Here is a 220021-nt window from a genome sequence, read left to right as displayed (position 1 = left end):
TCATCAACCAGCTTCATGCTGGGAAATCTGGTAGACACATCACTACATGTAGCTCCACACTGAGCATTTCGGCAACATTTGGTAGAGCCAACCAAAGCTCTCCTTGAGAGCCTCAAAGGCTAGTCCTACTCAGGCTATTTTATTTTTCTCGTAGGACTTACCAGGACCCTATTTTGTGTCTCTCCACACCAGAATGTAAGCTCACTGAGGCCAGAGACTTAGTTAGGTTTGCTGCTCTGTCCCCAGGACCTAAAACACTGCCTAGCACCATCCATGCCCGCCCCATTGGCCCCATCCTGGGGTAAGACTCTGGAGGGTTAAGTGGAATGAATGGGAGGGAGACTTTTTCTGTAGATCTTTTAAAATCTTTTAAGTTTTGTGCAATGTGTATATTACTAGCTGTAAAAATAACTGCATAAAACCCCCCATCATAGGATTGTACAGTATGGAAAGTTAAAGTGAATGACTCTCTTAAAAAGTCATTCATCCCTCTTCCCTATCTTTTTCAAGGCCATACCAAAGTGCCCTACATATTGTTTTAGCGGAAGAGGAATGGAGACAGATGGGAAGTGAGTTTTTGTAGGTCACCTTGATAGTTTTGTTTTCCTGATTATCTCACTCAAACCCAGATGTATTAGCAGTTGTTTTATTACACATCGTCAGTAGCTATTCTGGAATCTGAGAAAATATTATACTTGGGAAGGCTGGCATTTTTCATCAACCCTATAGTCCTGGGCAAGTGTGCCGTGGAATTCTTCGATGTTGATTGTCCTTGGGAACTGGGAGCCATTTCAGGTTTTATTAAACCTGGCCTTGGTATCTGGCCACAGACGCAAACTTCTCCTCTATAATTAAGCAACTAATAACTTTGCAGGGAAGAAAGGTGATTTGTGAGCCCAAGATAGATTCAAGATGGTACATGCCCCTCTCTCTGCCAAATTGTCAGACATGGTCTCTGTAGGTTTGGACCAAATGGTAGGAGTCACCACTGGGGAAAGGGGGTCATAAATCACGGAAACAGATTGAAGCACCCCACAGGGTTCTTGTCACGAGTCATACCTCTTTTTCTGGGACCCACTGTGTTTGGGACAGCCCTAGAGAGTTCGTGTCCTAATACTTGCCAAGACTGAGGGTGTGAGCAACAGATTTACATATGGAATGCCATTCAGTGATGAAGGAGATTTCTAATCTTCCCCAGAACTCATATTTCCTTTTAGATGAACCAATATTAATCCTTATCTAAATTCTTTTTATTCTCTCAATACTTCAAGTATTATTACCAAAGCTACTATTCCAGATTCCAAGGCTACTCTTTGAGAAAGCTATTCATTCCTAAAGCTGTAAGGGCTCAGATAAAAGTAGATATAAAGAAGGGAAAATACATTAACAATACTGAGTGCCTCTTATTTAACTAACACAGTTGAGATACTGGCATGAATTTGGGAAAAGAAATGTAAGTGATCAATATGCTTTATAAATATCTTCATGAAACGTAAGGAGTAGACAGCAACCACTCTTAGAATAGAGGAGAGAAATCTCTCTCTAGAACCAAAATGACTTAGAATTGTGACTCATCTGGATTTTCCAACTCCTAATTTCTCCTGCTGTCCTCTAATAACTGGGAAGTCCTCAACATCTAAATCAGGAATATATAAAATCATAGGTTTGGTCCTATCCATGACCCCACTAAATCAGAAAATGTAAAAGTGGGCCTGTTGTCTGCATGGTCTAAAAGCTCCACAAATGATTCTGATTCATGTCTGTAATTAAGATCCTGTACAGCACTGTGTCCTGAGCCTCCTTTTGAGTCTGTGAAGTCAAAAGCACCCTGTTTGATCAGATATAGGCTTTTGCTCCTATCAAAAGACTTATTTCAATTAACTTATTTTTACCAAGACATAATTCACATGCCATAAAATCCACCCCTTAAAGTGTACAATTCAATGAGTTATTCATAAAATTAGGAAGCTATTGCCATATTTCAGAATATTTTCATCACTCCAAACAGAAACTCCATATCCATTAACAGTTACTCCTTATTCTCTCCTCCCCACTAGCCACTGGCAATCACTGATCTTTCTCTCGCTATGGATTTGCCTATTCTAGAAATTTCATATAAATGGAATCATACAACATTTGGCCTTTTGTGTCTGGTTTCTTTCACTTACCATCATGTTTTCAAGGTTCATGTATGTTGTACTATGAATCATTACTTCATTCCTTTTATGGCTGAATAATATCCTTCATATGGATATATCCCATTTTGTTCATCCATTCATTCAGTCATTGTTGGGTTGTTCCCACTTCTTTATCTATTATGAATAAAGCTTCTATGAACATGCATGTCCAAGTTTTTTATAAAGACATAACTTGCCATTACTCTTGGGTAAATAGCCAAGAGTAAAATTGTCAGGTCATATGGTAATTCTGTATTTAGCCAGACTGCTTGTCAAAACAGCTGCATCATTTTATATTCTCAATGGAAATGTATGAGAGTTCCAGTTTCTCCACATCCTCGTAACACTTGTTACTATCTTTTTTTATTTATAGCCACAGTAGTGAGTGTGAAGTATTACTTTGTGGTTTTGCTTTTTGCATTTCCCTATTTGCTAATGTTTAGTACCTTTTAATGTGTTTATTGGCCATTGGTTTATCTTCTTTGGAGAAATGCCTATTAATATCCTTTGCCCATTTTAATTGGGCGAATTGCCTTTTTATTTCTGAGTTGTAAGATTTCTTCATATATTCTAGACACAAGTCCCTTATCGAATGTATTTATGAAAATTCTCTCCCATTTTTGGGCTATATTTTCATTTTCCTGATGTATCCTTTGAAGCACAAGATTATTTTGATGAAATCCAGTTTATGTTTTTTCTTTTTTTGCTAGTATTCTCAGTGTCATATCCAGAAAGTATGTGTTAGTTGCTCAGTCATGTCTGACTCTGTGACCCCCATGGGACTATACAATCCATGGAATTCTCCAGGCAAGAATACTGGAGTGGATAGCCATTCCCTTCTCCAGGGGATCTTCCCAACCCAGGGAACCAACTGAGGTTTCCCGCATTGCAGGCAGACCCTTTACCATCTGAGTCACCAGGGAAGCCCATATCCAGGAAATCATTGCTAAATCCAAGATCACTAAGGTTTATGCCTATATGTTCTCTTAAAAGTTTTACAGTCTCAGCTTTTAAGTTAGGTCTTTGATACATTTTGAATTAATTTTGTATATATGCTCTTCCCAGAGCATATGCACAGTCTTGAAGATATACATGCCTTTCTAGATTCCCAGGAATACACATATCAGACAATCTATAGGTTGGTGCAAGAGTAATTGCTGTTTTGGACCCTGAATTTTAAATCATTATAACTAGGCTCAAACACATGTTTATTAATCAAAATAGGAACCATTATAATCAACACATTTTTGCCTATGAGAAATGTTTGTTTATTCCTGTAGCCTAAAATTCTGTACCTTGAGATTTCGACAAACTCTTGGAAAGCACTTTCTGCCTCCTGCTGGTTGTGGAAGCCTTTTCTCTGCAAAAAGTTGTCGAGATGCTTGAAGAAGTGCTGGTCAGTTCGTGAGAGGTTAGGTGAGTATGGCAGATGAGGCAAAGCTTTTAGCCCAATTCATTTAACTTTTAAAGCATTGGTTGTGTGGTCAGGCCTTGTCATGGAGAACTGGGCCCTTTCTGTTGACCAATGCTGGCTGCAGACCTTGCAGTTTTCAGTGCAGTGCATCTCATTGATTTGCTGAGCACACTTCTCAGATGTAATGGGTTTGCTGGGATTCAGAAAGCTGTAATGGATCAGACTGGCAGCAGACCACCAAACAGTAATCATGACATATTTTGGTGAAAGTTTAAGTTTGGGAAGTGCTTTGGAGCTTCTTCTCTGTCCAACCACTGAGCTGGTCATACACAATCTGGTTGTCATATACAATCCACTTTTCATCGCATGTCACAATCTGATCAAGAAACAGTTCATCGCTGTTGTGCAGAGTAAGATGACACTTCAAAACAACGATTTTTTTGATTTGCAGCTCATGAGGCACTCACTTATCAAACTTTTTCACCTTTACAGTTTGCTTCAAATGCCAAATGACTGTAGAATGGTTGACGTTGAGTTCTCAGGCAACTACTCATGTAGTTGTAAGAGGATCAGTTTCAATGACTGCTCTCAGTTGATTGTTGTCAACTTCTTATGGCCGGCCACTACACTCCTCACCTTCAAGGCTCTTATCTCCTTTGCAAAACTTCCTGAACCACCACTGCACTGTACATTTGTTGGCAGTGCCTGGGCCAAATGCATTGTTGATGTTGTGTGTTGTCTCCATTGCTTTACAAGCCATTTTGAACTTGAATAAGAAAATTGCTCAAATTTGCTTTTTGTCTAACATCATTTCCATAGTCTAAAATACATATAAAATAAACAGCAAGTAACAAGTCATTAGCAAAAAATAAAGCAAGAAATACACATTAAAATGATGTATAACATAACCACATTTAAGAATGTATTCCAGTATCAAATGGTAAATTTCAGCAGTGCAAAACCAAAATTACTTTTGCACCAACCTTAAAATATATATATCTCATTCTCCATTTTTAAGATTTTTTGGTTCACCTATTGTCCCAACTGATGCTTTCAAATTGTGGTGCTAGAGAAGACTCTTAAGAGTTCCTTGGACTGCAAGAAGATCAAACCAATCAATCCTAAAGGAAATCAATCCTGAATATTCACAGGGAGGACTGATGCTAAAGCTGAAGTTCCAATACTTTGGCCACCTGATGTGAAGAACCAGCACATTGAAAAAGACCCTGATGCTGGGGAAGATTTAAGGACAAGGAGAAGTGGGTAGCAGATGATGAGATGGTTAGATAGCATCACTGACTCAATGGACATGAATTTGAGCAAATTCCAGGAGATAGTGAAGGACAGGGAAGCCTGGCATGCTGCACTCTCCATGGGGGTCACAAAGAGTCAGACATGACTTAGCGACTGATCTACAACAAATTGTCCCAACTATTATTCACTGCCTCCAGCATTCATGATGTAGAACAATTGCCTGATTGTTCTCAATAAATATACCTAGAGAATAGGTTGTTTGCACTGGTTGAGCTCTACATCAGATAAGTGAAGATATATTTGCGTATATCTATTCTTTTTCAGATTCTTTCCCATATAAGTTATTAGAGAGATGTGAGTAGAGCTCCCTGTGTTGCACAGTAGGTCTTTGTTGATTATTTTACATAAATAGTGTGTATATGTTAATTCCAACCTCCTAAAATATCTCCCCCCTCCATTTCCCCTTTGGTAACCATAAGTTTAAATAGCTATGCATAACAGCATCACTTTGCTGTACACCTGAAACTAACACATTGTAAATCAACTATGCTCCAACGTAAAATTTTTTAAAAAGTTATACTTGCTAATGAAGTCTTCCAGGGAACTGCCAGACAGTGCAAAAAATAGAAGCTCTCTGGTAATGGGACTTCGAAGAAGTTCCAGTTCTATTGTGTTTCTTACAGTAGCCGCCAGACAGCTGATTTTCACACTGACTGTTGGTTTCAAGACCACCATGATGCTGGGGAGAGGGGGAATGGAAATAGGGCAAATTAAAGTGCCACAAAGCTTGCTCTCCTTACGAAGTTTTTCTTGAACCCACGTTTTCTGGATTGCTGCAAGCCTTTGGTAATTTCCAGGGTTTAGAACAAGTTGATTCTTGCAATCTTGCTAGTGTTTTCTTTGCGTTTATGAAGGAGAAAATCTTCGGAGATTTTTACTCCACCAGTTTCCCAGACGGTTTTAGGTTCTGGGCTCTGCAGCTCTTTCCTCATTCTTAAATGACCATTTGAGATCCTAGCCCCATGTAAGAGATCAACGTATCTAATTTTCCACTGCATGCCAGAGAAAATACCAACTTCAGCAAAAGAAAATGATGCATTTTTTTAAAGAAAGACTTTGATTAGTTATAAGTGATTCATTGGAATTGTGAAAATGAAAAACTTCTGTTTCTAAAAGACTTGAAGGGAGATAACTGTAGTTCAGTGTTTCTCCCATGTGATCAATTCCTCTCAGGGTGCTCTTCTGAGGGATGTGGGTCAAGTGTCATAGACTCTGAATTCTTAAATGTATATACAGCAAAAGATACAGCTGGAGAGCCCACATGTGAAGCAGAATTATTCCTGGAACAGACTCAAGACAGAATTACTGCTTGGAATGTTACTATTATCTCTTTGCTTTCATTCAAACAGATGTGGATACAAGACATGGGAAAGAGTTATACTTTCTGATAAGATCTTTGGACCATTTTCTTTTCAAGGGGAGGTAATCTAACCCTCTCCATTCCCTAGGTCCTCCTCTAGGCTTTCATTACTTCTACATGGATTATGGATTATTGCAATGACCTTTTAACCAGTGACCCTGTTTCCAATCTTGCCTCCTTCAGTCTATAATTCATATTTGCTATCAAAGTGGTCTTCATAAAGTGCATTTGAAATCCTTCAATGACTTGTTACTCTCCTCAGAAGTCTCCATTCCTTTGCATGGCCTGCAAGGCCCATTTTCATTTGGCTTCTGTCTATGTGGGCAGCTTTATGTCTTCATTACCTTATCTGCTCCTCAGTGATCCAGTCATACTGATCTGCTTGGAGTTCCTTAAATACATTCTTCCTTTTATCCCCACATCTCCAGGCCTCTGCACATGTGAGCTCTTTGCTTGATGCATACTCACTCTCCACCTCATTTATCTATATGCCTATCTCTCAATTTTTATACAATTAATTAAGTGAAGAAGAAAAGAACTCCCTTACAAATTTTAACCATGAACTAATTTAAAAATTACTCAAGCTCATGTCAAAAGTTTTGGATCTTGTGATGACCAAGCTCAGAAGAAAGTCACAGTACTGTGCTTCTCCAGCAGGATGTAGGCTGGTTTCCTGGCAGGCATACACTTTCTTTATTGCCTACTGGTTCCAGTGTATTGTTCTACATGGTTCGTTGTTCTGTATGATTCTGGTGTTCTCAAATTAATCCCTGTAAATGTATATGCTTTTTTAAAGCACGGGGGGGGGGCGGGGGGGGAACCACAAATTAATATTTCCATAAGTCCCCTGGATGAAACAGTGAAAAACAGTTCCTATTTGGGCACATAGGTGACAGAACAAGAGTTGAGGCTGCAGCCTACATGGAAGTGCTGTGTCTAGAATATTACTGAATATCCCTATTTTTCTTAAGATGGAAAAATAGAGGAGAACGTAGCTAATGAGGGTTGGGTAACATCACTACATTCAAAACCTTTAATAAGCACTTTGCACGCAGTATATGTTTTCATAACGAGCTCTTTATTTTCTGGTCATACTTACCCATCAAAGTGTAATTCCCAAAATGTTACAAACCTGATTTTTCAACAAAAAATAGAGTGCTCATTTTAAAGTTTTATTTACTGTAATAATGAAACCAGCAGGATGGCAAAGCTGTTTTTAAAGGTAATGTGAAAACTTGGGATTTTTATACTTAGTGGAAAAAAGAAAGGTGAAATAAATTTGCTAAGTTAGTTAATTCAAGTTGGTTAATGTTCTATAAGACAATAAACTACAAACCTCAGAGTTTTCTTCTTTAAATTGGCAGAAAAGAAAATCACACTATAAATTTCACAGACTTGTAAAATGTTTAGGCCATAATCAGTTGTGCAAATGAAATTTGGTAGGCTCTTTAGAAAATGCTCTTAGTTTGACATCAAAGGTCATAAAATCATCTTTTACCTTCTTTAGAAGTTTTGGATATTTTCCCTAAAGTTATTTTTTAAATCCCCGCCAACCACTGGAAAATATCTCCCATACCTCCTTTCTTTGTGCTTTTGAAATACCTTTTCAGTGGTTTTTAAACACCTTCTGTGCACTAAAACCACAGACAGGTGTATGACCTTCAAAACTGAGCACAGGCGACTTCAAAGAAGCCTTCTCTGCAATGTATGCTGCTTGCCAGCTCTAGGCTGGGTTAGGCCTTCTGTGCTGCTGAGGGTCCCTAAACATGCTCCAAACAGCATTGATTAATCCTGACCCAGGGATCGAACTCGTGTGTCTTATATCTTGAAAACTGGCAGGCAGGTTCTTTACCACTAGCACCACCTGTGAAGCCCAGGTCACTCAGTTGTGGCTGACTCCTCAACTCTATGGACTGTTGCCTGCGAGGCTCCTCTGTCCATGGAACTCTCTAGGCAAGAATCTGGAGTGGGTTGCCATTTACTTTTTCAGGGGATCTTCCCAACCCAGTGATCGAACTCTGGCCTCCTGCATTGCAGGCAGATTCTTCACCGTCTGAGCCAGCAGGGAAGCCCATCAAGCCTGCAATGGCTGCTTATCTGCAAGCTCCCGCCACCCTGCCCACCCTCTCACCAAACTGTGAAATCCTTAAAGACAGGATTTCTGCAGCATTTAGCACAATGACTGGCATATGGTAGGTTCCTGGCAAATATGTGTTGACTGAATGAAGAAGCTGAGCTTCAGCCATTCAGGACCAGTGGTCTAGGCACTTATTCACACTTGGCTTCAATGTCTCCTCTTGCAGCCAATTCCTCAGTTTAAAATGGGTCCTTTGAGTTGGGAGAGCTAGAGACTTGTCTTGGAAGAAATCCTTAACAGCCCTCTTTCATTTTGCATGTGACTGAATCACACATTTTTGGACAAAGTGATAAAGAAATTTAACATCTTTTCATAGCTAAAATAATACCACTTCATGTTACCTTGTATGAGGAATTAGAAATGATGGAACTGGCATTTGTCTGGAAGAGGGAATGGTTGATAGGAATGGAGATGCAGATGTAGGGAATGGACTTGTGGACACAGCAGGGGACGGAAAGGGTAGGGTGAGTTGAAAAAGTAGCACTGACATGTATCCATTATCAAGCATAACACAGATATCTAGAAGGAATCTGCTATATAACCCAGGGAGCTCAGCCTGGCACTCCATGATGACCTAGAGGGGTGGGATGGGACGGGGGAAGGAGGCTAAAGGGGAGGGGATAAATATGTATATATATATACATATATATATAACTATGATTGATTTGCATTGTTGTATGGCAGAAAACACCACAACATTATAAAGCAAATATCCTTCAGTTAAAAAATAAAAATAACTAACTAGAAATTGTCTCAGTTATGAAGAGGGTCAATGGAATGTTGTCTTCTTGATGTAGTCTCAGAATTATAGTTAATTCTCTTAGTATTTTGAGGCATAGCATCTAAGAAGGGCCTATTTGGTCCTGGACATTTAGATCCTCCTTTTCTTCATTCATACATTGCTCCTCCAAAAGGCAAGCACTCCAAGAAAGGTCATCAAAACTCTGATAGTCTTAGCTTTTCCTTTTGACTTGGTTTCGCCACATCCCCCTGCTACATGGTTAAGTTCCCTGAAAAGAAGATTGGGTTTGGGATAAAGTTGATAGTGGATCCTGTCAGATACTAGTTTTTGTAGCAGTGGTAATTTTCAGTTCAGTTCAGTTCAGTCGTTCAGTCGTGTCTGACTCTTTGCAACCCCATGAATCGCAGCACGCCAGGCCTCCCTGTCCATCACCAACTCTGGAGTTCACTCAGACTCACGTCCATTGAGTCAGTGATGCCATCCAGCCATCTTATCCTCTGTCAGCCCCTTCTCCTCCTGCCCCCAATCCCTCCCAGCATCAAAGACTTTACCAACGAGTCAACTCTTCGCATGAGGTGGCCAAAGTATTGGAGTTTCACCTTTAGCATCATTCCTTCCAAAGAATACCCAGGGCTGATCTCCTTCAGAATGGACTGGTTTGATTTCCTTGCAGTCCAAGGACTCTCAAGAGTCTTCTCCAATACCACAGTTCAAAAGCATCAATTCTTCGGCACTCAGCTTTCTTCACAATCCAACACTCACATCCATACATGACCACTGGAAAAACCATAGCCTTGACTAGATGGACCTTTGTTGGCAAAGTAATGTCTCTGCTTTTTAATATGCTATCTAGGTCGGTCATAACTTTTTTTCCAAGGAGTAAGCGTCTTTTAATTTCATGGCTGCAGTCACTATCTGCAGTGATTTTGGAGCCCCCCAAAATAGTCTGACACTGTTTCCACTGTTTCCCCATCTATTTCCCATGAAGTGATGGGCCCAGATGCCACGATCTTCATTTTCTGAATGCTGAACTTTAAGCCAACGTTTTCACTCTCATCTTTCACTTTCATCAAGAGGCTTTTCAATTCTTCACTTTCTGCCATAAGGGTGGTATTGTCTGCATATGTGAGGTTATTGATATTTCTCCTGGTAATCTTGATTCCAGCTTGTGCTTCTTCCAGCCCAGCATTTCTTATGATGTACTCTGCATAGAAGTTAAATAAGCAAGGTGACAATATACAGCCTTGATGTACTCCTTTTCCTATTTGGAACCAGTCTGTTGTTCCATGTCCAGTTCTAACTGTTGCTTCCTGATCTGCATATAGGTTTCTCAAGAGGCAGGTCAGGTGGTCTGGTAGTCCCATCTCTTGAATTTCCCACAGTTTATTGTGATCCACACAATCAAAGGCTTTGGCATAGTCAATAAAGCAGAAAGAGATGTTTTTCTGGAACTCTCTTGCTTTTTCCATGATCCAGTGGATGTTGGCAATTTGATCTCTGGTTCCTCTGCCTTTTCTAAAACCAGCTTGAGCATCTGGAAGTTCACGGTTCATGTATTGCTGAAGCTTGGCTTGGAGAATTTTGAGCATTACTTTACTAGCGTGTGAGATGAGTGCACTTGTGCGGTAGTTTGAGCATTCTTTGGCATTGCCTTTCTTTGGGATTGGAATGAAGACTGATCTTTTCCAGTCCTGTGGCCACTGCTGAGTTTTCCAAATTTGCTAGTATATTGAGTAACCTTTAAAATGAAAGTAATGGCAAAACACAGAAGCAAAAGGAAAAAAAAAAAAAAGAAAATAACAGTGCTGAACCTCCAGCCTGATTGTTCCCAATGGTTGTGGACAGCCTGCCAGTCCTACCCCAAGCATCTCATGACATGATCTACTAAAATGATTGAAAATAGTGCTCTGACTTTGGTGCTCAAGGTGTAGCTTGTCCCAGTAAAATTATTTTAAACTTATTTTTGCAATTTGAATCTTATTGGTCCCCAGATTCCCACTTCATCAAAGTGACAGGAAGTGCCAAAACAAGTTAAGATACTTCCTTATAGGATGTCATTACCAAAACCCAGAGAAACGTTTAAGTCAAAGATAAAGGACTGATGGGAAAATCTTCATGCTGTTGAAGCAAATATGCAGAGAGCATAGTCTCCTCTCTTTACATGTGCAATTATTAAAAAAAAGAAAAAAGAGGGAAGATTTAGCCAGGGGACTAGATTTCACCATAAGACACTAATAGTTTCTAACAGTGACGGATATAGTTTTAAATTACATAGCTAGGGATTTCCCTGGTGGTCCAGTGGCTAAGACTCCTCACTCCAATGCAGGGGGCAGGGGTTCGATCCCTGGTCAGGGAACTAGATTCCACACGCTACAGCTAAAGATCCCACATGCCGCAGTGAGGATCCTGCGTACCACAACTAAGACCCAGAGCAGACAAATAAATACATTAAAAAAAAAAAAAAAACTGGGTAGCTTAATCGTGACTCTAAAATGTGGAACAAGGGCCAGCACCACCAGCAGGGCCTGTGTATGCTGTGATGGGGAAGGGCAGGGCCCTCCATGGGGCACAGTGAACAAAGGTCAGAGAGAGAAGAGTTGACAATGAAAATCCAATGACGCTGAGGATCAATATGACCCCTCCCCAGTTTGGCTGGGCCAGTTCTGCCTTTCAAGATCTGCCAGGTCTAGGATCTCCCTCTAGAACCCTGGGCTGTCATCTAAGGTGTCCTGAGTTCTGAGAAAACAAGCTCTTGCTCCTGGCATGTAGTTGATCTCAAGCCCTACTCAGTTTTACCCTCTCTCTGCCTGGTCCTTTGCACTAGAGAGCCATTTCCTTTTTGTATAAGATAAGCCCTTTCAGTAAATTTAATACCATGGACACAGGAAGCGTCAGAGTCTGTGTCAAACAAACCTATAGTAAATTTTCATTGGATTAGAATACTGACAGCCCTCTCATTGAGTGACCAGTACAAGCTGAAGGTCCATCCAGGATGAAATGGAAAAGTGAGAAAACCATCCTCCCCCAAAGATACTTCTCCATCGTCTAGCTGATGTGTTACTACTACGTTTCTGCAAAACGCTTTAGAATTTTCTAGTGATTGATTACGTATCAAGATGGTGATGTCGCTAATCAGTAATTCAGGAAGATAACAGTGCAGAAATAAGGTGGGTTGAAGATCTACACGACGTTATTGAGTAAACATTATTATCCCAGTAGTAACGATTTTCCTCCCTCCTGGGATGTTCTGGGAGGAAATGATTTTCAGCCGCAAGTCTGCTTCTTGGTGCCCATGTGTGCACTCACGCACCCGCCCTCTCCCGCCCCACCTTCCTGTTGGCGTCATTGGACACTGACGCCAACAGTCTTCCTGCGCTTGCTTTAATTTATCTCTGCCCAGCGCATCGGGGTCATGGTGAGGTTAGAGCAGATGTTCTTCTCACTGCTTGTGCTTAATATTCGCTCTGCTTTTTCTCTGGGGATTACCAGAGTAGGAAAAAAGCTGCGGGGTGGAGGAGGTGATTGGATATAGAGGGCGCTTAGAAGCTGCGGTGCTTTCTTTGGAAAGGGGGCAAATGTGGCCAGTCAGGCCCAGTTCCCTCCTGTTTGACCAAACAGGCAGGATTCTCAAACCCACCACAGTATAAGGTCTTTCTACATAGGAATTATCTTCTTTATTTTCATACCCTTGGAGTTTAGCATGGACCCTTGTGTACCAAAAACCTGGGCAGAGAGATGTGGACATTTCTGTGCCTTGATCCAGAAGGTCCCAGAGAACCGTCACAGCTGGAAAGTACGTGCACTCTCCAAGCTGGCCAATCATCTCTTCTCCAAACTATACACTCTCAGGTTCAAATATTTCTCATGAGACAAGCTGAAACAGAGGGGGTCTAATGCAACAGAAAGGAGCACAGTCCTTTGAGATCATTCATTCAATAAATATTTATCCGGCGCCTATGTGCTACAGCTTCCCTGGTGGCTCAGATGGTAAAGAGTTCGCCTGCAGTACATGAAATGCAAGTTGATCCCTGGGTCAGGAAGATTCCCTGGAAAAGGGAATGGCTACTTACTCCAGTATTCTTGCCTGGAGAATTCCATGGACAGAGGAGCTTGGCGGGCTACAGCCCATGGGGTCGCAAAGAATCGGACATGACAGAGATTGAACCACCTATGTACTATTGTTTAAGCCTCTTGGGATACAATAATGAACAAAATGGACAAAAATGCCTGCTTGTGAAGTTCATAATCTGGTTGTTGGAGACAGACAATACACAATAAAGGGTTATATCATATATTGTTGTTGCTTAGTCTCTAAGTCATGTCTAACTCTTTGCGACCCTATGGACTATAGCCCACCAGGCTCCTCTGTTCATGGGATTCTCCAGGCAAGAGTACTGAAAAGGGTTGCCATTTCTTTCTCCAGGGAATCTTCCTGACCTAGGGATTGAACCCCGGTCTCCTGCATTGCAGGCAGATTCTTTACCACTGAGTGATCTGGGAACCATAGCATATGTTAGGTGCTACGGAAAAAGAGTAGAGCAGGGTAAGAGGGATCTGGAGTGCAAGGTCAAGCAGTAATTTTCAAAACGAACTCTTTGAGGAGATGCAAATACTGAAGGGACAACAGCCGAGGCAAAGCCAAAGGTGGGAGCTGCCTGTTGACAAAAAGATAGCAAGGTCAGTGTGGGAGGACTGAAGCAAGCACGGTGAAGGCTGTAGGGATGAGGGCAGAAGGTAACAGGAGGCACAGGTCAGGAATGGGTTTGTGGGGAGAGTTGGCAGAGAGTGCAAATAAAAATATGGATTCCAGTTACATCTGAATTTCAGGTAAACAATGAATACATTTTGAAAAAAGAGCCAGTAGGATTTTGTGGCTGATTGGGTATGAGGTGTGAGAGAAAAGAAAAGCATCTGTGATTTGGGCCTGCGTAGTTTGACGGAGAAGGAAATGGCACCCCACTCCAGTATTCTTGCCTGGAAAATCCCATGGATGGAGGAGCCTGGTGGGCTACAGTCCATGGGGTCGCTAAGAGTTGGACACGACTGAGTGACTTCACTTTCACTTTTCACTCTCATGCATTGGAGAAGGAAATGGCAACCCACTCCAGTGTTCTTGCCTTGAGAATCCCAGGGATGGGGGAGCCTGGTGGGCTGCCATCTATGGGGTCGCACAGAGTCGTCAGATACAACTGAAGCGACTTAGCAGCAGCAGCAGCAGTTTGACGGAGGGAGTTGCAATCACAGGGGTTACAGAAGACTCTGTACAAGGTGTGGTTCTGGCTGAAGACAGGGCGAACATCATGAGTTCTATTTCAGACCTGCTAAGCTTCAGAGGTTGTTTGAATATCTGAGTGGAGAGGTCAAATGGGCATTTGAGTAGAGAGCTCAGGAGAGCGTTCTGGGCGGTAGCTACATGGGAGCCTACAGATGGTAATTAAAGCCTTGGGACTGGAGGAACTTGCAAGAAGGTGAAGCCTGGTGCTCTCTAGGATGGAGAGGTTGGGGGGGGGGGGGCGGCGCCAGGGGCAGGGAGGAGGAGCCAAGAAAGCAGAAGCCAAGCATCGACCAACAAGTAGGAGGGAGCCCCAGAGCAGGTGAGTCCTAGAAAGAGAGAAGGGGCATCAAATGCTAATGATGGGCCAGGCAAGATGAACACTGAGAGCTGACTCTGAGACTTGGAGGTCATAGGAGATCTTGACAGGAGCACTTTTGATAGGATGGTTTGGGTGGAACTGGAGTGGGTTTGGGAGAGAATAGGAGAGACGCGATGGGAGACAAAGTAGACAACTCTTTGGAGGAGTCAGACATTTAGTTCCTGCCCCATATGAGATGTGACTTTGGATAAATTAATTTTCTGAGCTTCCGCTTCTCCTCTTGTAAAACAGGAATAGTAATACGGATACCGTGAAAATCAAATCAAATATGTATGTGCATGCATGCTCAGTCATGTTTGACTCTTTCTGATCCCATGGACTGTAGCCTACCAGGCTCCTCTGTTCATGGAATTTTCCAGGCAACAATACTGAAGTAGGTTGCTATTTCTTACTCCAGGGGATCTTCCTGACCCAGGGATCAAACCCGTGTCTCTTGCGTCTCCTATATTGGCAGGTGGATTCTTTACCATGGAACCACCAGGGAAACTCCAATATATATACTGGGTGTAGCATATAATAAGTACTTAGTAAGTTAATATCAACATTATTATGACATAATTTCTGTGTGGGAAAGATACTTAACCTTTCCATGCCTCAGTTTTATTTGAAATATGGGAGCAGAAATAGAAATAGTACCTACTCCACAGTGTTACTGAAAGGATTAAATGAGATAATCTGTATAAAGCAGATAATCTGTAACAAATGGCTTGTGGCACATTACATAAATTAGATAAAGCTGTTATTATTTATGCAATTCTTTTGTGAATGCTGGCCTACCTCTTTTTATAAATACAGTGCTGCCCAGAAGGGACAGGGTGCTGAACTTATTTGCTATCCTTGTGTTACTGTGATCCAAGCTCGTTAACTTTTGATGGCAGCTGTCTCTGCTGCCTGGCAATGTGTAAAGCCTGATGAAGTGATGGTTATTATAACTGACTCAAGATCTTGTTGTGAGCCAAACCCACTCTCCACACAGAGAAGTCGCTTGCCTTCACCTGAGAGTGAAGTCCCAAGGGTTAACAGTTGCTTTCCATCTCCTCTATAGTCTTCTAGCACAGGCAGCAGAACTCCTGCAGGCATGCTTCATCATTCTTGAGGATCTGAAGAATCCGGGGAACTTTCCCCAGGAAGACCTGCACACACACAACATTTAAAGCCTTGGGATAAGAAAAGCCTTTTAAAGACTCAAAATGTGCTTCAATTGTAAAAGTTTTGTGTTTTTGTAACAACATAAATTTATAAAAGAGATAAAAGTGTATCTGCTTGGAAAGTCCAAAATAAAGATGGAAAGGTGACTTTTTTCCTTAGAATTTTTTCAGTGGAGCAAGGTAGCATCAGTAGTTGTAGCTTCCAAATGTGCTTATGTTGGAGCTTCCCCTCCACCCTCATGTGATTAAGATGTACATACAGTGTTTTTAAAGTCCAAGTTCTGTAAACAGAGCTCTGTGGTGGCTTCTCACGGGGTCAAATTAGAAGAAAGCTTAAACTGTGGTAAGGCCACCCTATGAGAATTACTCTAAGATCCTTACTTCCCAAAGAAGTCACTTATGTCACTTTTTTTTTTTTTTCAAGAGAAAAAAAGAGGGTAGCTTAAGGTGAGCTCCAAGGTCTATCCAACACTGAAACTCTACAGTTCTGTCAACAGAATGTCAAAGAAAGGATTTTCAGCATCAGGGCTGGCAACAGAACTCCTGTCCCAGAGCGCCACCTAGCAGTGAGGAGACAGCAAAACCTGATTTCAGAAGAACTATGAACTTCAATTAATTTTAGAACAGGGCAGATTTTTTACTCTTGCCTGGAAAATCCCATGGACAGAGGAGCCTGGTAGGCTGCAGTCCATGGGGTCGCTAGGAGTCGGACACGGCTGAGTGACTTCATGTTCACTTTTCACTTTCATGCATTGGAGAAGGAAATGGCAACCCACTCGAGTGTTCTTGCCTTAGAATCCCAGGGACGGGGAAGCCTGGTGGGCCGCCGTCTCTGGGGTCGCACAGAGTCGAACACAACTGAAGTGACTTGGCAGATTTTTTTAAAATTCAGCTTTGGAAAAAAAAAAAATCCAGCTTTGGTAAAATATTCCCATCACGAGATCTACTCTGAGAGGTAACTCAGGTAGAGAAATCCTGGGTTTATAATCCTCAAGTTAAAACTTCCACGAGGTTTTCACACACTTTCACTCTTGCTGTCTGTCCCATTTTAGCAGCTGCTGTTCTAAGCTCAGCTATGTCTGGTCTTGAAGGAAAGCCTGGGAAGTTTTAGCATCATATCCCGAGCTAATGCCTTCTGTGACACCAGACCACTCCAACACTGCAATAGATTCCTTCTAAAGATAGCAGGAAATGGAATTTTGTTAAGGTTTCATATCAAGTTTCCAATTGTATCAGTTTCTCTTGTCCAATCAAGATAAAATGAGAACTGGTTAACAAAGAGTAAAACAGTTACTACTGACTCCAGCGTTGCATATCCTTCCCACACTTGTCATGGGACTGTAACACTTGGTCCTTTTTGAGAGGGCGGAGCAGCAGCACCGTAACTGAAGCATATCACACCACCCATGTTAAGTCTTTATAATACTGAGTGGGAAAGTGCCACCAGGGGAGATCAAAGAACCTGGATTTCGATATCAGATAACCAACTTAAAATCATTTTAGGGCACATGGGGAGATGCCAACCAATGGAGTTAAAACCTCAGAGATTCAGATGAGTAAGTTCGAGGGACCTGCTGTCCAACATCATGGCTGTAGCGAACGATGTTGTATTGTGCACTCCAAAATCTATTTATCTCCTGTCCAATGTTTTCACTTAAAATTAAAAATTTGGGCACAGAAGTCAATCACCACCCTACTCTTCAAATAGTAACAATTTTCTAACACAATAGTTTTCACGTTCTTATTCCCACAGCAGTGTTTCTGAGGGATAAACCCCCCAGTCCGTCACAGCAGCTCAAATCTCTGCACTTGGGAGGGAAAGTGAGGGGCAGTGGGGGGCTGGAGGACACTGGACCCTGTAAGATGAAGCAAAGGACGAGGAATCGGGCAGGCTGAAGGGGGCAGCAGGAATAGTTTGAAAAAGTTGAACAGCAGCCTCCTCTAAGCCCTCCCGTAAGAACCATCATGGTTGAGGGGACCTCCCTCATCGTCCAGTGGTTAAGACTCTGAGCTTCCAATGCAGGGGATGCAGGTTCCAATCCCTGGTCAGGGAACCAAGATCCCACATGCCGTGTGGCTAAAAAATAAAAAATAAAGCTCATGGTGAGACAGGCCAGGACACAGTGCGTAGTTTTTCCTGCAGTTGGGATTATCTTCTTGCACAGTAGTTCTCTGCCCTTCAGCTTATCGGAACACCTGGGACCAATAAAACCAAAGCCTTTGGAGGATGCTGTGGTCCAAGCTGCAGACTTTTTTCCAAGTCCCCCAGGAGACTGAAACAGGGCCAGGCTGGCAAACTGCTGCCCTTCCTGTGGGCTTGGAAACGCTGGTAATGGGCAGTCATGAGCATTTGATTTTTCAATGTGAATTTTCAATTTAACCTTTGCCATCTAGCAAGTTGAAAGCCAGTGGCAGTTTCCCCTGCTAATTTCTTTAGCTGCAAATCACTACACTGAATTCAAAACAGTAACCTCACAACATGAATCTTCCAAGTCATTAAAAGCATTAATGACATAAAAGTATTAACAGTACTTTTTAAAGTATTAATGACATAAAAGCCACCCAAAACTAAAAGGGAGGCTCTTGGTAAGAAGAGCAGATTCTTCGGTGTCTTTCATTTTGTTTTTGCCCCTGGAGGCCATTATTTGAAACTAGAAGCAGCACTGTCTCAATCCTGCCTGTAATACCCGTCCCCCACCATGACACAACTCAATTTAGCCCCAACTGAGAAAGCCCACAAAAACAACTTCCGTCCAAACTAATATATTACCCCCAAAGAACAATTTTAATCAATTTCTTTTGTTTGATCACTGAACTGGGGTCTGTGGTGCTGAAAGGAGTTTCTGGAAAATAAGATGGGACATCAAAGGTGTGCCTCCAAGAATGAATCAGAGCCATACAAGGAACCAATCTGGTAAATCAGACTTCTCTGAGAGAAAGCTAAGAAGCTGGTTGCTGAGAAGCTGCAAATATAAAACTTTTATTTATTTTGGCACTTTCTTTCATAAGCCAAACTGGGAAAATAACCACATATGGTTTGTGCAGAAGAATAACCTAGACAAAACATCTTCAGTCCTTCTCAGTTCTCTCATCTGGGAGATGTGCTCCTTATTCAACTCGAAATTCAAAGTTTAAATGGGCTCTTTGCTCATATTTGATCAGACTCTTCCCACTAAAGCCTTCTGTTTAATAGACATTCAGAATATACAGCCTAGCAGAAAGAGATCAAGATTTCAACTGACCTGAATTATATCCTATTCTCTGCCCTGTTTACTCATTCATTCACTCGAAATGTACTGAACACCTACCAACCTGCCAGAAAGGAGGCAACTCTAAGGTGGTGGCAGTAGCTCCACAGAGAAACAGAAGGGCTGGTGAGCTATTTAGGAGGTAGCACTTGACAGGCTTTTATGATGGGCTGGATGAGAGATGAAGGGCAGAGAGCAGTCAAGAATGATCCCACTCTGAGATTTATATCTCAGGCAACTAGTGGGTGGTGGCAAGGACACCAGGGATGGAGGTAGGGCCTGGGTGGAGAAGGGTGATTTTCTTGACCTTTTTCTGTTCACGAATGTGTAAGGTGGGTTTCAGGAGTCATGGACTCCTAGAACATAGGGAACAATTTTGGACGAATGCACACTTTCTGGGGGGCTTCCCTGGTGGCTCAGATGGTAAAGAATCCACCTGCAATTGGGAAATATGGGTTCGATCCCTGGGTCATAAAGATCCCCTGGAGAAGAGAATGGCTACCCACTCCAGTATTCTTGCCTGGAGAATTCTATAGGGTCACAGAGTCAGACACTACTGACACTGGATAGTTCTCAGTATTTGACAAAAATTAATAACCCCATAAAAGGTTAGGGATCAGTGATACACAGCATATAAAAATTGGAAATTCTTAAACATTACATTCACATCAAACATGATTTTGCCAAGTTGTTCAAACAGTCTTTAATAAAACTATGTCCCAAGAGTATTCCATACTTATGATCTGGTATAAGAACAAAGTAGCATCACTGAGCATTAATTTTGTTCAGCTTAGAAGACTTGATAAAAATTCCACAAAACTCTAGAATTGATACCAAAAATTGAATGTTGAATTACTTTGTAAATCTGAAGTGATTCTAAGCAAAGCCAGTATAGAATGCTGGTTTATTGATAATTCCATGATGTTAGCTAGAATTGATTTTGGCCTTTATTGTAAAACTCATAATTTTTCTCTTAACTCATGTTTTGAGACAACTTTACCAAGCCTTATAAATCTGGATAAAGTCAACTGTTGCATCAATTCCAAGTAGAAAGTAAATAAAGACCAAAAAGTTTTGGTGGAGTTAAGTTTCTGAGTTCAAACAGTTTATCAAAGATAAATCTGTATCAACTGCAGAAAAGGTTGTTGAAAAACATTCTACTTGATCATTAACAGATGTTCCACTGCCTACAATGTGAGACATAAGAAGGATGCTATCATTTAATTATGGTCAAAAGTTCCACCCCTCTTCTCTCAATTCAATAACTCTACAGAGAACCAGGAGGACTAATGAGACATTTAAGAGTTACAATTTGACAGGCCTCTGTCCCACTCCTGATCAGTACAAGACAAGTTATTGCTTTTAAAATTCAGAAAAGAGAGGATAAACTTGTGATATGTCTGCTGAAGTTTCATCCCTCTAGGCAAAGACCTGCATCCATTAGGAGGAAGGTACCATGAGGAGGAAATAAGGCACAACCTGCAGGGATCCATTTTGCTTAATAGTAGTCTAAATGTTACATATACAGTCACTTAGTTGACAAGTATTATCATATACATGGCCATGGGAAGAGATTTTTTTTATCAGAACGTATGAGTGACAGTACTGTAGTAACAGGATACTTCTGTTGAGAAGTCCTTTGCTGCAGTAAGAAATGAACTGAGCTCAATCTTTGGTTTCTACTATGGTCCTGTGGAATGACAGGTTAAGGAAGAGTTTGTACCAGACATCGCCTAAATGGAGTTGAGAAGTACCTGGAAACACTATGCTCCAGGCAGAAGAGCTACTGCAGGAAAGTTTCTGTATGCAGAATCAGGAAATGCAGGAAGTGGCTGAAACAGCACTGAACTCCAGTCACAGTGGGATGGGATGAGGTTTGGTGTTCAGCGTGTGGAACAGTCCCCAGGGAGCATCTAAGAAACTGGGAGACAACTTACAAAGATTCGATGACATTGCTGTGAACAAGAGAAGGAAACCAAGTCTTTGAGTAGCTGCCAAGTACTTAAAAGGCTCCAGTGTGAATGAATCTCCAATTTCATGGAATTAAGGTATTCAGCTACAGGATAGCAAAGGTTCACAAAGGTCAAAGTACGTGAAGAATAAAGAGGTCATGCCCAAATTGAAGACAAACATTTTAGTCAAGCAGAATGTCAAATCTTTGCTTTTACTGTATAATTGAACTTTGTATTGTACTCAGCCAAGTTCTTTGCTGCTGCTGCTGCTAAGTCGCTTCAGTCATGTCCAACTCTGTGCGACCCCATAGACGGCAGCCCATGAGGCTCCCCTGTCCCTGGGATTCTCCAGGCAAGAACACTGGAGTGGGTTGCCATTTCCTTCCCCAATGCATGAAAGTGAAAAGTGAAACTAAGTTCTTTAGGTCACATATTTAAGTGAAATTTTCATTCCTGCAGAGTCATCACAACAAAAAGCACAAAAAACACCTCGACATTTCTGACAAAACAAATTCCAACTTCATAAATATTTAAATAAATCAAACAAAATGCTATTTCAAACTCCAAGAATTAGGCTGATCATAATTCTTTGAGCCCAATAATTTCCCATGAGTTCTGTAACAGAAGTTTAGAGGACAGAGAGTCATATCTTGGTTTCCTTATCAAATTTTTATCTAAACTGCACCAGAAATAATAACCAAGTAAAAAATGGTTTCTATATAACCATTTTCCATAAATTAAAAAATACTAAAAAAGTTTAACAGAAATATAAAACAAAGTTTATACCAAACAGAAAAATAAAAGCATTTCCTGAAATTTATGCTTATAACCAAGAAAACGGAGTTGTGAACAAGTTCTCTACTCAGTTTTGGGGTACATCAAACACTCAATTTCATGTAAAAAGTGGTACACGATGATTCTAATATTAAAGAAGTCCTCGACTGAAAAGTTAAAATGATTTCTGTCTACCATGGTGTAAAGAACAGCAGACATTAAGGTATTCTGGTTCCATAAGGCTTAAGACACCAAGAACTTACTCGGCTGACTGGTAACCAAGACAAATGACACCTAGCTGTTAGGAACAGGGTCACGTTCAAAGCATGTGGACAAATTTATTTAATAGGCGCCTTCGCTGACAATCTGGAAAACGTCATAATCTGAATGGACTACAGGAAATGAAATCTTTTAAATGTCTTGGTGATGGCTCCTGCAAAATTATGAACAATGTAACTCTGTACATATAAATAAAACAAATTTAATTCTGAAAAGATACCAAAAGTTTGTTAGAAAGGCCTTGCTTCCTAGTATAGATGCTAATAGGAAGCCTCAGAAGGACTGCTTTGTAAGATTTTAGTTTCTCATCCCCAAAGATGCCCCTGTCCAGATTCTTCAGCTGCAGAACTGGCCCACTGTTATTTAAGCTATACACAGTGAAGAACATGATATCTTTGTAGATCAACCTCTTCCCCCACCAACACCAGGGATTGCTCAGCCACCTATCAGAATCACTATTCATCTGGACTTAAATACCAAACTATGTTTTCTGGCATCAAATCATTGATATGACACAGACGGTGTTGCACTATTCTCCTGTGGAAAGCTCCCTGAGCTAGGAGTCAGCAGACATGGGAATTTAGGCTGTGTGGCCACAGGCAAGTCAGTCGGTCTAGGTTTCAAATTTCCTTATCTGACATCCTTTCTACATCAAAACCTACAAAGTCTTCAGGCTAGACATGCCTGACTGCAGGCAGAAGTCTCTAGTCATCCCCATGCCTTGCAACAGACAATTGGCATCTCAAATGTGTGAGAGTGAGAGAGAAAAGGCATGGTTCGGTGCAGCTGGCATGGCCCTCTTTTGACTTCCTATGGTGTGTTTCTGGATAGGAGAGGGGTACTGACTACAAGCCACTGGAGTTAAAACCTGAGTGGCTAACAGTAAAGCCACTCTCTCTTCTAACCCTAAGGAGTTTATGACCAGGATTCTCCCGTGTGTTCTCAACCTCCCATGCCCTCAATACATACCTCAGGTTCCCACTTCCCACTTAACATTCCTTGGGTACTGCCACTATCTAATAGGTTAACCTTAACACCAAAAACATGGGGAGGAGATGGTGGTTTTTCTAAGTGTAGTAGATGTCAACCCATCTTTTGACAATGAAATACAAACCCTAACCATGAGCATTTCCCTATCTTTTCAACATTTCTTACTGCTGCTGCTGCTAAGTTGCTTCAGTCGTGTCCGACTCTGTGCGATCCCATAGGCGGCAGCCTGAGAGTCTCCAGGCAAGAATACTGGGGTGGGTTGCCATTTCCTTCTCCAATGCATGAAAGTGAAACGTGAAAGTGAAGTTGCTCAGTCGTGTCCGACTCTTAGCAACCTCATGGACTGCAGCCTACCAGGCTCCTCCATCCATGGGATTTTTCAGGCAAGAGTACTGGAGTGGGGTGCCATTGCCTTCTCCGTTCTTAGTGCTACTCCTGCCCATATACAGAAACCTATTTACTCATTTTCAAATGATCTATTAAATTTGTTTGATGCTTTGAGCTATTTCAGTTACCCACCAAACAAAGCCCACCTTATGGGAGAAGGTAGGGAAACATTGGCAGATTGGCTGTCTTAGTCAAAGTCAAGTAGCCAAACTGTACAAGCCTCTCAAAGGTTCATTCCTTCACTCTTCTAATTTAAATAAGATCTTAACTATTCATTACTAAACAGGCCTCGGTCTAAGTGTGTTGACACTCATTAGTTTGAGATAGCTCTGTCTAAATGATCTGGTCATTTGCAAACAATTCTGAAAGAGCCTTAATAACACAATGATTCCATAATCCCCATCTAACTGGCAAAGTGTAAAATTAGTTGCCATCAGGTTACCCAGTGTTGGCAGGGTTCTTGCTGGTAGTTTTGTGCTGTTATAGAGCGTTCGGAGAAGGCAATGGCACCCCACTCCAGTACTCTTGCCTGGAAAATCCCATGGACGGAGGAGCCTGGTAGGCTGTGGTCCATGGGGTCACGAAGAGTTGGACGCGACTGAGCGACTTCACTTTCACGCATTGCAGAAGGAAATGGCAACCCACTCCAGTGTTCTTGCCTGGAGAATCCCAGGAATGGGGGAGCCTGTTAGGCTGCCATCTATGGGGTCGCACAGAGTCGGACACAACTGACGTGACTTAGCAGCAGCAGAGAGAGTTACAACCTCACGTACTAAATATGTAAAGACTGCTTCTACCAGATTCACTTGGCCTGGAACCCAGTGACTGTGCATCTGGAGAAGTGAAGAGTAGAACTCAAACTTGCCCTTTTCTCTGAACAATCATTCAAAATGAGTTTTCTTCTTTAGAAACCAATTGTGGATAATTACATAAACTTATATGAAAAACAGCTGTTTCAGTTCATATCACAGTCAAGTATCATATATGACATTTACCTGTCAAAGTGATATTTAATGGTTCACTGACCCTCCATATAACTCTTTGACTGCCTTCTCCAATAAAGGTATCTGATACAAAACCCCAAAAACCCAAATGGGAAACCTGTTCTATCTGGGTCAACCATCAGTGATGCTTCCAGATTACACTTTTTTGGTTAATTAGCATACCATCATTGATATAGATATATTAGAATTGATCCAACCAGTCCATCCTAAAGGAGATCAGTCCTGGGTGTTCGTTGAAAGGACTGATGCTGAAGCTGAAACTCCAGTACTTTGGCCACCTCACGTGAAGAGCTGACTCATTGGAAAAGACCCTGATGCTGGGAGGGATTGAGGGCAGGAGAAGGGAACAACAGAGGATGAGATGGCTGGATGGCATCACCGACTTGATGGACATGAGTTTGAGTGAACTCTGGGAGTTGGTGATGGACAGGGAGGCCTGGTGTGCTGCTATTCATGGGATCTAAAGAGTCGGACACGACTGAGCGACTGAACTGACCTGAATTGAACTGAAAGGTGAATCTGGATTTGAAATTTTTACTGCATTAAAAATGCTCTAAGGTTTTTAAACCAAAACCCTCAGCAGTTAAAGAGACTTTGGGTTTGTTTCACGATCACTTCATCCTAAGACAGAAGTTTTAACCATTAATACTCTACATTTAAATGTACTCTGATATTTACTTTCATTTCACCCCCTTCCTCAGTAGACATTTTGCTGACTAACTAACTGGGCAGAACAGAGGAGACATTCCTTATTGTAGGAGGAAAGAAAGGAACTAGGAGCCAGCTCTGCCACTTAATGTCAAAGCAGGAGGCTTTAGAAGGGGGCTAGGAGGGTGAGGATCTAGTCATATGCAGCAGGCCAGTAATTCACACCTCCTTCTCTGATTTTATCACTAAGAAATGCTTCTGTATTGGATTTTTTTTTAAATTTGGAGGTAAGTCTTGTATTTTACCACAAAGAATTTGGTATCATTCACATTCTTTAATTTCACCTTTCAGTCTTTTCTCCTGATGGTTTACACTATCAGCTAAACAGAATTTCCTATAATAAATTGGACTTTAGAGAACATCATGCTCTATGACGCAGGCTTCCCTGGTGGCTCAGATGGTAGAGAATCTGCCTGCAGTGAGGGAGACCTGGGTTTGATCCCTGGGTTGGGAAGATCCCTGGACAAACGGCCATCCACTTTAGTATTCTTGCCTGGAGAATTCCATGGACAGAGGAGCCTGGCAGGCTATACAGTCCATGGGGTCACAAAGAGTTAGACATGACTGAGTGTTTCACAAGTGCTCTATAAATGCTTAAACAATACCACTGTTTAGCTACTGTTACATTAAGGCTCCAGAGAACTATGATGACTGCAGAGATGGCTCAGCTCAGTTTCAACAACTGGTCTCTAATTTTCTTGTTAAGTCTTCAAGAAACCGCCTACACTGAAAGATAGCTTCATCTTTTTTTTTTTTTTTAATGAGCAAAGATTCATGGTGTGAATTTTCTTAGTGATCCTAGTATTTCAAAGAATTAATGACAGCAAAGATTGGAGCCGTAGATTCTCTCTATGGTTTAGAGGTTTTCAAACGAGGCAAAGCAGCTTTAAAAGTCAGACATCCTCTCTCTGGAGACAGCTGCGACAATTTTTTGCTAAGTATGGATCACAAAACATTAGTTTTTCAGCTTACATTTATCAGTCATGATATATACAAGAAAAACATTTATAGAAACACAAACTAAAAAGTCCTTTAAACTTCTACATTGAACAAAGGTGAACAAAACTCTAAGAAAAATAAACATCAATGAAAATGATAATGAATGTTAGAAATCAATATTTTAACAACAAAGGGGACTGTGAGCATAATAAAGCTAACAAAGGGTTGCACAGAAAGACAAAGGCATCAACTTTGTCTTGAAACTTTGTCAACAAAATACTGTTTTTGTCTCAATACCTCCTTCTTGGTTTGACTTGGGAAGGCATCACGCCCTAAGTCTCTGGTTGACTTTTTCCTCCCCACCGCCCTCATGTTTCCATCTTTTTCACACTGGGGTACCAGTGCAGAAGGCTCTTGGATGTGGCGAGCCTTGCGGCAGCTCCTAAGGCAGCAGTGGCTGTGCTTCGAGGAATGTAGAACTTCTGAGAAATCTGGTGCTCAGGAGACAAAATCAAAGAGAGCTGGTCCACGGCTCCCTGACTTGTATCTTTGAACACTGTAATAGCAGAGCTACTAGAAAAATCTTCGTTCTCTAGGCTCTCTGGGGAGCCTTCCACTGAAAAAGAAAGAAAACAAAGGTCTCTTCAGGGGGTCCTCACACTCTCCTGTTCTACATCTTTACAGATCTGTTGTTGTTGTCATTGTTGAATTGCTAAGTCATCTGACTCTTTTGCAATCCCATGGACTGTAACCCACCAGGCTCCTTTGTCCAAGCGATTTTCCAGGAGAGGGTAGCCACTTCCTTCTCCAGGGGATCTTTCTGACCCAGGAATTGAACCCACGTCTCCTGCATTGGCAGGCAGACCCTTTACCACTGAGCCACCAAGGAAACCCCATCTTAAGGTTAGGTGGTAAAATTACCAATGGCAAATCAAGAGACAATGAAGCTCAGAAACCAGTCAACAATGGAAAGGAAATGAGGATGGGGGATCATGCATTGAGATAAATTCTTGTCAGTGTGAGATCAAAGGAGGAGGAAGGTCAAGTGAGGTCAAAGATGAGAGGAAAAACATGTACTAGAGAGATGTTGTGGGGAGGGAGGTGGGAGGGGGGGTCATGTTTGGGAACGCATGTAAGAATTAAAGATTTTTAAATTAAAAAAATAAATAAATAAAAAATAAAATAAAATTTAAAAAAATAAATAAATAAACTGAATATAATTCCAATTCCAAGAAAGAATCCTTAGGCTCTCCTATTTCCTTCCAGCAGTGAGCAAAATAGTGTCCCATAGGCCTTCTCTATTGCCAAAGTCATTCCAATTCCACATCTGCTGGTGTAAAAACAAAACTGAACAAGACTGTGTTTGCTAAGAAATTCCAAAAACCAGTTGTCAGCCATAAAAAGAATTCCTTGGGAATCAGTTTAACTAAGAAGAAGGGTCTTTTCCATGAGACAAATTGCTGGGAACTCCAATGCCAAGAGATCTTAAGAGCAAAGAGGAGGTTACGAGGCACCTCACGTGTGTACTCTGCACCAGGGCTACTGAAGGAGCTCGTCTATGAACTGTTTGTTACCTGCCTGCGATGGGAGGAGCTGGTGCCAGCACCTAAGCCAACACACTGCTTCCTTCAAGAAAGTCCTGCTTTAGGAAAAAAAAAATCTAGGTGAGCTAAGTGAAGTGCTACTGTGGTGTCCATTATCACAAACGCTTCATAGACAAGTGCTGGTATGCTGACTACATTCTGAAAAGCACTGCTCTAGACCCTAAAATTACAGACCTCAAAAAAACCTCAGAAAATGCAGGCACAATCTAATATCCTATCCATCTTTCTATCTTTAACATCTAGTGCACTAGGCGTGTGATATATTTTGTGATAAATTAAGGAGAATTTGACAGGGTATTCTAAAAAGTAAAACTCTGAACACAAGACTATCATTAATGTCCACTGGAGTGAAAAAGAGATTGGTGAATCCTAGTGAAATAATGGGTTTTACATGTAGCCGTTGATGAGTTCAGATTTTAAAAGGTATAAAAATACGAAAGCAGGGACACATGAAAGAATTTAGGAGTGCAACAAAACTTCAGCTTCCAGACATGATGCTAATTTAACAGGGATTGAAAAACAATATCTCTTGCTTTAAACAACTAGAAAACTGGACAAAATAAATAAAACAACAGCTCTCAGACATTGACCAACAAGCTTGCTGCTGCTGCTGCTGCTAAGTCGCTTCAGTTGTGTCTGACGACTCTGTGTGACCCCATAGACAGCAGCCCACCAGGCTCCCCAGTCCCTGGGATTCTCCAGGCAAGAATACTGGAGTGGGTTGCCATTTCCTTCTCCAATACATGAAAGTGAAAAGTGAAAGTGAAGTCGCTCAGTCATGTCCAACTCTTAGCGACCCTATGGACTGCAGCCTACCAGGCTCCTCCGTCCATGGGATTTTCCAGGCAAGAGTACTGGAGTGGGTTGCCATTACCAACAAGCTTACATGACAGCAATCCCTGAGAAATGGGAAACAAATGGAGTAAGCTTTATGAGTGCCTGAGTTCACTGTCAAGATAAAGTCCAGGCTGAAGTACAAGGAGGGAGAGTCCACACTGAGCCTGGAGGTCTCACTGCACTGAGAAGACAGAGCTTGGAATTCAAGAAGGCCAAGGACAGAGGAGCTTGAAGTACTATAGTCCTTGGGGTCGCAAAGAGTCAGACACGACTTAGTGACTAAACAAGGTGGCTGGAATTGGTGGAGGGAGTACAAGTGCAAAGGCAGCTAGCTGTAGGGAAAGAAGCAGCTGGAGGCCTGCAGAGAGGCCCCTCCAGCCTGAGGCTGGGGAGTAATCTGGCTCATGCCTGAGAAAACCACCAAGGCCAGGGAGAAGACCTATTTGAAAGGAGTAGGCAGAACAATCACTGCAGTTTATGTTGGGGCAAAACATTTTGTGTTCCCACCAGCTACAGTGTAAAGACACCTGCAGGACATCAAGTCCCATCAATACCCTCAGAAAGGTACTGCCTAGCCGGGCCCACAGACTAAAGGCTTTTCTAATCAGCCTGATGAAATCTAAAATAAATGCAGAAATGATCAAATCTATTTCAGATAATTTAATTACCCCCAAACGATAGACAGATACTATATAGACAGCAGGGAGGGAGGGAAGAAAGGAAGGAAAGAGAGAAGAAAAAGAGATTCAGTCATTCAGTCAACAACGTGTAATTTGGTACCTGCCATCTAATAAAAAAAACTATCAGATGTGCAAAAAAATAGAAAAATGTGACTTGTGATCAAGATAAAAACCATTCAGTAGAAGCCAGTTCAGAAATGACAGATGACAGAATGCAGAAATGATACATATGCTTGAATCACAAGATGAGGGTGTTAAAACAGCTGTCACAAGAACACTCAAAGTATTCAAGAAATGAAAGATGAGTACGCAGAGGAGAAAGAGGGAAGATACAAAAAAAAAAAAAAACACACACACAAAACCCTACAGGTTATAAACTGAACTTCTGAGATGAAAAATACATCAGACAGGAAAATAATATATTAAGCACAGAACAAGAAAAGGTTATATTATGCTCACAGATAAGAAAACTCAATACTGTTAACACGTCACTTCTCCCCAAATTAATCTAGAGATTTTTTTTTTCAATATCAATAAAGATTTTAGTAGGCTTTCTGTAGAAATTAAGTTAATCCTAAAATTCATATGGAAAATGACCTGGAATAGCCAAAGCAATTTTTAAAAAAATGAACAAATCTGTATCACTTCAAGACTTATTATAAAGCCACAGAAATCAAGACAGGGGTATAAAGGCAGACATAATCGCAGGAGAACATAATTAAAGTCAAGAAATAGACCCTCACATACACAACTTATTGGCTTTTGACAAAGACATCAAGGCAGTTAAATGGAGCAAGAACTGCCTTTTCAATAAATCATACTGGAACAATTGAATATTTATATGCAATCAAAATAAACATTGATCCTTACACCACATCACATACAAAAATTAACAACTGGATCACAGACCTGACGTAAGACCTAAAACTACAGAACTTTTGTAAGAGAAAGTCTTAATTATTTGAGTTAGGAAAATTTCTAAATAGGATACAAAAACTTCAAACCATAAAGAAAAAATAATTAACAAATCTGATTTTATCAAAAGGAAAACTTGCTCTTCCAAGAACACTATTAAGGAAATGAAAACACAGGCCGTATACCTGGAAATATTTGCAATATAAGCATCTGACAAAGGTTTTGTGTCTAGAATGAGGAATTTTTACAAGCCAATAAACACATAATCCAATAGAAATGCATAAATACTTGAACAGGTAATTCAAATGGCACATAAACACAGGAAAACACAGTCAATGTCACTGGTAAATAGGGAAGTGTAAATTAAAACCACGATAATATACCACTACACATCCACTAAAATGGGAAAATTTTAAAGATTGGAGATATAGTATGTTGGCATGAATATAAAGCAATCAACAATCAAGGACATTCAGTTCAGTTCAGTCGCTCAGTCGTGTCCGACTCTTTGCGACCCCATGAATCGCAGCACGCCAGGCCTCCCTGTCCATCACCATCTCCCGGAGTTCACTCAGACTCACGTCCATCGAGTCCATGATGCCATCCAGCCATCTCATCCTCGGTCGTCCCCTTCTCCTCCTGCCCGCAATCTCTCCCAGCATCAGAGTTTTTTCCAATGAGTCAACTCTTCGCATGAGGTGTCCAAAGTACTGGAGCTTCAGCTTTAGCATCATTCCTTCCAAAGAAATCCCAGGGTTGATCTCCTTCAGAATGGACTGGTTGGATCTCCTTGCAGTCCAAGGGACTCTCAAGAATCTTCTCCAACACCACAGTTCAAAAGCATCAATTTTTCGGCGCTCAGCCTTCTTCATAGTCCAACTCTCACATCCATACATGACCACAGGAAAAACCATAGCGTTGACGGACCTTAGTTGGCAAAGTAATGTCTCTGCTTTTGAATATACTATCTAGGTTGGTCATAACTTTTCTTCCAAGGAGTAAGCGTTTTTTAATTTCATGGCTGCAGTCACTATCTGCAGTGATTTCATGCAAAGATGGGCTCGATAAAGGACAGATATGGTCTCGACCTAACAGAAGCAGAAGATATTAAGAAGAGGTGGCAAGAATACACGGAAGAACTGTACAAAAAAGATCTTCACGACCCAGATAATCATGATGATGTGATCACTAATCTAGAGCCAGACATCTTAGAATGTGAAATCAAGTGGGCCTTAGAAAGAATCACTACAAACAAAGCTAGTGGAGGTGATGGAATTCCAGTGGAGCTGTTTCAAATCCTGAAAGATGATGCTGTGAAAGTGCTGCACTCAATATGCCAGCAAATTTGGAAAACTCAGCAGTGGCCACAGGACTGGAAAAGGTCAGTTTTCATTCCAATTCCAAAGAAAGGCAATGCCAAAGAATGCTCAAACTACCACACAATTGCACTCATCTCACATGCTAGTAAAGTAATGCTCAAAATTCTCCAAGCCAGGCTTCAGCAATACGTGAACTGTGAACTCCCTGATGTTCAAGCTGGTTTTAGAAAAGGCAGAGGAACCAGAGATCAAATTGCCAACATCCACTGGATCAAGGACATTGCTGATGTGAATTACCAAATGGCACAGTCATTTTGGAAAACATTTTGACAGTTCTTAAAAAGCTAAACATGCAGTCAGCATATGACCCAGCAATTCCACTCCTAGGTACTTAATGAACAGAAATAACAAATACATGTCTACACAAAGAGCTGAACATTCACAGCAGTTTTATTCATGACCCAAATCTGGAAATAATCCATCATCTGGTGAACAGATAAACTGGTGTATGTCCCTACTACTGTGTACTGCTGCTACTGCTAAGCCGCTTCAGTCGTGTCTGACTCTGTGCGACCCCATAGACGGCAGCCCACCAGGCTCCTCTGTCTCTGGGATTCTCCAGGCAAGAATACTGGAGTGGGGTGCCACTGCCTTCTTCAATGCATGAAAGTGAAAGTGAAGTTGCTCAGTCGTGCCCACTCTTAGCGACCCCGTGGACTGCAGCCCACCAGGCTCCTCCATCCATGGGATTTTCCAGGCAAAAGTACTGGAGTGGGGTGCCGCTGCCTTCTCCGACTGTGTACTACTCAGCAATAAATAAGAAAAAACATTAGACATTGGCAACAACATAGATGAATCTCTAAAACACTGTGCTAAATATTGAAAGAAGTCAGCCATAAAAACTACATACTATGATTTCCTTTATATGAAATTCTAGAAAGCCAATGAGACGGGGAGTAAGAGGGAATGACTGCAAAGACACATGAAGCTTTTCAGAGTGACAAAAATGTTCTATTATCATAATTGTAGTGCTGCCTACAGGACTGTACACATCTGTCAGAACTCACAGAATTTCATACTTAAAAACTGGCAAACTTTAAAGTGCATAAACCTGATCATCTCCCCAAACTGCAGAAAACAAGAAAAGTGGCAAAGTAAAAAGGAAGAACTAAGTCCAAAAATAACACGAGGACTTGAGACAAATGCTAGTGTTTATAATTTTTCAAGTTATGTTCTGAAAAATATAAATCAAGGTTTTCAGCAACACGGCCAACCACTGCATCTGTCCACTGTCTGTCAACCTACCTGACCCAGAACTGACCAACGCGGGAGGTGAGGACAGCTGAATTTGCTTTGGTGGAGTCTGAGTGTTGCTAGGCTCAAACTGGCCGCCTTCTGCTGACTGCTGTGACTGGATAAGAGAGATGTAGAACTCCTCCAGTTTGGGCAACACGGGAGAATCTGAGGCACTCTTGACATTTGATTGCTACAGAATGGGGGAAATGGGGCAAAAGCATGAAAAGTCACTGTTAATTTAACCGTAAGAACTGTCTATTTTGTTTCCTCCCTTATAACAAAAGAATATTTTCATATCATAAATAAAACTCCCTACTTTTCAGAGTCTAGATACTCTCTGGAAAACAAGTCCTTCTCTAAATGAGGGACCATGAGTTTAAGAAGTGTTTATTGAACATGTATTATGAGCAAACCTGGTACTCAGGACTGCTATGCATAGCCAGGGAAAAATGGCAGGAAAAGGAGAGAAATAACATTCACTGAGCACTCAGTGTCAGGCACAGTGTCAGGCTGCTGGCACATGTTTCTTCACTGAAACATCCAAACGTTGTTCTAGTTTAGGTGTCATTGGGTCTTCTGCATGGCATCTTATTCACTTAGCAGAATGCTTTTCGCAAGAGGCGGAGCAAGTTATCCAGTGTCAACCAATAAGGGACAAGACAGAGATCCAAACTCAGGCTCACCTATGCACTCCCTGCTCCATCACACCACCTCAGTAGATACGATCCCTGTCCCTGAAGAGCTCATGGTTTTCAGCTAGGGAAACAGAACCTGGCCTGCAGGTGCCTGTGAAGGAGGCATTAACTGTGTCTGCAGCATCAGCAACACTCTAGGAGAACACAACGGCTTTAAAGGAAGGAACCTCAGGAGAACTGACAAAATGGAGTACTAAAAACCGAGGTTTGAGAGGAAAAGATGGAATTCCCAAACAAAGCCTCAATTTGGGCTAAAGTGAATGAAGTGCCAAGGTTTAATCAATAAATCCTGTATCTTCCTACAGAGCACTGCTGAAATAGTTACAGTCTAGGGTGACTCAGAGCATTTATCTTCTAACTGGCATTAGAAGATAAAGTGACGGTAACTGGCATTAACACAACTAGGTGCACCTCATTCAGTTCAGTTCAGTTGCTCAGTTGTGTCTGACTCTTTGCAACCCTATGAATCACAGTATGCCAGGCCTCCCTGTCCATCACCAACTCCTGGGCCTCATTAGGAGCTGCCATAATAAACCCACATAAGTGGCTTAGGGTCTGGGATCTGCCTAGAGTAAACTGAAACAAAAATTATATGAATAGAAAATGTAGCTTTGTATGTTCTTTAGACTGGTGTGTTAAGACATTCAATATCAGTTGGCTTTCCTTTTCTCTTCCATGACAAAAAACCTTGTTCATTTTTAAACATGGCTGGCAAGGATATGGCTTATATAATTACATTATATACAAATGGCTGTGCTTCTTTTTTGGGGCAGCAAAAATGAAATCTCTAAAAGCCCACGTAGTTACCTTACCATATAATATGCTACTTCAGGAAAGCAAAGACCTAGATTCAAATTTTTGCTTAATTTATGCAACTTCATGTGTGTGCTTTAGTTACCCTTTAAGTTTATTCTCTCTTAAAATGAAGCTTCAATGATAATTAAGTTAACATTAATATGATAAGCTTTTATGGCTGGAAAGATCATTAGTCAAAATCAGTTTTTGCAGATGGATACACTAAGGCCCCAAAAGGCAACTTGCTCAAACTTGTGGTAAAGATTAAGCTCTAGATTATAGAATTTCGAGGCAATTGTTTTTTACACTAAACCCTGCTGCCTATTTTTAGCAGTGTGTGAAAGTATGTGTTAGTTGCTCAGTCGTGTCCGACTCTTTGCAACCCCCTGGACTGAAGCCCACCAGGCTCCTCTATCCATGGAATTCTCCAGGGAAGAATACTGGAGTGGGTTACCATTCCCTTCAGTCAAAATCAGAAATAGTTTTCTAAAAGCTGTATCTTTTTCCTTTCCTGATAAATATGATTTTGAAGAAAGACAAATTGCTAAAACACATTTAAGATGCATTCTGACACTTTTTCACTCTGAAAAACAGAAAAGAACATTGGTGAATGCCTACTAAATTTGTATGCCACTATGAAAGCAAGTACCTGTGGTCAATTTAAGCATGTAAGTGAAAAGTTAAGAGCAGTTTAGAACATTGCTGTTCAAAGTGTGATTCATCACCAAGCAGCATCAGCATCACCTGTAAGCTTGTCAGACATGGAGAACTTTAGTCCCCAGCCCAGATCTGCTCAATCAGAATCTGCAGTCTCACAAGACTCTCAGGTGATCACTATGAACACTGGTAGTTCAAGATGCATTGCTCTGCCAGATTCTCGCTCTATAGTTATCAATGAAAAACTCCTTCACGGCTGTCTGAAAATACACCCTTATGGAACCAGAGGTTAGTGGCAACTTGCAAGAAATATGTTCATGATTCGTAAAACATTAACGCATATAATCAAAAGCACAGCCCCAAATCACAATAACATAAAACTTCATGCCCACTAGGATGGCTATAATTTTAAAAATTAGATAATAACAAGTGTTGACAAAGATGTGGACCAAATGGAAACACTCTTAGATTGCTGATGGGAATATAAAATGGTGCAAATGCTTGGAACAGTCTGGCAATTCCTCAAAATACTAAACAGAGAGTTACCGTGTGTGTGTGTGCTTAGTCGCTTCAGTCATGCCCTACTCTTCATGACCCTATGGACTGTAGCCCACCAGGCTCCTTTGTCCATGGGATTTCCCAGGCAAGAATATTGGAGGGGGTAGCCATTCCTCTCTCCAGGGGATCCTCCCAACCCAGGATCAAACCCACGTCTCCTGTGTCTCCTACACTGCACGTTTACTGCTGAGCCGCCGGGGGCTGGGGGAGTGAGCCTAGATTTATTACCACAGAACCTAGTAATTCAACTCCCGGGTATATACCTAAGAAAACTGAAAACATACATCCACGTAGAAACACATACACGCATGTCACAGCAGCATTATTCATAATAGCAGAAAAGCAGAAATAACTCAAATGTTCATCAGCTGATGCATGGATAAACAAAACAACTTTATCTTTAAACTAAATCTGTGCTTTTAGAAACCTACATTTACGGAACAGACTGTTTTATGTAATAAAGCATACTTTATCAATAATCTCATGCAAAGTAATCACATCCTGCAGAAAATATATCACTCAGAAGGTTCATCGTCCACAACTCTGCTTTTTTAACAAGTCTAGACATGAAGTCCTTCATTTTCAGTGTACTGCACAAAAGTACAGAGACCATTAGCCAAATTTCATGATTCACACAAATTGTCCTCCTATTTTCAGGATGCTCATAAAATATTTGAGAAACACAAAACAAATGAATTTTATTCCAGGGTTAGTGCTTTCCACTAAAGCAACAGAAAAGAGATGATTGGGCAGATGATTGGGCAGATACAGAACTTGAAATGTATGGCTAAGTGAAAATATTTGTTTTTCTCTATCCCTAATGTTTAATCAATCTTCTAATGCTAGGCTCAGAATTTTCTTCTGGAGAGATAACTATAATAAGATAATTGAAATTAATTTTTAAATAAACATACATTTTTACATATATGTAGTCTACCAAATGCTGAGAGAGGGATCATTCACCAGAATCTCACCTTCTAAAACTGAAAGCACTTCCTCATAAAAAAACCTGTCACAGTAGCACTCATTAGACACTTACCTTTTGAATCCTGGTTGTGTCAACATGTTTTTCTTGAGCACCCAGTCCTTCTGGTATTTGAACTTCTACCTTCATTCCATTTACAAGGCCTGAAGGCTGCCATGAATCATCCCATATATCTTCGGGTGTAGAAAAACACCAATCCTACAGAGAAAAAAATACTGCAATACTAAACGGAGATACAGAGCCACGTGATTCATATGGAGGGTAACTTGGGCAAGGTAAAGGCAAGAAGGTAGTGTATACTAACTGAACAAGAAAAGATATTAACATTCTAATATCAATGTGAGTTTTCTCTCTTGCTTTACTGGTCCATACCCAACACACTGAATTCCTTTGAATACATAGATCTCATAAAAATAAGTATGATTCTGTTTGTAGTATCATCTTCAATACATTTTTCATGGCTAGATGATTTTTCTAATCATTCAGTATTAAAACGGCACAAATAAGAAGCAGAATCTTAATGCTGATGTATCTTCTTTTTTGTAGCCAGTGGGAAATAAATTAAAATTTAAATATATAGGGTCCAATATTAGTAAATATACTCAGATCCAGATATTATAAGGTTAGAGCAACAAAAATTAAATTAGGGAAAACACTTTATTTCTAGTTTCTAAGACCTTGACTAGGTGCCAATGATAAAACAAAAATTGTAATGACTGATAGGGTAGATAGACACAATATGTCCATGGTTTACTCTCCCGTTTCATCTTGTCTCCATCCCTAACACTGTCTTCTTTGCAGGGAGGGAGGGGCTAGGAAATGCATTCTTCTGAATTACTGTCTGAGAAATCCACATGAAATGCAGAATGTGCAGCTTTTCTGAGGCTTGGACAATTACATTAACAGTTCCTTTTGCAGTAATGATTTTCTTTATGTTTTCCCAAGGATCTAACCTTCTGTGGTATTTCTTTACATGATGAATATGGTTTCTTTCCACCAAGGCTTGAGGTAAACAAGTGGGAGGCAGCATCGCTTTCTTTTCCCATTTTAGCCTGCAAAGGTAACCAGTTCTCATCCCAAATATCATCACCTATGGTTACTGACTCCAGGCATGGCATTCCAGTGGGGATCTCATCCTAGGCGACAAAGAAATACTTTAGTTTATTGTTCCTATATGAATACATTTTGAAATTTAGCTTTACAATTTTTCCTGACTCTAGGTAAAGATGGCAGTTTGAATATACAATTCATTACGTTCTCCCCTTCAGACACAGCACCAAAATAAAATAGATTCAAGGTATAAACTTACAGTCAAAGAGAAATAAGAGGGGAAAACATCACCTATGTTCTGAATACAGGAAATCAGACAAGGGACAACTTGTTAAGTAATCCTGAGAAAGTGGAATCCTGAGCTTTTAGGAGGAAAATCTGAGAAGCAACCCAAGCTTATACCATAAATACTGCAAAAGTTCAGGAATTACTCCTATGAAGTTTTTTGGAATTGAGGGTATAAAGAGAATGAAAACAAGAGCCACTCATTTAATGTCAGCTCATGAGGCTTAATACCAGAAAAACAAACAACCCCATCAAAAAGTGGGCATAAACAGACATTTCTCCAAAAAAGACAAGACATATGGCTAATAAACACATGAAAAAATGTTCAACGTTGCTCATTATTAGAGAAATGCAAATCAAAACTGCAGTGAGGCATCACACTGGTCAGAATGACCATCATCAAAAAGTCTACAAGGGTTCAGCATCAGTTTTACAAGAAATGTTAAAGGGGCTTCTTAAAGCAGAAAAGATCACAACTAGACATATAAAAATTACAAGAAAAATCTCAATGTGCAAAAGCAAACATATGGTAAAGGTAACAGATCAACTACTTATAAAGCTAGTAGGAAAGTTAAGAGGAAAATTGTCTGTTATCTACAATAAGCAGTTAAGAGATACATAAAACAAAGATGTAAGATATGATATCAAAAAATATTTTAAAATTCAATAGAGAAAGCATAGTCTTTCCAACAAATAGCACTAAAACCACTGAAAATCCATAACCTTAACCTAAATCTCACCCCTTGTACTAAAATTAAATCAAGATGTTTTGAAACTGAAAACACAGTACATAAAAGAAAAAACTGATATACTTTCTCAAAATTAAAAACCTTTCCTATATGAAAGACGCCATTAAGAGAATGAAGCTACAAGTGGGAGAAAATATTTGACAATCACAAATCTGACAAGGGGCTATCCAGAACATATCCAGAACATATAAAGAATAACAACTCATTCAAAAAATGGGCAAAAGACTGTAACAGGCATTTCACCAAGAAATACATGTGGATGGCAAATAAGCACATGATAAGATGGTCAATATCACAGTCATCAGGGAAATGCAGATTAAAACCACACTGTGATACTACTACTGCATACCTATGAAAATGGTTAAAAATAAAAATTCCTGACAATATCAAGTGCTGATAAGATACGGAGCAACCGGAACTCATATACTGCTGGTAGGAATGCAAAATGGTACAGCCAGTCTGGAAAAATTTGGCATACATTTATTTACCGCATGAGCCAGCAATCTGACTCTTGATTATGTTTATTAAAAAGCCTACACATGAATATTTACAGAAGATCTATTCATACCAAAATACAGAAGATCAACTCATACATTAAATAACCATAATGTCTTCAATGGATGCATGGATATCCAAACTATGGTATATCCATACCATACTACTCATCATCAACATAAATGAACTATTGATACATGCAACGATTTAAATGAAGGTACTGTGCTGAATCAAACAAGTTTCTATTGGGAAGTTACATATCACATGATTCCACTTAATTGACAGTCCTGAAAAGGTAAAACTATGGTGACAGGAAACATAAATGCTTGCTAGGGGATTAGGGATTTGGGGAGATGTGATTATAAAGGAGTAGCATCAGGGAGTTTTTTCAGATGATGGAACCATTCTGCATCCTGATTATGGTGGTGGTTACATAGATCTATACACATATTAAAATTGATAGGACAGTACTCTGAGTACGAAGTCAATTGTTTACTGTATATTCACTTAGAAAGCAGTATTAACACCAGAGAAAATAAAAGTTTTGCAGGAAAGGAAAACTTGCCATCACATATTACTTCACTGTATATAGCATTTACAGAGTCACAATAACAAAATATTCAATGAATGGTGATCTAATAGAAAGTTTGACATATTAGTAAGATGATGAGAGAATAGAAAGGATATTTTTGTCTGGGGCGGGGGACAAGAGATGAAACAGAACTAAACCTTCATCTCTCATGCTGGGAAGGCCATACATGCTTAAAACTGAAAAATAAGGAAACAACAATATAAGCATGCTAGTTAATGAAAGAAATAGAGACAAATTCCAAAAGAAGATGTTAAAAGAAATGAAAATGGTTGCTCTGTGAAATAGGAAATGAAGGGGAAGGGGTTATGGGGAACTCTAAGCTGTGTGTACATAAACATTTGGTTTTAAGACAGCTGTGAGCACATGGACATTTGATTAAAAATATGCCCTCCAAAGAGAGCCGTCAAACATTTTTCTTGATGGGTCTTCCTAACACTATTTCTCAATACTACTTTCTAATCACTGCATAATTCTTAAAAATTGCCCAGAAGTCAGATAATGGCTTTTCTTTTTTGTGATCAAGGCTACATTGCTGAAACTTTGGTCTTGGTACAGGCGATCACCTGTAATTCATCTGTGGGAGATGCTCTGATGGCACCACAATGAATAGGGCATAAAGAGCTATTTTACTTCAGTCTCCTTCACTCATTAATTTATTAATTACATTTTTAAAAAGCTATATCCCCTTCTCCTACCTCATTTTCTTCTTTCAGATCCTTTAGCTCTGGGATGGACCACTTTGGATCTTCTTCACAGCTCTTATCTTGTATTTCCAAAGAATTTAATTTAGAATCCTTTAATAGCTCCTCTGAGGTGACTGATTTAAGGTGACTTAAAGTCTTTTCATCATTAATATCTTGCTAGTAGATAAGAAAGAGAAATTATTTTATTTTCTATAGTAATGCTGTTTCCAATATTTACACGCCTATAAATTCTGGGGGCAATTTTTCACTATGGTTCATACATATGCAACATCATTTTCTAACTTTAGGCACTGACCCTAGGTATTCCCATCCTGTTAAATTAGTTCAGGCCAAGGGCTTCCCAGGTGGCAAAGTGGTAAACAATCTGCCTACCAATGCAGGAGACACAAGAGACATGGGTTCAATCCAGGGTCAGGAAGATCCCCTGGAGGAGGAAATGATAAACCACTCCAGTATTTTTGCCTGGAGAATCCCATGGACAGAGGAGCCTGTGGCTACAGTCCACTGGGTCGCAAAGAGTAAGACACGACTGAGGACGCACACAGAGGTTAACAATTATTGAGTACATATTATGTAATGTGTACAGGGTAGCTCTGTGGGTATAAAGATGAATGCAACAGGGGCCCAGCTCTAAAAGAACTCAAATATAGCATGAAGATACACAATCAGATCATCACAGCACAGCCTTCAGTGTAGAGCCAATACAGAGATGTCACATTGACCAAAATAATACCGGAGAAGGAAGATGTCTGAGAACATGTAATAAAGGAGATAAATCAAACTGTTAGGATGCCTAAAAGAAAAGCAAGGATTAGAGGGAATCAGGTGTATAGAGGGGCTTCCCTGCTGGCTCAGCAGTAAAGAATCCGTCTGCCAATGCAGGAGACATGGGTTTGATCCCTGGGTTGGGAAGACCCCCTGGAGGAGGGCATGGCAACCCACTCCAGTATTCCCGCCTGGAGAATCTGCATGGACAGAGGAGCCTGGTGGGCTATAGTCCACGGGGTCACAAAAGAATTAGACACGACTTAGTGACTAAACAACAACAAAGTGTATAGAGGTAAGTTTATGTGCGTATATAGTATGCGGGAGTCTTGATACGTTAAAATACAGGTTGGGGTACAACAGAGAAACTTTAGGCCTTATCTCTTTGCAGAAAAGATGGCCTTATTTCATTTTTAGGACTGAACTATGATTATTTAAAGACATCAACACAGTGATGATAAGATATTCTAAAAACTCAAGTAATCAAGTAATAAGGACTAACAAAAATTCAGATTTCAGAAAGTTTTACAGGTTAAACAAGCCCAATTAATTTTAACTAGCTTTAAACTAAAATGAAATCTAAAATGTTGATATTGCTTGAAATATGCAGCAGTAAACATTCATACACATTTTTCAGAGTAGGTTAATCTCCCAGTAGTCAAATGGTCCTTTGAAAAAAAAATTTACTGAAATATAATTGATTTACAATGTTGCGTTAGTTTCAGGGGTACAGCAAAATAGCCTTTCCTTTTTATCTTTTCTAATAATGCAAGTCCACCAACAAAATAACATTATCCCTATAATTTAAAGTCATATATAAAAAACATACTTACAAAACAATATTTTCATATTTTATTCAAAGAATAAAGCTTTGTCATGTCTAGAAAAAATAAATTTGGGGACTCTCAAACTGAGCCCAACCTATACTTTTAGCTCAGTACTTATTGCCATGAGGAATATGAGACTTTGAAGACATGTCTATTTATTTGCTCATTTGCTGAAAAGTCATTTAACTTATTCACTAATGTGCATCACTTTACATATATCTAAAATGGGGATCTTAAAGAAATAACCTGGTAAAGTGGTTGTGAAGATTAATTAACTAGTACGTGCAAGTACTTAGAACAGCGCCTGCCACACAGCACAAGTACAGTAAGTGTCACTGTTATCTTTTTATCATGATGGTGTGATCACTCACCTAGAGTCAGACATCCTAGAGTCTGAAGTCAGGTGGGCCTTAGGAAGCATCACCACCAACAAAGCTAGTGGAGGTGATGGAATTCCAGTTGAGCTATTTCAAATCCTAAAAGATGATGCTGTAAAAGTGCTGCACTCAATATGCCAGCAAATTTGGAAAACTCAGCAGTGGCCACAGGACTGGAAAAGGTCAGTTTTCATCCCAATCCCAAAGAAAGGCAATGCCAAAGAATGCTCAAACTACCACACAATTGCACTCATCTCACACGCTAGCAAAGTAATGCTCAAAATTCTCCAAGCTAGGCTTCAACAGTATGTGAACCGTGAACTTCCAGATGTTCAAGGTGGTTTTAGTAAAGGCAGAAGAACCAGAGATCAAATTGATAACATCCACTGGATCATTGAAAAAGCAAGGGAGTGCCAGAAAAACATCTACTTCTGCTTTACTGACTATGCCAAAGCCTCTGACTGTGTGGATCACAACAAACTGTGGAAAATTCTGAAAAGAGATGGGAATACCAGACCACCTGACCTGCCTCCTGAGATATCTGTATGCAGGTCAAGAAGCAACAGTTAGAACTGGACATGGAACAACAGACTAGTTTGTTGTCGTCCAGGTTGTATACTGTCACCCTGCTTATTTAACTTATATGCAGAGTACATCATGAGAAATGCTGGACTGGATGAAGCACAAGCTGGAATCAAGATTGCCAGGAGAACTATCAATAACCTCAGATATGCAGATGACACTACATTTATGGCAGAAAGCGAAGAAGAACTAAAGAGCCTCTTGACGAAAGTGAAAGAGGAGAGTGAAAAGGTTGGCTTAAAACCCAACATTCAGAAAACTAAGATCATGGCATCTGGTCCCATCAGTTCACGGCAAATAAATGGGGAAACAGTGGAAACAGTGAGAGACTTTATTTTGGGGGGCTCCAAAATCACTGCAGATGGGGACTGCAGTCATGAAATTAAAAGACACTTGCTCCTTGGAAGAAAAGCTATGACCAATCTAGACAGCCTATTAAAAAGCAGAGACTTTGCCAACAAAGGTCCGTCTAGTCAAAGGTATGGTTTTTCTAGTAGTCATGTATGGATGTGAGAGTTGGATCACAAAGAAAGATGAGTGCCCAAGAACTGATGCTTTTGAACTGCGGTATTGGAGAAGACTCTTGAGAATCCCTTGGACTGCAAGATCCAACCAGTCCATCCTAAAGAAAATCAGTCCTGAATATTCATTGAAAGGACTGATGCTGAAGCTGAAACTCCAATACTTTGGCCACCTGATGCGAAGAACTGAAAAGACCCTGATGCTGGGAAAGATCGAAGGCAGGAGGAGAAGGGGATGACAGAGGATGAGATGGTTGGATGGCATCACTGACTCAATGGACATGAGTTTCCACAAACTCTGGGAGTTGGTGATGGATAGGGAAGCCTGGCATGCTGCAGTTCATGGGGTTGCAAAGAGTTGGACACAACTGAGCAACTGCACTGTGGTATAGAATAATACATAACAATATGATTATTATTACTGTGGGTAGGAGTTGCCACAGGTTTACAGAAAAAGTTAGAAATGAGAACACTTAAGAAACATCTGAAGTTTGTAGAGGGAAGAAAAAATAGCATTTGGATCCATGCAGGTAAGGTCACAACTGCACCAAGGTGGCAGCAGAATTCAGTATATGAGAGAAATTATGCAGGAAAAAGTATGGCTGAAATGAAGGTTTAAACCAGCAAATGATAAGAGACAAGGTAACTATTGAGAGTATTGTGTAGTTTCCAAACCTCCCCAGGTTTGCAAATGCCTCAGTTTCCTCATTGCTAAAATAAGGTTAATTATAGTCACTACAACTTCCCTGGTAGCTCAGCTGGTAAAGAATCCACCTGCAATGCAGGAGACCCTGGTTCAATTCCTAGGTTGGGAAGATCCTCTGGAGAAGAAATAGGCTACCCACTCCAGTATTCTTGGGCTTCCCTGGTGGCTCAGATGGTAAAGAATCCACCTGCAATGCGGGAGACCTGGGTTTGATCCATGGGTTGGGAAGATCCCCTGGAGGAGGGCATGGCAACCCACTCCAGTATTCCCGCCTGGAGAATCTGCATGGACAGAGGAGCCTGGTGGGATACAGTCCATGGGGTCACAGAGAGTCGGACACAACTGAGCAACTAAGCACTACATCACAAGTATTTTATGAGTATTAAATAATATATTAAAAGTGCCTTTTATAGTGTCTGGCATACAGTAAGTACTCATTAAATATTAACAATAATAAAAAGAATATGACAGTATTTGCAAAAAACCTCTTACCAGGGTATATAAGTCACTTTCTTTTGACTGTGGACTGATCTCTCGGTCTTCATTAAAATAGTGCTGCTGGGAATGATAGCCCAGCTCTTTTAGGACAATGTCCTCAGGCCTCACACTGGATTTAGTGTATAAAGCTAACGGGTTGAGGTCTCTGAAACCCTAGGATAAGAAAAAGGAGGAGGAAGAGTTTAGTTTCTCAGAAAAAAAATGGAAAGAGCACTCCATAATCCTCAAATGTTGTGGAAATGTATTATCTTCTAAAATTTAATAGAATTTTCCCCATACTGATAGTGCTTGATGGCCACAAAAATGATCAACACCAATATTAATGGTGATGTAGACACTGTTATCAATAATTAGAAAATAAGAGAGTGTTGCTCTTCTCTAAGAAAACTTCAGAGAATTAAATACCAGGGGGTAAGACAGAATTCTCCATTATTTAAAATAAAAGCACTCACATTCTAAAGGACAATAAGCCAAATGTAGTTTTCTGTGGTCATGAGAAAATTAAGAAAGTGCTGTAAGCCAGGCATCTCACAGTCTCTTAAAGAATCAATCAGATAACCTTCTGTATTAAATTCTCATACCTTGAAGGGTTGAGATTAAACAAAATACATTACAAAATACATTCAGACTGCTCCACCTTAGAAGGGACATTTTCTCGGCATACAATAGCATGACCCTCTGTCCTCAAAACGTGGTGGAAATAGACATCTTCGTTTGAGGATGTGTCACACAGGAAAATGTTCAGGATCCCATCTACATATTCATCCACTACCCCTACTAATGGCTTCAAACCACACAGCTTCTGGAACTGCAAAACAGCTCTGGATGTCCAATGTTCCTGAAATACAATCAAGATGTGAGATTAGATGACAGATTCAAACACCAATTATAAAAACCAAACCACAAATACAAGTGCGTTCCTAATGAACTAAAGATTTTAGTAGAAAAGTCAAACCATGAAAATATCAGAATAACACATTTGAGGATATTTATGATTTGGGGATGAGGAAAAGGAGAATAAAGGAAAAATGGTGAAAATGGGATTATGGGGAAAACTTATCTTAATGTGATGAAAAACTTCCATGTTTGGAAATGATTGAGTTAGATTATTGGACCAACCCTCCCACAGAAACTAAAAATTTTAGGTAAAATATTTTTAAAACATGTCCAAAAAGCATCAGAGAACAAAAGAGTAACACAGGTCAGGTCAAAATTAAAGGGAAAGTGGGAACTATTTTTGTCTTAAGGTTATCTGCTAATCCAGGCTAATCTGAACTTTGGTTTCAAGGATCTTACAGGTCAGAGGACAGAAATTCAAGCCAGTGTCTGCCCATGATAGAGAGTGGAGAGGAGTTTATTGAGTCCCTAGGGATACATGCTCAGAATAAGGCAAAAAAAGAAATAAATTAGCCTTCACATGGATTTGCAACTCAATTTTCACATCAACTGGGTGGTACACAAATCCTCACGTTGTTCATTTGAATTAACATGGTTCTAGACTGCTAGGTACCTGGCAGAAGAGAATGTAAATCTTTGTAGAGGCAGGCAAACTCAATCTATATTCTAACCAATTTTACAAAAAATTTTTAAAAAGTCAATAAACAGGACATAGGCAAAGATAAAAAGTATATAGAGACAACGAATCACAAATACAATATAACTAATACAAAATCTCAGAAACTTTAGATATCTGAATTTCCAGATGAATTACAAAACAAATAAACTTACTACATGTAAAAACAAACAAAAAATGAAATTAACTTGAAAGCTTCTGTAGAGATCTGCAATCTATTAAAAATCAATCTAGCAGAATTAAAGAATCGAGAGAATTTTTAGAAAGTAAAAATATAATAATAATAATATTTGAATTAGAAATTAGAAAGTAAAAATAGAGTAATAATAACCAAAAGTAAAACCCTACTCAAAGTGAAAGCGAAGTCGCTCAGTCGTGTCTGACTCTTTGTGACCTCATGGACTGTAGGCTACCAGGCTCCTCCGTCTATGGGATTTTCCAGGCAAGAATAATGGGATGGGTAGCCATTTCCTTCTCCGAGATCTTCCCAACCCAGGGATTGAACCCGGGCCTCCCACATTGTAGGCAGATGCTTTACCGTCTGAGCCACCAGGGAAGTCCCCAAACCCTAATAGGTGTATTCTATAACAGATTAGGTAGAAATAAAAAATAAACACCTATGGCTGATTCATTTTGATGTCTGACAGAAAACAACAAAATTCTGTAAAGCAATTATCCTTCAATTAAAAAATAAACTTCTAAAAAATTAGTAAACTGGAAGATAATTTAGAAAAATTACCCAGAATGCAACACAGAAGACAGAAATGTATATAGACTACAGAACAGAGGTTAAAAGAAGGTTTACCATGTTTTAAATTATGGTTCTACAAAAAGAGAGAAACGGGGGAGGGCTATGAATATGAATATAGGGAAAAGATAGTAACTGAGGAGATAATGGCTAAGAACTGAACTGAATGAAAAGTAAAAATGCACAGATAAAAATTCCAATGAACCACAAAGTAGGATACATAAGAATAAACCGACACATAAACATATTAAAACCGAAGAACAGTTTTCAGACTTCAGAAACATGGTAGAATAGTAAAGACTACCTTTGCCTCTCTCCTTCAATCTATATCCAGTGAAACATCCACAACTCACAAAACGTGCTTCTGCCCAGCACCACAGGGCACTGCAGAATTCCACACATCTGCACACCCAAAGGGAGATGGACTGAAATGCACAGAGGGGCGGGGGAACTGCAGACTCCATGCTGGCATCCTGGCCCTCTGGGTGAGGTCATGAACACACAGCTGCGGAGAACCTGGGGGCCACAAAGACGGCGGTGCGCACAACTGCGGCCACCTGACCGCCCCTGGCACCCACGGTCGCAGGCAGGAGCGGCAGCGGGGCCTGGGAGCCTGTCCCTCCAGCATCTGAGGAGCCCACGACCCCACCTGCACCCCCTTCATCACCTCTCCCCTCAGCAGGTCCTCTGTCTCAAGGGGAGCCCTGACACAAGCAAAGAGCCCACAGGCCAGATGACAACAGCGGCTATGGCAGAAGCAAGGCAGCGAAGACCCTGGTGGCACAAAAAGCAGGGACAAACAAGGCATGGAGCCACCCCTCTTACAGGGAAGGTGGAGGCTGGAAAGGGCCAACTCTCAAATACAACCAGAGGCCGCTCAGGTAAAAGAAACCAAAACCTTAAATGATTGCGCCACCTACTGGAGGAAATCGAACTCCTACTCTGTCATTCAACACCAGCTCGGGAACACCTGGTCAAACACCACCAAGACTCACAGCAACACTGTACCACAAAAAGACAGCAACAGTTCTCCAGAAACCAAAGGCATGGAATGCTTCAATTTAACTGTTAAAGAATTCAAAATAGCTGTTGCGAAGAAATTCAGTGAGCAGTGAGAAAGGCAGTTTAATGAGCTCATGAATAAAGTTAATGAACAGAAGGAATATTTCACCTAAGAGATTGAAACTCTAAAATAAAAAAGAAAGAAAGAACCAAACAGGACTTTCTTGGTGGTCCACTGGTTAACAATCCACCTGCCAATGCAGAGGACATGGATTTGATCCCTGGTCCGGGAAAATCCCACACGCTGCAAGGGCAACTAAGTCTGTGGGCCACAACTGCTGAGCCCTCATGCTGCGACTACTGAAGCCTGTGCACCCTAGAGCCCAGGCTCCGCAACAGGAGAAGCCACATACTGCAACTAGAGCACAGACCATTATCTCCCACCATATACACAAATCAACTCAAAAGGGACTAAAGACGTAAATGTAAGTGAAAGTCACTCAGTAGTGTCCAACTCTTTGTGACCCTACGGACTATACAGTTCTGGAATTCTCCAGGCCAGAATACTGGAGTGGGTGGCCTTTTCCTTCTCTAGGGGATCTTTCCAACCCAGGGATCGCACCCAGGTCTCCTGCATTGCAGGCAGATTCTTTATCAACTGAGCTATCAGGGAAGCCCGGGACTAAACGTAAGACCTGAGACTAAATAAAGCTCCTGGAAGAAAACACAGGCAGTATGCTCTTTGGCATCAGTCTTAGCAATATCTCCTTAGATATGTCTCCACAGGCAAGGAAAATAAAAGCAAAAATAAATAAAAGGGACTACACCAAGCTAAAAAGCTTTTGCACAGCGAAGGAAATTAGCAATATAACAAGTGAAAGTGAAAGTGAAGTCGCTCCCTCGTGTCCAACTCTTTGCGACCCATGGACTGTAGCCCACCAAGCTCCTCCGTCCATGGGATTCTCCAGGCAAGAATACTGGAGTGGGGTGCCATTTCCTTCTCCATATATAACAAGACTGTCTACCAAATAGGAGAAGATTTTTGCTAATGATATATCTGATACGAGGTTTATCCAAAGCATATAAAGAACTCATACAACTCAACAACAACAAAAACAGTCTGTTTAGAAAATGGGTAAAGAAACTGAAGAGACATTTTCCAAAGACAATATACAAATGGCCAACAGGTACATGAAAAGATACTCAACAGCACTAATTATTATGGAAATAAAAATCAAACCCACAGTTTGACAGCACCTTACACCTGTAAGAATGGCTATTATCAAAAAGGTAAGAAATAGAAGTGTTGGCAATGATGTGGAGAAAAGGGAACTCTCATATACAGTACTGGTGAGAAAGTAAATTGGTGGACAGACAGAGACAGTATGGAGATTCCTCAAAAAATTAAGACTAGAACTACCATATGATCCAGCTATCGCACTTCTGGGTATTTATCCAAAGAATATGAAAACACTAATCGGAAAATATATCTGCACCCTCACGTTCTTTGGCATTATTTAAATAGCCAAGATATGAATCAAGTGAAGTGCCCATCAACAGCAGAATAAAGAAAATGTGGCATATAAATATAATGGAATAGTGCTCAGCTATTAAAAAAAAAAGATGTGACCTTACCATTTGCAACAACATGGATTAAACTTGAGCATTTTATGCTGAATAAGATAAGTCAGATGGATAAAGACATATATCACATGATTTCACCTTGTAGAGTATTTAAAAACTAATAAACAAGCAAAAAATAATGAACAAACCAAACACACAAATATGTACATACGGAGAACAGAGTAATGGTTATCAGAGGAGAGGGAAGAGGGGGTGGGCAAATGGGTAAAGGGGGTTGGGTCATCTGATGGAAAATAAACTTTTGGTAGTGAGTACGTAGTAGGATATATGTATATAGAAGTGGAAATACAATGTTGTACACATAATGTTATAAATCAATATTATAAACATAATGTTATACATCAATGTTACCTCAATAATATAGTTTTGTTTCCTAAAGAGTAAATTTGTAAACTTCAATTTCATTAGCAGATAGTTCTAATACTATATTGAAGGCAAAAGGAGAAGAGGGTGGCAGAGGATGAAATGGTTAAATCGCATCACCGACTCAGTGGACGTGAATCTGAGCACACGCTGGGAGACAAGTGAAAGACAGGGAAGCCTGGTGTGCTGCAGTCCTCGGGGTCGCAAAGAGTGAGGCACAACTTAGCAACTGAACAACAACAACAAATGGAAGCTACTGATAAGTTATTTAAACAGACCAATATGGGATAATAAATGTGTACAGTATGGATAATTAAGAGTTCTGAGGAGAAAAAAAAAAACAAAATTAGGTGCATAATTATAACTACACAAATATATGTATCTATATGGATGAAAATGGCTCCTGTTCCACCCCATACCAAACATCTCCTACAACAATGTCACTAGAGAACTCTTTTAAAAATGTATTTCTGATTGTGGCAGTTCTCTTTAGTTGCTCCCCAGAAACTAAAGGACAACACCCAGCATGTACACACTGCTATATTTAAAACAGATACCCAACCTAACCTAAGATAATTGAACTCTGTTCAATGTTATGTGGTAGCCTGGATGGGACAGGAATTTGGGAGAGAATGAATACATGTATATGTATGGCTGAATCCCTTTGCTGTCCATCTGAACTATCACAACGTTGTTTGTTAACTAGCTATACGCCAATACAAAAAAAAAAAAAAGTTTTTAAAACAATAAAGGACAATGTCCAGACTCCCACACATGGCTACAGGTCTCCACCTTAGTCTCCTGTTTCTCTGACATCATTTGCCATGCACCAACTGCAGCTCATCCTCTATTACATAGCCAAACAGAACCACTCAAAATTCCTCAAATTTGAGATACTTCATGCTACTCTTCCTTCGCCTGGAATGTCTTTCTTGTTTGTTCAGTTACGGTGCTAATCTTCCTTCAAAGTTTCATGCAAACGTCACCTCTTTTAAGACACCGTCTCTGATTACCTTGAACAGAAACAAGGGCTGTCCTTCTGTATTTCTGTCATACACTATAAAACTCCCTAGGAAATCTGACAAGTACAATTATTTTTGTCTACATGCCTTTCTCCCATTCTTTCTACAATGACTTTCTTTTTCATGTTTTATTTTTTTATCCTGAGAACTTAGAATTGTTCTTGGCATCAAATGTTTGCTTATTAAATGGAGAGCAAACAAACATACCTCTACTGGTCTCACCCATGCCAAAGAACAAGGGATAGCCTGAGCAGGAAGCTTTGTGTAGCAGCACCTGCAACAGACAAATATATGAATATTTAATATTTTAAAACTGCATTTTATGGAATCTCTTATTCCTTTCTTTAAAAAAAAATTATGTATTTTTGGCTGTGCTAGATCTTCTTGCTGCATGTGGGCTTTCCCTAGTTGCAGCAAGTGGTGGCTGCTCTTCACTGCAGTGCGCGGGCTTCCCACTGAGGTGGCTTCTCTTGTTGTAAAGCACGAACTTCAGGCATGTGGGCTTCAGTAGCTGTGGTGCAAGTCTTATCCACTTCTTGATTTCAGTTTTTTACACCATCTCAGAGTCTTTAATGCATGCATTTTTACATGAAATGTCTTACCACTTCACACTACTGTCTAAGAAAGAAATTCGTAAAACATAACAAGTCTTTGAAACCATGAAATTAAAATATAGGTGGAAACAGTCCAAACTTCATGATATATAAATGCAACTCTTAGCATGACCCAAAGCATCATTTTCTTAATAAGAGGATGAAATTTAGTCTCATGGTCCATTCAGATTCACAGTCATGTGACAGAAAACACAAGAGATTGTAATCCAGCTGTGAAACTAAATGACCATTTGCCAAATCTGCACTCAGAAGAAAGGGGTAGAAAGGATGGAGGCAGGACAAAAGGAAGAGAGGTCCTCACTCCCCCACAACTCCAGCATTATGGTTCAAACCTAAATTGTTCTTAATGAATTTATTAACTCACTTGAGGAACCTCAGGGAAGACTTCTGAACAGTTCCAATGTTTCCAAAATCTGGATAGAACACTTCAACTTCCTGTTTCCCAAGAATTCGATGGATAATGACCCGATACCACCACTTATCCTCAGAAATCCTTACACAACAGAGATGTCCTGGCTGGATAAAACACTCTGGCATGGCATATCGATCAGAAACCAACTGATTAGAATAACAGCGCCTGCAGAATTCCATAAAAGAAATCCATAGAAAAAGAAAAAAATTAAAGTTCAGTTTTACTGATGTTATCAAGAGCAGGAAAGTCTTGGCAAAAGGCAAAGAAAAATTCTCACTTTTTCTGATTTGGTAATGCTTATTACTGATACCAATTAATTTTCTTTTTCATGTCCAAATTCTTTCTCTTTACCAATAAACTTCTTCAAATAGAAATTTACTAAGTGATCATTATTAACATTATACCAAGTATTCTTGGCATACATATATATAGTGATATAGTATATAATATAGTGATATATATAATATAGTGATACAGTCTACTTAGTAAAAACACAGTATGCTTTTGGAGAGATACAAAATAAATTACTCTTATATGTGACACCAATGTAAAAATCAGATTGCTGTTCATGAATAAATCTAGTGAATGAAAATGTAAACATTTTACATAGTGTTTACTAACAAAAGACATCATTATTCAATAGAAAAAAGATAATTTAGAGCAGTAATTCTCCAAGTGCAGTTTACAAATTCCTGGGACCCTGACATACTTTCAAAGAGTTCATAAGATCAAAGCTATTTTAATATATTGTATTATTACGAAAATAATTATTTGCCCTTTTCACTGGGTTAACATTTGCATTGATGGTATAAAAGCAATGGTGCCTTTGCTTTTACAAAGTTTTACAAAAGGGTAAAACTCCAGGTGCCTTTGCTGAATCAAACCAATGACATTCAACTGTACTGTTGCTGCTGCTGCTGCTAAGTCGCTCCAGTCGTGTCCGACTCTGTGTGACCCCAGAGACAGCAGCCCACCAGGCTATCTCATCCCAGGGATTCTCCAGGCAAGAACACTGGAGTGGGTTGCCATTTCCTTCTCCAATGCATCAAAGTGAAAAGTGAAAGTGAAGTCGCTCAGTCATGTCCGACTCTTCGCGACCACATGGACTGCAGCCTACCAGGCTCCTCCATCCATGGGATTTTCCAGGCAAGAGTACTGGAGTGGGTTGCCATTGCCTTCTCTGATTCAACTGTACTAGTAGTCATTTATTTTTCACTGCCATGCATTCCAATTAAGTTTTTTTAAAGAAAAAAAAGGCTAATTTCACTTAAGAATGTCCATGATAAAGCAATAAAAATTATTAAGTGTATTAAATCTCAAACACAGAGTGTTTTCAATATTCTTTTCAATATTCTCTGTAACAAAAATGGAAGTACAATGCTTCCTAAGTTGCCTTAAGGAAAAGCACTTAACGGATTTCAGTTGTGAACTGAACTAGCTGCTCTGCGTCTGTGTATGTGCGTGTGGAGTATTGTTTTTAGTTGGAAGATGAATAAGACACTATTAAACACCATTTTTGCTTGAAAGGTCCACTCAGAAACTATGTTTATTCAGATTTGGGTATTTGACTCACACTTTCTCAAGAATGAAGTGGGCTTGTCACTTCCAGGAAAACACTTACAGTATTTATTGTCAATGATAAAATTCAAACCTTTCCAATTAAAATTTTTGAAATGTTACATCTAGCACTGTGAGCTTGACAGCTTCCTAATACATAATACTCTTCTGATGATATCAGAGATTCTGATGAGTGTGATTTTTTAAAAATATATTATGTGATGAAACATCCACATTTGAAAGATGTATATAACTCACTGCACCAGTATTTTCCAAAAGACCAATGCATGATATTTTAAAATCACAAATGGTGGTAAAATTGAGGGCCAGTTCCATTGAGTCCACACTTAGAAGGTCTCTATGCTTACTTATACAGTGGAAAGTGACAAACACACTCAAGGGATTAGATCTGATAGTTAAAGAGTGCCTGAGGAACTATGGATGGAGGTTTGTGACACTGTACAGGAGGCAGTGATCAAGACCATCCCCAAGAAAAAGAAAGGCAAAATTGTTGTCTGAGGAGGCCTTACAAATAGCTAAGAAAAGAAGACACGCTAAAGGCAAAGGAGAAAAGGAAAGATATACCCATTTGAATGCAGAGTTTCAAAGAATAGCAAGGAGAGATAAGAAAGCCTTCCTCAGGGATCCATGCAAAGAAATAGGGGAAAACAACAGAATGGGAAAGACCAGAGATCTCTTCCAGAAAATTAGAGATACCAAGGGAACATTCCATGCAAAGATGGGCACAATAAAAGACAGAAACGGTATGGACCTAACAGAAGCAGAAGATATTAAGAGGTGGCAAGAATAAACAGAAGTATTATACAAAAAGGATCTTCATGATCCAGAAATCCTGGAGTCCGAAGTCAGGTAGGCCTTAGGAAGCATCACTACCAACAAAACTAGTGGAGGTGATGGAATTCCAGTTGAGCTATTTCAAGTCCCAAAAGATGATGCTGTGCAAGTGCTGCATTCAGTATGCCAGCAAATTTGGAAAACTCAGCAGTGGCCACAGGACTGGAAAAGGTCAGTTTTCATCCCGATCCCAAAGAAAGGCAATGCCAAAGTATGTTCAAACTACTGCACAATTGCACTCATCTCACATCCAAGCAAAGCAATGCTCAAAATTTTCCAAGCTAGGTTTCAACAATACATGAACCAAGAACTTCCAGATGTTCAAGTTAGATTCAGAAAAGGCAGAGGAACCAGAGATCAAATTGCCAACATCCACTGGATCACAGAAAAAGCAAGAGAGTTACAGAAAAACATCTACTTCTGCTTTATTGACTACTCCAAAGCCTTTGACTGTGTGGATCACAACAAACTGTGGGAAATTCTTCAAGAGATGGAATACCAGGCCACCTTAACTGCCTCTGGAGAAATCTGTATTCAGGTCAAGAAGCAACAGTTAGAACTGGACGTGGAACAACAGACTGGTTCCAAAGTGGGAAAGGAGTACATCAAGGCTGTATATTGTCACCCAGATTGTTTAACTTACATGCAGAGTACATCATGTGAAATGCCAGGCTAGATGAAGCACAAGCTGGAATCAGGATTGCCAGAAGAAACATCAATAACCTCAGATATGAAGATCACATCACCTTTATGGCAGAAAGCGAAGAGGAACTAAAGAGCCTCTTGATGAAAGTGAAAGAGGAGAGTGAAAAAGTTAGCTTAAAGCTCAACATTCAGAAAACTAAGATCATGGCATCTGCTTCCATCACTTCATGGGAAATAGATGGGGAAACAGTGGAAACAGTGTCAGACTTTATTTTCTTGGGCTTCAAAACCACTGCAGACGGTGACTGCAGCCATGAAATTAAAAGACACTTGCTCCATGCAAGAAAAGCTATCACCAACCTAGGCAGAATATTACACAGGTTTGCCGACAAACCTTCGGCAAGGTTTTCCTGGTGGCTCAGATGGTAAAGCGTCTGCCTGCAATGCAGGAGACCCTGGTTTGATCCCTGAGTTGGGAAGATACCCTGGAGAAGGAAATGGAAACCCACTCCAGTACTCTTGCCTAGAAAATCCCATGTACAGAGGATACTGGTAAGTTACAGTCCACAGGGTCACAAAGAGTCGGAGACGACTGAGCAACTTCACTAGCCAACAAAGATCCGTTTAGTCAAAGCTGTGGTTTTTCTAGTAGTCATGTATGGATGTTAGAGTTGGATCATAAAGAAAGCTGAGTGCCAAAGAATTGATGCTTTTGAACTGTGGTGTTGGAGAAGACTCTTGAGAGTCCCTTGGACTGCAAGGAGATTCATCCAGTCCATCCTAAAGGAAATCAGTCCTGAATATTCATTGGAAGGACTGATGCTGAAGCTTGAGCTCCAATACTTTGGCCACCTGATGCAAAGAACTGATTCATTGGAAAGGCCCTGATGCTGGGAAAGACTGAAGGCAGGAGGAGAAGGAAGTGACAGAGGATGAGATGGTTGGATGGCATCACCAACTCAATGGATATGAGTTTGAGCAAGCTCTGGCAGTTGGCAATGGACAGAGAAGCCTGGCGTGCTGCAGTCCATGGGGTTGCAAAGAGTCAGACACGACTGAGTGACTGAACTGAACTGAATGTTTACTCTAATAATGCTCTGCTATTGCTGTTTTGAAATTCTTCATTTTTAAACAAGAAGTCTTGCATGTCAATTTTGCACTAGAGCCTGCAATTACATAGCTAATCCTGGATCCATTCAAAGTGCAAAGTTAAAAAATGGATTTTAACATAGTAAGAGTTTGAAAAGTTCAAATTCCACATTACATCAAACCTTAAGAAACCACTAATTGTCAAGGTTTCATATACTATCAAAATAATATTCACAATTTTCTGAAAAGGCTGTTAAAATACTCTTTTTCCCAACTATGTACCTATTTGAGGCCAGATGTTTTCATAAGCTTTCACCAAAAGAATGTATCTCAAGAAATTAAAAGCAGAAGCAGATACTGAAATACAACTTTCTTCTAGTAAGCCAACTACAGCTATTTTCCATAAAAATATTATATTCAGAAAAATGAACTTATCATGATTTTTAAGCAATATTTTACATTCTCACTGTTTTATTTTTGGTACAATAAATACTGATAAACAAAGGCTCTTCTGAGTCCTTAATTTTTAAAACCCCTGAGACCAAAATGTTTGAGAACTGACTTAACAAGGTATGTGAAAAATACATTGAAAATAACAGAATCCTACCGCATTTCAATCATCATGTCCTCAAGTAACTCTGATGAATCCCTGCTGTAGATTCGGATGTAGAATTGACTAGGAGAGAGGATATACTCCACAAAGACACCCACGAGGGTACTGGTATCTAATGGGGGCAGTCTGCATAATTTCTTGTCCCGCACAGCATCTGGTGGGATGTCATGATTTGCCATTGCCAAGTTGAGCTGGGATTTGTTCATTTCTACTTGCTACAAATTAAAAAAAGAAACCACTATAAATCTTTGAGTAACATGTCAAACTTTGACAATGTTTCTTAAAGTATATTTCATGAGTTACCTTTACTAGAAACACCTGGCAAATTATAAAAATGAAAATTCTTAGGCTCTAGCCCAGATTCAGTGATTCAGAATATCTGGAAGTGAGACCCACAGTTATGCCTTTAAAACAATTTCCAAGATGATCCTTACCTAAAGTACAGAAAGTACTGTACATAAAGAGAGTGAAAGTACATAAAGAGACTTAAAAGTCAAGTACATAAAGAGAGTTAAAAGTGTGTTGCACACAACTGCCCTGTACAAAACTGAAAACATGGTGCTTCAAATACTTAGGGTGAACTAAGTTACAGCCTAAATAAGATACAGCCTCATCCTAACCAATCCTACCAACAAAGGCAACTTGAAAGAATGGATTAAATTTCAGACTACTCTTCCAACCAAAAATGGGGCTTCTCAAACACTTTCATTCTAAAATATACTATTTGCCTTTAGGCTTTTCTATCATCCTCTAGAAAATACAGCAGGCTCTCCAAATAAAATGTTTTCCCTCCATGAAAGAAACCAGGTATGAAGGGCAAAAGGGAAGAGGAAGCAACTAATTTCTTAATAATGACAAAATAACTAACAGGAGATGAGAACACAAAAGCGGAGAAGTGTGTGTGTAGAGATCAAATAAAAGAGAAAAGCACCTACAACTTAGGCTAGGTGCAGGGGCAACCTACAGCTAAGTATTGAGAATACGGTTACAGCCAAGCTTCTCAGTTCTTCCCTCTGAAGCCCTGAAGGGTTTTCAAGCCTACAGAAACAGATGGACAGAGAATCAACATCTGTCAAGCAATGTCATCCTCAAACAACAGTCAACTCTTCAAAGCCAACTGAAAACTCTGAAATGAGACTCAAGGAAAGCTAGTTATATAAAAGACTGAAAACCAGAATGAACACTGTATAAGATGACTTCAGACCAAAGTTCTGGTCTTGTCTAAGAAATCATATGTCCAGAAATTAGAGTTTTTCTCAAACAGAAATTTTGTCTAAAGAAACACTCATTCAGTTACTTTTCATAATGCTGAATCTCCATTACTTGAAGACAGACATCAAACCATACTCACCAGCTGCAAAGGTTTTACCACCAGATTAGGCTTCTTGAAAATCTTCTGTTCTGGTTCCTTATGGTTTTTTGAAGGGCAATCCCAAGTAGTCTCCTTGATAACAGCAGTAGACAGTGAATTTCTAGGGGGACTGGACACACAAGCTTTGGCTTCTATTTTCTTATCTGATTGAACTAAAAATGAATTTCTGACTGATGACACAGCTCCATCTGAAATGACCGATAGAGAAACCTATGTGTATCTATTAAAATAACCTGTAAACTATTACTAAGCACATTCTATGTGCCAGGCACTGGGCAGATAATGATAGATACGAACCTGTCTTTGCAGACCTTTCAGTATGGAGAGACACAAGGGAAGTTCCAGATGGGAACAAATCTTACATTATTTATGATGGGGGCGGAGGTTGGAAGAGAAGTCTGGTAAGGTTTTTTAAACTTTGGTGAAAGGTTTTATTTTTCAACATCCTTATTTCAATTTATTTCTTGTTCAACTTTAGCTGTGAACATTCACTGTTGCTTAATGTACAGTATAACTACTTGTACTACTAATGTACAATGGAACCTCAATGTATGTAACCACTTAATGTTCCATAATACAATCTCTTAATTTTTAGGGAATTCCCAAGCCAATCACATATTTTGTTCAAATTTATATGTTTATGACAATTATAAGAGGTTGACACACTGAAATGGATTCCAGATAGACATAAAACCATAGCAGCTCCTAAAGAAATACACTAGTAACTATACAAAGATGTAGTCACAAGGATATTGCACACTATATATTTTATAATACAAAAAAGGGGATACTCTCTACATGTCCACTGATAGGAGACTGGTTAAATGGACTATAATGTAATTACATAATAGAATTACACAGACTGCTCAGTGCTGAACAACCGAGTTAAGAGCCACTGGACTACCTAGTGTTTCCCCGTGAGAGCATCATCTTAGAAAACTTATTTCTTCAGAATTATTAAAAAATCTAAACAATGAAGAAAGTAAACTTTAAAAACTCAGATTTTAATATAGCAGCATTATTCCAACATACATCATCAGGAAGGAGGTCATTATATACGAAACAGTTTCAAGGCTAACATGTGATCTGTTTGGTTGATGTGGTTACAATTAAGATTATTACCTAAATGATGCATTCTTTTTCCTTGTCCTTACAGAGATAATTAAACATCAGGTTTGCATCATACTGTAATACAACTCACCAGATGCTAGAGGCTTCATATCAGCATCAAACACCAGCAAGTCTTGTTCTCCTTCCCTGAACTCAACATGGAGAATGTCACTAAGTGCTCCAACAAGCTCTATTACATTTAAGAAGCCCAGTTTTTTGGGTGAAAGTTGCTCTTTAAAAATTAACTGTTACAAAAACAAACAAACAAAAAAAACAAGGAATATAACATATACAAATGCTTCAAGGACAATGCTTTAATTTGGACTTGGACTCCAAACTAAATTTGTAGGGGTGAGTAAATTCAGGCATTCAATAAACACTTGCTTCCACGTGAATATAACACAAACCAAGCAACCTATAATCCCTCACCATAAACTTCTAGGCCACCTTCAAGTTCCTTTTAGAGCACATGATAATTAAAAAGAAAATTAGAAGACATTTTTACCTCTCATTTTTCACAATGTATGATTATAAAGCAAAAGTCTTTTAAAAAAGAGGGGAACATACAAAATACAGAAATGCTAATAAAACTGTTGATATTTCTCTATGTTCACAGAAAGAATATTCACTACCACCTTTCACATGCAATAAAATAATACTATTTTTAAATGTTTCCTTAAAACTATGCTTATTATTTCGCCCTTGAAGTTGGGATAAATAGGTAAGTCTAAGTGTATTTTCTACAGCACACTGATTTTCTTAACTTGGAAAAAAGAAGAATTATACCAAATAGAGACAGAAGATAATATATATAAAACAAATAACAAATATGTCTGGTTTAAACTGCACAGTGAATTAGTTAGGTTTGTCCTTGCTAATAGAGTGTGTGTGTGTGCAGTTGCTCAGTCGTGTCCGGCTCTTTGTGACTCCACAGACTGTAGTCTGCCAGGTTCCTCTGTTCATGGGGTTTCTCAGGCAACAATACTAGAGTGGGTTGCCATTTCTTCCTCCAGGGGATCTTCCTGACTCAAGGGATCAAACCCACGTCTTCTGTGTCTCCTGCACTGGCAGGTGAATTTCTCACCATTGAGCCACCTGAGAATTCCTTGTTAATCACAATCTCCAACGAAAAGGCCTGAATTCTTAAATCTTTTGTCTCCCTAACCAAGGTAAAGCAGTTGCGCTAACCATGTTTCTTGCTCTTTTCCTTTTGATTAGGTGTTGTGCAGGTCGGTTCAGTCACATTCCAACTCTTTGCAACCCCATGGACTGTAGCTCACCAGGCTCCTCTGTCCATGGAATTTTCCAGGCAAGAATACTGGATTGGGTTGCCATTTCCTCCTCCAGGGGATCTTCCCAACCCAGAGATTGAACCCACGTCCCTTGCTTCTCCTGCATTGGCAGGAGGATTCTTTACCACTGTACCACCTGGGAAGCCTAATTAGGTGTTGGTAGGAAATAAATCCTTGCCCTGACTTAATCACCTTGGAGAAGATTGACAGGAACACACAGTGCAAACACTTTTAGAGGACTGACCCTTGACAAACGGTGGGATGTCTTTGTTTTAGAGGCATTTTATTGAGACAAGGCAAAACAATTAGATGTTCAGAAGTAGTGTACAATGAAAGAGATGTCAAACCCATTGCTTTATCATGTATTCCCTCTTCTTTACAATTAAAGCAAACAAGCAAACCCAACTTTCTGCTTTAAGGGGAAGAGTCAGAAAAATAGGCCAATACATTTCCACTCTTCATAACAGAAACAGCTACCGGAAATCTAACTGTAATAAGAGAAATTGAATGTTGGCTTACATATATTCATTAAAAAGACAACAGACCATCAGACTACAAGAGGATAACTCCATCTGTCTTAATCTGATACTCTTGTGTTTTCACTCATAGGTATCACCAAGTTGGTAAGTTCCAGCACTGGAGCTTATTCATATTCCTCATTATTCACTGCTCATGTTTGCTTTAACCAGAGAGTAACTTGGAGGCTGATGCTTCTCTCTGCTTTAGTCTGTAAGCTGTGTACTATCTGTGGCATCTGTCTGACGCTCAGGCCATAACTTGAGGAGTTGAACTATAGATGGAATCTGAATTCTCTGAAGCAATTTCTTCTATCTCTTCTTCTGTTGGCTCTGAAAAATGGATCCTCGCTTTGCCAGCTCACTACTATCTTCAGGAAGCACACCATAGGTTTTCCTACCATAATCTGCCACAGTCTCTACGTTCCATCTTCAGAACCACTGGCACAGAGTTCTCCATCAGACCTAAACCTCATACAGTGAATGGGACCAAAGTGTCCTTTGTAGGATTATAATGCATCTTCACTATTATAATCATATTTATAAGGTTTAAAACCTTCACTTGCTGCTACAAGAAATTCTCAGGGCAAAGAGATGCAGAATTGATGGTTGCAGGAGCTTCAAACGATTTGAGTCCAAACTAACTGCACTATGAAAAACAACAGATGGTCCATACGTTATTACCAGGCATTCCCTTAGGAATACATCCCATACTACTAAAGACATCAAAACTTAGAGATTTCACCTCTGTCATAGTTGTGTGATCCCAGAGTAGAACAGTTTTATCACCAGCTGAAAGGATCTGTTTATCACCACGGAGCCTTTTTAATGTCAGAGGTATGATCATTGATTTCCTTAGGTTCTGTCTGGAAGACCATCTTGTCATCGTCCTTGGACCTGAAGAACATGGACACAAACAGCACCCCGCAGGCATCCTGAATGCTGAACACCAGCCTGCTGGACACGAACAGCACCCCGCAGGCATCCTCAATGCTGAACGCTGAACACCAGCCTGCTGGACACGAACAGAACCTGCAGGCATCCTGAATGCTGATGCTGAACACCGGCCTGCCGCATCACATGGCTGCCAGCGCACCAGCCAGCTCAGTTACCCTCCGGGGCTCAAGGGGCTCGGTGCTCACTGGCCCTGCCAGTTCCATATCCACCTTCCCAGTCACTGCCTCCAAGCCCAAAGGGTAGGATTTCTGCAGTGCATAGTTCTTGTTGATGTAATGCTCTCAGATTCAAGTCAACTCTTTATGACTTCTCCCAGGACACTTGCAAATGTGTTGCCCAGTATCAGTCAAGTCATAGTTTAAAACAGTCATTATATAGCCAATCATGATTATCCTGAGAGAGAAAGAACTGGTAGAGGACAGAGGAAGGGTGGCAATGAATTAGATTTGGTACCTCTACTTACTTCTTTGTACATTACATACTATGGCTTCTTTCCTTTCTATGTTCATTAGTCTCTTTAAGGGTTTCTTTCCGTTCTCTGTAAGTGCCTAGTACTATGAATGTGCAATTCAGCTGAACATAAGACTAGGCTGGGAAGGATTTTTTTTAACTATAAGTTATTGATTTTTTGAGTAAGTGATATTTGGAAGTTTTTCAAAGGTATATAGCAAAAACTAAGTCTCCAGTCCACTCCCATTTCTCAGCTGACCAGGAGAGCACCTCCTTGGAGGTAAACACTATTAGTAGTTTCGTGTGGAAACCATCACCAGCAGATTCTTCTGTGAAACTTGCCAGAAACTGTCAAAACTTGAATATACATCATCCTTTAGCATAATAGATTACATCTGTTGTATCTTTTAATGCGTTAATACGGAGATATTTTCAAATCAGTACATGAAACATAGTTGAGTTTTGCTTTGTGATCCTCAGAATCTTTTAGTAAATTAGTTTAGTCCATCAGCTGACATATCACACACATTGCCCTAATACCTTTCTTACGCTATCTTCTCTATATACTCCCACCATAAGTAAGGAAGCAACTGACGTTTATTTCTACTTCCACTCTCTTCCATCTCCAATCCATTTTAGTTATCTTATGTTTCCCTAAGAGTTTATGTTTTCAAATGTATTATATGATTTAATTTTCTCAGAGTAGATTTTGCAGATGACACTTTCATAGTGCAAACTCTATTTTTCGCAAATTGGTAGCTGGACCCAGAGGCTTGATCAGACTCATGCTCCACCCCTTTAACAAAGCTGCTGGTGATATCATATTCTAAAAAGAACACATAGTGTCTGGCTGTCTCTATGTTGGTGCTGTTATCGTAGCCATTACTGGTCAATGCCTGATTTACTATTTATTGAGAGTTTTAATATAGTGATATTCTAATCTATCGATTCTTTTTCATTATTTAGTTGGAATATTCTATAGAGATATGGTCCCCTCATCTGTTATTTAGTTACCCAGTCCTACCAGTGCATTCAGGAAAGCCAAGATAAGCAACTGGCTCTTTCTCTTTACCATTTTTTAAGAAAATGAATTAGTTCTCCATCATCTTCCATGATAACCAATTAGTTTTTAACATCATATGTACTCACAAAATTAAATATATTGGATGGGCTTCAGTTCAGTTCTGTTCAGTCACTCAGTCGTGTCCAACTCTTTGCGACCCCATGAATCACAGTACACCAGGCCTCCCTGTCCATCACCAACTCCCAGAGTTTACCCAAACTCATGTGCATCGAGTCGGTGATGCCATCCATCTCATCCTCTGTTGTCCCCTTCTCCTGCCCCCAATCCCTCCCAGCATCATGGTCTTTTCCAATGAGTGAACTCTTTGCATGAGGTGGCCAAAATATTGGAGTTTCAGCTTCAGCATCAGTCCTTCCAGTGAACACCCAGGACTGGTCTCCTTTAGGATGGACTGGTGGATCTCCTTGCAGTCCAAGGGACTCTCAAGAGTCTTCTCCAACACCACAGTTCAAAAGCATCAATTCAAAAGCAGGGTGACAATATACAGCCTTGACATACTCCTTTTCCTATTTTTAGACAGTAAAAATAAATCTATTTGACTTTATTACTAATCTTTTTCACTCTCCTCTTTCACTTTTTTCACATATAATGTTTTTGTTAATATATAATTAATACAATATATATTTTTAATATTTTATCTTTGACCTTAACAAATTCACCCTGCTTATTTAACTTATATGCAGAGTACATCATGAGAAATGCTGGGCTGGAAGAAACACAAGCTGGAATTAAGATTGCCAGGAGAAATATCAATAACCTCAGATATGCAGATGACACCACCCTTATGGCAGAAAGTGAAGAGGAACTAAACAGCCTCTTGATGAAAGTGAAAGTGGAGAGTGAAAAACTTGGCTTAAAGCTCAACATTCAGAAAACGAAGATCATGGCATCTGGTTCCATCACTTCATGGGAAATAGATGGGGAAACAATGGAAACAGTGTCAGACTTTATTCTTTTTGTTTTTTATTGTTTTTAAATAACAAAAATTCATTTCTTTGATATAGGGATATTCAGATTTTCTATTTCATCTTGTCTCAGTTGGGTAATTCATGTCTTTTGAGGAATTTTTCCATTCCATTAAGTTGTCAAATGATAGGCACAGTTGTTCATAAAATTTTCTTATTGTCCTTTTAACATCTGTAAGATGATAATGATATAATCTCTTTCCTGACTTTGGTATTTGTGTCCTCTTTTTCCCTAATTTAACTAGCTAATGGTTCATCAATTTGGGGATCTTGCAATCAGTACTGGCTTTCTTCACTGTTGCTATTTTATTAATGTCTATTCTTGATTTTATCATTTCTTGTCTCTTACTATTTTGACTTTACTATTTTCTACTATCTTGTCATTCCTTTTTCTTTTTTAAAAAATTTATTTATTTATTATAATTGGAGGCTAATTACAATACTGCAGTGGGTTTTGCCATACACTGACATGAGTCAGCCATGGGTGTACACATGTCACCCCTGTCCCAAACCTGCCTCCCACCTCCTTCACCATTCTATCCCTCTGGGTTCTCAGTGCACCGGCTTTGAGTGCCCTGTTTCACGCACCAAACTTGGACTGGTCATCTATCTCACATATGGTAATATACACGTTTCAACACTATTCTCTCAAATCATCTGACCCTCGCCTTCTCCCACAGAGTCCAAAAATCTGTTCTCTATATCTCTTTTGCTGTCCCTTTTGTGTCCTGCATATAGTGTCGTTGTTATCTTTCTAAATTCTATATATATGCATTAATATACTATATTGGTATTTTTCTGACTTACTTCACTCTGAATAATAGGCTCCAGTTTCATCCACCTCATTAGAACTACTCAAATGCCTTTTTAATAGCTGAGTAATATTCCATTGTGTATATGTACCACAACTTTATCCATTCGTCTGCCAAGGCACATCTAGGTTGCTTCCATGTCCTAGCTATTGTAAACAGTGCTGCAATGAACATTGGGATACACGTGTCTCCTTCAATTCTAGTTTCCTTGGTGTGTATGCTCAGCAGCAGGATTGCTGGGTGGTCTGGCAGTACTATTTCCAGGTTTTTAATGAACCTCCACATTGTTCTTCATAATGGCCATTCTAGTTTACATTCCCACCAACAGTGTAAGAGGGTTCTCTTTTCTCCACACCTTCTCCAGCATTTATTGTTTGTAGACTTTTTGATAGCAGCCATTCTGACCAACGTGAAATGGTACCTCATTGTGGTTTTGATTTGCATTTCTCTGATAATGAGTGATGTTGAGCATCTTTTCATGTGTTTGTTAGCCATCTGTATGTCTTCTTTGGAGAAATGTCTGTTTAGTTCTTTGGCCCATTTTTTGATTGGGTTGTTTACTTTTTGGTATTGAGCTGTAGGAGTTGCTTGTGTATTTTTAAGATTAATTCTTTATCAGTTGCTTCATTTGCTATAATTTTCTCCCATTCTGAAGGCTGTCTTTTCACCTTGTTTATAGTTTCCTTTGTTGTGTAAAAGCTTTTAAGTTTAATTAGGTCCTATTTATTTTTGCTTTTATTTCCATTACTCTGGGTCATAGAGGATCCTACTGTGATTTATGTCAGAGAGTGTTCTGCCTATGTTTTCCTTCAGGAGTTTTATAGTTTCTGGTCTTACATTTTGATCTTTAATCCATTTTGAGTTTATTTTTGTGTATGGTGATAGAAAGTGTTCTAGTTTCATTCTTTTACAGGTGGTTGACCAGTTTTCCCAGCACCACTTGTTAAAGAGATGGTCTTTTCTCCATTGTATATTTTTGCCTCCTTTGTCAAAGATCAGGTGTCCATAGGTACATGGATTTATCTCTGGGCTTTCTATTTTGTTCCATTGATCTATATTTCTGTCTGTGTGCCAGTACACCATACTGTCTTGATGACTGTAACTTTGTAGCATAGTCTGAGGTCAGGCAGGTTGATTCCTCCAGTTCCATTCTAATTTCTCAAGATTGCTTTGACTATTTGAGGTTTTCTGTGTCTCCATACAAATTGTGAAATTATTTGTTCTAGTTCGAAAAATACTGTTGGTCGCTTGATACGGATTACATTGAATCTATAGATTGCTCTGGGTAGCATATTAATTGTCACTATATTGATTCTTCCAACCCATGAACATGGTATATTTCTCCATCTATTTGTGTCATCTTTGATTTCTTTCATCAGTGTTTTATAGTTTTCTCTATAGAGGTCTTTTGTTTCTTTAGGTAAATTTATTCCTAAGTATTTTATTATTTTTGTCACAATGGTGAATGGGATTATTTCCTTAATTTCCCTTTCTGTGTTCTCACTGTTAGTGTATAGGAATGCAAGGGATTTCTGTGTATTAATTTTATATCCTGAAACTTTAGTATACTCATTGATTAGCTCTAGTAATTTTCTGGTAGTGTCTTTAGGGTTTTCTACGTAGACATTCCTCCTCCTTTTTCTGACTTATTAATTTTATACCTTTCTTTTCTTCTAATTTAGGCATTTTATTTTAATTTAGGCATCTTAAAGCTATAAATTTCCCTTTGAGCACTACTTCAGCTGCATCTCACAATTTTGATATATTTCAATAGCATTCAATGGAAAATACTTTCAAATTTCCCTTATTCTATCTTTAATAAACTGTTTAGCTATATTCAATATTTTACCAACAATAGAAAAGAATATGAAAAAGAATATATATATATATATATATGTATGTTTGAATAACTTTGAATAACTTTGCTATACACCAGAAACTAACACAACATTGCAAATCAACTATACTTCAATTTAAAGCAGAAAGTTATTTGCAAGAGAACTATTTAATTGCCAAGTTTTCTGGAGGGTTAATACTTAGGGAACTCATTGTATTGATCCGTAATTTAATTCCATCTTAAAGAACATACTTTAAGATTTCAATATTTTGAAATTTGTTTAGACTTATTCTATAACCAACTACATGGTCTGTCTTGGTAAATGTATCTTCCATGTGTACTTGAATACAATGTGTATTCTGCAGTTGCTGGGTACAGTGTTCTATAAAAGTCAAACAGATCAAGATGATAGAGAGTATGGCTCAGATTTTCCATGTCCTTATTCATTTTTTTGACTATTTTATCAATTGCCAGAAAGAGAAAATCCTTATAATTGTGGAAGTTAATTCATAATTAATTCTGTTAATTTTTAGATCATTTATCTTAAAGCATTATTAGGTGAATATACATTTGACCATGGTGTCTTCCTGATTAACCCTTTATCCTTACAAAACGTTTCTCTGTCTCTGATAATAATACACTTTACCTTGGTCTCCTTTACCTGATTTTTTTGAGTCTTTTTAGTTCTTTTATGCTTATTATATATATATATCTTTTTCATCTTTTACTGTCAACCAATTTATGTCTTCCTACTAACAGTATATTTCATATGCATAGCATTTAGTTGCATTATGCTTTTTCATTATATCTTATAACTTCATTAATTTTAATATATACTCTATCATATTTATGAAATTATTAATATAAGTGGAGTTACAGATACCATTCTTTAAATTGAAGTATCGTTGCTTTACAATGTTGTGTTGGTTTCAGGTGTATAGCAAAATGGTTCATTTCACATATACACATATATTTTCTTCAGATTCTTTTCCTCTTTAGGTAATTACAAGATACTGAATACAGTTCCCTGTGCTATACAGTATATCCTTGTTGTTTACTTATTTCTTATATATTAGTATGCATCTGTTAATCCCAGATATATCCCTCTTTCCCTTTCCCCTTTGGTAACCACAGATTTTCTATGTCTGTGAGTCTGTTTCTGTTTTGTAAAGAAGTTCACTTATGTCTTAAGATTTCACATAGAAGTGTTATATTTGTCTCTGACTGACTTCACTTGGTATGATAATCCCTAGGACTATCCACGTTGCAGGAAATGGCATTATTTTATTCATTTTATGGCTGAGTAATTCCATTATGTGTATATATACACACCACATCTTCTTTATCTATTCATTTGTTGACAGACACTTAGGCTGCTTCCATGTCTTGGCTATTGAAAATAGAGTTGCAAAGAACACTGGGGTGCGTGTATCTTTTTGAATTATGATTTTCTCTGGATATATGCCTAGCAGTGGGATTGCTGGATCATATGGCAGCTCTATTTTTAGTTTTCCAAGGAACATCCATACTGTTTCTCCATAGTGGTTGCACCAATTTACATTTCCACCAACAGCGCAGAAAGGCTCCCTTTCCTCCACACCCTCTCCAGCATTTATTATTTGTAGATTTTTTGATGATGGCCATTCTGACTGGTGTGAGGTCATGCCTCATTGCACTTGCATTTCTCTATTAATCAGTGCTGTTGAGCGTCTTTCAAGTGCCTGTTGGCCCTCTGTATGTTTCTGAAGAAATATCTGTTTAAGTCTCCTGCCCATTTTTTGATTGGGTTGTTTTTTATATTGCGCTGCATGAGTTGTTTGTATATTTTGGAAGTTAAGCCCTTGCTGCTCATACTGTTTGCAAATATTTTATCCTATACAGCTACCACTTTTTGCTATTTAATTTCTGTTGATTCCATCTGTATTTTGTTTCTCTCAAAATTTGTTCCTTTGTTGTCTTTCAAGCAAGAAAGCTGAACAGTAAACCCAGTCTTCCCTTGAGTTTATTGAGTATTTTTATACAATTCCACTTTAATGTATCTAAAGGCAATGGCACCCCACTCCAGTACTCTTGCCTGAACAACTTCACTTTCACTTTCATGCATTGGAGAAGGAAATGGCAACCCACTCCAGTGTTCTTGCCTGGAGAATCCCAGGGATGGAGGAGCCTGGGGGGCTGCAGTCCATGGAGTCACACAGAGTCGGACTCGACTGAGCGACTGAACTGAACTGATTGCCCCTCCACTCATTATGCTATGATTTTCACAGGTACTAAATCTGTATGTTACAAACCCGGTTATACAATGTTGTAGTTTTTGCTTTAAACGGTCACAGACCTAATTGGTTGAAAGTCTTTTATATACCCACACATTTTACATAAGATTTCCTCTGTATTCATTTTGAGGGCTTTTCTGGTTTTCTTAAATCTGTAAACTCATAAAATTTATGAAATTCATATTTTTTTTTACCATCTTTCTTTCCTCACAATTATACATTTTAGACCATTTGGTACTGTCCTACAGGTCTCTCCAATCCTGCATTTGTTTTTCTCTCCGGCCATGCTGCACAGTTTGTGGTATCTCAGTTCCCCAGCCAGGGATCAAACCCAAGTCACAGCAGAAGTGCCAAATTCTATATACTATGCCAGAAGGGAACCCCCAGATTCTGTTTTTATTTATTTTATTTTTGGCTGCGCTGGGTCTTCGCTGCTGTGCATGGGCTCTCTTGGGTTGTAGCAAGCGGGTGCTATGATCTAGTTGTGCTGCACAGGCTTCTCGTTGAGGTGACTTCTCTTGCTGCAGAGCATGGGCTCTAGGGCTTCCACAGTTAAGCTTAGTTGCCCCCCAACAAGAGGAATCTTCCTGAAGCACGGATCAAACCTGTGTCCCCTGTATTGGCAGGCTGATTCTTAATGGCTGAACCACCAAAAAAGTCCCCAGGTTCTGCTTTAAAAAAATTTTTTTTCATTTATTTTCTCTCTCTGTTCTTCAGATTGGATCATTTCTACCAATTTGTCTTGGGGTTTACTGATGCTTTCTTCTGCCATTTCCAATTTGTTCTTAAGATACTGTACTGAAATTACTTCAGATATTTTATTTTCAGCTCTAGAAAATTATTTGGCTTTACAGTTTCTTTTTCTCCACTGAGGTTTCTTATCCATTTGTTCAATATGAATACATATTGCATTATACTCTTTTTAATGTGGTTTTAAGAATTCCTTTAAAATCTTTTTGCTAACTTCAACATCTGCATCATCTCAGTATCAATTTCTATCGATTACTTTTTCTCTTCACCAGGGGGCACATTTTCTTGTTTATTCAGTAATTTTTGCTTGTATCTGGGACATCATAATAGGTAAGCTGTAGACTGTGGAATCTTTTATGCTTCTTCTGAGAGTACTGCTTTTTGCTTAACTTTAATAGGGAGTTAACCTGACTAACCTTAAACTCGAAACTCTGACCCTGTTTTGGGCCACAGCTGAAAGAGATTCAGTTCTTTCAGCCTTACTAGGCTTCTGTGAGTCTGCCCCAGGCATGTGTAATTCAAGAATCAGTCAGAGATTTGAGCAGAATTTACGTGCAGAATTTGACGCTCCCTCTCTATCCCATGACTTCTTGCCTCATCTTCCAACTGCTTGTCTTCCTTGGTTGCTCAGATGGTAAAGAATCTGCCTCCAATGCAGGAGACCAGAGTTTAATCCCTGGATGGGGAAGATCCCCCGGAGAAGGGAATGGCAACCCACTCTAGGATTCTTGCCTGGGAAATACCATGGACAAACGAATCTGGCAGGTTACAGTCCATGGGGTCGCAGTGATTTGTTTCGTCATTTTTCAACTGCTTATGTAGCTCCAAATCAGAGGCAGGTAAAACTTTTGATTTCTATCCAGTTATCAATTCCAAACTATGTATGGGGCCCGACATTGGGCCAAACTCCATGCAAATAAAAAAGGTACTAGTCTCTCCTCTCTAGGTGCTGACTCCTTTCCAATTTCTGCCTGCTTTTGAACAATTTCTAGTACCTTCAGAGAGTAATTTTGTATATTTTGTCCAGAATTTATAATAATTATCATCAGGATTGTTCCAATGTAGGCTACTCAGACATATTACCTTAATTTATTTGCATGCCTAAGTTTCTCACTAGATTTCAAAAATCTTAGTGACAGAGCCTTTCATACCTGGATACCCAGTGCCTCCCTCATTTCCTTTCGACTTTCACAATGTACCTCATTTTTATCTACTGGTTTTCTTAGGGCATCAGCTGTTCTATATTTTTGTTCTTGTAATGTTTGAAGTTTAGCCTTCATTTCTGAAATTTTTCTTCTTTTATTTATGATTATTTCCTGAGTAATTTTCTGAGTACCCTTCACTGTATTCCCAAATTTGTATAATTCAGATTTATGCTGTTCTTTCATGTTTTGTATCACTTTATATTTTTGAAAAATGTTTCAGTTTTTATCTGTATTAGGGACATGTATTTCTGACATGCTCCTATTATCAATGGATATGCTCTTCTGTTACTTAATCTCTTTTTTAATTCAAACAACAATGCAATTTAACCCAGATCCTCTTCTGCTGCATATTTTACATGAAATTCATTTGCCTGACTTGTAGGACATCATTCTGGATTACTTTCTGATTCACAGAGCTCTTCCTTCCATTGTTTTTGTAAACTGCTTAAAAATATAGTAGGTTAATTTTGAAATTTCTTGGCTCTTTTCCCTTAATACTACTTACACCTAAGACTCCTCTTTTCGTATCCTGCTCAATTTTTCATTAGCATCTATGAGGGAGCTCTGGCTGGTCAGTTTCAAAAATTCACAGGAGCTATGATGCTCCAGCCCCATTCAACTCTTACTATGAAGCATTTTCTGCTACTAGGTCAAAATAACACACAGTTTCAGTCACAGTTTTCGAAATGGCTTGCTGTACATTCTAGTGGATGAAGTAAAGTGAAGTGAAAGTTGCTTAGTTGTGTCTGACTCTTTGCAATTCCTTGGACTATACAATCCATGGAATTCTCCAGGCCAGAAGTGAGTACCTGATGACTATTTTGTAGTTCTTCTGTCTCATAGATCCATTAGTGCTCCTGTTTTCTCCTGGCACAGACACTGATATCATGAGGCTTTTATGGCAGCTGCTGATTACTCTCTAGCAATTATTTGCAGAGATATATTACCTAATTTTGTTATCAATACTGTCTTTGGATTTTCTATTTTGCCATCTAGTTCTCTATGTGGCTTCTAGCTCTCTATGGGCTTCCCTAGTGGTTCAGATGGTAAAGCGTCTGCCTGCAATGTGGGAGACCTGGGTTTGATCCCTGGGTCTGGGTGGGGACGATCCCCTGGAGAAAGAAATACAACCCACTCCAGTACTCTTGCCTGGAAAATCCCATGGAGTGGGGAGTTTGGTAGGCTACAGTCCATGGGATCGCAAAGAGTCAGACACGATTGAGCAACTTCATTCACTCACTCTCTATAACTGACACTTCAGGAAGATCCAAAACCTATGCTGCCTCTGCACTATCTTCCTTCAATTAGCAATTCAACAAAAGATCCTGAAAGAAGGGCAGACTGTTGTCCAAGTATTTCAAGAGGACAAATCACAAGGTAGCTTTTATATCATGTTGGATAAATAAAGGTTTAGTATTTCTACAAGTTACAATAAAGATTAAATTAAATCTATACTTATTATATATGTTTAATAATAATGTTGAATTTCTGCAGAAGTTTGTTTACTAAGAAAGGCAAAGACCTTTCCTGTAACATTAAAAGGTTTGTTTTACAGACTCACAGACTTGGAGAACAAACTTATGATTACCAGGGGCAAAAGGTGTGACTGGGGTGGGAGGAGGAATAGATTGGGAGTTTGGGATTGACATGTACACGCTGCTGTATTTAAAATAAATAACCAACAAGGGCCTACTGTACAGCACAGGAAACTCTGCTCAATATTCTGTTATAACCTAGATGGGAAAAGAATTTGGAAAAAGAACAGATACATATATATATATATATGTATATATATATATATATATATATATAACTGAATCACTTTGCTGTACACCTGAAATCAAAAAAACATTGTTAATCAACTATACTCCAATATAAATTTTTTTTTAAAAATCCTATTTAAAAAAGGTTTGCTTTAATTTCTACAAAATTGTTGACTTGTAACCTTAACTCCATGAATCTTTAATACAGGAAGCTACTTTTGCTAAAACGTTCATGGTAGGAAACTATTCACTTTGAGTTGTGAACCTGGCATAGGAAGTTTATTTTTACCCATAAATTTTCTAATAATTAAGTCATATGCTATTACTTTACTACTCTATTTTACACTTTATTCTGTAATTTCATTATTAGATAAGTACCTTGATTTGTTAACCCAAAAGATATCAAGACTGTTTAAGCTTTCTCTCATGGGCCTATCTGAAATAAACTTTGAGGCTTTAAAGGAGTCATTGCTTTCATTCATAATGTGAAATTAAATTTTCTGCATTAAAGAAAGCTGAGCACCAAAGAATTGATGCTTTTGAACTGTGGTGTTGGAGAAGACTCGAGAGTCCCTTGGACTGCAAGGAGATCCAACCAGTCCATCCTAAAGGAAATCAGTTCTGAATATTCACTGGAAGGACTGATGCTGAAGCTGAAACTCCCAATACTTTGGCCACCTGATGCGAAGAGCTGACTCATTTGAAAAGACCTTGATGCTGGGAAAGATTGAGGACAGGAGAAGGGGATGACAGAGGATGAGATGGTTGGATGGCATCACCGACTCGATGGACATGAGTTTGGATGAACTCTGGGAGTTGGTGAAGGACAGGGAGGCCTGGCATGCTGTGGTCCATGGGATCGCAAAGAGTCGGACACGACTGAGTGACTGAACTGAACTGAACTTGAGGGGTGATGTGTATCTTTTCTAAAAAAAGTTTTCTTCTTTTTCTTCTACTATGAGTTTTAACATTTACCAAACAATTACTATGTGGCAGGCAACGTTCTAATTATTTTAAGCCATTTAAACTTCTTTACAAAATTTTATCAAGTAGATAACATTATACACATCGTCTGTAAAATAGCACACAGATTTGATCTATCAATCATTACACTATATAGTATCTCAAACAAACTTGTTTATATGTACAAATATATGATAATGTTCATGACATAGTAGTTAAGAGTTAGGATACTGAAGTCTGAAGCTAGGCTACCAGGATTTCAAACCCTGGCTCCACTCATTACTGGCTACCTATTTGGTAGGCAAGTTACTTTTCTATGCCTCAGTCTGTTGTGAAAACAAATGGACTACTATAAGAAAGGCATTCTGAACAGAGCCCACCACACCTACCCCTTTTTTTAAAATGAGGCATATGGCAGTATCTGAATTATCATTCTGCAATGTGATTTTTTTCCACCTAACATGATAGGTTCCAAAAATGATCCATGTGGCATGAGTGAGCTAAATCTTGGTTGTTTATTTTTTCTACTACATATTACTCCATTATCTCAATTTATTTATCCATTTTCCTATTGATAGATATTCAATTTATTCCCAGTTTTTAACCATGCTGCAATGTAGGTATCATCTGTTTGTCTTTATGTGCACATGTTTAAGAGTTTCTCTAAAGTGCATCTATAGAAGTGGAACTCCAGAATTATCAGGGGTACATTTTGTCAAGTAAAGTCATATTGCCAAAGAGGTTCTGTCCCACAAGCACCGCATGAGGTATCCTGTTTCTCCATATCCCCACTGACACTTGGTATTATCAAACATGAGAAACAAATTAAGTGTCATTCTAATCATATAACAATAGTGGCAAAGATATTCTTTCTACGCATAATCAAGTATTTATTAAAAACCATATTCTTAACTCTTTGAGTAAAAAAGCAGCTACCAAAATGCAAAACAAAATGTTTAAGTTCTAGAGCACAGACTTGGAGGATCCAAGGAGTAGCAACAAAATTTTCATCAAGGATGAGAAACATATGCAAGCCATAAAAAACCATGATTGGTGAAAAAAAGAACACTCACCTCAAACTCTCTAAGCAATTTAGAAATAAGCAAACCCTCTGGAAACTTGGATACAACCTAATAAATAAAAAGTGAAATACAATATAAACAGACACAATGGAATGCTGGGTGGCAAAATATCAAAATAAGAAAGTATAAATTTACATAGCAACAAAGGCAAAAATGACATTATTAAGTGAATGAATTAAAAGGCACAGTAATTTTTTAAAGTCACCTTCTAGTTTTAAAAAAGTTGTAACAACCAAAAAAGGCAGTGAATTCCAACATTTCCAGGGTTGAGAAATCATTCCTGCATAAAATAGCAGTGCCACGACTGATCAGAAATTCCTAGAGTTCTTTAGCTCAGCTAACATATTTAGTCTTAGCTCATGTAAAATAAATATTCTAGGGCATAATTTCAAGCATTTTAAAGGGCAGAAAAGAAATACAATGGACACTGTAGAAAACACTGGAAAACACAGTTAAGCAAAGATACTGGCCACTGCTGTCCGCATGCACACAAAAATATCTTTAATATGAAAATCAGGTCATTGCTTCTCTCGATTTTTAATATCGTCTTGAAGACCTCTTTCCATACCAGTAAATATGGATCAACATGTTTACTAGTGAAACTGAACTGGAGACTGTGGGGCTCTTGGGCACAGAAGTGATTCCACGTCCCCCATTTCTTACAGAAAACAGACTCTGGCCTCCATGACCTTCCCTGAGTTCCAAAGAACAAATCTGAACAGTTGTCAATCCAGGAAGGGACAAGGTAGATGCAGAGTCAAGGGAGGAACAGTCAAGAAACAATAGTGCAGCCTTGAGACAGGGTCCTGACTTCTTCTCAAGGGATATACATAACAATGTCTTTAAGCTCTTTATAGAATTAAAACTCTTATTTCTGCTTTGTTGACTATGCCAAAGCCTTTGACTGTGTGGATCACAATAAACTGGAAAATTCTGAAAAAGATGGGAATAACAGACCACCTGACCTGCCCCTTGAGAAACCTGTATGCAGGTCAGGAAGCAACAGTTAGAACTGGACATGGAACAAGAGACTGTTTCCAAATAGGAAAAGGAGTACGTCAAGGCTGTATATTGTCACCCTGTTTACTTAACTAATATGCAGAGTACATCATGAGAAATGCTGGGTTGGATGAAGCACAAGCTGGAATCAAGACTGCTGGGAGAAATATCAATGACCTCAGATATGCAGATGACACCACCCTTATGGCAGAAAGTGCTAAAGAGCCTCTCGATGAAAGTGAAAAAGTTGGCTTAAAACTCAACATTCAGAAAACTAAGATTATAGCATCTGGGCCCATCAATTCATGGCACAGAGATGGGGAAACAGTGGAAACAGTGACAGACTTTATTTTGGGGGGCTCCAAAATCACTGCAGATGGGGACTGCAGTGAAATTAAAAGATGCTTACTTCTTGGAAGAAAAGTTATGACCAACCTAGACAGCATATTAAAAAGCAGAGACATTACTTTACCAACAAAGGTCCATCTAGTCAAAGCTAGTTTTTCCAATAGTCATTTTTGGATGTGAGAGCTGGACTATACAGAAAGCCGATTGCTGAAGAACTGCTTTTGAACTGTGGTGTTGGAGAAGACTCTTGCAAGTCCCTTGGACTGCAAGGAGATCCAACCAGTCCATCCTAAAGGAAATCAGTCCTGAATATTCACGGGAAGGACTGATGCTGAAGCTGAAACTCCAATACTTTGGCCATCTGATACAAAGAACTGACGACTCATTTGAAAAGACCCTGATGCTGGGAAACATTGAAGGCAGGAGAAGGGGATGACAGAGGATGAGATGGTTGGAAGGCATCACTGACTCAATGGACATGAGTTTGGGTAAACTCTGGGAGTTGGTGATGGACAGGAAGGCCTGGCATGCTGCAGTCCATGGGGTTGCAGAGTCAGACATGACTGAGCGACTGAACTGAACTGAGAATTAAAATTCAATAAATAGAAGGTGTCAGCATTGTTCATACCAGGAAAGACCACCTGAAGCCAAACTAAAAGAACTAGCTGCTGCTAAGTCGCTTCAGTCGTGTCTGACTCTGTGCGACCCCACAGACGGCAGCCCACCAGGCTCCCCCGTCCCCAGGATTCTTCAGGCAAGAACACTGGAGTGGGTTGCCATTTCCTTCTCCAATGCATAAAAGTGAAAAGTGAAAGTGAAGTCGCTCAGTCGTGTCCGACTCTTCGCGACCCCATGGACTGAAGCCTGCCAGGCTCCTCCGTCCATGGGATTTTCCAGGCAAGAGTACTGAAGTGGGGTGCCATTGCCTTCTGAGAAGCTCATTATGAAGATTAACCGAGATTAAAGGAAGAGCAGGACCTTCACACACCCCTATCTTATCAGCAACCCCACCCTTGCAGCACCGCCTCAAGACTCCTCACCAAACTCCCTGGGTTGGGACACAGTTTCCAAGGCAAAGGGCCACACTGTCTCCCTTTGCCTGGAAAAGCCATAAAGCTGTTCTTTTCTACTTCACCCAAAACTCTGTCTGAGGTTTGATTTGGCACCAGTGTACAGAGGCTGAGCTTTTGGCATCACTAGCTATAGTTTTTTCAAATACTCAATATAATTAAATTTATTTAATCAATTATTTATGGTTATTTCCCATCTCTCATCATCACAAATACCACATAATTATCTTAATATTTGCATTCTGCACACTTATACAAATATTTTTAGGATAAATTCCTACTAGTGGACTTATTCTATCCCTGCTGCTGCTAAGTTGCTTCAGTCATGTCCGACCCTATGTGACCCCATAGACGGCAGCCCACCAGGCTCCCCCATCCCTGGGATTCTCCAGGCAAGAACACTGGAGTGGGTTGCCATTTCCCTCTCCAATGCATGAAAGTAAAAAGTGAAAGTGAAGTCGCTTGGTCGTGTCCGTCTCTTCGAGACCCCATGGACTGCAGCCTACCAGGCTCCTCCGTCCATGGGATTTTCCAGGCAAAAGTACTGGAGTGGGGTGCCATTGCCTTCTCCTATTCTATCCCAGTAAGGTATAAAAAGCTTTATGTTTTCCTAGACTTTTTCAGATACTAAATATCTTATTAAAAATTCTAACTCAAGTGTCAGAAAAATATAAAGTAAAAATTATTTCAAAATCCTGTGACCCAGAGATAGTTATTTGTTGCATTTCAAAAAACATCCTTTCAGAAACCTTTCTATGCCCCCACACACTCATATTATTCATAATTTTACATGAAAAGACAATACTAAACATATTATTCTATAAATCCTGTTTTTAATGTCCAACAATATGTCAAGAAGATACTTCCTTGTAAATTAATCAAGATAATATAGAAACTTTATGAGCTGCATGATACTCCCTAGTTGAGTGGATAATGTAAGCAATCCTTTTTCAATGAACACTTAACCTTTGTCTAATCTTTTGTTACCATAAAAAAAGTCATATTGGACATCCTTAAATAAATTGTTAGACACTTAGTCAAATGTTGAAACAAAACAACAGGGCCTGAATGCACCAAGGTTTTTGCATTTCTAATAAAATCACAACAGCTGAAACAGAATAAAATAAGGCAGTAAAAGCTGTAACGACACTCTGACCATTCAAATCACAATTAACAGCGCCCACCAAAATTTTGGGCTTCCCTCCTAGCTCAGTTGGTAAAGAGTCCACCTGCAATGCAGGAGACCCAGGTTTGATTCCTGGGTCGGGAAGATCCCGTGGAGCAGGAAATGGCAACCTACTCCAGTATCCTTGCCTGGTGAATGCCATGGACAGAAGAGCCTGGCAGGCTATAGTCTATGGGGTCACAGAGTCAGACATGACTGAGCTACGCACACAACAAAATTTTAAGTTTACATACCCTTTGGCCCAATACGAAACTGCTAAAGAACTTTCACAAACTAATAAGGAAAAACAATAAATTAGGCCAAGGACATGAACAGGCAATTCACGTAAGAAATATAAATGGCTAGGAAGCACACAAAAGGATGCACAATGTAAAAAATCAAGAGGTATTAAGTTGAAACAAGATGGTTAGATAGTGTCATTTCATTGTCAGTGGGAATGTAAATTTGATCAAACCTCTTGGAGGGCAATTTAGCAGTATTTTTCAAAACCTGAAATATTCAATACCTTTGGCAACCTCTACTTCTAGGTAAATGTTCAAGGACATTAACTACAGCATTTTTTAATAACCAAGCCTAGAAATAACCCAAAATGTTAACTGATAACAGATCATACAAGTGAAATATGGTGTTTATCAACACAATGGAATACCATGCACTATTTAGAATAATATTTGACATACATACATATAAACTTGGTATTGTAAAGACTTTGAACTGTGAACAACAATTTAAGGGGAAGAAAAGAGAATTTATGGAGGAATTACAGTTTCTTAATAATTAATTAAAACTTTTAATTAATTCTTTTCTGATCTTAAAAGATTAGCCACTCCATTTGCAGTATATATGAAAAGATCAAGAATAAATATAAAACTAAAATACTTGTAAGCAAGTAAAATTAATCATAAACGATACCTAAATGTATGATCAATTATTTTCATCCATTTCCCCAAAATGAAAAATACTTACAAATTTTATCTTATGTTTTAGTTCTGGATTAATAGTCCCTCCAGGTCCAATTTGTGCAATAACTGATTTGAAGGTATTCTCCAACTATGAAAAAAGGGGGGAAAAGTTCAAATTATAGTAAAAAAAAATTTTTTTAAGTCAAAGATAAATCTGAACAGTAAATAAAGGAAATACCTATTGAAGAAAGCATGTTTCAACCAAATAGACTATTGTTATTAAGAAACACTGTAACATTTCATACTCTATAAAATACATTCAGAGAGGTGGACTCATTATAAGACTAAACATTGACATTTCCCAGGATAATTAGCATTCTCCTTAACCATTAGGTTTAGAATCTTCAAATACAAAATCCCACACTCTTACCCAGGAAAGATTTTTGTTACTAATTTTGTTTATAAAATTATTCAGTGTTTATTAAATGCATTAATGCAGGGAAGAGATGGGATGAATGAAGGTCCCTGGGAGCCAGAGTAGTGGCGGAAGGTCTTGCCCTAAAAAGCAGGAAGGTGAGCTCTTCCCCTGTCACAAAAATGGAGGAGGAAAGGACCAGTATGGATTCAGAAAGGCTCTGTAAACGTAGGGTCAGGCAGGTGGAGAAAGTCACTACCTGATAGCTTCAGCATTCCCTTTTTGAGTTCAGAAGTAAGGCCTACTCAATAGCATAAAAGGGAAGGGAGCTCAGATAGTTGAGAAAGTAGAAAAATAAAGCTGAGGAAATAATGGATGGTTATTTAAACTCATCAGGTAAGGAGTAAAGATAGGTGAGGCCTGAGTTAAGACAGTAGGGGTCAGAGGATTTTAGCAGAAAAAAGTCAATGGTATAGAGAGGTCCCAATATGGTAAAAAAAAAAAAAAAAAAAAGTAAAAAAAGACAATGCATGGGAATAACTGAAAAAATAAGCTGTAAGCACAGGAGGTTAGGAGTAGAGAGTATCGTAGAGCATAACCAGACACCAAGGTCCAGTGAAGAGCCATGGAGTGGAGATCTGTAACAGATTGAAAGATCATGAAAAAAGAAAAAAAAAAAGAAAGCCCATGGAGTTATATTTAAAGCTGCTATGTAAAAAAAAAATACATATACTTATATATACACGCATATGTTAGAAAAGACACAAAAGTATAAAAAAAACTACCTAAAATCCTATCACATAAACACAATCACTGATTGTTTTTTCCTTTTAAACTTTTATTTTTTTAATATTTCTTCTTATTGTCACTTGGCCTGCCATTACTTACAAGGTATATGAACTTTTAAGGTTTCTTTGTCTGAAAAATGAAGATAATCTCTGTTTCCTAAGGTTGACAGGAAAGTGGGATCTGGGAAGGGGGGATTCCTAAGACTGTATAACTAGCTTTCACAAAATGCCTCAGCCTTTGGTCTTAGGTTCTTTATATTTCTTCCAGAACTGTCATGAGATAATTCCCTAAAGCTCTTTCAGTGAACAATAAAAGAATCTCAAGATAACTGATTCTTCACATCTCAACATCTTCCCACCATTTGAAGATTCAATACAACTTATTATCACCAAGCCAGGTATTTCAGGTGACAAAAAAGTGTCACCTTTGATAGCATCATTCCTCTCAAGCCACTTACAATTAAGTAGAGAAATGAGATAAATGCATAAACAGCTATAAACTTAAGGCTGACTGTGTGTGTGCACGTGTGTGTGTGTGCGTGCTCAGTGTGTGTGTGTGGGGGGGGGGCTCAGTCCTGCTGGACTCATGTAACCTCATGGACTCTTGTAATCCCATGGACTGTAGCCCACCAGGCTTTTCTGTCCATGGATTTCCTAGGCAAAAATATTGGAGTGGGTTGGCCATCTCCTCCTCCAGGGGGTCTTCCCGACCCAGGAACTGAACCTGCGTCTCTTGCGCTGGCTGGCTCTTGACAGCCATTAAAGAAGTACAAGAATGCAGCAGGACATATTATATCAAGTCATACAGAATGCTTTCTTTTAGGAAGGCCTTGAAGGATGGAGGATATTGTAGAAAAAGGTGATAAAGGGGGCAATGAAGGCAGAAGGAACTTGATAAACAAAGGAGAAAAGAATGTAACAGTTTGCCTGAAAGCATCAGAATAGTAGTAGAAAACTGAAGAAAGCAGGCTGAAGTCATATTGTAGCAACTCCTCACATGCCAAGCTAAGGAGCATTTCTTGGGTTACATAAACAAAAACTGGTATCAGAGATTTTTAGCAAAGGAGAAATATGTTCATAATTTTGATCTGGCAGCAGAAAATCAGACTGGTGCAGTGCATGACCAGTTAAAACACCACAACTCTCAGGGCAAGAGTTTTAACCTGGGTGCCAAGGGAGTAAGAAGAGAAAGAGGAGATAATCAAAGGAGGATTCCACAGAAACTAGGGAAGAATATAATAGAGAGGAAGGAACCAATGATTCTACAGGGATGGAAAAAAAGAGACCAGGGAAACAGCCTCAATGACCTCAAGTTTTATGCAGAAAACAAAGGATCTTAAAAACAGAGGCAGATTTTTGATGGCTTTTAATCAATTCCAAGAGTTTGGGAAACTAGGAGATAAGTAGCAGAGTGGTGATTATAAGCATGAGTTATCTCTATGGAACACGGCTTGTGATACAGTCAGCAAACTATGGCCCATGGGTCAAAACTGGCTAAGAACTGTTTCAGCATTTTCAAACTGCTAGGAGGGAAAAAAAAGTAATTTTTGTGACACATGAAAATTTTATGACATTCAAATGTCAGTATCCATAAATAAAGTTTTATTGGAATGTGGCCACATTGACTCATTCATATAGCTTTTTAATTTACTTTTAATTGGGCAATAATTGCTTTATAATATTGTGTTGGTTTCTGCCATATATCAATATGAATCAGCTATATATATATATATGTGCCCTCCCTCGTGAACTTCCCTCCACCTCTCACACCACCCTACCCTTCTAGGTTATCAGACAGCACTAGATTTGAGCCCCCTGTGTCATTCAGCAAATTTCCACTGGCTATCTAATTTCACAGGCGGTCATGTGCGTTTCAGTGCTACTCTCTCGGTTCGTTCTGCCCTCTCCTTCCCTCTCTGTATTCACAGGTCTGTTCTTTACGTCTGCGTGTCCTCTGCTGCTCTGCAGATAGGTTCATCAGTACTGTCTCTAGATTTCACATATATGCATTAATACACAATATTTGTCTTTCTCTTTCTGACTTATCTCTGTGTAATAGGCTCTAGGTTTATCCACCTCATTAGAACTGAGTCAAATGGGTTCCTTTTTATGGCAGAGTAATATTCCATTGTGTATATGTACCACAACTTCTTTATCACTCATTCACATACTGTCCAAGGTTGCTTTAGCACTATGAGGGCAGTGATTGGTAGTTATAATGCAGATCATTAGGCCCTAAAAAGTTTCAAATACTTACTACCTGGTCCTTTTGAGAAAATATTTGCCAAGCTTGGGTTAAGATGTCAAAATGATAGACTCTTAGCTAAGAACAGAAAGCATCTCAAGATAAGGAAAAAAAAAAATTTTTTTTGCCTCAAGCTAGAAGACTAAATTCTGCTGACTTTATATTGAATGGGGTGAGGGAGATCTATTAAAGTCCAAGTAATCTTGGAAATATTTGTAAGCAGAGGTTAATAGTTACAATGCGGGAGTGCAGGGAGTAAGAGTAGAGGTAGGGCTTCCCTGGTGGGTCACTGGTGAAGAGTTAGCCTACCAATGCAGGAGACACAGCTTTGATCCATGGTCTGGGAGGACCCCGCATGCTTCGTAGAAACTAAGCCTGCATGCCACAACTATTGAGCCTGTACTCTAGAGCCCGGGAATGGCAGCTACTGAAGCCTGGGAGCCCTAGAGCCCATGCTCAGTAACAAGAGAAGCCACCCCAATGAGAAACCTGAGCATTGCAACAGAGAGTAGCCTCTGCTTGCTACAACTGCAGAAAAACCTGTGCAGCCAAAAATAAATTTAAAAAAAGAGTGAGAGGCAATCAGTGATTGACATGAAGAAAGCAATCAAGAGGGGACCCTGATTTCAACAATGCTGTAGTCTCAGATGCCTACACACCAAGCAGAAAAAAAATGGACAATAAATCAAGTGAACAAAGGATTATAAAAGGCGATAAAGATGGAAAATAACCCATTATATATATATATGAATATATATATATATAGGGTTAAGATGTATATATATACATATATATAGTAATATATAATACATACATATATATGTATATGTATACATACACACACACATATATATGTGTGTATATATATATATTCAGATAGGAGCCTACAGGACCCAAGAAGAAGCAGAGAAGAGCTCTGAATAAAAAAGATACACCCCTCAGAAAAATGGACAAAGATATGAAAAGGCAATTGATTTAAAAAAATTAACATGAGCTAGCCAATAACAGAATAAAAGTTCAACTCTAATAAACAGATATTAACAGTCAAATATGGTTATTTGCCTATCAAATTGGTATTTTTACAAGAATGCTCATTTATTCACTCAACAAATATGTACTGAACACATACTATGCACTTCACATTGTACTCAGCACTGAATATACCGGGGTAAATAAATTAGGTATGATCACTGCCCTCATGGAACTTTCAGTCTAGTGATGAGAGACCACCATGAAACAGTCATATAACTACATAATTACAATTATGATAAAGATTATGAAAAACCCACAGACTTGTCATAGAATACTATATAGCATCAAAGTGTCAAATACTTTGTCAAATATACTGTCAAATACTATAGTGTCAAAGAATACTATACTTGAAAGTATTAGGAAAGCAATGGGAGATCTAACTTGGACAAGGGTTGGTAAGAAGGGAGAGGTCAGGGGACGGTGTTTGGATGAAGCATCAATTTACACTGAGTACTAGCAAAGGTACAAATTAAAGAAGCCCATTCACAAGCATCTTGTGTGAATGTTAACTGAAACAACTTTCATGGAGGACAATTAACTACATACATAATGAGTCATAAAAGTACACGTTTCTTCAGATATGTGGATCAGTGGTGGTGGTTTAGTCACTAAGTTGTGTCCGACTCTTGGAACCCTGTGGATTATAGCCTGCCAGACTCCTCTGTCCGTGGAATTCTCCAGGCAAGAATACTGGAGTGGGTTGCCATTTCCTTCTCCAAGATGTAGTGATTACTTATCTAGAATTTTATCCTATGGAGAAACTAACAATTTGTACAAATTTGAGTAAGATTTTCAACAATAAGGTTATGTTTAATAGCAACATCCTAAATCCCCAAGTTAAAAAATTATGGCATATCCATACTGCCATTAAAAATTATGTTGTGCTGCAATATTTAATAATGTGGAATATTCATAATTCATAATCCTGACTTAAAAAAGCAAGTCACAAACCTGGACCAGAATGATGCTAATTTTATTTTCTTTAAAAGAAAACGTCAACTTTTCTGGGTGGTAAAAGAATAGGTGATTTTCATTTTCTTCTGTGCTTTTCTGTATTGTAAATCTTTTGCAATCAATCTATATTACTTTTGTAATAAGAAAGTTTTGTAAAACGTAAGACACCTGGGTGATATTTAGAAACTTGAAGGTGGAAGCATTTTGGAAAGAAGACGCATGAAGCTAAAAGCAGAAAGGAACAGAAGTAACATCTTTAGAAGAATATATTGCAGACCGTTTGGCCATATGGTAAAACATTAATACATTTCTGATAAAGATCACAAAACTGGCACAGACACACACATAGAAGTGACACTTTCAACTGCTCAAATATTTGAGCAGTATCTCAATTGACTAAAGTATCTCAATTGACTAAAAACTAGGTAAGTATGGACTCTGACTTGCCATACTGAAAATTTCATCTGAACTCATGGAAAAAAATAGGCAGGGAAAAGCTACTCTACGTTGGCCAGAAAATGTACCTTTCAGAGAACCACATTAACTGTCTAGCATATCCAGTTACTTGTTGAGGTTACTCTTTCAAGACAGTTGAGCCAGGTCACCAAGTAAAATTTTAAAAGTTTCTTTTCTTAAATAAATAAATAAAAAGCTTCTATTCTTATATACAACACCAATCACAGAATCTAATTCATGTAAAAACTATCAATTGTTTCAGTGTAAAAGTCAGTTGCAAACTAACACCCAGCCCTGATTTTCAATTCACTCAAGACTAGAACTTTGTTTATAATTCCAGGTTTACCTACTTTAAATCTCATGTTGAATGTTACAATAAAGTTTTCTAAATGTGGGGTAGGAAAGGGTACTGTGACGTAAAATTTTTAAGACAGGACAGGAAAATTAAACATAAAATCTCTCTGCCCATCTGAGCTATTACTGGCTTCAGTGTGTACTGTATGTCTGCATTATATATTAACTAGATTCCCTTAGAAGACACAGGAATGCCCACTTGCAAAAAAAAAAAAAAAATTCCTTCTGGCTCCAGCAAAGTAATTCCCTAGGAGACAACATTCCTTTCTTAATCCTCTAGGGGGTCACAACAACCCACTACTCACCTGCTGGACTATGTAAACTTCGATGTATAACTCTTGGTCTCAAAAACTGATTTAACTGTGCCTTGACCTCTAACAAGCAGAACAGCCTTTAGAACTTTCTGAAAGACCACCTCGTGGGTTATAATCCTCAGGTTGGTTCCAACAAAATTTCCCATTTCACTCTTAAATCAACTATTGATTCACTTTTTTTCACTGACAGTACTCTTGATTGTAAAGCTAGAGAACAAAGAAATGCCAGATCCCTGTACTTGAACCAAACACTCTTTCAGTCAATAACCTATTAAGTAACATCACTGTTAGTACACACTCAGGCACAGAATTCTGAAGAGCTGGACTGGCTAGAGTATCTGAGGCTTCATTCACTAGAATGATAATGGCTAATCCATACTTGCTGATTCACATTTTCATCTCTCATCTAAACTTACCCTAAAGAGATCAAAATAAAGGAAATTGAATAGAATGTGGTAAAAAGATTATTCACGTCTTACAAAAATAGTTTAAATTATTCTAACCATTTGCTTTTGTGAAATAAAACAGGAAAACACAGGATACAAATGAACAAGTTGTCCTGTTCCTCTTGCAGGTGAAAAAAATGAAGAAACTCCAGTCCTCATTTTACAAAGGAGAAACTGATTTAATAACATTTTTTTCTTATAACAAAAATAATGTATGCTCACTACAAAAAAAAACATTAAAAAATGATCAAAAAATTCTCCAATTAACAAATTTGTTATAAATTTATCTATTATTTTTCTATGAATATAAAAACACATACATATACTTGTAGAGTTCTGAGGCAACACCTGGTGAATTTATAGATCTACAATTTTAAGGAATAGAAAGTTGTACTTTTTATAAATAGAATTATGTGGGATCTGATAACTATGTAGCGTCTGTCCCACCAGGAAATTAAAATATATGATTTAGGAATTAAAGCCTACTCCTTAAAAAAAAAAAAAAGGGTTTAAATAGTTTTGATAGCAAAAAGCTCCAACGAGAACTGAAATGTTGTGATCAGGTTGCATCTATGAAGAATTCTTAGGGCTGCAAAACACAGGATGAAACTCAAAGGAAAATAAATATAGGAAAAGTGTCTCTGTGTCTAACTCCTCTCCTTGGAGCCATACCAGGTGCAAATGTCCTAAACTTGGCATGCCCTAGAGCCCGCGCTCTACGAAAGAAGCCACCTAGATTCCTAGCCGCAACCACAGAAGACCCCGCAGAACCTGTGTGTGAAGTCAAGAGTCCACGTACCGCAGCAAATCTTTTTAATAAAATAAAAGGGAAAGAGTCCAACAGTTAGTTCATTGTGATCTTCTGAATTTCAAAGATAACGACAGGCACTGACAAGCATATAGCAAGTTTACCTGCAAAGGAAGATGAGTAGACTCGTGTGAGGTCTCTCCAGCACAGGAAATGCCAAAAAAAAAGAAGAGAGACCTAAAAAATGGGGAAATCACTAAGAGAGGAATGGAGTGAAAACTATCTTTTGGCAATAGGACTATGAATAACTTTTTTAGGCTGAGTTTTCTGTGTTAAAAAGTCTCTACCTCTAGAACCAAAGTTATGACCCCCACCCTCCTGCCATTAACAACTTGAGTTACAGATGAGTTACAGATGTTAAATAACAGTGTACAACTGAGTGGAGAGCCCTAAACTGTCCCACCTGGCAGCCTGGAGAATTTTCAGTCTGCAGCCCAGAAAGAGGTAATAGAAATAGATGAACTGAGGAGACAAATTCGAGTTTGGGAAGGACGAGGATGTTAATATATGGATAGGTATGGAGAAGAGGGACTGGCACAGACAGTGATAGCTCTAGAGATCTGTAGAGGGACCCCCGAAGTTTCTGGATGACAAGTGATCTATACATAAGGCAGGGGGGAAGGGGATGTACTCTGAAACTGGTGAAACAAACAAGAAGCAACAGGCCACACAACACCCAGAGCTCACATGGAGCTGAGAAAAATTAACTGTTTCCACTAAAGAAGTGGTTATGTATGGATATGAGAGCTGGACTATAAAGAAAGCTGAGCACCGAAGAACTGATGCTTCTGAACTGGTGTTCTTCTCCAACTGGTATTGGAGAAGACTCTTGAGAGTCCCTTGGACTGCAAGAAGATCCAACCAGTCCATCCTAAAGGAAATCAGTCCTGAATATTCATTGGAAGGACTGATGCTGAAGCTGAAACGCCAATATTTTGGCAAAGAACTGACTCACTGGAAAAGACCCTGATGCTATGAAAGACTGAAGGCGGGAGGAGAAGGGGATGACAGAGGATGAGACGGTTGGATGGCATCACTGACTGGACAGACATGAGTTTGAGTAAGCTCCAGGAGTTGGTGAAGGACAGGGAAGTCTGGTGTGCTGCAGTCCATGGGGTCGCAGAGTCAGACATGACTGAGCAATTGAACTGAACTGACTAAGGCAGAATGGAAGGACCTCCTCTTAACACATCCAGGTGACTCCTCAGAAAGGAAATGCCTCAGTGGTGGAGCCAAATTAGCCCTAGACTGAAGGTTTCTTTGAACTAGAAGTCTTAGTCTACTAAGGGTTCCATAGTAAAGTAACAGACATTAGGTGGCTGCAAACAACAGAAATTCATTTCCTCACAATTCTGGAGGCTGGAAGCCCAACATCAGGCTTCCATCTGAAAAATAAAATTGTTCCTGTTGTTTAGCTGCTCAGCTGTGTCCAACTCTTTGCAAGCCCACGGACTGTAGCCTATTCCTCTACAGGCTCCTCTGCCCATGGGATTCTCCAGGCGAAAATACAGGAGTGGATTGTCATTTCCTTCTCCAGGGGATCTTCCCGACCTAGGGATCAATCCTGTCTCCTGCACTGGCAGATAGGTTCTTTACCGCTGAGCCACCAGGGATAAAATATTGCTTGCCATATCAGTAAATAAGGGATGTTGCAGCCATCAGCAATTTGCAGCCACCCAGACATGGATCCTAAGGGAGAAATAAGGAATGCCCACCATTTAGCAGCCATCAGAACAGACCTACACTCAATGGTACAGCATAAGAAATCACCGAACACTGGCCCCAGATAGCTGAGGTGCGTATCAAAGCAATGATTTCAGTGAGCCCAGACTCTTGCACCTTCCCCTATGCAGAAAGATCCTAACTAAATTCCATAACTTGAGCTATCTAGTTTTCTTTTATTAACAGTAGCCTTTTGTTCCAACTACCTGGTATTATTATAAAAACTCCTATATATCCTTCCCATCTCCCACCCTGCACCTTCCTCTTCAGAACAGTTTCCTTGGCATTTATCTGAAAGGCTGTCTCCTAGGCTTGAAATACTAAGAATGTCTGCTGGAAAAAACTCTCAGCTCTTGGGTTGTGCATTTTTTCAGTTGACACAGCACAGCTGGATCCTGGTAAGGATTCTCTTTCTGACTTGCAGATGGCTAACTTCTTGCTGTGTGCTCCCACAGCTTTTCCTTGTTGTATGCACATGGAGAAGGAGAGCAAGCTCTCTGGTTTCTCTTCTTACAAGGGCACTTAATCCTGTCATGAGGGTTCCACCCTCACAACTTCATCTAAACATAATTGCTGCCCAAAGGCTCCATCTCCAAATACTAACACATTGGGGCTTAGGGCTTCAACATATGAATTTTAAGATAACAAAATTCAATGGATAGTAAACCCTCTAACCTAACCATAACCCTCTAGGGCTCAGTGGTATCCGACTCTTTGCAACCCCATGGACTGTAGCACGCCAGGCTCCTCTGTCTGTGGAATTTTCCAGGCAAGAATACTGGAATGGGTTGCCACTTCCTACTCTTGGGAATATTCCTGACCTAGGGATGGGATCAAACCCACGTCTCTTGCATCTCCTGTATTGGCAGGCAGATTCTTTATCAAGTGTGCCACCCAGGAAGCCCCAGCACTTGCCCTACAAGTCTTAAAAAAGCAAAACTCAAAATAATCAATTGAGCCCAAGTAAATTAACTGAGTGAAGCTCAACAATGAAAACTTCATAATGTCTAGCAGCTAATCAAAGTTGCCAGCCATGCACAGAGGTAGGAGAATATGACCATATCAAAAAGGAAAACGGGATTCCCTGGCAGTCCAGCGGTTAGGGCTCCACGCTTCCACTGCAGAGGGCACACATTAATCCTTGGTCAAGGAGCTAGGATCCCAGATGATGCAGTGCATCCAAAAAATGGTTACATATATAAGGAAAGTATGAAAACAATAAAGAGATAAAGGATATAAAAAAGATCTAAGTGGAATATGCAGAAATGAAAAATATCTAAAATGAAAAATAATCTGAATGGGATTAAATGCAACAGAAGATCACTGTTATCAAAATACTTTAAAGCAAAACAAAAATGTGTTAAGGAGCATATAACATACATACAATTAAAATGTATCACAACAGCACAAAAGATGGGAAAAGTGAAATGTAAATCTATTGTTCTAAAGTTCTTAATCTACATGAAATAGTGTAATATTACACGAGGACCAACTGTGATAAATTAAAATATATGTTGAAAGCCCTAAAGCATCCACATCCACTAAAAATGTTTTTTAACGAGTTACAACTAATAAATAACCGCAATAAAATAGAATCATAAAAAATAGCTAACTGGGGACAAGATAAGAATGTCCTCTCTCACTGTTGCCTCTCAACGCTGTTTTTGGAGGGAATGGAAAGCACAGCTGACACTTGAACAACATGAATTTGAACTGCATGGATTCACTTACAGATCTGTTTCAACAATATATAAAGTTATCGAGATTTATGAAAATTTGAATAAACTTGTAGGTGAACTGTGTAGCACAGAAATATTCAAAAAAATTTTAAAACTTATGTCATGAACGTATAAACTACATGCAGATACTGGTCTATCCGTACACAGGCATTAAGATGAGTGACATTTAAGATAAAACTAACAATGTGTCCATTTTCTTACTGTTTTATAACTGTACTTTCAAAGAATTAAATTAGTGTGCAATATACCTTTCCTAATTGGAGAAACTGCTCATCAGCCTATAGCTACAGATAAGTGGTTTTTTTAAAAATGTAACAATGTTCCCAAAACTGTATTATGCATCTAACTATAATGCTGTATGTCATAAAAATTTTATGACAAGTCATAGTGTTGTGTATAGGCTAGGCAACCATGAAGCAATCATATCAATTACTTTAGGCTATCATAAAACAATCATATTGCTGCTTCTACAATATCAATGTATGAATCACTATACCTATAATTAACATTAATTTGTTTCACATTATCTTTTTTGACATCTAGTGTTAATAATATATATAATACATACAGTGTTTTGTATCATGTAAGACATTATTAATGTAAGTACTGACAGATGATTCATCCTATAAACAATGTAAACTTATGATATTGATAAGTAAATATATTTTTCTTATGCTTTTCTTTAAAACTTTTTTCTCTAGCTTCCTGTATCATAAGTATGTGCTTAGTCACTCAGTTGTATCCGACTCTTTGAGACCCCCTGGACTGCATCCTGCCAGGTTCCTCTGTCCAGGGGATTGTTTAGGAAAGAATACTGGAGTGGGTGGCCATGCCCTCTTCCAGGGATCTTCCCAACTCAGGGACTGAAGCCAGGTCTCCTGCATTGCAGGCAGATTCTTTACTGCTGGAGCCACCAGGGAAGTCCTGTATCATAAGTATACAGTATATAATAACATTTAATATACAAAACATGTTAATCAACTGTTTATGTTATCAGACTTCTGGTCAAAGGTAGGCTATTAGTAGTTGTTTGGGGAGGAATCAAAAGATATATGCAGATTTTTGACTGTGCAAGGGGTGGATGCCCCCAACCCTCACAGTATTCAACAAGGGCAACTGTACAATAATTCAGAAGGAAGAAATATAACTATCTCTGCTTGAAGATGACATATTTGTCTATACAGAAATTCTAAAGAATCAATAAAAAAAAACTAGAATGAATATGCAATGATAGCAATGTTGCAGAATACAACATTAATAAGACAAAAGCTAATCACTTTCTTATATACCAGCAAGGAAGAAGTGGAACTCAAAAGTAAAAACACATGACCATTGAAGTCAGTGCACCCAAAATGAAATACTTTGGTATCAGTTCAGTTCAGTTCAGTTCAGTCGCTCAGTCGTGTCCGACTCTTTGCTACCCCATGAATCGCAGCACGCCAGGCCTCCCTGTCCATCACCAACTCCCAGAGTTCACTCAGACTCGTGTCCATCGAGTCCGTGATCCCATCCAGCCATCTCGTCCTCAGTCGTCCCCTTCTTCTCCTGCCCCCAATCCCTCCCAGCATCAGAGTCTTTTCCAATGAGTCAACTCTTCACATGAGGTGGCCAAAGTACTGGAGTTTCATCTTTAGCATCATTCCCTCGAAAGAAATCCCAGGAATTGTATGAAGAATAATACAAAACTCTGATGAAAGATATCAAAGAGCTATTAATACTACTAAATAAATGGAGAAGTATTCCATGTTCATGGATAGGAAGACTTAATGTCATCAAGAGGTCAGTTCTTCCCAATTTGATCTACAGATTCAATCCAACCCCAATCAAAATCCCAGCAAGCTTTTTGGGAGATATCAACAAACTGATTCTAGAATATATATAGAGAGACAAAAGACCCAGGATAAGTAACTCAATATTGAAGGAGAAGAACAAATTTGGAGGACTGGACTTTCCTGGTGGTACAGTGGCTAAGACACCACACTCCCAATGCAGGGGGCCCAGGTTCAGTGCCTGGCTGGGGAACAACGAGACCCCAACTGCCACAACTAAGAGTTTTCTTGCCACCACTAAAGAGTTTGTATCTAAAGAATCTGCGTGCCAAAACTTAAAAGTTAAAAACTTAAAAAAGAAAAAGATCCCACCCGTCACAAACAGAAGACCCCGCATGCCACAAGAAGGATGGAAGATCCTGAGTGCTGCAGCTAAGACCCAGCCAAATAAAAATAAACATTTTTTAAAAATTGGAGGACTGACATTATCTGATTTCAAGACTTATTATAAAGGTACAGTAATCAAGATACCTTGGTAATGGCAAAAGAACAGACAAACAGACCAACGGAATAGAACAAAGAATGCTGAAACAGATCCACAAAAATACAACCAACTCATCTTCGACAAAGAGAAAAAGCAATACAACAGAGTGAAGAGAATCTTCAACAATGGTGCTGGAACAACTGGACAGCCACATGCAAAAAAACTGACTCCAGACAAAGACCTTACACCCTACACAAAAATTACCCCAACATGGATCACAGACCTAAGTGTAAAATACAGACTATTAAAATTCCTAGACAATAACATTAGAGAACATCAAGATGACCCTGGGTATGATAATGACTTTTTAAGATACAACACCAAAGATATGATCTATTAAAAAAAATAACTGACAAGCTGGACTTCATTAAAATAAAAAGCTTCTGCTCTAAGACAGAATATAAAGACAGTGAAAAGAAAAGTCAGAAACTGCAAAAAAAAAAAAAAAGAAATTACAAAATATATATCTGATAAAGACTTGTCAAACAAAACATACGAAGAACCATTAAAACTCAACAATAAGAAAACAAACAACTTAATTAAAAACAGGGCAAAATATCTGAACAGACATTTCACTATAGAAGATATACAGATAGCAAAGTAAGCATATTAAAAGACGTTCAACACAATGTCATTAGAGAAGTGTAAATTAAAACAACAATGAGGTATCACCATACAGCTAGTGTATATCAGTTGCTCAGTCGTGTCCAACTCTTTGCAATCCCATGGACTGCAGGCCAGGCTCCTCTGTCCATGGGATTCTCCAGGCAAGAATACTGGAGTGGACTTGCCATTTCCTTCTCCAATACAGCTAGTAGAATGATCAAAATCCAAAACACTGACAACACCAAATGCTGATGGGGATGTGGAGCAACAGGAACTCTCACGTTGGTGGGAATGCAAGATGATATAGCCACTTTGGAAGTCAGTTTGGCAGTTCCTTGTAAAACTAAACTCTCATCATATAATCAAGCCATCATGCTCCTTGGTATTTACTCAAAGGAGCTGAAAATTTATGTCTACACACAAAACTGCACACAGACTGTTTCCAGCAGCTTTATTCATAACCAAAACCTGAAAGCAAACACGATGTCCTTCGGGAGGTAAATGGATAAACCGCAATATATGCACACAATGGACTATTACTCAGCACTAAAGTGAAATCAGCTAAGAGGCCATGAAAACACATGGAGAAACTTTAAATGCATATTATTAAATGAAAGGAGGCAATATAAAAAGGCAACATACTGTATGATTTCAACTATAGTGCATTCTGGAAAAGGCAGAACTACAGAAACAGTAAAAAGATCAGTGGTTGCTATGGGCTAGAAAGGAGGAAGAGAAGAGCTCATAGAGCACAGAGAATGTGAGGAGCAGTGAAACTATACAGTGTGATATTACAATGTGAATATATGTCATTACACATTTGTCAAAATCCACAGAATTTACAGTATCAGGAGTGAACCCTAATGTAAACTACAGACTTTGAGTGATTATGATGTGTCAGTAAAGGTTCAACTGTAACAAAGGTATCACTCTGCTGCAGGAAGCTCATGGTATAGTGAGAGACCCCGCCTGAACGTAGGAGCAGGGGAAATATGGGGACTCCATGTATTTTCTGTTCAAGTTTGCCGTGAACTTAAAACTGCTCTAAAATTTTTATTTTTAAAAATTAATCCAGAAGAAAAAATAGGGAAAAACCTGCAAAAATCAGATTTAAAACACAAAAATCAGATTTAAATCACTAAATATACATGGTATAAACATGCCCATTAAATGACAGAAACTGACAGAGTAAATAATAAAGCAAGACAACCAAATACTGTCTTAAGGAAACACATTTGAAATATAAAAGAAGTATGTTAAAAATAAAAATATACAGTGTTAACATCTAAAGAATGCTAGCATCACTATGGCAATATAAAACAAAGTAAACTTCAAAACAAGGAATATCATGAGCAACAAAAAGGGGTATTTCACAATGATAAACAGGGCAATTCATCAGGACATACATAAATCCTAAATATTGGACTGACTAAAATAGTTCATTCAAGTTGTTCCATAAGATGTTATGGAACAAACTTTTTGGCCAACTCAATATATATGCACCTAACAGAGATTTATATCTAAGGCTAAAATGTAAAATAAACGAATCCACAACTATATTTAAATATTTCAACACTGATCCTGCAGCAATTAAAGGAAAAACTAGGAAAACATCAGCGAAAATAAAGAATTCCTGAATGGTACTATAACCAACTTTACTGACATTTATAGAACACTCTACCCAAATATATTAGGTTGGTGCAAAATTAATTGCAGTTTTCCATTGTTGAACTTCGCTATTTGATATTGGAATACATTCTTAAATAAATGTGGTTATGTTATACATCATTTTAATATATACATCACTTTATGGTTTTTTGGTAATTACTTATTATTTGCTGCGTATCCTACAATTCAAGTCAATTCTGACATTGGAGACAGCATTCAGATTCCATGGCCCAGTTCCACAAGGCTGAGTTCTGCAAGATTGAACACCCATGGCATCCTTTGACGTTAGATGACAACTCCAAGTCCAGGCTGCCACCTGAGCAGTGGCTATAAAGCAGGTTTCCATAACCCTCTCCTTGGGTTCAATTTAATTTGCTATAATGGGTCACAGAACTCAGAGAAACATTTTCAATTACTAGATTACTGGTTTATTATAAAAAGATATTGGCGAAAGAAATGACAACCCATTCCAGTATTCCTGCCTGGAGAATCCCATGGACAGAGGAGCCAAGTGGGCTACAGTTCATGGAGGTCACAGGGAAGTTGGACACGAGTTAGCAACTAAACAATGACAATAATAAAAGGGTAGAACTCCACACCACACACAAAAGTAACTCAAGGTGAACTAAAAATCTGAACCTAAGATCAGAAACCATAAAAATCCTGGAAGAAAACTTAGATGATGAGCTCCTTGTCCTCAGTCTTAGAAATGACTTTTTGGATTTGACACCGAAAGGAAAGGCAGCAAAGGCAAAAACAAACAAGGAAGACTACATCAAACTAAAAACCTATGGCACAAAAAAGAAGACTATCCAAAAATGAATGAGAGAAAATATTTGCAAATCTTACATTTGATAAGGTATGAATGCTCAAAATATATAAAAGAACTTCCACAACTCACCATCAAAGAAAAAAATAACCCTAAAAACTTCAACTAAAAAAAAAGCAGAAGATCTGAATAGACATTCCCCCTGCCCCCGCCAAATGTACAGAGAGCCAACAGGTAAGTGAAAAGGGGCTGCCTGATATAAACAATCATCTTCCCTGGTGGCTCAGATGGTAAAGAATCTGCCTGCAATGCAGGAGACCTGGGTTTGATCCCTGGGTTGGGAAGAGCCCTTGGAGAAGGGAATGGTTACCCACTCCAGTATTCTCAACTGGAGAATTCCACGGACAGAGGAGCCTAGCAGGCTACAGTCCACGGGGTCACAGAGTTGGACAAGACTGAGGGACTAACACAGGGAATGCAAACCAAACCACAATGAAATACCACCTAACACCTGGTAGAATGACTATTATCAAAAAGACTAGAAATAACAAGTACTGATGAAGATGTAGAGAAAAAGTAATTCTTGTGCACTGTTGGTGGGAATGTAAATTGGTGCCTATACCATACAAAATGGTATAAAGAGGCACCATATCATCCAGCAACCTCTGGGTATTTATCTGAAGGAAACAAAAATACCAACTCAAAAAGGTATCTGCATACCCATACTATCTGTAGCATTTACACTATTTAAGGGTTCATTGACAGACATAAAGAAGTTGTGGAATATGTGTATTAGCCATAAAGCAAGGCGGAAATCCCACAATTTGTAATAACAATGAATGAACCTTGAGGGCATCATGCTAAGTAAAACAAGTCAGTCAAATACTGCATGATCTTACATGTGAAATCGGTTCAACAAAAACAATAAAGAAAACTAAACTCACAGAAACAGAGAATAGATGGGTGGTTGCCAGAGGCAGCATGCAGGGGGTGGGCAAAAGAGGTAAAGGTGCTCAAAAAGTACAAACTTCCAGTTATAAACTAATTAGTCTTGGGGATGTAATGGACAGCATGGTATTTCTTTCATATATAAATATATATACACACACATAGGTATTAACTGTATACTAATAATACTGTATTCTAAAATTAAAAGTTGCTGAGAGTAAATCTTAAAAAGTCCTCACCACAAGAAAAAAAATTTTAACTCTGTGTGGTGATAGATGTTTAGTACACTTATTGTGATCATTTCACAATACATACATATATCTAATCCTGTTTTAATCCTATTGTATGAAGCTAATATAATCTTATATGTCAATTATATGTTTTGTTAATGAATGAAAAATAAATAAAAAGATATAACTCAATAAAAGTCAAATGGAAGAGATACAGAGGTCAAGGTATGTGGGAAGGACTGCAGAATTTTCACGCCTTTTCCTAGCATGCCACTCACCCCGAATCTCTATATGTTCACCACACCAGAAGCTTTACAAACCCTCTGGGGTTTTCATGGAGTCATCGTTACATCAGCATGACTGATTAACCATTGGCTATGAATGAAATTAATTTCCAACTCTTCTACCCTCCTAGGAGGTTTAGAGCTGCACTGAAGCTTTCTAACCTTCCAAAACTAACACCCAAAAAAGATGTCCTTTTCATTGTAGGGGACTGGAATGCAAAAGTAGGAAGTCAAGAAACACCTGGAGTAACAGGCACATTTGGCCTTGGAATATGGAATGAAACAGGACAAAGACTAATAGAGTTTTGCCAAGATAATGCACTGGTCATAGCAAACACCCTCTTCCAACAACACAAGAGAAGACTCTACACATGGACATCACCAGATGGTTAACACCGAAATCAGACTGATTATATTCTCTGCAGCCAAAGATGGAGAAGCTCTATACAGTCAACAAAAACAAGACCGGGAGCTGACTGTGGCTCAGATCATGAGCTCCATATTGCCAAATTCAGACTGAAATTGAAGAAAGTAGGGAAAACCGCTTGACCATTCAGGTATGACCTAAATCAAATCCCTTATGATTATACAGTGGAAGTGAGAAACAGATTTAAGGGCCTAGATCTGATAGATAGAGTGCCTGATGAACTATGGAATGAGGTTCGTGACACTGTACAGGAGACAGGGATCAAGACCATCCCCATGGAAAAGAAATGCAAAAAAGCAAAATGGCTGTCTGGGTAGGCCTTACAACTAGCTATGAAAAGAAGAGAGGCAAAAAGCAAAGGAGAGTGCTCGCTTCGGCAGCACATATACTAAAATTGGAACGATACAGAGAAGATTAGCATGGCCCCTGCGCAAGGATGACACGCAAATTTGTGAAGCGTTCCATATTTAAAAAAAAAAAAAAAGGCAAAGGAGAAAAGGAAAGATATAAGCATCTGAATGCAGAGTTCCAAAGAATAGCAAGAAGAGATAAGAAAGCCTTCTTCACTGATCAATGCAAAGAAATAGAGGAAAACAACAGAATGGGAAAGGCTAGAGATCTCTTCAAGAAAATTAGAGATACCAAGGGAACATTTCATGCAAAGATGGGCTCGATAAAGGACAGAAATGGTATGGACCTAACAGAAGCAGAAGATATTAAGAAGAGGTGGCAAGAATACACAGAAGAACTGTACAAAAAAGATCTTCACGATCCAGATAATCATGATGATGTGATCACTAATCTAGAGCCAGACATCTTGGAATGTGAAGTTAGGTGGGCCTTAGAAAGCATCACTACGAACAAAGCTAGTGGAGGTGATGGAATTCCAGCTGAGCTGTTTCAAATCCTGAAAGATGATGCTGTGAAAGTGCTGCACTCAATATGCCAGCAAATTTGGAAAACTCAGCAGTGGCCACAGGACTGGAAAAGGTCAGTTTTCATTCCAATTCCAAAGAGGCAATGCCAAAGAATGCTCAAACTACCGCACAATTGTACTCATCTCACACGCTAGTAAAGTAATGCTCAAAATTCTCCAAGCCAGGCTTCAGCAATACGCGAACCGTGAACTTCCTGATGTTCAAGCTGGTTTTAGAAAAGGCAGAGGAACCAGAGATCAAATTGCCAACATCTGCTGGATCATGGAAAAAGCAAGAGAGTTCCAGAAAAACACCTATTTCTGCTTTATTGACTATGCCACAGCCTTTGACTGTGTGGATCACAATAAATTGTGGAAAATTCTGAAAGAGATGGGAATACCAGACCACCTAACCTGCCTCTTGAGAAATCTGTATGCAGGTCAGGAAGCAACAGTTAGACTCAGACATGGAACAACAACTGGTTCCAAATAGGAAAAGGAGTACATCAACGCCGTATGTTGTCACCCTGCTTATTTAACTTATATGCAGAGTCCATCATGAGAAACGCTGGACTGGAAGAAACACAAGCTGGAATCAAGATTGCCGGGAGAAATCTCAATAACCTCAGATATGCAGATGACACCACCCTTATGGCAGAAAGTGAAGAGGAGCTAAAAAGCCTCTTAATGAAAGTGAAAGAGGAGAGTGAAAAAGTTGGCTTAAAGCTCAACATTCAGAAAATGAAGATCATGGCATCCGGTCCCATCACTTCATGGGAAATAGATAGGGAAACAGTAGAAACAGTGTCAGACTTTATTTTGGGGGGCTCCAAAATCAGTGCAGATGTTGATTGCAGCCATGAAATTAAAAGACACTTACTCCTTGGAAGAAAAGTTATGACCAACCTAGAGAGTATATTCAAAAGCAGAGACATTACTTTGCCGACTAAGGTCCATCTAGTCAAGGCTATGGTGTTTCCTGTGGTCATGTATGGATGTGAGAGTTGGACTGCGAAGAAGGCTGAGCGCTGAAGAATTGATGCTTTTGAACTGTGGTGTTGGAGAAGACTCTTGAGAGTCCCTTGGACTGCAAGGAGATCCAACCAGTCCATTCTGAAGGAGATCAACCCTGGGATTTCTTTGGAAGGAATGATGCTAAAGCTGAAGCTCCATTACTTTGGACACCTCATGCGAAGAGTTGACTCATTGGAAAGACTCTGATGCTAGGAGAGATTGAGGGCAGGAGGAGAAGGGGACGACCGAGGATGAGATGGCTGGATGGCATCATGGACTCGATGGACGTGAGTCTGAGTGAACTCTGGGAGATGGTGATGGACAGGGAGGCCTGGCGTGCTGCAATTCATAAGGTCGCAAAGAGTCGGACATGACTGAGCGACTGAACTGAACTTAACTGAACTACACAGTTGACTCCATTAGCAACCTAATGGAGTTAGGTTGAACCTAAGTAAGAATTAGCAATTCTTAGGTGCTTTCCAAAGTCACCTCATTAAAATAACAAAAGCCACCTTTATTGCTCTCTTTACTTAGGAATTTCCAAAGGTTTTAGGAGATCTGTGTGAGAAAAGGATGAAGACCAAATATATATTTCTTATAAAATCAGTGTCTTCCAACTCAATACAAAGAAATTTGATTTTTAAGAATGAGCAAAAGATAGGAAGAGACACTTCCAAGAAGAGATACAAATGGTGTGTGCACGCATGCTCAGTTACTTTAATCGTGTCCAACTCTTTGCAACCCCATTGACTGCAGTTGGTGAGGCTCCTCTATCCATGGGATTTTCCCAGCAAAATGACTCAAGTGGGTTGCCTTGCCCTCCTCCACGGGATCTTCCCAACCCTGGGATCAAATCCATGTCTTCTGCATCTTCTGCACTTCTTTACCCCTCAGCCACTGGGCAAATATACCCAATATTATTCATCCCTAGAGAAACTTCAGTTAAAGCCATAATGAGATACTACCATGCATCCACTTAAATGGCTACTGTTTTTTAACCTGATAATACCAAATGTTAACAGAGATGCAAGTGGAACTCTTATACATAGCTCACAAAGTAAAATTGTACAGCCACTTTGGAAAGAGTTTGGTAATTTCTTAAAAGTTAAACTTACTCTTTGACCCAAAAATCTAACTTTTAGGTATTGACCCAAGAGAAATTAAGCCAATGTTCACACAAAGTATAGGCAAATGTTCATAGCAGCTTTATTCATAATACCCCAAACAGGAAACCACCCAAATATTATCTAATGATGAATGGAAAATAAATTGTGGTATATCAATACAGAGAAACAATACTCAATAAGAAAAAGGAACAAACTACGGATACATATTGGATGAATCTCAAAAGCATCCTGTTAAAGAAACTAGACACAAAAAGTTGAGTATTATTTAATTCCATTCATATGAAACTCTTGGAAAGTCAAAATTATAGTAAGTATTGGTTGTCTGTAGCTGTAGTTGGGGAAAGAGATCAACTACAAAATGGCATGAAGGAATTCACGGGGGAAGACTGAAATGGTGTTTCTTGACTTTGATGGCAATTACACATCTAGATATATATGTTAAAACTCAAGCTGTACATTTTCAATGGACAGATTTTACTATATATAAATTAAGTTACTAAAGCTAATTTTTTTAAGTTATAGAAAAAAGGACTTTTTTAAACTTTTTATTTTGTATTGGGGTATAACAAATTAACAATGTTGTGATAGTTTCAAGTGAACAGTGAAGGACTCGTTATACACATTACATGTATCCATTGTCCCCCAAACTCCCCTTCCATCCAGACTGCCACATAACATTAAAATAGTTTCATGTGCTATACAGTAGGACCTTGTTGGCTATCTGTTTTAAATATAGCAGTGTGTACATGCCCATTCCAAATTCCCTAAGTATCCCTTACCCCATTCTTCCCTCCTGGCAACCATAAGCTCAGTCTGTGAGTCTCTTTCTGTTTTGTAATAAGTTCATTTGTATCATTTCTTTTTAGATTCCACGTATAAGGGAGGTCATACAACACTTCTCTGACTTACTTTACTCAATATGACACTCTCTATATCCATACATGTTGCTGCAAATGGTATTATTTCATTCTTTCTAATGGCTGAGTGTTATTCCATTGTATACATGACAAAAATTCAGCACCCATTTATGATAGAAACTTTTCAGAAAGTGGGCACAGAGGGAATATACTTCAACATAATACAGGCAATATATGACAAACCTACAGTTAGCATTGTACTTAATGGTGAAAAGCTGAAAGCATTCCCTCTAAGATCAGGAACAAGGCCAGGTTGCCAACTCTTACCAGTTTTAGTCAACAGTTTTGGAAGTCCTAGTTACAGCAATCAGAGAGGAAAAAGAAGTAAAGGGAATCCAAACTGGGGAAGAAGTTAAATGGTCACTGTTTGCAGATGACATGATACTATACATAGAAGATCCTAAAGATCTACCAGAAAACTACTAGAACTCATCAATGAATCTGGAAGGGTTGCAGGTTACAAAATTAATACACAGAAATCTATTGCATTTCTATACACTAACAACAAAAGATTAGAAAGAGAAATTCAAGAAACAATTCCATTGACCATTGCATGAAAAAGAATAAAATACCTAGGAATAAACCTACGTAAGGAGACAAAAGATCTATACTCCAAAAACTATAAGATACAGATGAAAGAAATAAAAGATGATACAAACAAGTGGAAAGATACACCAAGTTCATGGATTGCAAGAATCAATATTGCCAAAATGACTGTAATACCCAAGGCAATCTACAGATTCAATACAATCCCTATCAATTACTAATGGCATTTTTCACAGAACTAGAACCAAAAAAAATCTCAAAATCTGTATAGAGACACAAAAGACCCCAAATAGCCAAAGTAATCTTGAGAAAGAAAAATGTAGCTGGAGGAATCAGGCTCCCTGACTTCAGCCTATACTAGAAAGCTACAGTCATCAAAACAGTATGATACTGGCACAAGAATATTAATATAAATATAGCTCAATGGAACAGGATAGAAAACCCAGAAATAAGCCCATCCAACTATGGTTAATTAATCTATGACAAAAGAGGCAAGACTATACAATGCTGCAGAGACATCTCTTCAACAAATGGTGCTGGGAAAACTGGACTGTTACATGCAGAAATAAAGCACTTTTATGTCTTTAATTTCCATGACCTTATTTTGAGCTCTACTTGTTCATCTTGCAAACTTAACCGGGTTTTTGTTGGGTCTAGTCTAATAGTTTTTACTCAAAGTCCTTCAGCATTACAGTCACATTACCAGGACTGCAGTGTCAGGGCCAGCGTTCAGGTGAAGATACCCATGAGGTAAGTGGCAAATATGCTTCTATAACTTTGATGAGAAGATGGAACTAGAGATACAGATTTGGGAGTCATCTGCAGAAAATAGTAGAAACCAAGGAGTTGATAAAATTGTACCCTTCTCACTGCCAGGTCTCACTTCTTACTAAACCACAGAGCCACAAAACAATGCTTAAGTTAAATCTGAAATAAGTGAATGACTTGAATTTCAAAAGGGCAATTTTCCCTTGAGAGTTAAGTAATAACCACTAAATTTAAAGACAGTTTTGGTGTATTTACAGCTCCAAACTCAGACATCTTACCTGGTTTAATTTTTCACTGTGATTCAGCCTTGAAGTCTCCATTACATTTGATCTAGAATTCCTTTCCATGTCCAGTATTTGCTTTGGTGGTTCCATGTTTGAAGTGGGTTGTGAAAAGCATGCCTTTGCTACTGGGAAGCCTATGGGATATGACCCTTGTTGCTTCATTCTAAAAGGTTGGGTGAAAATCTTACCTTTTGTGAATAAAAGAAGAGAGAAAAATTATCACTACCAATTTCTAGTTTATCTTCTGGTGGCTATATATAGAGGTTAGGCCCTTAGAACTAAAGAGTCAGCTTGTATTTTCATATTATGCTAATCAACTTTACATACAATGGAAATGATTAGTCATCTACAGAACAAAACCAAAAGATAATAAGGTGTTACTGAAAGATTGGGGATTTCTAAAACTCTACTTAAGGACACCTGAAAATCATTACAAAGAGGCAGGACTCAATAGGTAAAAATCAAAAAAGCTGTATCTTGTTTAGGAGACCATTAAGTCTTCAAATAAAGAATCTGCTTGAATTATGCTTTTCAAACCGGATAACCATCTAGTGGTATGAGGGGAGAGGTGGAGAATGAAAAGCTACAGAATAAAGGATATTATCCTAGAGTATAGATTATTTTCTTCAAGATTAGCAGGTAGGGAAACACCACAGGAGAAAGGTATATTGTTAAAAAACATGAAAGATAACTGAACCCCAGCAAGGCCTAGCTCTTTTTTTACCCTAAGATCAAGCTGACAAGAGAAAAAAATTACTTCCAAGATATCCTGATGAGGAATAACGGACTATGGGTGGAGAAAATCAACAATTCAATCACTGGGAAGGAATATCCACCCCCTACAATTCATTAAATTGTCAAACTGCTTTATACAACTCAAACTCATAGAAGTTGAAGAGCATGAGTTACTCTCCCAAAGTTTAAGCACCTCAAGAATACTGACACAGGGAGCTCTCAGGTGGCCTAGTGTAGGATTCAGCACTTTTCACAGCTGCGGTCTGGGTTCCATCCCTGGTCATGGAACAGAGATCCCACAAGTGGCATGGCACAGCCAAAAAATTTAAAAAAAAAAAAGAATACTGATGCCATTGAGGTTTAGATGCAAAACACTCAGTGGCCCCCATAGTCTTCCTTGACTAGAACCTGTAAACCCCCTACCATATCCTTGTCAAATTATACTTCCCATCACAATTTAAATATTGGTTTATAAATTCATGATAGTTTCATGATTTTTCTATATCAATCTAAAAACACAGATTTTGAGAAAAAGAAAAATCACTGAAATGGGCATAGAGTTCCCCAAATAGTCAGTGAATGGATTCTACACTGTCAAGGGTCTAGAGAGACATTTCATCAATAATCATATTAGTCTTCTGAGCCTTTAAGAGAGACAGTACTTGGGTAGGCAAAGCACTGAATGAGCAGTAATAAGAGTTCAGTACCTAACTTCAGCTGTACCACTTTTCTAGCCATGAAATTTTTGAAAAGTCATTCAACTTTCTTGAGTTTTGGCTTTCTGATCTGTAAGACAGTTACTGACCCAACCTGTCTATAGTATGAGAATCCAAGGTAAAATGCTATACAAATACAGTGGTTATCATTACACTACATAAATTAGTACAGTGCCTGCTAGGGTATCAAAGATTCAGTGATAGCCAAGATCAGATAGCAAATGCCACAGACCAGTATTATTTTTTAAACTTGTCATTTTCTATGCTATATTTTCTTTACCTGAACACACATAACTGTTAATTTATAGCACTCCAGAGAGAGCTGATCTTATGTTTTCATAATAGTAGCTACCACTTACTGTGGGCTTACTAAATGCCAGGCACTTTACAAATCTTGTCTCATTTAATCCTCAGCATGACTCCAAGAGCCAATTATTATGGAGATGAGGGGACTAAGGGCTTAGCCATTTTAAGTAACTCGCCTGAGATAACATGGCTAGCAAGTGTTAGAGCCAGGATTAAACTTCAACAAACTAATGGAGCTTAGCCATTACATACATACATATATACACATATGTACAACAGCTCCAAAATTTGCTGATCTGCAATACGGTTACTTGTGCTAATGTGCTTACCTGCAGGCCATCCTCTCTGCTTTTCCTCTGATACACTCTTCTTCAGTGTCAACAAAGAACCTGCTCTGGTCTGCTCCACAGAAACAACATCTGAAGCAGCATTCAGCACTTCGAACATAGAGAGGAAGCCATACTGCACATACTGGAATGATCGTCCAAATCGATTGGCAAATGCATTTTCAAAATCAGAAAGGAGAACAGGAGATAACGCCAAGAGGTCTTTCAACTCGCTCTTCACAACGGCTGGAAGAATAGGGGGCACCCTTCCTCGGTAAGGTACTCGCCGGCGAGAGCTGGGACCAGAGCAAACACTGGCCCTTCCCTTCTGCACAGAGTTTCGAACCTTATGGTTGCTCTTCTGTTTTGCAACTAAATTTGCTATTCCTTTGGTGGACTCATCTGGGATGGCTTAGGAGGTGTGAAGAAAAAAAAAAAAGAAGAAATCATATTTAGGTGAAAACTGGCTCCCTTCTTCATTCTTTGCACCTGTGGTTATATAATTTTTTGTTCTCCAAGTAGCTTTGTATCTAGGCGGCAGGATAAACATGAATCCCTGGTTACTCCATTTCTTGTATTCTAGACAACAGCTTGTTAGCTTCTCTACTGGAGGATGGAGAACAGTGGAACCCAACGTGTTAACACTGCTACTAATTAACTCCTGAAAGATCTGAAACTCTAGAGATGAACAATAAACTTCCCTACAATGATGTTTTTGTGCCTCATGAAATTTAAAACAAGATTCCATTATTTAAAAATCCCCTTAAGTTTCTCCTCACATAAGATGTTAAAACATGAAATCATATGCAAAACGTAGTTTTTGTGAAAGCACAGCATTCTGGGGAAGGTTTCCTGATTGTGCTAAAGATCTAACTCTGCCCACAACCTCAAAGGTGCCTATGATCTCTCTTCTCCCTCAAGAAAGTAAAATCCCCTGCCTGGAATGCAGGATACTTGCAGAGCTAGAACAATTCTTTAACAAGTGATTATTATTACAAAGTTCATAGACCTCCAAATCTTTTTTTTTTAATTTATATATTTGGCTACAACAGGCCTTCATTGTGGCATGTGGGTTCTTTAGTTGTGGCATGCAACTTCTTGGTAGCAGCATGTGGAATCTAGTTCCCTGACCAGGGATCGAACTCGAGCCTCCTCACTGAGAGCATGGAGTCTTAGCCACTGGACCACCAGGTAAGCCCCAGACCTCCAGATCTTAAACCTACCTTTCAGTATTACAGTACCATCCCCACAGGGGCAGACACTGACAACATCAGGCATGTCCAACACCAGCTCCATTGTGGACCGATACCCAAGGATTCGGAGCGGCAAATGGTTGCCAACCATCAAAAGGTACTCCTTTTCCAACTGCTGTGGGGTCAAACCATCTTTGGTGGAAATGAGAAGTGACCTTATTTCCTTCCTCAGGCATTCCTGTATACGCTCTTGTTCAGACATTGCACCCTACAAGATTTAAGACAGAATCATTGCTCATGAGGAAAAGCAGGCAAACCCAAGAGGAAAAAAAATAATAAAAAGTTTAAAATGGCCCAAAGTGGAATATAAACAACTGAGAGGTGCATTTTAAAGGTAAACGAGGCAGAAACAATACCACAAAGGTGCTCTGAAACTTGGGTTTGGGAAAGCTCCTACATAATTCAAAGTCTAAATCCCAATCTGCGATGATTAACCCAAGTGTGCCTCACGAAATCCCTGCCGCGACCTAACGTGTGAAAAGTTTACGTTCCTGGCCCGCTTCTTGGTAAAGCCTTAACTCTGCTTGTCCCGGATCTCACTCTACACTGTAGACTTCGTTGTCAGAGACTCTCTCGCCCACTCTTCTGGAACCAGGACTGGGAAGGAGGCACACGCAGCACGCCTTCCTCCACAGTGCGAGGACTGGGCTCCGCGGAATCACGCTCAGACGGCAGACTTTCTCCAGAGCCCAAACCTACGGAGAGACTCCCCGCGTAGTCTTCCAAGTCAACCACCTTGTCGTTGCGCGCCCTCTCCCAACTGTGCTCGGCTTGGGCGCGAGGTGTTGACCCCTCCCAACCCTACCTCCCAAAGTCCCTCAAGGGGACTGCCCACGGCCCTGGGTAAAAGAGTTAGGGGGGCGGGAAGCAGGCGGAGCACCCTCAGCTGCCGACCCTGCCGACCGACCCTGCCGGCCGCCCCTCACCCTGGCGCTGCCGCTGCCGTTGCGGGCCTGGCAACGTCAAAGGCGCACACGAACTAGCAGCCACAGACCCGCAGCTGTGAGGCGGTCTGCGCGCCTGCGCACTAGTGCCTGAGGGCCCGCGAGGTGCGCCCCGGACGCCGAGTTCCGGCCCCGAGGGCTCACGGCCGGTGGGACGGTTAGGTAGGACTTCTGGCTCCGGGATCTGGCCTGCGTTCGGTCCCAGTCCTGGGGCCGCCTAGGTCCCCTCCCAGGCAGCCTTCTGGGATGGCCGGCGCCTACTTCTTGCGACGTGCTTGGGAGGCACGAGGTGAGGCAGCGCGCACAAGAACCCTTCCAAACGCCTCTAGGCCGGAGGAGGAGGCGGCTGCAAGGTCTTAGCCTAGGTGTGCCTCTCAATCGCCCGTGGCGCTTCTTTAAGAAGTGAAAAAGATGCTCGGGTCTGATCAGCAGATACTCTGATTCTAGCCGGTGTGGGTCTATTGGAGGAAATTTCAGGTAATTCTGATGCTTGGTGGAGAAGCGCTGCTGAGCTAGATAGATGCAGCTCCCAGCAGAGTGGAATGAGTGGCGAACTTCAGTGGAGAACTTCACTGGAGAGAAAAGCGCTGGGAAACTAAAGAAGAGGATGTGTTTGAGGAAATAACCTGGGGTGTATTTTACTGGATAGGTGGAGTAAGCCAGATGTATAAGGGCCTTCAGAGAAGGCAATGGCACCCCACTCCACTACTCTTGCCTGGAAAATCCCATGGACGGAGGAGCCTGGTAGGCTCCAGTCCATGGGGTCGCTGAAGAGTCGGACACGACTGAGCGACTTCACTTTCACTTTTCACTTTCATGCATTGGAGAAGGAGATGGCAACCCACTCCAGTGTTCTTGGCTGGAGAATCCCAGGGACGGGGGAGGTCTATGGGGTTGCTGAAGAGTCGGACACGATTGAAGCTACTTAGCAGCATAAGGGCCTTGAAAACCAGATAATGGTAGTTTAAGAGGTATAGACTAGAAAGGCAGAGTATGAAGACTTTTACCTTAAAATATACCATCTAATTAAAGGAATAAGAAAACCAAAATATAACCGAGGATGAGTCAAGAAAGAAACCAGAGCACACACATCTACTTTGACCTAAAATCCCATGACATTAAGACAAAAGCTCTAAGGAACAAAATGTTCATCAATGAACCAAGAATACTGAGTAATCTCAGAAATACAGAAAAGATCTGTGGGCTAGTTTATAGCAAAACGGACATGGCTAAATAGAAAATTAAAAGGAAAGTGATGAAACATTAAGAATGGATCCAGCTGGACACTACTCCAACCTCTGAATGACAGGTATTACACAAACAACAGATGTTGGTGAGGGTTGGAAATTTGGAAAGAAGAAAATGTCTCAGATTTGAAGAAAAACACAAATTTTCAGATTAAATGGCTCCACTGAGTCCTTAGGATGACTAATAAACTTAAGATCCCATTCTAGACAACATCCAGAAGAAAGAGAAGAGCTTTTACATAGAAATAGGTTACCTAGAAAGCAATGGAAATTATATTGCCATTGGATTTCTCAATGGAGCAATGTCTTTAAAGCTGAAACTGAAATCCTTAACCCAGCCAAATCAGCATTTAAATGGAACACCCGAAAATTCTGAAAATTTACCATCTCACTAAACAACCTGAGAGCAAAATGGACAATGAATTGAAAAACCATATCCCTGATTTTCACCCCGTTATCTATGATAATAGGTAACATATGGTGCACTTACTACATGCTCTTAACGTAGATTATCAAATTTTAACAATCTGAAAAAGTACAATTATGATGCCCACTTTAAAGAAACTGGCAGAAATTAACAAGGATATAAAAAAGTGATAGGCAATAAAAACAAAACTCTTGATCGAATCTAGAAAGTTATTGGTGCATAATGGGAAAATAAGAGATTTTTACCAAGACATTCTGGAGCTAAATCTCAGATCAATAACTGCAACCTGAGTGTCAGGGGCTGAGTTGCTTCAATAAGGGGACCCCATTTGGAACAGTTAAGCTACACTTGAAGTCATCACTTGCTTGGGTTTATAATGCACTGTCATTCTCTGAGAACAGTCAGACTTACGTAGTGGCTAAACTGGAATGAGGTGGGAACCATCACTTTAGCATCTTTCTTGCCTTTGATGGAGACACTCTGCAGGTATGTAGTAATGTTTTTGATGTACTATTTTGGCACATGACTTGGCATTTTCTACCAGAATAGCCCTTACTCAATGAGTGACTGTGCCCATGTAAGAATTCTGTCAGTTGCTAAGATTACCTATTCCAGCTATTCACTTGGCAAGTAGGGTACTAACCACAGGATGAATTCACAGTCCTACTAGCCCTGCTCAAAGGTGAACTTGGACCAGAATTTAATTCATTTATCACCTAACCCCTATATTCTCAATGTTGACAGCACACAGTGACATTCGTGTTCTTTTGAAATTAGTGACAGTTACTAAGAAGTTTGAGTTCCTCCTGTTTTCCAGAACATTTATCATAAGGGGTTCCGAGGCCTTTGGGGAAAGGCTGGAGAAAAGGTTTGCAGTACTTAGGTACAGTGTTTCAGCAGCATCCTTCTTTAAGAATATTTAGGCTACACTCCTGGGATCTGATTTAGTTCTTGGAACAGAACTGTCGAGTCCTGTTTCTCACTCAGAGTCCTCCGTTCCCCAGACCTAGAACTGTGTTTTGTTGGTTTGTTTGCTTTTGTAATTATACAAATCAAAAAGACTTAGTGAGTTGTTTGTTGATTTCATCCCTGGGACCCTACAATTAATTACCACAACCAGACAGCTCTGTGAGTCAGACCAATGTGTTTCCCATCCTACTATGATGACCAGAGCACACTTTTCTTCTGTTAATTAACTGTTTCCACCTGGTCTCCTCCCATCCCCTGCCTGTATCTGGGAGGATATTTCCATTGCAGCTGCTCCTACCAGCATTCCTGCCTTAAAAAACAGCCAATAATGAGTTTTGTGTTGTGGTGTGTGTGTGTGTGTTTTAAGAATCTGAAGCTTTAATATATGCCCCATGACAAGTATGAGAGAATCTTTTGAAAACACTGTCCGTGAAGGAGGAGGTGAGTTAGAAGCTCATGATAGAACTTGGGCAGCATTCCAACCTCCCAAAGTTTAACAGCATGCCCAACTTGGGGCCATTTGATGTCACTGTTCAGTTCTATTGCTCACAGCAATTACGCTAAACCTTTGCCATCCCTGTTAAACTTTTTTACATATTCCTGCCTCACCACTAGAAAATGACTTGGCTCTGCCTCCCAAAGACACACACACAGAGAGGGAGAGACAGAGCGAAAAACACTCTTTCTGACATCCTCCAGCCATTCCTTCTTGGCCAAATCCTTGAATAAACAGTCCACGCTCACTTTCCCCCACTTTTTCATCCACCAATCGCTACTCAATCCAAAGCACTCAGTCTGCTACTCTGAACATCTCAGTTTTATCAAAACCACCAATGACAAATCCTAAGAACTTTTCAATCTTTCCACAGTAGGTGATGGCTACTGTTTCCTCTCTGTGTCCCCTCCCTTTCTGAAAATCTCTCCTCTCTGGGTGTCTATAATGCTGCTTCATTGAGCTTGGCACCTAGGTTTCTGCTCTTATTTCTGTCATTCCATTAAATGTCCACACCTACCAGGGTCTGTCCTTGGCTCCTCCTTTTCAGTCTTGCCCCTCTTCCTGAGTGACCTTTTTCACTCCCACATGTTCAGCTTTGGCTCATGCCTTCCAAAACGCATGTTCATTCAAATAACACAGATTTTCTAGTTCCTACCATGTGCCAGGCAGTACTAGAATATGGAACTACAAGAGCAAGACAAAGTTCTGTTCTCCTGGACCTAGCTAAAGGCAAACAAAAAGCAGAAAATATATAAAACGTCAAGTAGCGATAACTTAAGAAAAATAAACCAGGGTAAGCCGGAGTGAGAAGGGGCTGCTTTAAACAGAGTATTTAGAAAACACTTTGTTTAACCTCTAAGATAGGGATTCCCGACTTGTGGTTCCAGAGCATCAAAACAATCTAGAAACTTATTAGAAATTATCAGACCCCACCCCCTACTTGCTCAACTAGAACCTGGCGAAGGGGCAAGAAGAGCCCAACAACGCAGTTTAATTAGCCCTCCAGGTGATTCTGTGCTGTGCTTAGAGGCTCAGTTATGTCCCACTTTTTGTGACCCCATGGATTATAGCCCATCAGGCTCCTTCTGCCATGGGGATTCTCCAGGCAAGAATATTGGAGTGGGTTGCCATGCCCTCCTCCAAGGGATCTTCCCAACCCAGGAATGGGTTCCCAGGAACCCAGGTCTCCCGCATTGCAGGCGGATTCTTTACCGTCTGAGTCACCAGGTAAGCCCAAGGTCACTGGAGTGGGTAGCCTATCCTCTCTCCAGGGGATCTTCCAGACCCAGGTATGGGACGGGGGTCTCCTGTATTACAAGTAGATTCTTGACCAGCTGAGCTATCAGGGAAGCCCCGAGGTGATTCTGATGGCCGCTAAAGTGAGAACTGCAGTTCCTACCCTACCCCCACCCCTGACTCATTGTCCCGAATAGATTACTGGTGTGCGGTCTATCGGATTGATTTTCTCAGCCCGTAAGGGTAGCTTGAAGGCTGGGGGAAAAGGAGATGCTGGGGACCCCTCCGGTCAAAACTAACCTCCACCCAGACTTTTCAGAAGGCGACCCAGTGGGGTCAGCTGGCACGCTCACAGGCCTCCAGGGAGCAAGGTAAGAGCCAGACACTCACTGAATTCTGCAAGAAGCTGGGTGCTGCCAGTTTTCTGCGTCCAGGAGCGCCAGACAAAGCGCGGATGAACGTCCCTTCCGGTGCGCAAGGAGGCTGCGCAGCGTAAAGCGAGGCCCACGAAGGGCGGGGGAGCGAGGTGGGGTTTCCTGCGCAGCGGGCTTGAGCCCTTGCAGCCAATTTCATGCCTGAAGTTTTATCTTTATTTTGAAATACTGGTTTGGAAAAAGTTTGGTTGAATTTGAAATCCACTTGTACCATACTCCGAAAGAAGGAGAAACCATTACAATGAGCCTGCCCACTGCAACTGGAAAGTAGCCAGGGATCGCTGCAACTGGAGAAAGCCTGTGGCAGCCACCAAGATCCAGCACAGCCACAAATAAAATAAATCTTTTTTAAAAAAGTGTGTGAACACATTTCTCATCCATGGTAACAAAAAATATTTAAAGCTTATCAAAAACCCTTGATTAGGAATTTCATGTAGTCGTTTGATCTGCTGGAAGGCCCAGTTCTTGAAGCCCTCTGAGAATCACCTGCCCACCTCTTAATATGGTTTAAACTAGGTTTTCTCTGACTTTACTCAGAATTACTTGTCCCCTCCTTTGGGTCCTCATGGTAACATATAGATATCTGTGGTTCTCAACCAGGAGCAGTTTTGTCCCTATGGGACACTTGATAATGTCTCAGGGTTGGTACTACTGGCATCTTGTGGTGGGTAGAGGCCAGAGATGCTGCTAAAGATCTTACACAGGAAAGTCCCCTGCAACAGAGAATTATCTGGTCCAAAAGGTCAACAGGGCTGAGGCAGAGAAACCCTGCTGTAGGTCCTTCTGTCATAACATACACACTGTATCACACCTGTATGTTTACACGTTTCTCCCTGTTAGACTCTCTTGTTTCTCAAGAACATGTCTTACCTTTACATTCTCAGAAGTGAGCAATGCTAAACATACGGTAAGCGCTCACTATGTATCTGTGAAGTGAATTCATGAGAGAAAAGTCCAGGCAGTCTTACCTACACCTAACAAGTAGACAACTGCCTCTCCAGGCAAAGAAGGCCAGAGCTTGAAACGCTTGAGAGCAGTATAATTAGGGGAAGTGGGTCTGCCAGAGATGCCTGCAGTTATTTACCAACTGCTTAACCTATAAAGGCAAAAATCTCTCAAGTCTATCCCCTCACCCCCACCACCCCCTTCATAACTCCATGCAGTCATTAAATTCTGCTATTTCTCTACCTCAGAAATAAATTTCCTGACTCTAAGCCATCCCCACTGCCAAAGCCAGCTCTCATCAGCATCGCTTTCCTAGACCACTACTGTGCCCTCCTGATTGGTTTCTCTGCCACCTACAAATTGAGAAAGTTACATATAAGTCCCTATAGTTTCTTCTAGCTTTAAAATATTTGCAATTTTATCTAGTGATAATGAATTCCACTTTTCCATTAAATAAGATGTATAAATATTCACTCTTCATTATAGATATAAAATTTCAAGCTGCTAAATGAGAATAAGTATATTAATTTAGAAAGCATTGAAATCTTTCATGACCTTTGTCTTAGAAAAAAACTCAAAGCCAGCAACTTTAATTGGTCCTCTCCCTCTCCTGATACCTCCATTCCCACAGAGGTCAGCCTCATAACAAACCCAAACAAGGGCTAATGTATTAAGAGAGAAAGCTGTGCACATATATTTTCAGCAAAGGGATGACTGACACACTTTCAATTAAAAAGGAATCTAAAAGAAAACAGCATCATCATTTTAAGAAGAGATGAGGCCAGCCAGCTAGAGACTAGTGCTGCTACCTCAGCACTCAGCATGTTGACTTTTTTAAACATGGAATGTTACCCCCTTTCTCAGATATTGTCATTGTCATTCATAATCCAAAGAGCCTTGTGATGTAAGCAGATGCTTGTGTTACTGTTATAAACGGATATAGAAAATGAAGCAGTGATAATAGCAGAGGAGACTTGAGAACAAGTACCCAACACGGGCTGCAACAATCAAGTATGGCTTTTTCTCATCAATTTTTCTCCTACAAGAAATCTTATTGGGGGAGAAGGTACAGCTTTGAGAATGTAATTTGGCCAGATATCCTGCCAATTCTTGGTTCAAAAATTGAGGTACAATTTTAGTTTAAAAGTCTACAGCTAGGACTCTAGGTCAAATTAATACATAACAGAATCAAAAGATGAGAAAAAATTAATAAATGCTACAGTTTCTAAATAGGAAAATCTTTAAAGATGATAAACTACCTATGTTTAATAGCAACTATTAATTTTGAATGAATAGTAAATAATCATATTTTCCCCCCTTTGGGCCAAATGCAACTTCAAAAATTTTTTCAGTATAGTGTTATGGGGAAAAAATACTGAGTCAGGCACTTGAAAAGAAACATTTACCCTCCCTATGTAGTCCACACAATAATCAGGTTTAGACAGTAAAAAAATAAATCTATTTGACTTTTTTTTACTCATCTTTTAATTATTATATTCCCAGTGACCTAACTCAGAATATATGGAAGAAAATAGTAGAATGGTTTTTCCAGAGTCAATTTAAGTTACTTCAGAAACTGCAGTCCTTGCTGTGGAAACATGGAGTCTTACCCTCTTACCAGGAAAGTCTCCCAGGCCTCATTCTTTAATAAAGTTTTTGAGAAAGAAAAAAAGCTATCACTATGTGAACTCAATAAATATTGGAAAATTAAAACTAAGTGATCATTATCTCTACCATACTGTAATGAACTCTTTGAGTAGAATCATAAATCTTGAGTTTGGTTATCCAGACCAACCTCCTATTCAATGAGAAATTATTAATAGAGAATAAAAAAGAAATAGATCCATTCAATGTTTCAGATGCAGGTGGGGCAGCTACCCCAGGGTACTGCTGAGTGGAGATGGCCAGTAAGGCTTAAAAAAGCAAAACTCTTGCCTTTATGAAGGAAGAATGGGAACAGGGTTTAGCCAAGAACAAAAGTAGCCCTTTCCTTAAAAAAGTTAAATCCAAAAAAAAAAAAAAAAAAGTTAAATCAGATCCCTTCTCTTCTGATTCTTCAAGAAGCAATATCAGCAGGCTTAAGCATTAGTAAAATAATAATAAATTATTAAAAAAGAAATATAAATAAGAGAGCATGTGTGTGTGTAAGTAGAGGTCTGGGGAGAATTTTCCTTACCCCCACCCACCCCCACCCCTGCTTCGCCCCTTTTAAAATGTGAATCTTCCCAGGAGTAGTCAGCCAACACCTTTACCTGCGAAATCTTCGGCAGAAAGAGTGGGGCCAGGACATAAAGTAAATTAGGAGAGGAAAGGTAACCTTGAGAAGATCTTAAGGCAGAGGTGGGGGGAGGGGTGGTGCTTGCAGAGAAGTTTCTAATTTTACCTTAAAGTTACCCTAATCGGACAACCTTTTCTGTCCCTTAACCTCTCTAGCCTTAAGCGGGGACCACATATTGTAATTCATACAATATTAACAAATCGTAAAGCAAAGTGCCATCACACCTTCAGCAGTTTGCGGGCCTGAGTGATATTTCAGCTCAAATGTTCGTCTCTAGAAACACATTTTAAAACGTTTTAACCTGGCACACGGGCTCTCACACAAACTCACTGCTGAAGGTGGCACCGAGTCTCAAGGGCGGCGCGCCCTGACCCCTGAGAAACAACGGTCGGGTTTCACCTTGAGCAGAGCCCCGCCCGCACACCTCTGGGGTCCCGCCCCCGCCCAGGGTCATTATATTCTCCCGCAGGGAGGCGCGTGCATCCCTGCCAAGAGCCGCAGGAACCGCACTCCCGGGCCAGGTCGCTCTGAGGATGGAGAAGAGGGCTCGGAGCTCGTCCAGAGACGCCCACAGGAGAGGCAGCGGCTCCTCGCACAAGGAGAGCAAAAGGGCGAAGACAGACAGGGGCGGCCGAGGCCGCGGGCGCCGGGATGCCGAGCCGGAGCAGCCGGCCCTCGGGCGGGCAGGGAGCCCGGGCGAGCCCCGAGCTCCTGCAGCCACTGTGGTGGACGTGGATGAAGTCCGGGGCTCTGGCGAAGAGGGCACCGAAGTGGTGGCGCTGCTGGAGAGCGAGCGGCCCGAGGAAGGTACAGCGGGCAGGCTGAGGCCCCGGGAGAGGGTGCGGTCTTCCCAAGTGGTACCCAAGAAATGTCAGTTAGGGTGCAACGAGTCACCGCCCTGAGAGCTACAGGGGTCAGAGCAACCGGCTGGACCTGCTCAGATTCCCAGGAAATGAAAGACAGCGAGTTAGGACCCGCTGACCCACCAGTGGTGGAGACCAAAATGCATCAGAAGAAATACAAATAACATCCACTGAATACCACTGTTCGCAGGGGTCAGCCACGGTTGAGAGGTGGCAGGGAGTGTGGTCCAGGTTGGGGACCAACATGCCGAAGGAACCTTGCAGCTGCTCCTGTGGCTGGAAGAGTATGTGGGCCCCTAGTTTAAGAAATGCAGGAGCTGATGATTCAGGGTAGTTTGTAGCTTTTTCTCGGCTCTTCATCAGACTTAACCTAAAAGCATTTTACACCTTCCTTGCGCTGATCATTCTTTCTAAAAAGTAGAGACATAGAGTCAAGTAAAGAAAAGCCAGATCTCAGTTAACCATTTGATCATAGGCAGAGCCTTACCCATCTATCAAATGGGGACACCAAGAGTACCCACCGCAGAGGGTAATTGTGAGGATAAAATGAGCTAACATAAACATTAAAATGAGCTCACATAAAATGAGCTAAGATAAACATTCAAAGTGCTTATCTTACACAAAGCCTGGAAAGAATATACATATAAATGCTCAGAGCAGAATCTTTGCAAGCTAAAAGAGGCAAGTTAGACCAAAGGGAGGGAATCACAGGGAAAAGGGTCTCTTTGGCTTCTGCAGGTGAAACAACTCTTAGGAGCAAATTTATCTGCTTCCAATCCTTTTTTTTTTTTTTTTAATTTAATTTTTGGCCACATTCTGTGGCATGTGGAACCTTAGTTCCCTGACCAGGGACTGACCTCATGCCTCCTGAAGTGGAAGGTGGAATCTTAACTACTGGACCACCAGGGAAGTCCCTGACTCCAATCCATCTTATGATGAATGAAGAAAAAACTCATTACCTTAATTACAGGATGAAGGAGGTTTAACTTTAAAGGAAGGTAAATAAGGAGTAGTGTTATACTACTTTCTGCTGACTACAAAATTTTAACATTTCCCAGCTAGCAGCACTTCCCTATATGCTGTAGCATTGAAAGCTATGACTTGAGAAATATTCCAGCAGTTGGGCTCTGGTTTATGTTGACCATATTAATGCTGTTTTGCCTACCTGATGCCTCTTCATGGATCAGAAATTTCTGATTATTAAAGGGTTACTGGATTCACTGCTACATTAATGCTGAGGTTAGTATCGTGAGTCATTGTGAGTATTAATGCTGAGTAAGTATTGTGCTTCAGATCATATGGGTGGGGTAGGAAAGGAAGGGAGCCCCATTTTTGGACCTCTTACTTTGTGCCAGGCACAAGCTAAGTGCTTTACTGAGTAGGCACAGATAAGAAAAAATGCTGAGAAATTAAGTTACTTGCCCAAGACCTACAGGTGGAAACTAGAGAAGCCAGAATCTCAGAATAAGTCTTACTGAAAAGCCCATCCTTGCAGGGTGCTCTGCCTGATTTCTGGTCATGGTTCCAGCACTGCCCCCAACTAGCGGTGGCCTTGGGCTAGTAGCTTCACACTGTGGACCTCATTCAGTCTCTTCAGCTATAAAGTCACTAGAGCTAGTGGCCCCTCAAGTAGATGGGTCACCTTAAGGATGAGACCCACTTGCTGAGTCCTTGACTGGGAGCTTTCTGTGGTTCCCACAGACACAGCAATACCCCCTCTCCTCCTCATGTAGCACTACATTTCCACCAGGCCACCTAAGATTGGGAGAAACAAAAAGAAGCTTCACTTCATTGAAGTGTTGGGGATTCTCGCACTACGGCGTATCTAAAGGCTCTTTTGGCTTTAACATGTCATGTTTCACTATTTATTTAAACCTAACAAACTGGATGTTCAAGGAACTCATTTTAAGAGAAAAATACTTTGTTAGTAAAACGTATAAGTCATATTTGGGTATAGATATTAGTTTTCTGTTCATATCCCTAACTATTATATGAAGGAATTTTGAGGACTTTCTTCACTTAGAAAATGTAAATTTTGTCTGTATGTGCATTTATTTATTTTTACTTACCATGCTTATCACTGGCAAATGAAATATTATTATAAACGTGTTTAAACATGGCAAGAACACTACTGTTGCTCTCAGGAAAGAATATTGTAAAAACCAATGTGATGCTGATAGAGTCATCTCTCCCCAAACAGGTTGCATGAGAAATAAATTCCATGGAACATGCATTTGTTTGGAGAAAACATCACCTGGTCAAATTTTGGGAAATACTAGGTTAAACAAAGTTAAGAAGGCTTCTTTGCTGAAGGGATTTTCCTAGCTTCAATACGCCCATGACTGTTGGGAGCTCCAGGAGGGGAACACCGTTCACAGTATTTTCTAAACTCATTTATTCCGGGAACTCTTGATCTGTGGAGCACCCTGTGGGATTAGGGTTCTGTGGGACACCATTTGGGAACCACCACAGATTGGCATCTAGCACTGAGGTTAGTTTTGTGCTCGTGCATCTTGTTTATCTGCCCTCTTCAATTAATCTGCACATCAGTTTGGTGATGACCTTTCCATTTATTTTCCCAGCATGGAAATAAAATCTTCAGGCCCACTAATTAGTTATCCGTTTCCATCCCTACTCTTAAAAATAGACTACTTACCATTTGTAATCTTTAGTCACCTTCTAGTTGTCTATGAGATTTTATTTTTAACTGATAAATAGTGTCCCTTTGGCCAATATTCTAGTACCTAAAGATTAAAATTCTTGAGATTTCTGCAACTATTGCATTTAAATCATTTTCACTATCCACTTCGCCTTCCTTTCTACATTCAAGAATTATTTGCTGAATGTGTGTTTCAGGCACTACTCCAGTCCTGGGACACAGTGTAAATAAGACAAGGCCCTAAGAAGCTTGTGTTCTTGAGATGAACTTTCCCTGATATAAACACCATTTCATTTATCACTCAAGCAACCTGGATGGTCTGTATTCCAGTTCCTTATCACCTCTTTATAGGCACAGATGGGCTAATATTACCCCACAAAGGTGATTTTCAGAGATTGTCTAAAGATCCACACCTTTACCCAAAGAAGGGGCTCCCAGGAATTCTCTGGCAGTCTAGTTGTTACGAGTTGGAACTTTCCCTGTGGGGGCCCTGGTTCTGTCCCTGGTCAGGGGGATCTAAGATCCCACAAGCTGTGGGGTGCAGCCAAAACAAAAACAAAAACAAAAACCGACTTGAAAACAAGAAGGGGCTCTCATGCAGAAATTTCAGTTATTGGGGCAAGTGATAGACGGGGTTGTAATTTCAGGGAAGATAAACCTCTGGACACATGTGTTTTGAATCGCTTCAAATAACACCACCACACACACAAAAGAAAACAGTTTCATGCCTCTATGTGTATATGTCATTTCATCCTTATGCCAGATATGAAATATCCCATGAGACAGTTATTATGAAATAGTCATGCGATGAATAGCATTTCCTGGAATAGATGAGGAAAACTGAGAGGTTGTGTGCCTTGCTTAAGGCCATTTGAACAGAAAACGGTGGCATCAGAACTGGAGCCCAGACCACATGTTCAGATGCTGGGCTTGTTCCAGGGTGCCCACCGCTGCCTTTCCAGGAGCCTATTCCGCCTTCTGTCAGCCCCCAAAGCCCGTCACACAGACAGGTTCTGGGAAACAAGCACACTGACGTCCAGCTCATTCTACTGTTTCCAGCAAAGTCTACAAACTGATCCGACCTTAATATCAGGGACTGAGCTAGAGGCGCTAGTCAGTAAATGTGGTGAAGTTCCAATATAATTTTTTTTTTTCTTTTTTCAAGGTACTAAGCCTTCCAGTTTAGGGCCCTGTGAGTGGCTTCTTGTCCTCACATCGCTGCTCTTCATCATCGTGACCTTCCCTTTTTCTATCTGGTTCTGCATAAAGGTGAGAGTCCATGAGGACCTAACAAGTAATTGCCTGGTGTCTCTCACTCACCACTCCATGTCCACTCTCATTTCTGTGTTTTGGTACTTGCTGTCTGTTCTGCATGGACTGCGCTCACTCCCACTCACCTTGCAGAAAAGCTCTTACTCTTTTATACCTGCTCAAAGAGAACTGAGAAGCTTTGCTTGACTCGTCCAGACTGTCATTCCCTTCCTTGTGCTCTCATCTCCCCCGCCTTTCTCACCCATTCTAGCAATTACCACAAGTATAATGTTTGTAGATACCCAATCCACGCCACTATTCTTGGGCTTCCCTGGTGGCTCAGCTGGTTAAGAATCCACCTGCAATGAGAGAGACCTGGGTTTGATCCCTGTATTGGGAAGATCTCTTGGAGAAGGGAACAGCTACCCACTCCAGTATTCTGGCCTGGAAAATTCCATGGACTGTATAGGCCATGGGGTTGCAAAGAGTCGGACAGGAGTGAGCAACTTTCACTCACTTCAATCTCTGCCAGTAGACTGAGAGCCCCTTCAAGACAGGACCTGTATCCAGTTGATCTACACTCTATACTAACACAAAGACAGGCCCAGAATAGGTCATGCTGCTGCTACTGCTGCTGCTACTGCTGCTGCTGCTGCTAAGTCGCTTCAGTCGTGTCCAACTCTGAGCGACCCCATAGACAGCAGCCCACCAGGCTCCGCCGTCCCTGGGATTCTCCAGGCAAGAACACTGGAGAGGGTTGCCATTTCCTTCTCCAGTGCATGAAAGTGAAAAGTGAAAGTGAAGTCGCTCAGTCGTGTCTGACTCTTCACGACCCCATGGACTGCAGCCCACCAGGTTCCTCCGTCCATTGGGTTTTCCAGGCAAGAGTACTGGGGTGGGGTGCCATTGCCTTCCCCGAGAATAGGTCATGGTGCCTATTATTAACACATTCAGGAAACCTCAGGCAGCTTCAAGAGATCACAAATGACAAACATCTTGGGCCCATGGGTGATGCTAGTGGTGAAGAACCCTCCTGCCTGCCAATATCAGGCACCAGGAGACATAAGAGGTGAAGGTTCCATCCCTGGGGCCAGAAGGTCCCCTAGAGGAGGGCATGGCAACCCACTCCAGTATTCTTGCCTGTAGAATCCCATGGACAGTGGAGCCTGGCAGGCAACAGTCCATAGATCACAACGAGACCCAACTGAAGCACCTTGGCATCCACACACAGGTGGTTTTACATGTGTCTGAAGCTGTCCCTGAAGTAAACGAAGACTTGTGTCAGTTCAGGAAGAACATACCAAGATGGAATTAGAAGTGCAAGGGATTTGTGGGGAGACATCGTAAGAAAGATTGAGAATGGAAGTAGGGAAGGGAAAGCCTTCCACGAATGAGGCAGATCTAACACCTGTGATCTGAGAAGGGGAAGGAAGGATTGGACAGAAGGAGCCTCAGACTGTGGGACAACTTCAAGAAAGTCTTGGACCTACTGAAAGGGAACTCCTGAGCAAAGTTTGCCTCATAGATGAGTCTCACAATGGACAGAAATGGCCAGGCCCTTGTATCCCTGTCGTTCTTAGTCACTGGCAGGAGTGGCCAGGAAGAGCATGTCTTTGGTGGGAACGCTGCAGATGCTGCTGAGGCTGTTGACAATTTCATGCAAGTTTTCCTTCCTCCTCTTCTTCTCCTTCATCTTCATAAGAGAGTGTTGGATTTTGTCAAATGCCTTTTCTTCACCCATTGAGACGATGACATGACATTTGCTCTTTATTCTCCTAATGTGGTATACTGTATTCATTGAATTTTGGATGGTAAATCAACTATATATTCCTAGGATATGTCCCATTTGCTTAGGGTGTATAAACCTTTTAATATGTTATTGGAGTCAGGTTGCTTGTTGTCTTGTTGAGGAGTTTTGCATTTATATTCATGAGAGATATTGGTCTATAGTTTTCCTTTCTTGTGATGTCTCTGTATTGTTTTGGTATCAGGGTAATCCTGGCCTCAGAGAATGAGGTGGGAGAATTTGTGAAGAACTGCTGATAATTCCTCTTTAAATGTTTGGCAGAATTTACAAGTGAGGTCATCTGGCCTTGGACTTTTCTTTGTTGGAAATTTTTAAACTACTAATTCAATCTTTTAATTCTGGGTCTTTTTCACTTTTATTTTTCCTTCTTGAATCAGTTTTGGTAGTTTATGACTCTAGGAATTTATTTTACTTGTTATCTAATTTGTTCGTGTATAGTTGTTCATAGTACTTTCATCTATAATCTTTTTTATTTCTATAAGGATAGTAGTGATGTCTTTGTCATTCCTCTTTGGCTCCTGATTTCAACATTTTAATCTCTCTTTTTTTCTTGGTCAGTCTAGCTAAATATTTGTCAATTTTGCTGAACTTTTCAAAGAACCAACTATGGTTCTTTGGGTTCAACTATGGTTTCAATTAATTTTCTCTAATGTTTTTCTATTTTCTATTGCATTTATTTCCACTGAATCTTTTTTCTTTCTGCTTACTTTGGGTTTAGTTTGTGCTTCTGTTTCTAGCATCAAAAAATTAGTGTACCCCATCCTGAACCCTATACCTGTGGCGGATTCATGTTGACATATGGCAAAACCAATACAATATTGTAATTAACCCCCAATTAAAATAAATTTATATTTAAAAATTAGTGTATTATTTTGAGATATTTCTTCTCATTTATTATAGATATTTACAGCTATAAATTTTCCTCTAAGCATTGCTTTAGTTTCATCCCATTCATTTTGGTATCTTGAGGTTTTGTTTTCATTCATCTCAAAGTGTTTTTCAGTTCCTTTTGTGATAAATTCTTTGACCTGTTGGTTAGAGTGTGTGATTTAATTTCCCAAATATCCTTTTGTTATTGATTTCTAATTTCATTTAATTGTTATAGGAGAATATACTTTGTGTGGTTTCAATCCTTTTAAATTTACTGAAGTTTTTTAAAATGGCCTAGCATATGGTCTATCCTGGAGATGTTCCATGTTTTCACAAAAAGAATATGTACTCTTCTATTGTTGAGTGGAATTATGCATAGATATCTGTTAGGTCTAGTTTACTTATAGTGTTTTTGAAATCTCTTCTTTCTTTGTTGACCTTCTGTCTAGTTCTTTTACCCACAATTGAAAGTGGGATAGTAAAGTCTCTAACTATTATTATTGAATTGTCTATTTTTATCTTCTTTTGGTTTTTGCCCTATATATGCTGGAGATCTATTTTTAGGTACATACATGTTTTCTGTTGTTATACTTTCCTAATGCATTGACACTTTTACCATTTCACAATGTCCCTCTTTATCACTAGTAACATTTTGGTGTGTTGGTTTTAAACTCCATTTTGTCCGACATCAGTGTAGTCATCCCTGCTATTTTTTGGTTACTCTGTATGGTGTAGTTTTTTCTGTCCTTTTACTTTCAAGCTATTTGTACTTTTGACTAGAAAGTGTGTCTCCTACAGACAACATATAGTTGGCTGCAGGCTCTTCTTGAAGGGTGATCTGAGCACCTGCATGGCTGCCATAAGGTTTGTATGTAGCTAATAAGAAATTCATGTAAAAGCTATTAATGCATCAGTCACAGCAAAAATACAAGATTAAATATGCTGTGATTTCTTTGATTTGGTAGAAGCAGTTATTTTTTAGACAGTCATGAGTCCTAATCAAAATTCTGTCCACAGACTCAAAAATTAACATAGCCAATATACTTTTTCATTGGTTCCTGAAATTCTACATTTTGAAAATGTAAGTTTTAAGAGAAATTTTTTCTTGGTTCTCAAAACAAGAGATTTCTGATACTTTTAATCACTGTCATGCCAAGGTCTTTTGAAGACTTCATTTTTCTCTCCTAGAGTAATTCAAAAGTATTACATTTCCCTTTAGGTTGTACAGGAGTATGAGAGAGTAATTATATTCCGACTGGGACATCTGCTTCCTGGACGAGCCAAAGGCCCTGGTAAGAACAATCTTCTTTACACCCCACCCCCTGCAAGAAACTTGCCAATTTCATCAATTCATGTATATCTGTAATATGGCCCTCAGACTCCATGAAGTAACTTGACTCGTGATATCTTCATTTTTCAGTCTGTTATTTGTAACACCAGTTATTAAGAAATCCTTCAGAGAGCATTACTACCAGGTCACTAGCGACTGAAAGAGAGTGGATGCAGACAGCCATGTGCTACGGCCCCCTGGCTGGAGCAGGAAGTAGGTTAGGACCTATGGCCAGGCACTCTATACATTATACTGGGTGGGTGAGGACTGACTAGCCAACCAGAGGCTGATATCATGATGCTGCTGTCCTGATTACCTCTGGGACTCCCAGTATAAGAAATATCACATCGAGGTTGCTGGTCTAAAGCTGGTCACCTTGGTACACACATGGATTCAAAAACTAGTTTTTTATAGAGCACCTAAAAGGCACTAGTTAGGCACTAATGCTAACAATAATGCATAAGACACTCGTGTTGGAGAGTTTAAATCTGATGAAGGAGACAGATGTGTGACCCAAGATCTGGACAGGTCAACACCATGGCCAAGCTGACCATACAGCCCATTTTACTGGGTATAATCCCTGATTGGGCCTGTTGTCCCGGTGTAGCCCTTTCCTTTCACCCCTAAACATGTTCCATATGGAACAACAAATTATTTGGTAACCTTAGCAACAACAAACACAACACAGGGTGGAGGTGTGATGGCCCAAATGGTCCATGCATAGACCATGGAGGCGAAGAAAAGTGACGCAGCATTCAACTTGACACCAAAAAAGTGAACCCCAAACAGCCTCCATGCCAGCTATTCACCTGTCACTTCCCTTTCCCCCTCTTTCTAGGCCTTTTCTTCTTTTTGCCCTGCCTGGATACCTACCACAAGGTTGACCTTCGTCTCCAAACCTTGGAGATACCCTTTCATGAGGTAAGCCAAGTGGGGGATTTTGCTTTCTGTCTACATTTTTCCTGGCTAAGCACTCTACCAATTCTGGCCTAGAAGAAAATGACTATTCTTGCTCAAAAACAGAAAAAAAAAAAAAGATTACATCAAAATTTAAAACTCCTATTCATTAAAGGATACAATCAGCAGAATGAAAAGGCAACTTATAGAATGGGGAAAAATTGCAAATATTCTCTCTTATAAGAGGTTAATATCCAAAATATATATTAAACCTTATAAATCAACAAGTAAGCAAACAATCCAAGTAAAATGGGCAAAGGCCTTAGTGATAGTTAATTTTATGTGTCAACCTGACTAAGGCATGGTACCCAATAATTTGTTCAAATACATCTGGATGTTGCTGTTATGGTATTCTTTAGATAAAATGAATATTTAAATTGAATGACTGAGTAAAGAAGATTGCCCTCTATATATGATATATTGTATATACCTTGACTTGAATGGACATATTTCTCCAAAAAAGATATTTAAATAGCCAATAAACATGTGAAAAGATGCTCTGCATCACTAAAATCATTAGAGAAATGCAAATAAAAAACACAATGAGATACCACCTCACATCTATTAGGATGGCAATTATTAAGAAAAAAAAGATAATGTGTTGGCAAAGATGTAGAGAAATTGGAACCCTTGTATACTATTGGTGGGAATGTAAAATGGTGCAGTTACTGTAGAAAAGAGTTACTCAAAAATTAAAAATAGAATTACCATATACTCTACCAATTCTACTTTTGGGTGTATAGACTCCAAAGCATTGAAAGCAGGCTAATTGAAGAGATGCTTATATACCTGTGTACATAACATCAGTTCACAGTGGCCACAAAGGTGGAAGCAATCCATGTTCCCATCAATGGCTGAATAAACAAAATGTGGCATATACTGACAATGGAATACTAATCAGCCTTAAAAAGGAATGAAATTCTGGCACATACAACAACATGGATGAACCTTGGGAAAATTATGCTAAGTGAAATAAGCCAGTCACAAAAAGACAAATACTGTATGACTCCTTCTGTATGAGGAACCTGGAGGAGTGAGATTCAGAGCAACAGAAAGTGAAGGATGGTTGTGGGGACTGGGGGAGGAGAGAACTGAGAGGTGTTCAGTGGATTTCAGTTTTGCAGGATGAAAAGAGCTCTGGATGCTTGTTGCTCAACAGTGTGAATGTACCTAATTCTACTGAATTGTGCTTGTCAAAATGGTCAAGATGGTGAATTTGATGTTCTGTTCATTTTACCACAATTAAAAGTTAAATGTTGAGTTAACATCTAGACTTTCCTATTACTGATTCTGATTTATACACCTTTCCTAAATGCTCTCCTACTTTCCATTTGAGGTTCTTTCTCATTCTTTCTTTTGGCAAACAGATAGGTGAATAAAAATGATATTTGTTTAAAAGGCTTATTTTAGATAATAAAATGTGAAAAAGGAATAAAACATACACCTAATCCTGTTACCCATAGAGTTGATATTTTGGAATGTATCCTTCAAACTTTTCTATATATGTGGTTATACTTTCAGACGTGTATATATATATATATATATATATATATATACACACACACATCATATATACATATACACATCATATATACATATATACATCATATATATCAATCATACCATACATACCTATTTAGTCACCTATCCTTTTTCACTCAAAAATATACTGTTACCATCTTTTTATATATTAGCTATGTTTCTACCTCTGTTTTAAATAGACATACAGCATTTCATGGTGTGGATTTTACTCAATTAATTTACTTAACTAATTGAGTTTAGTAACTGGAATTTACTCAGCTAATTCCCTACTGTTGATATTATTTCTAAACTTTCTTGGCTGCTGCATTGCATGGCATGGGCTTCCCTGATGGCTCCGTGGGTGAAGAATCCTCCTGCAGTGCAGGAGACACAGGAGATGTGGGTTTGATCCCTGGGTCAGAAAGATCCCCTGGAGGAGGAAGTGGCAACCTGCTCCAGTATTCCTGCCTGGAAAACCCCATGGACACAGGAGCCTAGCAGGCTACAGTCCAAAGGGTCGCAAAGAGTCGGACATGACTAAGCACACAGGCACTGCATGGGATATGGGATCTCAGTTCTCAGACCAGGAATTGAATCCAGACCTCCAGCAGTGAAAGCTCCAAGCCCTAACCACTGGACTGCCAGGGAACTCTCGAGTTCCAATTTTTTCTTACAATAAGCAATACTCTGAATCACATCTTTACAGTTAAATCCGTAAAATATATCCTTTTGTCTAAAAAAGGAAATGTTGTACACATACATCTCTTAGGGCTTTTGATACGTATCGCAAACTGCCCTCTAAATATACACTCAATACACATGAGTACTGGTTTCCCAGAATGTGTTGCTCTTTTAGCAGATTTTTTTGGCATCAGTTTAAAAAGACCTGATATACAATCAACTGGATGTTTTCATATGAGAAAATTATTCCTGATATTTTTACAAAAGGATTTATAACAGGATTCCTTTAAATTGAGTTGTTTAGTGTATCTAATACAAACTCCATAATTTTTTTCAATGTCTATTTGATTAAAGACTGAGCCAACTACTCTTTTTTTTTTTTTTCCGTACTATTATCTGTCTCTGAGAAAATACCCTTTGGACATATTTAACCCCTCTATCCTTATGTGGGAAAGAAGCCCAAGAATCAGGCCTGTCATTGAAAATTTTTTTTTCTGCGTAGATTGTAACCAAAGACATGTTTGTGATGGAAATAGATGCCGTCTGCTACTACCGCATGGAAAATGCCTCTCTTCTCCTAAACAGTCTTGCTCATGTGTCCAAAGCCGTCCAATTCCTTGTGCAAACCACCATGAAGCGTCTCCTAGCACATCGATCCCTCACTGAAATTCTTCTTGAGAGGAAGAACATTGCTCAAGATGTAAAGGTACTTAGATGAATTTAACACCAAGTGTGTTGAAATATCCCTTTACCTTTTATTCATTTCTTCATTGACCATTTACTGAATCTTCCATGTGCCGTGCATTCACTGTTAAAGGTACAATCCCAAAAGGAGCTGACAGTTAAGAGGTTGCCAATCAGACCCTGAACCGGTCCTAGTCACCCATCTGTGCTGCGATTAGTCAGTCATTGCCACACTTTTGCTTCTCACCCTCCCCCAGTGGCTGGAAGGAGGGGTTGGTGGAATAAAAAATGATAAGGAATGAATTTGGGGACATTACAGTCTAGTTGGGGAAACAAGCAAAGTTAGATAATGATAAAGACTGAAAAACTTTATCAGGTTAAAAGAGGCAAAATATCACAGACCTTTAAGTGGTTAATTACCCAGCCAATGATCCAGATTTTATTGAGCTGGGGTGAAAAGAGAGAAAAACAAGAACTGCCTCACAAGCAGCAGCATCTAGCCCTGCAGAGAGCAAGCTCAGCAACTTCGCTCACAACCAGGGTGGTGCGATTCTTACCAAGACAAGTTGGCAGAGTTGTTCAGAAGAGAGATGAGAACAGAGCAGCATTCTAGGTAGCCGGCCAGTCAAGTGGCAGTTATCATCAGTGATGGAGGCTGTCATTGAGGCCAAGAGGCGCCCAGGCCCTGAACCGAGTTAGGAGGTTACGAGCTGCTGCTGCTGCTGCTGCTGAAGTCGCTTCAGTCGTGTCCGACTCTGTGCAACCCCATAGACGGCAACCCACTAGGCTCCCCCGTCCCTGGGATTCTCCAGGCAAGAACACTGGAGTGGGTTGCCATTTCCTTCTCCAGTGCATGAAAGTGAGAAGTGAAAGTGAACTCACTCAGTCATGTCCGACTCTTCGCAACCCCATGGATTACAGCCTACCAGGCTCCTCCGCCCATGGGATTTTCCAGGCAAGAGTACTGGAGTGGGGTGCCTTGCCTTCTCTGAGGAGGTTACGAGCAAGTCTAGCTAAAGGAAGACCTCCAGCAGCAGCAACAAAGGATCGAAGGCACTGATAATGATTATTCTTGATGAGGCCCAGGCAGACACAGCTGAGACAATGAGGTGTCTGAATGTTTGTGGCTTGTCCAATTCATCACTGATGAAACTGGGATTAGCATCCTAGTGAAAATGGAAGAATTCAGGAAATAAGAGAAGCTGAAAAGAGAGAAAGTTAGAGCAAGAAGACACAGGGAAGTTGCTGCTCTGTAATTTAAAAACCACTCTCATGTGCTCCCCTCTATCCTCCCTTCAACCCTCTCTTTCTGTTCATCCCTCCTCAAGGGATAATGGATAAGGTCCAGATGCTTGACATTCAAGCTTGCCCTTGTTATGCTGAATTATAATTTATACATTTACACATTTGTTTCCCCAGACCTTGAACTCCATTCTGTCAGGGGTCATATTTTATTCATCTTTTTGTCCTCAGTACTTGGTCCTGGGCTCTTACACAGCAGCCAGATACTGGATTTTTGGATGAGTGAATAAAAGACCCAACTGTTGTAGCCTCAGCTTTGCCGTCTTTCCTCTGGTGTGTCTGATACTCTACGCGAGTGTTTTTCCAGCGTTCAGTGTGTCTATGCTTCCATGCTTCCTCTTAGGCTGTTCCTCGCAGAGTTGGACATGGCTGAGCGACTAAGCACAGCCCAGCACTGCACCAAATACTTCCCTTTTCCCCACCGGCAAGATTGTATTGTTCTTTAAGATGCCACCTCCTCTGTGAAGTCTTTTTCAACATTTCTTCCTCCCATCAACCCCTCAAATTAGTCTTCTCAGGGTTCCCAGTGTACTAAGCCATCTAGTCCCCAAGAAGTCATCAGAAATAAGTTAAAAAGGAAAAAGAGTATGGCCCACCTATTGCTCCATGCCTCCCCCTCCTTTCCAGAACCCACAGTTCATTTTCTTCCCACTCCTGGGATGGGGAGGTAGGGGAGACAGGTGCCAAAAACAGGAAGTAAAAGCTCCCATAAATGAATATTATATGGAAGAGAATATCCTATGAGAGAGAGACTAAAAATATTGGTTCTCTAACAAATGCATTTTAGAACAAATTTAACAAATGTGCTGTGTGCTAAGTTGCTTCAGTCATGTCCAACTTTTTGCGACCCTATGGACTGTAGCCCGCCAGGCTCCTCTGTCCATGGGATTCTCAAGGCAAGAATACTAGAGTGGGTTGCCATTCCCTTCTCCAGGGGATCTTCCTGACCCAGGGATTGAACCTACATCTCTTACATCTCTGCATTGGCAGGCAAGTTCTTTACCACTAGCGCCACCTGGGAAGCCCCAATAATAAATGTATTTTAGGGCAGATTTAACAAACATACCATCTGTATTATTTCTTATAGCTTTTGTAACAAACCACAAATCACCACCAGTTTTATCTATGGTTTCAAGGCCAGAAGTCCAAAACACGTCTCACTGGGCCAGAGTCAAGGTGTCAGCAGGGGCTGGTTCCTTCTGGAGGTTTGGAGAGGAGAATCCATTTCCTTGCCCTTTTTAGCGCTGGGTGGCCGCCTGTATTCTTTAGATCGTGGCCCCTTCCTCCGTCTTCAAATCACAGCACTCCAACCTTTGCTTGCATCATCACATCACTTTCTCCTCTTCTATAGCCAGATGTCCCCCACCCCAACCACGCTTCCCTCTTATAAGGACCCTGGCAGTTGCTTTTTGGGCCCACTGGGAAGATCCAGGATAAGCCCTTCATTTTAATAGCCTTGAAGTTAAATTGCGTCTGCATAGTTTCTTTTAGGGAAACATTCACAGGTTCCAGGGATGTCTTTAGGAGCCATTAGTCAGCCTACCACACCATCTTTAATTCCACAAGTATTTGTTGAGTGGCACTGTGCAAACTAAACAGTTTTTTGCAAGGCCTTATAATGTTAAAATGAAAAAGGGAAGGACATAATGGCCTTTCAGGAGAAATGTGCTTTCTCAGTGCAGTGGCCATTGGTGCACCCAGAGGTTCTCACTGATGTCTTAACTCTTCCCTCCACAGGTTGCCTTGGATGCAGTGACCTGTATTTGGGGAATCAAAGTGGAGAGAACAGAAATGTGGGTAGGAAATCAACCAGGAAGAACAACATGATAAAGGGAAATATTTTGATCTTATTTAAAAACTTCTATTTGAAAAGTTATTTTCATTGAATGAGTACTGTAGCCATATTAGCATAAATTTGGAAGAAAAATTTACATATTATCTTATTACTATAACACAACCACTATAAACATCTGGGTAAATAACTGTCATATTTTCTATGGATTTAAACATTTTCTAAGGTAAAATTCGTATAACATAAAACTCATCATTTTTAACCATTTAAAATAGAAACTCAGTGGTTTTTAGTATATTCACAGACCACTACCATATAATTCCAGAATATTTTTATCATTTCCAAAAGAAAACCTGCAACCGTTAAGCAGGAACTCTTCATTTCTGCCTCAACCCCCAGCCCCTGACAACCATTGACTCCTCTCCGTCTCTCTGGATTTGGCTTTTCTAGAAATTTAATATAAACATAATCACACAATCTGTGGCCTTTTGTGTCTGGCTTCCTTCACTCACCATAATGTTTTCAGTGTCCCTCCGTGGTGTAGCATGAATCAGTGCTTCCTTCCTTTTTACAGTTGAATAATATTCCATCGTGTGACTGGCTATACCATGGTTTGTTGATCTGCTCTCAGCTGATGGATATTTGGGTTGCTTCCACTTTGGGGGCATTATTAATCAGGCCGCAATGAACATTCATGTGCAAGTTGATATGTGAACATGTTTTCACTTCTCTTGGTTATATACGTAGGTGTGAAATTACTGGATCATCTGGTAACTCCATATTTAGCTTTCTGAGGAACTGCCAAGTTGTTTTCTATGTACTTTTTATAGTTACAATCAGGGGGAAAAATCCAATTTTGTATCTTTTTTCCAGTACATTAAGTACTTGATCAGTTCTATCCTTTTTGATTCAGTTCTCTTTTGTCAACTTAGATGACTTCCCTCATTAGTAATAGTATGGCTCTTCAAGGCTATTGTTCATTATTCAGATTTAGTAGCCAGAATTCAGATTAAACTTTAAGTGGGAAAATTATCAGAGTGTTGTGTGGGCCAAAAAGTTCATTCACATTTTCTGTAAGATACTATGGAAAAACCCGAACGAACTTCTGGGCCAACCCAATACAGCAACACAAAATTTGCTTTACTTGTAAAGAGAAAACCACAGCTCTACTACAGCATCAGTGATAATAAAAATCCACACTGGAGGCAATGATGCTTAAGCCCTCTTCTCTGCCCACTGTCTGCACAGAGGTCTAGGTCTAGGGTGGCGCACTCTGCTTAATCAGAGTCCACTATGTATCATGAACCGAGCGTAGAGAAGCTGGCAGGTTTGTCTGAAAGCTCTGGCTGCTAAAGCTGCGCTGCACACTCACCTACCCACCCACTTTCTCTTTCAGTAAGGATGTGCGCCTGCCAGCTGGGCTGCAACACTCATTGGCGGTGGAAGCCGAAGCACAAAGACAAGCCAAAGTGCGGGTGAGCCAGCCCTGAGCATGCCATCCTCCCGCACAGCGGAGGAGCATCAGAGGAGCTCCAGAAAATCCAAAAGAAACCCTCCTCGTGGAGAAGATTTCCCCTTCGCTCATTACCTATCCATCTAGGAGCTGGGGGGAATCTGGCTTGTGCACACACCACGCTATTAAAATTATTCTCCTCGGGCATGCTCACAGCCTCCTAACTGACCAGTGCAACATCTCTTTCTCTGTTAGACCCTCTCTCTGATGCTGTTGGTAACAGTGACCTCCTCCTCCCTGAGTCTTGCCTTCACTCTCTTTCCCTAGAGGTATCTTCCCCGAACTCCATCCCACTGGCATCTCTCCCTGAGTGATATCTGTCACCTGTCCCCTCTAGGTTAATGACACCCAGGCCTGTATCCTTAGCTCTGTGCAAGCTCTGGAGGGACAACCATGTCAGAGCACACTTTCCTCATCTCTAGAGCCCAGGGGAGGCTGTGCCACGCATGGCATCTGCTCAGGTGTGCCAGTGAGAAGATGTGGCTACCAGAGGATTGGGTGTGGGTGGGAAAGGGGGTCGGGAAGAGGAAAAATGAGGGCTGAAGGGGAGGCAGATTTCCCCTTAAAGAACAGAAAGCAGGTAAGCAAAAATCCATACTACCAAGAGGATGGATAACTTTGGAGCATTGGTGGACAAAGATGGGGAGGAAGGCAGTCCTCTGGGCAGAGCTGCTTCTAGATCTTTGAGTCTAGTTCCCTTTGCCCACTTTAAGGGGACATTTGGGTGGTGACCTTTTTTGTGTTTTTCTTCTGAAATGCTAACCTGAGTTGGGAGTCATTCTTTCAGGATTGCATGTCTTTGCCTGGAATGCTGGCCAACCTTTCCTCTAAAATGGCAAAACCCTAATACTCTTCCAAGGCCCACCAGACATAGTAATTCCCCTAACACTTATTGCTCTTAACAAATTCTGCACCAAGTTACAATGAACTCTTTGTGACCCCATGGATGGTAGTCCACCAGGCCCCTCTGTCCATGGAATTTTTCAGGCAAAAATACTGGAGTAGGTTACCATTTCCTCCTCCAAGGGATTTGAACCTGAGCCTCTTGCATCTCCTGCACTTCCAGGTGGATCCTTTACCGCTAGTGCCACCTGGAAAGCCCATTATAATCAACAGTGTATCTCTCTCCCTAGATCAAGATCTTAAGCAAAAAGGCAGTCTGCTCCCCTGTGCTTAGCAGCACCTGTCCCATAGTAGATACTAGTGCTTGTCTGTTGAATCACCCTAAGTAGGATTAAAACCTTCATGAAGCAAAGAAGAAAAATCACACATTGTTTTTCCTCGCATCCCTTGTCTAGATGATCGCTGCAGAAGGGGAGAAGGCCGCCTCCGAGTCCCTGAGGATGGCAGCCGAGATTCTATCAGGCACTCCAGCCGCTGCTCAGCTTCGGTACCTGCACACCCTTCAATCCTTGTCCATAGAGAAACCTTCCACAGTGGTTTTACCTTTGCCATTTGACTTGCTTAATTTCCTATCTTCTCCAAGCAATAGAACTCAAGGAGGCATCCCCTTACCAAATCCTTCCAAACCTGTTGAGCCACTGAATCCTAAAAAGAAAGACTCTCCCATGTTATAGGAAGAAACAAGGATCATGTGACTGCAAAGAGGGCTCCATATAACAGCTACATCCCCAAGCAAGGCCCTCGGTCCTCAGTTCCGCTCTTTCTTTTGTTGCCATGTGAGATGCCCTTGGAATGCATGAAGCCCCAGTGCAGCGACACACAGGAAGACAGTGAAATCATGTAATGACAGAGAAGCCACAGAACATGTGTAGGTGGATCATCTGATCAGAGGAATTATGGGAAAGAGCGTTAGCCAGCATTCTACACATGGCTGAATTTTGACTTCTGAAGATGCAGTTCAAATGTCCTTTTCCCTCGATGCCCTCTAGCCCCTCTGGGAAGAGTTCTTTTGCTCCCACAGCCCTTTCTACATGCCCCTATCATTATGCTTATCACACTCTGTTGTAATCTCACACTTACGATGCAGGCTTCTCTCCTACTATGAACTCCTCAAAAGCACGTCTTAATAATTCCCTGTCATTCCACACTCTAGCTTGTATGCTCCACCCAAGGCTTTTGCACCTGACTCTGATAGCTGCACCACAATGACACTCCTGTATTTCTGAGTGAAAGAGAGATACTTGTGAGTACATATTCCAGTACTTGAGCTGGATATAAAATGTATACCTAATTAAAGAATTTCAAATGAATTATTTTTATAGAGACTCTTTTTTTTCAAATAGAGAAATAAAAGGATAAAAACTCTTACCTGGTACATGTTGCTTATAATCTAAGGAAGCATTGTGATAAATATAGGGCTGATGTACTTTCAGTATAGAATTTACCAGTTGTTGGCTTGGCCGAAAAATTTGTTTTGGTTTTTCTGTAACATCTTATGGAAAAACCCAAACGAACTAGTTTGCCAACCCAATATTTATTCTTTAAATACTAGAGGGCAGACACTCTGAAACCATACTCACAGAAAACTAGGCAATCTAATCACACTAGGACCACAGCTGTGTCTAACTCAATGAAACCAAGCCATGCCTGCGGGGCAACCCAAGATAGGCGGGTCATGGTGGAGAGGGCTGACAGAATGTGGTCCACTGGAGAAGGGAATGGCAAACCACTTCAGTATTCTTGCCTTGAGAACCCCATGAACAGTATGAAAAGGCAAAATGATAGGATACTGAAAGAGGAACTCCCCAGGTCAGTAGGTGCCCAACATGCTACTAGAGATAGTGGAGAAATAACTCCAGAAAGAATGAAGGGATGGAGCCAAAGCAAAAACAATACCCAGTTGTGGAGGTGACTCGTGATAGAAGCAAGGTCCGATGCTGTAAAAGCAATATTGCATAGGAACCTGGAATGTCAGGTCCATGAATCAAGGCAAATTGGAAGTAGTCAAATGAGATGGCAAGGGTGAACGTCAACATTCTAGGAATCAGCGAACTAAAATGGACTGGAATGGGTGAATTTAACTCAGATGACCATTACATCTACTACTGCGGGCAGGAATCCCTCAGAAGAAATGGAGTAGCCATCATGGTCAACAAAAGAGTCCAAAATGCAGTACTTGGATGCAATCTCAAAAACGACAGAATGATCTCTGTTCATCTCCAAAGCAAACCATTCAATATCACAGTAATCCAAGTCTATGCCCCAACCAGTAACACTGAAGAAACTGAAGTTGAACGGTTTTATGAAGACCTACAAGACCTTTCAGAACTAACACCCCCAAAAGATGTCCTTTTCATTATAGGGGACTGGAATGCAAAAGTAGGAAGTCAAGAGACACCTGGAGTAACAGGCAAATTTGGCCTTGGAATGCGGAATGAAGCAGGGCAAAGACTAACAGAGTTTTGCCAAGAAAATGCACTGGTCATAGCAAACACCCTCTTCCAACAACACAAGAGAAGACTCTACACATGGACATCACCAGATGGTCAACACTAAAATCAGATTGATTATATTCTTTGCAGCCAAAGATGGAGAAGCTCTATACAGTCAACAAAAACAAGACCGGGAGCTGACTGTGGCTCAGATCATGAACTCCATATTGCCAAATTCAGACTGAAATTGAAGAAAGTAGGGAAAACCGCTAGACCATTCAGGTATGACCTAAATCAAATCCCTTATGATTATACAGTGGAAGTGAGAAATAGATTTAAGGGCCTAGATCTGATAGATAGAGTGCCTGATGAACTGTGGAATGAGGTTCGTGACATTGTACAGGAGACAGGGATCAAGACCATCCCCATGGAAAAGAAATGCAAAAAAGCAAAATGGCTGTCTGGGTAGGCCTTACAAATAGCTGTGAAAAGAAGAGAGGCAAAAAGCAAAGGAGAAAAGGAAAGATATAAGCATCTGAATGCAGAGTTCCAAAGAATAGCAAGAAGAGATAAGAAAGCCTTCTTCAGTGATCAATGCAAAGAAATAGAGGGAAACAACAGAATGGGAAAGACTAGAGATCTCTTCAAGAAAATTAGAGATACCAAGGGAACATTTCATGCAAAGATGGCCTCGATAAAGGACAGAAATGGTCTCGACCTAACAGAAGCAGAAGATATTAAGAAGAGGTGGCAAGAATACACAGAAGAACTGTACAAAAAAGATCTTCACGACCAGGATAATCATGATGTGATCACTCATCTAGAGCCAGACACCTTGGAATGTGAAGTCAAGTTGGCCTTAGAAAGCATCACTATGAACAAAGTTAGTGGAGGTGATGGAATTCCAGTTGAGCTGTTTCAAACCCTGAAAGATGATGCTGTGAAAGTGCTGTACTCAATATGCCAGCAAATTTGGAAAACTCAGCAGTGGCCACAGGACTGGAAAAGGTCAGTTTTCATTCCAATCCCAAAGAAAGGCAATGCCAAAGAATGCTCAAACTATCGCACAATTGCACTCATCTCACACGCTAGTAAAGTAATGCTCAAAATTCTCCAAGCCAGGCTTCAGCAATGCGTGAACCATGAACTCCCTGATGTTCAAGCTGGTTTTAGAAAAGGCAGAGGAACCAGAGATCAAATTGCCAACATCCGCTGGATCATGGAAAAAGCAAGAGAGTTCCAGAAAAACGTCTATTTCTGCTTTATTGATTATGCCAAAGCCTTTGATTGAGTGGATCACAATAAACTGTGGAAAATTCTGAAAGAGATGGGAATACCAGACCACCTGACCTGCCTCTTGAGAAATCTGTATGCAGGTCAGGAAGCAACAGTTAGAACTGCACATGGAACAACAACTGGTTCCAAATAGGAAAAGGAGTACATCAACGCTGTATATTGTCACCCTGCTTATTTTACTTCTATGCAGAGTACATCATGAGAAACACTAGGCTGGAAGAAGCACAAGCTGGAATCAAGATTGCTAGGAGAAATATCAATAACCTCAGATATGCAGATGAAACCACCCTTATGGCAGAAAGTGAAGACAAAAAGCCTCTTGATGAAAGTGAAAGAGGAGAGCGAAAAAGTTGGCTTAAGGCTCAACATTCAGAAAACGAAGATCATGGCATCCGGTCCCATCACTTCATGGGAAATAGATGGGGAAACAGTGGAAACAGTGTCAGAGTTTATTTTGGGGGGCTCCAAAATCACTGCAGATGGTGACTTCAGCCATGAAATTAAAAGACACTTACTCCTTGGAAGGAAAGTTATGACCAACCTAGATAGCATATTCAAAAGCAGAGACATTACTTTGCCAACTAAGGTCCGTCTAGTAAAGCCTATGGTTTTTCCAGTGGTCATGTATGGATGTGAGAGTTGGACTATGAAGAAGGCTGAACGCCGAAGAATTGATGCTTTTGAACTGTGGTGTTGGAGAAGACTCTTGAGAGTCCCTTGGACTGCAAGGAGATCCAACCAGTCCATTCCGAAGGAGATCAGCCCTGGGATTTCTTTGGAAGGAATGATGCTAAAGCTGAAACTCCAGTACTTTGGCCACTTCATGCAAAGAGTTGACTCATTGGAAAAGACTTCGATGCTGGGAGGGATTGTGGGCAGGAGGAGAAGGGGACGACCGAGGATGAGATGGCTGGATGGCATCACGGACTCGATGGACGTGAGTCTGAGTGAACTCCGGGAGATGGTGATGGACAGGGAGGCCTGGCGTGCTGCAATTCATGGGGTCGCAAAGAGTCAGACACGACTGTGTGACTGAACTGAACTGAACTGAAAATTATGTGATCTACACGTGCCCTAAGTCTTACTTTCTTTCCATTAACTTGTCCTACATAATTAGAAGTATATAGTACAGAAAAAAATTAGCCAAGCAAATAAGAAAGCATAGTGAGGTATATAGGAAATTCTCTAAAAACTTTAAAAAAGTAATAACATATAGAACATTACTAATTTGTAAAACTATAATAAATCATGTTAGTAAAATGCTACATATAATGGTAATTTCCACGCTGTTTGTAAAGAGGGAAATGGTGGTAGCTCTCTTCAGTGGCTTACTATTTGGTGATTTCTTTGTCCTTCAATCTGCCTCTTTATTCCCCACGTTATTTGATGTTATTATTTTATATTGAGTAAAGGGGATCAGCTATGTGGTGACAGATGGAAACTAAACTTTTGATGGTGAATGTGCTATAATATATACAGAACTCAAACTTAATGTTGGACACACAAAACTTACATAATGTTATATACTAATGCCGCCTCAATTTTTAAAACTTTCTAACAGCACATTATAATAAAGCTGGACAAAATGATGCCAGCCTTAGAGTCATCACTGTCATACATCTCTAGGCTGCCCCCTCATCTCCATTCACAGCTGGGAAAACTACACATTCTCACCAATCCTACTAACTCAGGATTTCAGCCAAGCAATCTATCTTCCCAAGGTTACACTGGACGTATTAGATGACTTTAAAACATATTCCTACACCATGCCAAATTAATTTATTGATATAGCAATCTGCTTATAAGTTTGCTAATTATTGAGACTATAACTTTCAATTTTGTTTCAAAAGACTGTTTCATCCAATTCTTAAAAATGTTTCCATATCTTCTTATTAAAAGTCTTTCCAGTCCTTCCTCCCAAAGATCATACTTGTTTGTGGAGGAGTGGCAGTGCTGAACATCATGGATTGTGCCACCTCTGCTGGAGGAAATGCAGGATTCTGAAGCCAGAGGAGCAAGAAAAGTTCTAAACCATGCAGAAGTGCCAAAATACAAAGTGTGGAATCCAAATGGCTGTCAAATCCAAGTGAGCCAAAGGCAGCTAACAAAAATTGCCAGAACCAGGAATATGATGCCAGAGAGGCATCAGTCACTGATGAAGCAGTGATAGGATGAGACTTGGAGTGGGGTGGGAGGGAAGCTTCTGGTGATTTCCTAGAATAGCTAATATATTTGGGCTTGCAGTGTGCTTTTGTGGCCCAGCTAGGGCACGGTCATAGATGGTCCACCTCCCATTTAAAGGACCAGTGGCAATTAGAGCCTCCCTGAAGCAGGAAGTATTTCTCATGACCACTGCCCATACCCATCCAAGTGTACTGGTTACTGGAGTTAAGGTGGCATCAAGGATAGCTGGCCACTTTTTGCCCCATACAGATGGTTCCTAATTTCAGGGTGGCAAATGGCATGAGCAATGAAGGAGGTGGTAAGATCATGCTTGTTCAAGCATAACCAGAGGCAGGAATAGAACAATAAGTGAATGCCAGGGTAATAATGCAATGATGACTTTTAGGACTCTTAATAATTCCTTAGAGCATGGTTCTTTTTGTCAATGGCAGATTTGTCTATATATCTGGGGAATGCCATTGGTTGGTCTCCTCTGATGTCTGTCTCGAGTCAACATTTAAATCGTTCACTGCCTTGCAGAGGGTACCTTCCAGGTCTTCTTGAGTGATCTATGGCATCTTTAGGTATTAACCAACTTTTAGTTAGGGTAGGAGGGCTTGATGGGAAGGAATAATGGGGATAAGCTGCTATGAAACTGTTCTCGGGGAAAGGGCACAGTGAGTAGTTAAAGGCAAATTCTTCAGGGACTACTTAGAGAGCTGACAGTGCTGTCCACAAGGTCTCAGCAGGAGAAGTCTTCTCCTGAGGCCCAGGTGCTGCATTCCAACTGTTACTGATCTTGAAATGATAGTAGAGGACAAGCTGGACAATAGGATCCAAAACTAGGATACATACTAGGGAACAGTTTTTCTCTGGAAATTTACTTTAGTGTTAACAGAGTAGCAGTGTCTTAGTTCAGGCTGTTACAACAGAATACCATAGATGGTGGCTTATAAACCACAGGAGTTTATTTCTTACAGTTCTGGAATCTGGGAAGTACAAGATGGAGATAACAGCTTATACAAGTCAATATCAAAAACACAGGTCATCCTAAGGGGGCTTAGCAGGGCTTCCTTGGAACTTCAAGGGCAACCCCTACATCACCTAGAACTCTGCAGTTTGGACCCCTTTGTATCTGGGAGCGTGGTAGGTTGTTCCGCCAATGTTTCTGTGTTCCACATCCTTGGGGACCCTGTCTGGATAATAGAGTAAATATGTTCCTCCTCGTTAGATTACTCCTGGTTGCTGCAAGGCTCTTTGGCAGAGTCTATCGGGACTGTGAAGGTTCTGATGTCCTCTAGGATTTTGATTTGCATGTCAGTGCATTTACACAGTATTTGAGCTGAACAGTATGTAGAGAATGTAGAAGTCAAATCCTTTTGAAGAGGGTTCATCAACAGCACTTCTAGTTTTTTCTGAGCTTGGAGGGAAAGTAGCACTGTTAACTGATAGCTTGGACTCTGCTGTCAGATACACCAGATTTGATCCCGACTCTATAACTTACTAGATGTTTAACCTTGGACATGCAACTTATCCTGACATGAATGGGCATAGCAGTAGAAACCACCTCACAAAGTTGTTGTGACTAAACAAAGTAATTCGTATGCAATGCTTAGCCCAGTGCTTATAAACTAGGTAAGTACTCAATAAATCATGACTATTATTATTTTTCTGATTTTAGCCCAGTAGATCTCAATGACAGTGATTGGGTCCATCCAAATAGGAGCCTGGCCCCTAATACAGGTTGTCCCCATGCTTCAAAGTTAGCCCCCAATGGCCAGGAACTCATGTCCCCACAGTGGTTGTTTTTGGATAAAACCAGCTTAAGAATCTGCATATGAGGTCTCCTGTATTAGAATCCCCCCACCCTGAAATATTTCAAGCATTTGTTTCAAAGGTGTAGAGCTCTTCTTTATGAAAGCAATGCAAAAGCTAGACAGAAGAGAGGAGTTTCTCTTGATCAGCAATAGTTTCAGCCATAAATCAGACATGCTTTTCCTTCTTACCTTGGTTTGATTATTTGGGTGACCAGAGTGGAAAATGGGAGATGGATTAATAGCTATATCTTATAAACTCTAGGATCTGCTGGACATCTGAGATAGAAATATACTGTCTGCCCAAAAGCACTTTGCCTTGGTGAGACAGATGATGGGAACTGTTACTCTCACCTTTAGACTTTCAGAAGTTTTCTCACAGCTGGCATAGAGGTAGCCTAAGATCAGGGGCTCATGGGACCCAACCCCTGCAAGTACAGGAGGATGGTCTCCATACAAAAGCCACTGCAATCCAAAAAGATGTGCAGGAGCCCTTTCATCAGCCATTCTAGAACCACAGGAACACTGTCCAGGCCAATGGCACCGCTGTGTACTGGGATTGTTTAGGAACCTCTGGAAGGCTGCCTTCACTGGTCTTGCTCTTAGATGCCCCATCTTAGACAAGTTGCACCATCCACAAAGTCCTGCTTCTTGAAAACCTGTGCATGGCAGAGCTCATTTTTGAGGCCGGGGGATTGGTGGGCTTGCTCAACAGTCCTGAATAGGAGACTGTCTTGCGGCTGTGGCAGACTTGGCTGGAATGAACTGTCTGTCTGTTATTCAGAGTAGAAGTGCTGATGAACTCCAGACAGCCTCAGGCTCAGAGAGCAAGCACCCCCAGTTTTTGAAGAAAGCAGGCCCTAGGCCACAAGACTACGACAGTTACGCTCCTAATTTCAGAGCAGCTCCTCTGCTTCCTGTGGGAAAATGCTTGCTCATAGGTGGCAGGCTTATTTGGAAATCCAGAAGTGGGTACAAGGTGCTCTAGATTTGGGGCCCTCAAGCGGAATTCTCAGCAGTCTTTGAAAGTGAAATGCAAAATGTAGGTTACCGAGGCAACATGTGAGTCATTGATCTCCGGCTGGGAAAGGCCAAAAACAAGAGGAAAGACTAGCCAATGTGTGCCAGAAAGTACTGACAAGTTCAAGTGGGTAGAATCTTAGCGTAGAACCAGAACTCTTGGGAGAGAGTTGCACAGTGCCCACGTGTGTGGGGTAGGTCTGGGTGGGTGGTGAAGAGCCAGGCCTGGTAGACTGGGGACTTGCTCACCAAACTTCCTGAGGTCCCTAAGACACTACCACCTCGGCTCCCTAGGGATGTGGAACATGTCACCACTGAGACTGGGACACTGAGGAGTGTGATGAGCCCCATCTGGTCAGCACAGCTTTGACTGAACAGCTGAGCACAGAATGGGTGGTCTCCTTTGTCACAAGCACAGGAACCTCACTGCCAGAAAAACAGAGTTAGAGCTCCTCCCTCCACTCTGCTCAGGGGACCACCTCAGGGTCATCTTGAGAAGGGACAGCAGTGTCTCAAGGACTACCTAAAATTTCTCCCAAGTCAGCTACTTGGGAAAGTGAAGACGCTCAAGACAACTTTCAGAAAGCCGTAGTGCAGAGGCCTTCTCTGTAGAATACTTTTTAAAAAAAACCACCAAATGTTCATTACACCTTCCTACCACCAGCCTGATTTTATCTGGGTATTTCCTTTTCCTGTAACTGTGTTCCGTCTCAACGAAACAGAAGAGCCAGGGGTCCTTCCTTCCCTTTTAAGAAGCTAGAGAGATCCCTTACGTCTTCTCACCATCCCTGGTACATCCATGGGTGGTTTGTGACTACAAGGTGGCCTTTCTCCCTCGTGAGACTTTAAGAATAGTATAAGGATGGAAAAAATGACTGGAGTTCAATTGGTGGTAGCAATTGGGTGAGATGGTGAAGCAAATTTTGCTTCTGATTTAAACTGCCTGATCCTATCTTATTCTTAGCCTGGTTCTTTAAGACTTTCCTTCAATCCTTCAATTTGAGCTCCCCAACATGCTTTCAAATAAATTATTCTTTCTTTTGGGGTTTGCAAGAATGGGTTTTTGTGACTCACAACCAAGCCATCCCAACTAGGTACCCAACATCTCATTCTAATTGTAGCGGCATCCAGCATCACCCTGACCTTTAAGACAGCCTTCTACCTAATGGAGCTGACACATTCTGAGGGGCCAGACCCTTGTGTTCAGGCATGGGGGCTGATGATTTCTATTAAAACGACCACTCATTCCTACAAAGCAGGGAATCAATTTTTTTCAAGTGTTCTAAAATTTCACCAAAAACCCTCAGTTTGCTAGAATCATTCAAGAATCTATCTAGGAAAGTGAAAAGGTGGGGCTGGCTCTGCCCTGCCAAGTGGTACCTAGAAGTGTGAGCCAGTAGCTTGATCTGTGGCTTTCAGGTGGGCCATGTGCCTAGTCAATTGTCTGAAGAATTTCATGTTTTCTTTCCCCAGAATTAAGGAGTCATCCAGTAGGCCTAGATTCACCCCAAGCAATTTTGAAACCCACCCCACAAACACTTTGGTATGTGTGGGTCAAGGCAGGCCTGACCAGGGGTTGGGCTTAAACAGAGCTGAGGACTCTGCAGTCAGAGGGTTTCTGAGGCTTAAAGGAACAGACAAAATCCTACAATTCTAGGAGATAAATCCAAAGGAACAGCAAAGATGCGGAACCAAAGCAGGTCAAGAAATCTCATAGGTGTCTGGAGCCAGGGGGAGATAAAACAAATGCAAGCGAGCCGAGAAGTGAGGTAGAAGGGACTCCTTGCTGAGTGACCAGCCAGATGTCCGCTTGTCATTTGCAACATACTTTTGAAGCTTGGTCCATCTCTAATGCCAAGATGCATCCAGGGTCATGAGCAGAGCAGACAATGAGGGAATAAAAGTGAAAAATGGAGATTCTGGGTGAATCTTCAATAACATTGGCCCCTGTGAAGGAAGCCATCTGAGCAATGGCCTGGTGGCCCATCACCATTGTTGGACAATCCAGACACAGAGCCAGCAAGCTGGGGTCTCTGACAGCAATTAGCTCTGAGGTCTTGGGGAGTTTTTGCCCATTTGGGGCCTCAATTTCATCTTCTGAGAAATGAGGGGGTAAACTGTCTCTCTTCCACCTACTTTGCAGGGTTATTTTGAAGACCAGATAAATCTTAAGAATGCCTGGAGTAAGGGTCTTCCCTCCTGGCTCAGTGAAATATTCACCTGCCAACGCAGGAGATACAGATTTGATCCCTAGTCTGGGAAGATCCCACATGCTGAGGAGCAACTAAGCCTGTGTACCACAGCTATTGAGCCTGTGCTCAGGAGTCCGGGAACCGCAACCACTGAGCCCATACGCTGCAACTACTGAAGCCCCCACACCCTACAGCCCTTGCTTCACAAGAGATATCACAATGGTGAGAAACCTGTGCAGCTAAAGCGTAACCCCCACTCACCTCAAGTAGAGAATAGCCCACACAACAACGAAGACCCAGCACAACCAAAAATAAACGAAATTATTTAAAAAGAAGAGAAGACAAAAAATTATTTAAAAAGAAGAAAACAATAATTTTACAATTATTTAAAAAGAATTCTTTCTTATTTTCTGAAATAAGAAATCTGAAAATGCTGCAGAAAACTAACAGTGTTATCAGGATCCCCTTTTTTAAACTGAAAAAAGAGTAATGCTTTTTATTTGCCATTCTCCTCTGCAGAGTTCAAAGTCCTCAGAAAGCATAATTTTCTTGACAGAAGCTGACACTTTTCATAGACTTCCGCTGGGAAATCAACTGAAGAGGCTAGAAAACCTTTACACAAACCATTTTTAATTTTGGAAATAAGCTAACTGATTGACTGCCTAGAGCCATCACTGTGACTTTTAAAGAGAAGATGCTCCTGAGTTGTCTGCTGCAAAGGGAGTCCCGTCAGTTGAGCCACACTGTCAGTTCAAAAGTGCACAGAAATCTGGGATGGCTGTGGTGTGGTGTAGCCCAGCATCCTGTGGTTGCTATTTGGGTTTCGTCTTGGATTTAGTCCGGAGTTTGGATTTAGAACCCTCCTTGCGCTGTATCTCTGAAAAGACCAAAACAATTATTGTAGTAATAATACCTTATATTAAGGACTTTCGATTTTACAAAGCATTTTTAAAATTCTGTCTGCATGAGTAAGCCCCAAGCGACAAACCATGTGCCCAAAATTTGACTCCACATTGGTTACTGGGATTGAGAATGTATGTTCTCAAAGTTTATAGGTAATGAGGATAGAAGAGAAAGAAGAATATTTCTTCCTTCCTTCCTTCCAGTACATACCCCAAACTTAGTAGGGAAAATTTTTCAGATAGAGCTGGGTGTCCAGAACCCTCCCATATCTGTGGCTGTACCCCTGTTGTGTCTCTTGGTCCCTGTTCCCTCCAGTCTCTCATGCACAGATCCTATACAAGCCTGCTGTCTCTGACTGCACCATGAAATGAAGCTTCTCAGTTGTTTGGAATCCTTCTGACTGGCTGCAGCCATCTGCCTCCCGCATTCAACGGTCCTCTTGTTCACACCCTGTCTTGTCCCCATTCCTTATCACAGGCCTCACTTTGATCAGAGGCTAAGCCACATTCATCTTTGTAAACACCAAGCTCCATTCCTTTCTTCATCAATAACTCAGAACACAGTGATTCTATTAAAAATAATGACATAAAAATAAATGTCTTCCTACTCCATCCAAATCTTCTCCTTACTCAGCATTCACAAGGCTCATTCCTTCACTGTATGATTTTCCATTCCTTCACTGAACAACAATTAGGAGAGAAGAGATCTCCTGGCACTAACTCATAAAATATGACCCAGTATGTTCCATATGCATGTCAGATTGCTCCAAGGTATCTGCATGTTTTTTTTTTTTTTTTTTAAGGAGCTACCTGCTAACTCTAAGGAATGTCTAACTTGTGGATTTTTCAGAGAAATGTTTAGGTCACTTGCATGGCATGGGGATTGCCTTGCTTAGCAGCCTGTTCCCCTAAGCTTTGCAAGGCTTCTCATCCTCTACTTTTGAGTCCCTAGCAGTGACTCTGATGAGGGGTATGGAAAGGAGGGAGAAGAGGGGTTGTATCCTTGGTATGTAGGTTATTGTTTGCAGGCTGGGACCTAACTGAATAGTTATCCTCCACCTAAAATTATTAAAATGTTTTATTTTTGTATTTAAACTAATCCCCAAGACTTTCATGGAAATGGATGAAACTAAAGTCACACATCCCATGTTGAGGTGACCTCTCCAGTTTAACACGAAGACCTTTTCTGTGATTTGCATATAGTAATTTACACCATGGATGGAGGAACCTGATGGGCTACAGTCCACAGGGTCGCAGAGCTGGACACAACTTAGCAACAACAACAATCTAGGGAAAGTCTAGTTTCTAGATTATTGGGATAAAATCACACCACAATAGAAGATAATTTTTTTTTTAATTCATGCAAACTACCTCACATACATTCAGACCTAAGGCTAAAGGATCTTCACACCAGGAATGATTAACATTTTACCAGTTCAGAGTTAACAGGAGGAGAGAAAATGGACTCAGATTCCCCCTGCTCCAGTACTGACAGGATACACCACAGCTGGGCCAGGGACTCTGAGTGACTGGCCAGCTTACTGCTTTTGCTGAAGGCAGAGGTAGAGACAGGGGTGATAGAGAAAAATAGATAATAGATGTCTGCCTAGTACTACCCCTGGCACCAGGACCTGTCCTGGGAACAGACTGCAGGTTGAAGGTGAAAGCCAAAATCAAAGAATAGCCTCCACTATTGGGGATATTCAAAACTCTTTGAGGGAAGATTACAGATTAATTAGAGATAAGAAAATGAAGAGCGAAATTCCTTTTCTTGTTGAATAAAAATTATTTTCATCATAGACAATCCACTAAGTACTGAAAACTAAAGACAAAATTCCCCATAAACCTTTAGCAACCAGAGACAATGTATATCAATGTGTAGGCATATTTGTTCTGGTCTTTTTTTCTAGCTTTAAAAAATTGTGATTATTTCCTTTGACTAGATTCTCAAGAGTGAAATTCTTAAGTCAAAATACATGTATATTTTTGAGGCCTACCCATACACACTCTCAAACTGCTTTCTCAAAGAGTTATACCTATCTGTCTATCCACAAGTATTATTTGTAAAACTAACTACTTTGCGCCCTCTGTCCAGCACTGTATTCTTTGTTTTTAAAAAAGCTTTGCCAGTTTTATAAGTTGAAATTGTATCTCATATTAGTTTATTAGTCACCACTGTTAGTCATTTGGGTGTGTGTGTGTGTGTGTGTGTGTGTGTGTCTGGATTCCTAGCAGAAGTATGAACTAGTAGATCACCACAAAAAATATTAATGCTCTTCTAAAATATTTATGACCCAATCAAGTTTTCACTCATAAGTACTATCCAAATGAAGCAAAAATGAGAAAGCAATGCTCACCTTTCTTTGGAGATTTTGAGGCTCTGTCTGGTGGTCTGATTTCTTCTTCTTCTTCTTCTTTTTCTTCTTCTCTTTCTCCTTCATTTTCTTCTTCTTCCACTTCAGGCTCCTTCATTTTATACTTCATCAATACTTCCTCTAACTCTTTCTCCAGTTCTTTATTTCTTATAATGGTATAATGAAGTCTTTCATTCACATCATCAAACCTCTCCTCAGCTTGTCTGGCTCGGCTTTCAACCTCTCTGATGATGACAAAGTCCAGAGAAACACAGTAAAATGGAAAGGTCTGAAAAAGTATCTTTCAGATCTAGAAACTCATTGTCCAAAAAAGGTAGTGGGATGAGAAGAATATATATATATACAGCACAAACAAGGAAAGCAGCAGCATCAATGTTTAGCCAAGAATTGAGGGTCTAGGAGCTACTCTGGAAAGTAATGTCAGAGTTGCAGTCATGGTGCAATTTAAGAATATATTTATAATTTCTTAATAAAAACTGACTTTTGGATATTTGGGATTCTCCACCAATAGCCAAGGAACCCTTTTCAGTGGTTAAGCTTGGCTTCTCTATATTGATATAATCTAACAAGCAAATAAAATAGTGTCCCTTATTTTCCAGCACCTTTAAAACCAGATCTTACAGTCACAAAAACCAGTTTGAAGTGTGCTTAATAACTAGAACATATATGTCTATATCTCTTATTCTCACAGTTTCTTAGCTATCTTAACTCTATTGTCCTTCCTACAATTTGGGTTATGTAACCTTCTTTCTTGCACATAATAGCTTCTTCTAGTTCCATTTATTTCTTTAGCTCATCTTTTAAAACATACTGAGCTGGATCACTCCTCACACTCTGCTCCCACTCTATATACACACACACACACTGGACTTCCTCCATCTCCAATGTAGCTGAGGACAGCTGTCCCTCCTGGAGCAGTTTAATTCATTGCCACCAGATGATTTGATGGTACCCATCCTGCTTGTGAGGAAAAAGGAAACAGGAGAACCAAAAATAAGCCAAGAAGTGTGCATTTCTCAGCTAGACCTCCTAGACAACAATCTCTGTCTTCTTACCATTGTGCTGTCTCATACTTACATTAACTTCTCCTGTGTGCGATCAAGTATAGCCATTGCTTCAAGATACTTTGGGGCCAATGTACCTTGATTAGCTGATTCTCTCTGACAAGAAAAATATATACTATGAATGAACTGAAAGTCCCAACAGTAAATAGCCTCCTTCTTCAAGATGTTCTGGACCAAGCTATCTTTTTCTACTATTCATATTTATATAGTAGATGATTAAACACACTCTTAATATGAAAGAAGAACAGGGATTGACTGTGGCCACATACCATACCAGATTGCCAATTATTCATATTCAGATGGACATAAACTTTATTAGAGTTGTAAAGAAGAAGCAGGGTAAACAATATCAACAAAAAGAAGCAGGGAAAGAAGAGAAAGTTTAAAAAATAAAGAGAAGGGCAAATATATTTCTCTAACCCAGTTAAATATCAAGGAAATCAATTATATTTCTGTCATTAATAATTTACTTCACTAAGCACATAGCATTGCATAATCCAACCAGATCTTTCAATTTCTTAGGAAACTTCATAGATATCAAAGTAGTGAAAATATATTTTTTTAAAAAAAACCTCTTACTTATTTGGCTCTAAATATACTCCAGAAAATAAGAGGAAGACAAAAGAGAAAAATTTAGAAGACAAAACTATATGTTAAAATGAATATTATGAGGCATTTTTCCAGACCTGTGTACTTTTAAAAATCTCTTTTATCCACATTTCGCCAACAAGGACAAGTAAAAGGTAAACCCCACCTTCTAGATGGAAAGGGGGACCTGGAAAGGGGGACCTAAGAGGATAGGCAGCCGGCCATAATCACAGAATGATCTAGTGGTGAAAGCAGAACCTTCATCTTGGCTTCTCCATCCTCAGTCACACATGGTACTGCACCACGCTCGCTTTTTCTAAAAGCAAACCAGCAAAAACAAACTATCAAACAAGTTCACTTTTCCTCTAGTTCTTTTATTCTTTTGCTATTGTCTCAGTCACATATTTTTCCTCTTTCTGTCTTGCCTCCCCTTTGGATAATAAATCTGTCCTTTTCAGGCTGGACCAACAATGTGTCACGTGGCCTCGCTAATACAGCACATCAGTTCAGTTAGTTCAGTTCAGTTGCTCAGTCGTGTCCGACTCTTTGCGACCCCATGAATCGCAGCACGCCAGACCTCCCTGTCCACCACCAACTCCCGGAGTTCACTCAAACTCACGTACATTGGGTCAGTGATGCCATCCAGCCATCTCATCCTCTGTCATCCCCTTTTTCTCCTGCCCCCAATCCCTCCCAGCATCAGTCTTTTCCAATGAGTCAGCTCTTCACATGAGGTGGCCATAGTACTGGGGTTTCAGCTTTAGCATCATTCCTTCCAAAGAACACCCAGGGCTGATCTCCTTCAGAATGGACTGGTTGGATCTCCTTGCAGTCCAAGGGACTCTCAAGAGTCTTCTCCATCACCACAGTTCAAAAGCATCAATTCTTTGGCGCTCAGCTTTCTTCACAGTCCAACTCTCGCATCCATACATGACTTGACTAGACGGACCTTTGTTGGCAAAGTAATGTCTCTGCTTTTCAATATGCTATCTAGGTTGGTCATAACTTTCCTTCCAAGGAGTAAGCGTCTTAATTTCATAGCTGCAGCCATACAGCACATACTACTAATTTATTTGTTCTTTGAATCTAAAAGGAGGTTTTTCACAGCAGAGGCTTCTGGAACTGGAATTCCACATGATTTGTACAGCTACATGAAGCAGTTTTAACTACAGGTGGAAACCAAAGTAGATCAGGACTGTACTCTGTGAAAGGTACCTTTCAGATAAAAGACAGATATTTAGTTACAATGTGCCAGCAAAGCATTCCTCTGTTTTGAAACCACCAAGTATAGATTAATGTTTTGTGGTCCTTTTCAAATCCTTCAATAGGAAATTCCCATGGTCCAAAATGCTGGACGGTTGGGTTTCTAGAATTATGGCCTCCTCTATATATGCCAAGGAGCAAACTTCCCTGCATCAGCCATATATATGGATACAGACTGTTGTTGTTTAGTTGCTAGGTCAAGTCCGACTCTTCTGCAACCCCATGGATTATGGCCCACCAGGCTCCTCTGTCCACGGGATTTCCCAGGCAAGAATACTGGAGTAGGTTCCCATTTCCTTCTCCCAGGGTCTTCCTGACCCAGAGATGGAACTCACATCTCATGCTTGGCAGGTGAACTGGATTCTTTACCAATGAGCCACCTGGGAAGCCTACTGGATATAGATGCCTCAAGGGAAATCACAGAGACTCTGCCTTGAGCCCTTTCTTCATATTTTGAAGCTTCCTCTGGCTTTTATGCTCTTTCACCCACTGTATAATAGAGACAAACATGGGCCACATGGCTCTTGGAAGCAACTGCATTGGACCATCCTTGTTTGTGCCAACCTGCTATAGCTTTCAGCTAGTCTCTCTGTCAGACTCCAATTATGCCTTTGGCCTTTTTGGCTTGGTTTTCCTGAGGTCTGACTCTACTAATGGGCTTTTTTTTTTTTTAATTTATTTTTGGCCGTGCTGGGTCTCCGCTGCTGTGCAGGCTTCTCTTGTTGCGGTGAGCAGGGGCTACTTGCTAGTTATGGTGCGTGGGCTTCTCACTGCAATGACCTCAGGAGTGGTGGCTCCTGGGCTCTAGAGCACAGGCTCGATAGCTGTGGCACACAGGCTTAGTTGCTTCGCAGCATGTGGGACCTTCCCTGACCAGGGATCAAACTTGTGTCTTCTGCATTGGCAGGAGGATTCTTTAACACCGAGTCACCAGGGAAACCCGCGAATGGGCTTTAGATTGGACTAACATCTTTAGCTTGAGACTATTTCAGGGAGGATCTGGCTTCAGACCCAGTTCCTTGGAATCCAATGCTCAGTACTGAATGCCTAGCCAGCCACAGTGACCCTTGTCAGCTTTGGACATATTTTCTGGACCCACCAATTCCAAGGACCCTTCCCTGCTGCCGTTAAAAGATGGATAATTTGGTCACTGCTCTTAATACCTACACTGGGGATACGTGGTATTGTGGAAGGAAACCACAGGTTTCTAAGCACTTCTTTTAGCTCAGTGAAAGAAATATGGCTGATCCTTCAAGTCTGGCCCCTACTCTTTCTTTCAAAGGAGTTTACAGGTAATCAGCAAAAATCTCCCATCTCCCTCAAATTTATAACTCTGTACAAACAGGCAGAACCTGTTTGTTCCTAACATCTTGGTAGCTGAGCCTTAGGCAATCCAGTTCGTGCAGCCAGGGGGCAGTGCCTGGGGTCAGCGGGTAGCCTCCGGGAGAGTTTGCTGAATTTAGTCTTACCACACCTCCACCCGTCAGTTAATTGTTACAGAGTTCAGGCTGCTTCTCCTCCAGGGACAACTTTGAAATGATTCTCATCCAGAGAGGGCCACAAGGGGTGCTCTGCAGCAAGTTCTCAGACCTGATTAAATCAGGCGGCACCCCAAGACGTGCAGAGGCAGGGTCAGGGCTGCTTACTGGGGTCACTTGATTCACCAGTGAAATCAGGAAGTGCCAGACCGGATAGTGCCTGAAACAGGCACAGCAGGCCAAGTTTTGTGCATGGTTCCTGCTTTGAGTACAGTCTTCAGGATTTCCCACAAAGTCCTAATTTCCAGCTAACTGAAGAGAGTTTTGAGTAACTGATAGTCCATCCCTCTCCCTCTCCTAGTTATGGTGGACATGACAAGTAATACCTGCAAACCACAAGGTTTTTGCTTCTCTATCCCTTCCTTCCTTTTCTCTTTCCTTCCCCAGTGTCATTCAAACTGCCTCCTGGGAGCCGCATTTGCAGACCATAAAGAGAGAGAGCCACCGCCCAACAGAACTAGTGCCTTGGATCTATAGCCCTGCTAAACGGTTGCTACGTTTTTAGAGCCAGAGGCTAAGTGTCTGTCAAAAAGACAAAAAGAAAGATGGGGGCGGGGCAGGGGGGGAGGGGGAGGATAAAGGAAAAACAAGCAAATAAAGCAAAAGAAATTTTTACAGTGAAAGTTTTAAAATCTTAAACTGCCCTCAGGGAGCCCAGATGTCTTTATGAATGGAAAGAGCACAGAGCCAAGGCCCCTCCTGTCCCCACCGAGTCCACAGCACAGTCCACATCAAGACAGCACCCTTCCCCCAGGCTCCACCTCCCGCCCCGAATCTCTGACCTCCTCCAGGTCAAGGATCTTCATTCTCTGTGTACCGACATCCCCAAAGATCAACTCTGTCTTCACTTGCCTAGCACACAGGGCCCCTCTGTTTGAGTACCTGGTGATCCCTTTCTACCTGTGCAGTGGTTCAGTCACCACCCCCTAGGATGAATGTGATTCTTCCTTACTTCAAGGAACTTGCAAGTACATCTGGAGGGCATTTTAGTCCATTTTAGGCCTCAGGGTCAATGAGAACCTGACCAGTTGGGTTTTCAGGGGTCTATAGTAGAACATTAGCAACTTTTCAAAGCCGAGAGATAGACTTTCTGGACCACATCATCCTCAGGTGGGCTCGCCACACGGCACCACACTGTATCAGATGGAACTGTGGCATCCTGGCGCAGGAGCCCCACGCTATCGAAGACAAGCACTGCACCCTCCATTTTGCCCCAGGCTACAGGCTTATATTTTCCTGACTGCTTCTCGCCACAGTGTAGGCCAGACCCTGATGCCTTGCCAGGCTTCCCAGGTGGCACTGATGGTAAAGAACCCAACTGCCAATGCAGGAGACACAAGAGACGAGGGTTCGATCCCTGGGTCAGGAAGATCCCCTGGAGGAGGACACAGCAACCCACTCCAGTATTCTTGCCTGGAGAATCCCATGGACAGAGGAGCCTGGCAGGCTACAGTCCAGGGGGTCGCAGAGAGTCGGAAAAGACTGAAGCGACTCAGCACGCACACTGATGCCTTGCCAGGATAGCATAGCAGGGCTTTTACCTCAGGGGAGAAAATCTGGGGTAGGAAGGTTTGGGGTGGGACTGGTGGGGGGTTCTCATTATAGTGCTACCCTTTGTTTGCTTTTTTAGAAAATATGTCTCATGACATTGCATCGCTTGCATCGTTTGCATCGCTTACCCTTCCATCTTTGCTTCACAGTCTTCTCACCTGATATGTGTGCGTGCTCAGTTCAGTCACGCCAGACTCTGTGACCCCATGGACTGTCGCCAGCCAGGCTCTTCTGTTCATGAGGTTTTCCAGGCAAGAATACTGGAGCGGGTTGCCATTTCCTCCTCCAGGGGATCTTCCTGACCTAGGGATCGAACCTGTGTCTCCTGCATTGGCAGGCGGATTCTTTACCCCTGAGCCACCTAGGAAGCCTATCAACTGACATATTGACACATAATTTTAGAAACTTGTTAAAAAGGCATTACTTTGGGAGAATGTGATTGCAACCCATGCACCACTCTTTCTCCAATTCTGCCTGCTCCTGCCTAACTCTGCACATCATTTCACCCAGTTCTTCCTCCCAGAGTTGGAGCCTATTTCCTACAATCTCCCTTCACATACATCCCTGCAATCTGCCTCTACTTTGGACCATGCAGCCACTTTAGTGATCTAGCTGCTATCCACCAGTACCCTCACCACAGCTCACCACGCCTGTTCCTACTCAGATGGGTCAGACTCCTAGCAATGAAATGGTTCTTAACTTTGAGGTTGAGAAATTTGATGATGTCTATGGATTTCCAGCACATCTCCTTGCTCCCCGAGAAAATGCACAGTATGACTATACAGACAGAATGTTGCATACCATTTTCAGGGGGTTTGTGGGATGAAGCCCACCCAGAGATTCCTAAAGTCATGGCATCCTGTACAGAGAGATACAAATCCAGCGCTAACTTAAGTGTAAATGATCCTAGAACTTTTTGTGAAGGAGTTTTAACTTTGTTTTCCTGCTGAGTTTCCAGTTCCCCAGTAATTCTTGTAGATTGGTGGTATGTTCTTATCACAGTTATCAAGAGTCTGCTGAACAAATACATTTTTTTAATTGATCAAATATTGACCATAATATTGTTAAGTTAAGGAAAGGGATGAAATGCTGATTTTAAAATGAGTTTTAAGGAAGAGAAAGAAAAGTTTTTGTGAACAAACAAGAGGTTTTCCAAGGATGATGCTGGGAGAAAAATAAATCTGGAAAATATATTACTTAGGCATTCTCTTAGAAATGCTAAAAGTTATGTTAGATCCATATAATTTTTACATAATGTTAAATTTTCTAGTTTTGAATTTCCTAGCTGAGTTGCAGATACATACCCAAGAAGACAATGCATCTGTTCCATATAGAGGTTGAGAATGAATATTTTCATCTTCTCCAATGACTCGAATGATTTTTTCCATTTCTGTAGATGTCGAAGGTTTCTAGAGCATAGAAATACCACAGACCTGTTAGTGAGCTGGTGTGTGACCCAGTGGTAGGGCAAGTTGCCTGGTACCATGTCTGAAGCTTTGGTTTTCCATTTGTTTTCATCATTCAGGAAGCATTTAGAAGACTTACAGGAAACACTGTGGGAAAAATTAGCAGGGATAGGGAAGAGGGGACAAAGAGAAGTAACTGTGAAACAAACAAAGAGGATTTCTTTCAGACCTTAGGAACTCATAGAACTGTGGAAGAGATAACCAATAAAATAATTATGGTCTACATGATAACTGTGATCAGAAAGGTAAGTTCCACGAGCTATGTGTACCCAGAAAAGGGCCCTGCATTTTGTCTAGACACCCCAGGTTTTTGTTTTTGTTTTTTTTTTTTACAGTGAAACGATATTTGAAAGCTGAATAGGAGTTTGTAAAATAGGGAGGAAAGGGCCTGAACTCAGGCGTCAAAAGAAGAGAAGGAGGAGATTTAATAGGTATGACAGATTTAGTGGCCAAAAAATAATGTATTCCATATATTTTGTCTTTTATATGCCAAGTACTATAACAGAAGAAAAGCAGAAAATGCTGATCAAAAGAGGCATGGGTGTTATACAATATTTACTCTTTTGTACAGTACGTAAAGTGAGTAAAGGATGTATGTCATGGTCTGGGGTCATGCCAATATTTAAACTATTCACAGCAAAGAAACACCCCAGGGAAGTAAATTAAGACAAAATGGAGAGTGATCATGAGTTCTGAAAGCCAAAGAAAGTAGTAGTATACCCAGGAATTACAAGGGCTCTTACGGCAGACTAAACTAGGTTTGAATGTTGGTTCTGCCACCTAATAGCATATGGTTTTCCATAAGTCAGTTCCTTTCTGAGCTTGTTTTCTTATCTGTAAAATAGGAACAATAATATTTACCTTGAGGTTGTATTGTGTAAGAGATAACATGTGCAAAGCATATAGGCCATGGTAGGCACTCAGTTATTGGTAGTTATCATTGTATTTTCATTATTATTATTATTACAAATGCCCCAATAAGGGGTTATTTTTATTATTAATGCCACGGCAGGGGTGGAAACAGGATAAGGAGAAGAGAAGTGTGGCTGGCCTGAGGGAAGTGAGAAAAGGCAGCTCAGAGTGGGAGCTGAAGAGTAGAGACAAGGAGTTTAAACAACTATTTGAAAAATATGCCAATGAAAGGATAAAGAAACAGCATCAGAGTGAGAGGTAGATTGTGTAGTTATCAGTCGTATAGGTGAATGAGGTCAGTTAGGAAAGGGCTGAATTTAGAAAGGAGGAGGGACACCCTATCCTTGGAAAATAAAGACATAAGTGTGCGTGCAAGTACGGTTAAATCTAAACGAGGAAAGGAAGGAAGCTGAAGCGTTCACTGCAGACGATCTATTCCTACTTTCAACAGTATATATACATATGTATATACACACGCTGCATTTGCTGTTGTTTAGTCGCCAAGTCGAGTCTGACTCCCATGGACTATAAAGCCTGCCATTTCCTTCTCCAGGAGATCTTCCTGACTCAGGGATTGAACTCATGTCTCTGGCATTGGCAGGGGGATTCTTTACCACTAGCCATCTTGGAGACTCAAATATATAAATATTTTTTCATTATATATTCATTCTTTAAATATATATATATATTCATTATTTTCTTTAAAAATATAAAGGAAAAGGAAATAGTACTAAATAATCTTACCTCTTTTTCACTCTCTTCTTTCTTTTCCTTCTCAAGTTTCTTGTCCTCCATGTTTTCTTCAATGTCTTTATGAATCTTTCTTGCTTCAGGGTCACTTAATTCTTTTAGACTATCCTATTAGATACAACAATATTATATTGTATCTTAGTGGACATAAATATTTTTGCAGAAGATTAGCAATATTTCCATTCAAAAAATATTTAATGAGCATTAATTTTGTAACTGTGCATTATGCTAGTGATAAGGATCAGTTCAGCTCAATTCAGTTCAGTCGCTCAGTCATGTCCGACTCTTTGCAACCCCATGAATCGCAGCACGCCAGGCCTCCCTGTCCATCACCATCTCCTGGAGTTCACTCAGCCTCACGTCCATCAAGTCCGTGATTACAAAAGTTAATAAGAACAGTCCCTGCCTTCAGCAGCTTACAATTTAGTGGACAAGAAAATACTATGGTTACATATAATCAAAGAGTAGGAGCACCTAAGCCAGATCTGGTATTGGGCAAGGGTGAAAGAGAGGGTTAATCAAGAAGGTTTCTTGGAGGACATAATGTCTGCGTTTCCTCTTGAAGAATGGGTGAGGAGAAAAAAGATGGCGCAAGTGAGTTCCAGACAGAGAATGTTGTTTGCACATGACTGGCACTAAGAACAAAAGGAGGTCAGTAGAACAAAAACTTAGAAGCGGACGGACAGGAGCACAGTCACAGAGGAAGGACTAGAATATTATGCCAGGGAGATTGGATTTTATCCTGACGTACCAGTCATCTGATTGACCTGTTTCACATTTCAAAACAATCACTCTAGCCACATGTTGTTCTTGTTCAGTCACTCAGTCATGTCCGACTCTCTGTGACCCCATGGACTGCAGCACACCAGGCTTCCCTGTCCTTGACTATTCCCTGGAGTTTGCTCAAACCCATGTCTATTGAGTTGATGATGCCATCCAACCATCCCACCCTCCGCCACCCCCTTCTCCTTTTGACTTCAGTATTTCCCAGCATCCAAGGTCTTTTCCAATGAGTCAGCTCTTCATATCAGATGCCCAAAGCACTGAAGTTTCAGCTTCAGTATCAGCCTTTCCAGTGAATATTCAGGATTGATTTCCTTTAGGAGTGACTGGTTTGATCTCCTTGCTGTCCAAAGGGCTTTCAAGAGTCTTCTCCAGCACCACAAAAGCATCAATTCCTCGGCACTCAGCTTTCTTTATGGTCCAACTCACATCCTTACATGACTACTGGAAAAACTATGGCTTTGACTACACAGATCTTTATTGGCAAAGTGATGTCTCTGTGTCTGTTAATTTTGTGGCTGCAGTCACTGTTCGCAGTGATTTTGGAGACCAAGAGAATAAAATCTGTCACTGCTTCTACTTTTTCCCCTTCTGTTTGCCATGAACTGATGGAATCATGATCTTAGTTTTTTGAATGGTGAATTTTAAGCCAGCTTTTTCACTCTCATCTTTAACCCTCATCAAAAGGCTCTTTAGTTCCTTTTCACTTTCTGCCATTAGAGTGTTACCATCTGCATATCTGAGGTTGTTGATATTTCTCCAGGCAATTTTGATTTCAGCTTGTCACTCATCCACCCTGGCATTTCGTGTGATGTACTCTGCATAGAAGTTAAATAAGCAGGGTGTCATACTCCTTTCCCAACTTGGAAACAGTCAGTTGTTTCATGTCTGATTTTAACTGTTGCTTCTTGACCTGCATATAGGTTTCTCAAGAGACAGTTAGGTGGTCTGGTACGCCCATCTCTTACAGAATTTTCCATATATTTGTTGTGATCCACACAGGCAAAGGCTTTGGCATAGTCAATGAAGCAGAAGTTTTTCTGGAACTTCCTTGCTTTCTCCATGATCCAACAGATGATGGCAATTTGATCTCTGGTTCCTCTCTCTGCCTCTTTGAAATCCAGCATGTATATCTGGAAGTTCTCAGTTCATATACTGCTGAAACCTAGCTTAAAGGATTTTCAGCATAACCTTGCTAGCATGTGAAATGAATGCAATTGTGTGATAGTTTGAACATTCTTTGGCATTGTTCTTTGGGATTAGAATGAAAACTGACTTTTTCCAGTCCTGTGCCCACTGTTCAGTTTTCCAAATTTGCTGACATCCTGAGTGCAGAACTTTCACAGCATTATCTTTTAGGATTTTAAACAACTCAGCTGGAATTCTGTCACCTCCAATAGCTTTGTTCGGAGTAATGCTTCCTACTGCCCACTTGACTTTACACTCCAGGATGTCCAGCTCTAGTTGAGTGATCACATCCTTGTAGTTATCTGGGTCATTAAGACTGTTCTTATATAGTTCTGTGTATTCTTACCATCTCTTCTTAATCTCTTCTGCTTCTATTAGGTCCTTACTGTTTCTGTCCTTTATCATGCCATCCTTGGGTGAAATGTTCCCTTGATTTTCTTGACAAGATCTCTAGTACTTCCAATTCTAATGCTTTCCTATTTATTTGCATTGTTCATTTAAGAAGGCCTTCTTATCTCTCCTTGTTATTCTTTGGAACTCTGCATTCAGCTGGATACATCTTTCCCTTTCTCCCTTGCTTTTCGCTTCTCTTTCCTCAGCTATTTGTAACGTCTCCTCAGACAACTACTTTGCCTTATTGCATTTCTTTTTCTTTGGGATGGTTTTGGTCACTGCCTCCTGTACAGTTTTACAAAGCTCTGTTCATAGTTCTTCAATCACTCTATCAAATCTACTCCCATGAATCTATTCATCATCTCCACTGTATAATCATAAGGGATTTGATTTATTTCATACCTGAATTACCTAGTGGTTTTCCCTACTTTCTTCAATTTAAGCCTGAATTTTGCAATAAGGAGTTCATGATCTGAGCCATAGTCAGCTCTCTAGGACTTGTTTTTGCTGACTGTATAGAGTTTCTCCATTTTTGGCTGCAAAAAACATAATTGATCTGATTTCCATTGGCCATGTGGTGATGTCCACGTGTAGAACTGCCTCAGGTTATTGGAAAAGGGTGTTTGCTATGACCAGGGCATCCTCTTGACAAAACTCTGTTACCCTTTTCCCTGTTTCATTCTGTACTCCAACGCCAAACTTGCCTATTTTTCCTGGTGTCTCTTGACTTCTTACTTTTGCATTTCAATCCTCTATGATGAAAAGGACATCCCTTTTTTGGTGTTAGCCGTAGATGGTGTTGTAGGTCTTCAGAGAACTGGTCGACTTCAGCTTCTCCAGCATCAGTGCTTGGGACATAGACTTGGATTGCTGTCATGTTGAATGGTTTGCCTTGGAAACAAACTGAGACCATTCTGCCATTTACAAGGTTGCACCCAAGTACTGTAATTCAGATTCTTTTGTTGACTATTAGGGCTATTCCATTTCTTCTAAGGGATTCTTGCCCACATTATTAGATATAATGGTCATCTGAATTAAATTCACCCATTCCTGTCCATTTTCATTCACTGATTCCTAAGATGTCAATGTCCACTCTTGCCATCTCCTGCTTGACCACATCCAGTTTACCTTGATTCATGGACCTAACATTCCAGTTCCTATGCAATATTGTTCTTTACAGCATCGGGCTTTACTTTCACCAGCAAACACATCCAGAACTGAGTGTCATTTCCACTTTGGCCTAGCTGCTTCATTCTTTCTGGAGCTATTAGTAACTGCCCTTTGCTCTTCCCCAGTAGGATATTGAACACCTTCAGACCGAGGGGGTTCATCTTCCAGTGTCCTATTTTTTTGCCTCTTCATACTGTTCATGGGGTTATCCAGGCAAGAATGCTGAAGCGGTTTGAAGTGATTCCCCTTCCCCCGTGGACCACATTTTGTCAGCACTCTCCACCATGACCTGTCCATCTTGGGTGGCCCTACATAGTGTGGATCACAGTTTCATTGAGTTACACAAGGCTGTGACTCATGAAGGAGCAAAATAAGTAAGTAGCTGAATTTGTGGATCTGGAGATTGGAAGGCTGTTGGTTATAGATAGAGATTTAACAGTTATCTGCATTTATTTAAAGCCAAGAAAGTAGATTATATTGCCAAAGGAGAACTTGTGAAATGACTAGGGGACAAGGCCTTATTTGGACAGGAACCTAGTCACAAAAAGGGTCAGGGAAGAAAGAGACTGGAAAGGAGGCTAAAAGTTGCCTCAGAAGCATGAAAGGGTCACAGGGAAAGCCAAAAGTGAAGAGAGAAGGAGTCAACAGTGCTGAATACCCAGTGGAGTCGGCACAAATATTGACTAAAGACTGTCCTTCAGAAGTTTACTGCAGCAATATTTATAAAACAAAGATATACATAAGCTCAATACCCACAATAGAAAAATGCCATTAAAAAATGTAGTATAAACTATACAAGATATTTTATAGCAATTTTAAATTATGCTGTAGCATTATGTACATAGTATAGAAAAATAGTATTTTAGGATGTTTTTCCAAAATGAAAATACTTTTCCTGATAACACACTATTGCTATGAAATATTTGAAACATTACAGAGAAATTAATAATCTCAACCCTCAGAGGTAACAACTTGAATCACTTTGTTGAATATTCTCGTCTGCTTTATCCACATATAAACACATTCATACAAATGAAATAATAAATGTTATGTTCCTTCATCTGCTTTTCTCAATAGCATATCATGGGTGATTCTTATTTCACTATATAACCATCTATTTTATCTGTATGGAATTCTACTACTTGAACATATCATAATTTATGAAAGCAATTTTCTATTGATCAGTATCTATATTGTTTCTTATATTTTGTTATAAATAATACTGTAATATTTTTATATAGACATAGGTTCAAATTATCAGATAGGCTACATAGTTATATTTAAACTTTAAAAGAAATAAGAGATTGAAACTATGAAAGATTACAAAAATAATCAGACTTGAAAAAGAACCAAATAGAACTTGAACAATTAAATTTCAAACTCAACAGAAAGCTTTAAGAGCAGATTAAACTCAGCTAAAGAGCAAATCAGTGAACTGGAAATTAAGTCAGAAGAAATCATCCAGGAATCAATGCAGGGAGGCAAAGAGACAGAAAATATAAAGAATTAAAAGACATTGGGGACAGATTCCAATATATATCCATTCAGAGTTACAGAAGGAAGGGAAAGAGAAAATACAGTAGAGACAATAATTGAACAGTTGATGACTGAGAATTTTCCAAATCCAATGAAAGACACCCAGCCAAAGATTCCGAAAACCAAGAGAATCCCAAGTAAAATATGAAAAGAAAAACTTCATCCACATTTATCAGAGTGAAGCTGCAAAATGCCAAAGTAAAAAAGAATATCTTAAATGCAACCAGAGAGATGATCTTCAAAAGAATTGACAGCTGGATTTTTGTTTATTTATTTATGCCTGAGCTGGGTCTTCCTTTCCACATGGGCTCTTCTCTAGTTGCAACGACTGGGGGTTACCCTTCGCTGCAGTGCACAGACTTATTGCCTGGCTTCTCTTGTTGCAGAGCACGGGCTCGAGGGTGCACAGAGCACAGGCTCAGCAGTTGCGGCGCAAAGGCTTAGTTGCTCCGCAGCGTGTGGGATCTTCCCACACCAGGGATCGAACCCATGTCTCCTGCACTGGCAGGTGTATTATTCACCACTCAGCCACAAAGGAAGTCTGGCAGCTGGATTTTCAATCGTCAGTTTGGTAACAATAAAACCCGGAAAACAGTGGAAACAGTATCTTCTATGTGCAGAGAGAAAATCATCCTAGAATTGTATACACAGCAAAAAATTTAAGAATGAGGGTGAAAAAAAGACATTTTTCAGACAACCGAAAATTGAGTTTGCCTTCAGCAGGTCCTCACTAATGAAAATTCTAAAGATTAAGGCAGAAGGAAAGAGGAGAAGAATAATTCAATGCAATTAGATAAGAAAAAGCAATTAAAGGCATAATAATTGGGGGGGGGGGGAAGAGGTAAAACTATTTCTATGTGTAGGTGGTTTAATTGAATATCTGGAGAACCCAAAAGAATTTATTGAAAAAACTATTAAAATAAGAAGATAATTTAGTAGTCACCATACAAAAAATTAAAATACAGAAATCAGTAATATATACACAGTTACCAATTAGAAGGTATAATGGAAAAGAAGATTCCATTTAAAATATCGAAAAATAAAATATTCAAGCCTACCTTACAAGAAATATGCAAAATGAGAAAACGATAAAACATTATTAAAAGGCATACAGGTGGACATCCTATCAGCCATATTCTTCACAGGACTACTCAACAGCATAAAGTGTGTTCTAAGTTAGTATATAAGTTTAATATCACCTGAGTTTTAAAGAATCATATATTTTCTAGAGGGAGATTATATAGAAGAATAAATAAACAAGAGTAGCCATCAAACACCCGAAAAAGATTAGTGAGGAAGTGCTGGCCCTACCAAATATAAAAGTGTATCATAAGGCCTCAATAATTAAAAGACTGTGGTGATGACTAATGAATTGACAGATCAATATAAAATAATAGAAAACCTAGACACAGACTTAGGTTGAATATAGCTAGTTTCAAATGTTAGAAATACCGTAATATAGAATAGTGGGAAATACTATAATGTGGAGGACGTATCAGCCTTTTCCTACAAACTCAAAGACTGAGCTAGGACCAGAAGCTAGGAAAAAAGCTACAAGGAAACGTCTATCATTTTGTTCAATAAAAGAATAATGTTCTAATAGTCACTGCTCACCAAAAACAAATGGACTAACTCTGAAAGTTCTCTATCCCTTCAGATACTCAAACACAGACCTAACGATCAACTGTGTAGGTGTTACACTAAGTTTCATGCATCTGATGGTTGGTTGAATTCAACGACCTTTAAAATCCTTTCTGTTCTTAAGTCTTTGTGATTCTGTTTAGGTCTTGAATTTTTTCCTAGATCTGAAGTGCAGCCAAGATCATATCTATGGTACTTAATTAAGTTTCTAAAATTGTATTGTAATTTAAGATGTATAATGTTAATGAAATCATTCAGTGGTTAATTCAAAATAATTCTGGCCAAGATCTGGGCAGCAAAGAAAAAATGAGTATTTGTTAAGGGTGTACAACTTAGAGAGATGGTGTCTGTTTTCAGTGTTTAAATGTAAAATAAGGAGTTCCCTGGTAGTCTAGTGGTTACGATTCAGAGCTTTCATTGTTGTGGCCCAGGTTCAACCCCTGGTTGGGGAATTCCCACAAGCCACATAGTACAGCCAAAATTTAAAAAATAAATCTTTTTTTTAATAAATGTAAAACAGAAGTCCTGCAAGTGTATAGACAGAAACTTCCTTCTTAGACCCAAGAGCATTGACATATATGCCATCAGATCATACCCGTATAGTTTACAGCTTCAGTAGCAACAGGAGCTTCTTCAGACTTTGCTGGAGACGAACTCCATCAAACAGACTGAAGTAAAAATAAACATTTGTGACTGCCATTGTGTGCTCAGTTGCTCAGTTGTGTCTGACTCTTTGCAACTCGATGGACGGTAGCCTGCCAGGCTCCTCTGTCCATGAGGATTCTCCAGACAAGACCTCTGTCCATGGGGATTCTCCAGGCAAGAATACTGGAGTGGGTTGTCATGCCCTCCTCCAGGGACTGAACCCAGGTCTTCCACATTGCAGGTGGATTCTTTGCCAGCTGAGCCACCAGGGAAGCCATTAGGTACATGATATTCATTGACTTGGGATCCTCAGTTAACAGGTGGTTAAAACTACAGGATTAACATAGCAGTGTGGAGAGTGTTGAATGAGAGGGGAAATAAGCCAAGGAAAGAATATCAACATTTAAGAGGCAGGCAGAGGTGGAAGACTACATGAAAAGAAAGCAGTAGGAGAAAGATGGAATTTTTGTCTTGTAAAGAGAGATGACCAAAAAAGTGAATGGTTAACAGGATCAAATGCTACAGAGAAGTCAGGTTAAATACGGAATTGGGAGACACCTGGATCTGACAATAAGATCACTGGGGGACTTTACATAGAGTTTTAAGAAAAGTGATTGTGCTAGGAAGGAGGGAAAGAAATCATAAAGGAGGAGAAAAAATCAAAGGACATATTTTCTCAGATGGGAGAGAGATCGTGATTATAGATTGCTAATACACTGATAAAATGGAATCATTAGAGAGGAAGGCATTAAAGATACTAAAGAAAGACGACAATGCACATGAGATTAAGTACCCAAAGGAAGACATAACCTTGGATGGGAAGACAGACTAAATGGAGAAGGAGGGGTGTGGGCAGAAGCAGAGAAGTCTGAGGCGATGCCTCAGGAAGTGGCAGGGCAGCTCCCCTCTGTAATACGCTGTGCCTCGCTCAGTCGCGTCCCACTCTTTGTCACCCTCTGGACTATACAGTCTGTCAGGCTCCTCAGTCCATGGGATTTTCCAGGCAAGAATACTGGAGTGGCTTGCCATATCCTAGGAGGCAAAATCACCCTCCAAGAAAGTGAAAAGAGGTGTTTGGGTGAGGACTCTCTTCTTTAGAAGAGAGAAGACCTGCCAGTGCTCTTGGTCAGAACCCAAATTATCAGAGAGTAAATGAATGAGGATTCAAAACATTTTTTGGAAAGAGTCAAGGCGCTCTTATCTACTGAAATACAGGAAAAGCGTGAATGATGACCAGTGCTAACCCATGGCAAATACCTCTTCTCCAAGTAGCTGCTGTTTCTCTTCATCTGTCAGTAACTGAATTTTTCTGCCTTTGAGGCCAGAAAGGAGGTAAGAGGACGTGGTGATCCAATCATAACATTCTCTCTGAGAAGAGACAAAAGATAATCATTAAATAGAAAAAATCAGATTATACCAACTCATTTATTCACTTACTCCTACTGAGGAACCGCTAAGAGTAAGTCCTCTAAATATAACTCCATTCAATTAACTTTGTATCAGTTCAGTTCAAAGATTTGTGCAGAAATGATTTTCTGTTAATATAGACCTAAATCATATCATGTTATCAACAGGGTTTGGGATCTGGGTTGAAATGGGACAAGTAGTGAAGTGCTATAAAATTAGAGGCAGAAAGGCTGTTGGATTTACTAAGGTCTAATGACTTGTCCCAATAAATGTTATGCAACTGACCACGGTCAATTACAATTATATGACAATAACAGCACCAAACACTTATGTAGCACTCTGTTCTATGCATTGTACATTACTAACTCATTCAATCCTCATTATGAGACTATTACTAGCCTCATTTTTTAAGATGAGGAAACTGAGGAATAGAACAGTTAAATATCTCACTCAAGGTCACATATATATTTACGCACTGTGCTTAGATTCTAATCCAGGTGGCCAGGGCTCCTAACGATTACAAAAATATTACTTCCTCTGCCCCCAATAAAGTGATAAAGTTGAAGCACTTTTTTAGAAAAGGAGCTCATCTCTCATCTATCAAGATAACACGATTGGTCCACAGCAGGTCTTACTCCCACAAAGGGAACAGAAAAACTACCTTTACTAAGATCTCCTACGAGCTAAGCTTTGGATTCAGTGTTTAAAAGATGCGTTATTCCTTATTAGTGAGAAAAAGCAGAGGGAACTAGGAAGCATTATTTTCTCTGGGGAAGGGGATTTGGTCATTCACACCATCAAAAAAAAAAAAAAAATTGCACCATGTGGGGAAATAATTATCCACTTTAGGTCCTTGAAACAAACCACGCTGCTGCTGCTGCTAAGTCGCTTCAGTTGTGTCTGAATCTGTGCGACCCCATAGATGGCAGCCCACCAGGCTCCTCTGTCCTTGGGATTCTCCAGGCAAGAATACTGGAGTGGGTTGCCATTTCCTTCTCCAGTGCATGAAAGTGAAAAGTGAAAGTGAAGTCGCTCAGTCCGACTCTTTGAGACCCCCATGGACTGCAGCTTACCAGGCTCCTCCGTCCATGGGATTTCCCAGGCAAGAGTACTGGAGTGGGGTGCCATTACCTTCTCTGAAGCAAACCATAAAAAGTAGTAATATGTCTCATATTTTTCTCATGATTAAACTTTTATTGTGGAATTATTGTGGAAAATCAGAGCCAAAATTTTTTTTAAAATCTAATCCAAACCCTTGCCTTATAAATAAGGAATAGAAGCCTCTTCAGATAAATAAGTTTACCACAGCTCTGTTAACATCACTAAGTTTAAATTTTGCATTCAAAGAGTTAGGTCAATGTCTTACTGCATATCAGAAAGAGGATCAAACAAGGGAGATGAAAGTATTGGGTTCTAGTCCTTAGTTCTTCTAATTGGTGTGGCTTCTTGAGTAAACTCTTATAGTCTTCATCTATTAAAAACAGATGAAGCTATTCATTTATTCTAGATGACCCCTATGTACTGGGGAGCTGGTAAAACATTTATTGGGGGGGGGATCCCTAATTTGTAGCATTTGTTGAATTCCAAAATATATACTCTCATAGGGAAATTCCAATGGTAGTCATCAATTTAGTATGTTATCACTGAAGGCAGAGTTGGGAAGAGGTCTGCTGAGTCAGCTCTTGTGAGGCAGCCTTAGTCTCCACCATACCACTGCCCCTAAAGATCCTTCCAGCTGCAAAATTTGATGCATATTTTAACTTTATCATACCTAGAACAAAAACATTTGTCAATTGCCGGGGTCCAGCCCCGGTGGATCCAGGGAATTCGAAGCAGGGACGGCGTTGACAAGGAAAGACTTATTTATTTATTTATTAATATAAGATTAGATTAGGAAGAAATAGTGTAGTAAGAAAATTAAGTGGAGAGAAGAGGCTGATTAACTTGGGTTACGTGGAAAACCAATAAAGTTCCAGACAAGGAGCTTGCACCGTCTATGTTAGGCCGCCGGCGCCTGTTCGAATATCGGAGAGTGCCCCGCCTTGGGCTCTCTCTCTTACGGATCTTAGAAGCCGGGACAAGTAAGTAGACACAGTGAGCCTCCACGTTCCAAGGGATCAGCCTGAAAAGGAGAGGGAGGGAGCAAGAGAAAGAATCGACACAGGGGAGGCCAGGCTTGTGCAAAAACCCCCTCTAACTTTATTATTTAAAAGGTGTTTATATACCCTAAATTTTACATAATGGAAGATACAGAGTCACGCAGGGGCAGCAGTCTTGACCCTTTCTGTATATCTTTTTTGTATACAAAAGGTCTCAGGTGATTTACATTATCTTCTGGCCAGGAGGCTTGCTAACACTTTTTTGGCTCTTTCTTAACGAATGTTAATCGTTTCCCCTGAAGTGTTTTTCTTTAATCTGCATCTCCTTAAAGCATTAAAGTTACATCTCTATAGAACAAAGGTACAGTGGGTTATAACAAAGAAGGTACTTAACTCAAAGATCTAATGTTGCTAAAGCCAGGCCTACTAATTTTTTTTCTATATACCAACTATATCTAGAAATAAAGGATATGAAAATGTGGCAGCAAGTATTGGCTCAACAAACGAAACTTTTAATCAGTCCTAGTCTAATGATTTCGACTCCTCGGAAGCCCCTACGTTCCTAGGATGTTTTAAGCTTCCGGTGCCTCCTGCGGTCAGGAGGCCTCACACAATCACGTGCGCAGCTGTACGAATCCTGCAGGCAGGCTAGAAAGCCATCAGAGGGGTTTTTGGATTGAAACACCCTTTCAAATGCAGAAGACTAAAGCCCTGAACTGACTTTTTCCAGAGAATGTCAGAAGAGTGGAAAAGCAGGCAGATTCTTATTTTTTTTTTGGCGGGGGGGTGGGGGGGGTGGGGTGGATGCTCAGGAAATTCCATGGGGAAAACCTGAGGTCTGATTAGCCTTGCCATCAGAGCTCTGCCGCATGACCTTGTCACGGGTGGAATTCCTCACGCTGGCTCCCGGCAGTCAATTTTAAAAATAGTAATGACCTTTTAAAAGTTTTAGTTCTTCAGAGTTAGTTCACCATCCATGAGAAATCAACTATTTTCAGCTGAATTGCAGTCTATAAAGCACATCCTAGACATTTTCTTACAAACTTCTGAGACATTGAAAATACTACCATAGAACATATTTTTCCTTACTGGTGGGAAAAATACCACTACGAGTCTTTAAAAATATATATTTACTTATTTGGCTGCACAGGGCCTTAGTTGTGGCATGTGGATCTTTCCACTGTAGCATGTGAAAAGTCCCCTGACCAGGGATCAAACTCAGGCCCCAGCATTAGGAGTGTGGAGTCTTAGTCACTGGACCATCAGGGAAGTCCCAATATGAATTTTTAATAAAAGTTTCATGGCTATCTATACAGTCAAGGAAGTTTTCCTAAAAAACCTTTAACATCACTTTTGATGAGCTAAACGGAGATAGCTCGGTTGCCAATCAATACACGTGGATCTCCTTCCATCAACACTCTGATTCTGATAATGTCTGATTCAGGGCTGTTAATAAATGCTTCTGATGTGAAGGGAAAAGACTAAAATTCATGTCTGGGGAGAAGGAGAAGGTCCTAAATGTTAAGCCTATTATAGAGGATCAAAAACAGAACAAAAGGCTACAGGAGATAGTTTTCTAAGTGGTAGGTCCACAGCGGTAATGTAGTTATTAAGAATCCATCATCTCCAGGTCCCCCCAAAAGGGTAACAAAGCTGAGATCTCTGAGTTTACCTGCTGGAACACTGCAAGAGGCAACTCTCCAGCACCACTCTTCAAACTCATACTCTTTTCAGAGGCCCAAATCCTGAAACTGGCGGTAGTATCTTGGGCAACATAAAGGTTACTATAGCCCAAGGTGGATAGCAGGGTCTTGATAGATTACACAGGGCAAGACAAGAAAGAATGGCATCAGTTGCAGCCAGAGGTCAGTTTGAAGGGCACCAGCCAGAAGTCTTCTCATTTCTATCATGGTAGGTGTTCGGCATTGAAAGGATTGTTCCTTCCCACATGTTCTCAGAACTATCAGGTGCTGGTCAGTGTGTGTCTTTCACCAGTCTTGGCCTGCTGAAGTTTATTTCAGAAATCTTTCCAGGTAATCTGCTGATTGCTCAGATTGTGAACAAACTCCAAGGCATCAGTGACTCTAAATCTAGACACCTGGCACATTATAGATGATCAACCTAACACAACTGAAAAAAGACATCTGGCTTATTCTAGGTTTTCAGCAGCTGCTTCAGCTGTAGTGGACCCAGTGGTTGTACTCTGACTGGATGCCAGGACTCTTTGACATAGTGTTCCTAAACAGCAAATGAAAACATAAGCAAGTCTCATTCCCAAGTGAAGCAGCTGATATGCACTGAGATCATCTTTTTTTTCAGAAATAGGCATAGGGGTAAGAATCCCAAGAACTGAGTCCTCTTGGAAGATGGCAGCCCAGCTGGGTGAGGTCTGAATGAATATACCAGGATCAGATGGGAGGTAAATAGGGTCATTAGTTACTGCACTGCCTTGATGGTCTTGGGGAACTAGATCAACCCCAAGACTTCATGAAGAAGTCATTTCTCTAGGGGATTATTATGGTAGAGTGGAGTATGAACCACCAGTAAGAGTGATCAAACTCCAGAGGATGCTGACTTAAGAGGCCTCCCGATCCAGAAACCAGTCCAGCATCATGCAACTCTCACATTTATCAGGAAGGAGCCCAAGAAGTATCAGATTGTGGGAAACCATCATTAAGGTCAAATATCAGTCCTTTGGGTTGGCAAGATGTTCTTCTTCAGGGGCTGGAATGTAGCTGGAGTGTGCTGCAAGCCACACAGCATCACAGTATGCCCACACTAGAGAAAGCTTCTCTGGAGAACCATCTTCTACTCTTCACCTTGTAGGATATGCATAAGGCCATATAAGTTCCAGAGTCTGATGTCATAAAGATTCACATACCACACAGGTTGTCCAGGAGATGAGAGGAAGACAGTAGTAGTCAGGATGGGGATGAATTTGAAATGAAGTTAACCCTAATGAGAGGGGAACTAACCATTAATTTAAAAATAAAATAAAGAGTACTGAGGTGGTTCCAGGGCAGGTGCATGGCTGTTGAGCCATAAACTAGCTTGACGTACCGGTTGAAAGGCCTCAGCCTCAGGCTTAAAGACAGGACAGGTGCATTTGGGAGGAAAAAAGGCCCGAGCATAGGATCAATTAAAGTCTTACTTCTGGTGGAAGAGCAGATCCTCAGCCTTCTCTGATAACACCTTCCCAGTTTATTAATCTGAAATTGTTGGCAAAAAAAAATAGTAAATAAATGAGAAAGAGCTCAACAGAAGACTGAATATGCCTGGTGGAAAGGATAGATTCTCAGAGATGGTTAGGTCATGGACCTCCAGTCAGGGGCTGGGGTGAATTAGGCTGTGAATGATCCACTGCACAAAGCTCTTATGAAATCTCCTAATACGGAATTTTTTGGGCAGCACCATGCAGCTTGCAGGACCTTAGTTCTCGACCCGGGACCCTGCAGTGAAAGCACCAAGTTGCAACCACTGGACCACCAGAGAATGTCCTGAATGACTTTATGTAAGTCCCCAAGATCCCCTCACCATAACATCTCCCCCATATTGCTATTGCTTTAACATTTTTTTAAAGATTTTTTTTATGTGTACCAATTTTAAAGTTTTTATTGAATTTATTACAATATGGCTTCTCTTGTTTATGCTCTGGTTTCTTGGCCTTGATGCATATGAGATCTTGAGCTCCCTGACCAGGGATGGAACCCACACCTCCTGCATTGAAAGGCAAAGTCTCAAACACTGGACTGCCAAGGAAGTCCCCTCTATAGCTTTAATGAGGAGATATACCTCAAAGCACCCTGAATCTTCATTCTAAAATCATTCTTATCTGAAAATGTGGTCTCATCACACAACTCTAACCCATTTAAGTAAGTGAGAAATAAGGTGTATAACAAAACAGGCTGATGAGTCCCTACTACCACCTATGGCAGATCCAGCCTACCAAAACCAGGATATTCACCATATCCAGGTGGGTAGAAGCAGGCCTGAGAAGATGTGAGCACACTTCCAGATGCACAGTATAAGGGCTACAAGATCCAAGAGACCACTCAGTTCAGAGGCACACAAATCTGCTGGAAACAATGCCTCTGAGGTCTTCCCGGAAACAAAACTAAAAGACATTTCAGTTCCTATATGAGAAGTAAAATATACCTATAAAAACATATTTTATTTCTTACATGCATGTAAGAATTAAAGATTTTAAAATTAAAAAAAATTTTAAAAAAACCATATTTTAATACTAAAATATTCTTACTCTCCTGACATGTACCCTAGTTATTCATAGTGTTCTTATTTTAAGTTTCTACTGAATGGAATTTCTATTTTAAAATTTGGATTTAGCATTGATATTTATGAAGTTTATTTCTCCTAAACTTCATTTGTAGTTTGACTTCATCTTCCCTTGTAGCTCAATGGGTAAGAATCTGTAGTGCAGGAGACCCGGGTTCAATCCTGGGTTGGGAAGATCCCCTGGAGAAGGAAATGGCAACCCACTCCAGTATCCTTGGCCTGGAAAATCTCATGGACAGAGGAGCCTGGTGGGCTACAGTCTATGGGGTTGCAAAGAGTCAGGCACAACTGAGTGACTAACACTAAAAATAACTTTGCCAGCTATACAAAATAAACTGGGGAAAAGTTCAATCATTACCTATGCTCTTAAACTGTTTCTATGGCGTGGGGATTACCTTCTCCTTCAAAGTCTGAACACATCTGTGGAGCCCAGGCAAAATTTTGAGGCTCTTTTTCAACAAATATATCAATTTCTTCTCTGAAAACTGACCAGTTTTATCCTTCTAAAATTAATGTTACTGTATATTTTCCTAGAAATTTTCCATTTCTTAGAGATTTTTTTTTGCAAATTTATTTATTTATTTATTTTAAATTTTAAAATCTTTAATTCTTACATGCATTCCCAAACATGAACCCCCCCCGAGATTTTTAAATTAATTCATAAGATATTGCACTTAAATTTGTTATAATCCATTTTTTTAAAACTGTGAGATCTATTACACATACAGAAGAGCATAAAATCATAGAATTTAATGAGAACAGTCATTTAAACACCAAACAGACCAAAGAACAGAAAACTGCCTGCATTCTATACACCAGTCCTGACACAGCATAATACAGTATCCCTTCTACTGTTTATGGGCGGGTTTCAAAATAAGCTCAGCTATACTTTACGTGCATGTACTCAGTCGCTTCAGTAGTGACCAGCTCTGTGCGACCCCATGGACTACAGCCCGCCAGGCTCCTCTGTCCAGGGACTCTCCAGGCAAGAATACTGGAGTGGGTTGCCATGTCCTCCCCCGGGGGATCTTTCCCACCCAGGGATCAAACTATACTTCCTGCACTGCAGGCAGGCTCTTTACCCACTGAGTCACCATGCCTTATGAAACAAGAAAAGGAAGAGTAAATTAAATCCAAAATAAGTAGAAATAAGGAAATAATAAAGAGCAATGTGGAAATTAGCAAAACAGAAAAACAGAGAAAAATTGGTAAAGGCAAAATCAAGTTTTTGAGATCAAAAAAATAGATAAATCTTTTTATAGACTGATGAGAACAAAAAGAGAAAAAATACAAATTTTCAATAACAGGGACAAGAGTGGACATCCTATAATTATTAAAAGGATAATGGGGAATAACGTGAGCAACTCTACATCAATAAATTAGACAACTTAGATGAAATTACAGATTCCTAACTAGACCAAAGCTAAGGAGCTCTCTCAAGAAGATATAATAGCCCTATAAGCAGTAAGGAAACTTCCTTAAACCCAGTAGAGAAACTGGCTAGCCTTATATCTGAATAGCTCTATCTTTGTAATTTAAAACTTTCTCACAAACCTAAATGACTTCACTGGTGAATTATATCAAACATTTAAGGAAGAAATAATATACAATTGTATACAAATTACTCTATAAAATAGAAGAGTAAAACACTTCCCAACTCATTTTAAGAGGCTAAACATTACCCCTAATATCGAAACCAAAAATATTAGAAAACAAAGTAAACTACTAATACATAATCAGTATCTTCAAGAACATCAATGCAAAAATTCTACACAAAGCTTCAGACAATTGAATTTAGTAGTATATAAAAAGAGAGTACACCATGATCAAATGGGGTTTATACCAGGAATGTAAGGTTCATTTAATATTCAATCCAAAAATCAATCAGGGACTTCCCTACTGGCCCAGTGGGTAAGAATCTGCCTTCCAATGAAGGGAACATGAGTTTGATCTCTGGTCAGAGAACTAAGATCCCACATGCCCATGGGGCAGCTAAACCCATGCACCACACCCAGAGAACCCAGGCACTGCAACTACTGACCCTGTGTGTCCTAAAGCCTGTGCTCCACCAAAGAAGCCCGTGCGCTGCAACTAGAGAAAGTCCATGCAACACAGTGAAGACCCAGCACAGTCATAAATAAATAAATAAATAATAAAAAATCAATCAAACTATAACAAGGGTGTCTGTTCTCACCACTTTTACTCAGTCTGGTACTGGAGACTCTAGTTAGTGAAGAAGTCAAGGAAAAGAAATTAAAGGCATGTAAATTAGAAAGAAAGAAATAAAACTGTCCTTATCTGCAGATGATATAATTATGTACATAGAAAATTCTAAGGAATCTGAAAAAAAAAAACTTCTTAGCAGGGATAAGTGAGTTCAGTACGATCACAAGATATGAAATAAATATATTAAAAAAAATCATGATACAACGCTCATTGTAGCCTAGACATGGAAGCAACCTAAATGCCCATCAACCGAGGAATAAAGATGTGATACGTATATACACATACAACAGAATAGTAGTCAGTCATAAAAAGAATGAATTACTGACATTTGCAGCAACATGGATGGACCTAGAGATTAGCTTACTAAGTGAAGCCAGACAGAGAATGATTAATATATCACTCACATGTGGAATCTAATAAAAAAATTTTTTTAATCATTCTTAAAAAATGATACAAATGAACTTTTACAAAACAGAAAGTCTTACAGATATCAAAAACAAGCTTATGATTACAAGGGGAAAACATGGGGGGAAGGGATAAATCAACAGCTTGGGATGAACATACCCAAACTATTATATACAAGATAGATAATGAACAAGGACGTCCTATAGAGCACAGGGAACTCTACTCAATATTCTGTGATCACCTATAAGAAAAAATAATCTAAAAAGGAATGAATAGGGACTTCCTGGTGGTCCAGTGGATAAGAATCTGTCTGCTAATGCAGGGGACATGGGTTCAGTCCCTGATCTGGGAAGATCTCATGTGTCACAGAGCAACTGAGTCCATGCAACTGAGCCCATGGCACCACAACTACTGAATCTTGCATGCCTGGTATCTGAGCTCTGCAACAAGAAAAGCCACCACAATGAGAAGTCTGTGCACAACAAGGAAGAGTAGCTCTTGCTCTCCACGACTAGAGAAAGCTTGTGTGTGCAGCAACACAGACCCAGCACAGCCAAAAATAAATAAAATATACTAAAAAGAATGACTACATGTATATGTGTAACCACTTTGCTGTACACCTGAAACTAACACAACATTGTAAATCAACTATATTCCAATAAAATCAAAATTTTTTTTAAATCAGTGATAATCCTGTTACAAAAGAATAATAAGAAATTGAAATTACAGAATTTGCAACAGTACCGAAATATAAAATACATAGGAATAAACCTTACAAAGACCTATATACTGAAAACTACAAAGCTTTGCTGAAAGAAATAAAGAACTTAAGTAAATGAAGAGATATACAATCTTCACAGGCCCAAAGACTCAATACTGTTAGGATGTCAGTTCTCCACAAATTAATCAATAGATAAAATGTAATCATAAGAAAAATCCCAATAGGTTTCTTTGGAAACATTGATAAGCTAATTCTAAAAACTTCACATATGGAAAGCAAAGGACCTAGAATAGCCTGGGCAATCTTGAAAAAGAACAAATTTGGAGGATTTACATTACTAATCTCAGAACATTATAAAACTACAGTAATCAAAACAGTTTGATAATGGTGACAATGTTGACACACAGATCAACAGAATACAGTAGAATATCCAGAATAATATCCATATATACGATCAATGTGCCGTGCTTAGTCGCTCAGTCGTGTCTGACTCTCTGGGACCCCACGGACTGTAGCCTGCCAGGCTCCCCTGTCCATGGGGATTCTCTGGGCAAGAACACTAGAGTGGGCTGCTGTGCCCTCCCTCCAGATTTTTAAAAAAGATGAAAAGGCTTCTGAATAGAGAAAGGGTAGTTTTTTCAACACATGGTGCTAAACAACTGGATACCCAAATGCCAAATAAGTGAACTTCAACCCATATCTGACACCAGAAAAGAAAAAAAATGGGTCACAAATCTGAACCCACAAAGCTTAAAACTATAAATCTTCAGATGTTACGATACAAAATTTTTCTTAGATTAACAATACCAAAAGAAGACCCATAAAAGAAAAAAAATGATAGATTGAACTTCATCAGTTTAGAAGTTCCCCTTTTTGAAAGACATTGTTAAGAGAAGAAAAGGAAGTCACAGGCTGAGAGAAAATATTTCTAAATCACATATCTGATAAAGGACATTTATCCAGAATATATAATGTACTTTCAAATTCAATGATAACAAAACAAACAAACCAATAATAAAAGGCCAAAGATTTGAGCAGATATTTTGCCTTTTTTCCTTGAATAGTTTATTAATTTTATTTCACTTATAATGACTTAAACATATCAAGTAACCAATAACCAAACTATAAAACAACTGTATTTCTTTTTTCAGCATTTTTCCAGTTTTACTGATTAATAATTGATGTATAACACTGCATATGTTTAATATGTACAATATAATGATTTGATATACGTATCTATTGCAAAATGATTATCACAACAAATTGAGTTAACATCCATTACCTCACAGTTACATTTTTTTTCTGTGATAACTTTTAAGATCTACCCTCTTAGCAACTTTGTACCTTTCACCAAAGGAGATGCAATGCCAAATAATCCCATGATCAACATCACTGATCAGGAAGGAAATGCAAATTAAAACTACAACGGCATACCATGAGCCACTTACTGGAATGTCTAAAATTGAAATCACTGACCGAATCAAATTTTGGCAAGGATCTGAAACAACTGGAACATTCATATACTGCTGGCAGGAATGTAGAAGACAGTTTCTCAAAAAGCTACAAACACAAGCCATATGACTTAGCCATCCCATTTCTAGATATTTATTTAAGACAAATGAAAGCAATGCATATGTATATGCATATTCATTGAAGCTTTACTTGTAATAATAAAAAATGGAAATAATTCAAACGTTCATCAACAAAGAATGGTTGATAAATGGTGTATTTCCATTCAATGAGATACTGCTCAGCACTAAAAGGCAATTTTAATAAAAGCAGCAGTGTGAATCTAAAAATAATTCTGCTTCGTCAAAGAAGTCAGACAAAGAAATGTATATATTCTGTATGATTCAATTTATATAAATTCTAAAACTTGAAAACTAATCTTTGGTGTTAGAAAGTGGACCAGACGTTGCCTGGGATAGGACAAGGCTGTAAGGAGAGAGTATAAAGGGGTACAAGGAAACTTTGAGTTTGCTGGATATGCTCCTTTCTCAATCATAGTCATTATTTTACAAGTGTATGTACATTTTAGAAATTACCAAATTGCACATTTAAATACGTGCAGTTTGTTGTAAAGCAATTATGCCTAAAAAGTCTACTTAAAACAAATAAAACAAAAGTAAGGGGAATATAGAGTTGTTACCTTCATCTTCTCCAGTTCATTAAGTTCCTTATCAGGATTTTTTTCTAAGCGACTTGCTTTATTCACAGCCATAGCTACTACCAGCTCTTTGCAACAACTGAAAAAAACACACACACACACACATACAGAGCATCACCTTTTTATTGCTGGTTTCTCTTATAAGTCCAAATACAGTGGAAGTTAACCGTAATAATTAAGCTACTGATTGACCACAGAATAATTTGCTTCTTGCTCAGTTTCTCAGTCCTATCCTCCCCCGCCCCTCCATTCATGTCACATTCAACCACTGGTAACACTGAATGGAAATGAAGGCAAAACTGGCTAAACTGCAAAAGCGGCTTCTCAAATCTGAAGTCATCATAGTGACAGTAAGCTTCCTAGTTAATAAAGTACAGTTTTATAGACATCTTCTTTATTTGATGGGAATCTTCTAGGTTTTCAGATATAAGGCTTTTTTCCTCTTTTTAAAAAAACTTATTTGTCTGCATTGGGTCTTAGCTGTGGCATGTGGGATTTAGTTTCCTGACCAGGGATCAAACCCAAGCCTCTGGCAATGAGAGCTCAGAGTCTTAGCCACTGGACCACCAGGAAAGTTCCTCACTTTTTGCTTTTTTAAAATATGTTTTGGTTGGTGTTTAGTAAAACATATAAAAGTATACATTCAATTTTGCATGGAATTACATATGCAAATTATACTTACTCCCCCGACAGCGGGTGCAAAACTACAATTTATTTATGCAGCTGGTTTGGTTAGTTGTTTTTTTTGTTTTACTTCTCACTCCCACATACATATACACTTCCTATTCTGCTTATGCTAACACTGTTTTCAAAGGAATTCTAAAGTAATTAAGAAAACACCAAAATTTCACATTCCAACAGGACAGTGTTGAAGCTAGTTTAAAAACTGAACTATTATTTCTTTCAGGGCTTTAAAACAATCCCTTATTGCTACTACTAACTGCCCTTCTCTCCTCTGCTTTTTTTTTTCCAATTTTTATTGGAGTATAGTTGATTTAGAGTGTTTTATCTTTGCTTTATGTCATATTTAATTTTCAACAGAAATAATACAGTAACCAGATAGTTTCACCTGCTCAAATAGCTGGAATATTGGGACAACTTTTTTGCCAGGGCCATTGCATCTAGCTCTAACTTGGCAATTCCTACGTCATGTTTTTCAGCACTATTCTCCAAATTTATGAGAGTATCTGGATCAGGAAAGTCAGGTATCATTAAAATCAGCAAATTTACCATCCACTGGATCATGGGTATATGCAATTCATCCATCTGTTAAAAAAAAAGATTATAATATAAATGACCCATTTAAAATAAATCAAACAGCAAAAACCATAAAAAGTTTAAAATAGAACTGTTTTCTAACAAATCAACTATCACATCAATCCAATCAATCCAGTTCAATTAACCCAATCCAATCAATTAAATCCTTAGATCAGAGTCAGGTCTTTGTGAGGAACAGTGTCAGGCCTTAGTGAGGCCCATAGGCTTTAGTGAGGAACTGATACAAATTAAATCAGTCAAACCAAACTAATCAAACTAATCAATCTAATCTACTCAATCCAACCCTTCAATCAAATCAAGCCCAGCACGGGATTTAGTGAGGACCAGAGTTAAGGACTTTCCTTGTGGCTCAGATGGTAAAGCGTCTGCCTACAATGCAAAAGACCCAGGTTTGATCCCTGGGTCAGGAAGGTCCTCTGAAGAAGGAAATGGCAATCCACTCCAGTACTGTTGCCTGGAAAATCCCATGGATGGAGGAGCCTGGTAAGCTGCAGTCCATGGGGTCACTAGGAGTGAGTGACTTCACTTTCACTTTTCACCTTCATGCATTGGAGAAGGAAATGGCAACCCACTCCAGTGTTCTTGCCTGGAGAATCCCAGGGACGAGGGAGCCTGTTGAGCTGCCGTCTCTGGGGTCGCACAGAGTCGGACACAAGTGAAGCGACTTAGCAGCAGCAGAAGCAGTGAGAAGAGTTGCCCTTCCCCTAACTCTGCTGCTGCTGCTGCAGTTCAGTTCAGTCGCTCAGTCGTGCCCGATTCTTCACGACTCCATGAATCGCAGCACACCAGGCCTCCCTGTCCATCACCAACTCCCGGAGTTCACTCAGACTTGCGTCCATCGAGTCGGTGATGCCATCCAGCCGTCTCATCCTCTGTCGTACCCTTCTCCTCCTGCCCCCAATCCCTCCCAGCATCAGAGTCTTTTCCAATGAGTCAACTCTTCGCATGAGGTGGCCAAAGTACTGGAGTTTCAGCTTTAGCATTGTTTTAAAATCTTACAAATAAAGTGTTTCAATTGATTGACAATCTTATGCTTAAAAAAAGAAATGCTGTATTGTCTAATGTTTATAAAAACCACTGACTGACATTATGGCAGATGGAAAATTTTACTATAATGAATTTCTTCAATTTGGATTGCTTCTTTGCAAGCTATTATTTTAGCAATGACAGTCCTTAAAAAAAAAAAAAACAAAGTAAACTGAACTTAAAAGCAGACCTTCAAATGGCTTTGTCACTAAACCTTAACCTGTGCTTATAAAAAAATTATGAAGCCTATTAGATCACATCAGTTTTTTAAAAAATCATTACTGAAAATAATTTTAAAATATTATCCATCTCATCCCTTTTGACTAGTCATATATATTTTACAATGTAGAAAAAAAGTCAATAAGTAAGTCTCACGTATAAGTTAGAAATGAATTGTTCAATGATTTTTTGCTAATAGAGATACACAATAAAAAATCTTTGACGATTGGTTTTACTGCCAAGCAGCACAGATTAGATAAACTAAAGGTATAAAGAAAAAAACAAACAAAAAAAATCTGGAAGAAAGTGGATGAGAAAGAAAAATAAATGGTGAGTGAAATAAAGATAACATTTTCCATTTTTAAATACTTATACCAATTAATATAGATTAATATGGATATATACAGTTTCTTGAAAAATATATGATCTTGCAAGTTTTCTATTCAGTTTAACTATATTATAATCTTATAGCATCAAAATGGAGATGTATAGAGAAGTATATAAAGGTACTTTATAAATAATCCTATATTATAAAAACTGAATTCCATAATATTAAAAATTGAGACTATGATTCCCCAGAGATAACCCCCAATAGTAAACTGAGTATCTCATCAAAGAAGGTGTTAATGCAGCAACACCACAAAACATCAGCAATGTTGGAATGTCCCTTCTTACTTCAGAGAAATATTTACTGAGTCTCACTATGTGACAGGCACTCTCCTACCCTTTTTCTTCTTACTTCTGGTTATGTTCTAAATCAGAAATTTCTCACGGGTCTGGAGATCCCCTATATCCATATTTCCAGTCTTAACATATTTGCTCTTCAACTCTTGGTGTTTCTATATTTACAATGTGCTCACAGACTGATATAATGCTTCATAAGTAGCATTCCCATATAACATGCTGATCTCTGCCTTTCAAATTCCTAATTTAAGCAATATTAAAATCAGCTAAATTCATTTTATCAATTTTGTAAATTCAAATATTTGCATATTATATTTACTTATAATAAGAGACTCCTGTGTAAATTTAGCTTATAATTAAGATTAGGAAGTGGGAGTAAATATAATAAACTAAGACATCCATTGGAAATTATTACTTCTTCTTATGATAGTTAAGAAGTCCACAGGTTCAGTTCCTCAGAATGGCAGGGCAAGTCCCTATTCTAATAACTATAAACCAATTGTACTGTAGCATTTTGTCTTTCTTCCTAGAAACACGTTTCTGTCATTCCTTCAGCCAGTCAAGGGCACCAACATAAATCCTTAAAATGATTAACACTATTGAGGGAATTTTTTTCAGTATACTGCTGCTAAGTCGCTTCAGTCGTGTCCAACTCTGTGCAACCCCATGGACGGCAGCCCACCAGGCTCCCCCGTCCCTGGGATTCTCCAGGCAAGAATACTGGAGTGGGTTGCCATTTCCTTCTCCAATGCATGAAAGTGAAAAGTGAAAGTGAAGATGCTCAGTCGTATCGGACTCTTAGCGACCCCATGGACTGCAGCCCACCAGGCTCCTCCGTCCATGGGATTTTCCAGGCAAGAGTACTGGAGTGGGGTGCCATTGCCTTCTCCGTACACTGAGTAAAGAGTAAAGATAGTAACTGGATCTCAAAAACTTTTGATCATTGCTGAAACTTCATTCCAAACGCAGTAACATACCTCATTTAAAAATCCACTGGAAACCATTTGAGTAATTATGCAAGTTCCCATTTTGCCCTCCCAATCTCCTACTTCAGTTAGCCATGACTTGGTTTTTCCCTTGAAGAAAACTCGCAGCCAAGGCAAAAAACAATCTGGTAAATTCCTGCAGGTACATACTTGGCGCTGAAGTTCCATGTTACCATTGTTAATCTCACCACCTATCTTCAAAAGCCACTGTTGAATCATGTTAAATATATGTGCTTGTAGCTCCCTGAAGGGAAAAGCAAGGAAAATAAAGGTAAGTGACTTACTTAAGAGTATAAAAATAAATGTGAGACAAAAGAAAGGGTTTCATTTGGCTGGGCCTAGGAAACTTTGGTGTGAACAATTGCTTGAGAATTCAGAGAAAGGTGAATTAAAGCCCTAAGATATTTGGTAGAAAGGCTACCCACTGACAACCTTCCTAACCTCACCTCACATAGGTAGCCAGTTGTGAATAATGTAGACGTTACATTCACTGTTAGCTCTCTACTATGAAAACTCACACTCACACCCTTTACATTCACTTCTATACCAGTGAGGCCACAAAGTAAGAAGTATGAATTTTAAAATCCTCTCAAGAGATCAACTTCCAGCATGACAGTGTGAGGAGAAAAGGTGACCCACTCTCCGGTGAAATTAGTAAAATTACTAAAACAAAACAATAAAATATTGAAAGCCTCTGGACATGGTTTCAAGGATAGACAGCAACTGAAGAAATACATATTCAAGACAATTTATGAAGAGTCAGTAGGAAAGGCAAGAGTCCATGGTATTTGAACCCAAACTACTGTTCTTCCCCTTCCCAGCTCAGTGAGGCAGAAACTGCACTGTAGATTGCTGTAGTTAAGAACCCAGGACTCGCTCACCCTCCGGCCCCCAGTCAGATGGCTTTCTTCCTGGGAGGAACAGGATGTCAAGGTTTCTCATTTGATCCCAAATACCCATTATTGAGGCTAAGTACTGAGAAGTGGGGACTCCTTTCTACCCAGCAGATAGCTATGAGAACTTACAGGCCAGAATCCATATCTATGTACTGTGGAACAGTGCCAATAATGTATAATGATGAATCCAACTGAGACTTCATCTCATTTATTTTTTCATTAAGTCCCTCCCATTCTTCAAGAAGCAGGTCAGGAAACTCCAGGAGGCTTTCCAACTTGAAAGAACAGAATTCAAAAGAACTAATCAAAGTTGGGAGAATTTTAGAGGTACCTGGAAAAGTGAGAAAATCATTAACTTTCAGAAGTAGTTATAAGTCTATTTCAATAATAAATTATGAGATCCTAATGGGTAGGGGCATATCTTCTTTAAGTTTCATATTACTCTACAGCTTGCCTAGCAGAGAATGTTGCAAAGAGTAGCTCCTAAACAAATATTTAGTGAATAAAAATTATCTAATCAGTGCTTTTCTAACTGATGGACTATTTTTATTGATGATAGTTTTTACTTTGTCTTATCTTCTTGGTGGACAATGAAATACATTAAACACAGAAACCATGAACTACAGTTTCTGTTAAAGGCATTAATTCACTGAGTTATCCTGTTAAGAAGACAATGATGAAAAACAGCTTCTTCATGATTACAGGATAGTTAAAACAGAAACAAGAACAGATAATTTTTCAGGTCACTGTTCAGGTTTACATAGAGTTTTGGTCTGCTGCTGCTGCTGCTAAGTCGCTTCAGTCGTGTTCGACTCTGTGCGACCCTGTAGACGGCAGCCCACCAGGCTCCGCCGTCCCTGGGATTCTCCAGGCAAGAACACTGGAGTGGGTTGCCATTTCCTTCTCCAATGCATGAAAGTGAAAAGTGAAAGTGAAGTCGCTCAGTCCTATCCGACTCTTAGCGACCCCATAGATTGCAGCCTACCAGGCTCCTCAGTCCATGGGATTTTCCAGGCAAGAGTACTGGAGTGGGTTGCCATTGCCTATTCTGAGTTTTGGTCTGGATAAGGACCAAGTCTAGATCCTAATCTTTGATTGATTCACTGTGACATCACGGCAAAATACCCTCTCCAAACAAATGGTGCTGGTGGTGGTTTACTCCCTGAGTCCTGTCTGACTCTTGTAACCCCATGGACTGTAGCCAACCAGGCTCCTCTGTCCTTGGGATTACCTTTGTCTAAACTCATTTGCAAAATAAGAAATGAAAATACTCCCATTTCAGAGATATATAAAGAGAAATAATTTTTCAAAAAACAACTTTTTCTTGTCCTTGATGAAAATATTTTCACTGCCTTCATCAGTAAACTTTAATCTTTTAGGAGTTTTCAAAATGACTTGTTAATAAATGACTTACAACCTCATTGCACATGTCTATGAATACACTGAAAGTGAAAGTGAAGTCAGTCGCTCAGTCCTGTCCAACTCTTTGCAACCCCATGGACTGTAGCCTACCAGGCTCCTCTGTCCACAGGATTTTCCAGGCCAGTACTGGAGTTGGTTGCCATTTCCTTCTCCAGGGGATCTTTCCGATCCAGGGAGCAAACGTGGGTCTCCTGCATTGCAGGCAGATGCTTTACCGTCTGAGCCACATTAAACTCATCAAATGGTATATTTAAATAGATGCGTTGTAATGAATTATATCTCAATAAAGTGATACTCAATGCTTTATTTTGCTTGATTTTTAAAACTAAATGTATTATTTTGATTTTCAACATTAATTGTATTGAAACTAATAATTAGTATTAAAATGCTTTATACTGTCAAGCCATCTAATTATCATTACCATTGGTTTTTTCCTTACCATTATCCCCATTTATTCTTATTTCAAATTCTTTGTAGAGTCTTGCTATATTTTTCAAAATTTCCTCCATGAGCTTCTGCTCTGGTGGTATATTTCCCTCCATACTTTTATGGCGACCAAATATCCCAAGCCCAATATCTGTCCAGTTTTCCTGTAACCGTTTAATAATCTTGAGAGAATCATATTTTGACACTAGAAGATCCCCAGAAAATTTGTCTCTGTCTTCAATCAACATCTGGAGAGTGAAAAGGGGACGAGGAAATTAGTACATTATTCACTAATGATTTCATCAAAGTCTACTCAGGTGACTCCCAAATATTTGGGAGTTATATATCTTATTCGTCATATCATTTCCTCATATGACATACATTCTATTTTAAAAATTAAAATGAATTTAAATTAATTTTGATATTCTACAAGATAACCCATAGTTTACCAAGAAGAAATAATTATATTCAGTCCTATGTAGGTAAAAATATTAGTGAGAGGCAATTAAGCCTCAGAGAGCTGAGCATGTATAATCACTATTTGCTTTGATAAGGATGTAATATTTCTGTTTATATGATCCCCACTATACTGGGAAAGTTCCTAGAATGTATAAGTTTTCGTTTGTTTAACCCAAAGTACAAGTGATATACCTGACATATCAATTAAGTATTTGTGGAAAAAATAAGTTACAATTTATATATAAAGTTTGCCATTATTTCAAGACTCAGATAATGTAAACAAATCATCCACACTTATTAGCAACCAGTATTGGAAAGCATTGTAGCAGAGCAATTGAGAGACGGACTCGGCCATTTACCATTTATAGGTAACTAAGGCAAGTTACTTAACATTTCTAATCTTCAATTTCCACATCTGGAAGATGGGGGATTACAGAACCTGCATCAGGTGGATACCATGAAGAAAAAGTATAATAACATATGGAAAGCACCTTCAGCCTGACAAGTTAATGAATGAAAATTACTACTATTCCTACTAAAAAAAAGAAGCATGATTTTTTCAGTTTTATCTATGCAATGTCAAAGAGATGAACATTAAAAAAAATAAGTCACTAAACTAACTATATTGTATGTATGACAACAAACATTTTCAATTCTGCTCAAATCATTCCAAAAGAAAAGAAAATGGTTTCTTGGGATTGGATGAGATTTCATTAGGTCATGAGTTTGATGTTAACATTTGAAGGAATTCTTTGGCCACCTGATGCAAACAGCTGACTCATTTGAAAAGACCCTGATCCTGGGAAAGATTGAGGGCAGGAGGAGAAGGGGATGACAGAGGATAACATGGTTGGATGGCATCACCGACTCAATGGACATGGGTTTGGGTGGACTCCAGGAGTTGGTGATGGACAGGGAGGCCTAGTGTGCTGTGATTCATGGGATCGCAAAGAGTCGGACACAACTAAGCGACTGAACTGGACTGAATATTGTATTTTCCCTTACCAGACTACTGTAACAGGATAGCAGTTTGACTAGCAAAATGAAGCCTATTTTCAAAGTTTGAAAAGATTACTTTAAAAAGACATTATTAATAAACAAAGTGTGCTCTATATATACACAATTCAACCTTAAGAAAGCAGCAAGTTCTGATAAATGCTGCAATGTTGGATAAACCTTGTGGGAATTATGCTGAAGAGAATAAGTCAGTCACAAAAGGATTAATTCTACATGATTTCATTTATATGAGGTGCCTAGAGTAGTCAATTTATAAAGACAAAGTAGAATGGCGGTTGCCAGGGGCTGGAGGGAGGAGGAAATGGGAAGTTACTGTTTAATAGGAAGAATTTCAGTTCAGGAAGATGAAAAAGTTCTGGACATGGATGGAGGTGATGGTTGCACAACAAAAGGAATGTACTTAAGGCTACTGACCTGTACATAAAAATGATGTAAATGGTAAGTTTATGTTATGTATATTTTACCACAGGTTTTAAAAAGATGTTACTAATTTTTAAAGTCCAATGTGTCCTTAAGACAAAAGCCAGGTACATGAGAGGCACAGATGTTGTTTATGTCTGACAATTAGATGAGAGAATCAGAACTATCTTAATTGCCACCCAAGTATCTTTTCCTAATCTTTTCACTGACAACCTAACTTTATTTGACCCCAAAATCTAAAAAACAGAACTGAGAACAGAATATTTAAGAGTATTTTTGAAAGCCTCTGTAGTTTTAATGTTTTCCTTGTCATTCATAAAACCTAACATGGCATTTTTAAAGGATGAGATATGATTCAGTTGTAGGTAAGAAGTAACAAGTTTGCAAACAGCGTTTTGATTACCAAGTTGTTTACTAGAAAGTCTTACCATTAGCCACCGCTTGAAGTCTGGAACGACTGATTCAAGTGTCTTTTGTTTATGGGAGGATAAAATGTCTTTTTCACTGAAAGAAGGAAAAAGAGCGAGAGTGTGGTCTCAGGGCAAGATATAAACAAAGAAAATCATGAATCCACACATAATATAACAATTAATAATCTACTTCTCCCTAATGATTTTCCCAAATGCCTTCCAGGTTCAGCCTCTCCCTCACAGGCATTCATTTTAAAATTTACAAATACAATATAAATTCAGAACATAATCAGACCTGAGGAAGCAAGTTACAGGGTCAGAAGCCATGGCAGTATTAAAAGGGTAGCCTCTGGGTCCTCAACATCCAAAATTAGGTCATCATAGGAATAATTCCTGCTGAACACAGTGGCCAAAGCAATATATAAAGAGAAAGGAAACCTAAAGAATAATTAAGACTCAACATTTAGGTCAGGAGCCCCAACTTCTGGTTAAAATATTAAAAAGTGTTTCCTTTAGTATCTTTTGAAGCCTCACAAGAAGAAAGCTCTTGATAAAGTCCTTCCTGAGGAGAAAGGAGAAGAAAGCCATTGCCACCTGTGCTCCTCTCCCAGCTGAGAGTCAACAAGCAGAAGGTGCCCAGTGGCAGCAGCAACCGACTTGGATATACACCAGCTTCTGCTGCCACTTCCCAATCTACTAACTGGAACACCTCTTAGACGATATGAAAAATTGAAACTATTCTTCTCAGTTCGACATGGAAATAGTACCTAAATGTGTTTCCTCAACAGACAAAGCATCTTAAAGTTAAAAAAAAAAAAAAACTTTAGAAAACATTGAGTCCAGCCTGCATTTAAAGTATGAAAAGTGAAAAAGTGAAGTCACTCAGTTGTGTCCAACCCTTCGTGACCCCGTGGACTGTAGCCCGCCAGGCTCCTCCGTCCATGGGATGTTCCAGGCCAGAATACTGGAGTGGGTTGCCATTTCCTTGATTCCCACTAACCTTGGCTATGATTTAGTCAACCAGCCTCCACCTAACTACTTTATAGGCAGCTTCTTCCATTATCAAAGTTCTGTTACAAAGTATGATATCCAATCAAAACCAATCTCCTAATAACTGCCAGTCATTGATTCCACTTCTCTGCACATGCACTATGCTACAGAATTTGCAGATGAATCCACATATGAAGTGTGCCAACAGACATTAAGTTGATTTTAAAAAGAGAGTAAAGAAAAGAAAAAGAGTTGGATTTCAATGGAAGCAGCAGCAGTTTGGTACAGGGATCAGTATGATCAATATGATATAAGACCATTCAAGCTCCTAGAAGGATTGTGCCCTTATAGGACCAGCTGGTTACCTCACCAAAATCAATGTCAGAGTAATTACAAGGTAAAAGAGAAATGAGATATAACGAGAGAAAGATCTAGACTGAGTTATCAAACATGATGTCATATAATCAGAAAAACAAGATTCTTGGAAGACCCACGTATTATTTCTGAAGAACTGCTGCCATTTGACAAGGCCATCCTTAATACTTTGCAATCTCTCCCTTGTAGCCTCTTCATTTCGCTCTACTTCCTGTTGAAATTTATTCACTAAATTTCTCCATTTCTGTGTCAACTTCTGCAATAGTGCAAGGTCTGAAGTGTCCTAGATAAAATGCACAGAATTGAACCACTTACTCATTTATCCATGTAACAAATACTTACTAGCATGCACCAGGCCATTATTAATACTGTTAATACTAGAGACATTCATAGAAAATGGATCAAAAAATTGAACAGATATTCCTCTTTCAAAATATCAGTGACGCGATTATATAGTCCCTTTGGTGGTGAATTTTTCCACAGTAAAAAAAAAAAATTAGAATCAAGATTTTTTTTCCGTTGCAATATGAGCCCAGTTTCCTCACAGGACTTGGCAGGCTGGGCAGTACATTCGAAAGAATAGGAATTTCAAAGTTAAACAGAACCAAATGTAAATCCTAGTCATTTATTGGCTTGGGGGATATTATTTAATTTCAGATTAATTTTTCTTTTCCAAAAAATAAAGACCCTAATATATATCTCACAGGATTGTTGTAAGAATTAAATGAAATGACTAGTGTAAATGATTTAACTCTAGAAACATACTAAATGCCAATTCCTTTCTTTGCAACCAAATGCGCTCACTGAACTTGCCTGTCAAATTGCATAGAATACATCAATAATCCAATTATTTCAATGAACATTTTTGTTTAAGCACTATAACTCTGTAAGTAACATCTGCAGTGTTAACTTAGATAAATTACTCAAATTGCTCGAATCAGAAGACAAATAAAAAGAACAGCCTTTATTCACTTTTCCTTAGGTTTTTCATTCTGCCCCCAATAAAGCACAAATATAAACTATATTTAAAATTTAGTCTTATAAACTAACAAAGGCTTCTTGCAGTTTCAACCCTCAATAGGTGAAGTCTCTTTTTCCATGACTCAAGTGAATCGAGCTTTACCTTAGATGATAGCAGTACGATGAAATGCTTAGTATAATTATTCCAGCCTTTTTCATTGAGGTAAAGTCTTTTAGCCAACAGGACTTTATTTCTTTCAATTACCTATTTTTAGAAAGTACTAAAATTAGGAACCTAAAACATTAACTAACCATTGTAATTTATTAAACCCAAACCAGTTTCACATATCAATTTTTCATTGAATCATTAATTCGATGACAACTTCTTTTTTAAATCATGAACTAATTTGAATCACAAATCCATGTTTTCTTAAACTACTGAACTGGAACCAAACTGAACATGGTATACAGCAGAGGCTCTCAAACAATTTTATCTCAAAACTCCTTTACATTTTTAAAAATTACTGAGAACACCAAAGAGCTTTTATTTACATGGATTATATATACTGCTATTTATTGCTTTGGAAATTAACTGAAATTATTTAAAATATACATTTGTTAATTCACATAAACATTAATAAACCCATTGTATTTTCAAGTTTTTTCTTAAAAATAACTATGTTTTCTAAAACAGAAACTTGAAAAGAACATACAATTTCACATTTTACAAATCTCTTTAGCGTTTCCTTAATAGAATAGGGCTATATTTTCATTTGTTTTTGAATTCAATCTGTTTGTAATATCCCAAACCATGTAGCTGCAAGAAATATCCACTGTACATTCACATGAGAATGAGAAAAGGCAAATATCAACAGTGTTACAATGAAACTCCTTTTGACCTCATGAAGAGTCTTATGGACCTCCAAGGGGGTCACATTTGAGAACCACTGATATACTAAATCAATTATAGTCATTCAATGAATAACTGACTATTCAAGATACTGTGTATATAATGGTAAACAAGAGACATAGTCCTTATTTTTAGGGAGTTGACATTATAGCTGTTATTTCCTATTGTTCTTGCTCAGTCGGACTCACTTGTGTCTGACTCTGCAACCTCATGAACTGCAGCACACCAGGCTTCTCTGTCCATCACTATCTTTCTGAGTTTGCTCAAACTCATGTCCATTGAGTCAGTGATGCTATCCAACCATCTCATCCTCTGTCACCCCCTGCTTTCCTTTTGCCCTCAGTTTTTCCCAGCATCAGGGTCTTTTTAAATAGTCAGTTTTTCACATCAGGTGGCCAAAGTATCGGAGCTTCAGTTTCAGCATCAGTCCTTCAATGAACATTAAGGGTTGATTTCCTTTAGGATTGACTGGTTTGATATCCTTGCAGTCCAAGGGACCCTCCAAGAGTCTTCTCCAGCACCACAGTTCGAAAGCATGAATTCTTCGGCCCTCAGCCTTCTTTATGGTCCAACTCTCACATTCATACATGACTACTGGAAAAACCATTGCTTTGACTTGCCGGACCTTTGTTGGCAAACTGATGTCTCTGCTTTTTAATACACTGTCTAGGTTTGTCATACCTATTCTTCCAAGGAGCAAGCATGATGATCTAATACAAAACCCCACTAGTTCAAGGTATTCTTCTATAGGAATCTCTTACCAGTGGTCAAGTTCTCTGCTGTTTAAATACTTCTAGATGAGGTAACTCCCTTGTTTTTTTTCTCCCACTGAACATACTAGTTCCCAGATTTGTTTCTTTTTTCTTTTAAATTAAAGTATAATTGAGACCCTGATCCTGGGAAAGACTGAAGGCAGGAGGAGAAGGGGATGACAGAGGATGAGATGGTTGGATGCCATCACCGACTCAATGGACACGAGTTCGAGTGAACTCCGGGAGTTGGTGATGGACAGGGAGCCTGGAATGGTGCAGTCCATGGGATCACAAAGAGTCGGACACAACTGAGCTACTGAACTGAACCGAACTGATGTATAATATTACATGTTTCAGGTGTACAACATAGTGACTGACAATTTTTAAAGGTTATATTCCATTTGTAGTTATTATAAAATATTGACAATATTCTTTGTGCTATATGATATATCCTTGTGGTTCCAACCAGTCCATTCTAAAGGAGATCAGTAGTGGGTGTTCTTTGGAAGGAATGATGCTGAAGCTGAAACTCCAGTACTTTGGCCACCTCAAGCGAAGAGTTGACTCATTGGAAAAGACTTGATGCTGGGAGGGATTGGGGGCAGGAGAAGAAGGGGATGAAAGAGGATGAGATGACTGGATGGCATCACCGACTCGATGGATGTGAGTTTGAGTGAACTCCGGGAGCTGGTGATGGACAGGGAGGCCTGGCGTGCTGTGATTCATGGGGTAGCAAAGAGTCGGATATGACTGAGTGACTGAACTGAACTGTGGCTTATTTTTCTATCTATAGTAGTTCATACTTCAATTCCCTTCCCCTACCTTGGCCCTCCCCCTTTCGCTCTCCTCACTGGTAACCACTAGTTTATTCTAACTGTGAGTCTGTTTCTTTTACAGGTTTGTTTCTTATATCATATATTTACTGTCACAATTGTTTCTCTGGACATATCAATGTCTCTTTTAAAGTTCTGCATCAGAATAGAACTTTCACGTCAGAGATGAGATCTGACTATTCCAGAGGAAAGTAGGACAACATTTTCAATGTGTTTAGGGTCATAATTTTCTGTTAATATTGTAATTTCCAGATGTGACATTAGGCAATCAACCAGGAAACAATGAATACCGTATTGTGGGACGTTGCTATAATACTTTCCTAAAGCATCTTGTCATTGTCGACAGGCTGCTATATTTCAATTCAGTTGTCATCTTGGGTACCAAAGTATTAAATAATAGAACCAAAGTGACTTATCCAGTGATCATAATACAGTTAAATCATTTAAAAAAAGAACCACTTTCCCTAATTTATTAATATCTAATTAAAGTTGAAAGTTTTAACACATTCACAAACAATAGAAATAGAATACCTGCTCATACTCATAGGTTCTGGTGAAAAAAAGAGCCCTTAATTGGGCAATAGACAGGTACCCAGTAGAGAAGAAACAAGAGAAAAAAACACTTTTCCTTTTCAAGGCTTATAATAGAATAGTTGCATTATTTATTAATTAAATATATATCTTCATTTCTAAAGATTTTGTCTACATGAAAACAACCTAAATGTCCAATGATAGACGAATGGATAAAGATGTGGTACACACACACACACACACACACACACACAAACACATACACACACAAATACACACACACAAACACACATACACACACAAACACACATACACACACAAACACACATACACACACAAACACACACAAACACATACACACACATACACAAACACACACATACACACATAAACACACATACACACACACACAAACACACATACACACACTGAGATATTACTCAGCCATTAAAAAGAATGAAACGCCATTTGCAGCAACATTAATGGACCTAGAAATTGTCATACCAAGTGAAGCAAGTCAAACAAAGACAAGTATCATATGATGTTCATATGTGGAATTTTTAAAAAAAATTGTACAAAAGAACCAATCTACAAATAGAAATAGAGTCACAGATGTAGAAAACAAATATGGTTACCAAGGAGGAAAGAGGGGATGGAAGGGATAAATTGGGACACTGAGACTGACATATACACACTAATATATATAAGACAGATAACTTGTAATGACCTATATTGGAATAGGATTTTAAAAAGAGTGTATATAAATATACATATAACTGATTCACTTTGCTGTACAGGAGAACTAACACAACATTGCAAATTAACTATATTCCAATACAAACTAATTTTTTAAAAATAAATAAAAATTAACAAAAATTTTTATGAAGATGTGGTATGTATATATATACACACATATACATACATATATATATAATATACATAATAAAATATTACTTAATCATTAAAAAGAATGAAATAATGCCATCTGCGGCAACATGGATGGACCTAGAGATTATCAAGGGCTTCCCTGGTAGCTCAGCTGGTAAAGAATCCACCTGCAATGCAGGCGACCCCAGTTTGATTCCTGGGTTGGGACAATCCGCTGGCGAAGAGATAGGCTACACACTCCAGTATTCTTAGGTTTCCCTAGTGGCTCAACTGGTAAAGAATCAGCTTGCAATGCAGGAGACCTGGGTTCGATCCCTGGGTTGGGAAGATCCCCTGGAGAAGGGAATAGCTACCCACTCCAGTATTCTGGCCTAGAGAATTACAACTGAGCGACTTTCACTTTCCCTTTCAGAGATTATAGTGCTAAGTGAAGTCAGAAGCAAAGACAAGTAACATGATATCACTTACATGTGGAATTAAACACAAACAAACATATCTACAAGACAAAAATAGACTCAGAGGTATAGAGAAAAGATTTGTGGTTGCCAAGGGAGAAAGAGAGTCAGGCTGGGAAGGACTGGGAGTTTGGAATTAGCAAATGTAAACTATTATATATAGGCCAGATAAACAATAATGTCCTATACTGTATAGCATAGGGAGCTCTGTTCAATATCCTGTGATAAACCATAACAGACAAGAAGATGAAAAAAGAATGTCTATATATGTATAACTGAGTCACTGTGCTGTACAGCAAAAATTAAATACAACATTATAAATCAAGCATACTTCAACAAAAATTTTAAAATAAAACAAAATTTTTGTCTAGATTATTGAAAATTATAAAATGAAACTTTATCTAGCCAAAAAAGAAGTTGATTTCAGATGAAACAACCTTTACGGATAATTCATATGTAGCTGAGCTCCAGATATCTCTTTCTGCCATTAACTGTTTAATATCACTCTCCATCCTTTCTCTTTGTAATGTATATAAGTCATGATATTCTTCTACAATTCTAAAAGAAAAATTAAAAAACAGATACATAAATACATATCTCAAAAAAATAACTTTGTTCTAAAGCAGGCTGTTCCTTTAAAACTCATCATAAGGTAATTATGGCATAACTGCTGGATATATTAGTAACATTAACATACAGGAAAATAGAAGAAAAAATATTCACATTTCATGTATAAATCTTACAGAGGTCTTAAGGAAAAAGTTTAATATATTGTTCCCTGCTCTAAACACTTTTCATCATATTCTTCTTTATTCTCTAGAATTTTCACACCATGGTATTCTAGTGGTATAACAAGACATTTAATAAAAAATTCTAAATACATGTAGTAGTAATATAACCGTTTTTAGCTTTTTTTTCTCATTGAATTTAGGATTCTTTACTAAGAAGATACAAAGGCACAAAGCCCAATAATTGTGAACTATATTTTAAAATTATATATAATTAGCATAAGATTTAAAGAAATTCTCTACCAATCAAAAGCTTAAGTTTAATTAAGTCCCTTTATCTTAAATCTTTTTTCTTCATGTTTACCAAAATATATCTTTTCCTTCTAACTGAATTAAAATCCCTTCCAAGATTAAATACAAACACAGAAGTTATAAAGTGATTGGCAGCTTTTTACAAACCTTTTGAAACACTTCCTCCTAAAGAATATTAGGGCTTCCCTGGTGGCTAGGTGGTGAAGAATCTGCCTGCCAATGTAGGAGACGCAGATTCTATCCCTAGATGGGGAAGATCCCCTGGAGAAGAAAACGGCAACCCACTCTAGTATTCTTGCTCAGAAAAATTCCATGGACAGAGAAGCTTGGTGGGTTACCGTTCATGGGGCCTCAAAAGAGTTGCACATGACTTAGCAACTAAACAACAACAAGGACATTAACTTTTCTGAAACAATAAAAAGCTAGTGACATAAAATTCTTCTGATTTCACTGAAAGCCATTAACCACCAAAATCAGTTCCTAAAGCCTCCTTCTATTTGGAGACTTCAACTTGTTCAAACTGCAAAAAAATTAATCACCACAGATGTCATGCAGATGAATATACATGTAAAAATTCAACAAGCTATAACCTTAACAGCTACACACTAAAATTAACGCACTAGCTACGCACTAAACTTAATGACCCTTGTTTATAACAGCCAAAGAAAAAAATGCAAAAATAACCTTAATGTCCAAAAACAAGGGACTGGCCAAATAAAATACATAATGTAGCTCTCTGATGAAAATACTCTGTTGCTAATTAAAGATCATGTTCTTAATAGTGTACTACATAGGAAAAATTTTTGTGTAAAACATAAAACAAGAATACCCAAATGATAATGGTCTATATTCAGCTTTATATGATTTTTAAAAAAATATATAGAAAAAAGAAAAACATATTGAAATAGTGATAGTAGTTAACTCTAAAAGAATTGTGAATGCTCTTTATTTTCTTATTTATGTGTGTCTGTTTTCCAAATTTTCAACAAAATAATCATAATAAAAATATTACCTGTAATTTCTAATCACATGCAAAACACAAACCATCCTACTTCAGAACCACCAATGTTTAAAGAAAGTGAGACCTTTTTCCTCTCTTTTCTTCCCCTTCTCTTTGATTTTAGAAGATGTTTTATTCTTATAATGGACATTAGCACAAAAGAAGGTCTAGTTTATTTTTTTAATTCATTCAACAAATATCTGTTCAGTGCCTGCTATATCCCAAGTAATATTCAAAATTAAACAAAAACTAAAAATAAACTTTGCCCTTATAAAGTTTATTTAGAAGAGCTAATGAATAAATTAAAGTAAAACATACTATATTAAGTAGTGATAGTGCTGTGGATAAAAATAAGTAAGATAAAGGGGATTAAGAATATGAAGTGTATTACAATTTTAAATAGAGGGGTCAGGAAAGACTGTATTGATAAGACATTTGAGCAAAGGTCCAAAAGAAGGAGGGAGGAAACCATACAGCTGCCTGGGGGAGAAGGACTCCAGGGCCTGAAGCAGGCCACCCTAGTGTGTTTAAAGAACAGCACAAAGACAAGCAGACTTAGAATAAAGCAGAAGTCAGAGGAATTCTGGTAGGACAAGTCCTGTGATTTTTTAAAAATTTTGAACAGAGAAGTGACATCATTTGAGTCAAGTGTTAAGAGATCACACTGGCTGATGTGTGGAGAACAGACTCACAAAGTGTAAAGGCGGAAGTAAAAAGGCCATTTAGAAGTTTATTGTAATACCCCACGCAAGAGATGCAGATGGTAGTAGTTAAAGCGGTGACGATTCTGTATATATAACGAAAGGAGAGCTGACAGAATTTGCTAATGGAGACATGTGAGATTTGAGAGAAAAAAGGGATCAAGGCTAATGCCAGGACTTTTTGCTGGAGAAACTAGAAGGAGGGAGTTGCCATTAACTGAAAGGGGAAGAGCATGGTGAAGAGCAGATTTGAGGGGAAGAACAGGAATTCAGTTTGGAAATGTTAAGCATCTAAGCCAAAATGTTAAGGCTGTTGAATACATGTCTGGGATTCAAAGAGAAGACTGAAGCTAGAGATACAAATTCATGGACATAGTTGAAGCTGGAGATAGAAATTTGTGAATTGAGACTATATAGATGATGGCATTAAAGCCACAAAACTGAATAGATTCACCTAGGAAATGAGTATAGAAAGAAGAAAGATCCAAGAATGAGCATGCCAACACTTAGAAACTGGTGAGATGCAGGCAGAGAAAACAAACTTATGGTTAACCAAAGGGAAAAGGGAACGGAGAAGGACAAATTGGGACTTTGGGATAAGCAGATACAAACTCCTATATATAAAACAGATAAACAGGATCCTACTGTATTATACAAGGAACTATGTTCAATATCCTATAATAAACCATAATGGAAAGGGATATGAAAAAGTATATTTATATATATATTCTATCTCCAGCTTATATATATATACATATATACACACAAAGCTAGTGGAGGCAATAGAATCCCAGTTGAGCTATTTCAAATCCTAAAAGATGATGTTGTCAAAGTGCTGCACTCAATATGTCAGCAAATTTGGAAAACTCAGCAGTGGCCACAAGGCTGGAAAAGGTCAGTTTCCATTCCAATCCCAAAGAAAGAAAATGGCAAAGAATGCTCAAACTACCACACAATTGCACTCATCTCACATGCTAGTAAAGTGATGCTCAAAATTCTCCAAGCCAGGCTTCAGCAATACATGAACCGTTAACTTCCAGATGTTCAAGCTGGTTTTAGAAAAGGCAGAGGAACCAGGGATCAAATTGCTAACATCCACTACATCATTGAAAAAGCAAGAGAGTTCCCAAAAAAACATCTATTTCTCCTTTACTGACTGTACCAAAGCCTTTGACTGTGTGGATCACAATCAACTGTGGAAAATTCTGAAATAGATGGGAATACCAGACCACCTGACCTGCTCTTGAGAAACCTGTATGCAGGTCAGGAAGCAACAGTTAGAACTGGACATGGAACAACAGACTGGTTCCAAATAGGAAAAGGAGTACGTCAAGGCTGTATATTATCACCCTGCTTATTTAACTTATATGCAGAGTACATCATGAAAAATGCTGGGCTGGAAGAAGCACAAGCTGGAATCAAGATTGCTGGGAGAAATATCAATAACCTCAGATATGCAGATGACACCACCCTTATGCAGAAAGTGAAGAACTAAAGAGCCTCTTGATGAAAGAGAAAGAGGAGAGTGAAAAGTTGGCTTAAAGCTCAACATTCAGAAAACGAAGATCATGGCATCCGGTCCCATCACTTCATGGCAAACAGATGAGGAAACAGTGGGTGACTTTATTTTGGAGGGCTCCAAATCACTGCAGATGGTGACTGCAGCCATGAAATTAAAAGACGCTTACTCCTTGGAAGGAAAGTTATGACCAACCTAGACAGCATATTAAAAAGCAGAGACATTACTTTGCCAGCAAAGGTCCATCTAGTCAAGGCTATGGTTTTTCCAATAGTCATGTATGGATGTGAGAGTTGGACTATAAAGAAAGCTGAACACCGAAGAATTGATGTTTTTGAACTGTGGTGTTGGAGAAGATTCTTGAGAGTCCCTTGGACTGCAAGGAGATGCAACCAGTCCATCCGAAAGGAGATCAGTCCTGGGTGTTCATCAGAAGGACTGATGTTAAAGCTGAAACTCTAATACTTTGGCCACCTGATGCTAAGAACTGACTCATTTGAAAAGACCCTGATGCTGGGAAAGATTGAGGGCAGGAAGAGAAGGGGATGACAGAGGATGAGATTGTTGGATGGCATCACTGACTCACTGGACATGAGTTTGGGTAGGCTCTGGGAGTTGGTGATGGACAGGGAGGCCTGGTGTGCTGTAGCTCACGAGGTTGCAAAGAGTTGGACATGGCTGAGAGACTGAACTGAACTGAACTGAACTGATACACACACACACACACACACACACACACACACACACACAAAACTGAATCACTTTGCTCTGCACCAGAAACTAACACAACACTGTAAATCAACTATACTTCAAATAAATAAATAGAAATTGGCGAGATGAAAGGAACCTGTAAGGGATATCAATAAGGAGGCAAGAGTAAAGTAGCAGCAAAACTAGGACAGCATAATATACTAAAAGACATTATTTTAAGTAAAAGCAACTGGTCAGTTATGACAAATGCTGCTGTAAGTCAAGCTAAATGAGAACTGAGAATGGGCCTTTGGATATAATAATATGGAAGTCAATGGTGACTCTGACAAGTGCAATTTGGTGGAATGGTGCGGTTGAAAGCCTGACTGGAGTGGGTTCAAGTGATAACAGGAGGACAGAGTAGAGAAAAAGGAGTATGACAACCTTTTGAGGAAGTCTGTTGTAAGGGGAACAGAGAAATGGAGCCACAGCTAGAAGGGGATTTGTCGTCCTCAGAGACTTGGAAGTTTTTGTGTATGGTTTTGGGGTCTAGGGAAGGGGGGTTCTCTTTTGTTATTATTGTTTTTAAGATAAGCACAATTACAGCATATTTGTATACTGGTGTGACTGATCAAGTAGAGGGAAATATTAATGATACAGGAGAAAGAGGGAATATTTGCTGAAAATATCAAGAGTACTTAAGAGCGGATGTAATAGGACACAAATGGAGAGACTGACCTTAGAAAGGAGACAGTTTATCCACAGTGAGAGAAGGAAAGAGCAAATGTATGAGCACAGACGTAGCGGGGTGGGGAGATGAGAGAACTGAGCTCTGTCTTCAATTTGCGTCTGTATTTTAGAAAGCAAGGTCATCAGCTCAGAAAGAGGATGGAGAGGTAATATCAGAGATCAGAGGATAAAAGACAGAGTATAAGGTAGATATTTACTATGATAACAAGGATGACTTAGCTACAGAAAACAGTAGTACATTCAGTGGACAAAAAATGATCAAGGTACCCCTCATTCTAGCAAGCGACAAAACAGAATACAAGTCAGAAAGTTATTTTTGAATTTATATTTTATATAAATTTGTGTTTTTCTTGACATTTAGAAAATATGGTCACTCTTTAACATGTTAAAAAAAAAGCAAAAGATAATGCTGGATTAAAAGGCACACAGAATAAGATACAATGTGTGGTACTAGATTGGGTACTGGTTTGGACAACCCAATGTAAAATTCATTTGGGGAATAATTAAGAACATTCAAATAGGAATTGGGTGAGGACTTCTCTGGTGGTCCAGGGGTTAAGACCATGCTTTAAATGCAGGAGTCCCAGGTTCAACCCCTGCTCAGGGAACTAAGATCCCACATGCCACACAGTGCAGCCGAATAAATAAAGTTAAAAAAAAAAAAAAGAATTGGGTAATATATCAGGTAAAAATTTGCTGAAACAAGTATGGATTATTGACTGAAAAAACAGGCTAACAGTATGTACAATACAACTTTGGTTTAAACAATGCACGTATGCACATATACACAGAAAAAATACCCATAAGAATATACACTAAGGTATTTACAGTAGTAATCTATAGGGAGTGAAACTGTGATTTTTTTAAAATTTATTTTTGATTGTATTTATTAATTTTCATAAAAGGCACATGTACTACTTCTATAATAATATAATATCTTAAATCAACTAAAATGAAATTAAAATGCAATGAGATTTATCTTTTGATACATACCCAAGAGCTTCCTAGTAATCAGAACTCTAACAGAAAATGAAATAGAAGAGAAGTTAGAAAACTACAGCCTGTGGGTCAGACCTGGCCCATCGCTTGTTTTAGTATACCCTATGAGTTAAGAACTTTACTTTAAAATTTTTTATGTATTTGATTTACTTTTTAATAGTTTTTAGTGGTGAAAAAACAATAGGAGAATAATATTCTGTAGTAAATGGAAATGTTATAAATTCAGATTTCAGTGTCAGTAAATAAAATTTTTTCAGAACACTGATGTTCTGGTATTGTCCTTGGCTGCTTCTGCACTACAATGGCACACATTGACAAAGGCAGAGTTGTATTAGAAACCATATCTCACCATCTGGCCCTTTATAGAAAAAGTCGGCTAAGTCCCTGAAATAGAATAATAACATTAGGACCTCAGTAGAGTCATTAACATCTAAAAGAGAACTAGACTCACATTACTAACTACTAACTTGGAAAATGCAAACAAAAACCAGATACATTTTCATATTTATAAGACTATAGAAGATATGAGCAAAAGGGAAATCTCATACACTGATTAGAGGATACACTGGTATAACTACTTTGGGGAGTATTTGGTAACATCTAGCAAGACAAGGTTAGAATATGCCATGACTCAGTAATTCCACTTCTAGGTTTTACACCCCTGGAAAACTTTCATACAAGGAGACACAAGATGTGTATTACAACAGTGTGTGGAAGAGTTAATATATACAATGAGCTTTATGTATATTAACTCCTTCCAGAACCGCTATAATTTTAAAAATTTTCAAATTCTTCTAAAAAATTTTATTTCTTGAAAGAAAGTGTGAAGCAAATATGACATAATGGCTAACATTTGGTAACTCACCTGGCATTCTTTTCAGCGTCTAAAAGAGCTTGTGCCAAATCTCTGTGGGCCTTCTCTGCTTCCTTTGTTAATTTTATATCATGTGCCCGAACCAGACACAGTTCCCTGAAATTGAGCAAGCCAATTTTATAGCCATAACTGAAGATTTTGAAAAAGTTTCTGCCTAGGAAATCAGATTTATACTCAGGAATCTTCTCAGTTATCATGCATATATCTCTTCCCAGTTTTTCTGCCCCATAAACCAAGGCAAGAAATCTAGTATTCATTCAAGTGAACTCTAACCAGGTTTAGCAATGGAGTCAGACTGGCTAGAAGAGGCAGAAAGATCTGGAGAGCTCTCTAGAATGGAGTGAGGGCAGATGCTGGCAGCCAAGGCCTTAAGGCTGCTCTATCCTACCCTCTGGCATGTCTATTCTATTGTCTTCATTCCTCCCACTAACATCTAGCCGATCACAAAATGTGATAGCTATGACACATACTGCTTATTCTCTTCGGGATTTGAACCTTAACATCCATAATCATGGCACTGCTCTGTAAACCAGATTAAGATAAGCACCTCTATTTTGAAAGGAAGAACAACTATCAAATATACACAGAGCCCTAGTTTTGTGTTAACCTATGTAACCCATGTCTCTGCATCTCTATCTAGGTCTTTCTGTTCTCTTGCAAAACATGAAATCAGAGTAAGAGAGCCTTTTAATCTCTACTTTCCCTGAGTATCTTTTACTCTCTTTAGAGACAAAGCTTTGATAAGCACAGTTTTTACCTGGTCAGTTCCTCAATCACATTCTTAAAATTGTACAGTTCTTCTAAAATGCGCTGGTCCATCATTCGCTGAGTTACCATGTCTTTGTAGAAGTCGATCATCTGCCGGGCAATTTGGTCAAGCATTTGTACATACCGCTCTCTGCATGAGAAAAAGGAAGACAAGACATCAGGCAGAAAGGAACAGGAGCCAGAAGGTATGTGAGAGAGAAAAGTAATTTTAAGGAAAGAAATAGTGAACAGACACTCATAAAAGCTATGCGCGAAGAACAAGCTAGAGAAAGACCTAGGCTGTGAATTCTTGCCATCTCATGAATAAATTCTGAATGCCGAGTGAATGAACTATGGAGAATTTTAAACAGAGTCATAGTTATTTGGAACATAATGTCTGAGATGTAGAACAAAATAAGGACTTCTTCTATTTCTTCTTCTAATTTAGAAACTCTATGATGATAAAAACTATATCTTACATATTTATTCATTTACAACATCTGACAGTATCTTGAATAGAGTGGGATTTTTATAAATTAAATTCATGAATAAAACCACTTTTCTCAAATTGACCAAAATGTAGGACGCCAACTGTAAGTCCCTAAGTACAGTAAGTAATTTCTCTTGCTTCTGAACAACATCAAACAAAATATTTGGAAATGATTCTAGATGATAAACTATGAATACCATAACTGAGAAGTCTTCATTTATTTTAAAAGTGATCTAGGTATTATATTCTAAAAACTGAGACCCCAGGATTATAATATCTTTGTGTTGGAATAATCATTTGGTTGAATCTCTCACCCACTGACAAAAAGAATTATCCAGCCCTTGCTTACACACTTAAAGTGACAGGGAGTTAATCAGCTCAGTGTGCAGCTCATTCATTGGGAAGCATCAATTTTTAAAACGCTTTCTTTAGGGTTTTCCCTTATGGCGATATAGGAACAACACACTCTGAAGGGCTTTTCCATTAAAACACAACTACAGGACGAACCTAGAGCCTATTGTACAGAATGGAGTAAGTTAGAAAGGGAAAGACAAATATCATATATTAACGTATACATATGGAATCTGAAAGGCAGTACCAACAATCCTATGTGCAGGGCAGAAAAGGAGACGCAGACATAAAGAACAGACTTTTGGACACAGTCGGAGGAGGAGCGGATGGGATGATTTGAGAGAATAGCACTGAAACATACACATTTCCATGTGTAAAGTGAGAGTTTGATGTATGACACAGGGAACCCAAAGCCGTGCTCTGAGACAACCTGGAGGGATGGGGTGAGGAGGGAGGGGGAGGAGGGTTCAGGAGGGAGGGGTTACACGCGTGCCTACTGATGATTCACGCTGATGTACGGCAGAGGCCATCACCATACTGTACAGTAATTATCCTCCAACACACACACAATTATATCCATGATAAAGCATACTTTCTGAAGTATTACCTCACTCGCAGAAAGAAACACAAGCCTCTAGAAATGGAAAAAAACAAAAACAACAACACAAGAGCAACAAACTAAATACAGTAAGCTAACAATGGGGTGGGAAGTGGTAACCAGTAAAAATTATTCACCAGGAAAACGCAAGATTAGAGGTGGCCCAGTAAAAGTGCTAGCGTTGGGTCCCAGAGACCAAGCCTTGGGCTTTCTTCAAAGCAGGCAACCTGGGTATAGGAGGAAGCCAGGATTCCAGGAGAGAAAAAATGCAAATCATCTCTTCAGGAAGCATCCATCATTTATACCCTAAGGATTTCATGGTTAAGATTAGCCAAATTATTAGTCACACAAGCAAAGATTGGAAAACACTCACAATTACACCATCATGAATGAGACTCAGAAGAAACAAAACGGCAAATAACTAATGAACTGATTCGTGACATACATGCTGAAGTATCTAAGGGAAATAAACTGATGTCTGCCTTTTAAGTACACAAAATTGGTGGATAAATATCAGGATGGCTAGATAGATAAGCGATAAAGCAAGAAAAGTATATTAATGGCAGAATCTAGATGTATGTAGGCTCACAGTAAAATTCTTTCCATTTTTATGTGTATATTTGAAAATTCCCATAAAATACTGGAAAAAATAACAACCAGAAAAAAAGTCAGGTGCCTGCATACAAACATAATGTCAACCAAAAATAATTACTGTGGTAGCCCTATTTCTGTGAGTCTTACTCAGCTTATAACCAGTCTGTCAGTTATTCTCCCCTTATAAAAAACAGCTATTATGAACCTCTGTTTCATATGAAACCCTCCTTCTACAGCAACAAGCCTGAGAGACAGTTGCATGAAAAGACACACACACAAGCTGATCAGAAAGACATAAAGCAGAAAACTAGTGATAAACAGACGGACAAGCAAACAGCTAGGGGCTGATAGAGAGTATTTCTGGGGCATGCGAGGTGTTACCATTTGCTGGGGATATCTACTGGATCCTCCCAAAATCTTGTGAAACAGGGAGGACTCTGTAAGATACCAGCCTGAGGACAACAGATGTCTTCCTCATTGAAGGTGAGGCCTAGTTCTTCAAAATAAACTCCTACCACAACAAAATAGTGGACATTAGATTATGCTGAACCGACAAAGTGTTTCACTATTCCACAAATACATAATGAATGTTCCCAGCAATCATCCTGAAACCTCATGGTTTATCCCCACCTACTGTGTATTCTTCAGTCCAACTCTACCCTATTCTAAATTCTTAGCTTTGAAGCCCTGTGTGCTGTGTTTAGTTGCTCAGCGTGTCCAACTCTTTGCAACCCCATGGACTGTTGCCCACCAGGCTCCTCTGTCCATGGGGATTCTCCCGGCAAGAGTACTGGAGCAGGTTGCCATTCCCTTCTCCAGGGGATTGTCCCAATCCAGGGACTAAACGCAAGTCTCCCACACTGCAGGATTCTTTACCCTCTGAGCCACCAGGGAAGCCCATTTCAAGCCCTGTTCTGATCCTATTGCTGGCATTTTGAAGTTAGTATTTTTGTCTCCTTAGCGTCTGACTCCATTTTTGTTAAAGAATTCTGGCTTTGATTTCCCTGTCTCTTTCTGTCTAGACTTCCTGGAACAGGGGCCCACCCTATTTTGGCCTGTAAAAGCTAACTCCTAAAATCAGCTGGAAGAGTTCCACTCACATCAATTTCTCACTAAAGAAACTTTGGATACCGTCATCTAGTTCCTCTCCAACTGATTCCTCATCTGTCCTTCCTGACTTTGTTCTTGGAGTGACAACTCAGCCTTCATTTGTCCCCATCCTCATTCTGATTTGGCATTCTGCAGCTCTTGGTGGTGTTCCAACAGCTTACTCCTTAGCATTCTAATCCTGATCAGTCTCCTGCTAATGGCTTTGCTTCTAGTTAATGAGTAGTGTCACACAGGCACACTCTGTTTCCACAAATCAGACAGCGGACAAATAGGGCACATGTATACTGTTAATTCCCATTCAGGAGACGCAGATAATCAGAGAGATCTGATCATGTGCCTATGGTTCCAGGGCAAGGAAGCTGCAGATACGTAATCAGAACCCAGTATTCTACTACTCCTTTCAGCTTTTGGAAAGTACCATAGCCATAAGGAGAAGAATTATAGTCCTAATAGTATTTATAATCATAATCTATCATAATCATTTGTACTGAGCACCTACTTACTTCCGTGCTCTCATTTAAACCTCACCACAATTCTGTGAAGCATCTTAAGGCCTGAACCATAGTAGACACTCAGTAAATATCATTTACAAGTGAACAAAAAGACAAATGAAAATTTTCACATAGCTATTATCTTCATTTAGAGATAAGAAAACTAAGGCATAGATTTTTACCAAAGTCATACACCTAGATGATGATTTAAAACCAGACTGGTCTGTCTTCAGAATCTATCTTTTTCTACGTTTTCACATAGCATTTCACTCCCCATCATAAAAGAAGAGGGTGTCAAATATCCCAACAGAAATCAACTTAAGGAAGTTCTCAGATAATATACTTTTACTATATAAAATAGAATAGAAATACACTTGGGTCCCTTATTATCAACAGAATAGAGACATATATTTTTGTGATTTTCTGAAAAACAGATATAAATATAATTCCAATACAAAATTCAGGAGGAAACTGGCATACTCCAGTAACAGCTCGAACCTGATTTTGGACAGTAGTTCTCCTCTATCTGCACAGTCCACACTGACTTGTCGAATCAGTTCATGAAATACTGTGTTATAAATGGTCTGTTCCTTCTTCAGTATATGAAGCAGTTTGTGCATCTGGCAAAAGATAAGGAAGACAATCAGTATTTATTATAGTCTTGCCAGTAAAAGACATCCTAGGGGGTAAGCACTCGGAAGTTTTAGTGTAAGTTTTTGAAATACCTAGATTAATTTGCTCACTTACATTTTTCTTTATAAACATATATAAAAATGATACATCAATAAATCTAATCATGTACCTCTTTATACGATGCACTGAGAAAGTCACAATATTACTACTATGTTATACCAGCCAAAAATACATAGCCTGAATTGAATAATTACACATCAGACAAACCAAAATTGAGGAACATTCTGTAGATATCAAAGCTAAGAAAACCAAAGAACAGTTTCAGGAACATGACAACTAAAAGTACTGTGTGACCTGGGATCCTGAAATAGAGGGGGAAATAGCTATAAAAGCCATTACAGGTACAGTTAATAAAATTTGAAACTTGAATATGAACTGTAGTAGATAATATTTTCATATCAACATTAAATTTCCTGATTTTGATAACTATATTATAGATATATAAGAGAATGTCCTTATTCATAGGAAACATACCCTAAAATGTTTGGTGATAAAGATGCATGAAGTTGCCAGCTTACTCTAAAATGATTCAGGAAAACACCCATACACATGGAGGATGTATACAGAGAGAAAGAGAATGATAAAGCCAACAGGGCACAATGCAAACAATTAACGAATCTGGGTAAAGATTACATAGCAGTGCCTTATACTGAACTTGTCTATAAATTTCAAATTCTATAGAAATAAAACTACAAAATAAAAGAGAAATAGCCCCATAAAGAAAAAAAAATCTATATCTATATAAGACTGAAAAAGCCCTCTCATTAGGTGCAAAATAAAAAGTACAAGTGGTAAGAAACCATGGTTTAATTGGCAGTGTTTTTTAATGGTACATGAAATACAAGGGTTTTATAATCAATGGTGCCTTATATTTGGTTAAATATAATAACAATAATAAAAAATTATACAGTGTTTACCACATGTCAAGCATTGTCCTAAGCACTTTACATTCATTATGTCATTTAATCTCCACAACAACCTTATGAGGTAAATAGTATTATCTGTAATTTACAGATGAGAAAATCAAGGCACAAATACATTAAATGACCTGCCCAAGGTCACCAGCTAATAAATGGCAGGGTCAGGATTCCAATCCAGGCATTTTACTTCCAGAGCAAGTGCTCTTAACAGTTTTCACTGATGTTTGCACTTACCTTGGTTGGCCCTGTATATTCCTGATTTTCCACACCAGCCCTCTCTAGCATAGTGTCCATCACATCATTCAGTTGGACCACTTCTATTCTCTTATTAGGTTTCCTAAAAGATTTAGACGGCAGATTTATATAATTAATGTTATAAAACGTCATGCTCAAAAGGAACATAATATGTATAAAGAAAATGTACATACTATGGAACATTAATGGCATTTTAAAGCATTATACCTGTACGTACTAATCTTGTGGGATATCATTAATACAGTAAAACAAAATACAAAAACAAAACAAAAACCAAAAAAAATACAAATAGTATGATCCTCTTTTTCATAAAAGAAAATAATGTTCTGTTTTCCTCCCTCAAAAAAAATTTTATATACCTACTGTGTAAGACTATAACACAGAAAAACGTGGAGTGATAAACATGATGCTGTTAATATTGGCTACAAGTTGTTAATATTGGCTAACAAGGTGTTAATACCAGATACTTCACAATCAAAAAGAAAATGGAAAAGGATAGATAAGAAAAAAAAAAAGCCTATAGCAAAATGGAGAAATACTAATAGTTAAATGTAGAATATAAAGGTATTTTATATATATTTAGTAATCCCACTTAAAAGACTTGAAACCAAGATTTCAAAGAGAGGGACTTCCTGGTGGTCCAGTGAATCCACAGTTCCACTGAAAGGGGCACAGGTTTGACTCCCAGTCAAGGAACTCAGAGCCTGATTGCTGCATAACATGGCCCCTGACCCCCAAAAAAGGGATCTCGGAGAGAGATTAGCACTCCAGGTTCACTGAAGCTCTATTCACAATAGCCATTGAAGCTCTATTCACAATAGCCAAGATGTGGAAACAGCCTAAACGTCCGTCGATGAATGAATGAAGAAGTATACACACACACACAGGAATATTATTCAGCCTTTAGAAAAAAGAAAATACTTCACTATGTAACAACATGAATGTACCAAGAGGATATCATGCTAAGTGAGATAAGCCAGTCACAGAACAAGCACTGCTTGATTCCATTTACATGAGGTACCTAAAATGGTCAAACTCATAGAATCAGAGAGTTTAACAGCAGTCTGCAAGGGCTGTGGGGAGGAGGAAATGAGAAGTTGCTAATCAAGGGCATAATATTTCAATAATGCAACGTTCTAGAGTATTGCTGTATAACACTGTGCCTATAATTAACAACACTGTATTTCACCCTTACAATTTTATTTTTTTTTACAATTTTATTAAGGGGGTAGATCTCATATTAAATATTCTTCCCACAATAAAATTTAAAAACAAGAACAAAAAAAAAACATTTAAAATGGTAATTTTTTAAAAAAGTGTTTTCTGGCACTTTGATGTTATTATAAATATGTAAAGAATCAATATGCAGTTGGACAAAGAAAGCACTGATTAAATGACAGAAATGTAGGCAACCATTGTCTTGGGTTTCTATGATAATTTTGTTATTTTTGTGTAATAAACTATCAATAAAAAGGAAAAAATATATAGTTATTCTTTCTTAGAAACATTCTCAAAATAAACTGTACTTACATGGATGGGAAGAGCAATAACCTATTTTCGCTGTCTGTGAGGAGGGTAGTGTATTTGCTGCAATAAATAAGACAGGGAAATGCTATTGTAAGAAAACTGTTTGGCCTATTTATCACATAAGAAAACATGAAAAACTTAAGATCTCACAGAATTGAGAAGCTTGGAGACAATCAGAAAGGTCCATTGTTTTACACACAAGATCATACTTATATAGCCTTAGACATCTACAGACACAGATACTTAGATTTAAAACATTTAAGTAAAAGAGCATTAATCACATTTTCCAATATATCACAATACAAAAGTTTCTTTGGCTCATTAAAAAAAATGACCTATCAAAGGTGGAAGAATGTTCTAAGAACACCGAAGTCAACAAAGTTAAGTGACTAAACAGGTTACAAAATTAATAAGAACTAGAGATGAAACCAAACCCAGTTTTCCTGATGCCCAACATACACATTTGTCGCCTGGAAGTACGTGCCTATACCTAAGTGGGCATCACGATGAGAATCACATGGCAAGTCTTCAAATTCATTGCTATTTATATATCTTTTTTCTTCCTCCAGTTGAAAAACATTTACTTTGTTTCTGCCCCCTACTGGAACACAGTTGGTTAATAAGGTCCATTTTCAGAATTAAGATTCGCGAAAAATATTCAGGGACTGTAAAGGCTCAGAATAGTTTCAAATGTGAGTGTGTGAGAGGGACTAAAAATAATGATACCCTGGGAGCAATGAGTACACCTAGCACCCAGATCTTGGTTTCTAAGAACTCTTCTCCAAGAAAAGGAAAACAGTACTTCTCGAAGAAGTGACTCATAGCTCATTTCAGAGCTGGAGTTGGGAAATCCAAGATGAACCTGAAAATCTCCCTGAGCCTGAGAATAAGAGAAAACGGGCACGTGCCTAAAGAACACAAGAGCCAGCTCCTTTGAGAGCTGGCAAAATCAGGAAAAATCATTAGCAAAATCAGGAAAAACTTGAACATCAATGATAGCAAAGAAATATGACTCACCAAAAAAAAAGGGAGAAATCTATGAGTCTATATTGTAAAACAGCAACTAGTACATACAAGAATGATGGAGCTAAAAAAGTCATCAACAGGATAGCGTGTTGTAAGGAAACACACACTGAAGTATTTGGTGGCAAAATGTTATGAAGGCCTCCAACTTACTCTTAAATAGTTTAAGAGTGTGTGTATGTATGTATTAAAGCAAATAAAGCAAAATGTAATTACTCAGTGAGTCAGGAGAGAGTATATGGGAGTTCCTTGTCTTATTTTGTAACATTTTTGTAACTTTAAAATTATGTAAAAAATTAAAAGTCACCCCCCAAAATGAGTTGCATTTAGTTCCCTTTGGCACAATACTGTTCTGAAACCCACCATTATAACGAAATGCCACATAACATATGTACTGGATAAGGTGAAATGAATGACAGCTTCTGGATATTTTACTATAAAAACTAGTCCACAGTTTTAGTTTTTCAAATTTCAAATTATGAAGCATTCAAGTGTTGTTTCCGAAAATAAAACCATTTTCAAACTCATAAAGCAGGAATCAAAGAAAACTGGAAATGACTAGTTTGAAGTCTGGAGTTAAGCCCTAGAGCATGCATTACGAGGTTTCAACTTAGAGGGATACTTTCCTTTGTCATTGCTCAAAACCATTTCTAAAGAGGAAGCAAGCATTCAGAACAAAGATCTAATTTTTTTCATTCAAAATTAAACAATAGGAAAAAGACAGAACAATTTAATCACAAAAATCTCAAAATTTTAAAAATTGAAATATAACTGATTTACAATATTATGTTACTTTTAGGTGCATAGCAAACTGACTCAGTTATATTTATGTATTTTTTTCAGAATATTTTCCATTATAGGTTATTACAAGATATTGAAGATATTACAGGATGTTGAATATTTTATAATCGCACAGTTCCCTGCACCATACAGTAAATTCTTGTTGTTTCAAACTCTTTTAAGTAAGACATTTTTCATTAGGTTTTGATACCTTCCTTAAATTTTATTAGCATGTTAAGCCGAACGTTTACTCATTTCATTGTAGATATTGACTAGGAAAAGGCTCCACTGGTGGTTCAGTGGTAGAGAATCTGCCAGCCACATGCAGGAGACACAGGCTCGATCCCTGGGTTGAGAAGATCCCTTGGAGAAGGAAATGGCAACCCACTCCAATATTCTTGCCTGGGAAATCCCATGGACAAAGAGCCTGGCGGGCTACAGTCCATGGGGTCACAAAAGAGTAAGACACAACTCAGTGACCAAACAACTGCCTAGGAACATGAGTGAATTGCTCAGGTTCCTCTATGTCTAGGAAGCAGGAAACAGCTCAACTTGTCAGATATTCAGTATATACCCCAGTACTCACTCATCAAAACACTCTAAACCTGAAACTCCTGTATTTGACACAATATGAAATTCTTCAGGAATCAATGTATCTGTTAGTTTCTTTGGCTTAAAAAGAAAGAACAAGAATAAAAACATTAGATGAGTCATATAAATCCTAATTGCTATCCCAAAAGGATACTATTTATTAAGAGATTTTGATTAGAGAAATAACAACACTTAGTAATATGGGTCATGGCAAGGAATAATAAACTTTTAGCAGAAAACAGGTTAAAAAATTAACCATGAATTAAAGAACAATCTTGGTTTTAGTATTAGATAACAAAGAAATCTATTGACTTGAAAATTGAAGAGTTATTTCAAATTTACCTTAGCAACCTGCCAAAAATAAGAATTCTACAACTTTTTTTTCTGCCTTTTCTTAAATTGAAATCTAGCTGATTTATGATGTTGTGTTACTTTTAAGTACTCTACAACTTTAAACTGTGGGTTTCTTAAAAAAAAAAAAAATCTAGGCTCCTATACTGTATTTTCAAGATTAAATAGTTGTAGTTTGGAAAACTGCTTAAGATACATTTGATCTTCTCCCAGTAAATTCCCTTTTCTAGAAAAAATTAGAAAAGTGCCATGAAAAAATTAGAAAACCTAAACAATGCAGGCCGTTAGAGTTTCCCATGGCTTTATATTTTGAGGATTTTTTTTTTTTTAGGTAGCGGGAGAGGAAGTTATTTTTCAAATACTTGATTTACCTTATGAGGTACAATGACACCATCACGTGACTGCAGTGCATGGTGCGTTCGTGGGGGACAAACCGCACTCTCCCTCGTCTCTCCTTTAACGTATTTAACATCATACAGAAAAGAAATATCCCTAAGATTAAAAAATACAAAATAAGTTTTTTGTTTGGCTACTGGATAAAAGTGGGTAATGCCCACACACATCCTTCTAGTGGGTAAAAAGGGACACAAAACTGGTCTCCTTACCTCATACTTTACTTAGAAGGCTGAGGCATTAGGGTTTTTCCCCACATCCTTCCTCTTCTCCACCTCAAACTTCTTTCTCCTTTCCTTCAACCTCAGGTTAAGATGTATTCTATTCCCCAGGATTATTTCCTCCACTTCAGTCCTTCATTTCATCTTTGCCCACATCCTTGGGGATCTCATTCCATCAATTATAATTTCTGTGTATTTCCTTTTCTCTTGGAACATTCCCTCCGGTCTATAACTCAGGTTGTTTCTGCTTCTAAAAATCTTCCCTTGACTGTGCACTGTCATCAAGTTACCTTCATCTGCCTCGCACTTTCTGCTCAACATTAGACTTTTTACAATTTTCCTGCAATTCTGATTTCATTCCCATCTCTCTGCTGAAATCATGCTCCAGAAAGCTAAGGATGTCTTTCTACAGTTAAGTCACCAGCTCTCATCTTCCACTCTTCTTCTGGGGTATTTTCCAGGGTTGATCACCTCACTTTCTAAAAACACTCTCCTCTCCCCTGCCCTCTGTATGACCGGACTCCCTCGGTTCCCTCGTCCCACCCACTCCTTCTTGGACATCTCTGTGACCTCCTGCCTGCCAAATGGAAATGTTCCACAATATCCTAGCCTCATTCCGCTGCGCTTTCCCTACACAGTCTCCCTTGGCTATGCTATCAAATCTCACCTTATCACACTTGTTACTTCTAGATACTTCTAGTAACTTCTAGTTACTAAATATTTCTCCTGCATTCTAACGTGTCATCCTTCTGTAATCACTAATTCTGTCAGTTAGCACCACCACTCTACTCATCAAAAATCTCAGCATCCATGATTGATTCTGTCCCATCCTTTGTCCTCAATATCTGTCACTAACACTTACTGATTTTATCGTCACCCTCCTCTTATCTCTTACCAATGCCAAATCAGGGTAACCTTTGCCACGTGGACATTTCAGAGAGGCCACTATCCTGTCTTACCTACTACAGATCTCACATTTTAAAAATTGCTACTTAGATGTCATTTGACATTAACATTTTAATGTCACATTATTGCTGCACTCAGAGCTAATAATTTTTCAAAAGTACTTCAAATATCTCATAACTACTAATTATTAAATGGTAATGATTAAAGTCATGGTCCACTGGCATAAAATAAAGTACCGATACTTATGACACCAGAGCCCCAGAACAGAGAAGTCCATAGCCTAAATTTCTGCCACTTTTTCTAGCACTGAGACATAACTGAGGAATAACAGCTTATATTCACACAGCAGTAACAGCAGTGTACAGGTTTACAAGTGCCCTTGCATTCATTATCTCATTCATGCTTTCTATATCCCTGGGAGGTACACGAAACGGAGTGAGTCTGTTATTCCCTTTTTACAAATAAGAAACTGAACTCAGAAAAACCAAATAATCTACCCAAGTATTAGTAACTGTAAACTCACTATTAAGTGGTATTTCAGTAAGGAGCATGGCAGGAGTTAAGTTTGTTTTTTTGTTTTTTTTTTTTTTGAGGGAGTAAGTTGATAAATGAACGACACACAGAAAATTAGGAGACCACCATCTTCACAGGGAAAATACTGACACTTTGGATATTTTTAGGAATGATATAAAAACAAATATAACTTGCTGATTTGATCATTTCCTTGACGGTGGTGCAGTGGTAGGGAATTTGCCTGCCAGTGCAGGAGGCGCAAGAGACCTGGGTTTGATCCCCGGATCTGGACGATCCCCTGGAGTAGGAAATGGCAACCCACTCCAGGACTCTTGCCTGGAAAACTCCATGGACAGAGGAGCCTGGTGCACTACAGTTCATGGGGTTGCAAAGAGTCAGACATGACTGAGCGACTGAGCACACACACGTGTAAAGGTTAAGGGTTTGCTCTGAGGAAAACCAGGGGCTAAGCACTTACTTTTCAAGTTTTTGCATGTCATAAAACTATGTTACCTAGCTCTTCTCAGAAGTGCAAATTAAAGAGGCCCTAAAGACATTCTGCCTGATACTGTCCCTCCTGCTAGGGTACAGTAAGGAACAGGAGAGTAAGGGGACAAGCACACAAAGGCACACGAAGGCAAATTTAAATGAGTGAAACGTCAGAAGAGCCAGCTTCCATTGCCATCCTACCGATAATAGTCATACACAAAAGGTAGACCCATGCCCTCTCCAGATGGCACGCTGGTTCATTAAAGATACTTTAAGATTTAAAACTATGATTCTGTGATTTTTCCAGTTCTGCTCCTCCCAAGGAAATCATACAAAATGAGATAATGACTCTGTTCATCTGCCTCTACCCCACTATCTTCCTTCTTTACCTTCCAGCTCCCGTTAGGGAAACTGGATGGTCAATCAGGAATTTGAACTTATTTCTTCGGACAGGGTTATGCCAGACATGGTCGACTGAGCGAGGAAGAGTACCCTGGGGGAAAGAAAACAACCATGAGTACACAGCAGAGGGCGCTCTAGTCAAATGAAATCTATTCTTAATCATTTTTGAGTACATTAAAGGCATTTGGATACTGTTTAGAAAAAGTGTAATTCTTATTCGATAACAAGAAGAATTATCATTGAAACTAGAACAACTTAATAGTGAAAGAAAAATATCAAGACTCCGGGCTTCCCTGGTGGTACAGTGGTTAAGAACCTGACTTGCAATGCAGGGCACAAGGACTTCCCAGGCTGGGGAAGATCCCACAAGCCTCGGAGGACCCAAGTCCGGGCTCCAAAACTACTGAGTCCAGTGCTTGAGAGGCCAGGAACCACAACTAACAAGCCCACATGCAGCAACCAGTGAAGCCTGGGCACCCTAGAGCGTGCGCTTGGCTATGACCGAGGGGCTACTGCAATGAGAAGCCTGCGTGCTGCAAGGAGAAAGTAGGCCCCGCTCTCTGCAACTAGAGAGAGCTCACATGCAGCAATCAAGACCAAGTCAGCCAAATAAATAAACAAGTAACTTTTTTTTTTTTTAAAGAAAAACATCAAGACTAAGACTAGTAATGATCATTTAGGTAAATCACACAGAAACAGGTTAATGGATATACTCATGTATTTCCTTGAAAGTATTCATGCAAAATATTTTAGTTTTCAATCTAGGAAATTAATTTTAAAATATCCTTAAGACAATCTGGAATATAAAACATTTTAAATAAATACTTAATGAACTGGATGTCAAGATAAATGTTCCCAAGTACTTTATACACACACACACACACACACACACACACACTCACACACACACACACACACATATACATACACACCTTTGGAGTTTTAATTTTCTTAGGAGGCAGTAAGTTTTCAGGACAAGGACCAGCATTGGCCGCATTGGTCAGAGAAAGCAGAACTTCCTCAGGGATGAACTCATTTTGAAGGGAAGTAGGAAGGGGTTTTGACCGATCCACCAAAATTTTTTTCTCCTTTAGTTCAGGAAGTCCTAAGAAAACAATGGGAAAGAAAAGCTTACTGTATTTTTTTGTTGTTGTTGTTGTTAGTTAGTTAGAGATTTCCAGGCTGTCTCATCAATCCTATATATATGTTGCTGACAGAGAGACCCATTGCCTCTGGTTGTCAAGAATAGCAACAATATTTAAAACACTGTATCATCTAGTCAAGAAAAAAAAACAACTCATACTGTTTGCCCTACTCATGTTACCGAAATCACAAATCCGTGTGTCCTATGCACAGTGAAGCCCATCGATATTAAACGTTAATGTTTGGAACAGAGAAAGGTTTATTACAGATTCACATGAGGAAATGGGTGGCTCATACCCTAAGAACCCCAAAGTTACGGAAAGCTTTCAGCAAGTCCCTTTAAAAGCAAAAGGGGAGGGATGGGCGTGGTTAGTTGTTGCAGACTTCTCAGTGTCAGATTCTTTGTTCTTTAAGTCTAGTCATGGGCAGGTAGTGATGTTCCTGTAAATCTCTACCAGATGAATGGTATTCTCTGACCTGACAAGGAAGAACAAGGTTACAGGGTATAACTTTCACCCTCCAAGGTCGCGGTCCCGGCTAAGAGGAGACAGAGCTCAATTGGCAGCTCCCTCAGGGCCAGGTTCCCACACGCTGCCCAGCTGTCATCCCTGAGGGAGCCAGGCATCCAGCCCAACCGGCCCTCATTCTCTTCAGGCCGCCCAAATGGGGGAGACCAGGTCTCACAGACCTGAGGGAGCCAGGCATCCAGCCCAATGGGCCCTCCGTCTCCTCAGGCCGCCCAAATGGGGGAGACCAGGTCTCAGAGACCTGAGGGAGCCAGGCATCCAGCCCAACCGGCCCTCTGCTTCCTCAGGCCGCCCAAATGGGGGAGACCAGGTCTCACAGATTGCAACCCAGGCAGACAGCCACTGCTCTTAGGTCACAGAGACAGGGAAGGGAGAATCTCACTGCTGCCTCAAGGCCTGGACCAAGGCTAGTGGAGGGCCTTGGTGAGGGCTCTGGAGCCCCACAGGCTGTTCCCCGGGCCCTTCAGCTCACCCCCTGGCCCAAACCTGGGTAAGCTGGAGGGCCTCCGGGAGAAGACCTGTATCTGTCTCTTACCTCACTCTCCACCTGATGACCACATCACTGATCCTTGATTGAATCACTTCCCCAGTGATTCCTCATTGACAGCTATCAGTGGGTCACTGCGGTGCTGACCAATGGCTGAGAAGGACAACTGACAATCCTTCACTAATAGTTGGTTGCTTGCAAGCAGGGCTCACTAAGGCAGCAAGCAACGGCTGAGCAAGACCTGTTGCCTAGTAACAGGGTGTGGAGTAATGAGGCACAGTAATGGCTGGCTGCTAAGGGCTGCGCTCATTCTGCTCTGTTACACTCACATCAGATATGCGTTCAGAAACTCATGTACAATGATAAACCTCCATTACTCCAAATTCAAAACTGAAAACAACTCACTTAACTTGATCAGTTAACTGGGATAGCATAAGGATGATGGGAATGTCTATTTACCCTTTGATGTGAAAATCACAAAAGAAATTTCTTCAAAACTGTCAAATTACTTAGTAATTTTTTCTATCTAAGTTCAAAGGTGAAAATTCAATTGGAAAATTTATAGAGTGGAAGGGATTTGAGTTGGATTTAACAGAGAATTGCGATTGTTAGAAATGAAAAGAGTAGAATCAGTTCAGTGCAGTTCCCCAGCAGTGTCCAACTCTTTGCAAGCCCATGAACTGCAGCACGCCAGGCTTCCCTGTCCATCACCAACTCCCAGAGCTTGTTCAAAAACAAACAAACAAAAAAAAGGAGTAGAATAATCTGAGCAAATTAGTAAGGTACACTCGGTACAAAGAATGTTCTGAAGAGTTCAATGAGGGCAGATGATTTATAAAGAGAAGGTGAACACCTAATATAGGAAAAGTCTCCTATGTAGTTAGTCAAGGAGGGCTGGGCTGTCACTCTTCTTAAAGAACTCTCCACTAATCTATGCTTCTCACATAGCATGGTTTAATTTTTGTAAGGATGTATCATGCTTTATTGACCATCAGAACACCTGAAGTTCACATTACCAAATCTTTACCTCTTGCGAGTTTGGGATGGAGTCAGAATATCAGAATAAGAAAAAAAAAAAGGTAAGTGGATTTTAGCAGAGTCTCTCCTAAAAACAAGATGTAGGTGAGCTGGAGGAGCCTTTAACATAACAAGGGGAGAAATGAGTCTGGCAGATTCTTATCCTAGAACAGATCTGCACGTCTATATATGAATGAAAATCTTATGTAAGTACCTTCATTCAGAGTAATTACTAAAACCTGATACAAAGTCTTGAGAAGACTCTTGAGAGTCCCTTGGACTACAAGGAGATCCAACCAGTCCCTTCTAAAGGAGATCAGTCCTGGGATTTCTTTGGAAGGAATGATGCTAAAGCTGAAACTCCAGTACTTTGGCCACCTCATGAGAAGAGATGACTCATTGGAGAAGACTTTGATGCTGGGAGGGATTGGGGGCAGGAGGAGAAGGGAACGACAGAGGATGAGATGGCTGGATGGCATCACTGACTCGATGGACGTGAGTTTGAATGAACTCTGGGAGTTGGTGATGGACAAGGAGGCCTGGTGTGCTGTGGTTCATGGCTTCCCAAATAGTCCGACAGGACTGAGCAACTGAACTGAACTGAACTGATACAAACTAGTTCCTTAACAAAGAAAAACCCCCCAAACCCCAGAAAGTACTGTTTCAAACCACCACTGGTACTTAAAATGGGTTGAATTTAGAACAACATAAAACTCATCAGCATTTGAAAAAAAAATTACAATCCTTACGCGGAGTAGGACTGCAAAATATTATAAAAGGCAAGGCTTTTTATTTTATTTAAACAAGTATATTAGTAAAACAAAACTAATTAAAGTATCTGAAATCTCAGATTAAGGAAAAAAGTGAATGGTTGTGATTTCTGATTATGGTCATGATTACTTATGCCTTGACGAACGTTACCTGTCTCTTCCTTGGATGCAGAGATTTTCAAGTTTTTGCCCTCAGGTGTTGACGTGGAGGGTGTTTTCGGGAGTGACATTATAAGCAATGCCTAGCACTCTCTGTAAATAGTTGAAATACCCCTCTGGAAAGCTAATCTACAAACCTATCACCGGCATGCAGTACTGGGATTTGGCAGAGTTGCAACACAGACCTGCAGGGAAAAAAGAGAGACATAGAAGGGAAGGGAGGGAGGGATACCCGTTTAGTGTTCATGCTAAATTTGGAGTTTACAATTTATCTACCTTGGGTTTTCTTTGGGGAGATTTCTGGGCTCTCCCAAGATATCTGATGCAACTAAAATACCTGGGCCCAGGCCGGGAAGAACACGCTGGGCCCACCCCTCCGACCACCGGCACCACCTAAGGGCGCCCCTGGCTTCCCCATAGGCCGCCCTCGCGCTCGCAGCTTCACCGACTCGAGGTCGGGCAGAACTCGACCTCGTTTCTGCCGTCAGAAGTGATGGGAAACGGACACTTGCAACCCGTACCCGTAAATTGTGTTTCCCGCCAGACATCTTGTTGCCACGCCTTTCCCGGGACGCCTTCGTGTTGTCATGGAAACCCAGGACCCCGCGCCTTGGCAACCCTCAATGGCAGCTGCCTT

General features: G+C 39.6%; 3 protein-coding genes, 1 non-coding gene and 1 pseudogene across 5 annotated transcripts; 2 read left to right on the top strand and 3 right to left on the bottom strand.

The window, feature by feature from the left end:
• Positions 1-26243: 26243 nt before the first annotated feature.
• On the bottom strand, positions 26244-113006 carry TDRD5 (tudor domain containing 5). 2 transcript variants are annotated; one of them, XM_069544931.1, is made up of 18 exons: positions 112927-113006; positions 107188-107425; positions 105968-106375; positions 103876-104069; positions 79856-79939; positions 75278-75334; positions 59430-59583; positions 58208-58416; positions 56851-57071; positions 52050-52262; positions 51279-51345; positions 45357-45557; positions 44714-44872; positions 40435-40599; positions 37522-37704; positions 36623-36766; positions 32888-33068; positions 26244-26843 (listed from the first exon to the last, which is right to left on the bottom strand). In XM_069544931.1, exons 2-18 carry the CDS (start codon positions 107417-107419, stop codon positions 26596-26598), a joined length of 3120 nt encoding a protein of 1039 aa, XP_069401032.1. In that variant the 5' UTR covers positions 107420-107425; positions 112927-113006; the 3' UTR covers positions 26244-26595. The 2 variants fall into 2 exon arrangements, with proteins under 2 accessions (XP_069401032.1, XP_069401033.1); XM_069544932.1 differs by lacking the exon at positions 26244-26843 and adding an exon at positions 29316-32384.
• Positions 61396-62305, bottom strand: LOC138416258 (serine-threonine kinase receptor-associated protein pseudogene; annotated as a pseudogene).
• On the top strand, positions 98674-98780 carry LOC138416725 (U6 spliceosomal RNA). The gene has a single exon (XR_011247841.1). It is a non-coding gene; the product is annotated as a U6 spliceosomal RNA (small nuclear RNA).
• Positions 113007-116505: 3499 nt separating the features above from the next.
• Positions 116506-135636, top strand: NPHS2 (NPHS2 stomatin family member, podocin). Its single transcript, XM_069544908.1, has 8 exons — positions 116506-117000; positions 120881-120984; positions 124863-124935; positions 125812-125894; positions 128635-128838; positions 131856-131911; positions 133307-133385; positions 134722-135636. Exons 1-8 carry the CDS (start codon positions 116727-116729, stop codon positions 134998-135000), a joined length of 1152 nt encoding a protein of 383 aa, XP_069401009.1. The 5' UTR covers positions 116506-116726; the 3' UTR covers positions 135001-135636.
• A 10331-nt stretch (positions 135637-145967) lies between these two features.
• AXDND1 (axonemal dynein light chain domain containing 1) lies at positions 145968-219455 on the bottom strand. The gene is made up of 25 exons (XM_069546187.1): positions 219377-219455; positions 216214-216386; positions 215269-215372; positions 212729-212849; positions 212002-212087; positions 209616-209672; positions 208065-208167; positions 206716-206837; positions 202594-202734; positions 201828-201932; positions 194701-194821; positions 190058-190159; positions 189054-189217; positions 187588-187663; positions 185277-185511; positions 183545-183746; positions 182670-182763; positions 179396-179592; positions 178309-178405; positions 166266-166376; positions 157647-157760; positions 155829-155933; positions 149598-149680; positions 148503-148744; positions 145968-146120 (listed from the first exon to the last, which is right to left on the bottom strand). The coding sequence occupies exons 1-25, from the start codon at positions 219453-219455 to the stop codon at positions 146056-146058; spliced, it is 3099 nt and encodes a 1032-aa protein (XP_069402288.1). The 3' UTR covers positions 145968-146055.
• Positions 219456-220021: the final 566 nt, after the last annotated feature.

This window comes from Ovis canadensis, chromosome 12, assembly GCF_042477335.2.
Source record: "Ovis canadensis isolate MfBH-ARS-UI-01 breed Bighorn chromosome 12, ARS-UI_OviCan_v2, whole genome shotgun sequence".
NCBI lineage: Eukaryota > Metazoa > Chordata > Mammalia > Artiodactyla > Bovidae > Ovis > Ovis canadensis.
This window is presented reverse-complemented; position numbering and strand designations above follow the sequence as displayed.

Bases quoted from the DNA above. Each gene is read 5' to 3' on its own strand.
- AXDND1 (XM_069546187.1), bottom strand. From the start codon at position 219,455: ATGTCACTCCCGAAAACACCCTCCACGTCAACACCTGAGGGCAAAAAC. The intron at 216,387-219,376 runs GTAACGTTCGTC...TTGTTTTCTTAG, and splicing joins TGCATCCAAGGAAGAGACAG to GACTTCCTGAACTAAAGGAG. The intron at 209,673-212,001 runs GTGAGTACTGGG...TATTTATTGCAG, and splicing joins GGTTTAGAGTGTTTTGATGA to CAAATACACTACCCTCCTCA.
- TDRD5 (XM_069544931.1), bottom strand. From the start codon at position 107,419: ATGTCTGAACAAGAGCGTATACAGGAATGCCTGAGGAAGGAAATAAGG. The intron at 104,070-105,967 runs GTAAGCACATTA...TATTCACAAAAG, and splicing joins GCAGAGAGGATGGCCTGCAG to GTAAGATTTTCACCCAACCT. The intron at 45,558-51,278 runs GTATGTTTGTTT...ATTGTATTTCAG, and splicing joins CATGGGTGAGACCAGTAGAG to GAACATTGGACATCCAGAGC.
- NPHS2 (XM_069544908.1), top strand. From the start codon at position 116,727: ATGGAGAAGAGGGCTCGGAGCTCGTCCAGAGACGCCCACAGGAGAGGC. The intron at 117,001-120,880 runs GTACAGCGGGCA...TCTTTTTTCAAG, and splicing joins GAGCGAGCGGCCCGAGGAAG to GTACTAAGCCTTCCAGTTTA. The intron at 124,936-125,811 runs GTAAGAACAATC...CCCTCTTTCTAG, and splicing joins TGGACGAGCCAAAGGCCCTG to GCCTTTTCTTCTTTTTGCCC.